General features: G+C 42.5%; 1 protein-coding gene across 1 annotated transcript; it reads right to left on the reverse strand.

Moving 5' to 3' along the window:
• Window positions 1-11,254: 11,254 nt before the first annotated feature.
• On the reverse strand, window positions 11,255-227,998 carry UNC13B (unc-13 homolog B). The gene is made up of 40 exons (XM_063319831.1): window positions 227,859-227,998; window positions 199,547-199,576; window positions 197,326-197,425; window positions 192,834-192,951; window positions 191,724-191,847; window positions 183,095-183,165; window positions 179,931-179,988; window positions 161,517-161,739; window positions 146,411-146,737; window positions 144,415-144,505; window positions 101,677-101,723; window positions 96,112-96,190; window positions 94,311-94,385; window positions 93,588-93,807; window positions 84,169-84,396; window positions 83,724-83,865; window positions 74,699-74,868; window positions 73,675-73,790; window positions 71,682-71,845; window positions 69,314-69,464; window positions 68,270-68,338; window positions 65,382-65,471; window positions 63,762-63,896; window positions 62,800-62,933; window positions 61,767-61,852; window positions 55,000-55,126; window positions 49,444-49,540; window positions 48,564-48,707; window positions 48,348-48,425; window positions 47,265-47,342; window positions 39,925-40,013; window positions 37,102-37,254; window positions 35,117-35,240; window positions 26,780-26,836; window positions 21,776-21,856; window positions 21,229-21,376; window positions 18,355-18,411; window positions 15,692-15,784; window positions 14,436-14,595; window positions 11,255-13,244 (listed from the first exon to the last, which is right to left on the reverse strand). Exons 1-40 carry the CDS (start codon window positions 227,878-227,880, stop codon window positions 12,959-12,961), a joined length of 4,842 nt encoding a protein of 1,613 aa, XP_063175901.1. The 5' UTR covers window positions 227,881-227,998; the 3' UTR covers window positions 11,255-12,958.
• Between the last annotated feature and the right edge of the window lie 16,015 nt (window positions 227,999-244,013).

Consider the following 244,013-nt stretch of genomic DNA (forward strand, 5'->3'; position numbering starts at 1 on the left):
AAAAGGGGGAAAAAAAAAAAAGTCACTGGCCTACAAATCTGAAGCAAAACTTCCTCTGGCAGAGGTTTTGTTTCATTTCCTTCAAAACTTGTCGCTTTCAGAGAATGGATTTGATAGCATGCAGCACTCACCAGGTGACTGAAGCCCTACAAACCTCCTTCATTAGAGGAGTAATGGCAGTTTAGGTAATCTGGATGGCAGCTGAAAGAACCAGATGTTCTCCAGTTGTGTTATTTCTGGTTCCAGTGCCTAGACTGGGCTACAAGCTCCCCCTGCAGAAAAATGTGCAGGGACTGCTCCTGCAGTGTTACCATATTGAGGAAAGGGTGGTTTGGAGAGATCAGCTGTAAACCAAGAGCTTCACATCCAGCACTGACCACGGTCTCCAACTTCTGCTGATGGCTGGTTTGCTGCTTCCAATGGGGAGAAGAGGGACAAGAAGGAAAATGCCCCGAAGACTTCACATGTGCAGCATGTGGGGCTTGAGGGTACCTGTGAGAGGGTCGTAGTTTTGTTGGAAAAACGTTTCAAAACTTAACAAGAAACTTCCCTGAAACACAGAGGGTATTTGTGTCTTTAGAGTCTGCCCCCCACCCCACCTTCCCCAAGGGAATAAGCTACTGCTGCTGCCAAGCTTTGAGAGAAAAACTTGGTTGCTATTGTGTGGGTTTATTGCATCCGTGATGGTCATCCTCAGAAACTTCCTCCTTTGATGAAACAGATGACCTGACCTAGGCTTGACTCCAGGCGCACAAAATAATTCCAAATAAGGATCTGCAGCCCGACAAGCTGCTGTGCTCGAGAGAAGGATGAACTGACCATGTTTAGCAGCAACTTAAATTAAAGGAGGCTTTTTGACTTCGTCACCTCTCGCAGCTGCCAAAGTGATACACCTCCCTGCACCTCTAGCTTTGATTAGGAAGGAGGCAAAGCACAGTAAATTATATTTTCTGCTTCTGAAGATGCTGACAGATAAGGCTTATGTTCCTTGGTTTGACAAACACCAGTGGGTAACAAGACGGAGTTTTGGGAAAGAGTATCTCGGGAGGTGGGGTGGAGGAGAAAAAAGATGTCCAGCAGGCACTGGGAGTGCTGCTTTGTTTACAAAATTCACATAACTCAGAAGTACCTCCCCACAGGTTGGTTCACAGGGTTCATATTCTCACGTTATCTGAATTACAGCCAATAGATGGAAATCCTTTTGTCTGACAGTTGTCATTACAGGAAAATAGCATCTCAGCAATTGGTGAGTAGCTTCTATTAATAATGGCAATACCAGATGTGACAATTGACAGGTTTTGTCAGCACATTGTCACAAAGATGATAAAAGGAGGTGTTATTCTGGGCTTGGTTCCAATAAGCAGTAAAAATAGTAAAAAGAGCAACTCAAAAATCACTGCTGTCCAGTGAATAGTTATTTGCAGTTTAAATGCAAGGATAAGTAAGGGAGGGTTTAATTCCTGAAAAAACAACGAAAAACTCCAGGTGTGTGGAAAATCAAGCAAAGATAAATAAGAAATGGTTAAAGTTCATTTGAGCTAATCCTGCCAAGGGGACAGAGGAAATATGTTCGTTGAGGCCCATAGATTGAGAGCACAGAGCGCTAGGTATTTTGTCACGGCAGAATTTGAAGCTAGCGCTTTGGTCTCAAAGCGAAATCATTACTGGGCTGGAAGAAGTCTTTGACACAGTTTGTGATGGCCTGTCGTCATCCTGAGTGCTGGAGGGTGAGATGAGTATCTCCGAATAAAAGCTTTGGTCTCCAAGTACTCCGAATCTTATCTGATAGTCCTTGAACTTTCAATGTGTTTACATTATTTATCACACAGTGTTGTATTGTACTGAAATAACTAATGTTATGCTTCCAGACTTCTGCGTGTCATCTGTAGGCTGCCAGAAACTATTGCTCTTCTTTTCCAATGTGTAACTGCTCTAATTTTCAGTGTATTTTGCAATGCACAAAAGGTGCTAAGAAATCAGCTCAACCATCTTGCAATCTTGCTTTTGCGTGGTGTTAGGCAGGATTGTGGTATGGAGGTCCCCAGGTCAAAGTGACAGATGTCACCGGCGTCTGGGATTAGAGAGGCACAGTTCACCTGCCGGCTCTTCTGCCTCTAGAATCACAGAATGGTTTGGGTTGGAAGGGACCTTTAAAGGCCATCTACTACAACCCCCCTGCAATGAGCAGGGACATGTTCAACTGGATCGGTTTGCTCAGAGCCTCATCCAACCTGACCTGGAATGTTTTCAGGGATGGGGCATCTACCATTTCTCTGGGCAACCTGTGCCAAGGTTTCACCAGCCTCATGGTAAAAAATGTCTTCCTTATAACTAATCTGAATATACTCTCTTTTAGTTTAAAGCCATTACCCCTTGTCCTGTCGCAACAGGCCCTGCTAAAAAGTCTGATCCCATCTTTCTTATAAGACCCTCTTAAATATTGAAAGGCCGCAATAAGGTCTCCCCAGGTCTCCAACAGGTCCATGTCTTTCCTGTGCTGAGGGCTCCAGAGCTGGACACAGCACTGCAGGTGGGGTCTCACCAGAGCGGAGCAGAGGGGCAGAATCACCTCCCTCAACCCACTGGCCACGCTGCTTTCGATGGAGCCCAGGATACAATTCCTTTCTGGGCTGCAAATGCACGTTGCCGGCTCATGTCCAACTTTTCATCCACCAGTACGCCCAAGTCCTTCCAAGCAGAGCTGATCTCACTCCCTTCATCCTCCATCCTGAATTGAAATCAGGGATTGCCTCGACCCAGGTGCAGGACCGTGCACTTGGCCTTATTGAACCTCATGAGGTTCACATGGCCCCACTTCTCAAGCCTGTCCAGGTCCCTCTGGATGGCATCCTGTCTCTCAGGCATGTCAACTACACCACTCAGCTTGATGTCGTCCCCAAAATTGATGAGGGTACACTTGATCGCACTGCCTGTGTTATTTATGAGGATATTGAACAGTACTGGTCCCAATACGGATCCCTGAGGAACACCACTTGTCACTGATCTCCATCTGGACATCGAGCCATTGACCACTACCCTCTGGATGCAACCATCAAACCAATTCCTCACCCACCAAACAGTCCACCCATCAAATCCATACCTCTCCAATTTAGAGAGCAGGATGTTGTGGGGGACCATGTCAAAGGCTTTACAGAAGTCCAGATAGACAACACCCATAGCTCTTCCCTTGTCCACTGATGTAGTCACTCCATCATAGAAGGCCACTAGGTTGGTCAGGCAGGACTTGCCCTTGGTGAAGCCAAGGCTGGCTGTCTTGAATCACCTCCCTGTCCTCCTTGTGCCTTAGCATAGCTTCTAGGAGGATCTGTTCCATAATCTTCCCAGGCACAGAGGGGAGGTTGACAGGTTGGTAGTTCCCAGGATCCTCCTTTCTACCCTTTTAAAAAATGGGTGCAATGTTTCCCTTTTTCCAGTCACCAGGGACTTCAACTGACTGCCATGACTTTTCAAATATCATGGAGAGAGGCTTGGCAACTGCATCAGCCACTTCCCTCAGGACACTGGGGTGCATCTCATCAGGTCCCATAGACTTATGTATGTTCAGGTTCCTCAGGTTGTCACGAACTTGATCTTCTCTTACAGTGGGAGGGACTTTGCTCCCCTGCTCTCTGTCTTGCGGTCCATCCACTCAAGAAGCGTGGGAAAAGAGATTGACAGTGAAGACTGAGGGAAAAAGGTTGTTGAGTACCTCAGCTTTCTCCTCAGCTGTTGTTGCTGGTTTGCCAGTTGTGTTCATCTGGAGCAGGGGTGCACTTTCTTTGGCCTTCCTTTTCTGGCTGATATATGTGTGGAAGCCCTTCTTATCATTCTTTGTGTCCCCTGCCAAGTTCATCTCCAGCTGCACCTTGGCCTTCCTGACCCCATCCCTGCACAACCGGGCAGCGTCCCTACACACTTCCCAGGATGCCTGTCCCTGCTTCCACTGCCTGTGCATTTCCTTCTTGCCCTTTAGTTTGACCAGCAGGTCTCGACTCATGCATGCTGGTCTCTTGCCTTCCTCTCCTGATTTCTTACACCTGGACATTGAGAGCTCTTGAGCTCTATGGAAAGCATCCTTAAAGATCTGCCAGTCTGTTCTGCTCCCTTGTCCCTGAGGGCAGTTCCCCAGGGGATCCTATTGACTAACTCCTTGAAGAGCTGGAATTTTGCCGTCCTAAAACTCAGGGTCATGACTTTACTCTTCGCCTGACCCATATCCCTCAGGACTGCGAACTCCACTAGTGCATGATCACTGCAGCCCAGGCTGCCTACAGTCTTGATGTCACCCATTAGCTGACTTGTGTTGGTGACCAACAGGGTCAGTATCGCATCCCCTCTGGTAGGGCTGTCTATTACCTCATGATTAAAAAGTTGTCCTCAATGCACCCCAGGAGTCTCCTGGATTGCCTACAGCTCGCTGTGCTACTTTTCCAGCAGGTGTCGGGGTGGTTGAAGTTCCCCAGCAGGACAAGAGCCTGCGAGCGTGATGCCTCCTGTAGCTGGAGTAAGAAGGCCCTTGATCGGGTGGCCTGTAGTTGACACCAACCACCAAGTTCCTTCTGTTGCCTTGGTCTCTAATTCTTACCCATAAGCTTTCAACCCGCTTGTGGCTATTCGTCAGAGTCAGCTCTTTACACTCTATCCATTTCTTCATGTAGAGGGAAAGCCCTCCACACCTCCTTCTTCACCTGTTCCTTCTGAACAGCCTGTAGCTGTCAATGACCACACTCCAGCCATGGGATTCGTCCCACCAAGTTTCAGTAATGGTTGTAGCTTTCTAGCAGCACAATGGCTTCCAGCTCCTCCTGTTTGTTGCCCATGGTGTGTGCACTGGTGTGGAGGCACTCCAGCTGGGCTGTTGTCCGTGTCATCTTCTTAGAGGAACACCCCTTAATTCCTTTGAGGTATTGCACTGGTGTTTCCCTCTTGGCTCCTGTTACCTCAGGATTCCTTTGCTTTTCTCTCTAAGGCTTCAAGTCTGCCCCTGTGTAGCCAGCATGTTGCAGGACAACCGGCTGAGGGCCCTCACTAGCACACTATCCCTCAAACCTTGGTGTGTCATCCCATGGCTTGTCACGGGCAAGCTTGATATTATCCTCCTACTCCTTCAAGTCTAGTTTAAAGCTCTTTCAATCAGCCCCACTAGCTCATGAGCAAAGACCCTCTTCCCCTTTTGAGTAGAGGGTCCGTATTTGACTTGGGCACATTTAGGGGTGAGGAGTTTGCTAAGGTGGTTGCAGTGTTGCAGTTCTGGATTGATCTCTCCTTGTAGCTCATGACAGTGTCTTGAGATTTTTAGGTTTCTGGTATGATGCTGGAGGATTTCCTTTGTGTTCTTTCTGGTCCGAGGGGGAGCAGAGCAGATGTTCCTGGGGACTCTTCTGAGTCTGAAGCCTGTTTTGTGGTCATGGGTGACTGAGGGACAGGCTTCAAAGTGATCCTGGGGTCCCTTCTGTCATATGCTCCTTTTCAGGAAGAAGAGGTGGTCAAGGACAGGCTGATGAAAAAAATCCACAAAAGAAGAACTTGGCCTCGAGGGACCGCCCATAGAGAAAGAAATAGCCTGAAACAGAAAATGAGGAAATAGAAAATACTGCACTGCAGTCACTGAAAGTTCAGAGGGCTCAAACCCCTCTGATCCCCAGGGATGGATCGCTTCCATGCTACACTTCTGACAACACCAAAATGTGGAACTGGAAGTTTGGCAACAAGGGTCTGTTCATCTGTGTAGGTGGATGTTATGTGACCAGAGAATACTGTGCAAAATGTATCATGTATCAAAGGGACTTCCAACTTGTGAGGGTGATCTGAACAGCGTGCAAGGTTTTAGAAGAAGTTTCGAAGGCAAGAATAATAAAAGGGAGGATGGAAAGTGAGACAAAAGGCAACATGGGTTTGGCAAAGCTAGAATCTGCAGGACCAACATGACCCTGGCTCTGCTAAATGACTTCCCAGCTCTAAAATGTCAAAGGCTTAGATCTCTGTGAGTTGGCTCCATCGCTTCTGAGATGACTTTGGAGCAGTGGCTCTTTGCAGAGATGGTGAGAGGGATTCAGTGTCATTCGGGAGTGAACTGAATCTTACCACAGGTTGCAGCTGGGCAAGCCTAATCCTAGGGACAAATCTGGCAGCTCAAATCTAGGTGGACTCAATAAAAGCATTGCATACAATGTCAGATGGGAGCTCCTGGTGAAGCTGGAGGAGACTGAGGTTAGTGAAAGGACTATGAGGTGACATAACAGAAATGGGCTGAGAAATATGAGAAGCCCATGAAGGCGGGGACTGATAATGAGAAGTTCTTTTTAAAGCTAGGGAAAAGTGATGGTAGAAAGGCTGCACATTAGAGCAAATGCAAAGAAACTATTGCACAGGTGACTGGAAATGGACAGCACTTCTTATGAGCAGAAACTTAGCTCTTGTGCAGTTTAGCAGAACAAAGTTTAGTGCTATCCAGGCATCAGGAGCTGCTAAAGAGACTTTATCATGATAAACAACACTGTGGTGCAAGAAGAAGTATTTCTAGATTGGCCATAAATCACAGGCAGCAACTGAGAAGATGGTTTTAAGTATCAGATAACTCAGGTCCTGAAAAAAATCCTCCAGCGTCCACACTCCTGGTTTAAAAGAGGAGTTTGAGGGATTATCCCAACCCCCAGGGAGGGCTCAGGCCCACAGAGTGTGTTCCACCAAGCACCAGGGAATACTGCCAGCCGCATTAGCTGTATTGCACATGTTCACAGGCCTACAGCCAGAGTTTTCTCTAGAAGGGAGGAAATGAGAGCCTAAGAGCAGAAAAGGAGGAAGATGATGTGTCTGGAGGAAATCCCACGAGCAGTTTGACCTCCTCTGCTGCCACCACACTGCCTCCTCCCTCCCTGCTGCTGCCCAGAAGCAGGGACACTGAATCGCAGCTGCCTTCTCAGTCTGTCCGAGACACTCCCCAAACCCTCCCGTTTTCCTGCTCGCCTTCTTGTCTGCATCCATCCACTTGCTAATCTCTTCCAGGAAGATTGATAAACCGCTCTCCCCACCTCTGCCTTCGGGTCTCTGCTCTCTCCCGTCACACATCCAGAAACACAACTTCCTTTCCCGTAAGGCCCTCTTCTCCCCATCACGTGCTCACCAGCACACGCCGTCCCTCCCAGTCCTGCTATCTCGCTCCCCCAACTCATTTTTTCGGACAGTGTCACAGCCCTGCATTGGTGACAGCCTCAGAAGGAAATTTCCCAAAGAACAAAAAGTCTCTTTAGTCCAAAATCCAGGTTTGCTTTCTCTCTCTCTTTCCTTAGAAAATTATCTCATCTTTTCAAATAGAGGTTAGAAATAAAAGGACTGTTAGCAACTCTCTACCACCCACCAAATCTCAGCAGGGTGGCTTCTTTCTCTCTCAGGTTTGCTCTGAGTAACACTGATTTCCCAAGTCGCATCAATCTCTTGAATTTCCCCGTTTGGGTTCCTACAAAAGGTCTCCCTGTCACCTGGGAGGTCAGCAGTTCGTCTGCTCCCTGCTCCTCCCAGCAGCTGGCAGCCTGGAAGCCTTTTTTGAGCTACTGACTGTTGCTGTTAAGATTAGGAGCAAACTGCTACTTTCAAAAGGCTTCCCTCTGGAGGCTGGCCCACATTTTGAACGCTGGATCCTGTTCTGGTCCTCATATTCCTGGTCCTCACAGCTCAGAAATGATCCATATAAATGGAAAAGGTTCCAAGAAGGGCAAAGACTACCAAAGGTTTGAGGGGGCACTGGGACACTGCAGGCTCGAGGAGCAATGACTAGGTCGGAATGTGGTAGAGGTCCACAATATCTCCATTGCCCAGGAAGGGGTGGACAGCACCAGCACTTTAGCATCTTTCTGAACAAAGGAACGGAGGGCATCAAATTAAATTGGTGGGAAGCAGCTTCAAAACAAAAGACAATAGGTCTTCATGAAACAACTTGTAAATCCACAGAACTCCTTCCCAGGGGCTCAAGGCGGGAGAGAAAGATACCTTACGATTTACTAAAGAGAAGTCATGGAGTCAGGAGTTAAAAATTACCAGCATCAGAGGGAAGCGTCATTAGTTTACCTTTTTCTTACTCTTGGAGGCAGATTTGCATGAGATGGACTCTCGGTCTGAGACCACTCTGCTCTTCCCACAGAGCCCGCAGAAATCCCCGGGCAAGAACAGTCAGACCATTGGCTGCATTCACCCATCTGCCTCGGGCATCCAGCTCATGTCCCACCTCTCTCCTGTCCCACCTGGAGTTCGTGCCGCTGCTCTCCACATCCACTCCTGGATGGGACAGCAGGCAACTTACCACTCCCTGCTGCTTGCCACCTTCGCCACCATGTTCTCGGAACAACATTTTGCAACTCAGGATAGCTGCTTCCACCTCAGGTACACCAGCATATATATATATATTCTATTTCTATATATTTATTATTATATATGTATATATATTTGGTACACACAGTGTATATCCTATATCCAGCTGTCATTTTGAGGAGTGTTCACAGCGAAGGGAGCCACCTGCACAACACGGTATTGGTGCCACAGGTGCACGAAGAAGTCTGAGTGTTTGTAGCTGGAGTCTGCAAGATTTTTCAGGCAGGAAAGAAAATTTGAAAGCATCAGAATGAGCGTGAACCCAGGAAACGAGGCAAGATGGGGAGACGGTTTTAGACAAACCTGTTACAAATTGAAATTGGAAATTTTGTGGAAATTGATTCTATGATTAAAAAGTTAACAAACTTGGTTTGCAGGAAAAGCACTAGTCTGGTGGATAAGCAATATATTCAGGAGCCTCGAGTTCCTGGCTCTGTTAATAACAGCCAGACCTCTTGCCCTACCCAGGCCTCTTCCCCATGGTTACAGACAGCGCTTTTCCTTTGAAAAGCTCTTTATTGGTTTCTCTCCACTGCAGCGCTCGCTGAAGCGACAATCAACGAGCATACTGATGAGTTAGAAACCTGTGTACCATCGGACTCAGCACTGGAGTGGGGCTTTAAAGTCGTGCTTTAATCAACACTACACACGGGATATGCCACCAAACTCAGTAACTGCCCTACGATGAAGCCAGAAACACAGTTATGTCCTGGTTTCAGCTGGGATAGAGTTAATTTTCTTTCTAGTGGTTGCTGGGTTTCAGATTTGGTATGAAAGCAATGTCAATAATGTATAGTGCGGTAGTTGCTGCTAGGTGATGTTTATGCTAGACTTTTTTCAGCTTCCCATAGAAGCTGAGAGGGACCACAGACAGAAGGATGGAGTGGCCAGTGGATATTCTGTACCACAGACGTCATAATTAGTACATAAATGGGGGTTGGCCCAGCAGAGGGGAGATCCGCAATCTCTGCTTGGGTCGTCCTGGGCAATGAGTTCACCAGGTGTTGAGACACTTGTGTCTTGTATATTCTTTTGTTCTTGTTATTTTCATTTTCTGTTATTGTTCTATTAAACTGCCTTTATCTCAGATCACGAAGGTTTTTTTCCCTTTCCCCTCCTTTTCTCCCTCCTCTTCCTGAGGGAAAGCAGGGGTAAGCAAGAGGCTGCAAGCTGTGAGCGACAGAGCCCAGGTCCTAGTTGCTGTCTGGGGTTAAACCACGACAAGCTACAAGCTGGACTGTGAGTTAGACAAGTCACTGGCATTGCTGAGCAAATGTTACCTAAGGAAAAAATGGCACCTCGGGTCACAAAAATTCAGAGACCCACATTATCATGAAATATGAGCCTCTGAGTTATTTGAGCTTATCTGCTGGTAATTGGCAGCATCCCCAAAAAATGAGGAGGGGGAGTAATTTACTTGACATCAAGAAGGTTTATCTCTCATTTCTTGTCAATACCATCTACAGAGTTAATGCTCATATCAGACTGAAAGCGATGAATAATTGTTTTTCTTCACCTGTTATCTGCAGAGTATAGAATCATAGAATTGTTACGGTTGGAAGAGACCTTTAAGATCATGAAGTCCAGCTGTTCACCTAGCACTGTCAAGTCCACCACTAAACCATCTCCCTCAGCACTACATCTGCTCGTCTTTTAAGTACCTCCAGGGATGGTGACTACACCACTTCCCTGGACAGCCTGTTCCAACGCTTGATGATCCTTTCAGTGAAGAAATATTTCCTGATATCCAATCTAAACCTCCCCAGGTACAACTGGAGGCCATTTCTTCTTGTCCTATCACTTGTTCCTTGGGAGAAGAGACTGACCCCCACCTCGCTACACCCTCCTTTCAGGCAGTTGTAGAGAGTGATAAGGTCTCCCCTCAGCCTCCTTTTCTCCAGGCTGAACACCCCCAGCTCCCTCAGCTGCTCCTCATTAGACTTGTGCTCCAGAGCCCTCACCAGCTTTGTTGCCCTTCTCTGGACCCGCTCCAGCACCTCAATGTCTTTCTTGCAGTGAGGGGCCCAAAACTGGACACAGAACTCAAGGCGCGGCCTCACCAGTGCCGAGTGCAGGGGGACGATCACTGCCCTAGTCCTGCTGGCCACACTATTTCTGATACAGGCCAGGATGCCGTTGGCCTTCTTGGCCCCCTGGGCACACTGCTGGATCATATTCAGCTGGCTGACGCCCAACACCCCCAGGTCCTTTTCTGCCAGGCAGCTCTCCAGCCACTCTTCCCCAGGCCTGTAGCGCTGCATGGGGTTGTTGTGACCCAAGTGCAGGACCCGGCACTTGGCCTTGTTGAACCTCATACCATTGGCCTCAGCCCATCGATCCAGCCTGTCCAGAGCCATCCTGTCTTCAAGCAGATCAAGACTCCTGCCTAACTTGGTGTCACCTGCAAACTGACTGAGGGTGCACTCGATCTCCTTGTCCATATCATTGATAAAGGTATTAAAGAGAACTGGCCCCAGTACTGAGCCCTGGGAAACACCACTTGTGATCGACTGCCAGCTGGATTCCTACTGCCTGCCTGAGTCTTTCTGTTCAGCACCTTCAGGAGGCTACCAGAGCACAAAGGAGACTTGACTTAATGGCCAAATAGGAGAAGAAAAGGAAGTAAATTTTCCTCTATGCTTTTCTGTGACGTCGCAGTGTGTTACCAGAAGCCGAGAACTTCAGGGAAAGAAGTCAAAGACAGAGGCACCATGGAGGAGGGGGGAAATTGTCTGACTCATACCCCTTGCTGGGCATCTAAAGCTCCAAAGAAATATCTACACACTAAAACGAGAGTAATTTGCAAAGATGCAGTAGCGATTTTGCCCTACGTGATTTAGCAAATCCAATTACAGTTGCACTTCAACAGACAACTCCAAATGCTGCTAAAAGAGTTTATTAAAGACTGTACTAACAGTTCTCATAACAATGGCACGTACAATGATTCAAAATCATGACAAATAGCATGGAGTTTTGAAGAGCGTTATTATAATACACCATGGACAAGAACAAAGCAGATGTACCATCTCAGAACACTATGAGCAGGCCCATGAAATACAGGAATCATATCATACAGTTGTACAAGGTTCAGAGAAAATAGAAAAAAAAAGAAAGTCATTCAATATGCAGTCCTTGAATTTATTGACAGTATTACAGTACTTTATGGGCTTGTTCCAGCTGCACTTTCCGGAGTACAAGGGCAGCTAGAAATAGCCAAAAAATCCCCATTAGAGTAAAAATCCTCCAACAAACCTACTTCAGGTGCAATCAATACTCCAGACCTTCCTGCTTATGAATTTACAGTCAGAAATTCTGACCTCCCTGCAATCGCTTTGCTCAGGACAGTGTTTCGTTTTGCAAGAAAACAAAACCAGCATGCTTCTTTAAGACAGTGCAAAAATATTTTCAACGGTATCGTTAAATCACAGATTAATGACAATCAGTGTGGATCAACTGCAGCACGGCCAACGGCGACTTCAAGATCAGAACTGAATGGACCTGCTGCCCCTCGACCGGCACTCCAGACTGAGTGCTTGCAGAGGAGAGAGGTGTTGCTCTCTCCCAAGCCAGCCATCATTTCTAGGTTCATAGTGAGGAATGGTCTCAGCTACTCCAGACTAACAAAATGCTACAGAAAGCCTGCAAGTATTAAATTATCCAATTCTATGTCAAAAAAAACTAACAAAAGACTATTGAAGAGGAAAAAGTATATAGCAGCCATGTTACTTGCCATGGCTCTAATGTTGTTCCCTTCGTTACCGTGTCGGTCACGGTAGCCAAAGTGTGACTTGCGGAGTTCAGCAGCTTACAGCACCCCGTGGTGATGCGGGATTCCCAGCAACATGCGGGGATTTATATTCTCCGAGACACACCATCTAATTACAGTGGCAGGGCAGCTGCAGTCTGCTCCTAGTGTGCTGCCTTTGCAGCTTTTGGCTATGAGATCTTAGGCCCCTCTGCACATGTCCCACTGGTCTCACCCATGCTCACAGCAGCACATCCATGGTCATACATTCATTCGGTGTGCATTTTCAGAGCAATTTGCAACTTCTTTTTTAGGCAGATGTTAAAGTGCCTGTGTATCACGTTGGGACACTGGTATAATCTGTGCCAGAACATCCCCTCGTAGCTCCACAGTACATGAATTCAAGGAGACAGAACTGTGCTTTGCCACAACCCCAAATCATTCTTCTTCTCCCAATGTCCACACCGTTGTGTGTTTGTATCATGGTGTGATTATGTAGAACCTTTTTAATGTCTGCCAACTTCAGAGGATAAAAATCACAGTGCTGCATATCAACAAAACCCAGCATACCCAGCCGCCAATATAAAATAATTTATGTACACAAAGCAGAATTTGCAGCTTAAATAAGAAGAGATTGTCTCATTCTCTATGGTGTCTTACCCAGCTACTAAAAAATAAATAATTCACATCAGATTGATGGATTTGTTTCCTGTACAGCACACGTGCGCTACCAGAGCTGACAAAGACAACATGAAAAAAACCTTTCGTAATTAGTAAAAGAGAATTGTTGAACACTTGCACATATTGGCACAAGGCAGAAGAGAAAAGGGGAACACTACACAGCACAGCTCAGGTGCCTTCCTCTGTGGAACGGGACTCAGATTTCAACTTTACAAATTCTCTGGCAACTTCATCATTGGTTCTTTGAGAGAGAATCCTCAGGACTGTAAGTCCAGTCTCATCCATGTGAATCCTGCGCCCAAGGGGGCACCAGCAAGCACAGCTTCCTTTGTCTGCTATGTCTCTGAGCTGCATCACTGCTATCCCCAGTACTCGGTCCTCCCGAGCAAAGCAGTAATCCTTCACGCAGACTTGGAGCTCGTAGGCATCAGGGCCGTCTTCATTGCCCAGTATGCTGAAAAACACACAGAGGTTTACTTACAGTTTCTCAGAACGTATAAATTCCTCTGCAAAATAAAGGTGTCAGCAGCTGGCTAGAGTGCTTAGATGAGCCACAGAAATACTCGTATCTAAAGAAAACCCTGGTCACAGAGGGAGAAGGAAAACCAATAGAATATGGGCATTTTTGCTGTTTCATGGCTGACAAAGACAACCTGGCTACTTAAAGACAAAAAACAAACTGCCTTTATCAAGTTGCCTTTACCTCTGTGTGTGTTAAACTGTGAAATGAGAAGAGTGGAGAACGTTAAAGCCATGCTAATAGATTTTCAACTCAGATGACTTTAAACATTTCTGCTTCTGCTCAGGGTTACTTCATTTCAATAATTAATATTTTAATTAGATGAAGTCTTTGTTAAAGATTCAGAACCTTCCATTAAAGCAATAGCTAATAAAAATACATCCACAGTCATTCTGATGTTTCTAAAATTAAAAGAATAAGAAAAACAAGGGACAAAATCTCTTCACTTAGAGGAAGCCTGCCTTTCACCACATCACAGAAAAATTATATGGACAGTCCCTCTCCCCCAGGATGTTTACAGTCTTTTGCTGGTCGTCTCTTCTCCTCTCATTCTTACTGTACAGCTGTGTGAGCACTAGTCTGTAGCTCCTTTTGTTGAGCCTCCCAAGAAGGAAGATGCCTTTGTAATAACAAAAGCCAAATAAGAAGAGATCAATACTCGGTATTAAAAAGACAGCAATTCTGGCAGCTCAACTTACTCCCGGTTCTGAGGACTGTATGCTTGGAAACAAGTTCAGAAAGCACGTCCCACAGGTCAAGTTGGGGCAAATCACACATTAAAATTAAAAGAACTAAAAATACATTGTGAACTTTTAGCCTCAGCTGTACCAGTGAAAGATACAAAGTCTATTAAAATGATGGAGCGCAGTAAAATATGCTGATAGGACACACAACATGTTTCAGAAGGTAGCCAAAGGACACTGCTGATATAGAACAGACCTCAGCATCCCACCCACAGCAAAAACTCCCGTAATCTAGCTTTTCCTGCCAAGACACCAAACTCTGGGCCAAGCTACTCATTCAAGTACTCCTTCGAGCAGGCTGTTCGTGGACACTGGAAAACCCTATCTGTCCTCTGCATCTGCACTTGCCACCTCAGATCCCCAGGCTATTTTTCACACTTACAAGTGAAAGGTTTCATTGTATTTGGGAGCCCAGTTGTTGCTCTTTGACTTGGTTGTGAACTTCCTCTTCTTGTCACTCTGATGGGGCCCTATCATGGTGATTTCAACGAATGGACGGAACATGCCGGACGTTTGCCACTTCAGGTCGTTGGCTGCCACAACTGGAAAAGAAAGTCACAACCTGTTTTATAGTAAATACTCACTTGTTCCCATTGGTCTGGACACCTTTCCGCTCTGGTCTGCTTTTAATTTCTTGATTCAGAGGACAAAGTTAACTCAAAATGTGCAAGAGTCCCAGCACACATGGGCAAGGCTTTCTTGTAATACAAAAATATGCTTCTTTGCTCAAGAGTAATTCTGTAAAGGGAATTTAATGCTTGGGACAGCACTTAGCTTTTGCCATATGCATAGTCAAGAAATTAATCTAAAAAAACAGGCTCGCATGGAGCTCTGGGGAGGCTGCCCTGCCAGTTCAGTGCTTAAACTCTACATTATCTGTGGGATGAGAAAAAACCAGGATATTCTGGGAGACAATATTAAGGAAAATGAGAGTGCAGGTAAGACAAACAAACCCCATGAGCTGTGGCTGGTTCCAGAGCCCAAAGTTATTAGCTCTTTAATTTTCCTTCCCTCTCAGGTCACTGCAGGGAACAGACTGGAGCACAGGAAGCAGCTCTGAAAATCAGTTTTCGAATTGCAGTGTAGATTTAGCCAGGAAGAAGAGAGGCCTGAAGAGCTGTTTATATAAATCTTTAGAGGAAATTAAAGTAGTTAAATATGCTGTATTCAAGCAAAGGAGACGAAGGAGGAAGAGGAAGCCTGAGATGAATCACTGCTTTGGTTATTTTCAGAGCAGCTCTTTAGGGACCAGAGTGGCCTTCAGGATGGGGGAGAGGAGCCTCTGAACTCCTACTGTCTCTGCGATCTCTCGGTTTACACTAAGCAATTTCGCAACATCGCCCTGTCATCCTGCCCTGTTCTCTGCAGCACAGCCTAAACTGCGGCGCCTGGTGAGAGCCATCATCTCATTTTTGTTTACTTCATATATCGTTGCCAATAAACAACAGGACTGTACGTTGCCATGTCACTGGCTGGACAAGCTCATTTGCTGTTTCTCTACATGTTCCTGATGTGAAACAGAGAAAACAATTCTGGATTCACATCACATGAGCTAACACAGAAGTATAATGACTGCCAACTGGAGATTTGCCGGGACACAGTCACGGAGCCTGAGCAGTAACACATGCTTTGCCATACCTTTCACTGTGACCTTGTGTTCACCAGTTCCTGGGTGGGTATACAGGTCGATCTGTATGGACACTTCACCCACAGGATCATCCACACCAGAGCCTGTTGGAAGAAAAATGACACCCCCCATGCACACACAGATTATTGTTTGTTGGAACCCATCTTTGGTTTATGGCCTCAGCAAGACAATATGGCATTTTCACAGTAACCTTCCATGGCCAGCTCTTCAGTCAACATCCATAATGTAACATTAATGCGAAATGACATCAGGCTTGCATGCCCAAGATGCATAAACACTAGCATTTTTTGCACTCCACCATAAAGATCGCATCCTGTTGAGAATACTAGTAAGAATTCTAAAAGGATTTAAGAGACCTAAAACTTGACAACGGACCCTTACAGAGAGCACGGATTTTTCAGAGATTCCTGCCAAGCTATTGTGTGCACATGCAGGCATTCCAGTGGTGGGCATCGGCATTCCCACCCGCTCAGGGAAGAAGGGAGGACAAAAAAAAACAACAAAAAAACCCCACAAACAAAACACATACCAGAGAGGAAGTCTAGGAAAAAAAAGACCAAGATGTTAGTGATTTGCACTGAGCCATAGTGTAGTCTCACCCTCTAAGGAGCTTTTTCCATGTTGTACATCAGATAAAAGTTGTCATCCTGACGGCCTATCTGCTTCCCTTCAGAGGATAATAAGAATCACTTCACTGTTGTGCCCCAAAAATGATGAGAGAAGCACTCACAACTCGCATACTTATTTCCCTTCAGCAATTAGCCAGGGAGAAAACAAGACGTAGCTTCACAGAGGAAAAGGTAACATGTTGTAACAGAGGCAGAAGATCTCATGAACCTTACAATTCATGTATTACGATATTTTCAACTTTATAACTTTTAACCACAATTATCACGCAATGCGTGGAAATGACATTTTTCTGGATAGGAAAGTCAAGATGTCATGTAAATTACAGAAAAAGACTGCTTTGCAAAATAAAAATGAAGTCTTTGATAAGATAGCGAGATTGATTTTACTTTCTCTTTGATAACGGTCTGATCTCAGGTTGACAATTAGCAATGCTGTTGTAATTGGAATACCTACAGGGTAATTGGGTACCTATGAACAGCAGTGTTATTTTGTCAATTTTGAGGCTAAGATACGTTAGTAAATGAAAGAATTGGTGTATTTAAAATTCAAGATAAGGAGCTTGAAGGATATCATTAAACAAACTTTTTGATTAGATAGATCTAACACATCAACTTTCACAAGAACAGTCTGCAGGCAGCAAAAACACTCATTTAAAAACCAAGAGGTTGAGAGCTAATCTGTGCAATTCTCTGAAGAGAATTACATGGCACAGAACTGTAGGCAGTGAAAGTCACATTAATATACAAGTAAAAGTATCTGAGCAAACATAGCAGAACTTCAAATTATTATCTCAGGGTGAGATAATATCTCAGGAAAGATTCTCATTCTTGACCTGAGTACAATAAACAGCCTCTAGGCTGTAACATTTGTACAGGATCTTGAATGTACTGTTTTCTCCCAGCTTAGATGGGCAGTGTTCCTTCTTTTCTGTACAGAAGCACAACAGCTTTAAAACTGACAGGCTTAATTATTGACCTAACCCATCTGATGGTGAGATCTGTCACTTAACACTGTTGGCATTTTCCATGGGAAAAGACAAGATTACCAACAGTATGTAGCAACTTTATCGGGCCACATCTGCAGAAACATCAGCGGCCAAACACTGAGGTCTTCATTTTACTGATCTTTAGTGTAATTAATAGGCTCTAAACGAGACACTGATGCTTCAGAGGAATGACAGCAGAACCATCTCATTATCTTTGAGGGAGACAAACTTTAGATCTTTTCTTTTTTACCTTCGTTCTTGTCTTTTCATACAAAAATCTTGTTCTATTAACTGAACTGTTCATAGATGAAAAAATCACTTTGTAGATGGCCAGTGAAAAATATTCTGATCACGTACAACTGTGTATATACACGTACTTGCATGTTTAGTGACAAGCAGATTTAAATATTGACAAGAAAATCTCATTGGTATTGTGATATTGGAAGGTGAAACTGCAGAACTGAGCTCGTGCAATGGGTTATGGACATATTTCACCTAAGAAAACAAAAACACTTCGGACAGCAGAACATAAATTGAGAGATGAAACGCAAAACTTAATTTTTTTTAAGGCTCTCCTGAGCACCCAGACATTTAGCTAACCCCCCTTCTAGCCAGATGTTTCAAGCTTGGCCATAACTTTGAGTGCATATCAGACATAACCATGTATTACAGTAGCCTGTCTCGGCAGACCATACGCATGCAAGTCTAGGACTTGAAACAGCAATACACAGCCCATGGTAAAAGGTAGGGGAACAAGTCTGTAGCATCTCTCAAAAACCAGTCAATTTTCCAGACAGCTTTCACATCCCGTGAATGAATCTCAAGCTTGGGGACAGGCTCTCAAGCAGGGTACAGACTTCTACACCGTGCAACCTGTGGCTCCGTTTGTGGGATGCAAGCATTTGGTGAAAGTTCACTTCTACGGGGAGCTAAAGGGGACAGGTCTCTGGAAAAGGTTTCCGAGCATGGGAAAGATTACTTCAAAAGCAAGGCAGCTGGCTAATGTTGTTATGGTAACAACATTAGTCTTGAACATACCCTTATCAGGAAGAACGTCCTCATTAGCGGTAAACCTAATACCTTTCCCATCATGCACTGAGACATGAATTCAAAAGGCAAGAAGCAAGCAGGATAAAGAGAGAAGAGTGTGAATTACAATCCAATTAGTGGTGTCACTTAAACAAATACAAGGCAAATATTCTAGCTCTTAACAGACAAAATATCCTCTTAGATCTTCTGCACCAACACAGGCTTTGGAGAGCAAGGCTGTCTGAGAGCATGGGATTGTCTGGGTTAAAACAAGAACAGAATTTGTGCTGGCATAACTAAACTGCAAGCCATGATCCAACTTTGCAGATCAAACATTTAATGGCATACTGCTGTAGAAGCCTGCTCAGTGAGGAAACGAGGGCAACAGACACCTCACAAACTGGAAGAAGCAACCATTGAGCAGTGAAGTAAGAGAAGGCAAACAGTCAGCTTTTAAATAGGTCTGCATATAGCCATTTCCTCCCATAGGCTTGTGAGAAGCCTGACTTATGCAAAGGGAAACATCAGTCAGAGAGCTCTGGTAAGTGGATGCCAGCTGTAAATACTAGTGCTGCCCCTTCTGTCCCCCCAGCACACGTGCAGATCTCCAAACCAACCTGCCACCTGGGGTTACTGAGAAGTGTATGCAAGCAATATTCTTTTCTAGCCCCAAACTCAGTCATGCCTTTCTCAGAGATATTCCATCATCGATCCTACAGATATTAGGTGGCGTAACTCCAGTCTTTTGTTCCCCAAACAGGGTCCAAAACTCTGAAGCCTACTAATGTAGAAGATGCTGATTTGGACCAGCTCAGTGGACCACCACACTCAGTACCTGTCTCCTAAAGAGGCTCAGACAAGCCACAGAGAAATGTCATCAGTCAGCTATGAGATATAATTGAGGACCTCATAATGAGCACTTCTTATGTCCTAAAACTAGAGCTTAATTCCTTCCAAGCTTCTTAAAGAAAAATGAAAACACCCAACACACACACTTCTGTGGCAACTCTGTATACTTCTGCTGCTTTCAGATTATTTTAAATTCTCTTTGTGTATCCGCTAAATGCTCACCCTCACTGGAGTTTTTATAGTCAAGTCATGCATTGCATGAAGCTGCTTCCTTTTATCAGCTTTGAATTTGCCTCTTTGCAACTTCAACAGAGTATCTTCTTCCTCTAGTTTTAAACACTCCTAACTGTAGCATGGAGTGTAGAGAGCAGTGCTGCACACAACCTTATATCCCGGCTGATCACAACAAGATAATGGGATCCACATTAAAAAAGCTAGCTTCAGTTCATGGTCTGGATATATAATGGAAATATTTGCCATAGAACAGCAAAGACTGAAAATACACTCTGCATGCAAGTTTGCAGTTAAGTGTTTTGTGTAACTCTAATGGCAACAGCCGAGTTCTGGTGTCCCTTGTGGATGTAGCAGTCTTTGACCTGTCTGGCCACTGGATGTCATCGTTGCTCTGCCAGGACACAGCTACAGGACCATTCTCTCAAAAGCAGGTACTGAACTTTAGTTAACTTCAGTGTTTTAATGCAGCTTCAACCTAAGCAAGAATAGATCGTGCTGCTAAAGGCTAGTATAATTCAGTCCCCGAAACGACACTCAACTTCTCACTTTGAAAACAAACCTTGTTTTGCTCAGGAATTCTAGGTATCAGTACTCCTAGGTACTAGGGGAGTACTAGGTACTCCCCAACCAACTCCAGTGGTTGGGGAATGCCAGTATTGAGCAGTCTCACTTGCACATGAAGGAAAAGTGTGTTGGCTAGAGACTGCTTTCCCCTTGATTTCAGGGCTCCATGTGACAATATGCTGACAGAGTTAGCACAGTCTGTGGGGTCGCCATTTCCCATAGGCTTGGAAGGATTAAAGGAAAAAGGACCCCAAGCAAAAAGATGTCAGAAAGACAACTCCATGGAACTGCATGACTTTTGCTGATGAAATGTAGTAGCCCAATGCCAGGGCTTGTATTTAAACAGCCTGAAAATTTTAAACATCAGTTTCAGTTTTGACCTAATCTCTAACATTATCTGTCCCCTCTTCCTGACATTAGTGAGATCCATAGTCAGCCAGTGAAGGTCGCTGACGAGAGACCAAATTATTCTGTACAACATGAAAGCAATGAAATAGCGCCAAATCAATGAAATAGCACCACTATTGTGCCTTCCCAGAGCGCTACCAAAGAACTCCAGTGATGTATCCCAGTAGCTTACTAATATGTTGTGGTGATTTGTAATCATCTAGCTCATGCATACCCTGGACTGGCTGCAGACAAAACACTCTCCTAAGTTACTCTCCTAAGAGACTTTTCCCTTTACAGGCAGCATGTAGCTCTGCGACTCATCACATTGCTGTCCATCAGCCTTAGTCAGGACTACATGGGCTGGTGGCAGCTGGCCTGTGACACAGGTACCAACTAGTTTCTGTGGCGGTGTCTTGCTGAAATGTTCTCTCACACCACTGCGTAAGTCTCAGTACAGTAACTTCAAATTTCTGTGGTGGTGTCTTGCTGAAATGGTCCCTCACACCACCACGTAAATCTCAGTACAATAACTTCAAGTTTCACTTCTTTTAAGTCACCCACCCACATTAATTCATGAAACGTGACTGCTAAGTGAGGACTGCAGAAAAAAAGACCACAAACACCCCAGGCCTTATGTTTCACATATTTCTGTTCTCTCTAAATGTAGTTGTTAAGTGGGAAAAAAAAGCCCTTTTCCTCCTTCCCAGTTTCAAAAGCTCTGAACTGTCACGTTTCCAGAAACGTTACTGCCAAAAGCACTCTACAAACTGGCAGTACAAGACAGAGCAATTACGAACAGAGCAGATAGCTCCATTCAACTTTGCCAACAACACAAAAGAGTCTTACCCTGAGCTGTTTGAGTCTGGACAAAGGTTTTGATGAGAGTGTCTGTGGTCTGAGTGTAGAGGGAGAGAGCATATCGGAGTGACTGCAGGTCTGGACTCTTCTCCAAGAAAGTTTTCTTCAGACCATTCCCACCAGCATGGAAATATTGCTAGGAGTAAAAACAAACAGGAAAAATATCGAGTAAGAATTGCAACCAGCGATCAACATTTACATGTTATTGTGTGTGTGAATGGGAAAGAGAAGGAAAAATTCGCAAAATAGCTTCTGTACTGGAAATCCAGCTCTCAGACCAACTGATACCAGCTGCTCATAGCTCTCCTCTTCCAAAGCACTTAAATATAAACATGCTGGCTCCTAGCACATGCCAGTCACCTGAGACTATTCAGGTTTACACAAACATGGCAGTATCACTTGCTTAGTGCCTTTATCGCTGTAACAGCAGTGACAGACTCCTGGAATCTCCTGAAATATGCTCCCAGGCACTATCCTCCCAAATCGTATTTGGGGATGGAGCAAGGGAATGACAGACAAAAATGGCATCACTTACTTTGATCGTATCCAGTGCCAGATCCAAAACAGCACACTGCTTTGGAGTGAGACTCCTGGTTTCTTCTCTCACCATATGATCCTGCAAACAACCATTATATTTGACATGAGTATGCTGTCAGAGACTAAAGGAAAAGGAGTCGCTGGTGTCACCTCTTTCTCTGGATTCATGCTGTGGCTACATGGCCACAGCATTAATTCAGCTGCTTAAGAAATGTGTAATGGAGCCTCTCAGAGTCATTTATTACAGCTTTACTTTAAAATGAACCCGCTTTCTCTGCTTCTTGCAGGCACAGAAGAGAGAAATAAGGAGAGGAACTGGACAGAGATAAGTGGCAATTTAAAAACCAGTCTACCTCTCAGAAAACGCCAACAGGAGTCTGCGTGCTACCCCTGTCATTTTAAAGCAACCACAAAAAGTGTCTCAAAACACCATCTAAATCAAGGAATTCTGAGAACCAGGTATTGGGCAAAGTTGTTTGATGTTGTTTGTGGATTTACTTCTTCCATCTATAAATGTCACTAATACATTGTATCGTTGGTATAGAGGAAGAAAAACAAACAAGCAACGTGCTCTAGAAAAAACCTTTGCTAAAAGAAAAAGTTGCTCCCATTAAGACCCACCATCTCTAATAGCAAAGAGCCTTGGGAAGGGATTCCCTTTCCTGCAGTGGGAGCTTATCCCCGTTAAACTCCTGCCTGACTACAAGGATGTGTCATCCTTTGGTATTTCACTAAGCTTCTTCTCTCTGATGCTTAGTTTAGGTCCAGGGAAAACAAAACCCAAATTCTAACTCTTTGAGCTGCTGAAGGGTCAGGCCTGAGGGCTGCAGCCTAGGTCCTGAAGCATTCATCAAAAAAATGCAGGCAAATTGGGTATCTCTCCTTTGAATACGACATAGCCTCTGATAAGAGACACCTTCCGGGAGACTTGTCCACTAAATTGTCTTTAAGTAAAGCATGCCTAGTGTGTGGCATCCTGTGTGCATTTCACACTGATAAGCCTGCTGGCTATCTCACAGCCTGTTGATTCTTCTCATTGCCGGGTGCTGTTACCATTCATTACCCACCACCATCCACCTCCTGCCTGACACAGATGGGTCTCACTGCAGTCTAGGAGCAGTGCTAAGCATTTGCCTTGCTTCTCAGAGGCATCTAGCTAGCACCTTTGCACAGTGCTGCATCCAACTACACGGAAGATGCCTCAAGTCAGCAGTATGCCAGACAAGCTTGCACTGCACTTTATTGAGTAGAGACATGCCTCAACCTGCCTCCTTCTCCCATGCAGGCTGCTGCTGGTCTGCAAAGCCATGTGCAGTGGCACAGCCCTCTGTAAGCTGCAAAGTGTCTTCTGTTTCGACAAGCCATCCTTAGGGGAGCGATAGCTCTCCTCCCTCTTCATGAGCAGTTCAATTGAAGATGATGTGGCTTCATGCTTCAGTACACAGAGGGTAAAACATTCTCTGTCTGACAGTCAGATTGAGTGCACAGTCAGCCAGAGCCCAAGGCCAGGTTTGTGGGAGAGGCCAATTTAGCCAGGGTAGCTGTGTCCCAAAGGCAGGGTGACTTTCATGTCTGTTAAAGTGACTTTCTAGGTCTCCCTGCTAGATTCCCCACACTGCAACAGAAACCAGGTGGTCAGCCAGGTGCAGCGGAGGGCTACGAGGATGATTAGGGGACTGGAACACCTCTCTTATGAGGAAAGGCTGAGGGATTTGGGTCTCTTCAGTCTGGAAAAAAGACGTCTGAGGGGTGACCTTATCAACGCTTATAAATACTTAAAGGGTGGGTGTCAGGACGATGGGGCGAGGCTCTTTTCAGTGGTGCCCGGGGACAGGACAAGAGGCAATGGGCACAAACTGGAACATAGGAAGTTCCACCTAAACATGAGGAGGAACTTCTTTACCCTGAGGGTGGCAGAGCACTGGAACAGGCTGCCCAGAGAGGTGGTGGAGTCTCCATCTCTGGAGACATTCAAAACCCACCTGGACGTGTTCCTGTGTAACCTGCTCTAGGTGACCCTGCTCTGGCAGGGGGGTTGGACTAGATGATCTCCAGAGGTCCCTTCCAACCCTATGATTCTATGATTCTATGATTCTAGCATTTTTCTCTTCAACACCTAAAGAGCTCATTTACCCTTGTCTGAGTGGTCACCCCACTGGTGCCCATGCTGTCATTGCACAGCAACACAGCACTGCCTTCTAAGAGAGTTTCCTAGTGCTGTTTACTTTAACACATTATGTAAAAATAACCCCGTGACTGGACGGGTAGTGCTTGCACCTACACACCAATGAGCCCACGACCATCATTCCCCTGCACACCCTGCCCTCTGCAAATCCCACACTGTTCCTATAAAGGACTGCACTGAGTGCTACCTTGCACTTCCCAGATTGCTAGCCACAAATATTTACGTCAAATAATTATGCAACTTCAAGAAGTGAAAAGAAAAAAAAAAAAATCTTTTCGTGGTGTCTCATATTCATCCTTGTATTCTCCACAGGTACTCTCAGAAGCTCTGCGGTCAGAGCTCGGCTGGTTACCCTGGGGGCAGCGCACAGGAGGGGAGGCTGCTGCTCCCTGCCCCAGATGCCGGCGATTAAGCAAACAGAGCAGAAAGAGTCTGATAATAAATGGAAGGCAGATACATGGCACCAAGGTGCCAGTTTCATGCTTGGTTTTCTGAGCATTTTAAAATACACTGTGAAATTGATTTGTCATCAGGACAAGAGCCTGTGCTTGTCAGGTCTGTCAGTCTCAGTTTTCAGCTGAGTTATCTGATTCACTAGACCTCTGTTACCCCTGTTCTATTTAAGACAAATAAAGCTTAAAATCCATCCCATAATTTTCGCAGGCTTTTAGTGGAACTGCAAAATGCACAGGAGAGGGGCTCTGAAGAGTCATTTACTCATGGCTTCCCTGTTAGCTTGTATGTGTCCACAAAACCAAAAGGATAGAAAAAAAAGATAATATCCACAATGCTTACACAGACCCAAGCAGTTTACACTCTTGTAATACCTTTACTCTTCTGGAAATTTTTGGATGCAGTGTTGGTTCACACCATCTGTCTGAACTAAAGGTCTCCAGAATTCAGGTGGCAGAGTGCTTTCACACTTGTGTACAGCTCACTTGCCACATATAAAATCCTGTGTTCCTGTGCTGCTGTAGTCCTATATGTGGATATGCAGATAAAGGCTTGATCACACACCTGATTTACATGATTACATGCCTTTCTAAAAATGCAGTCCAGAGTTACCAAAGTGAAGCTTTACAGCAACTGAACTGAAGACAGGCTGCTGCGGAGGGATGGACTTCATCTGACCCATGCGAATGGAAACAGACAAAGCTTCAAACTCTCTTCTGGCAAAAGGCACCTTGCATATATTAAGAAATTCCAGTAATGAGAGAATATGGAAGAAGTAAAAGATAACAGTGAATGTCACTGACTATGCCAGGGAATGCAAGCAAGCCACAGGAATTCGCAGTCGCCTGTGGACAAACTTGTCCTTGTGGCCTGGGAGGAGAAACAGAGCAAATTCAGAGCCAGAGCACTCCCCCTTGGACACCAGGAGTGCATGCGATGGCTTCTCTTCCTCCAAATGCTGTTGCTTTTGAAACAGGAAGGGAATACTCCGAGGAAAATGGAGTCATATTTGGAGGCTGTGGTCCAGCTCCCACTCTCCCATGCTGGATACAAAGCTCCTCTCTCCCCATTTCTCCCATGGAAGCGACATGGAGCATTCTAAGTGCTGGAGACAGCAGAGGTAGTGCAATCCTCGTGAGCCACCATGTCACCACGGAAGACAGCCTGGCTGTGGGAGTGCACGGGGCCGTCCCCCAGCACTGGTGGCAGCTATTCCCCTGGGGAACCACACTTAAGGAACTATGTTAAGTCACTGTTAACTGCTATGTAACAGCCTCAAAATGCAGCTGGAGAAAAGCGTGTGCATCTAACGACACACCTGCATGTCCAGATCACTTACTAGGACTGCTAATAAGCACGACCTTAAATGAATTGTGGCTTGGCTTATAAACATGCATATGTAAAATGTGTCTTCTGGTCATGGGAAACAGATAATTGTATTAAGACAGTTGTAATAAGTGCTCAAGACAAAAGATAAAATTTTTGGGAAATGATGAATGCATTTTGAAATTGCATTAATCACTTAGGAGAATGCTCTTTGCTGTGGGAAATTTCCCTGATCACACTCTGAGACAGAGTTCACATTCAGCTCTGTCTTCCTTGGAGCACAATTTGTGCACTGTGACGCTTCAGATTTAGACCTCCTCTTGCACAATATCTGTTTTGTAGCACAAGTCAAACCACAGCACAGTGCAGTTTGAATGTTGTTAAGGCGTCACTATTTTCATACCATTCCTGTCGTGACCAGTGAATTAATGCTTGATTGGCTCACGATGAGGTGGCGTGCACTTAGTAATGCTCATGTCATGCACTGTCACGTCATGCACTGTCAAAACACATCAACATAGCCTTCATGCTAAATGCCAGCTTGCCTGTAAAGAGAGCCCACGCAGAAGGAATTTACAGACACAGGCTCTCTTCCATAAGCAACAGTTATTTTTGTAACAGTTCATATAATTCATCAATAGCTAGCACCATCATTTTTCCTACTGATACCTCATTACCAGCATCACGTAAGGGACTCCCTTTTATACATACAGAGGATGTATAGAGGGATACAGAGGAACTGGCCAGATATTGAGATCTCTGTTTCTTTCATTTTAAATTGATATACCAAACCGACCACTGTATCTACAGAAGAGAGAAACTACTTTGATGATTAAACCCACAACAAAATTTAACAGGTAATTTAAACACAATACTAATGTCAGCAGAATGCATTTAAAAGCACATTTAATGCATTTAAAAGCATTTCTCTACAATTGCATTTAGCGACAAGCCACTGGAAGCACAAGACATGCTATGCACTAACACATTTCCACGCTTACACACATGGCCATTAACACAAGTCATGCAGAACAATACCTTCAATTTTGACAAGTGTCCCAGTTCCTTAGCAGCACTGAAAATCAACTGGGTGCCCTATGATTGCAAGAAGTTAGAAAAGAAAGGAAGGGGAAAAAAAGATTATAAACAAGCTTTGCACATTTTTCCTTTGAGCAAGTTAAGTCAGTTCACAGCTAGAACTTCACACAACCACCTCAAGGCCAGTCACAGCAACTTGACTCCTTGGCAGTTTATTACCTAGTATAAAACCTGGCATTTCCGTGGATACCACATCAAGAGGTATTTCGGAGCACAATATTTTGCTAACTGGTTCACTCTTGCTTACAGCAGCCACCCATTTAAACAGGATATGCCTTCAAATGTCTAAATACACATGAAGACAGTGAAAGACTAGCCAAAGCAAAAGATCACACAACTGATGACAATCTCTCTATAGAAGCAGAGCCCAGTCAGTAGGGTGGGGGTAAGCATACACCGGATCAGAAACAAAACTGGATCTGAGCAGTTCTCGGGTGAGAGATCAGCAAACAAAGTCCAGTGAATACTACACCACGGCCTTTACATGTCAAAAGCTTGGCCAATGGCTCTTCTTCAGGTCCTGCCTGATGAACCTGATCTCTTTCTATGACAAGATGACCTCATTATTGGATGAGGGAACGGCTGTGAACATTGTCTACCTAGACTTTTGAAAAGCATTTGACACTGTTCCCGATAGAATTCTCATGGAAAAACTGTCTGCTCATGGCCTGGATGAGCATACGATCTGCTGGATCAAGCACTGGCTGGATGGGCGGTCCCAAAGAGTGGTAGTCAATGGAGTTGAATCCAGCTGGTGGCCGGTCACAAGTGGTGTCCCTCAGGGCTCAGTGTTGGGACCATTTCTGTTTAACATCTTTATTGATGATCTTGATAAGGACACAGAGTGTATCATCAGCAAGTCTGCAGATGACACCAAGTTAAGCGGGAGTGTTGATCTGCATAAGGATAGGGAGGCTCTACAGAGAGACTGGGATAGATTGGACCAATGGGCCAACACTAATGGTATAAGCTTCAACAAGGTCAAGTGCCGGGTCCTGCACTTGGGCCACAACGACCCCATGCATCGCTACAGGCTTGGGGAAGTGTGGCTGGAGAGCTGCCTGGCAGAAAAGGACCTGGGGGTTCTAATTGACAAGCAGCTGAGCATGAGCCAGCAGTGTGCCCAGGTGGCCAAAAGGGCCAATGGCATCCTGGCTTGTATTAGAAATAGAGTGACCAGCAGAAGGAGGGAAGTGATTATCCCCCTGTACTCAACACTGGTGAGGCCACACCTTGAGTACTGTGTCCAGTTTTGGGCACCTCCATAAGAGAGAGATATCGAGGTGCTGGAGCGAGTGCAGAGGAGGGCAACGAAGCTGGTGAAGGGCCTGCAGAATAAATCTTATGAGGAGCGACTGAAGGAGCTGGGACTGCTTAGCTTGAGGAAGAGGAGGCTGAGGGGAGACCTCATCACTCTCTACAACTACTTGAAAGGCCATTGTAGAGAGGTTGGTGCTGGTCTCTTCTCACAGGTAATTAGTGATAGAACAAGAGGGAATGGCTTCAAGCTGCAGCAGGGTAGGTTTAGACTGGACATTAGGAAAAAATTCTTCACAGAAAGAGTGGTCAGACACTGGAATAGGCTGCCCAGGGAGGTGGTGGAGTCACCAACCCTGAATGTGTTTAAGAGTCATTTAGATGTGGTGTTGGGGGATATGGTGTAGGGGAGAACTTTATAGAGTGGGGTTGATGGTTGGACTCAATGATCCCAAGGGTCTTTTCCAACTTATATGATTCTATGATTCTATTCTTTCCCCATGGTGGCTTACTGATGTAAGCCACACATACTGATGGCTGTATGACCAATGAAGAAACAAAAAAGGGAAGATAAATCCCAATGACGGGATACCTTGCTTCAAGTCACTTAACACTCTAGTGTTAACATTCTACGTCCTCTGCAATGGTTAAAACAAAGACATTTTTTTCCTTTTCCTCACCACAGCATTTCTCTGTTGTGCAATATTCCTTTCTGCCTGGGGAGTTAAGTCCAAAATTTAATGAGAAAGCCAAAAGCAACCAAGACAATCCTTCAGTCTCTTCTCCCAGAGATGCTTTATGGGGTGTACTGGAATTTATTTTCTTCCACTTTGCTCCTTTTCATTCATCTGATCTTGTCTTTTTCTTTAAAAAGAGTCACAATTGCCAGTTACTCCAGTTGGGGAAAAAAAAACCCAGCCTACTCTAATTCTGTGTAGGAATTGTGCATCTATCATATAATGAAACTTTGCCCTCCACTTCAGCCCTCTTAGGCCGGTCAGATTTGGGCTTCAGAACCAAGCCTCTTCTCTAATTAAAACTCCCTTCTATTATCTCTCTCAGTAATGCCTTAGGTATGTCAGGAGATCTGCTCTCTCAAAGATGATCTTTGTCTCTCCTCTGTTGTAACTGATTATTAGGGGCTAGTGTTAAAAGTATGTGTAAATATCACCACAGGTATCAGCTGAGAAGTTCCTGGGGGGATGTCCCAGATGAATGTCTGAAATAAGCTTCCAGGGACAGGCACTGGTGGGTGGCACTTTCCAGTAGGGACAGACCTGGGACAGGATGAAGCTCATCTTATTCGGAAACTGCTGCTTCCATGAGGACCACATTTCCCCAAAGGGCTCCAGTGAATCATAGAACGATTCTCCTTTCTACAGCTCTCCTTCTGTCTCCTTTACTACTTTTTCTCATCTCAACAGCCCTTCACCCTCTCACTTAACCGCACCTGCCATGACCACTTCCCATCCCTGTCAAAATGCTACCCTCAAACTGCAACAAAGCAAGATCTAAACCCAGAATTATTATATTGCCCTTTGCCCCTGCCTATGCCACTCAGTCTGTTTTCTTTGCTGTCTTCTTTGGTATTTGTTTATTTGTGGCCTTTTAAGTCAGTACTGTGTGGAGCAGGAACTATTCCATACATGCATTTGCAGAGGAGACTGGGAACTGGGTTCTACTGCAAAGATCATTGCTGAAATAATTCTTTTTTTTCTAGGATTAGAGTTAATATCAGGCCCACTGATGGGTGCCCCTCAGCAAAGAAGTGCTGAAAGACCGAGACACCGGACACCCTCTGCCCATTACAACAGCAGTCAAAAAGTGTATTTTTAGATGAGATACCTTTTCTTTAGTTTTGCCAGCTTCAGAAATTTCTTCAAGCTGAAAGACTCTGTGACCTGAAATCACAGACAACTTCTTGATTTGCTCTATCCATAACTATCACCTAACCCTCACTGTTCCTCAGCCTTTTATGTTTGTTGAAGACAAGTCAATAAAACATGAACATCACTGACTTCATAGCTAAACAGAAGAACAAGAAATAATTGATTAAATTCACAAGTCTTGGAGGGGGGGAAAAGTGCAGATAAGGACAATGCATCCATAAAGGAAGGCTTCTGAACCGAGACTGGGAGCTTTCCTTGCTGCCAGTATCCAATGGTTAATGTCAGAGTACAACTCTCTACACTGAAAGAGTACGAAATTCTCTGTGTTTCCAGTGAGCGAGGTTGAACATGACTGCACACCAGGAGCAACAAAGAGATTTCACTGTGGGCCACACCAAATAATCCACCAGGAGACACAGCTTCAGCCAGTGCTCTGGTATCCAACAGATGTGCCTGCTGTTCTGTACAATTAGTCACAAAGTTTGCTTGACTCATGGGTCTTAAAACTTAAGGTTTTCATGCCTGTTGACCAAGCAGAAAAAAAATTAACATTTTTATAACCTGAATTTTGAAAAAGTTAAGGGGGCAGTCTCAAAACACACTGATGTTAACATTTCTTGAGACAGTATTTTCAGCCTTCATTGGACACTTGTTTTATTTAATATAAATTTGTACAACAACATTAACCCACCTAGGCACGTAGTCTCCCTGCCGCAGGCTTCTAAGGAGGGCAGGTTGGTAACACTAAGCAATACCTAGTGACTTGATACGCTTCAAGGAACAAAGCTGCCCAGATAACTACTCCTCAGTTCCTCAACTCTTGCCCGCTAAGGAAATTCTCGTCAATCAGTGACAATCTCTGTCAATGTGTCTGCAAGGAGGTTATTTTACTGTTACAGTGAGTTTGTCATCAATGCTGGCAACATCTCATGAAAATCGGGACAGCTCCTTCCCCTGCCAAATGGCATTCTTGTAAACAAGACGCTATACCTCCTCAAAAAAGTTATTTATTAATGGAAAACATAGCACAAAGCTCTATAGACAGCAGTTATTCTATGTGTGCCTCTAGGGAATGAAAACAACTAAGCTTAAATATCAGGTAGTTTTGAGAAAAGCTGCCTACAACGGAATTGATTAAAACATCAAGGATGGAAGATGAGGAAAAATTAAGTCCTTATTATGAATTGTTTCTGACTAGCTCTGTGGCAAATGTAGCTGGAAAAAGGACAGATCTTACTGCTGGTTTTCCTGGTTCTTCCCATGAAATAATTTTAACTTCCTAAATTTTTGGAAACATGAAAGACATCTATAGTCCACCCCACAAAGATTTTGAATTCCTCGTTAATGGTCCGACTGTCTTTTTTCCCCGACTCAGTGAAAGCATTCAGAGAAAGATCCTTAGCTGACTCAAGTCTAATTGCTAGAAGCCAACCAAACTGCACTGATTTATGTTAGAAGCATCTCAAACTCTCACAGCTTAACTGTCCTACTGATGAAGCTCGTCAGCTGATGAAGTTAGGAAACAAAAGCCTACAGCAAGTCTTCTGAATTCCACTCCTTTTTTGGAAAACATATTATTACTCTGGCTTCTTTTTCTGAGACATACCAGTGCAAAGAAGTTTCATCTGGTATTGTACATTCCTTTCCCACATTTTTTTTAATTCTTTCATTCAACAACAACAAGATGTGATCATTTATTAGCAGCACTTATGTTCATTTATAAAAACTATATCATCAGCCAATGTTTGCTACCACCCATTAAAAAATAGCACTATTTTTTAGCGTTGTGGTGTCTTAAATAGTGAGAAAATAGTCTTAAAAGTGAGGAAAAGGGAAAATAATTACTTGTCTGTACAGAGATCTGGGCACATGTGCAGTTCACAGACCATCATTTCATCCAAGGCTAAGAAAGCTTTTTCTCCTCATCACAGAGGAAGCCTTGGACTTTTTCACTCCTAGCTGGCACAAGGGAGAGGACTCATTTAAACTAACACAAGTTAAGAAAGGTGAAAGGTTTCAGAAAACCTCTTAAAGCTGCAATCTTCTCCACCACAGAATAGCTCTGGAGTGGTGCTGCTTGCAGATGGGCCTGAAGAACAGCCAGTTTGGAAGTCACGTGTAAAATCTGTCCGCAGCCTAAAGAAAATTTTGTTCTTACCCTGGACCACATTCTCATTTAGTGAAGAGAAGTCTGATGAGTAGAAAAAAGCACAGCAGGAGCAAGAACAAATGGAGCCTCACGTGAATGGCTGCAGTGTACCGTGTGAAATAAATAAGGGGAATCATCTCCAGAGGAATCATCTGTGTGTAAATTAAGCAAGTCTTCATTGACCTGACTAGTCACTGTTGGCATGCTATACTTTCGTCCTAAGCAGCGAGGGAGAAAGAAATGTATAACTAATCCTTTAATATCCCCAAGCGTTGTGCACTGAACCCCAAAATAAGGATTTCCAGAGAGCTATGTTTGCATATCCACTCATCCAAGACGGAGAGCGTTTAATTAAATGTTGATCTTTAGTTAAAACTAGTGAGGTGTGAACTGCTCGGTGAGTTACTGGAGATCATGTTGCTACTAATTTCACAACCCACAGGCAGTCAATGCTCAGAGAGGTAGAAGCCGCTCATCTGAAAGCCGTTAAGGCACCCGCAGCTCAGGTCCATCACAGTGGGAAGCTGTAAAACAACCCCATCCCCATTGCATCCTTCATGGGCAGCGTCTGACTGCTTTCTCACCTGAGCCCCACCTGAGCTTTCTCACCTGAGCAACAGATAATGGAAGAGCAGAGCTCAGATTTTCCTTCCATACAGGCTGAGCTAATTTAAATGGAGTAGATCGGCCCGGCGAGCAACCAGCATTAAAGCACTGTACAGTGACAGGGTCACACAAGCAACAAGTGCGACACACTGCAGCGTGTCAGGAACCTTCTACCCGAGTATGCTTTCCATGACCACCATCAAAAACACTTTTGCACCTCTAGCAATTTTACAGAAAGGAGAGAAAATATTCCATAAAAGGGACTGTCTTCTACGATGAATATCCCCTGCTTCTTAAGGGCTGCAGAGTTTTAGGACGGTGATCCCCATCCAGTGGTCCTTCAAACACAGAGAGGCAGCACTAGAGCTTTCTATTGCTGAGGGTTGTGAGGAAAGTGAGTTACAGTGCCTGGGGCTATTTCTGAGTCTGATGTGCTTTTGAAAGAAAAAAGAAAAGTGAAAGCAAAATTAGATAAGAGGTGCATGGCAGAGAAGTAGAATAGCAAAGAGGAAGTACTGCTTCTGCCCACACTGTCAACCCTGAGTTTTGCCTTGCCTTTCCCTGCCAGTCTTCATTACTAGGGATTATGAAAATCTGGTGGTGACAGAATAAATCGTTATGTCCCAGGGGACAGTGGAAGCAGCTCTTTGCCCCTGTAGCCCGACTAGCTTTGCCACGGGTTCCCTGCTCATGGACTTCAGACAAGGCCATTTTAATCACTTCGCTGTTCACAACCTCCTGTTCAACTCTTTTACAGTTTGGACTAGTTCAGCCTCCTCACTATGATACAATTGATTAGACAGCTAAAAATACAGCTATGAGTATTTTGCATTATCTCAGAAAACTGAGGATGTGCTTCATTACACAAAGAGAGCTTCTCAATTTGAAGCTGAAGTGATGGCAACAAGAAACTACTCAAAAGTGGCTTATAGCAACATCCTGCAGGTTGGAAGAATTGGCTGATCACACTTATTGCCTTCGTGATACAAGTACCAAATCACTCTCCTACTCCGCCTTTAAATTCGAAACTCGCAAGTGTAAAGCTCATGCAGCTCCTCCCTGGTTGTCTCCAAGGCTCTTGATCTCACTGCTTCCATTCTGAAGGGGTCACATTAATGCTGCTCTTACACGATGACTTTAGCACCTATCCCCAAAGACTCCTTTTTAAAGCAATTCAACTGAAGGAAATTTCATCCGCTTAAATTTTGGTAATTCTTTTTGTCCTTTATAAATTAAAAAGGAAGTCAGAAATGATTACTCCAAATCCAAGCTCAGAGCAAGCAAATTACACCTCATGCTAATTTTATGCTTAGTAGGTATGACTGCACACTGTGTCTCAGCAGTTTTGTTTAAAGTTGTCTTCGTCAAAGCTAGAGACAAAGGCCATCCCTCTCACAGCAAGAAACACTTATTGCAAAATGCAGGTTTGCATCACTTCTCTAGACACTGCAACCCAAGAAGTCCACTCAAAATACGTAGGCAACAGCTGAATAGTGAAAACCACTATCATTCTACACACTACTGGGAAGAAAACAAATCAGCATAAACTAGCCACAGACCACAAGTTTACTCCCAACACAGAGATGAAAAGAAGTTCTGGATTGTCTCCAAATAACAAGGTTATAGCCCAAACTTCACTCTGCCTCCAACTGAGTGTCATCCCCCAGAGCAGCTGGGCATGCGTGACTGACATTTAATCAGTTTCTGTGGTTTCTCAAAATTGGAGAAGAAGTTAATTGTCCATTGTTAAAAACACCACTACATTCATGACACACATTCATCCAGTATGTCCACACAGCTGAACAATTATATAAAAGACTGCCTTTGAACGCAAACTATCTGGACTTGCTTCCAACTTCCCAACATCAGAGACACAGAAATCATGCCAGCCCATACTGATGTTAAAGCCTTCTGGGGGGTAAAACAGGAGGTGGTGCCATTAAAAAGCAAGCCCAAATTAACTACATCTATACAGAGAGACACCTGACTAACAGATCACAGTAATTAGGCAAAAGTATTTACAGGTGTTTACAGGCCATGAAGACAACACTGACTGCCCAATAATCCCACATACGCAGCTCTCTTTAAAGGATTGCAAACCCCTGATTAACATGATTTGATATACTTGATGGCATCTCCTTTTGGATCATGGACTTTGAATTGTTTTTTTTCTAGAGTGTGCTCCATATCTTGCAACCCTATTATAAAGAGAGTTGCTCTCTTACTTTACTAGGTTACAGACATATTTTTCCATCCTCGAGCAGGCTATGTGCAGACAAATTTACCTGGACAGATGACTCACTAGGTCAAAGAGATGAGTTACACAGGCAATGGCAACACCTTCTGCTATGAGTCAGGAAGAAGAAAATGCTTTACCGTATGGTCTGTAAGAGGAGGCAGTACAATCAGCTTCTCCATGGTATTCATTACCACCCTCCAGAGCTCTTTCAACACGCGTTTCAACACCGTCTTTTCACACACAGTCGCAAACAGTGTCAGGCTGCAGGGAGAGAGCAAGAACTGAGTAAGTTCAAAGAATGCAATTTGCAAGGGAAAAAGGAGATGTGTAACAGGAGAACCAGTGCCCTACCCAAAGCAGTCTGTCATAACGATTGCTTTAAGGGTAAAAATCTTCCCTTTTCATAAAGTGCAGCCTTGGAGATTCAGCACTAAATACGTTTGGCCAAAATGGATTATTGACATTTCTGACCTCAACCATTTGTATTTATTGACCTAGGGATTACCAGAAGATATCACTAAGTTATGGTGGTCGGGAATTATCCAAATAAGAGCAGGTACCATTGATCTGGTTTCCTTTAAGAAGATACTTCCTGATGTATCAAATTTACAGGGTAGATAAGAAAAAATTACAAACAAATGTAGAATAATAGGTTTTAAACTTCAAGGGGTTATTATAATGACTTTTGTTGAATACCTAAATTAATACTTCCCAGACTGCTACACAGAAATTCCTGCACAGCTTCTGATAGGTGCTGAAGTCCCTAAATCTATCTCTATAATCACCTTGAAGCAATTCTTGGACTCCTCTGTATTTTGTTGCAATTGCATTCACTGCCAATCACCTACCATATGTTTATTCCCTTTTACAGAAAGAAGTTATGCTTTATCTCCCTAGTCATTCCTCCTTTATTATTGTAGAGGCTACCAAAAGAAAGCCAAGAGATGTTAGATTCTTCTTCAAAATGATCGTTGGACTTTGGCATTTACTGATCACACTGGGAGAGCTACAAAGCAGGAACTATGCAGCCAGCGGCAGTGCACAGGTGACTCTTCTACGTTGTGTTACGTTTTCTCGCAGACTCTCCCTTTTTTCCCCATGGCTGGTTAGACAGTAAATGAACAAAACCAAACAGGGACAAGAACGATGTGGGTAGGGTGCAGGAAGCATCAAAAAAGACTCTCCTTCCGTAAAGGAGATACGAAAATAATCCAGACTCAGATTATCATAATCAAAATTACTTGCTCCGCAGCTGGACAAAAAGCGCATAGCGTACCAAGTCCCCAGTGATACAAAGGAAGGTAGTTTCTCAGGAATCGTGAAAGCATGCATGGAAAATGCTCAAATGAGAGGGCTCCTAGATGTAATGATTGCTGCAGAGAGTCACTTAGTACACGGTGACCCAAAGGAAAGATGGGACAATCAATACAAAGAGTAACAAAATAAATTACGTTTTAAACTCGTAAAACTTCACATCTCTCACAGCATTTATTAGGAAAATTGCTCTCCACCTCTTACAAAACAAAGAACTGCTGTGCATCAGCAAGAAGTTTAACTTCTACAATGATTAAAAACTGGTTTGCTTTGTAGATCAAGGCTTAGCTGATGAGAATTATGAGCAGTTACCCACAAAAAGTCCCTGTACAGCTGAATCATGCTGCATGGTGTTAATGGCAGCAGTTAATTAAAGCAACAGACGAAGCTCATGTACATCACATAGTTCAGAAGCTTATTTTCTATTCAGAACAGCGCCACACGTGACTAGAACGTGCATGTTTAACATGACTGGGATAGTGAGTAGTATATGTGTCCGGTATATAACTATGGTTTGCAATGTGTGCTAATTGGCTACAGTACAATTTGTATAGGAAAAAAAATGTAGCTAGTAAATTTAGAATTTCAGCCTTTCCCACTACCTGATCAGCAGCGTGTTTTGCTGATTGCTATTATTTCCCAGAGGGAGAAAGAAGAACAGAGGGTGTGCTTTGGCATTGAATGAAGGCTGAAGAGATGATCTATGGCTTGAGAGGCAGATATGGGAAGAAAAGCCATTAATTCTTTCCCAATCCTGTTCCCAATCTGATGCACTGTATGCATAACGTACACTTGAACATTTGCTTACTTTCCGTCCAGGAAATCCATCAATGGCCTCAGGACATTATCTGCATCTTGCGCAACCGTGTTTCTGGCATTAGCAGCAACGTTTCCTGTCCCTTTCACCTGACAGAGGATATCGGACATCTGCTTGACACACTCATCAATGCGAGTCTGGAAGCTGAACAGATAGGAGAGAGGCAAAACGAAGACTTATCAGTGGCAGAGATCTCGGCTTTAGTACATAAGTTAAATATTGCAAGGCTATTAACTATGCCCTCAATTACACACTCTTCCTTCCTGAGATTTGCTGTGCATTTCCTTTCTGCATTTGTCACCAAGGGCCATCCTGCCCACTTCCTTATGCCCATCGTCCACAGACAGCCTACCACCTCTGAACACAACCGGAGTTTGTTCATTCAGCTTGCAAAAAGAAACGATCCTTTCCTGATTTCAAGAAACACTGTTATTCTTAGCTTGAAGCACCCTGCTGTATCTTTGCTCTCTACACAGGGCGTTACACCGCAGAGACTGGGATATCGTATAGAGCAACGCCACAATGCATGCACAATTCTGAGCACCCAGGAGTCCATGGGCAGTAATGAGGTTATGACCCAACATGGGGTAAGTTTTTAACACATTAGAGACAGCCTGAAGGCAGGTTGAAACCAGTCCACTGCCATACAGCCCATGCTGTATCAAGGTGTCAGAATGGGATGTGGGGCTCAGCTGTGAAACCATCAGCGTCACTGTAATGAAGTGACACACAAGCCATTACAGCACAGTTACTGTTCCATCTCTTACTGCTAAGAGAAAGTTCAAAATGAAATAATACAATGGTTAAAAATGATGAACAGATCAGCAGAGCTGTCAATGTATCAATTCAGTGAATAAATGAATTTGCTTTGACATTTAAAAGAACAGTTGCTAACAACAGGCGTTACAAGTGTCATTTAGCTATCCAGTAACGGTTTGAGACCAGGAAGAGGAGTCAGTGCTAGGAGCTGGGGTAAAGGTTTAAGAGCAGGAACACGGGTTTGGAAATCAGTATTATAGCTGCTTAAGTGGCCTGAACTGCTGTGTGAGCCGCCTAGGACATTTCTGAGTTGGGTGCTAGCATACAACACCTTTGCCCTGCGGCTCTCACCTTCCTTCTCCACCCCTTCGTCACCTCTTTCCTCTCCCACACTTCCACCTCCAGCCTCATGGTCCCTCTTGCTCTCTTCTAACCTGCCTCTCACTGGAGCAAATCCCGCAGGAATTCCCTCCGTCAATCCAACATCCTTCGAGAACAAAAGAGAAGCTAGCCTTATCCAGACTTCTTTTCTCTATGATATCCTTTAAAGCAGAAAACGCTTCTGTGTCCAGACATAATCCCCTCTCAGCACAAAGGTGGCGAGGCTCTCTGGATGTGTGCTGCTTTCCCAGCAGGCGCAATTATCTCACACAGATGAAGAGAAGTTAAGATCTGCAGCGTGAGGTGTGCATAGTGGTGTGGGAGCAACGGTTTACAGACTCTGCACAGAATATTGTGGATATCTGCTTTACCTCCCACATTTACACCCTTTAGAAGATCCTGCTTATACAGTAAACTGCAGCTCTGCTTTTCATTCTCTGTTACTGTTAAGGAATGAGCGAAGCATCTGAGCTGCCTGACTGGCTAAATCTCTTGCTGGCACATCTCTCTCAAGCACTTCCTGGTAGGTATGCTGAAACTGAATAATCTCTTTAAACTGTATTTGCAAATGTCAAGATTGTACCTTAATTGTCTTGTAGCAGTGACACCACGGAGACAGGTTTCATACAAGAAAATTCACCCCCTAATTATGATTTCTCAGTCATCCTCCATCTAATTATGAACATTATCGATTCAATTCAGTTACAGTTTGAATCACTCCATTTCTTGCTATGGCATCCATTACTGGCAATGGGAATTCCTCACTTATCTCCCCACTTAGCTCTGCGTGCTGAAATCCAAATAGTCACTGACAAATCCCAACATACTTTTTTGGTCATAAGTACTGCAAACCCATAGACTGTAGGAGGATAAGTTGGTAAAATTTGTTTTATTCCCCATGCCCATGTTTCATCTATACTCCAGTTCACGCCTGCATTAGTCCTGTTATAAAGCACAACATGAAATGAATGGGATTAACCATGACAAGTGGTTGTTTTTGAAGATCAGCTGGAAACCCTGCATTTCTAGATTTTGCTTAATTGACATCTTTTATGGTTCACTACAAAATTATTATGAAGTTGAGCACATTTTTATCCTCAGGTAAATGGTAACGTGATTTGCAATAAAACTTAATTGCCATCAATTACTCTGGCAATACTTTAAAGAGCTCCTCCCCTTGAAACATTAGAAAACACCATTCACTGCAACATTAGAACAAGTCAATCTCAAATTCTAAACCTGTTTCCTTCTTATTCCAATATGCATTTAACAATCAGAAATCATTCAGCTGTTTCATACGTTTAGAGCAGAAGGTTTAAACAAGAACGTTGCTTCATAAACGCTAAGCTGGAAGCTGCTTTCTGAGCAATAAAGGAGCAGGCAATTCTGTTACTGACAGGCACTACTTAGAGAAAAAAATCACTCTATGTAATTCAAAGACATTTCACAGTTGAGAGATCTCCATGTTACCTTTCTAAGCAGCGCAATACAGAAAAGAGAGGCTTTTAAAAAATTTCTCACTTCTTCACATGGTCTCAGTATTTGAAAGACCATGAATTTATGACAAAAAGAAAAATATAATGCAGTTAACATGAGTTTCTCTTCTTAACCTGACTGAATGAGATTAGACAAAATAAAGGAATGCTTCAAGGACAGAGACCTCGTTATACTCACCTGTTACCAAACACTGCACTCAGCTCATCCAAAACATTGTTCAGCTTCACCTGGAGCTCTTTGAGATGGTCACTTGCTTCTGCATCCAACTGTGGACGAAAGAATAGCACTTAGCTTGAACCCAGAGGGCAGTCTGCTGTCCTTCACAGTGCTGCTCCTCACTGTTGAGGTTACTCTCAATAAGCAGGTGAACTATCACCACTGGACTCTGCCAGCTACGATGCTCTCCTCCACTGCCTGCTGCTGTTATAGAAGCTGTGAAATCATCAACAGATACTTGCCTAAACAGCAGCCAGTGGTTTCCCCAGGCTCCAATACCCTCTGATACCCTTCCTGATATTTGCAAAGTTGAGAAAGAAAGTGAATGTGAACTCCCTGTGGCCAACTGAGTAAGCAGGCTGAGAAATCACCAGGCACTGTGTACTACCTTGGGCTCACGGGTCATTTCACCCCTCTAAGTATAGAAGGAGACACGGCTTTTCAGACTGGATGTTATTTACTTGTGCATTTCTCCCTGCATGGTCTTGAAAGATGCTATTTCACCTTCTGCCCTGCTGTCAGTATTCAAACTGAAGACTGACCCCGCCACTGCTCTCAGAAGACTGGACCCCAGCTATTTTGAAAGTCTGGCCACAATACCATGACAGGAACTGTTGTGCACTGATCACTTTTGGAAAGCATAATCTCAGCTGTGCATATTGAACAGAAGTAGCTCTACCCTCCCATGGTGCTAAACAGCTTTTTTTATACAACTGTTCAGAGGAGACTTCACAAACCAAACAGGAAAAGTGCCCCAAGCACTACATGGATGTTGCTGACACCTTGGCACATTCTGTAAGAAAGTGCTTGCTCCATTATTATCAGCCCAAAGCCACCTGTTTTTACATTCAACAGTGCCCTGTATTCCAGCTGCAGTCATCCCTCCAGCCTCGAAAGAGACACTTCTGAGAAACCTACCTGTGTGTACACATAACAACAGATGTTGAATGTATTGGCATCAGTTGCTATGAAAAAGTAACTTGTAGAATAGATTTGCTTTTGTATGCAGGCAGGCAAGCTGCTTGTAAAACAAAAACCTTCCAGAAAGGAAAATTTGGCATTCTGAGCTTCTGCCCTTACCTCTAAGGCAGAGTTATCTATATACAAATGTAATGAGCCAGATGCCAGTACAGAGGTTAAAAATTAGTTCAGATTTTTTATGGTATATCCACGCATGCAGCTATACAGGATTTGAACATCATAGGAGTTCCCACTTCTATATGCAGTGCTGAAGCCCTCTTCATATTCCTCAGCATCTGTCAGAGAAAGCCAAGCCTCAGGGGATTTGGGATCTGATCTGTTAATTTTCCTGTTGTAAGCTGGCATGGAAAACTGGCTCTATTAGACATTTGAACCTGTGCTAATGAAACTGCTGGATCAGAATTTTAAAAATAATTTTAAAAAAATCGAAGAAAATTATGATTACTTAAGCCTTATAACTTTAGCCATTGCTAGCTCTGATTATTTTTCCTTTATTAAAGTGAATTTGTATTCTGTTACGTTTATAATTCCCTTGGTCTGTGAAAGCAGAAGGAAGCTAATATGCCAATCAGTGGTCATTCTAGCCAAGCTTGTAGGTAACAAAACAAAACCAGCATCTGTTGGTGGGGGTTTGTCTTGCCCCTATATTAACCCTTTCCTTCTCCTACCGCATAAAGCGGCAACAAGTCACAAGCTGACTGGTTTGCCATCTACAGTTAATAGCCCTGAACAGTCCTCCGATTTTGGCCATTTCTGCAAGATTTGAGGCAGGACCAGTTCATGATTCATCAAAACAGTTCAAGTAACTGCTTTTCCAGATTAAAAAAAAAAAAAAAAAGCCAGAAGGATTTGGCACAAGATACCTATTCTTCACTATTTACTTCTACTTTATAAGCTACCAGATACATGGTCTAGAGGATGTTTGAGCTAAGGATCAACAACTTACTGCCCTGGTTCATGAACCATGCAATTGATGACTTGTTTTACTGTGAGGTGACATGGAGAGCTCACCAACAACCTCTGAGCTTCTCCTTGCTATTGTATCTGTTGACTGCAAACTGATCTTCTCAGGAGCAGAAGAAAGGCTGATTGCCAGCCCTGTACCGTAAGAAGGGACAGCTGGAGCAATGCTTTGCCAAGGGGAAGAGCTCCATTATCTATGGTGAGGAACAAGCTTCCCTCCAGAACATCAGTTCACAGCTCTCTGGGTGCAACTGGCAAGACAGCTGCCCAGATATAACTTCGAGGTGCCCAGCATCACCCTCAGAAAGCAAAGCCCTGGTCGTAAGCATTCTGGTTCAGTATCCAGCAAGTCCTCTGTCATCCTAGAAAGGCTATGGTCTTCTGAGCAACTGCTGCTATGTAAGGAGTCGTCCACGTAAAACAATACTAATCATTAATGATTAGGCATTGGTGCACTTTGGCTTGAAAGCAAATTTCAGGGAATTACTTGAGTGTGACTTAAGTCCATTAGGAAGCTGCCGGTAGGTGTGTAGCACTGTTTCACATACAGAAATTACACACCAGTTACAGAGTCCCTCTAGCATGTGGAGTTACTGCAAACTGTTCTTTGCTGATATGGTGAAGCACTGATAACAGTGCTCTAACGGAACAGTGTACGTTTTGCTGTTGCTGCTCAGCCAATGAATTCTAAGCACATCAGCTATCACTGATAGCAGCAAATGCTACTTGGACTGCATGACAAATCTGGCTGCTAGAGTAATGCAGAAAGCACTATTAGGCAGCTGGGTCACTGCCATGTGTCACGTCCAGACCATTTCTATCGGAAGCTGGAGCTCAGCAGGCTTATGATCTCCATTCTGTGGGTGTATCGGAGATGATTCAGAGGAAGAAGGCTAATGAAAAGTTCTCTGTGCAGAACACGGGACAGTATCCACAGTGAGGTAGCTTCTGATCTCTGAGCAAATGCTCCAGCTCCAGTGGAAATATTGTCTGGCGTGGCCATAGTTCTGCGTTTGAGACCAAATGTGCAATACAGAAAACTGAGGTGCCAACAAAGAGGGAAGAGGTAACCCTACTTCAGGGAAGAAAGCATGTCCCTGTTAATTTCCTGCAAAGATCTGGGACTTGGCACATCAGAAAATACAGGGTTCGAAGTCTCATCCAAGCACATTCAGGGCTGAAATCTCAAGTTCTCTACTAATCTGGATGGTGGCATTTACAGTACAATGTTATGAACTGCAGTTTAGATTGATCTGCTTCTCTCATGGGTGAAATGGAACCCATGAGCCTATGAATCTGTGATGGGCTTCCAAGTTTTCCAAGAGATGTCATTAGTTCTTCTTTGGCTTCTACATGCACTGGCGAAGCACAAGCAACCAGAACTGGAAGCTCTTCTGTAGCTGGAAGGACACAGCTCTTACCTTCTAGAAGGTTGAAGATGTTAAATAATTCAGGTGGTAAAGCCAGAGAACCTGTGAAATCATCAGGTCTGATATGGCATAGCAGCAGCTAGAGAATTTTGTCCTGCTCTCCTATTTTAGCTTTATGCAAGTTATAGAGATCGTCTGGCTCCAGCTTGAAGCTGCTGATTTTTGTTCTGCCTCCCTCCAGCAGCACCCAGGAGCTCCCCTCTGCAGAGGTGACCATGAAGCAGGGAGCTCAACAGATCTACCCTCCCTTTAGAGTCTTGCTTGCACTGAATTTTCATGCATCTCCCCCTTTTCTATAGGATTCAAGAGTGCTGAATCCAAACAGCTTCTCAAATACTAGGGTGGCCTTAGCTATGGCATGTGGACTGCTAAAGAGGAGCAATCAGTACGTACCACAAATCCTTTGAGAACATCGCTATCAAGTCTTGGCCGTTTCTAAGTTGTACTGCAATTTGTTATTCAGGTAGCTAACTTAGGATTTAAAATGTGGGCTAACCCTGGCTGAGCATTAAGAGGAGAGTTTCCTGAAGCAGTAATTGTACAGATTAGCTTGAAACCGAAGGCATGAAAATTGTATGATGACAATCTGCTGCTACGCAGCAGCTAATTCTTTGGGTTCTCTAGGCAATACTTGTCTCTGATACTCACCCCACATGCTTGAGTTTGGGGAAAAAAAAGTGCAGAAATGTTTTAAACTAGGCTTCCACAGCACATCTGGGCTTCAGCAGTGGACAATGCAGTACAGCACCTTTTAATTTCAGTGCCAGGAGTTCCTAACTCATGAAAAGCTAAGCAAGATAATGACCTGAAGAAAGCCATCTCTCAAGCAAAATGAGAAAGGCTTATTCTGGTTTCAGGGACAGTGCACAGAGCAGGCTGAAGTCTGGAGGAAAACTGCAGAGGTGGGTAGAAAATGCAAGTCGCATTTGGTTTTATTAGATAATGTATGAATGATTAAGTAAATGGGGCCAAGTTCAGGCAAACACTAGCAATGAATCTATATAGCTCACTTTAGCACAGACGTAAATTACAGTCTCCGTTCTGTGGGTGTACTGGAGACATTCAAAGGAATCATAGGTTTCAAAAGGTATTCATGTCCAGGACTCACCCCCCGATTCCACTGCTCATTATGCTTTTAATGCTACCTGCCACTCCACAAACGCTGCCTTTCCAAAACATGCTTTAGGAATGTCTGAGAATGCTACTGAGCCACAGTGAAGTTGTTTTGATCCCTTGAGATCAACACGGCTCAAAAGGGAAATAAAAGTATTGATTATAAATCCTAAAAGTCATTTAAGATACTTCTTTCTGTGTGTGCATGTCTTTGTGTATATATATATATATATATATACACGTGTCTTGAGATTTCAAGCACAGACCTAAGAGAATTCCTTCACACGGAGCTCTCTACTAGTCAGAAACAATAAGGACACCAACAGAGCTTCAATGTTCACAGACTATATGATGTCAACTTACTAAACCCAGAGATGCTGGGCAATTTTTGCCCTGTTTTGTGCTTCAGAGTATTACAGTTGGAAAAAGAATAAGAGAAGCGGGGGGAAAAGGTACCACTCTTCATTTGGGGGAAAAAAAAAAGTAAAAGAAAGACACCGTATCAAGAAGCCCAATCTCAAGAAATAGTACTGGGCAAGCATTTCTGTTTCACGTTATGCCGTTACACTGCGGGGTACTGTGGGTGAGCCCTGTCACTTCATTTCCCTTGCTGCAAAACGGAATAAGTGATACGGATTTCCATATAAGTGTGTTCTGGATGCACCAGCAAAGAGTGCTAGGTAGCAGCAGTAGAATTTCAAAGCTTTCCAGAGTTGTGCACTACTACAGCTGCAGATGGAGATGGATCTGTGAAACAGAAGCAGATGAAGCCACAAGTACAAAGTAACTGAAATCAGTCCCGAAGTTCTGGCTTCACACATGGTACATCTAACCAACCTGCCACAAGAACCATGGAATATTTGATACCTAGTTCTCAACAACATTTTTGAGAACACAAAAAGGTGAACAGTTTAAAATCACCACGACATACCACTTATTGACACAAGGTTTTGGGTAGAGAAGCCAGGACAACACTTATATTTAAGCAAGCAACTGTGTGATGTGTAGAGGAATATAAATCGTATCTGTCACAGAAAATAACAACTGCCCTTCCTGAATGAGAGAATAAAACCCAGAGATGAACTTCCAGGAGCATGTTTGTCTACATGTTGTATTTTCAAGGCTATTGTCTCACCAATTGTTACTCACTAGCCAGGTTCAATCTACATCAGAGAAAGGACTGCTCAAACTAGGACAAGACCTTGTTTACTCTAGCAAAACAGAGGACCTGGCAGGTTTCAAGTCAAGAAGCAAAGTACTACATAGTCACCAAGAGGGAAACCCCTCGGGATAGCAAGTAATGCAGGCACCTAACACAACAACACTATTTATTTCTGGTGACCAGTGGCAGCCTAATGAAGTGGAAAAGCAGCAATTGAAAAGAAAAAAAAAAATCACTTCCAAAAGCATGTTTGCCTGGTTTCTTCCTGTGTGTTTTATTGCTCACAGTCTGGGTTCCTCTCCCTTTTTTTTTTTTCTTTTGATTCCACAGTGCAGGGGAAACAGTGGATTCATCACCTCTGTTCTGCCTTACCTGAGGAAGGTTTTAAAGGGCAGAATGCAGAGAAGAGGTCTAGGCTAGGAAAAGTAGCTGGCAGTCTTAATAAACACTTTTTTTCTCCCCCTATTTAACACACTATCAGGTGGTATTTTCAATTTGTAGGTGGTATTTTCAATTTGAAATACAGAGAAATCCTACTTACGGTCACCGCTATGGAAAAAAGTAGCAAATTGATTCCTTAAGGGAAATTAGGTGCCCAGGGATTAAAACTTTATAAACCACTTCACAAACATGTCATCACAAGTTTATTTTTTCCTGACAAATGACTGTTTAGCTACCACTGCTATTATAGCTGGGAGCATATAATTCCAGTTCTTGATGTAGGGCTCAGAAATTAGGATTGTTAAAATCACACGTGAAAGAATGACAGCAGTTTTCCTAGCCCTGCAGGGTAAATCTATTTATTGAGATTTTTCCACTTCATAGAATTCTGCCACTGAACACAAGAAAGATTTGAAACACCAATACAGGCAAAAACTGAGCTGCCCATCAGCAAAGCTGACTCTCCTCTTGGCACACAGGTCGTAGCACAGGTTCTACCACAGCCAAACAGAGGTTCTAACACAACCAAAGAGAATGCACTTAGGCTTTAAAAAGGATTTTTTTCCTAACATCAGCATCAGCAGCCTTTTCTTCATTTTCCTGAACCTTGAAAAGCAATGTACAAAAAAAAAAAAAGGAGAGAAAAAAAACAGATACACAGATTATATCAGAACAGACACAGTGATCTGGGGGAGGAAAAACTTACTTCTGTAGAAATACCCGTCTCAGGACAAAGAACAAAACCTAAGATGTTTATATTCATGGACACATCTGAGTATCCAACCAAGCATGAGTACAGAACTTATTTGCATGTCTGCAATATATTAGGTATTGGACATTTAATACGAAAGTTACTGTCCCACGTTTATATGCCACATAAAAATGACTTATGTCAACAGTTCTCAGACCTATCTTTCTGTCTTCAGAGCTGTGAAACCACCAGCCATGCCCACACCCAGCCCACATGAGCACAGTACGTATCCTTCTCTTTCCTCCTCCACACTATTCTGTGCCTCGAAAGATGAGCTCCTGCATCTTATGATAAATTCTGTTGAAAAGTCTTCAGGGATGGCTGTCCCCTCACACTTCTTACAGTGCCAGGTGTCACAAGGCTTTCCTTATGACTGCGGTCTGCAAGTACCAATATGATGCAAATAACCTAGTAACAGTGCAGTAGGAATGAGTAATATTCAGTCTCTTGGCGTTCTTACCTCTTTACCACCCATGGCTTCAAACATCTTCTCTAGCTGGACCCTCAGCTGTTGGATGTTATTCATCAGGATGCAGGGCTGAAGAGAAAAAAGCAGGTACCCGTTACTGCTAAGGATGCCAACACATTTTCACCAGTGGCACAGGCTGTGCCTCAACACCCTTCCCCAAGTACCACCAGATCTAAGAGTCCAACAGGAGGTAGGGCATACACAGATTTCAGCACTCAAACCTAAAAAAGACAAGTAATTTTTTTCTCCAGCTTGAAAAGAGATGGCCAGTTCCAGATACCCCAGATGAGGGAGATCGCTACTGTTGTGTTTGCCTCCTCAGTTTTATCGCAAACAGAGAATGAGCTCACAAGAAATCAGTTGAGACAAGGTCTAACTCTCTGTGGTTCCTGCCATGCCCTGTATGAATCCAAGTGGTGTCACCTTCAGCCTCTAAATGCTGCAATGTACCATTGCAAATGGTGTACCTCCCAGATCAGAAGGGGAACCGCCAGTCAAAGCTGCATTCAGAGACACATCCGGGTGCTGCCAGGCCAACCCTAAGAGCAACAGTCAAGGGCAGTCTGAGCAATAGACTCTTCCCTCTGCAGTTACATCCCCAGTACAGCTGTGGGGATAGCAAAACCAGCATCGGGCAGACCCAGCGTTCAAAAATGTAGGGCCTTGTTTTATTTAATGCACAGAATTTTACTGAATTTAGGATGAAACGGGAAGATAATTAGATGGAGACAACAGTAAACTGAGAGTGCTGCTAAGTACCAGATCTACAGAGCAATCTATGCCCTTTTTTTAAAAAATTTTTTTTTAATCACTTCTGTGACACACAACCCAGACAGGCAGAGTGGAAGTTCATTTCAAGGGGATGTGGCAGCCTCCAAAGCCCTGCAGGTCTTCAGGACCTAGTTTTATTACATGGCCAAGCCAGAATTCAATCTGCAAAACCATACAAATGACGATAAAACCAATACTGAAAATATTTACACCATTAACACAGTCAGGTGCAATGTGAGAAACTTGGTTTCATCAGGACAATTACGTGATTCCTCAGCAAAAGAGAAGCTCAGCACAACTCACCAGTTTCTCCTTGGAACAGTAGGACTGGAAGCTCTTGGAGAGGATGTCAGCATACTGCATCAGCACTTTCCCAATAGTCTGCGAAGACAAAATGTGGCTGTTAGTTGTCCTGTATCACTGCAGGAGAACTCCAGGAAATAAAATGAAAAAAAAAAATATCACACTGTTTTGCATCCCACTAAGGGAAGATAAACAGCTGGATGTTGAGGCTAGTACCTTAGCAAACCTCCTATTATAATGAGCAACAATGACAGGGTCTGGGCACTCCAGCTTCTTAATGATCTCAAAGCTCTGATTGAGCTGGGTGAAGACATCCACCACTGAGCAAGAGAACAGGGCATGCTCAGATGTTTGCTGGAACTAAAACAGAAGTACAAAGAGTTATTCTCCAATGGAAAGATCTGAAATACACCCATTTAATGTGTGTCTCCATCACTTGACATATTGGAGGCAGGACAACTTTACCAAAACCTACATCTTCCTCAGAATTAGTGAGAAGGTCTCCAAAAGGCCCAGAGGAGCTAAATAGCCAATTATGTGGGTTTTAAGTTTACTGTCCTTCACCAATTATGACATAACAAGGACCAAGGAAATGTAGCATGATACTGAGACCCTTAATGAAATGCATTGCTTGCATGTTGGTTAACAAGGAAAGAAGGAGAGTGAAGAGTTTTTTTAATATTTTCTTAGAGTTTCTATATTAAAGAGAATGCTTACATTAGCATCAGACTACAGCACCAGGAGCCACTGAACAAACGGGAAGGCTCTTGCTCTCCATGGGGAATACTCAGCAAATTAAGAAAAAAAGTTTACTCCATCACTGCATTAAGGTCACATTCTCACTGCACGACTAAGTGCATGAAAAGTACCTTATATTTCAGTTACCACTCACAAATGTAGAGAGACCAGAGAGCACGAAGCCACTGGCTGACAGATTAACAGCAGTAGAACAGACATAAATACAGAAGTTTCCCCGTTGTTTAGCAAGCCAAAAGGGCTGCACCCTCCATTTGTATGACAGCTGAATTTACAGTGTTGTGTGGTTCTGGGCATGGAAAGATGCAGCACCAAGTCCTTCACTCAGTGACCTACATACCCCATCTTTTTTATCTCTCTCCAGAGCACCATGCAGGAATTCTAAGGAAACATCTTCATTTTCATCCAGCCACTGCATCACAAACTGCTCAAACCACCTGCAGAAGGGAAAGGGAGACAGCAAGTTACAGCAAGAACAGAGCACCCCAACAAGACTCAGACAGTGCTGCTGTTTCAGCAAGACTTGTGAAAGCTTCCCACTGTTAGATGTCTGAATGTATGCTGCCGAAGTTCCCAAAACATATTCCTACCTGTACACAAACTACCAGTGAGCAGGGGCTCTACCATCACTTGGTCTGGACAAGCAGAACACAGCCCAGCCTCTGCAGATTGTTGGTCCTGTGCTGGTTTTGTCCTTCTCCCCTGCCTTCCCTCTTTCTTCATACCCTCCCCGTTTTTACCCTCTTGAGCACCACCTGTAACTTTGCATCATCTCAGAGCACTTTGTCTTTTCTTCCCCTGTCCCTCATGTGCCAGAGAGGAGAAAGGAAACCTCCAATACCACTACTGAGAGGCTAAGAGAGATGGCACACTGTCCTGCTGCCCATTTGGGTTTACCATCTTTCATGTGAGAGCTGCAAATGAGTATAAAGGGAGGAAAAGAAGTGCCTGTTTTCCAGGGCTCTTTAGCCACTTCATCTGCAGGTATAGACATATTTATGGAGTGCCAGGAGGGAGAATCAAGGCTAAAAGTTTCTCCACTTTAATCCCACTCTCCCTTTTCCCAAGCCTTCTCTCGAACACCTTCCCATTTGCACGGGCTGCTGATCTCACTGTGAAGATGCGAGTAAGATTAACTTCTGGTGATAGAACAGCACATCTGCTAGGGCTTGCAGGAGGCTGGCCAGCCCTGTAAGAAGCTCTCCATTGTTTTCTTTTAAAGAAGCACAAACTTAGTTCATGTTAAGTGTTGGACCACCAGCCTTGGAGCATGTCAAGCCCCCAAACCAGACAAGTCCTAGAAGCAGGATATCAAGGTTTGTCTCTGTTCCTTCTCCTCACTTAGGAGGATAAGGCAAATGGTAGAGTGGAATCCAAGAAGCTGCTGCAACAGCCACTGCTGTATCTCAGGGAGATGCCTTACATGAGGTGGTGTCTGGAGCTGTCTCCTGCACTGAACGAAAGGCTTCTACGCAACCCCACCTTGGCCAAGTAGGCAAGGTAAGAAACAGTTTCAGTGATGGAATCTTACAGCTGGTCATCCCTCTGTTCTCTTCTTTGTGGGACATGTCCACATAGCACAAAAGTGTGTGAGTGGGGGGGGGGTGTCCATGTTTAAGCAAGACCATAGCACTTACAGCTTTATTTAAATGTCTGCCTAGGATTTGTTGTGTGCAAGTGCCAACTTACTGCAGCTGAAGCGAATCTTAATTTCAAATATTACTAAATAGCATTCACAAATAAGGGAAGAAAGCGTCCATGTGTGATTTCAGTCCATAAAAAAGATTATTATATGAGCTTCACAGAATACAACCTCCTCTAAATAGGCAGCTGTGTTCATAGAGATTGTGCTAATTATGGGCTGAGTTTGCAAAGAACATGAAAGCATGTGCCAGACATGAGAGGGAGATCAAGAGCAAATTCACAGACAGAGCATACTAGATAGCCTTAAATACTCTCTACACTTTGAAATATAAAGCACATCAATGCTAATGCTCGAAATTGTAACTGACACAGTGTTAAATGCCAACAGCAACCTGTCTATGCAGCTCTATTTAATATAGAGTGCAGCAGTGGAACACTGTCACAGACATATGGACTTCCTGCGTTCTGCAAAAATTCCTTTTGAATAGCACTTTGGGCTCCTAAAAGTCATCATATTTCAGAGTCTGCTGCAAGTTGCTGCAAGTTTCTTGAGCTTTCAACATTTTGTTATTAATTACAATAGCATATTTTAAATCGACAGCTCAATCCTTAGAAGATAACTCAGGCAGTTTGCAAGGAAGCAACTACACATCTTCCACCTCTTTCACAGTTCCCAGGCTGCAAGTTGCTGACTGCTTCACATGTCATAGGTCCATGGACGGGGGGACCACTTGTTTGTGCCAGAAACCACAATTTTCGCTCTGAGAAGTAGAACTACTTCCTGATTATCATTCATCCTTAGTTATTGCACCATATCCATAAGAAAGGGACATTCACTGTTGAAAACACCCATTGCCCATTTTCATGGCTACTATGTGTTGATATCCAAAATCAAGTGTATAGGTACTTTACTGTCTTACAAAACTGCCTAAACAAAGGTAGTAAGGAAAAAGTAATATTAGGGGGGTCAGTAGGGGAATTACCACCACCTTTGCACCCCAAATAAAAAAAAAAAAACAAAACACACTACCTCCAGAAAGAGGTTTAACGAATGTTTAAGTGCAAAATGAATCACTTGGATCAGGTCAGGAAATTCTGCAACTACATTTGCAAAGCCAGCCTCAACTTTGTCCCTTATTGGATGGCAGAAAAACACAAGAGATAGAAATCATCTAGGAATACTTCCAGTTCCTGGGCACCTTCCGGAGCAAAATGTGCTTTGAGCTGTAACACAAACCTAGAGTAATCTTAAGCCAAATACCCCTTACAGGGTTTTATTGTCAGGTCTCAGGCTGCTGAGCAAGTGAGGGGGGACTCTGAAGTCTACAAAGGCAACATATCCAAAATGATATCCAAAATTATCTAGCACAGAAACTAACAGAAATAATCTGATTTCATGCAGAAATAGCTTCAAAATGTTGTTATATGGCAAATATCTTCTTCCTTGTCTGCTTCAATTATTAACCCAGAAGCAAACGTCGTAATGACTCATGCACCAGCACACAAGGCAGAGGCTCACGGTGCCACTTCAGAGGCATTCTGTGCTTGCAGGGGTCAGCACAGCCTGATTTGAGACGGCACAGCCAACCCCTCCAAATGAGGTTTGCAGAGAATATGCCTCAGTCCTGCCTGCCAGGAAAGGGAGCGGAGCTTTGTGACTAAATGGAAGTTTACCTCTGTTGGCTGCTCAACAGTGATGTAACACAAAAGGCTGCAATTCCAGCATGGCCATGAGCCTGACTCCTGTGGTCTCAGACTTCACGGGTGAATTAATCTTGTTCATTTGCTGTGTGATGCATGTGGATACCCAATGAACATCCTGCAGGCCTTGGGAAGCGCAGCGACAAGGCGGCAGGCAGGGTTCCAAGGAGTAAAAGAATAAATACTATGCTTGGCAAAGTAAGCCAGAAGAGTAAGACAGGATTTCAATGGAAGGAATGCCTTCCCCCACCAGAGAGGAGGTACTCTCCAGTACAGCTACGGTACTAGCTGCGTGCTAACATCAGTATTAAAACAAAACATAGAATGCTTCTTCACATATCTAGAAAGCTAGTTTTTTTTCAGAAACTGACACTTCACAGCTTTTAGGTGGCAGCTAAAAAGCAAAGAGAAGCAGTTTTGAAGATCCACTCCCAGCTATGTTGCTACTTCAGTTCCAGAAACTGCTGCTGAATTTCAGAAAATAAGGGGAGCATAAAAACTTCAATTATTTCGGAGCCTTCACTTTATTCAATCATATCTCAAGGCTATCAGCACATGGTTTCTCATAGTTTCAACACAAAAAGCGAGTTGTGGATAGACTCTTGTCTGTCGAGTAGACAGACAACTCAGTTGTTCTCTGGAGAGCAGCAATTTAGTTTCACTAAAGAGTTTACTGATGTGCAAATCTGATGCGTGGACTCCTTTGTTTAAGGAAGCTTCAAGACTAAAAATACTTGTGATGAAGCAAATCAAAGGACAAGAGCACATTGCTGCAATTGATACCAAGGGGATATTTCATGACAGGTGAAGGTTATGATTGAAATAAACATCACCTGTGTCTGACAACATGACTATTGTACTAAAATACAAGAGTGAAGTACCACAGCCAGTGGCTGCAAACGTACGTGAGCACTGAGGCTCTACCACAAAGGCCAGCAGAGCAGATCAGTCTGCAAAAGACCACAGAACGAAACTGAGCATCATTATCCTGATTACACAGGAGAAAAAGAGAGATTAAGAATATGTGATGGCTTGCCTGAGACTGTACTGACTCAGAGGCACAGCAAAGAGAACAGGGCTTCTGAGACTGTCACTCCAGCACCCTGTTCACTGAGTTAATGCCTCTCGCTGACCTGATTTGTTAGGCGAGGCCCATAGCCCAGGCTGCGCAATTATGCCAACTGCCTCAAGTCTTATTAGCATGCAGCTAGCGCCAGGCTTGAGGGACTGTGTGCACCGCAGGATGGGAAGAGAATTCAAAATGCCAAACTGGAAACACAGTCCAAGCAAGACTTTTTTTCAAGAGGGGCAAGTGCAAAGTGCTGCATTTAGACAACAGTGATATATAGGCTGGGAATAACAGCTAAGACATTCTGTTGAGGGTGCCTGGGGTTGGCTTGTGGCCCACTGGAAGCAACAATACCATTAAAGAGAAAGAAGTAAAAAAAAAGAAGGGAAAAAAAAAAAAGAAAAGGCTCCTATCATCCCACTGTGCAAAAGCAGCAGCACTGCCTGCAAGGCAATGCAAGGCAAGGTCTAGATGAAACATCAGTATTTAAGTCTGGGTGTTGTATGTCCAGACACAGACCAGCTGGAGAGAGACGAGTAAACCTCACTTACAAGGAAAGCTGGGAACAAATGGGAACCAGCAGGAGACTGGGAAGGGACATCACAAAAGCATTTTCCTCTTGTAAAACCGGAACAATTTGTTCTCCATGCCCAGGCTGGCAGGACAGCATATAACAAGCTCAAATCAATGCAAGAAAGATTTGGAGGGGGAAAAAGGGGCGTGTTATAAATCCCCAAAACCCAGTGTAGGGGTAACAGTGAAGCACAGGGGAAAAAAGCTGCTTGAAGGAGATGTGGACCAATCATCACTGAAAGCCTCTAAAAACCAGTTAAACACTGGTCAGAAACAACACACCTGCTCTTGCCTTTGGCGATGTGTGGGATTCTAGCTACAATATTCTCTCCAGGTTGCTCAGACAACTTCTTGGGCTCATAAACCTTCCTCAGGTCTGAAATCTAACTAAAATTGCGAACAATCACTTAGAGCTTAAGAACGACTGCTTATCTGATGTTTCCAACTAAACCACCTGGTCTTAACAAAAAAAGAAAACATTATCTTTACTCACAAATCCTGTTGTGTGTGTATACATATGACATTCATATAGACCCATACAGACGTACCTACAGTACATAAAGATAAAGCTGTATCTATTAACACAAGAATGTAGCCACACATCCACAAGTCTGCTGTTCAAGAATTGACCAAAGCCCACACTGCAGGCACAAAGTGGCTTAAAGACTGTCCATGCCATTGCTAAAGCTTTTGAAATCTTGGGAGATACTGTACAACAAGGGATTGAATTATGAGGGGACAGTGGCACAGAGCACCAGAGGGGACAAACTTGCACATAAACACAGAAAATCAGGGTGAAGAAATAGTATGTCATGAAAGTAAGCTACAGGAGAACAAAATTGACTACCCTCAAGGTAACACAAGGAGATGCACAGCAGGGATTTGCCACAGGAGACATAACACACTTACGCCGGATATTCAGGCACTTTTCCCTTGAAGGCAGGCAGATCACGAACATATTCATTGTACAGCCACTTCACTTTGAAGTGTAAGTTCATATAGTCTGCACTTTTACACAGTCTGTGTTTCTCATGCTCTGTAAGGAAGGAAAAAAAGCGGTTTGTTGTGAATTTACCACTATCACTGTATCAGGCACAGGAGGGTCTTATAAAACATGACCATAGTATGCAATGGTTTTGAGGCTGAAGCACCTATAAAAACATGAAATTTCATGACGCAGGATTTTGGCAGCAGGCAGGGGTTCTTGGTGGTTGACTGTTGGGGCTCTGGAATTTATTTCTATAGCTCCAATTAATAGTACCATTTGTTAAAGACTTTTTGGTTGTCTAAGCAATAAAAACAGAGCAATCTCTTATGGCCTTTCCATTTAACATATGACAGTCCAGATTTCATCTTTGCAGGAAACAAATCAAGGACAGCAAATCTGTTCATTCTTGGATATAAACAAAGGCAATGCCAACCCCTAAGAGACAAGAGTAGAAAGAAATTTGACATTGTGAGTCACAAGCAAGTTCAAATGAGCTACACAGGAGCTGGAGCCTTCCCGGATCCCCAGTTTGGAGAAATTCATGACACTTCTTCAGAAGGCAACTGTTTTCCTATTTGCATTGCCTTCCTGAGCACAGTCCACTGAAGCGACCCATGGATATCTACCTGCTGCTGAGCCTCTTCCTCCTGCCAGGTTTTGTTATGTTTTCATACCCAGGTAATGTCAGGACAATGCAGTTCCTCCCTGTATAACGCATGTACCTCCCCAACATGACTCTTCCCACACACCTACGCTGCTAAAGCACTTGCCACACTCAGACCTATGTTTCTGCAGATCATCTCCCTAGACCACCCTCCCTCACAAGAAACGTACACTCCATGTCTTCGCTCTCAAGGCCCTTCACAGCCTACGTCCACACTACCATCTTTCAGCAGCTGACTCCCACCTCTGATCAGCCCACAATCCCTGGTTTTAAACTACTTGTTGATTTCCCCAAAAGCATCTCAATGCTTTCTCCCAAGCCACCCCTCACGTGCTTACACAGGTGGCTACTGCACTGCTTTTCTTCAAAGTCCTCCTTGAAAAGAACAAAATTAACTCCTTTTTCATGATGCTAAGAGGACTCAGCAGACAGCTCCTGCCTGCACTGTGATCCTCTATTATCAGCTGCCCTGTTCTGCACTGCCGCTCCCTCGTGCTGCTGCTGCCTGTCTGTATCCATCTTTTTCCTCTGCCAAGCTTCAACACCACGAATACGCTTTGTGCCAGGCTTCTGTGTTTATTCTTGCACCACGGCAAGGTGCTAGTCCATGACTACAGTGTGAGATATGAGACTAAAACATACATGATTTTGGCTTAGACTCATGGGTTTTTTCCCCAAAATTTGACTTCAGACTTGTTTTCCTACCTTTTATGTGTTTACCTCATTATTGATGTAACTTTCAAAGGGCATTACCACTGATGCGTAGACAGGATCCGACTATGATAAAAAGTGGAAGTGTTTCTCTTAACTTTAAATGGCTTTAATCTAGGACTTTAGTACAAGTATCCAGTAACTGGGTAGATATATGCTACAGATATTCCTCAGCAGAAGATACATCTTAATGATGTAAAATGGCTCCAGCTTTCTAATCAGTTACCTGACAGACAAGCTTGTCTTACAATATCATCATCTATTTTCAAGTAAATACGAAATTCTTGCAACTGTTTCAAAACATTAAGAAATTACCACATCTCTCTTGAAGCTTCAACAACACGCACAAGAAGAAAGGCCAAATAAATTACGAATCATCCAATTGAAAACACAAAAAACAAAGAACTTATCATGCATAATTGTTCCATATGCCTTGTCAACTCCTAAGCTGGGGAACACTCCAGTGAGTTGTTTGCAAATTCTCTGTAACAGTGTAATACGGATTTCCTACTAATTCACATGTAGCAGATCCAATCTCAAAAAAACCCCAAAACCTAACCTTTGTTTTGAAGAAATTAAGATGTCCAATATCTGAGAGACGTCCCCAGTGGTGACGGTTTGATGGACAAATGTGCTACTGTTTCGCGTGTATTGTGATCCACTACTCTCCACGGTGAATTTGTGTGTATTGGAGCCAAGGAAAGTCCGTACCTGTTTTACATTAATAAACCTCGTATCTTTCTTGAGCACTAAGGAAGTATATGTATACTTGGTGTCTGAACTGCTGACCTCCCTCAAGATCAACTGTAGAAGAAAATGCAAAGCACTCTCCGCAGATCTAAAACTGGAAACAAACACAGCAATAACCGTGCCCGCTTAGCTCCCTGTGAGAGTGAGGAAATCAATGGACAATTATAACGTCATTAACTGATATGCGCTGCCACCCAGGTGTTGTTCCGCATGGAGAACGCAGTGTTACTGCAGAGGGAAGGCCTGACTTGGAGGTAAAAAGGACTCAAATCAGATTTATTTCCTCAAAAGTAAGCAGTCCACTAAAAGCAAGTAATTCAAGCCTTTTCCTGTTTCTTAGGACAATTTAAAACACCACTAAGTTGCAGAAGAGGACGATGCAAAGCGGTCACAGAAGCATAAAACCAAGAACTGCTACTAGGACTACCTAGCCATCTAAGCAGTAAAGGAGAGGCTTAACACCAAGAGCATAAAACTACAGGAAAGTAAAAGAAAGAAGGAGAGGTCTTACCACCATAAAAGAGAACTTTACGTATGCGAAAGAGAGGTGGGGCTTGTGACAGAGAAAAGACAAAAGTGAACCATAACAGCTCAAACATGACGGAGGACAAAGAAAGCCAACAAAGCCCCAAAACCCCCTCACCCCCCAACAGCTTGTACCATCTGCCTTCCCCCCTTCAACGGACCCTGCACAGTTTTGATCAGCTGCTTTCTTTGTAAAGGGAAATGTTTAAGAACACTTGAACATGACACAGAAACACATCGAACAGAGGTATGCTTTGAAACACCATTTTAGAAAAAGTAAAGTGAAGAGCATAGAAGCCATCAGTCTTAGCACATTTCTGTTCTGCTTTGTAACCTGCTGGCTTTTAAAGGGCTTAGCAGCAACAGTGGAACGGTGCACAGATATTTTGCAGCAACTGCTGTGTTTCATCCTGAAAAGACCGCAGAGTTCTGTAAGTCTCTCACATTCCCTCAGCAGATTTCATCTGCAAACAGTCTCCTCTAGAGACGAGCTTTTAGGGTCACCGAGGCCATATTATTGAGGCATTAATAGGGAACTGCTTCCCAGAATCATACTGTCTAGTGGCATGTCAAGTTCTGTTTTTCAGGACTTCCACCATACCTTTAATCCATGGATTTTTTTTCTTGATCATCAGCCTACTTTCCATGGGTTAATTTCTAGCAAATAATGCTGAATTTCTCCAAAGAAACACTAATAGGTACTGAGGCTGTTAACACTTTAGACAGCTGGCATCTGTGTGTGCATCTGATCCCCCCCCCCTTATTAGAAGTGAGAATGTGGCAGAATGATTTATTTCAATCCTGCCCGCCAAGTCTACTCAGTCTCTCTTCCTATTAGCGATGTTTCCAATTTACAACTGTCCTAATGCTGATGCGTCCAAAATAAGATGAACCATTCTTGTCAAGGATGACATTGATTTTCTATTACTGTCTTTTAATGTCTTCCTAGTAAAGGAAGAGAAAAAGCCCTCTTTGCTCGGAGAGTTTGTGCTTTCTGGGTCACATAGGTTTTACCAAGGACAGCAAGAAAACCAGTAACTCCAGTTACCAGTGGACTTGCGAGGACGTAACCTAGCAGCTGAGCACTGGTCAGCATCCCAGAGGTGGAGCTAATTGTATAACTTGGAAAAACCATCCTCTATGTTACAGTGACTCCAGGGTAGCATGATCTTGCCAGGCAAATCTGGGCCACACAACATGACTACCTGATCTGATTTACTTTTGGGTTGATGGGGAAACAAGGGACACTTCTCAGCCCCATCCTGTACTGCCTTCGGCAGTGAGGAGGGAAGGGCCAGGTCTGCTATTCACGGTGCCCTGAGCTGTCACCTCTTTGGGGAAGAGAAAAAACAAAACAAATTGGGTAGATCCTGGAGCTTCTGCTGTGTCTCAGCAGCTGAGTCTCCTTAGGGGAGATGAAGGCAAAAGATAGGTCTGCCATGCACTTGCTTTACAGCAGTCAAACACAACGCTGCTGTGACTATTGCTACCTGTTGCTGAACATATTTTAAATAAAAAATAGGCGTTTCATTTTTGTGAGTTTTGACTAACATTTACTAATTTTACTAATTCACTAACATTGACTAACATTAACTAACAAATGAGTAACATTTCACACATTAGCAATCTAACTCTTCTTGAAGGTGCCCAAGGGTCAGATGCTGCAGCATCCACAGGCTAGCAAAGACTTCTGGTTCTGAAGCACCTGAACACTGTATTCTAAATATAAATTAGTATTTATAGGTTGCCCTGCACAGGCTACAACTGCAGATGGGGGTAAGGTCCAGCTGGGAGAGGCACAGTTAGCTGCCACCTGTGGGTAAACAACTCATGTAGCACCCCAACTCGGAGAAGCCATCTCCCATCTGAGCCTCCCAATTCTCTTCCATGCCGTACACCAGAGGGCAATGTGGAAGCGTTAGGCTGGAAGAAGGCAGGAGGCAGCTTCGTTCAGCCAGGCTGGCACTCTTTCTACACCAAAGCCATTGCATGTTCTTTAAGCTAGAAGAAAATTTACTCCTATTGCTGAGTAAAAGGGCCAGAGACCCTCAATCGTCATCTCAGCCAGAAGGGAAGGAATAGAGCCACATATGAACTAGAGCTCTCACCTCATCAGTTATTCTCCATCAGATGTTATCTACAGCTTAATGCCTGGGACCCAGCAAAGGGGCTCTCACCCAGAACTCCTCAGCTCATCAGGTACCATCAAAAAACAACAGCTGGAGTAACTAGTCAGAACAGGAGTCTTCTAAGCAGCACATACCCTCCATTACTGCAGCAGCAGTATGGTCTTCCACATCTTCTTTGCAGATCTGCTCATCACTGGCATAAAACTACAGGATACTAAAGCTAATATTAGCAACTACATCCAAAGTGCTAAAACTACAGGTAGCAGATTAAAGTCTGCCAAGTCACAACTATAAACTATACTAAGGAGCATGAACTTACCACTTGGTGAGGTGAATGAGCTCATGTTATCCAGAACTTAGGAACAGAACATAAGGGAAAACACCACGAAGAAAGTTAGGAGCAAGTATTATACCCTGGCTTCATGTGCACCTATCTCCACAAAACTGATTAGATTTTGCTGCTCCTGATGCATACAGATCTTGGAGCACAGCAGAAATGCACCCAAGGATTACTCCACAAACTAGGAAAGGCGGGAGTATGAAACTCTTGGTGTAGTTAAACTGGTAGAGAAATTAGCAACTCAAACTCAGAAATGACAGAGCCAAGAGCTGAGGACAGCAAATCTAATCATCATCCTTCACATCACTTAATCTGCTTCCTTTAACCCCTTTTTTCCCCCCTCATTTAAACAAAAATGCAGTGACCTAGTCCAATCATCTGTATTTAGAATACATGTAATTGAATTGTTGTGAAGCTTGTCATAAAGGTTGTCTTCATAAGTTTCTGAAGAGCAAAGAAGTGAGGAATCACACTTGCCTCAAATAGAATTTTACACCCTGAGGACTTCTTCAATATATATTTGGAAGAGACCCTCACCAACACAGACTTTATCATTGTTCAATCCTCCTGCAGGACTTGCACAAGTACAATTTGTACTTGCAGAGTACAAATACATGTACTGTGCAGTTTTTCAGCTTTCATTCAAAATGCAAACCCTTCCCGGTCCCATCAGCTGCCTTTCTGTCAACTTTTCTCACCAAGAAATACTTTGTAGAGGTATTGGGTTTGCGTGTCAAGGTCTTAGTAGCAGGAGGGGCTACAGGGGTGGTTTCTGGGAGAAGCTGCTAGATGCTTCCCCCGTGTCCGATAAAGCCAATGCCAGCCGGCTCCAAGATGGACCCACCACTGGCCACGGCCGAGCCCATCAGTGACAGTGGTAGTACCTCTGTAATAACATATTTAAGAACAGGAAAAAAAAGGCTGCACAACAGCAGTCAAAGAGAGGAGTAAGAATACATGAGGGCACTAAAACCAAGTTCGGAAACTGTAATAAACCATCAGAAGAGTATTGCAAGTAGCAGAACTCCTTTCTGAGAGTTTGTTGCGATCTGCATGCCTATCTCATTTTCACAAACAGTAAAATTTCTCCTTTGCTAGGAGTCTGGCAGAATTATGCAAAGACTCATTCAAAACAAAGATGTCTGCAGCAGGATTTGTTCTAGCAGCACATTTCTGCCGACGGCTCAGACAGTCTACACTGTATCATACAGGGAACTATAGCCATAGCACAACCCAGAGCTCACCTACTTCTCCAGCCCGTTCTACCACTGTACGTTGCAGAAAGAAGTGGCTGTTGATCTATGCTATCATAAACTTCGGGTCCAAGTGAAATTCTGATTTCAAACCAGCTGGGTTGACAATAAACAGCTTGCAACACAGCCTAATGCACAGGTCTAGAGCTCATGCAGATCTCAGCCTCAATTCTCACCCATAAAGCATCCGTCCACTGCTAGAAATCCCTGCTCCAAGTAGTGGTGCTACTAATGGCTTAAGCCTCATTTACACCAAATGGATAGAGAACAAAAGGTCAGTGACAAATCAGCTGGCAGCAGTGAGGAATTCTCTTACCTTCCATGGCATATTTCATATCCTGGGCAAAAAGACTCCACATCACCTCTGCGCTGATCTTCCCAACAGCAAGCTCCTGAGGAAACCTGAGGGGACATTTAGGAAAGGTTTTGGCATGTATCAGAGCAAAGGGCTCTTCTTTGTTCAGCTCTGAGCTAAACTACAAATTGAAAAGCTCAACATTACAGACGCTTCCTTCACCCTAGATAAATGACCAGGTGGAAATTGGAGATCATGGACTGGACTCTGTGGCATAGTTTAAATAACCTGAAAACAACACTGCTGTTGAGACTGGTTTTAACTCAAAAAGACAGGCCCTGGATGTCTCTCCTAGAAGAGATGCATAGAATAATTCTGGAAATGTGATCTCAATGCACCTTTTTCCCCTTTCTTGTCCATATTTTTTTCCCCCAGTTTTTTCCTAGGGTTACTAGGCTGACAGGTGAACACTATTCATGTGTCCCTGCCATATTAAATCAATGATCACTAGGGCATAATCCATCTCTTTGTGTATGATACCTTGTCAGATATCTCCCTCTCTTCTGCCCTGAGGGGCTGCTGGAGGAGTATCCACCAGTTAAACAGTTGGGTTTTTGTTCCTTTCCAATGCTGTGCCAACCCCACCCAATCCAATCTCCTAGTGCTGCACTGAACACCACATTTCTAAATCACAGCGTAAGGTACTGTCACCATGGCACCACTGTGTGTATTAATGTGCATCCAAGAACTGCTCAACATCAGAAAAAACCAAAAGAACTCTCACCCCATTTTCAGGTGCCTCCCTGAGTTCAGGATTGTAATAATCAGGGTGTTTGTGCTCGAACGCCATCGTAACTGAACCTTTTGAAACTCTTCCATCCCAATCAAAAAGAGTTATTTATATAGATAGAGACAGATAAGACAGAAAGACAGACAGACAAGATAAGTACTTCTATAAATACACAAGTGACAGAAGAGATAGAAAGCAGTTTAACAAATAAAGCAGAGCACACAGAGACTAGCATTAGCTGCACAGGACATGGAAGATTCTTACTGATTCAGGACTGGGGTATAAGAATTCCTGTCCTCTTCTATGATGGAAACTATCAAAGTGATGAGCTTGGGCCAGAAATCCAGGTTCCTGATGCTGGGGCCCTGTTCCTCAGGAGGAAGGTCCTGATTTTTGTTCTGGGAAGGAAGCCATGGGAAAACCAGTGTAAATTTAAAGGAGAAATAAAAAGCTGACCAATGTCAGCTTACACCATACAAACTCCAAATACTAATTACTTGTATACCCTTTAATCTGAAGAGCTTAAAATTATTACCGTATGCTGGCAAGTTGCAGGATCTAATGCAAAACGCAGTAACATGCCAAACCATGTTGCTTACCAGTGGCCTCAAACCCAAACAATCCCAACTCTGTCGTTTGCTGTGCCAAGGGCAGGTCAGGCTCCAGCAGACCTGCTGAGATATCATTTGCTCTAAACTTGTTCCAAATATTTGCATTCTAAGCACCTGGGTTGATGACTATATCCACATTGACACACTGTATGTACATCACTGCAGAGCGGCCAGTAGAGCTCTCATGGATTTGAAAACAATTTGTGTCTAGAGGTACCTTCTAAGCCCAGTGCAGGACACTGGATGCCAGAAAAGATGATAAAATTTCACTGCTTGAGGTTTATCTGTGCTAAAGATAGTTTTCTTGATCAGGCTACATTTGCTTTAAACGGCTTTTGCTCACGCAAAGCTGCATCAAACCTTCCCTTCACAAATAACTGCTCATGAAATAAAATAGCTGAGGCTGGCAAAACAAATCGTAATTAGTTAGTGTAAAACAATTATCACCCTCCACTTACTAATTAGTGCTCATTAATTGATTACAAGTTTTCTGCATTCAGAAGATAACAAGTCACATAATTTTGTTTGTGTTGGCTTTTTATATCAATTAGTATTCTTGTTATTATCTTAAGAAAATCAGAAACTTGGATTTCTGCCCATTTATCTGCTACTCACAGGATCTGTCTGGTACTCGCGACTGTACAGCTCGTGACAATTGTTGAAAATGTACTCATAGGTGGAGTTGAGGCAAGCTTTTACACAGTCCTTCACTACCTGGCTGGCTCGGGGTGGACTCTGCAGCTCTTGGACCTGGCAAGGAGACAACAGAGTCCGTCAAGCAAAGCACTGTTCATAAATCAAACAGGGAAAGAACAAGTCACCAGGGTTTGGAACTACCCAGGACTTGGTTGTTCTGCCTTCAGTGACTTGTGCTATCAGTGACCCGAAACCATGAAGAGGTCGCTCTCCCCAGACGTAAAACAGCAGTGACAACACTTGCATTCCCACAGGATCATCCGGAGCATAAAAGAGATTTTGAAGTGTCAATTAAGAGTCTTCAGAATAAATAAATCATGGGGCTTGATGTGTGTATAATCTGAGTGAAGCACACACATTTTCTGCTATATTTATAGGATTTTGCTGTGAAGCCAGAGAGCAATCTTTCCAGACACTGGAAGAACGTGCAACAGCGTAGTGGAGCACATTAAACCTGATCTGGTAGTCTTGCTGAAGACCAAACACTCGCGTGCCTTTAAATGCAATAACTTTCTTTAAGGACGTATTTCTTCACAAGTTTTATTGAATTTTAAAGCATACCAGAATCCGTAGGGACATGCCAAGCAATAGGCCTTCTCCTCCTCTTGCAACAACAGTTCTTTTCGTTATTTCATTGTTACGTTGCTTTAGAAAAACACTGCAGGGTTACTTTAAACTAAACAGATAAGCGAACATCACCCTGCAAATAAAACTATAACCTAAGACAATTCTGATATTGTCACTACCTCTGAATTTTTCGGAGTATTTCTATGAAGCAAACTTTCAATACAGACATATTGTCTGAATTAACACTTTCAAAATAAATTTCTAAAATACCATTTACCCTAGGGCTTAAGAGTACGATTTTAAGCACTTGCTCAAATAGGTCAAATTGAAAATTTGCTTTGTTTTTGATAAAATAAAAATTACTAAGTGACATTTGCTAGCATAGAACAGTATTTTTTTAAAAAAGTTTAGAAACAAAAATCAGGAATTAAAAATAATCTCATTACACATTGCTAGACCAATAAACTTAACTACAGAACCAGCACATTAGCATTCATAACAACTCTCTTGGATGTCTACTGAGAGATGCTACCCCATTTTAGTATCTTACCCTCCAAGAAATAAATATTAAAATATTTACTAGATAAAAGATGGTGAAGAGATGGTACTGGCTGATAAATGTTGTAGACAGTTTTATAGGAAAAGCTTCTTCATGTTATTAACAAAAGTAAATTATCTTCCTAAAACCAGACCATTTTCTTTTTTCCTTCTTTTTTTTTTTTTTTAAATTATTTTGTGCCGTATTTATGACTGAAGAACCCCAGGTAAAAAAAAACAGCTTTCATCTCCATGATGCAAAATACAGTGAAGTAGAGATAAAATTTGGATGTTTATTACATGGTCAGCAGATGATCTCCATTTTCCTTAAGTATATAAAGCACAACGACATGAAACAACAGTTTGAAAATGGGAAAACAACTCTTGTGGCAAAAACTGCAGTGGCTCCATTACCATCCCCACCCGTAACACTACCTTCATTCTGAAAAAAGTGATGCTGGTCAGCAAGTCCACCGTAGACTTCAGGTCCTGCAGCCGTTCGCGGCTGCTGGCTGGGAAGTTATTCTGTTGACAAAAAAAGGGAAATCGTGTTGGAAAGCGCAGTCAGATCCATGCAATGCTTCAAGCATGTGCTAAATAAGGAAAGTGTCTTGGAAACATTTCCTGCTCGAGAAGCTTGTACCAGTCAAAACAATGCTCAATAAATAAGGCCTTTTTGCTGCAGGAGCTTATCCGTTTGCTTAATTAAACAGCTTCTCCTATGAATGTAAAGTTTGTGGATGCCAGGAGACTGACAACCCTTGTCGGCAGGAGATCTCTCCACGCCTGTAGAAGGAGCAGGCAGGGAGCAACAGCCTCACCACCGGCAGCCCTGGCCTCCCCCCTGAGGTTGCTTGCGTGTGCCCTTTGCCTTGTGCACTCACCGCTTGGTTTTTGGCTTCTCTTCGAGACGCCAAGAGGTGTGGTATATTAGCAACCTCTCCAGAGAAATAAACTGGACTAAGAAGGGAAAATGACCACTGTTCCCTGTAACGAGTCATTGTAACCACTCAGTCGCCTGTCAGATCCAATCTGCAAGATAAGCAGTGCCTCTTTCCCTCGAATGCATTTACTGTACATAGTCTGCCCTCCACCCTGCTGTCCTTAGCCGTGGTTTCCTCTTCCACTCTCTGTATTCGGCTGAAATAAGCAGTCTCATTGTCCCTTCCAGATATGATACATAAGTGTGCATGTATACATGCATGTAAATACATATGCTGAATGCAGCAAGCTTTGCTTCTTGTAAGAGATTGTTCCCTTTCTGACCTCAGGCACTGTGCCCTTTCCTACATTCCCATTCTTTCCTTCCTGTGTCCTTTAACATGTTCATGTTCCCCAGCATGGTCTTTCTGATGTGATTGGTTTTGCTGCAAGTAAAATAGCAAAGGCAACCTTCACTTGGACAGTCTCTTCATATTTGCACGTTCAAAAATTTTTAGAGACAAAGGTAAAAAGGGCAGAGGGGAACCAGTTTTCATTTATTACTGAGGACTTGGGAGAAAAATATGCTGTCTCTTGGCAGCAACTGAGTATTGCTGCAGTTCAGTTAACCACTGCAAGCAATTTAATGCTCTTTACAGTCATTTGTAGCTGCTTGTTCCTAGAAAACTCTCCTTTTAAAGTTAAGTTGTCCACACATGGACTCTCTAGCACTCAGGGTATTTACCAAAATCAAAGACCCAGTTCTGTGGGCCAAGATTTATAAACAAACCATTAGATGAGTCTTGGGGACTGAATACATATTCTTGATTAGGAATAATAATCAGGAAAAGATAACTTTAAATATACTGAAATTCAACCTCCTCTATGCTTATGTCAGCTAGCAACCAAGCAACAAAAAGAACACACAAAATAAGTACACTTGCTCACAAAGTCTTTTCAAAATAACTATTTTGAGGGTGACTTGGAGTTATTCTTTAAAGATCTCCATCTCTCCTCTCTCACTCCCAGAGTCTGCTACCCTGCCCTGGAAGGAACACATATTGGTTTGACACTTTCTTTTTGACAAATCCACAGACTGCTTGTTATTCTTTGTTTTAAGTGCTTACAAATCGCTTGGTTAAAACAGTGGAGGGGGGAGGCTTAATCTGGGTAATTTAAGTTGTAAATTGCCATCTCCTCTCTTGAAAGGTGGAAACTAACACCTTTTTCTTCCAGAACTTAACCTGCCCTTCAGGGGTCTTAAAATAATTAAGAGCTCCGAAATTGTTTCAGCCATTTCTCTAAACATACAGCCAATTAGATTAACATCTAAATTATTTAAACTACACAAATCTCTTCTGGTCCTTTATGTAAGATCTTGACAAGGTTTAGTTGCATTTGCCACCGGAAAGCAGCTTTTATTGAAGATGACGCAATCAAAACCAGCATCATCACTACAGCTTCCTATTGCCATGTGTTGATAACTTTCCCTCTACTACCCAGCGTAACAGTGCTCTCTTTAGACCTTCTCTTACTAGTAATGTAGTTTTAGAATAGCTTTTTATGCAACATTCCTTTTATCTTCTTTTGCACCTTTCCCCTTTTCCTTTTTATTCATCTTCCTAATGCACTTCTCCTCTTAGTCCGCTTCTGTTTCCCTCCTCTGTATGCTTTATGGTGTTTCAAATAAATGCACTAAACCAAGCTCAAATAAATAAATCAAGGCAAAGCTCAAATTTTGCCATCATTTTTAATTTTTTCAATGAATTAGTCACTAATTAAAATAATATATCAAGGAATTAAACAAAAAAGTCAAGTCACATGGTAAGACTATGTTGACTCTGGAGTAGCAAAGAAACTAGAGGGTTACGAACCCTGATGAACTGATGCCGACATTTGAAACTCAACTTCCCCATATGCTGAAATGAGGGGGATCTGAACCTGAGAGCACATCTTGCAGATCCAGAGTCAGTGACAGTGATTTGAGCTTGCCAGACCTAAATTAAGTGACAACATGGCTGCAAGTCCTCTAAAAGATTTCTGTCTTACTATGGGAGAACAAGTCTGTTTTCTCTTTGTAGAGGATACCTGAAGTAGCTGATAAGAATAATTAAAATTAATTAATCCAATTGAACTTACATTTCGGGGAGGGTATCAAGAGATGAGCATAGCCCACAATTCTTAAGTTATCTCAGATGTCTTGAGGAAGTTAGAAGAAAAAAACATGGTTTAAGTTCTATCCATGAGGAATACAAAATGGTGTATTTGAGCAACAAGCTTGTGATGACAATTCCTTAAGACATAAACTAGCCAAACCGTTAGAAAGGTAAGAGAAAACCAAATGGTGCGTTTCCCCTCTGCCCACCAGAATGCCTGAAAGGATTCTGTTTATTCCCACTCACCCTGTACATTGAGAGATCAATACGAAGTGAATTATGAAGCTGGTCCAGAAGCTTCACAAATCGTTCTTTCTGTGGAGCAGAAAACACCAATAAACATCACATATCACTACTGTCCAGACAACGTCCACAGTAAGCAGCAGGATATCAGGGAATTTGTCTCAGATCTCAGGAGAGTGGGAGGAAGCAATGTGGATGCATTGTATTGTGCAAACAGTATTTTCTTTCGATTCTTGGATTTACTCTTATACTGTAATTATTTCTGAAGTCTGTGTCACATTAGAAGTGTCAGAAAAATAGGCCATTTTCACTCTGAAGCAGAAGCAGAACAAAAACCCCTCTTATTTCTAGTCTGCAACTTGCACCAAACTTATATTTAGGAGAAAATATTTATTCAGAGAGGACTAAAGGAAAAGGCAGAAAAGGGTCTAATTCAGAACAGCTCCAAAATCTTATCTAGTAGTTCAGTCTTCAGTATCACAGACTTCTCGTGACTGTCTTCTTGAGGTCAGGTCTCTCCACTGGATTCTGCTCTGTCATTGTGAACACCACCTCATTCAATCTATATATTCTCAGTCTGATGGGAAGTACGAGCTTTTACAAATACTTTTCCAGCACGTTCAGCTCCACCACATGTTATACAAAAAACATTTGAACCATTAGGGAAAAAGAGTTGTTTTTTTTTCTTAAAGCAGTTGCTGTTTTTAAAAACAAAGTTCTGAAACAATCAGATCGCACAGTATATTTTATAAACAGCATCACCACGCAGAGTTTAATATTATTTGCTCATTTCCATACCATCTGTGCTCCAGTGCAATTTGAACATGAAAAGTAAACATCTCAATGCATTACACTGATTAATATCTAAAATGTGTGATGATGACTACAATTAAACTGTGCTCTTTGTCTAGTCTAGAAGAGCTCCACAGCTTCCAACTCCTCAGATTTAATATTCCTTAAACAAAGCAAGTTATTTATTGAAAGGCAGAAGGACTGTAGGCAAATTAGATAAATCCAATTGTTCCATCACCAAACACGCAAACATACCCCAAAATTGGAGGCTGCAAAGCGGTCCGAAGCAGACACATTTGTGGAGGCAGTTGTGTGCGCATAATAAGCATTGATATTGGCAAGTAAGGTGCTCATCACAGCTGGCACGCCTGGGCACATGTATTTAGAGGAGAGACATGCAAAATGCCTGCAAAAAGGACAGTTCTGTAAGTCATTCTGGTCTCTTTTGTGTAGCACAACTTGACTCTATCTCCTACTCTAGCTGGCACCATGGAAGTTATGTTTTTCTCCCTTTCTGTAAATCTCCAGCATCTAAAGGGTTTTTTTCAGAAAGATGCCATCTACACAACAGATATGCTCAAAGCAAGAAAAATCTGCACCACAGCCCTTTCCAGATCATAAAATGGCTTCTCAACTATTTGCTGCCAACAGCTTGCGACTTAGGTGATACCCTGGGTCCTGATGCCAATTCCTAGAACCAAGCCTGACACAAGGAAATCTATATAATTTGCTGACACTTGAGGCAACCGCAGGTCCTGAGGTGACATGAAGCAGCAGCAACTGGAAAGCATTCAAGCACAGTGATATCACATGCTAGTATTTCTGTGCTGCACTGATACGTGATTCCTTAGGGCTAACCCTTCCAGCCTGCAGGAAGCCTGCACGCTCATTTGCATTTTCCCATTTAACTGCTCTCATTAAAGCGCAAGGAACCTTCCTGCAGGAAATCTCAAAATTATGCCAGAAGCATCCAGGCTTGTGAAATGATTAAACAATCAAAGAAAATCTGTTAGACATAACGGAAAAAAAAAAAACCCTAGAGCTTAAGAGGTCTGGTATTACAGGACATGGCAAGTAAAGTTCATTGCAGCAGAGCTGGGCCATTTCTAAGCAGTTGTTTTACAGCAGGAATGCTCACTGAGGTCCCAAACTAAATTTGGGAACTATTTTCTGAATGTAGCTTTCTGCCTAAGGGACTCATCACAGACACTAGCTTCTGTGCTAGTTAACCCACAAATGATTATAACCTAAAAAGCTCCAGTGAGAGATTTTCACAGGAATTCACAAGTCATTATTTCAGACAAACATGATAGTGATGCCTGAATGTTAACTTGCTTGCCACCTGATACTTATGTACCAATTGGCCATTTAGGCAGTTCGTAAAGACAGACACATAAAATGGCTTTGTTTAGCTTGAAGAAGAGAAGGCATGAGGAGCAGGGATCTAATCAATGTCTTGACTACTTAGCAGAGGTGGGAGGCTTAGTGAGAAGATTGAGCCAGGACAAAATCCTTTTAGAAGAAAGATTAAAAGATAAGCAGCAATATGCAGCAGTTACAACATAGAAAATTCAACGCAGAATTTTCAAATTTGGATTTCAACTTGGAATTTCTTCCCAAGAGTAATGCAGCCTGAGGACACGAGCCCAGAGAGGTGGTAGGTCTCCATCCGTGAAATTTTCAACAAACTGGAAGAGGCCCTGACCACTCTGGTCCAACTCCCAAGTTAGCCCTGCTATAAGCAGGGACTAGATCTCTGGAGGTACCTTCCAATTCTTTTCCACTTTGGCTTAAATCAATAGGCAGAAAAGGTGCTTGCAACTTAATGTAGAGTACAGATCATAACTTATCCAAGCACCCAGACCCCAAACCTTTCAGCTTCTAACTTGAAAAAGTTCACTTTTGTCTGCTATATTTAATATTATATTTGAAATAAGAAATGAGCTAAGCATAGCACTACTAGTGCTTTTCCTTAAGAGGAAAAATGGCTAATCCCAAATCCAAATATAAGTATAGTGACAAGGAAAACGCGCTTTGAAGATCAAGAACTGCGTGAGCCTGGCTCCAAAGAGGACAAATCAGTAGCTCCATTACTCAGACTTCCTATAAATGCCTTCAGCAGCACCTGGGAAATTAGTGACTTCAAAGGACTGTATCAATTGCCACAACAGACACCTAGGACAAACGCTTTCACAAAACCTCTTCCCTTCTCACATCATCAGAAAACTTCAGTGGGATCCTTGGACAATATTTTTTTAACAGAAAAGTGCTCAGAGATTTTAGAGTTTTAAAACAGGAACGGCTCAGCTATCAATAACAAAATATGGTCATTCACACTAACAAAGCTGGTATAATTCCTGAGAATTAGTTCTAACAGTGCTCACATGAACTGCTTGGATAGCTGCTTAATTCCAGTACTTTGACAGACATTATTTTCTAGACTTTGAGGAAACCAGTGATTCAGAGACAGGCAGTCTCTTCCCGCTCACCATAAGCCCCATAAAGAGCAGCTGTCACTACCAAGCGTTCCATTACCAACATACTTGATTTTCTAAATATTAACAGTCATATTAATTAGTTACACCAATTATCTGCGCTAAAGAACACATGAAATGCATCTTACGTCATGGCCTGGTATATTGATTCAATGCCGTAACGCATTGCAAATTCGTCCACGATCTCTTGAGCTGTCTCATCAAAATACACCTTCCAGGCATCATCTCCTTTGGCATCAGGGATCTTCACCACCCCACTCCCTTGCACATCTGTGAGATGGTGAAAGAGGTTCTGAAATACAGAACAGGAACGAAATTATACGTGAGGCTGCTGAAGCCTCCAAGTGAGCTTCATGAAGAGCTTGGAATTGCTGAGAAGGTGGCACCAACACAAGTTTCTGTGCTCACCTCCCTCTTTCTTCCCCCCTACCCACTGTGTATTTTTCTGCTTTTACCTTTTCTTCTTGATTGCTCCTAGCTGAATTTTTTGCATGCATATCTACAACTTTTCCCAGTGATATTGTGAACGATGCAGAGGAGTGCTTCAATGCAGTGAAATCACAGACTAATTAGTTTCCTGAAACCTACACATTTCTGTCCTCAGAATGAAATGCCTTAACATGGACAAGCTAGACGTAACAGCTCTGTATCAGCTTTGTAATTATTATTATACAGCAGAACGGTTCAAACAGATTTATTTTTTTCTGAAAAGGACATCCTTAAGATCACCCCTTGCATTATTATTCAAGATAACCTTTCACTTTATCTAATGCTGCAAAGGCTTTCAGCTATCATTGCTGTGCAGAAATTGCATGCTCAGTTCAGTGGGATTCTCAGTAATCCTCAAATTCACATCACTTACAGATTCATCAGCCTTTCAGACAGCTGGCTCCCTGTAGTAAGGGATGCAAAAGTCTAATGATCTCATTAGGAGCTAGAGGACTCTGCCTTACACTACTATTTGTCCTGATTAAATTATTCTTGCTGTAAATCATCTTCATTTTATGATACACAAATGAAAGAAGATGATACTTAAAGAGAGACATATTTGCAAAAAAGAAGGGCAGCAAGTGATCACACATGTTCAGAAGGAAAAATAATGAAACAGCTTACCAGACAGAAGCCATCATTGAAATAAAAAACACAAAATACGTATTGAAGGACACAGCATACTAAAAGAATTCTACTGATGTTTTTCTAAGCTTTGTATCTCCTTGTTCCCTGGTAAGGCCAGAAGACACCACAGGGCTCATCTAACTCAGCATCGGATGAATGTTATACCCATAGCTGAACATTCCTCTGTGTGATATGTCTGTCCTTACTTTCTAATCTGAATTTGTTTAAACCTCGCTGGACCTCATGATATTCTTGTATGTCAGGTAAAAAGGACTCTGACTACTCTTCCTTATTGAGTCACTCAAAGACTGACCTGCGACCTGCCTTCTCTTTGATAGGTAGGCTGGGTATCAGGCATCTCTCCGAGACAGGGTTTTCCCTTTTGTCATTCTCACAAGTCATCTTTGGATTTCTCACAACTTCTGCAGCACTGCCTGCCCAGCTTAGTCCACCCTGAGACAGGTCAGTACCCAGTAACCGCAGCTTATCTTCTGTTCCCCAACAGTTCTTCATAGCTACACACTGGTGCAGCGTCACAGAAGAATTTATAACACCAATATTTGCATCACTCAACAACCAGAGTCAAAGCCGTCCCCAGATCAGAATTTACTTATCAAGCATTTTGGTATGCCTTCTCTAAAGCAGACATAGATACAGTACATGCTGAAAACATCGTTCAAGGAAATTCAGAGGCTTCTCCACGTTAAACCTAGGGGGGACTGTGAGCTGGACCAATGCGTGATCTCTGCCTGACAGCGGCACAGCTGTGACAGTAAGACAGACTGAGCCAGCCAGCCCTCAGGGCAGGGGAGGCAGCCTAAAGCATTCTTTGCCTTCCTGACAAATGCGAGTCTGATGATTCAGCGTGTTCCCAGGCCTCCAGAGCAGGGGAAGGAAAACTCATCTAGGGCAAGGAGGAGCATTTCGAGGAAATAAAGGTCAGAAAATTGCTTCTTCAAGAAAGAGAAGGGACATGGCAACGTCTGAGCTGAACGCGCTTCTTACCTCATGAAGGCAAGTGTACTGAATGTGATATGGAGCCACCTTCTCCTCGCCTTTGATCTCCACACTGATTTGCAGGCGAATAGCCCCGGACACTGCAGACTTATCTGTTCGCTTCTCTAGAAGGAAAAATCATCAGCAATTACATGCATTTTTCATGTTCAGAGCAGAGCCATCTCAAGTTAAGAACACTGGAAAAGAAACTGCTGGAAGCTCAGGCTGAGCTTGTGATCAGAGTCACCATTGAGAAAACTTCCTTACTTTTTTCTTTCAAAACATTGAATACTAAGTAGGTATCAGCAAAACAACTGCCATGATACACCCTCAATATGAGGGTGTATCTAGCTAGAAATATGTACATTTCCTAGATGTAAGCTAACCTTTTTGACAGCAAATGTGCTATAGGGTCTTGGATTCAGTCAGCTGAACTAGAACCATCATGGACACATCCCTTTTCTGAGAACAGAACTGACATATGTGGAATTTGTTCCTGACTTCACTACAGTCCTGAGCTCCTGGGAATTGCTGGTGCTCCCTACCAAGAAGACTTTGGACCTCCTGTGATTATTACTATGCCTGTCAATTCAGCACCATCTGGTTACTTGCCAATACTTTCTACAACACTATTTTGGTCACTGGGAAAGGTCTCAACAAATTCGCAGCCCAATGCAGTCCTCTTGCAGTTCTTACAGACTGTTAAAATGCTTGTGTCAGCACAAAAAAGGGCACAGGACAGGAAATGTCTCCAGCACAGGTGGAATACAACCCTGCTCCGAGCATTTACCCATTGTACTTTCCAATGCCCAACAGGGAAAACCCATCACCCTTCTGACATGTTATACACTTCATTTTAACTGCTGCTCCACAGCACTATCATATGCCCCTTGAAATCATGTAGGGGTTTTTTTGTTTCATTTTTTGTGTTTTTTTTTCTTTCTTTCTTGCAAACTGCCCAGATGCACCCAAGTGTTCTTGAACATTCTCAAACTAACATGTGACATGTTTTCAATCCCAACGCCCTGCTCACCAAGGTTGTACCACACATCCATTTCTCCACTTAGAGTACGGACTTCAATGATTGTCTGCCCCAGGAAGTCATCCGACTCGCGTTTCAGTCTCTGCTTGACGCGAGACTTGATGTCGTCATCTTCATCCCACACTCGCACCTTGATCCGGTCAGAGGAATTATGGCACTCACTGCAAACGAGACAAATGTAATGCTAAAGAGTACACAATGCAGCCAACATTTATGTGCTACATGCTTCACGTTCCTCTTCACCCACTTGTACAATGGAAGAGGGAGGCATTAATAAAATGTAAACAAAGGCCTATTTTGTAGTGTCTGATAGGAGCTACACAACAACTTTTTGGTGCACTATAAATGCTCCTATGACATGGTAGATACTGCACTTCAGATGCATGCTGAAGGAGTGTCCTGCGCTGAGTGCCACCACCAACTTCAGACTTGCTGAGTGGCTGTGACTCTCCTGCTTGTCCTCACTCTCAGCAGCAGCTCCCTGAACTTGGGAATTCTCTTCACTCTTTGTTGCTTTTACTGTGAAGCCCACAAAATTCTGGTGATAGCTAGGCTGGTAAACTCCTCATACACACCCCAAAAATGCCCAACAGCATCTCACGGGTTTCTGATAGCTCTTCCCCACCCATCACCTGCCGTTCAGCGGTAGGCGTTAAAGGCTACTTGTGTTTATGCACGTGCAGTATCTAGAATAGGACAGTCAAGGCCTGTGACAAACAACCTTCATGCTGTTTTCTAATGAAAGATAAATAGCTCAGGTGGAGGTAGCTATCTTACTTCAAGATAGTCACAAAGCAGTAGTGCCTTAACGTACAATACATTACAATCAGATGATACAAACACTGCCTGTGCGTGGGAGGAAAGGGTGGGATACAGCAGTTACAAAGTTGGTATTTAATTACTAGAATTGATTATGCCTATTATTCACAGCTCAGACTGATACTTTGTGCCCAGGGCAGATCACGAAATACATTTGCATTTAAAAAAAGCAGTTTACTGTTTGCTGAATTGGCACCCAGCAGCCTAATAATACATGCGCAGAATTTGCGGCCTCCCTCTTTTTTTAGGTGTTCAGATACCTTTTGTAGAGACAAACAGGGTCCTGGATATCAGAAGTGGGTAGAAGAACCTTATTATAAGAGCTCTGCTCATTTACAGGGCATGCAATACAATAAAGCAATTTGAATGCTCATATGAGACCATGACAAGGGTGATTACTCACCATAACCACTACAAATGTCTGCCCTCAAGGAAATAAAACCTATGAAAACAGGCAACTTCTGCTGAAGGCCTGTTTTCCAGCCTTTTTAACATTAACATGCTGCATCTGTTGCTAAGCAACAGGGAGAAGGAAGAAATGGGTCAGAAGAGATCTGCTAAGCCTGGTCAATAAGATGTGGCAGTGACTGGTATTTGCATGCTCTCTATCAAGAAATCTTTTGGGCTCTTTTTGCCACCTTTGTGATTCAGGACTGTTTAACAGATGTCCATGCAGCTCCTGCTGATTTTTCCCGTACAGAGGAATAGCTAGTAATTATACGGAGAAAGTTAGAGGCAATTCCACGCAGTCCTGATCACGGGCAGAGAGCATCGCTGTTCCCTGCCTTCACTATGCAATCAAAGCTGTATTTAGAGTTTAGAAGAAAGAAAGTTAAACGTTTCTCTCCTGCCTTTATTCACCCTTTCTCCTCCTCTACTTCACGGATGTCTTCCTTTAACAAAACCATGCTGCAAGCATTCAGGAGCAGGGAACGCTTGGACTGCTGCTCTTTGTAGCTCTCTCATTCATCCAAGTGCATTGCCATATCTACCAGCAACACAGCATAAGCATGTAAAGTAAATCCTTGGTTCCTGACACGGTGTACTAATGTACATCCTGGCAGTTCAGTGGAGACTGAGTGTTCAGAAGTGCACGGGTGCCTAAAAACACAGATTGGCACACAGCGCCATTTACAAAGCACCAGTAGGTTAGCTCCCGACTTCTTCAGATCTCACCTTCTGGCACATCAGTTCTTTGCTGGTATCACTTTGATCCTGTTTCTTTGCTACCTGTGGTCAGAAACCTGCTCTTTAGGAAAACATTCACCATTTAGACCTTAATCACCTCAGGCAGTCCCACAAGCTATCATCCTTCACTTGGCTGCAGCAGCATAACACACTGCTAATGCTGCAGGAAGCTTTCCATTAGCATTTACTGAGCTACTGAAGCTTCTTTTTTACCATATCTTTCTCTGTTGTTTTTAAGAGACTACTCAATTCATATTCCTTACATTGCTCCCACGCCAGAGAGTGAGCCTTATCACCTCCTCACAGGTGGTGATAAGGCTCACCCGTAAAACATCACCATCTAAGTCTGGAGGAACCACAGTCCTTGCTTTTGGTCAAGCAAGACAGTTCTGTCAACACCAGTTCACCTGCCAGAGAGCACCTCAAAACAGAACCATGAATACTGGGGCACTTGGGCTTGTTGGCTGATAATAGGCTTTCTAACTAATGAGAAATAGCTTCCAATTTGCTACAGCATCATGATTTCACAAGACTGTGTCCAACAAGCTCTGCAGCTAGAAACTTTCCTCTTTGTTGATACAGGAGCCGGCACATTTCTAAAGATGCCTGCCCCACTTCTTGCTACATTTTTGTGAAGCTTGGTCTCACTGTGTGCACACATACATTGGTCCAGTCTCCCACAGCTGATCTCCCACGGCTTTTCCAAGAGGATGCAGAGAGAAGAAACACTCCATGACCTCATTGCAAGGAAGAAACTACCGAATGCTTTCAGGCCCATTTCAGAGTGCAAGTGACTGAAAACCAGGTTCCCTTTGTAGATGGCTCAGGAATTGTTTCTTCCTTTTATATCCATATTGTCCTGATGTTTGCAGTGGTGCCATTTTTATAAAGAACTAACTTTTACACTTCAAGCTATGAAATAAAGTGAAACTTCCAAGAAACATCACACCAAATTTTTAAGAAAAATTAAAAGAAATTGTAATTTTTTTTTCCATGAAGCTTTTCTTCCTGAAGCCAGTGGTTGCAGGAGCAGTGAAAGCAGCTGAGCTTGGTTCTGCTGGCTTGCTCTCTATCCCACTCTCTGCCTCCATCTCTTCTGCCACGTCTCCCTTTAGCCTTAACCCAACTCGGAACCACCGGTTCCCCACACACATCCCCTGCACTGTCAATACTCTGCACTGTCAATACTCTGGCCTCTTCCCATGCCCAGTGAGCAACCGGGCTGAGAGGAAGCACTCCAGCACACAAAGCTGTAGTTAATTCTGATCCACGCGCACAGTGGCATGCCCACACACATGCTAATTGGTATATTGGTGGCTAAACAGAACAGGCAACTGCTGAATTTACACTACAGTGCTTCCCACAATGAAGTTAGTAAATTGTATCCTTCTAATCTAGCTTCAACTTCCACCAAAAAAAAAAAAAAATGCAGAAAGTGACTCTTAGTTCCGAGGCGTCAGACCATCTGTAAAGGTTGGTCCAAATTGGCTCAGATGATGCTAGGGGGCTGGGACAGAGCATTGCATGTGCCTTTTATCCTACAAAAGTGGAGAGAAAGAAAAAGAAGTGTCTAAAAATGACAAGAACACCACTTTTGAGACAATGATTCATAGCTGGTGAGAGGTGGGATGCCAACATGACCTTATCACTTCACATGCCCATTTCACATAAACATGTTTCCTTAAATTATGTTGTTTTCTCCTATTTTCTGCCTGAAGAACAGGAGAGTCCAGAGGCTGCAAATGCAGCTAGAACTCCACTGCGCTTGGCAGCTCCCAGAAAGGGAGACAGTCTCCGGCTTGTGGAGCTGACAAGCTAATAAAGACAAAAAGCAACAAGTAGATGTAGTAAGTATAAACAATGGAAGTGAGGGAGCAAAGGCAGCTACAATATTTTGCAGATTTAAAAGTAGGTCAGTCAAGCCCAGAATTAAGTAGTTTCATTGTGTTTTGATATTTTTAAAAAAAGTTTATGGTTCAAAGAGTCTAGCGAGTATCTATATGGACATATTGTGTGAGCAGTTTCGTTTCTGCATCATGGCAGATGCAGCTCTTAAGAAGGGCCTGTGAAGTTTCACAGTCCAGTGTAGGGCACGTTTCATGCAATGGTGGACAAAAAAAAAGTGCAGAGCTGCTCACAGAAACAATGGGTGAGAATGCAGGAGGTGGGAAAATGCACAGGAGAGAACAGATCAGCAAGAGTTTAGGACCTGTGATCATTTTAGGAGGAAAGTTTTGCTTTTGAGGAGCAAAGCTTCAAAAAAGAGCAGAGCTATTTTCTGGAAAATCAGAAAGGAAGGAGCAGTTGTAGCAAACCAGTAAGAGAACGCCAGTAAAGAGTTATAACAACATACAGAGAGGGAGCAGAAAAAAAGTTGTCTATGGGAAACGGTCTGGCTGAAAAAGCAGGAAGATTTGCATGTGGTTCAAATGGAGCGTCTTGACATGGCAGGGTCCAGCTGGTGGCTCTGTTGTGGCCAACCTCAATGGGAAGAGAAGGCAGAAAACTTCTCAGGACACACTAATTTTTAAAAAATACCAAGTCTCCTCTATTAGGGAGAAAAGAAGGACAGTGGAGAAGACACCGAGGGCAAAATCAGAGTGGTAAGAAAACGCAGCTAAAATGCTTAGCAGCTCAGAAGTTAAGCACGACAGCACAATAATATGCCCTGAGATCCAGCTGTTGCTGTCTAAGAACAAAGAAATGAATTTTCTGTTCTTGCTAGCATGAAGCTCTTCTCTTAGGGGAACAAGTACAATCATTTTGCTGTTACCCAATGCTACGACACCAACTGACAAATTAATGGTGTGGCTCTCCTAACTACAAAGAGCAGATAAAGTGATTCTGAGCGTTACATCCTTAGCTACATTAACTCAGCTTCCCAACAGGCGCTTGCCACAAGGCATCAACTCCACATTCAAATTTAAATTTCACACTGGTAACCGAGCAGGGAAACAAGCGGGATTTTATCAGAGTGCCAGTTTCGGTATCTGCAATACCTGGAGAATAAGGAAAGCACGACAAACTGAATGGCCCCTGACATGCAGTGAAGGGAGGCTGAGGGTGACGTTTTTAAACACTGTGGTCTCAGAAGGGGAAGTCTAAAAATCAGCTTTGGAACAGTCACATATAACCACAGAGATAACTGAAAGATGCTGAGCTTGATAACAGTCTCAGCAGCTGGAAGGAAAATTGAGGAATCGAGTAGAGCTTTTGGGTGACAACCCAGTGGTTAGCTACGCAATAACACCATTCCCACAGGATTAACAGGAACGTATATCGTGTGGGGCTCTGCATGTCCTAGTAGAATATTGATTATCTGCTAGCAGGAGGCACTGCATTTATTTTAACTCAGTTACTCTTCTGCGGTGAGAGAGAATAAACAGGCCTCTTGCAAACTCTTCAGTGACAATGTAATCTGTTCCAGGCAATGATTTCACACCCACCATTCAAAGCTTCAGACACAGCTGTATTCAGACAATACAACACAGGGGATATTACTGTAAAATGAATGAGTCATTTTGTGCCTAGGCCAAGAAAAACAGCAATGTCCTGTCTGAATCCTGTAACTTCTAGTGCTCACGGTCATTAAAGACTGGGGAGCTTCCTGAATAAAAGGTACAGACTAGCAGCCCTCCAACTGAGCCCAGGGCTTTCACTTTATAATGGAAACTTTGTCCTGTGGTCAAGTTTATTCTCCTAAACACCATCTGCTATTGTTACCAGTTCAAATGGATGCTCAGCTTCAGCCTTTACAAAAAAAGATTCTAGGAAGCCAGTATTTTCTACTGACAGTCTAAAACACGTCTAAGTGGGGAATTAATGTCTTGTTCTAATTGCACTGAATATTGCAAAAATATCTTCCCTCTAATATTACTGGGCTGTTTCCTAAGGAAATGAGAGTTACACAGACTTGTTAGAAAGAAAGCTTCTATGTTCCAACAAATTTTGTGAAAAAATTATAGCTAGATGGAGAAGAGAAACCCACACCAGCTGCCATCCCTGGAAAGTCTGCAGCCACCCGGCTCTCATGTACCATCCAATACAGACAACTCAGAACCAACGGGAGGTAGGACACGTGCTGCCTCCTGATCAGCCAGAGTTAAGGGCAAGGGAAGAGAGCTGAGGGCACAGAGGAGAACTCTACAGGGCAAAGCAAGGGAGCTACCTATTAAGAATCCTCATCAGAGCTATAGGAAATGGACCTGGGATTACTGTAGAAGGGGGAAGGGATGTAAAGCAAGAGAAGAAGGCTTCCTTGCTCACTGAACAACAGTTCTGTATTGCAGCAATGGCTGGTGTCCCCCATCAGGCTTCTTCCTGCCAAGCACCATCCATATGTGGAGCCTTTGCATCAAGCCTGCAAAACTTTGAACTAAGCAGAAAGATCAACCCCTTATATTTTCATAGTCTTCAAACTCCAATGAAAGATACAAAAATCTCTCTATAACAACACATTTCATAAAGCAAAGAGATAATTTTCAGGAAGAAACAGGACCGGCAGTCACTTGCTCAGACAACATGAATATGCTTTAAGAACTGGTCATTAATCTAAGCAGATGCCTACAGTGACACAGGCTAGTAGTGACCTAAATAGCACTTTTAATGGAAACTTGAAGTGTTTTCAACATTGTCTTCTCTAAGATATGGTCCTAAATCTGGACTTCCAAATTGGGTCAAGCCTACCACAACATTTTTTTTCTGAAAATATATAGAAAAGGAACAACGTCTATTTAAGGAGAGGTATTTAAGTTAATATACTTTTCTATCCATCACTGTAAATAAGCACAGAAAGACTATTTGAAATAGGTTACTGCAGCCTTAAAAATTTTAAACCTTATTTAAGCTGTTTTTAATACACTTTACTGCATCTGTAGAAGGAATTGTATCACTCAGCTGTACATAGTCTGCCTCAATTCATGCCATGGATTACAATAACAATGCTGCAATTATAATGACTGATGCACACAGATTTCTGGCTCTATATCCAGCCTTTGAAAAGACACTGGAATTGTGATCGTTTAAAAAACACTGGGCACCTAATGAATACCAGCTACAAACAAGTCTGTCCAACAAGCCAAGCAGAAAAGGAACAGCAATTGCTAACCCACCCATTAGTTAGTGACATGACCTCTCTCTACTCACAAATCTAGTGAACAACATTTTGAACACCAAGCTGTTCATGTGCCTGTTGCAAGGTAGGTGTGCAATAACTACCAGCACACCACCTTTCTCCCACTGTAAGAAATCAACTTCATTCTAAGAAACAAACACACACAACCCAATCCTTTAAATTTGACTTTCTCTTGATTGTCCTGACAAAATCTTCTAAAAAAGCTTGGTATGTAATGGGTATTTTTGGCCTGCATATGTTGATTTAAATTTCCATTTGATTATGGGGTAGAAAATTTCAGAAATTTTAAGATTTGTAAGCCGAAAAAAAGATCTATAAATGCAAAAAAGGAAGATGGGTATGTAAAAATACAGTGCTGCATACACTTCTAAATGATCCTCTCCTCTTCCAGCATAAAGTGAGCTTTGACTTCTACTAATGAAATGACACATTGATTCCAGTACTGAATGCTCTCCTGCCATCGATCTGGACACCATGCTCATTTCCTCCATCTCCCCTTGCTATTCCAAGGCAATTAGAACAACGACCTAGACATAGGTAAGATAGAAAGTATCATCAACACTAATGCCCAAGAGCATATTATCTGCTGAATCACAGACATGGTGATAAAATCTAAACAGTTCACTGTTAAAACTGTGACATCTATCACGTTGTGCTATCTATCTTTAAACACAGTTGTTGAAGCTCCTAAAATTAGAAGGGAACACACTGCAAATACCATGGTAACTACTTGGCATGGTAAATCAAGGTCCCTAAGGCTCCCACACAGACTTACTGCTATTGTGACTAGAGTTATCCAAATGGCACCTAAGCATACTTACTACTTACCAAGCAGTAATGTTACCTTGGATTAAACTAAGAATAAAGCCAAGGGTTTACTTGCTCAAAATAGCGCCGAGATTTTTCTGACGTTAATGAGTAGCTCAAAACTACTTTAAAAATAATTTTGTTTGTACTGTGCGTTGTAAAGACAAAGCTGGGCTGATATAAGCCTGATTTTAAAACACGAATTTCAGTTTGCAGAGAGAGGTCCCTCTAAGCAGTTAAGTAAAAAACAGGGAAGAGAAAAAAGGAACAGGAGAGAAGGTACAAGGGAAGAGATTATACATTAAAGGAAACAGATGTCTGAGGTTGAAAGAGACCACCCAGAATCTTCAGAAAATGCTTGCTGGATTTCATGTCTCCATTTTGTTTTATAACATGTTCAATGATAAATTGAGGGCACTGTTTACTTATTCATTAAAAGCATGATAGAATAATACATTCTTCAGCCTTCTGAGAGTAGCTGATTTCTAAAGAATTGTGCCTCCAGCCTTTGCTTTCAGTTCAGACATGGATACATTGCTCATCTTGAAAGCAGATAATCCCTTGCGTTATTGTTACATTGATTTTCCAGAACTAAAAAGGGAGACTGCTAGTGTCACAGACTAGTGACAGACAACTAACTACCTTTAACCTTTGTTGGTCAAACACCAGTAGCAGGTCACAGGAAGTTTGCTTACTCTTAATATAAACTTTACTCTTTCATATTACAAAGGATTTTGAAAGTATGTCTATTAGCCAGGAACAAAAGTCGCTGAGTTCAAGATTTTCCGACTTCTTTAGCTTTCCCTACAAACATCAATATGAAAGTGTTCACAGAGCAGACAATTTATATATACACAAGACAGACAGATGAAATGGACAGGTGAGCACTATGTACATTGTTAAAGATATCAAGCCTCCAGACACAGACACACAACACTGAGTGGAAATGAAACGGTCATACATTACAGCTGGTGTGGGAACGCACACCGACAGAGAAGACATAGCTGTCAAAGCGCAGATTGGACAAATGGGCAAAATGGGTCTGAGAGTCCTTGTCAAAGCACTTACAAGTAAAACTTCTCTTCCCAAACAGGGTTCAGATTTCCAAAAATCGTTTTTGTCCTCTTCTTTGTTTTACCCACTTGAACAGTTACATATGGATCGCTGGACCCCGTCTTGTCTTTGGCCTGCAGGCCCTGAGCACACACCACTGGAAGGAAAAGAGAAGGGTTACCACCACCATGCAATAAGACAATGTGTCTGCACACCATGTGAACCAACAGCTCAGAATGGCCAGAGAAATAGGAATATCACTCATGAGAGCTTTTCTGATGAGCTTGTGGTGTACCACAGTGTTTGGGGTAGAAGTATCTCTACCTGCTATCTCTACATTAAGCAGAAAGAGACACAGGACAGAGAGCCCTTCCTTTCCATTCTTTGTAGCTTCACACCAATTCTCTATTACCTTAGGCTCCCAAACAAGTCCAAGAGAACTCATGCCTCCCTCACTCACCCGTGATCGTGATCTTTGCTGACCATTTTGAGGTGCCATCAAGCACACTCTGCTTCACTGTCTTCATCTGCTGAGCATGTGTCATTTTGCTCTCACAGAACACATCTCTGATCAAGTCAAAGATCTCTGGCTTGTTCCGCTCCCGGATTTTCATGCGATCCTTCATAGCCATGATGAAATTCTGGGTTCGATCTTCAGCTCCATGCTTTGAGCTCTTCTCCGCTGCTCCTGTGCACCAGAAAGTACATGATGCTCATCAGAAACAGACAAACACAAAGTCATGTTTCACTGAATCTGGACAGCAGGACCGAAGCCACAAGTTACTCTCCTCATGATGGCTCTTGCTATTGAGTTTTATAGTCAGAACTCCCCCCCCATTTCAACATACACACAAGAGAATCTGGACCACTCAGGGCTGGGAGAGGATAATGGAAGGGAGTGCCGAGACCCCTCTACGAGCTGGGACCAGGTTGTTCTCCTGACAACAGGCTTGAGTTCAATACCCCTGCAGCTGAGGAAGACCCAGAAATGAGGTTCTTACTTGTAACAGCATATATCATCATGCCCTCTCCTCTCATCACCTTGCTTTGAATAAATAAATCCCTGTTTGGGTGAGTGCTAAGAAGAGGACATAGGACCTGTATTACAAGCAGTATCTATGAGCTTGTCTCAGTGCTGCACCTCTGCACCACAGTGTTGTGGTTCAGCCCCAGCTGGCAACTAGGACCATGCAGACACTTAGAGAGTTCCTCCCTCTTCCCCCCTAAAAGGGCCCGGAGAAGAAGGAGAATAAGAGGGGAAAGGAAAGGGGGAAAAAAAACCCTGATGGGTTGAGATAAGGGCAGTTTAATAGAACAATAACAGAAAAAGGAAAACAATAACAACAATAATAATAATGGTAAAAGAACATACAAGATAAAGTAATACAACACAAGCCACTCTCACTACCTGGTGAACTGGTTGCCCAGCCTGCCCCTAGAAGTGATCCCTAGAAGTGACCCACCCCCCAGCCAACCCCCATTTATGTACCAAGCATGACAGCTATGGTATGTTCCATTGGCTGTTCCATCGTTCTGTCTATGCTCCCTCTCAGCTTCTATGGGAAGCCTGAAAAAGTCCTTGTCTAGTATAAACATTACCTACCAACAGCTAAAGCAATATACATTATTGACATTGCTTTCATACCAAATCTGAAACACAGCAACCACTGGAAAGAAAATTAACTCTATCCCAGCTGAAACCAGGAGACACAGAAGAGCAGATGGCCGACACAGTCAGCATTTCCTAGTGATGTGCGCCACAGGACTCCCCATTCACTGCACAATCTATGTCCTGTTCTTCTGCTGGGAACCACCCTGTTTGCATGTGGCATCAAGCTGAAGGCATCCGAAGTGCCTCTCTGGATCCCACTGTATTTTAGCTGTTTGTAAGGAGACAACTGAAATAATCCATTCTTAGAATTGCATAGGCATAGTATCTATAACAAATACCTACAAGGCAGCAAATCCGATAGTTAAAAACTTGGGCCATTATAAATATGGGGCAGTAGTACACTATCTAGTATTTGGAATCACAAGAGCTAGGCAGAAGGGTTTGTACTACACAGGTATTCAACTGTAACTGGAAAAAGGAGACCTCTGGTCACTTGCATACCTCTTCCAAAATTTAAAAGTTCATATAATTACACGATAAGAATGCTCCCACAACCATCTACTCCCTATTCAATTTTGACAGTCATGTTTGCTGTCAAAATTCCGCCACTATTATGTCGGATGTGAGGCATGCATTAATGAAAGCGCTGACATGAGCTAACAAGGGCAGAGAAACCAGGCTGTGAAATGCAAAGCAGGAACCCAAGATTGCACACAGTCTCTCTACATGCAGTCTGCAGTGATTTCAAGTTATGATCTTATATCAGATTAAGTTAAACCAGTACAAAAGTCCTGTGAACACATTCAATCATAGTATTTGTTTAGTTTAATATGCTTTTGCTTGTTTTCCCTTTCTGGGATAGTTTAATTAAAGTAAGTTTTGTTAGTTTAATATGCTTTTGCTTGGTTTTTTTTTTTTTTTCTGGGATAGTTTAATTAAAGTAAGCTTTTTCCTAGAAAAATAATCTTCATCCCGGTATTCACCAAATATTAAATTACCCTAAAAATATGCATTAAAGCAGATGCAAGTGTGTGCAAGGGGAGCCATCAATCACAAAGATATATAAAACTGTTTTCTTGTGGAACAAGTGGGCAAATATGGTATCTAGAGCACCTTTAATATAAGGCATTACACTTTTGCATATGAAACAGTTTCAGCAGGTAGTGACCAAATACGAATAAAGTTCTATGAATACACATGCATAAAGGACCCCCAGCAGTACAACGCAACAGGCAACCTTGTTAGCAGGCTCAACAGGGTGCCCAGTGACTAACGCTGCCTGAAGACATACGCTTCCAGAGCCTTCGATCTTACACCTTTCACCGTTACTAAATTCACTTCAATAAAGAAACAAAACTCAATTATAACTTCCACTATCCAAACCATAAAGAAAAAAAACACAGCTGGGAACAGACTGTGACTGCTGAAGTTTCAGAAGTTCATTAAGGACACTGCATACCAAGGCATGCTATCAAAGACCTGGGTATAAAACAAGCCATAACTCTGCATTACCTGATAATTATTTTTTTCATTTTATTTGCTAGAGGCTTGATGTTCAGTATTTCGTTTAGTACAATAAAATGTATCTGCCTCAGAGTTCCCTATTGTTGGCTTAAGATGAAATGAAATCAAAATACTGGAATTAATCATGCAGTCCCCGCTGTCTCTACTCACAGGTGATGAAGAACTAGCACCACCCAAAGTGATGTCTTGTATCAGGCAATCATCCAGCTGTAGACCCAACATTTATTAAAGGAATATGAAACCAAAATGATACCAGGGGCTATGCTTTGAACTTCAGATAAGAAGAGAACAGAACTAGGTCTTCTGAGGATGGAGGTGGACTCTATGCAGTATATGCAGAGCTACAGAAAATTATTGGGAAACTGGGAAAGGCCAAGATGAATAATTTGCCTTTCCTAGATGGAATTCTGAAATCTGTCATGATCCAATGAAACCCAACCCTGCCCTGACCCTTCTAACTTTAAGGATATTAAGAAGGAAATTCATACATTAGGAGTTCATGTTATGCCTAAGCAGTGTGCTCTATTTTAGACCATTTTCTACAAAAATTACTAGCCAGGCAGCTTGCAAATATAAACATTTCACTGTTCAACACCGAGACAGGGCAAGAGTTATCGCAGTTCTGGAGTGGCATGGTCTGCATCATTGCCTTAATGCAAGCATTCCAGGAGCATCAAATGATGCTTTAGAATGCAAACTTGCACAAATGGAAGAATTCTAGTTAAAAACATGTGTAACATCCCCACCACCTCCAAAGACCTTGCATAGTGGGGCCTCTGCAAGGCTAGCAGCAGTACAGGGTATCCTGGGTTGCAGGATGTGCAAGCTATGTCACATAGACACCAAGAGAGCCCTCTCTTTTGTCACCTCTAAGGCTTGGCTCTGCTTCCTGACTTTCAGACAACCCCCACACCTCCATCCATGCTACTCCCCTGCTCTGCCCGGGTAATTTTCCCAGGTAAGAAGGCTCCATCATTCCTTCCCTGGGAAAGGTCTCTCTCTTCCTGCAGAAGCTGCACCTGAACTGCAGTGCAAAAGCCAGAATCAGACAGACACCTTATTTAACAATATGGCTCTGACTTCACAACACACTCTTTCTTAATTTTAACACCCACTTTTTGGTACAAAACCACCAGAGTTTCCAACATAATCATCATGGGACTAATTGCCTGTAATGTATGTGATATAAACCCAAAGCATTTCACTATACTGGATGTCAGAGGGTACTTTTCCTGCTATTGGACCTGGATAGTATTTATTTAGTTGCAAAAAGAAGGTTTTGTCCAGTGGATCAGCTTTTCAAGTAGTCCTATAAATGGCAATAGACACAGGAACATACAAGTACTGTGCACAGTATCATACAAATGGTACTGGGCTTTTCTTCTCTCTTCCTCTCTAGGACTGAATTATGAGTCAATTTATGACTGGAAACAGAAAGCAAATATGCCTATATTGGGAATTGTATTGATACAGCTATTAGTAAACCACCAGTGCTGTTATCCTATGCTTTAACAGGAAAAAGTCAAGAAAGCAACACTGGCAGGATAGAAGACAGCTGTTCAGTAGGCGGATAATGCTTAGAAATTATATATTCCTGAAACTTAAAATAGATATTGAAGATTCAAATAAAGGTATCCTTCTTCCTTCTGGGCAAATATTTTCCTACATAGGATTCTGGAAGCAAACAAGTGCTTATCACCATGGTGCCTAATCATCATTCAACCCAGAAGCCAAGATGATTATGACAAGAGTGACTTAATCAGTCTCACTAACAGTCCACTCACTGAGCCAGTCTCTGGACTGCCATCTCTGAATTCAGCTTGCAACACACACAAGTTCCTCATCCAAAAAGCAACAAACATACCTGACTTCCAGTCCCAAGTCAAGCAGAACTGAACAACTCCAGAGGTGAACCATAACCCCAGGAGACAAAACAGTACCAAAAGCAGAGCATTCAGTGACGCAGCCCTGATAGCCCATGTGAACTTCTCCAAGGTTTGCTGCTCCAGCACACCATAAAGAAGCACCAATAAAGACATATGGCTAATCACATTCACAACACAGATTTCATGTTCAACCGTAGTTTGAAGCTTGAGATCTCATTTCCTTTCAAGATCTCCAAAGGACCAGATTCTAACATCCCAGAGCAATTTCCTTCCTCAGGTTTAACTGTGATTTACTAAGGGCTACATTAGCATCACTACAAAAATAAACAAAACACCCAAGACAAACTTACAGAAGCAGATTACTCTGCTTCTGTAATACTAGCCCAGAACTGTACAGGCCCCTTTCACTAGGATCTTGCTAGTATAATGTCCTTCCATTCCACCCTCTTCATAATTCTGCTTCCTTATCTACATCTGTTCCTTGGCATCCTACACATCCATCCTCAGCTGTACTCTTCCTTCGACACCAACATTGCCCAACCCATTGTATTTTCGTTAGTACTACACCAGTGCTCAGGGCAATAGATAAAAGCTCTCTTTTTCCAAAAGCTTTGCATGCTACAGGGATTTTAAAGAACATCCCTCCAACCATTTTCAGCCAAGTAAGAAAGGAAACATACCCATGCAGCAGAGATTTCAAGTACTTTCAAGAATAGCAGAAGGCTAAAAAGAGAGCATCTTCCCTTCAGCAAGTATTTATGAGCTTATGATAAAAAGGTAAGCACCTCATCATCAGAGTAGTATCTTCTAAGTACCGAAAATAGAGAAACATCCTCTCAGACAAACAACCTGGTGCCAACAGAGCCATAAACCAGATGGCTACAGTACACATGCCACAACTGATTCCAGTTTACTGCACCCCAGACAGTGCCAATTCATGCAACAGCCCTGCTGAACTGGTCTGCAAATGGATTTTGTTTCAAATCGCAACAAAGCATTGCTAAATTTGAGTACTTCGTCACTGCAGTTCCACACATTTGTTGACTGTATCAGATACTCAGTTTCTTAAAAATATAGAGGGTAAGAAAAACACCCTCAACAGAAATAACCAAACTTAATTCTAACAAACTTGAGGAAAGAGATCTTTTATTTCCCACAGAAAGGCGCTGAAGGATAGAATATGGATAAACAGCACATTCTGATTCTAAGGAATAAAACCCCACGTGTCTAGCCAAAATTTCAAGGCATAGACAACGGAACAGTATTTGTGACCAGCCTGAAAATTCATTTTACTCCAATGCAACATTTTCCAGAAGACTCACACAGGTTGAAGTGAAGATGCATCCTGGAGCATCAAGGTATAATCAATAGAACTGTATTTGTTACCGGCCTGAAAATTCATTTTACTGCAATATAACATCTTGTGGAAGACCTAAATAGATCTAAGTGAAGATATGTCCAGAGAATGTTGTTTTTTTTACTGACAGCAACAGTAAAGCTTCTGTTAGGAAGAAACCCCTCCTGAGTTCAGTATACAAGAAACTTCTGTCCGGAATTTATTTGATCTCTAAACCATTGCTTGTCCTCCAGAAGCCCCATTTCTCATTCCTCAAGCACAGCCTATGTTCTTCAAACATATATAAAAATTAATTTAATTCTTCCATATTCTTTTGGCCTGGTGAGCTCCAGTTAAAAGGATTTTAGCATGAACATTGCAAAGCAAAGAACGCAGTTGCATGAAAAAGCCTTTTATTAGATTTCTAGTATTGATGACATTTGTTTTCCCAAGCCAGCAGCACATCCACGTATTGGCCTCACCATCATCTTAATCTCTCAGCTCTGCCTTTGCTCTGCCTCCTCTGTCTTTTAATTGCACAATCGCCGTCTTCAGTTTCCTTTACATCTCTACCCCAGATAATGATACCCACCACACTCACATTGGGTACCTTCACAGACCCCTGGCTCACAGTGTCTGTATTTTCCCTGTTCTAATGCTGGGTACCTTTCAAATAACTCAGTAAGTAAAGTTTCTGTCTGGTTGTTTTTTACCTTTCTACAGGCTTCACAAGTTTTGAGCACAGTGTACTCTCAGTTGTTTCCTCTCTGTTTCTTTAACTCTGCATGCTGAAGTATCTTGTGTTTACATTTTGAAAGGAAATGTGCAAAGCAAACATCTACAATCCCCTGAACAAAATAACAAGTTCTTATCCAATGCTTTGCCATATATGAAAATTAGAGTTGTTTCCAGTTGTTGCTTCTATTCCATAGAAAAGTGCAGACTACTGCCATCATCACATCCCACAGCCCATTGCATAAACTTATTTAATTCCAACCAGAGATTAGAAAACCTGCCCCTGTGGTTATTCTTCAGAGGCTGTTCCAGAGACTCCCTGTTCTCCTCACTGAAGTTGTCTTCTATTTCCACCTTTAATTTTCTTACAGCAAATTTACTCGATTTTTCCTTTTGTAAACAGTAAGCTGAAACAGGACGTCTTCCTTCCTGCTGCTTATCTCCCTCTTCCCCAACATAATTCAGGCATGAACAGGTTCAAACAAGGATTAAATCAATTCACAGAGCCATCACTGCCAGCTATTAAACATAGCATCTACTGCTCAGAAAAGCTTTAAGCCATGGATAGCTGCAAGAGCCAACCAGAGTCACAGGAGCTCTACACACATACACTCCTCCAACTTGGGGTCTACAACATCCCATTAGAAACATTCTATTGGGACAGACCTGGTATGGCTATTTTTCTTTTTTGAAACAGCATCGCTCCCGTCCTTCTCCTGTCCCACACTGCCAAGCCTCTCTTTTGAAAGATAACAAACTCATACCAGCATCTCTCAAGACATTCTCATATTTTCCCCATTACCGTTAAACTCTTTCCAGTACCCATCCCAGTCTGAAGTCTCACTTCTTGAACATGGCTAGCACAGCTTTCCTCTGCAGGAATATACTTCCTCTTCGTCATTCACTATTTCTCCAATTTAGTGTTCTTTCTATTGTTTTCGACTTCATGACCTCTGTTCTGTACAACAGCTTTGTGCCTCTTCCCTCACTGCTGCTGGTAAGAAACTAATTTTTCTCTGCTCTCCATAGCATTTTCCCCATACTGAGATATCACAACTCCATTGGAAGATCTTGGACATGCATCTGAATCAAGTCTGGATGTGCCTATCAGCAGCTTTTCATCTCAAACACTGAAAATCACCAGACAGTACAGGGTTCTGCTGAACTCCAGAAACAAAGAAAGTTATCCTGAGTCTAACTGACCCTCTACATCAGGTTTTGACACAAAACTGAGTTATGGTTTAACTACATACTCTGGAACCATCTGCTCTTTGCTTAGTCACAAAATAGTTGCAACAAAGCCAAAGTGTGAATGACGCAATTCCTTGAATGCTATGAACTGTAAAGATCACCTTGTGACCCTCAAAGACCAATCTAGAAACACTAAGCTACTGAGGAGGAACAGAGATGTTTCACCGATATCAGCTGTGTCTGATAAATCAGCCATTCCAAACAGCCCCAATCCTAACTATGAATTATTTAAAATTCTGCACACATCAAAAATACAAGCATAAGCAATGTCCATTTGGGGTCTCAAGGTAAGCCATAAGAGAAACAAATGACCTATGGTATCACCGGTATTCACTGGTATCCCTTGCTGGATAATCCAGTATGGCTTTACCAAACAACTAGAGCCTTGACTCTCTATATTCCTATAATTGCTGACATGGATTTGCAGTAAGTCTGTTTGTACTTCACAAACTTTTCTTATTCCTCAGACTTAGTCCATCAAGCTGGAACATCAAGCAAATCAAGAGTGAACAGAAACAGCCCCACCTTCCTACTCAAGATTTAACACATATGGCAGAAATTTCTATTCCATTTAGATCAAGATATTTTGCTCTCAAGCAGGAACATAAACTTGAGACCAAATCAAGAAACTGTTTTAAAAGCAAATAAAAATAACCTGACCAAGCCAGATCCCCAAATTAATACCTTTTCTCTCTCTTTTTTTCTTTTTCCTTTAATCAAATTCCTTTTAAACTACTCCATTGTGTGTGTAAGTTCTCATTTATTCTGCAATGTCACAGCTCTTTGAAGAGCTCTTCTTTGAAGAGAGGGCTTAGTTTTTGAACAGTAAAAAAAAAAACACAACAAAATAAACAGAAATGCTAGTTGGAAGACGAAATACTGCCCTTGCACTCAAACAACACCTTCCTATCTGATCCATCATCTGTGTGGCTCAGCTCAGTCTCTGAAGTGATTAAGCCATGAGACTCTACTGTTAAAAAGACAAAAGGCCTTGCCAATCTACATGTGGTACAGAGAATCCAAGCAAAGTCCATGGACTCTGTCCCCTAAGCAGGAACCTCATGCTGCTCTGAAGAGCTTAAAACAGTAGAACAGGCTGATGGTTAAAACAAGCTACCCAACCAGGACAGCAGGGCAGGACGGACAGAACAAAAGTCAGAATATCCAGCCTAATACCCTGTTCACCCAGCCTACTGCCTCTCTTCCATGCAGCATGTGTTAGCAAATACACCACCTGAGCTGACAGTGAGAGAGATTAAACATTACGTGGCTTAAAACCACATAGGTGTGAAACCGTCAGGAATTAAACCTTCTTTTAAAGCACATCAGCACAATGTTGCAAAGAAATTCTTCTGCGTCAGTGGAACTGTGTCCACTGGGTGACGGGGTTAAGTTTAACCCAATGGCACCTTTCCAGAAAATACGCAGTCATTTTAATAAATGCATCTTCACTCATCATGGAGGTATCCCCTGTATGTTTAGGTAAGCTCTGATAACACCTTTGGAACAGCCGTGTTCCACCGGCCACTACTCACTCTGTAAGCAGTCGGCGTTGAGCAAGTCTTGGCACTTCTCATGGCACTTGACTCCACATTCTCCGCAGCGCATTCCCTGCCGCGCAATGCCCCACAGCAGCCCCTCACATTCGTAGCAGTAGGTAGGAGTTGTGGCTGTCCACACTTCGAAGTTGTGCGGGGTTGTACAAGAGATGGGGTAAATTAAGGCTTGCAAGGTCTTCTTATAGACATGAGATTTCTGAAAGGCAAGAGCACACATAAACCAACATCCAGGAAGGTGAGCAAACCTATTTTTGGTGATTAACACATGAGTTTTAAGGGAAAAGGCATGAGCAGTGCAATAAATCTATACAGTTGAGGCAGCCAAATTTATCAAACTTTCACAAGCAGCAGCAGAGGACACCCTTCCAAAAATGTTTCTCCAAGCATTTAAAAAAGTGGAGGAGATGGAAGAAAAGAGTTAAGGTTTGTGGATGAGGGATATCTTGCATAAAGCAAGTTTCACACACTGTCTCCCATGGTAAATAGCACAGAAGAAAATGGTAAGATTACATTTTTCAGGATCACTTTGACACATTAAATGTGAGTTTTTACATGTTTGGTTTCTTTAAACAAATGATACAAGAAGCTTTGCATCTATATTTTTAGACATCTGTGAAGCTGGCTCTGCATCCCAGAGAGCCATATTCCCTTAATTTGCTTACTAAAAGTTAACAGGAGCCAAGCAACCCTCCCACTTACCAGCTCTTCATCTTTGAGAGATGTTCTAGTGGCCATTGCTGAGGTAATTCCGGCTTTCCGGGACTGAACCAGTGACTAAGAAGGAAGAAAGTTTGTTATTCACCACCAATATTCAGAAATGCACTGGCACTACACGCCCAGAGATGTGACCAAGGGGACTCTGCCATCTCAGATACCAAACCAGCAGTCTATTATATTCAAATCGTTTTCTCAAATGATAGCTCACATCTCAGAAGAGTCAAATGCATACCTTGAAAGGTCTCCAACTCATTTCCATCTACCCACAACCTGTTTCCCTCTGGTAAATTTTTATGTTTCTCTGGTAAGAGCTGTCAATGAAACCTGGGTTCACATCTCCATTTCTATGTTCTGGTAGCAATGGTGATCCTGCTATTGCCTAAGGTCACAACAATGGGACTCACTCTTCCATATCTAACTTAATCTCCTTCTGGCTATGAATGATTTCATCAGTTTTACAACAGACACAACAGACCAAACATGACAGTGAAAGGGTTAAAAATAAACAAGTTAAAAAAAGAACAGACTGGGTTGGGAGCACAGGTTTGAATGCTGATATATCACAATCATTGGCCATCACTGAATACAATGAACAGCATTTTCCCCTCAAAACTGCTTCCTTCCCACCATGCCAACACTATGTTCTGCAGCCTTGGGCAGAACAAGGCAGTGCCTTTGCAGCACCTCACACTGGTATAGAAAGGATTTCTTCAGCAAGCCACTCCAGTTAGATGAAGGCAGAGATGGAAACTAATGATAGCAACGTCTGCTTTGAAATCACCAAACCCTATTAGAAACTTCCATTTATGCGCCAATTCATCCTGTTTGAAGACAGACTGAAAAAGTTCATTCCATCAGTGATGGAGCAGGACAGACTGCTAGATACACATGCACTGCAATACTGCAGGTTCAAAGTAAAAAGCAAAAGAGCGGAGGGAAAATAAGGCAAAATATTTTTTGTTTCTGGTGAAGACTTGGTGGATAGTCTTTAGCTCCACTTACCATGGCCTGTGGAGAGAGAGAATGAAAGCATACAAAGGAAGTAACAGAAGTTAATGCCATTTTGCAAAGATATAAGGTACAAGCAGTTAGTAAGACACATATTAAGCTTCCCATGCATAAGCTGGCAGAGAGAATTGCATGCATCTTTTCACAAGAACTACAGACTATGGAAACTTTGGTCTTTCAGCTGTTACAGCATTTCTCTCAAGCATGAAATTGCTACGTGTACTGAACACAGCCAACAGAAAAACCATTTGTCCTGCAAAAGCCTTATTTCACCATATCACACTAGCATATGAAACTTGTCCTCATTACTTGCTTGGTTCTCGTGCTTCCTCAGTGCAGAAGCCTATTGGCAATATTGCAAATTACTTTAAAAATCCAAGCCCATATGCTCGTTTATCTATCCTCTGAAATTCCAACCTTCTGGTTAGTTGCCAAACCTCACATGGACGTTATAACTTTCCCCAAAGTATGTGATTTTTAGGAAAACATTTAAAAATAACACAGGCCTAAAAATAATCAAATATTCTGTGTAGAATAAAAAGGAAAAAGAACATGAAAAATATCTTAATTCTGCCAAATGAAGAAAACTGTCTATGACAACTGTAGCTCATTCTACTGAGATTTTTCCAAGCACAACTCCTAACCCCTTAGTGTAAGAATCAATTTAATTAAACAGGAAACCTTCAACTTCTTGAAGTGACAATGAGTGTTACCTTATGTCAAAAAGTGAAGCCACATGCACTAATGGCTGTGTGACAGAAGAAAAATCTCTTACCAGATCACTGACAAGTGGAATTGGCTTTTTTTTGCGTAGATCGGGCATGCTATCAATGCCATAGAGACCACCTGCAGGCCTGAGAATTCAGGAGAGAAAAAAAAAAAGATAAAAATTTCACCAGCAGCGAGAGACAGAAAAGATATGGCCAAAAAGCTTCCTTAAAACTTCAGTCTCCTTGCTAATACCATAAATCAATGAGAACGGGAAGAATCATCTCACTGTAAATGCAACTTAGTAATAACCAAAGTTGTTAACACACTGAAAAAAGGTCATTTTCCCATTCTCAGTTCTGAGGTCTGAGCTAGCTGAGAATAGGCTGGGCACTGCTTGCAGAGCACCCAGTGCTTCAGAGTCGCTGCTGCCAGCATGGGGGGTTTAAGGGAGCCACATCACCACTGCCTCTGTGGGGGGCAAATTTGGTAAAAATACTTACCCAATGGCAGAACAAGAGCTCCATGGCAGTAATTCACATGTAGTTTAGTCTGTAGTAACTGAGCCACATGCCTCTGCTTTCAGAAGTACCTTTTTGCTCCTTAGGAAGAGCTCAGTTTATAGTTTACTATTGTCATTGAGCATCATAGCAGGAATCACAGAATGGTGGGGGTTGGAAGGGACCTCTGGAGATCATCTAGTCCAAGCCCCTGACAGAGCAGGTTGCACAGAAACGCATCCAGGCAGATCTTGAATGTCTCCAGAGAAGGAGACTCCACCACCTCTCTGGGCAGCCTGTGCCAGGGCTCTGCCACCCTCAGGGTAAAGAGTTTTTCCTCACGTTCAGATGGAATTTCCTGTGTTCCGGTTTGTGCCCATTGCCCCTTGTCCTGTCGCTGGGCACCACTGAAGAGAGTCTATCCCCAAAAGGAAGTACCTTGGAAACTTGAAAACATCCTGTCTCTGATCTTTCTACATCCTCTTTCTTTCCATTTAATTAATTTAGGGTTGCGGGGGGGGGAAGGGGGTTGGGGTTGGGGGGGTGGGAGGGGGATGCTTTACAAGCAAAATCAGCCAGAAGATTATACTTAAGAAAGTGTAAAGTTAATGCTAAAAACGATTAAGTGTTTATCTTCTTCATACAAAACAATCCAGACATTCCTGCCTGGTGTCAGTTAGGAAGGAGCATGTCAAAGTGGATCAACCCGGGGGCGGGGGGGGTATGCTGCTACCCATCATCTGAGTCTAGGCTACAACATACTTAATCCTGGCCCTTGAGGTCCACATAATTATTAGGAAAACCTCACATCTAAGAAAGATTATTTTTATTTCTGTAAAAGGGACCATCTGTGGTGCTCAGTGTTTCAAGCCATGCAGACCTCTACGCACAAGCGCTGCCATTCGCTGGTGGAAGTGGCAAGGGGAAAGCCTTGCAAAAATAAACACTGTAACCTGCGTCCTTCCTGACAAGATCAGCCTGAATAGTTGTATCTAGATCCTGCCATGCACTGGTAACACCACACAGATTTAAGCCTGTACTTGAGGAAGGTCTGTTAATTCAGCTTAAAGGTCCCAAGTAAATCATCTGCATTGCTTTTTCCTCAGGTTAGGAACTGAGCACCGATTTCTCTGCTGATGCACCTATCACATTCGTCGTGAACTGAAGAACAGACCTGTGATGCGACTCCTTCCCTGCGACAAACACCCAGCCGCCAGCCAAAACCCACAGCCCTTCTCAGTGTCTCGCTCAACCTCCCCACCTCCACACTCTTCTCATGCCTTGCTAACACTAAGAATGTGGTTCCCAAGGCCTTTTTCTTGGCTACAGAGACTATATAGCAACATTCTGCCTCTCTATCCTTAGCCATTCATTTTCACTCTGTACAATGCTGGCTTATATGCAGCTGAATGATAAATTGGCTGTCACTTTTTTTGGTACACTACACCCAGCTGAAATGCATTAGGATACCACGACTACAGGAAAGAGGAGTACAGGTGAAACCACTCCTACTGCAATAAAAGACATACATGGAGCTACCCTTTAAAACAATCTAGGTAAGCAAATTGCCACTACAAATTTGCACATGCCATGAAAACTGGGAGGCTGGTAAGTGATAAAAAGCAAGCTGCACTCCTCAGCAAGCAGGGCCTACTCAAACCCCCTTTGAATAAAAATATATATACATATATAAAAAAAAATTCAAGGTGACCAAGCCTATATTATAGCAGACCTTGCTCTAGGATGGACAAGGATGTCAGGGCACAGCCTAGCACAAGGCTGTGTCAAAGAGGGAAACAGTCTATTATATACAGAAACATGCCATAGCACTGTAATGGTAAAATTGACTTTTTTGACAGGGCGTAGGAGGTGACATGTGCGAGCCACGGTGGAGCTGACAGCTGCTGCTGGTTGAAGAAGCCTGTTGTGAAGGCGAGCAGTCCTGTGTGACCGCCCGAACTGCCTGGGCTCTGCCTGTGGCGTGAGTCCCATTCGCACTGCAGCCCCAAGCACAAACCGCCCGCTGCCAGCTGCCACGGCCAGACCTCACCACTGGGAACGGAAGACAAACTTGGACTCGAGAAAGGGGAGATTTGCAGCAGTTAAATTAAAACTACTGGAATCTTTGGACAAGAATTAGAAGACTTTTCCAACGCTGGAAATCCTTACAGCGAGGATACACAGTGGTTTTATTAGAGGTCACTCTCATTTCCAGCAGAGAATTCCAGAAAAGCTTTTTGCCCAAGTTACACTGCAATAATCCCTTCTGCCTTCTTATAGAAAAATCTGGCCCATATCAAGAAATAAGAAATACCTGCATATTTATACTGTCACTTATATTGTCAGAACTCAGTACAATCTTGCTGGGTTCAAACATGGAGTTTCATCTGCTGCCTTAATGTTACAAAACCTTTCCAATACTAGCAATACTGTTTGGGGGTAAAATGGGTGTCATAGAAGCCTACCCAGATGATGCCAAGTATTCCAGTATTATTGAAATCACGATACAGCTTATTGGTAAATTTTGTGTCAAAAATTAGTGTCAAATCACTGGAATTACGAAAGCATATGAGAAATAGAAAGGGAAAGTCTGTAAGCTGAAAAGATCCAACAAAATGGTCACAAGTAAGAATCTAGAGTCAATGCTCCTCCTAAAAGTTAATGGCACAGCTGGGAATTTATACCTCTTTTCTACACAATTTCCAGTATTTTTTTTTTTAATTCAATTGAAAGGGAATTGTGATAATATGACATTTCCCAGGAAAGAAAAACATTAAAATTGTATGTTTTATCTATTCAAGATGAGCCTAAATAAGTTATTGTGCTGGAGAAATGTGTTTCGTTACAACATGGTTTGCTGCAAAATATTTATGATAGACTGAGGTTTATGATAAAACCAGTTGTAAGCCAGACGAAGAAGACGGCTATTTGAAAGGTGCTTGTATTCACCACTGAAGAGAGGTATCCTAGTATCTAGATAATTATACACTCAGATGACCTGCTTTTAGCTTGTTAATACTGAAAAAAAAAAGGATTTTCAGCAACAATTCTTAATTTTTAAAATTATTCAGCTTGTTGTGCTCAGAGGTATGATTTAGTGATAGTTTTTGTCAGTCACATTGATGGTTGGACTAGATGATCTGAAAGGACCCTTCCAACCTAGGTAATTCTATGATTCAGCTATCTCAGTGTCTTTATTCAAGCACAAGCTCTACTTCACTTAGCAAAATTACAGTGTTTGCCCAGGCAGAAGTACTGACAGTGCCTCAAATATGCACACTGTAGCTTTATATGTAATAGGGTAAGTCTCCTCTGCAATGCATGTAATATTTATAGCATTATTATGGACTGCTGTATTGAGGAGTGAATAGCATTTCTGTAGGAAAAGATGACTTGCACTAATAAATAAAATATATAGATATGAGATATTATGCCCAGAGACTGATACATAATACCAATTGTACTTTTTTTGGAAGCTCTCTCTCCAAAGCCAGTGATTACAGAGAGGGAGCTACTTTTCGCATTATGCCAGAAGTGCAAATAGCTTGAAGCATGTATTCATCTTTTAATACAAGTTTTATCAGATAGATGCTTCCATTAAATCTTGAAAATTTAAGCAAGCAGAGATGGTTTGCAATGACAGAAGATGATTAGTTCCTTCAAAGGACACGACTTCCCTAATCTTCATATGAAAGAGGAATTCCAAACATAAGTGCTTTAATATACTTTGTGGCTAATAAGCCACAACGAGGCTAATGGTGGAATTAAAGGTTCACCACCCACAACCACCTTTTGTGGAAATCCGTTGCATGTGGGGATACAGTGAATAAGCTAAACTTTTCTCAAAACTGCGTGAGCCAGTCTGTTTTGTTATAGCTCACACAGATAGGGAAAATATTACAGACCAGAGTAAACATTGCCTTGAATTGACAAAACACATTTTTAAGCATTTCAGGACTGTAGGTGTATTCATCTTTCAGGCTGGGAAACCATTTTGTGTGCGTGAACCAGTAAACTCAGTACATTGTCTCCTTGTTAAAGCAGGAGAAGGTGCTGTTTATAGTTAGAATAAATCACTGTCTTCTGCTCCTGCTAATTGCCAGTTCTCCAGCAGCCTGCTCACCTAAGTCTCAGGCTCCTTAGGAAATCATGGGGTTGCTAGGCAGCTCCAGGCATCTGCAGGTGTGGAGGACGCTTTACGGGAGTACCAACATCACAGAACAATGACTCCAAAAGCAGAAAGCCGTATAATGAAGCCTCCAATTTAACTTTGCTTTTTATTAGGGAAGTTCAGTAGTATTAGAATTAACTTCCATGCATAGCAAGCCAACCACTTGCTGAGATTTCGGGGCAAATCTGCTGCTATGTCAGTTTCTAATGAGTGCACCACCACTAAACCATATCGCCCTAATGGCGTACAAGGCACATAACCTAGCAGCTCGTAAAATGTGTCATTGTCTTTTTTTTCCCAGAGAGGATTCTAAGGAAGCTACCATGCTGGCACCCATTATGCAGAGTATCATGCTGAAATTACACACAATCAGAATCTGTCTGCTTCATTTGCTGCGAATAGCGTGTTGCAGAGAGAACGCATGGCCTCTCAGTCTCACCTGTGCGAAAGAGGCATGATGATCACTGCTTTAAAAATTACAAACAGCAATGACTTCCAGAGCTACTGCAGTTTTGACTACTGCAATATCCATAGAAATCATTGCAAAGACTTCCTTAAAGCTATTTCTTTCTTCTAAGAGCAAAAGACATAGCAATCTTTCTGAGCTAATCCTTCCCTTCAGTCATCAGTGACTGATTCAGGAAAAAGGATCTCATCCAGACCACTCTGTGGTGCTCAGTAAGGCTTACTGCTGCCATAAGCACTTGCTGCCATCATATTACAGATTATACATTGCAACTATAAACGTGTTCTTAACCACAGATCTCTTGAAGAGCTGCACAGCTCTTTAAGAGGAGGAGACTCTGAAATAGAGCAGCAGTCTGCCCCTAAGTGAGGCATGGCTCTGAAAAAGAGCCATTAAAAACATCAGAAGTGCTACTTTTACTTAGGTTGATCTGCAGACCTTTAAGTACACTTTAATTATAAATACAGGGAAACAGGGTCTCCAAATACCACTTACCCTCCTTTGAGCCAGGGTGGTTTTGATGGATCAGCCTCATCTTGACCCTTAAATGGGGGAAGGGAAAAGAATAGTATGAAATTAGTTTCCAAAAACATCAGAAAAAGTACTCAGACTATGTTGAGAGGACAGGATTACAGACCACACTGCATGCAGGCAAATGCATACAGAAACTTATTCAAGCACCTCCAATGACCAACATGTCAGCACAAGTCATACAGACACAGGCAGGCTATGTGATTTCATTGAACACCTAGAACCAGGACCAGAAGAGCCTGTTCAGTGCACCTCCTCTTTCAAAAGGCAGTCCTGAAGAACAACTTTTTTTCTTTTATCCTTTATTCTTTTTCTTTTTTCCAGCCCAACAAAAGCATGAGTTATCAGAGAGCTCCTGTTACTACTAGAGGTCATCACTTACATAAATATGGTCATAATGAGGATGTTATAAATAAAAAGCACCTGTATGAATGCACGAATGACTGATGAACATGAAACTTTGTACAAACACTTGTGAGCTTTGTTCATGCTCAAATGCAAAAATTTCAGCCCCCTAAGCAGCGAGGTCCCCTTGCAGCTCCACCCATTCATATACAAGTATTAATTTCCAATGGGTGTCAAACAAGGGCCATCACTTGCAAGATGATTGCAGGTGAACTGAGACCTCACAGTATGACGGAAAACACCAGAGACTGCAAATATGAGGATTCATACTCATGAATTCAAACCACAATCTTATATTCATATTAGGAGTGTATTTACAGAGTGATGTTTTGTTTCTTTGAAAAATCTTCAGCGGACTGATTAGAGCTGAGAAGTGCTTAAACACTTGCAATGTACCTGGAGAAAACAAAAGTTTTTGGATAAGGGGAAAATCGTTTACCTATAACTGGGGAACTCTGTTCCAGCTTACAGTTCATACATTCTCCTGCACTCCCTGAAAGAAAAGCTGGTTTCAAACAGGACTAAGCAAGACACACCGCTAATAGCTAACACTCCAACCTCAGATAATCACCTCTGTGCAGAGTATAAGAGGCTGCAAGTTGCACACAGTGGAAAACCAAGTATTTCCAGCCATGGGACTCACAACCTGGGGGTCATAACAAAGTGAAGGACTATCTGTCAAGAAATAAGCTCCAGTTTCACGCAAGATAAAAGAACATAGTCCTAAAAAGACTTTTTTTTTTTTTTTTTGTCCTGTGCTTTGGGTGAGCTGTGCAACCTCAGGTGGTTGTTCACAGGTGAAAGACAAGGTCTCCCAGGAAGAACAGACATAACCAGGGAAGACAAGATCCTATTTGAGGTCTCAGCCTTTATAGCAGCAAAAGTCCAAACGTTTTATTTGTTGGCCCTACAACTCCAGGGCTAGGCAGATCTGAAGACTACACGTATTTTTATTATTTTGTTTTTAAACAGGCATGAACAACATGACATTATCTATAATTGAATGGACACTCCAGCTTTTCTACGTGATCACACAGGCCTGCAGAGCACGCAGGAGCAGACCCACGGTCCAGCACAGATGCATGTTTTTCCCATAGCTAGAGCAGCACATCAGGATTCAGGCTTCTGCAGGAAGGATCGTGCCCTACAAATTTCCACTCCAAGCCATACTTCCAGAAATCCTCAGCCTGAAACCTGCATTTCCTTTGGAGGGATCTGAATCAACTGCTGGTCAAGAGATAGGATTTCATGAAGAAAATGCAACCAGATCCACCAGAACAGACAAGGCAAAACATCCCTTCCTTTGCCTTTGACCACTAGGAAGAGCTGCAGCTAGAAAGCAATCCTAAAATGGAACAATATTTTACACTGGACTGAGACTGACACCGGTTGGTTCAGCTGTACTGAATGACAGAGAGTGACAAACACAAATGTGGCAACATTTACTGGCAAAAGGAATTAGTCCAACAGGGCTTTCCATCAGTTTATCTGAGAACCTCTAAATATAAGTGACCAATATTTGAGACTTTAACAGACCATAGATAGCATGGGAAATACTGCAGCCTGGAGACCACAACAGCATTGAGAACTCTCTTCGGGGGAAGAAGATCCAGGGAAAGCTGTTATTTAACTAGCAATAACCATTTCCTACAGGCAACCATGAGTCAACAGAGAATGGCCAGCAGTGTGGCTGCAGGGAAGGATGCTATGTGGAAGCATGATCAGGAAACAAACCTTCACCATCTCCCAGATTTTGAGACAGGACAAGTAAGAACTGCCGAGAGTTCAGATAAGATAAATACACAGAAGTACAGTTTAATTACTTTTGCCAACCCTTTTACACATGCAAATAAAAAGAAAACAAGAAAAGAGAAAGAGCTTCTGTAGAGTCAAGATTAAAAATCATCTTGGTTCAACAACACAAAGCAAAAGGAAGAGCTTTCAGTAAATGACAATATTGTGGCAGGGGCAAGACAGGTGGTGGCTGTGTGGAAACAGGAGTTATCACCTGCTGAAAGCAAAGTAAAGAGGTAATTTGCTCCAGGCAGCATTCTCCCTGAGAAAATGTCAAGAGAACCAGCATCTGACATCCATCAAATGAGGGCTGGTGCCTTAAGACTGTGTAAGAGCCAATGCAGCACCCACAGTTAAGGTGTGTGGGGGAAGGAGGGATTGTATTCTAGACTAGCATAAACTCATTATTGGCTTCAACAGCTTGAAAGGCTTCAGAGCAAACATGAAGGAAATAATTAACATGGAAAAACAGGAAAAAATATAAACCAGGGCACACCAGTTTGGAAAACGTTTTTTTTGTTTGTTTGACAAAGCAACCATTTTTCTTTAGACCATAAAATGAATTATCGACTGAATTTCATTTCAACAAAAACCTTTTGATGCAATGCCATGTGACGTTAATAAGGCTGGATAAGCTGAGAGGGAGTAGGGAGCTTTAAGGCGGGTAAACAAGTAACTACGCCAGCCACGGACAACGCAATGAGGAAGCTAGTGGGAGTAAGTAGGATCTGCTGATAAAATCTGCCGATGACAAACACAGGAGAACTACTGATACAGAGTTCAGATGTCCAACAGAAAGAACTGAAAGACTGCAGGACAAAAGACAGAGGATTAAACACAGTATAAATGGCAAGGTCAGAGCCACAAAGCCTGCCGTGAATTTGACGGCATACAAGGTGGAGAAAGGCATGTGACAACAGACGAGTTCTAGTCACCACACTGGCCACAAGCCACTATGATACAGCCATGTAAGGAGAGAACATCATCCATACAGTATGTCCAGTGAAATGTCTCCATAGAAATAAAAGCATAAATACCACTGTACTGTGCTGGCAAGACTCCTTCAAAGTGGTATATACAATCTCTTTATTATATATCAAAGTAAAAAGAATTCACACAGGAAAATGGCAAAAGCAGCACAAGGATGTAAACACGATACTATAGAGGGAGAACAGGACAGCTTGCTTACTCTGACAAAAACAATCTTCTTCTGTGCGAATCAAGAGACAGGAGAACATACTGCATGGAAGAACTGTGGCTAAATATAAATGGAGGATGAAAATTAGAAGGTGTCTAACCGTGATGGTTCTGTAGTAGCCTTTCAAAAGGAGAAGCAGAGACCAAACCTAACCAGTTTTAAAGAAGAAAGTTCAGCAGTTTACATATGAGGTAATGGCACAGTATCACACAGTAGCAGAGGGCTGGCAGTCACCAAGAAGTCCTCTGCAGTCCCTTGTTGCAATGACATATGCAGTCAAAGAACCAGAGGCTGTATCACCTACAAGCGTTGGCATGAGGGTTAACAGGGTCCAGACACCTCTGGGAGTGCCAGTTAAAGTAATCCACAGTTTACACCACTCTTGTGGGTAGGAACACTTCCTACATTCTTCTTCATTTAAAGGTGGCAAATGACAATGCTGTTTAGATGGATTTGCTGGGATTCTGCACCCCCTGAGGGCAACACTCGCACCAGGGCACAGGAGGGCTCCAGTGGCTTCTCTGGGTCCTGTCACCAGCCATGGATCTGCTCAAGTTCAGTTCATGACGACAGCCTGGCTCGTTTACAGCCTGGGCAAGCAGAGGAAACGGCAGGCAGATGGCAAGAACACGGGAACAACTGTGAAAGTTTTTATCACTGTCCTTCCCAAAACAAATGGGAGGGCAAAGGGAAAGTAGACACGTTTCACACCTAGGCATCTGCATGCTGCACATCACAGAAAGTGTTTTGCTGGCTTATGCTTCACTTCTCCGCACAGCTCTGTCACTTGATCTCTCCTTGAAAGCAGCCAGACCAGTCCAAATCTGAAATTTTTGTTATTTAAAAAAAAAATAATTTCCTTTAAGCACATAAAGCAGCAGTGAAAAGATGGACAAGCCCACATGTGAACAAAGCAGCCCATCGCATCTCTATTCAATTTTTTAAATTTTATTTCTGATGCTGATGGATGATAGTTTTACACCTACTTTCCAACAAATACCTTCAGCCGCAGAAGTGCTTGTCACCCCTAGTAATGCAGTACATGCACTCACAGTAAAGCAGTTGCTGAAAGGTCTTCTCCAAGTAATTAAAGTTTCTTATCAAGCAAGAACCAGTTGGCAAAATATGCCAGTGACAGAGTAGCATAAATTAATTCCCTGGATTAGACAAGTCAACAGACATGATCATTTAAGGCACAGTATTCAGTCATAGGGAAGGCAATATTTAGTCAAGCCTAAAAAGGAAACTAATAGGATTTTGCTCATTCAGGAAAAGCAGCAACTAGGCTTACAAATAATTTGAGAAGTTATTTCAACAATCTGCAATTTCTAAATATCATACACAAGAAGATGTTTCAATGGACAGAAAAAATAATGATGTACTTCTGTAGAAGAGAAAGTCCATAAAATGGACAGTGAGACATCAAATTAAAAAAAAATAGTAATAAAAGTCACCAAGCCTGGATCAGCACAAGGAAAAGGAAGAACATCCCCAGCTCTGTTAGCCCTCTCCACATAAATCCATCTCTCCACATAAAAGGCTTTCTAACAATGTAACTTTCCATCCCATTTAAGTACTGTGTCTAGCACATTATCCTTTTAGATAAAAAACAGATGTAAAACATGGAAAGCAGCTTTATTTAAACAGATAAGAAAAAAATCAATAACGACTTTTTATTTGTTTTGAAAATCATCCTAACTTGTTTCCAAATACCATGCTTTATTATTAAACCTCAAAGACCTCAATTTAGCTATAGATTAATCTGAATCAGGATAAAACAAGGCACAACTGTTTCACTGTCTAAATTAAACTTCTGGTCATGCCTAATTAGACCATTTCTTCAGGGGTATTAGCAGAATCAGACTCAACTAAATCATCCCAATTAATCCAGTCGGTCTTGTGGTTCAATGTCTTCATTGACTCAAGTATGCTACATTTTACATGGAATCCAAAACTGCAACAAGTCAGGGGATTGTTTTAAACTCACTGTATTCTGCAACAGTGTCAATTTAAATAATGACTGAAGAGCCCCAGAGAAGCTCCTTCCACCTGATGCATCTTCCAGTATCAGTTTCCCTGCTGCCAGATGAGCAGTTTAAAGGAGGCTGCAGTGTTTTTGCACTGAAGCCAGAAGAGGACAGAATTTGACACCAGAGAGCTCTTCATTCCTGAAAAAGCTTTAATGGACAGACGTTTGCCAGTAAGAATGAAACAAAACTGTTGATATATGAGCCAGTAAAGCTTTGAAATGCAAATTCATCAAACTCAAAGGACAAGGCCCAAAAGCCATGCAATACTCAGCCTAGTCCAGGAAGCTGATTTAGCCTGATTCACACAACTAAGGGAGAGGCAGAAGCACAGCAGGCACTGAATCCACACAGCACAGATTCAAGAAAATACAAAAGTTGAGAATCCAAGGGCCGGAAACTTCTCAATATGAGGTACAGTTGCAACCACAAACTAAGTTGCTACCACAGCAGTTGACAAAAAAATTCTGTGGATCCTCTTAGGAGGAAAGAATTACCTGTTGCCCACAGGGTGATAAGCAGAAAGGCAACTGGTCCATGAGTGGAGAAGCAATAGCTGCAGGTATTAAGGGAAAAGTCTTGCTCTTCCCATGGGGCACACAGAAAAAGGCACAGGATCTGCAGCAGACACCCCCCAACATCCATAGTCTTGCTTAATCTCAGTATTATGGCCCATAGTGGTACTTTTGACTTTAATCGCTGTAAGTGTATGAACCAGACAGAGATGGAATGAAATAATACAACTGAGGAAAAATGAGGAAATACTTGGTTTAAACAAGATTCATAAAGAGGAAGACTGGAAAAGACAAGATAAACAATTTGTACTCTGCTAATGTGGTGCCTGTGCACATTACACCCCACAGAGCACCGAAGGGAGGAGATTACTCCAAGCATTCATGTTTTCCTCTTTGTACAAGGTAATACGCACTGAACAGACTCTTAACTCACACACAGTGTTAACAATTCCTCTGACAACCATATCATGCTAAACTGAATCTCTGCGCCTCAGTGGGAGCAACTGGCATGCACACACAGGAGTTTTGGAAAAAGATGCTGGTTACAAGGGACTACATGTACAACCTGGAGCTCTCCTCTACCTCCTTCTGTGAAGAAAAAAAGAGAAGGAGAGGAACAAAAGTTAATAGACCAGATTTCTGCCATGAGCTCTGTAAAAGGGTTTTAGAAAGTGGGGTAAACATTTGCCGCGAGTTGATAAAACATTTGTGCTGTGGAGAGCTTCCTGGGACATACACCAGTTAATTAATCTCTACCAATTAATCTCGAGTTAAACTAATCAAATTTAATCCATAACTGCACATGCATTAGAACATATGCTTTTGAGAGCTGATTTTTAGAGTTACAGTTCCTGTTTTATTAACTCAAGAATTGTAAGTAACCTTAATACAGAACTGGAGCTGCTATTTACCATACTGGAAAGAGAACCTGTATTTATTACAGGGAGGAACAGATTTGCTCCCCCTTTCCCCCAGACTGCATCCACTGCCTGCATCTGAAGCATCCCTCCTCGCCCCCTGTACATTTTGCCAGTTACGAGGAAACTGGTAGCTCCCACGGAACACATTTTGCTTTTGCAAATACCATAATGCAGAGAGATATTTTCTGGTTTTATAAATCTAGGCAATTCTCCTCTGAGAAAAAAAATCCAGAAGCCTCCTACACTAAATCTCATGTTTATGGATAGGCAATTTCAAGGCTAGTAAAGTTATATGAGAGTCATACTCAAAACTTCCGGTACAGACATGGTATTTTTTTAAGTCTTCCAATCAGATAATTCTGTATCTGCATGGAAGAATCATATTATTCATTTGCATATGAAAGATGGAGGGGAAGGAATATCTTCATGGCAACAAGGGCCACTCAAATTGGTTTAAAAGCTAAAATAGTTTTCAAAGTTACTGTCTATATGGGTGTAATTACACACATGCAATCACTGAGACAGGAAAATAGAGAAGCTATTTTAACTCAGTCACTAAGGAGAAGTCAAATTACTTTAGCAAATGAAGTGCTGGATTGTAGCTAAAATAAAAATCCTACTTTCCACCTTAAGACGTGCCCACATGGATCTGGAGCAGGGAGGAAAGCCTGCGGACTGCCCTGCAAGCCTCCCCTTCCTGAGCTAATAGAAGAGGAAATGCAAGTGTCAGTATGCTGCTGTCTTCTGCCTCACAGCTGGCGCAGCAGGCGTGACATGTTTTGACAGTCAGCTCTGCACAGACCTGCCGACCTAGAGAAGCTCAGGAAACTTGGGGTCCATCCCAGAACTCAGAAGGGAATGTGCTTTTTTGGGCACCCTTCTGACTGTTCCCTTCTAAAGTGGTTTTCTGTAGCATCCTCCTGCCTGTCCCTTCCTATTAAGCAAAACCTTCTCACCTAGGCAGCCTGAATTCCACTTAAAGTCCTCTGGTTATCTCCTTTTTGCACATTCACCCCAAAACCTTCAAGCCCAAGTGCAATCTCTCCCGACTCGATCCCTGGGGTTGTTTCAGTGTGTCCCAGGCAGACCCCAACTTCCCTCATTCCTGGGTTTTTATCTCCTCTGTATTTGAACCAGATTCCTTCCTGATGTCTCCTGAGAAGTCCCTGAGTGCAGAAGACCTGGACTCGTGTCCCCTCTCGGGTCTGCCATGCATCAGTCATGCTGAGCAGGGAAAGCCCCACTTTAGCCCCCGGCTGGAAAACACTGAGGACAGATGGAGTCTCTGGCAGCTCAACAGCTCAACTGTAGCAAGCTACCAGTGAGCATATGCAAACCACACATTTTTCAAAAGCTTATTCACTTCGCTCATTTGGGGTTGATTTTCCACAGAAAAATGCTTGACACAGGCTAGCACTGCCAAATTTTAGGGCCTGAGGGCACCAGAGCTTCTCAAATATAGGTCAAACTTATTTTTATACAAACACAAAGCAATAAATCTTGCATTAGATTCAATTTTTGGGGGGGGGGGAAAAAAGGATTATTTTGGCTTAAATTCTATACATAACTGATTTCTGAGCCCCGTCAGTTTAAAGCTGTTAGGGACAGTTTCAGGCCAAATATAAAATTTGGCAAAGCTCTGGGTAACTGCAGACAAAGATTTAAAATCGTCTTATTATGTCTCATTACTTCAGGTGTCCTCACAGCATCTTCAATGGTGACTTACTTGGTTAAACCACAATCACAATTCTTTCAGCATTCCAATTTAAGCAGTTGATTTACATCTACAAAAATCTCTACCATTTCAGGGCTGTTTTTAAACATATACAAGGTGAAACGGTTTTAATCTTCACTTATGCGTCCCCCTCCCCCCATTTTTTCTCAAATCACAACTTTTTAAAGCTTGCACAGATTTTCAGGGGATATTTTATTTTTTCTCTTTTGACTTCAAATTAAACACAACGATTATTTACATGCATTTGCCAAGTTCTATATTGTTCCTGTAATTTGCATCTCCGTACAACTATAAATAATTTAAACCTTTATGCCAGTGCATCATCTCTGATTCACCGAAACACACAGATTTACCAACACCTTCAAAGTTATCATTCATTCCTTTGCTGCAGATTGCTGCCAAACACATTTAATAAAATACCTTGAACTGAACTTTCAAGCAGGCATGAGTAATACAGTGGTTCAGGCTCAGAACCAAAAAGCCAGCAGGCAGAACTGCGTTTTCAGTGGACCTGACCCAGGAACGTAAAGGCCTATTAAGAACAAATTGTATTTTTAAAGTGAGACATAAACACTCATCTGCAGTTGGGAAAAAAGGCAAACCAACAACCTTTCATTGCATTCTGAGTGTGATACTTTTTCCAAAGGAAGAAACCAAGAGCTTGGCTCAAACTTATTTTGAGCGCAGTGAAGAAGCGCATAGAACTGTTGCTTCGCTTTCTTGAAAAATGCATGCCAAAACAACCCTATTTCAAACTGAGTACAGTGATTAATTTTCCCCTGCTCTACAGCCCTTGGCAATACTGTCATCCCCTTCTCTCACTCTAGCTATTACCAAGTTGTTATCCACCCACTGCTCCCTTGCCCGCTTACTCCATTCTGCACAAGCACTTGCTGCTTTACATCCCTCCACCTCTGCCCCAGACAGATCTGCTCTTCCCTTCCCAGATCCCCTGACTTGCTCTGGTGGTCTGGGCTGCTTTGCTTTTGACATCTACAGGGCATTTTTCCAAGTTCTCTCCCTTTTCTCATCCCTTACCCAGTGTATTCCACTACCCTTGACTCCTTTAGACTCCTCCTGTCTCTGAGAGCAGACTTCCTACATTGTGATTTCATACCATGCTTGTTGTTATAACTTCAATTATCATATCTACCATATAGATATGCCTTTATGCAAGTGTCACACAAGCATCAACTCTTTGTCACATCACTAGATGATGTTCAGGAGAACCAAGCCAGGGAGGCTCAGGAATGCGAATATGCCCTGGAGCCAGATCTAAGGTACCAAAGTCCATCTGTGATCCTCCTCCTCCTTAACTGTTCTGGCTACTTCTCACCTTGTGAACATGCCTGCATGGCTCAAGCTCTGCTGAGATGAGCAGCCTCCTCTCACATTCAGAAATAGGTTATTTCAATAGTCTTGTTGCACTGTGGCAAGTATTAATCCAAACCAATGCCTGTTCCCTCAGGTCCTAAAAATTAGGACCACTGTCCAGGACTTGGAACACTATGCAAACACTACTAAGAAAAAAAGAAAAAAGCATTAATAAAAATTAAAAATAGCTTTCTGAATTAAAAAACCAACCAGTTTCATCTGTACTATCTGTACGTTAGTAATCTAAACATTCCCTTGAAACACAAAAATATATATCCGTGCCAAGCCTGCTAACAAATTCTAGTGTTGCCCTCATTAAAAACTTGTTCTTTGAGTCAACTCTATACTAAGAACCTCATACAAAATAAGAAAGCTAAGAGCTGATTACAAGCTTTATGATCTGCATAACTGAGAAGGTCACTGGTACAGAAGTCAAATACAGATTGACAGATTGATTCTTCACCGCAAAGCCACTGGAGAAGACACTTGGAGCAAGACAACTCTTTCAATGGGAAGAGAGAGCACTGTGATTATTCTGACTAGCTTTCATGATTGCAAGGGGAAAAGCGGCCAAAATGTTTGATATAAGGACATTCACAATAAGGATGTGAAGATTTCAAGCTGTAGTTCCAATATCTATCACTCTTCAAACAAAGCCTTTTCCCTTAACTGTGTAGTGATTTAGACAGAGATGACACCGACACAGTTTTCTCACTGCTTGGAGTGGGAAGGGGCAGATGGACATACGTGTCAAGGTTATGTTTGCTTTTACCAAATCAAGGCCATTCATAACATGGCCCATCAAAGCATGTTGGTCATATCTATCTCCTGCATCCTCAGGAATGGGTTAACTAGCACTGCTCCACCACTCACATCTGTATCAGCTCGCATCTGCTGTGGTTAAACACTTAATTATCTGTGCTGGCAATAAGGGATGTAGCTCCACAGAAATGGAAGAATTCTCATCTCATGGACAAGTTATGCAAACAATACCAAAACACAGGTCTCAGCTATTTTTTTTAATTTATTTTTTTAATTTTTAAAAGTCTCCACTAGGATAACATCTAGCAGTGATTGAACACTGAGAACTGCCACCTTGTGATGGAGCCACTTGAAGTCTGGATCCACTCAACTCCCAAAACTGCAAATCTGGCTACTTATAGCTCAAATGCACACTTTGTTATCACATGTCTTAACTATTAAATTTAACAAGAAACCAAGTCACGAATTATGATGAAAAACTCTAACACCTGCTATTTTGAAGATGCACTGCAAATACTCCTCTCTCAAAAAAAAGAAAAAAAGGAAAAAGAGAAGAGGTGAATCTTACTAACTTGCATTTCAGTGTCTTATGCTCTTACACAATAAATTTTAGGGGTTTTTGGTCAGTAGTCCTGTACAGCATATGTACTTGCCTTTCTAACTATTTACTCACGACTTCTAATAAACTGTTCACTCACAGGGTGAGGTGTTGGTTACTGGCTGCAAAAATTTCAGATTTTGACATCTCCTTAAAAACATTTTTTTCAGTTTACCTGAATTTGTCTCCTCAGCGGAAATCCAGTTTCCTTCCTGTGCTAATTCTTTTAAGAGTCTCCTACGCATTTGTCTCTTTTCCCTCAGCACATTTTTGAAATTGTTGATGCATTTGTTCAGGTAGATGGTCTCTGCGCACACCTTGTCAAGGCTCATGGGTCTGCACTCCTTCACTGGCTCAGGTTGAGAGTTCACATCTCCTCCAGGCTCCTCAGGAGATGAACGCTGCCCAGCAGGGATTTCAGTGTCAGACGATGGCATCAAACTGGACGCAGGAGGCTCACGTGGAACAGAGGAAAGACTGGAAGGAACAAACTGCACCTGAGCAGATGCATCACTGTTGATGGTTGTGTTTGCCTGGCTTTCGGAGGACTGACTAGGAGGGGTTTCTGCGAAGTTGTCAGAGCTGCCACACATACCTGAACTGGTCAGCATAAGCGTATTGTCATCATCCATCTGTAAACCACTATCATTTTCCAAAAGGATTTCAGAATCGCTTGTCTCCAGTTTGTGGAACACCACCTGCAGAGCAGACCTGAAGTGATTAATAGCTTTCCCAAGCTTATTAGTGTAAAACTTCATGTCTACAAGATCAATATTATCCCGGGAATGGTCAAGGAAATACTGGGAATTTTCCAGGACATCCCTAAAGACCTGATCAGTTGGATCTTGATCATTCAGGTCCATTTGGATCATATCTTTCAAGCTGTCACTACTATCAGCCATTTCATCTGTTGTATGATCATAGCTAATGGTTGTCACCCCGCTGGAAACATCTTCTCTTTGAATATCAACTTTCTCCACACTGGTAAGTTTGCATGGGGTATCACAGTCTATTTCAATTTCTTCTGCGGTTATCCCCTCATCTTTATCTAGAAGGGAAGAACAATTCTCAGTGACATTTTCAGTGTCAAGCCTGTACTCACTACCATTGCTTGAAGCACACATCTGGCTTGCATGCCCCAAAGACTCAGGTGAGCAGCAGTAATTTCCATCACCTGATTCGGCCAAATTGGTCACCTGCAGATTTTGTAGAGGTTCTTGAAGGGCCTGGTGAATGTCACTGTCATCTGAAGGCTGCTCACTGCAGCTTATTGTTTGTGCTTCCTTACCAGTTTCAGGTATTGAGTTGCTTTTCTTAGTCAAGGTTGACTTCTCCACAGAATCAAGTCTCTCCCCTACGCACTGTGTTTTCCTACTCGTGCTTTTATACTTAACCTGGCATGAGTCCGTTCGAAGGTGCCCAAGTGCATCAGTTCTCTGAGCTGCATCAGGATTCACTGAGTTGCGATGATTTTTCTTGTAGCCAGACTGTGAAGAGACTGAATCTGTTTTGCGGCCCCTCTGGCCATTCTGCCGCTTTTGCTCTTCACTGGTAGCAATCCGGACCCCTGAGCTTTGCAGAAGGATAGACTTCTGTAAAATAAAGTCTCTCTGTTCACAATTGACAAGTTTCACAACTGCTGGTCTTGGCGTTGATGGCTTGCCTGTACCAATATCTGATCTATAAGCATCTTTTATATACTTACTGCACTGGATACCATTGAAACAGTGATATTCAGACAAGAAGCTGCATATAAGCTCTACTGTGTTTTCACCATCTTTTTCTGGGATGCCATAAAAGTATAATACTGGTTCTTCCTTGTGTACCTCCCTACTTGGCTCTCGAGCATGTGTACCCTGGGTTTTGCCAGTGGAACCACCTTGCAGGCCTTCTATCTCGCTCAAGACCGTATCCACACAGCTGGAGACTTCATCCACGGAGCCCTTTATCAAGGTGAGGTGCTGCCGGAGCTCTGCAATCTCTGTTTGGATGCGACTTATTCCCTGGAGTTCTTTAACAATGTAATCAACCACATCAGCTGAGCGATCTCTTGATTGCCGTCTATGGCTCTTGTATGCAGTGGGTTTTTCCTGGGGAAAGCACCCTTGCCTTTCAGCCACTTCCCTCCAGCTCATGGTAATGCTCAGAGAAGACAGGTCCTGCCCTTCAGACACTCTGCCCTTTCTTTCAGAAGAGGTCTGCATTGTACCATCAGAAGAACTTCCCTGCAAATCCTTCTTGTTCTGTTGAACCGAGCATGGTATTTTTACATAGCCATCCCAGTTCAGTTCCACCTCACCAACACACACTTCACTCACTCCCTTGGAATCACGTCCTCCATCCTGATGAAAGTCCCCTCCAGCAGTGGAAAATTCAGTGCTAGCAGAGTTCCTTTTTATGCCACAAACAAACATGTCCGTTTCAATCTCCACTGGGGAGAGCTGGCAGTGATGAGCGTGGCTAGGATTCTCATCTACCTGGCCTTGAAGAAGCCTCTTCATTTTGTCCCGCAGAAACAAATGGAGTTTTTGCTTCCGGAATTGCTTCCTGCCCCAAAGTTTTACAAGAGGTTGTCTGTGCTGAAGCGCTATTTCATTTTCTTGCTTTTTCAATCTACTTCTAGCAAACATCATCAGCAGCTGCACCTGTGTTTCTCATAGTGCTACAAGCTGCACAAGCACACATCAATCACTTCCCAATGCACAACTCACATCCAGTTTTTATTCTGTGACGAAGCAGCTACCAAAAGAGGGGAAAAAACATTACAGTTTGGTTCAGATAGAAATAGCCAAAGTAACTTAAGCAGCAGAATAAAGAAAACAGCATCCACATAAAAGCAGACAGAAAGCGGATGTGCTATTTAAAGTGTACAGACATCATCTTGGTTTTGGCCACCTCCCCAGATCAGGTCCTTCTTTGTCAAAATAAGTGTTCCTCGTTCCCTCTTCTAGCCAAGAAATTAAAAAAAAAAAAAAAAAAAAAAAAGAGTAAAAGAGCAATTCTGTGGCCATTCCCTTCTTCTACCTGGTTTGCAAATCACTCTAAGCTGAGCTCCTGGCAATAGTGCACTGTGTGATTTAGTTACCCCTCTGAATACAGAATTCTGACAATTAGTAGGGATTCTATCCCTGCATATTTCGTTTCCTTTCAAATCCACAATCTTCATCCTTTCTTACTTCAAACCAAAGCAGAAATTGAGTTTAACTTGGCGCACTACCAGCTATCCCACAAGATCTGCACGAAGTGATGTAAAGTGGCAGGAACATTGGATGACAGATTTTAAGTGTAAAACCTTTTTGCTATTTTAATATTTTTATCTTAATATTTTGCTACCAAACACTAAAAAAAAAAAACCACAAAAAAAAACCCCCAAAGCTTACAAGCTCTCAAGCTAACCTGCAGTTAAATATGCCACACTCAGCATATGTACGAACAGGCTGAGCTGACAGCATGAAGATTCTGCACGTCACTTCTACTCCAACACTCAAGATTTTGCAGTGGATCATTTTCCCGATTTAAATCCCCTCTTTAAAAAGCAAAATAAATAAAAAAAAATACTATGTTAACTACCGAAAACTTTCAAGCGTCTTCACTGCTAAACTTACTAAGCAACATATAATCATCTTTTTCCTCCAGAGAGTAAGACAGGCAGAGACCCATACAGAGCTCCTCCTGGAGCCAAGGTGACTGGAGAATACCAATGTCTTTCATGATTCAGTTTGGACTTGTTGCAGAAGCACATATTATTTCTCATGTTCTTGTTTGATTTAAGACCTATAGTAACTGCCTTTCATTTTTATGACTACCTAGTTGTAAAAAAAATAAAAAAATTTAAGCTCCACAATGCACAAACACAATCACCACACGCAACTCTCAGCCTAACTTAAATTTTGCCAAGTGCGTCCAGCTTTGTGGAGGAAGGTTCACTGTCATGCTGAAAGGAACAGAAACAGGGCTTCTAATGTCGTTTTTGGTTTAGTTGTTTTGAGGCTAATGTGTTACAGTTCAAACCAAGATGGTTTTTGCGCCTCTATTTGCACCTGCTTTGAGGTCTGGTAACCTTGGCTCTCCTAATATGGTCTTTGCAACCCTGAAGTCTTCTACAGGGAGGGTCACGTGTTATCCCAGCAGCACACACTAGAGAATGCTGGACCGAGTGTTGAACACAAATATTTCATGCTCTCATGCTACGCAGAGGACCAAACACTACAATAGGTCTGTTTGCACTGGATTGAGGTGTTGATCTAAGGCCTAACAAACTCACACTGAGCATTTTCACTGCCAAGGGCCAGCTCCAGAGCTCACAGAAGCTTTCACTCAGTGCCTCTTTCAGATGTCAAGCAACAATTTCCGTTTTCAAAACTTTAACTCACAGTTTCTACACCTACACTGATCCCAAGCTGCTGCAGTGCAGAAACCCTCCCGAGGACATCCTCCAGCTCCACCAGACAGCCATTTACATTACTGCCAACATTTTTCTGTTAGTGAGCATTTTCATCTTGGTGAGTATTGTGTTTTCACTTTTGTTGTTTCACTTTGGGGGCAGGGGAGGAAAGAGTAGTTTTTGATCTGGAGGAAGCAGCATTTGCAAATGCCAATTTCTATAATCAGAGCTAATTAATGTTCTATAACAGAGTCCGCATCTGTGCTTCAGGTTTAAGCCCCATCGTCCAGCATCTCAGCAGAACTTCCATACCAAAGGCAATACCTTGTGTAGGCTAAACAAATTACCTGTTAGACTGGTTGTAAGCTTCTTAAAGAAAAGAAGTTTTAATTTTATAATTATAAATTTTAAATATAATTTTAATTTGCAGACCATTGGTCCATGAAAATCAGGTTTTCTTTAAGTCTTTCTTATCTAACTACTCCCTCGTGGAACGGGGTTTACCTAGGAAATATTTGCTCCGGCTCTCTTTTTGCACCACTTACACCCTTTACCTTTCACTTGAGTGGCTAACTGGTGTTTAACACCAGAAAAACACTTTTGTATCAATATTAAAAAGTGAACCCTCAGAGAGCAAGCACTTGAATTCAATGGTAGCCAAGAAGAGCTCTAGAGTTGTGGCTCCCTACATGCGTTGCTTGAGGGTAGCACACAGAGATGCTCATTTCAAATATTTCCCATCATATCAAACCTCAAGCACTAGGAGAAAAGCCTGCACATGCTTGTGCAACGGTTCCCTCAGAAAGCTCAATGTTCATTACACTTTCTTCTGCACACAGCTTTCAAGGCACCAGAAGGGCTTAACGATCATTTTAGTTTAAAAAAATAAATCAATTCAAGCTGGAGTTTGCTCTCATTTCCTTTGTCCGCTGCAACATTCAACAGCGGTGGTTTCTTACAGAGAATGCTTTTTTCCTGCTGAACATTTACTTGCAGGACTGCAGCCGCTCCAAAGCGGGCAGCTCAGTGCAAACACTACAATGCTGTCACTTTTATTTATATGTATAGTGTTTATGGTATACATATATATGTATGTTTAGATAGATATACAGAAATACTTATTTCAATAGAGATTTTCAAAGTGCATCTTTGATTTCAAATACCAGCAATACTTTTCCAGCTTGCCCCAAGAGGGACAGAAACTGTTTCCTCCCAGGCTGGAAAGAGGGCTGGAGCAGAAGATGAGGAAGGCAGCTCTGGCTCAGAGGGAAGCCTCTCTACCTCTCCTTACAGTAGGTAGAAAGGAACAGAAATCTCTGTTTCCACCAAAGAGCAAAACACTTAAAGGAATGCCAAGAAGGAGGTATGAGCATCAACCTCTTTACACCTCTGCCACAGTCTCCCTCCCTCCATTCCCCACCTTTGCCACCCCAGACCCAGGCTCAGACCTGGAGCTCTGAGTATTCACTCCCTTCATCCTGTGTGCCTCTGCACCTCCTGCCAAGGTCTGCCACTCCTCCTCTCCACCCAGGGCTGTGTGTGCTCCTGTTCCCTGCCACTCTTACAGACTAGGAACAATGCAGTCACTTGTCCCCTATAAAGACCCCTTATTCCTCTAACATTGCCTGTGTTAGGATCATGCTTCTTTATAGCACAGACAGGCAAAGTGACAAGCGAAGTTAATGCAGGTTCAGACAGGGAAAAAAAATAATAAAACATCTAATCTGGATGCAAATCCTTGCTGAAATCTTCTCTTCCAGAATCACTCCAGGAGTCACATTAACACATAACAAGAAATCAAGTCTTTAAAGAAAGAGTGTTTGCATCCTGGTATCCTGCCAGACGCTGCAAGCCCTCACTGACTACACAAGCTTTGTTCTGACTGCCTTTTTAGCAGGCGTTTCTCTCCAGGAGAACTCCACGCTCAGTTCAGCGTGGAGCTGTCTCTGGGTGTGCAGACTGAAGAGAAGCACCCACAAGTACCACTATTTCTACATCCCCCCACTTCCCAAAAGGAAGCCAGGCTCAAGCTAAGCAGGAGGAAGACATCGCTGGTTTTATGTGGGGATGTTCAGGTTGTTTTGCTATTCCCCTGAGGACAAAACTGACATATTAAGATTTTAAACAGGGGAAACAGGTGAACTACTGCAAACACTGCACAGCTTGTCACCTTGTCACTGGGCACACTTCTGAGATACCTTTGTAATACCTGAATAACAGTTACTTTTCCACCTGACACATGGATTCGCGATGACAATAGGAGCAAAAGCATTGCATGACAGCATCAGTGAGTGACAAAAAAGAACATAAGAAATCCCATGAAGGAATAAAACGCAATTATGAGTTCTCTGCTCATCAGCTGGGGATCAGTCATACTTTACACTTAGAGCACTCTAGGGAAGGTCAGGCTTTCACCAGATTGAGGAGAGCTGGCTGCAACCCCCTGTGAGCAGTATCTTCGCTTCTGTGAGCCACTGGACAAAGGTGGTTCAAAACAAAGGCAGCTTTGCGGAGCCTTCATCACTGCCCCACACAGCAGTGAGCTGCCGACAGCCGAGTGGAAGAAAGGGGGAGAGAGCCCAACCCCTGTGTCCATTAAACCTCTGATAATTGAGGTTGATTTATCTTCTCACTGGCTACCTGGTTTTCATCACACTAAGGGAAATCCTGAGACACCTTTAGCCCACACCATCATGTTAGAAGATGCAGGTACCCCAGGGTAGACGTGGTGTTCAGAGTTACCAGCAAAGAGGCATAAAAACAATTAACTATGATCAAAAAACATTTCACAGCAGCCTCTCTGGCAATTGACTCATGCCACCATGGCACTGAGTAGAGTTTTTTGGATTAGATTATATTTACGCTATCTTCCACACAAAGTGGTATTGCATTACAACTACCAACAATTACAATAGGAAAAGGAATAAAATGACTGATAGATGGCCTGGCTACTTTATAAAGAACCATTTAAACATTAAGACTACCAATAACTAAAATGCAGGACATTCTGAGAAAAAAAGATTTTGGCATTAAAAAGAGAAAGACATCATGGCAAAGGCTGCCATAGCAACATCGCCCCAGCACTGCATACTGAAACATCGTCTCTTCCTGGGAATATTATAGCATTTTTAAACACATTAATTGCTGAAAGGATCCTAACAACCAGGCTTGACAGAAACATGAAGGGTTACCGCCAGCTTTGCTGATGTATGACTTCCGGAGGTGAGCATGCAATTTTCTAATTAACATGATTAGATTTAATTTTGGGTTCAATCATACCTAAACATGGCATTATTACTTGTTTCTGAGAATGTGTGTCTGTTCAAACCGTCTCCTGATAATTAACAAAGACTCTAACTTTTGAGTCCTGGCATGAGTGATTGGAAGAACAAGGTACTGAGCTGAGCGATCATGGGGAAAGAACAGCAGGACTGGAACACAAACTGTACTCTTGAAAAATTTGTTCACCTCAGGACATTTCTGCTAAAAGTAAAATGCAGAAGAGACACATGGCACTTCAAAGTGCATTATAGAGGAAATACATCCATGCTATTGAAAAGAAGGTAGCTACAAATGGATGAAAATTATTTTAAAAACAAAACAACGGAGCAAAGAAGCTATGGCCCAGTCCGTTGGTAAGCCTTTCACAGTCCCTTTGAAGCCAAGCCTCAACCTAGGTTCTTGTTCAGGAATTACTGCATGAGCTGCAAAACCACATCCCAGCCACACTTGTAAAACTTTCTGAAATTTTTAAGCACTTCCAATGATGTTTTCCAGGTTTCATCTGTACCTACAGGTTTGTTTCAATAAAGCTAAGCAAAAACTGTGTCAGAACACTTCAATGCAGACATCAATGAGGGCCAGCCCTCCTGCCTGTCAAAAAACAATCACACTTAAAACCTCTCCAAAGCAGTTTGGTAGATGTGACAAAAGGTCAGGTTTGGCCAGTCAGCCACCCTCATGGTGCAAAACTGATCCCAGGGAACACGGCATATTGTGTGAATGAACTACACAGTTCTGCACCTCGCACATCATGGTTATTTCTTACCTTTTACACAAGGCCATTCAACTGAGGCAAAACAAACCTGTGAATAATATTTTGCTGTACCAGCAAGTTATCAATGTAGCTACAAAGTGAAGCAACAGTAAAAATCAGTAAGTATGAGAATAAAACACCTATTAAAGTGTTGCAAGTGCATTCACCAGTGTAAAAAATTCCATTGCGAAACAGCATGAAATTAAATTCATGTCATTGAAGAGTATCGCCATGCAGTACAGCAAGGATAGCACACCCTGTCTTAACTCCTTAATACCCCCTACAAACATAGGGGATGCCACAGAAGTTGCTAAGTGTCTCTCAGCTTTCTGTAAAATGGGATTGATGTCAGTGATCCACCCGGCATCACTTCTGTGAGCACCGATGCAGACGGATTGAGATGTTCAGGCCATTTAAGTCCAGCTGTCTTGGGAGGCCCCAGAGAGCACCTCAGCACGAGGCAGCCCTGCCATTCTTCGAGACATGCTCATTCCCTCTGCTGCCACATCCTCTTATCACAGCTTTTTCTGCAAGCTAAAAGCAGCAGTGGCTGGCACAGCGATACACCGGCTGCAGTAACAAATGAGGTCTGTCATTACCTGTCGGCCAAGAGAATGTGGCATCCAGAGACACAGTCAAAGAAACAGGGGCTGTCCCTGAATGCAGAAGGATGCTTAGGCTGGAAGCTGCCGACCACAGAAATGCAAGGCTCATGCCTAGCTGACAGCAAGCTAACTCAGGGCACGTACCTAGTTCTGAGACCATCCTGTGCTGAGAAAAAGGAAAAAAGGATAATTGACTGCTAAAAAAAAGCGCAGAAATCACAGCTGCTTCTGTCATTCTTATGTAAAGTTACTTCACTCCTTAGCAGCAAATAAAAAACCTAAGCAGCAGCTATCATCAGTTTAAGAGCAAACCGAGAAGAAATTAGGTTCAGCAGCCCCCTTGTTCCCAGAGCATGGGAATTTTGCACACAGATGAATCAATCAGTAAACGGTTTACGCTTGATGACCTAAGGCAGTACCTGTTCCTTAAAACAGCTTTTTCCCAAAACAGGGTCCTAAAGACCAAGTATTATATTGAACAGATGACCCAGGAGCAAGAACCAACTTTTTGTTTAAAGGAAACAGCACTAGCTGACAAGTTAGCTGGCCTTGCGATCAGGGCTGTAGAAACGTCTGCTAGGCTTTGGGGAAAGGTTTCAGATAATTGTGATCATTCAGCTACCTCTAATCAGAGAGCAGACAGACAGCACTGCCGGCACAAACCCAGTACTTCTGCTTTAAATAAGGTTCGCGTGCACCGTTATGAAAGTAATGAAGAATGCTAAAATCTCTGCCTTGACTAACAGAAACAGAACATGCTGTACCTTTCCTCTACTTGTAATCCAATTTACAACCCAGTGCTGAAGCAATAGTGTGAACTCTCCAAGTGCTGCATTTCTCACAAGAACCACCAGGAAACACTCATCCCTAAGAATTTTCTCAGAACTCCAATTACTCACTGAGGAGGTCTGGAGCTGGTTTTCCAGGTAACAGAGCCTCAGCTCACAGGGACACTCAGGTAGGGGAGAGACAGGCAGCACTCACCAACCCATGGTGACGAATTAGGAGATCCAACTTCTGTTGTCAGGGCAGTGCTAGCACAGCTGGGGTACAGCCTAGTGCTACATGATCTGCCACCCTCAAAGTAAAGAAGTTCCTTCTAAACCTAAACATGAGGAGGAACTTCTTTACCCTGAGGGTGGCAGAGCCCTGGCACAGGCTGCCCAGAGAGGTGGTGGAGTCTCCGTCTCTGGAGACATTCCAAACCCGCCTGGACACGTTCCTGTGCAACCTGCTCTGGGTGACCCTGCTCTGGCAGGGGGTTGGACTAGATGATCTCTAGAGGTCCCTTCCAGCCCTTACCAGTCTGTGATCTTGCTCACTGCTTCTGACCCGTCCTGCACTCCTTTAGAGCAGACACTCGGCAGCGTTCAGACAGGCTGGGTGAAGGTAACGTAGGCAGCTGACGGAATAATTAGGGTTTTCCAGCTCATGCTGCTAAACTGCAGCACTCGGCAACTAAAATCCTCCTGGGCTAAAACTGCAGCTTTAATTCTATAAGCTTTCTCCTTTTCATCTTGAGGACAGAAGACCTTAGCATTCTGTATTAAGTCTTGATGTTTATCCCCCAAAGGCTCACTCCATTAGCAAAAGAAAGCTGCCCGTATAAAAGGAATGAAAACTGAAAAGATATCAGAAACAGTCACACCATCTGCTCTGATTCACGAGCTTGTACAGCATCCTCATCGGTCCTGCATGCCAGTCATTTCATCTCATCAGCTCACAAGCTTCTCAGCACAGAAAATCAGGCCAATGACAAATACTCTGGGTTAAAAGCAAGCCTGTTTTAAGTGACATTTAAGGAAGAATCAACCCAGTAATTTAATTACTCTCAAGCTATTTGCTTTTCAAGTGATCAAATTTAAATTATCCCCAAATCTCTTTCCCTTTAACTCTTCTTCACATAGTGATTTTGATGTCAAATTCCAGCTGAGATACAAACACTCCTAACAGAAAAGTATGAGAAGTAAACAGACACAACCTCAATTATACTAACAGAAAGACATCTACAATTAGCATCTAACAGGTGAACACAAGAACTAAGAAATAGAGCATACAACTGAACATACTAACAGTAAATAGTTTTTACAAAGCATGTGTTTAAAACCAGTCAGCTTCCAATGGAGCTATTGTATTGCTAAAGTAAACACACACAAACACACAGAGCCCACTCTAAAAATAAAGAGCAGTTCTCCTTGGTTGCTGCCTACTTGCAGTTTATACCCAGCCACTTCTTTTGTTCCAATCATGCACTTACCTTGCTGCTTCAAAATAAAACAAAAGGTTAAAGTGTAAAGGAAATTTATAGAATTAATAGAAAACTACACGAACACAATAGCTTGTTCTCATAGAAAAGACAAGTCCCGAAGGATTCCTAATCTTGTTAAAGGTTCACCAGATAATGAACTTTCACTACGGAGATTATGAACATATTGTTGGTGTCCCATCTCAGGTATTGGGGAAAGCAATGTTAAAGGCACCGAGAGTATCCCCTTCCATGGCAGCACTAGGATGAGAAATCACGTAAAGTTGAAGGCATGTTTTCAAGGGGAAAAAAAGCGCAAACAGCTACTAAAAATCCAAAAAGCAAAAATCAGCAGAAGCCAATGAATACAAAGCCAAAAATGCAGAAATCCTGTCAGCTTCCAGGAGTATCCCTCAAGAGAAATTCTTTACTTCACCGCCACAGTGCATCTTTTCCCTTTCTCAGACAGTACCAAGTACAGTTAAAACTTCATCCTTCTCTTCAGTTGTGACTCAACAGAAAATATTGTACTTCAGAGGCAGAGAGAAAGCTGTGCAGCTATTGCTACTTTACTCCTCCTCGTCAGCTGCTTACTGCCTGGCTCCTCACACACGCAGCCTCCCCACTTCGCTCGCGCACCAACACTCCTCGCCTCAAAATGATTCTCCACTTTATTATCCATTCAGAAGGAAATACGAACCGATGGAGCCAATCTGACTAAAGACAAAACGCACTCCTTCGGCATTATGAGAGCAGGCAGTACAATGCAGAGAGCCGATCTGTGCTGGAAAAGTGCTCTGCCTGACTCCTGGCATCCTATAGGACTGTGGAGCACGGGGGCTGGGAAAAAAGCAGGGGACTCAACATAATTAACCAGCTCCAAGAAGATTCGTTGCCCAACTATATAAACGTCAGCTATAGATGTTTATTTTTATATCTCCTGTTCACCCCCAGACTAACCCACAAGATTCAGTGATGCCCTCGCTAAAATGAACCGTATCCAGTTTCTAAGCAAGACTTGTACCAGTTCTGCTGTGAGTGTGGGGGACTGAACACCCGTTGATCTCGCGTTTCCCAAAAATAAAGTCACATTGTTACATAAAAGAATGACTGCAGAAGTGTTCTGCATGGAATCAGATCCACTCACGTTGTACCGACGCTTCTCTCCTGGGAGTGAGCAGTAGCAGGCACTCATCCTGCAAGAAGTGCCTGAAATAAAGGCACCATTTTTTGGCCACACAAGCTGCCCCAAGGACATCCAACACACTGCTACTAAGAAAATCTTCCTGGCCTGTTAGTCCACATTCACATGCTCCTTTTCACAAATGCTCCCTTCATCCTGTCTCTCTTCCTCATGCACCCAAAACAAGCACCCACCTCCTTCCCAAAAGCTGTTTCTCTGCCTTTAGCACCAAAGGCACTGTATGGGAGCTGTGCGCATTTCCTGGTTTTGCTCAAGGACAGCTCACTACATCTTTCAAAACAAAGTCTTTTCACAGTGTGGGGTGGGATTTTGAAGAGGCCTATATGACTTAGCCGTGGAAATGCCACTATCCTCCCATCTGCTCAACTACCTCCTACCTCCTTGTGAGCCAGCCTTGCTGTGAATGATACTTCCCCCCCCCGCCCCCCCATCTCTTACCTACACCAATATCAACTTTTATTCACCAGTTCCTCCACAAGCATCACTGTACTCCCAGCCCTGCCCTCATTGCATGGGATATTCTCCTGCCATCTCCTACCCTTTGGTCCCACAGCTCCATCCCAGCATCTTGCCAAAGCATCAGCTTGACAACAGCCAGGCTAGTGTTCCCATCAGCTCATTTGTTCAATGGACATAAACAGAAGTTTTGCTTACAGGTAGACTAATGCCATGACTCACAATACTTTGTCTCAGCAGCACCTCCTGCTCTTCCCATGTGCAGCCACAGCACTGTCCCTTGCAGCCAGGCACAGCGATCAGGCCACCGACCTCCTTCCAGACCCCCTGTAAGGCGGCATTCCTCTGTGGTCACTCATATCCTCCATCCCCCCGAAAACCCTCCCTCTTTTTGCTCCTTCCCTTGCTGCAGGCATAGAGACTATAGGTCAGATTTTCAGAAGTGCTTTAGCTTTAAGTGATTTTTAAGAGTCTAACCCTGAGTTTCTCATCATATGTTTGCATCCCGCCAGGAGCACAGGGCTCCTACACAACAAAGGGCACAAAGTTCCACTGCAATAGAAATGACTGCTGCTAAACACACCAATTATAGCACTTGAGCTGGGAGCCAAAGCTCTGTATCAAATTCATCCACATAAGGATGAAGACTGCCCAACTGAGAAAACAAAAATGCAATCCAGGATTTGTGCAGCACTTAGTATCTTCAAAGCTCTGCATAAGAATAAGACAAAAAAGATCTTGCCAGGGTACTCTTTCGCAGCAATAGTTTAAAAAAGTAATAAGCATCCGTTAGACACTTTCTTATTCGCATTAACTCACTATAGCACCTGAAGCATCCATTAGACAGCCTCCCAGGCTTTTGCATGCCTTACTTTTTCCAAAGATCCTACTACAAGTTGAGCCAATGTAATCTTGCCATTTCTGCCACTGTCCTTCACATCTCTTCCTTCCTTGGTCTTTGCCCATCCCTGCACCCATCAACACCAGACATTAGCACATCCAAGTGAAAAACACACCGAGGCCAAACACAATCCTCCAGCTGCAGCTCTTGAGACCCAATGAGCCTGTGCAGATTTCCAAGCACTATCACATAAAATTACAGTACTCCCATGGCTGCCTTGTAAGAATAGGAACAGAAAAAAAAAAAAAACAAGGAAAAAGAAAGCAAATCTCATTAGACAAAGTAACAGGAGACATCGCTAATAGAGGTCACGAGCAATGAAGTGCTGGAAAATGTCACAGCCCTTACCACAGCTCACAAGGAGATGGAGAGAAAAATGTGGCTACAAAAAGACAAAAACACAGGTGCCCTCAGAAGCAAGGAAGAGTGCACCTTTCAGACATTTAAAAACCCTTGCTTAATGCACAGGAGATTGAGACAGGCTCTGTTTTTCAGTGATATTTTGTTTACTGAAATAACGACGATAATTCAGAATTGGCAAAAATAGGCACGACTTGCATCCAAAAAAAGCCTGTGAGAAAGAGTGTGCTTTACCTTAAGGCTCAGAGTACCGAGTTATTTGCCTTCTACTTGAGAAATAAACTTCCACTTAAAAATTTAAATACTTCTTACTGCTATTTTTTAATTCACCAACAGATTTTAATTTTAGGTTGAGCCAGCAGGGAATTATTAAAACTGATAAAGCCAGGCTCAGCTATATAGGCCAAATGCTTTGATGTCTGCGAGGTATACATTACCCTTTCTTCTTTTTTAATCCTCATTATCTATTTCATTCCAACTTCCTGTAAAGTACTGAATTACTGATAAAATTATAAAAGTAAGCAATTCCTTCATGAGCACAAGTGGATTAACCAAAGGAAAATGAGCACGCTTCAAGCACAGGTCCTGCTCCTCCCTCTCTCACATTCGCACCCCTTTCTCCCTGCAGAAGACAAGCAAGAACGCTTACAGTGTCCTGGCTTTTGGGTAGTTGAGTAAATTAGAGGATAAGAATGTTACATAGACAGATTAAAGAAATACAGAAAAGGCGGGGGGGAAGTCAAGAGAGAAGAGGGAAAAGTCAATAGAGAGAGCTTGTTTAGAAAAGTAGGGATAAATTCTGTCCAACTCACACTCAGGTTTAACTCACCTCACCAATGGCCTCAGACGTCTCTGACCCAAGAGCTCTCTAAAACAATTTTTTTTAGTTGTTTCACTGGAAGAAAAATAACTATCTGTCCAAAATGAAACTGCCTGCTGCATCTCCCAAAAGACAAGAGTTCTCAGTAAGGTAGCTCAGGTTCAGAGCTGCATTAAACCTTAGAAGTTCAAATGCACCGTGTAAAGTTTATCAGTTGATTCAGCAGTGAAAACATGCCATTTACTACCTTATTCAAAGCCACAAGAAGATAAATCAAGACGAAGTGTTAATGAAAAAGCAGCAACCTCCTGCTGTTTGACAGCTGTCCTCAATGAATACCATACTTTGAGGAGCTGTGCATCACAACATAAGCAGTGCTGCTGAAACACACACAGGCTTGGAAGAGATGAGACTGTGAATTCCAAGGCATTTAAAACTACCCTGTCAATGCCATTTCTGTCATTACAATAGTTACAGAACACACTTATGAAACATGGGCTTAAGATGTTGGTTTCAGATGAAAGAACGAGTTTCTTTAAGCAAGGTGTCACTCAAAGCACCAATTCTTTCTTCTCCCCTTCAGAAAAGGTAAGGGGAGGTGCAAGGGCAACCTGCAAGCTCGGAAGGGAAAAAAGACATAGGTCCTTCCTACAGCACCCGGAGCACCTTGGAAATTGGCCATTGCCAGACACTGGCCTTGAAACACTTGAAGAAAAGGAAGGAGACAATTTTCCCCAGGAGTTCTCCCTCCTGAAAAAGGTTTTTCTCCTCGCATAAAAGAAAAAAGTTAATTATTTGCCTTACAGAAATACAACAAGAATATCACTGGCACATTGAAAAACCTGCTAAAGATGGAGGTATTGGGACTGTTTACCTTCCAAAGACAGGCAATATAAGTCAAAGATAGGCAATATAAAGTTTTGAATAGGTGAGAACAAACCACTGGCTGACTTGTCTTCATATGAAAGATGTTTACGCTCTGTATGTTAAACTTATTTGACTGCAAGGATGTCTGCTGAACCCTGAGAGACGAACACTTCTGAACTAATAGAAGGAAAGACTTTCACATAGCCTAGGAACACAATGGATATTCGCACGGCCAAGAATGCAGCAAGACTCAAGGAGTGGGATTTCTACAAGGTTAAAGAAAAAAATGAATTAACATAGCACTAATGCTTTCACAGGGCTACAAATCTTTACACTTCAGAGCTTAGGCTGATTTTCATCAGACAGGTATTGAGAAGAAACCCTACAGCTGCCTGCAGTAAGTCCTGCCATCTCCTTCCCTCTGAGACTGCTGCTGACACACCAGTCAAAAACTCCTCCAGGGAATAGAACAGATCTAGTCTGACATGGGAATTTTTAAGGTTCAAAATCCGTAAAGGGGTGTTGGTCATGAAGTTAGAAGAGCTCAGATTAACATCATCTTCCATTTAATTTGTTTATAGTCATCACTGTCACTCACAACAGCAGACAAAGCCCTTTAAAGCACAGGCTAAACCTGCCTGTCCCATTCTTGTTTCCACGTGGTTGTTTGCACGCTTGACTTCTGGGATACAAAACCAAATACTATCAGCTCTGCAAGCCAACACTTCACGGAAGATGCTGATTTATTCCTCAGCCACTAAGTTCCAGCCACTCCAGAGCACAAACAAGCCTTACCTCCCCAGAAACCAAGGACGAAACAGTGGCAACCCCACTCATCACAGCCCACACCAGCCTTCAAAGTCGGACTCTGACTTTAAAAGCAAACCTGCAGCAGGTGACAGGCCCTAAGGTAGCATGTTGTCTCCTTGAGCCCCAGCAACTACAGACAGAAAACCTTCCTTAAATGTGCTCCTGAAAACACCCGAATGCCCCCACAGAGCCCTTGTCCTGGGTTTTGGCTGCCCACCTGAAAGTGTGGAAGCTTTGTCTAGCTGAATTGTCATTCTCCATTTTTAATCCAAAAAGTACAAGTAGAAGATGGACTCTTAGCAAATCTGTGTTGCCCTCTACAACTCAGGTGATCAAACCATTTTACCAACTTGATGCCGCCATTCCAGAAACAACTATTATACCAGCATTTAAACTAGAGTGAGCTTGAATACCTTAGTTAACAGGCAGTGAGGAAGCATTTATAGCAGAGAAAACTCTCCCTCTGCTGCTTCCTCCTTCAAATTACATCTCTCTCTCGTAATGGCATCCAAAACATAAGGACTTGATATTTAATGAAATTGGAAAATTACAATCAATGTCTTAATTGCACATCTAATTAAGTAATCAGATGCAAAGGCATCTGAGCACAGACATGTGCTGGAGGTGGAAAAACCTTAAATTATACTCTCACAGTTAAAGCTTTAATTGCCTTTTTTGATCAAGAAACCTGAGAAGGACAAGTTGCAGATGCTGTGAAATGTAGACCTCAGGTAGACATAACAGCCTTCCAACATAAACTAGTTGAGGCAAGCACAAGGTAAGTAAACTATTCAGCATTTCTAGTGTAAATACAGATAAAGAAATAACAGGCTTAACTTGCAGCCATGGAAAGCTAGGTTAGGTGTCTGGAAAAGCTGTTAATCATTAGTATAAGTAAGCATAGATTGTCTAGGGAACGTACAAAATCTCTATCCCAGAAGGTTTTAGCAAAGGGTGGACATCGATTTTTCAGGGATGCTTCTGAGGAAAATAGATGCTCTAGTTAATCTCTTCACATACTGCCCGGGTCTTGGTTTTATTGCTCCTTACCTATATCACTCCAGAACCTGTCTCAGATAGGAAACTACATGGTAACGCATATACCTACTGACAAGCATGAAGGTGCATTGCTCCCCACAGATGGTCTGCATGACAGCCCAACTGTCCATAACACGAGGGCTCAGTTCAAACACTGTAGAGCATGTTTTCCTACCTCAGCTTGACAGTGAAAAGAGGGAAATTGTCTCTGACAAAACCGTTCGTGCATTCTGAAAAATGTAGATCCAACACATAAGGATTTGGCTACAGGAATTTAGCGCCTTGATCCCACAGGGTAGCACCCAGTATGAACTCAAAGATGATTCTTTCTCTAGTTCTCAGGAACAAAAGAGGCTGTTCTACTGCTCACTGAACAACAAACTATTTAATATTGTTTCCTTCACGTTATTCAAACATGACTATATGCATTATTTATTCCTTCACAGCCAGGCCATACCATTACATGCAGTTACATCACCACTACATGCAGTGAGCTAAGGAGTGCTCTTTGCACTCATCACCATATTACTCAAGTAATTCAAGTATTAATTGCTGTTTTCATAGCATACCTGTGAAGTGAAAAAGTACCCATTACAATTGAAGAATGAGGGCAGGTGAAGACCTTCTCTCTTTGGACAGCCATCTCAAGGTAACAAAACCCTGAATTTTTCAGAGTACTTACGTTTGGTGCATATCAAACACTATGAAGTCTGGCTTCCAGCTACTTCACTTACTGCTCTGATACCTCATTTCCAGAATCTTAAATCAAATAACCAGAAATCAATTCATGGATCACCAGGAGAGGCAATGGGAAAAACCCTTTTCAAAAGCCACAATGGCTTGTCCAGCATCAGAAAACAGAGCGGCAGAGGAATAACAACTAATAACCACATGGAATAATGCCCAGCTACCTCTGCCAACAGACTACTTCCTCTGCCAGCACTTACTTCCTCATCTGCTACAGGTGCACCAACTTTCAAAAAGCAGGAAAATAATGTTTTTTACTACCCTACCTTTGTCTTTATGCCTACTGGCTTAAATAATATGCTTTTCTCTGTAGGCAGGAATAATTTCGTATATTTATATTCCCTGCAGAAGGCTGCAGTTGATTAATGGACAAAAATACCCCATAAATACTTGTTATGAACCGCATATAAGCCTCTGTCAGCCTCTGAGGACACTGTTAGCGTAGGCACTGAACAAGAAAAAAGGGGCACTGCCACATCGTAGCTCTGACAAAGCTGACTCCAGCAATCACACACATATTAATAAGCCCAGACATAGCTTTCACACTTCCAGTAAAGGCATTGGACAAGCTTGACAAATGGTCCTGAATTAACTGGGTCTAGAAACCCAGTCAGTCTGCTCCCCTGATTCGGAGGGACAGGGAGGAAATTTAATGCAAAAAATGAAAATGACTGGATTTCGAAAGCCTCTGCAAGGGAATGAAGATTGGGGTACAAACCGGGCTTTGATTAGATACCTGACCTAAATCAACTGAGAGGCCAATTAGCCCCTTTGGTAAGTCTGTGACAGGAGGGACAAGCACAGTTTGACCAAAACACATGCAAACACCATGCAGGGATGGTGGGGGGATCATTCCAGTACCTGCCACCTCTGCTCTGTGCTCTCAGGTCACAGAAGCCTCTCCACCTTCCCTGAAACTGGAGAGAAGTGGATGTAAAGACAGGATGAAAAAGGGATGATTCTAGCAGCTGTACACAGTTGTATATTAACTAGCTATTACTACTGCAAGCTAAAAATAGAGTGACTTAATTAGGATGAGTAACACGTAACTATGTCACACAAGTATGAAGGAGAGTTGTACTTGCTGCAAATGAAGTTCCTTAAATTAGGCATGACAAAATTCAGAGTGAATACAACAGCCAATCTACAGATATTTGTGTAGACAAAACTGGATCCTTCAAGTACCCATTATATGTAATATCACAAAAAACACATGCATTTCAATCTGCTGCACTACCGTGATACATTGAATAAAACCAGATTTAAATAAATTGCAATAAATTTAGCATTCTCAGTTTCTCAATAACAGTTTATCAAAAATGTGTGTGTTATCTTAAAATACAAGGTGAATATTGACTCATTAACAAAAAAAAACAGATGGAAACATGGTTAAAATAAACTTATCTTTTACATTACGCAATCTCTATTTGTATTTCATATATTCTTGTATGTAACAACCTAAAGTAATGATGAAAGTGAGGCTAAATAGATAAATCAGTTCAAGGCTAAATCAAAATCCCCTTCTAGATGGATAGCTCTATTATCTCCTTTTTTGTACACACCACTGGTTTTGTCTTGATATTCTCTGTTGCTTTTCAAGCTCTCCTAGAAAATAATTTTCCAGTGTTAGCTTGTAAAAACTTTTAATGAGTATAGGTTCAATTGCAATTTACTGTCCAAATAAGCAACTGAAATCCCATGAGGAATCTTAAAAAAATCTCATTTAAGAATAAACCTGTTTACAAACTACATCATATTTTCTGAAACCGTTTCCACTTGAACATTTGTCAGAAAACAAAATTATATCTATGACAGGTTCATTACCAGGCATGAGTCACTAATAACTACTGTTCTTCAAGAAACCCCTCACACAGCCTAGCATCCTTAATATCTACTGTGCAACTGCGTGGAAAAGCCACCATCCAAGAGGGGCTGCAGTATGATTTTCATAATTTCGCTTCAGTGACAGCATCTACGTAGCAAACACCTCTCCCACGCACCGCTGGTTGTGCTCCGAAGCCCACAGGGTCCTGCAATGTGGCGCAGCTCGGCAGCAAAGGCAGGCAGGTGGGCAGTGTGAACACGGGGACGCCACGCTACGAAAAATAGTTACAGAGGCTGTGGTTCCACGGACACTTCTCACAGCCCACTGAGAGGCTTCCTGGATGATGAAGTCCCATTCTTTGCTCCCACAGGCGACTGTCATATAATAGCTTTCATAAACAGACACATTTTTAGATTAATTAGAAACAGAAAGGGCAAAGAAACCCATTTGGAAGCTGTTCACTAACAATTAGGAAAATCACTTTCTGATTCTAGCCTGGGTTTGTTCATAACCAGCTTATACCCTTCTGTTCTTGTGCTAACATTAACCTTTAACTTAAATAGCTGTAAACTTGCCAATATTTACTCCCCTGCTCTATTAGTACATGGCAGCAACATCCGCTCTCAACTTCCCGTCTGCTAAGCTGAGCCATACTTGTTTGGTCTCATCTCACACACCCTCAGCACCTCCCCTCCCCAGACTGCCCCAGTGTGCCCTTTCCCACTTCTATAACCTATTCTCTGATTTTTGCAATAGCCCCCGCCTTCTCCAAACCATTTGCTGGTTGTCTACATGGCATATTAGAAATATTACAGAAATACAGGCAGATGAAACCTACTGCCCACCTGGTCTGTCACAGCACAGCAGAGTATAAAGATCCAATGCATGAGTGACTTAAACAAGATCCTCCTGTTTTTAAGAGGATGCTACCATGGGCCAGAGAGTGGCACAGCTGCTCACCTGGAACCCCATCATCCTACAAGCCTGAAGGCACAAGCTACTCCGTACAGGAAGAGACTCGCTGCCTACGGCACGCCAGTAAATTAGCACTCAGGCTTACCACAGCCCTTCCAGCATCTGGTACCTGTGTGCTTGAGCAACAGATGAAAATCTCAAGCTGAACAGATGAAACAAATCTGATTAAAATCTTTGTGATTTCACCCCAGCTTTATGCCTAAATTATCTTTAGTTTTATAGCACACAAAGGATGAAGCTGCCAATGCATTCAAGAAACTCTCCCTGTAGAAGAGATACCTGATACCTTGATGTTCTCAAGCACCTTTCAGCAAAGGATGCGCGTTACAAACGCAGCTCACAGACTGCCAGGAAAGGCTGCAGGCATTTCCTTATGGATTCAAAAGGCAAGGAGAGGAAGAACTGGTCCCACCTTCACCAAGAACAGGTTTCAGGTGAAACCAAAGGGGAACCACCAAAAAGCCCTTTTTGAAAGTGCCAGTGATTAACCATCACAGCAATGGAAATGAATACACAGCTTGATTCAGGCTCAACTGATCAGCCCTCCACAATGTCACAGCATTGTTCAGACTCTAAATATGAGACGGTAGACAACTTGCTGGGGCCATGATATGGCTTAAGAATCCTGTTTGGTTGACAAGAAAGGAATCTTGGATACAAAGAAAGTTCTCGTATCACCCGGCGAGAACTACTTCCTAATGGACAGCATTCATTTGCTGTACCATAAGATCTTCAAGTGACATGAATTCAATAAAGCATTGACATTAAAATGTACAGAAAATTAAAATGCTACTTTATTTTACATATTACATAGCATCAGCCAGAACTGGAGTCCTGCTGTCTTCGAGCATTACATTAAGCATTATTAACAGCATTTTGACTTCCAAATGCCACTTTTACAATGGGTGAAAAAAAAAGCAATCATCTTACTTAAATCCAGATGCACAGTACTAGAAGATTCCAGTTACAACCCTTACACAATGCTAAAATTAGCTCAGAAGCATACAAGGCAACCCTGCCGTACATCTAAGCAAGTTGTGTAACCATGCAGCTTGGAAAACAAGAAACAAGTGAAAGAAAAATGACACTAAAAGACAAAATTGTCATGTACCAAACCCTTTTTTCTGACCTACTGCCTTCTTCTATAAAGTTATGATGTTATTCAAAGCATTTGCTAACATTGCACGAATAGTTAACGCTTCACTTGTGATGCTCTCAGCCAGTGCTGGTTAGCTCATCTTTTCCCCAAGTCTTGTGCTTTGTAAGCCGAAGCCCACTGCTATCTCTCTGGTGCAGCATTTCTTGTACAGATTGCTTCAGTAATACACAACACTGGGAAATATCCCCTCCTCCCACGCAGAGCCTTAAAATAAGAGCGTGAAGTCTGGCTCTCCCAACAGCCAATGCTATTTTTAAGGGCTGCGTATGTGGCAGGTAGGAGTCCCCCACCCACCTCTCCCATTGCACCCCTATTCCGAGCAGGAGGAACTGACTTACTCCAATGCTAGATGAGTCTCTCTTGGTTTCTACAGATAAGCACCATGCGGGAGTGCCATGTTGAGGTGGTCAGGACACCACTGTTTTCTGTGCCCCGCTCCACATCGGATACAAGCCTCTGTCAACAGAGCACACTGCTGTAATTTTTTCTGCCATTACATCCCCAAAACAAGGTGCAAAAAGGACAGTTTTGCATAAGATGGCAACGGTTGCCTCAGCTCCAACACCTTCAATATTATTCTACAGCCTTTCATATGTACTATTTAAAGGACTTGGTCCACCCTCCAAACAGACTTGGGTTCCAGTTTTCCTGAAAGCTTCAGACAACTGCTGCGGGAGGTCCTGGGAAAAGACAAGCCTTGCTCAACAAAGTATTTGGAAAAGTTTTGGTACAAATGCATATGGAAGCTGGGCAGCATCTGACAGGGGAAAAGAGCTTACTGTAGTTCATCCTGGTTCAGAGGTACTCTGTGCACATACATAGTTCCTTCAGCATGCAACACGCAAGGCACTTCTGGAGTTAACAGATACGGAACTTGCTGTGACCAGATTGCTTAAGAGAAACAATACCAGAGACAAAAAGGCAGCAATTCTGTGTATGTAGTCTAATTGGGAACCCAGGAGCTGTACAAGACATAAGGTCATCTATCCACATTGCCAGCCCACTGCTGCCACCCACATCTTGCTCTCTGATCAGCAGAGGTACAACTTCCATGGAGAGGAAGAAGTTGTATAAGACGCCTTTTCCTTCAGAAAACACCAGCTTGCAGAATCAAAACTTGTTTTCCAGGAACATAATGAATGTGAACAGGAATATTTCTCAGGTCTAAAATGTCCAAACAGGGAAGGGAGCACAGGGAACAGTCATTTCCTGGGCGAGTGTTACAGCTTAACAGTCAACGCACTTTTCTAAAACATGGGAAACCTAGGTTAAAATCCCAATATTGTGCAGTTTAAATGAGGAACTAGAGTCCTGTTTCCCCCTTAGTCTAGGTATATTCTAGATTAAGCTGCTGGCTGTTCCACAGAGGGGTCGCTCATCTATCATATCCCAGCCAATCTCAAAAAGTCAAAACCAGAAAGTCTAACAGCTCACCCACCCCCAAAAAACCCACACTTCACAAAAGCAGCATCCCCTTTCTATCCAGCTTCAGTCCTGAAGTCAAACACTCACACATGAAGAGTTTCAAGTAAAAAAAAAAAAAAAAAAGGAAAAAAAAAAAGGAGGAAAAAAAATAAGAGCTATAATGGCAGACTATTCACATGCATCCAAACACTGCCATAATGACCTCACAAGTCAGAGAACAGAAGCATACAGGTCAGCCAAACTGGATTATTTGAACTCAATGTGCAGTGCTGGTACAAAGTAAGAGGTGCACCTGATTGTGGAATGTCCCGTGTTTGTAAACTATATCCCGGATGTTGCACAAACATCTTCCCTTTCTTTTTAAGGAAATCAATGGAATAAACCTCAGAAGAAAAGTAAATTACACTTGGATTCTCATTCAAATGCTTTGTAAGAATTTTGACGTATAGATGTGTAGAGTTTACAATACAAAACTATAGAAGTAAAGCTATAGCCCTGAATACTACTACAGATCAGGAAGAGAAATAACACGTCATGATTCTTTGCCTATCCACTCTGCAAACTCCTGCTACAACTAAGAAAACTTGGGTTTGTTCTAACCAGCAACAGGATGGTATGGAGGAACTTTGCTGTCACTGAGGGGGACAGATGTCCCATGTGCCAGGGAATACAGACCATCAACACCAAAACTGTTTTTAGCAGAGGTGAACAGAAGTTGAGCGTCAGTTCACTGATACGTTCAGAGAAGCTTGCAGAAAATCCTGTTAGCAATCGAACAGGCTCCTAGCTGCTGTGGTCATTATAAAAAGCATTTCTGACCAGTATGTTGCTCCACAAGAGAGCATTTCTCTTAATTTTAGCATAACTACTCTAAAAAGGGCAAGCTTGTTGATTTTTCCCGCTGGAGATAATGTTATCAAAAAGCTATTCTAAAATCATAACAGCAGCTAATGAAGGCATAACACTATTTTCTTGTGTGTACATACAAATAATTATCTCTTTGCTGTAACATAACCGTTAACATTTATGGCAAAGCAGGTTAAAATAAGGTAGTAGGTCTCAGAGAATCTCAATAAGGATAAATAAACATGCATTTTATTCCAAACAGATATGACTATGCAGATATCTTATTTAAGACTCTCAGAGATGAAAGAAGATTTTCTTCCTCCGAGTACAGCATGTCAGCCAAACCTTTCCTCACAGAGAGGCTACCAGAAGACACAACAGACACAGGTCGTTTGAGCACCGGTGAAGGCTTTGGGGAGTGCCACAAGACTTGCCAGTCTGCAAACTCAGATGCAAGACAGGGAAGGAAGATTATAGCACGGGGAGACAGCAGAACACCTCCACTACTTTTGTATTTAAATCCTTTTTAAATAATTGTTGTTGTGCAATCCATAAGGGGCCTGAAAGCCACATAGGCATTTTATAGACAAGGTATGCAGAAAGCACTTGACTGACATTGCGAGCACAGACAGCTGACAACAGACAGTCTGCACTACAGCTGGCAGCGACCCTCGGATCACGTCTTCCCTACACAGACCAGATCTGCTCTCTGGTGTAGGAGCAGTGAATTCATGAGCACAAGGGTGTTCTACAGATCCCCATCAACCCTGGTCCTTGGGACATTTGATCAGCAATGTTGGTAATTTGGTGGATGTTAAAGATAACCTTCATAAATACAACAGGTAAGAATAAGGAAGACATTTAACTGGAGATGCCGTTTTTCTGTGTGAAGAGAAGTTTCTAGTAACTCTGTTAGAGTCACAATGCTTCAGTCTGCTTCTTTGCCACTGCGTGGGAGGCTTTGAAAATGCAGAGCTTACTCATCTTCACGGGACTGATAAAAAGACACCTAGGCAACAAAGCTTAAGGGAAATAAAATGCCCAAAGTAAACTATTGCATGAACAGCACAGTTCATGAGAGGTGGAAAGGGACAGTTACTAATCTTTTGGCGACTGGCTCAAAGCAGCCGTGTCCTCCAATAGCCATCTAGGCTGGTGCACAGTACATGGTTTTAATGATCAGAGGGCCTGGATTCACATGTGGGCTGTGAGGGCAGGCAGGTAGGTAACTTACAATTAAACTAGCAACCAAAACTGGCACCAGTTAGTGCCTTGCTGGTCTCCTCACTAACAGTGGAACAGTGGAAGTCCAGAAGGACTCTTCAGGGCACCCCACAGCTACATAAGATGACAATAGTGGTGGTTTGCACCAACATCTTGCTTTCCCAAAATAAAAATAGGGCCTCACGCTCCAAAATCACCAATACAACACGCTCCCGGCACCAGGGCTTTTAAAAGTGAGACCCTGATGGTTCTTAAGTACTTGCAGGCGCTTGATCAGAAGTGCTGACTGTGAAACTATGAGGCATGGGAAAATAAGACTGTGGATATAATTTGGTACCTGTAACACTAAACGAGAACAGTCATTTAGTCCCCCCGGTGCAGGTACTTACATTCCAGAAAAACCATGTCATGAACTATATCCGCCACCTCAGTATGTGATCTAGTTACATAGCAGTCAAAAAGAACAGACTATTGACATTTAACAGGGAAAGACAAAGATTACAATCAAAATAACTGGTATAAAATGGATATAGAAGAAGAAAAAGAGAGGAAACACTGCTCCAATGACTTTGCATTTGAAATGAAAACAAGTAAATTGATGTATTTAATCTCCTGACATAAGAGGAAAATTATGCATAAGACATTTTCCCCCATAAACAAATTCAATATAAGTGGATAAAATCCCAGACCCCACACCCTCTCATAATATTTAAATATACTTGAGAGGCAATTTGATGATTTGATTGAATTTTTGCTTTTCTCCAGTCCATCAATTCTTCTATGGCATTCAAAACTCAGATTCAAATTTGTTTAAGTTTAAAAGTCGCACAGATGTGTCCCTAGCTGAAGGCTATGTCAGTTAAGGAGGGCTGCAAGTTGAAGATGCAATAGCTATGTGTCCATTCTTCTTCTGGAAAAGAAGCTCCCACGGAGGGACTGCAGCAAACAAGCTATCAATTAATCCTTCTTTGTAGACAAAGTTCTAAGTGTGAAGGTGACAATTATTGAGTCATTTCTCTCAGGGATGAAAATCCTAGTTTGATTCTGGCATAATTAAGTTTCCTCTTCACAAACACAGAAAGGGAACAAGGAAAACAGCAGAAGTGAAGAAAAAACTATGCATACTACCACAAACTTTTTTTAACATGCACAGTTACAAATTTCTTTGCCATCTTGTAACTGTCAAGTCTTAATTAAAATACTACATTTCTCTGACTCATGGTGCTGTAGGATGCATGTATGTTATTCATATGAATATTAATCCCTTCCCAGGTAGGAGGCAGAATTGCTCAGGGGATTTATTATCACATCACATATGGAAACTTCTCGGGTGTCTTTTTTTTTTTTCTTTCTTTTCTTTCTTTTACATTTCAGCCAGATCATTAGCAATTAAGAGTCATAAGAACCATCTTGGTAGTCTATGTGAGAGGAATCCAGTAGTTCATATCAGTGAGCTGGAGCTCCATGCGTATTAATGAAATGATAGTGCACATGGGGGAAGGGGAACATGGAAAAGACCTGGAGGAATCACTTTGAACATTAAGGACATAAGCAGCTACTCTAAGCGAGGACAGTCCTCTTGAAAGCTTCTAAGTAATGACAGAAGATGGGAAGGGTGATCAGAGAAATGAGACATGACCTTTTCTAACTACCAACAGAATCACCTGGTTAGACTACCATCACAGGGACCTTTAATCCTGATACTTATCTAGATAATTTGTATTTGTATCACCAACTTTCAAACAACATCTAGGAATGAGCCGATGACACACAAGGTGCGGAGAGCAACTAGCATAGATGCTCTTCTAGATTTGAGCAAAAATACAGAGATAAATGAGGATGAAAACACATCCAAGAAAACTCTGACAGTCTTCCTGATACCTTGGAAGGAAAGGAATTAGACAAGCTAGAAAAACACTATGCAATTCAAGAACACAAGCTAATAAAAACTCAGAAAATAAGTAGCTAGAGCTCATGAGAAACAGGCTTAAAGGACCAGGAGTTCAGGAAGCTGTTAACAGTCAATGAAACAGCATTAACAGATAAAAATCTCAAGCTATCCCAGTGAAGAGGAAAGAAAGGACACACAAAAAGAAACCTGTCAAAAAAAAAATAATCACAAGCTCTTCAGAGAACTTGAACCTCAAACTCCAAATATCATCTTATTGAAGTTTTTAAGGGCAAGCATTATTGCACAGGAAAGAAATCAAGAGGCCAAAACACAAATTTAAACACCTAGCAGTCAACACACAATATGACAAAAAAAGCATAGCTCCTACTCATAGAAAGACAAAACTATCATCACGTGGTCTTAAGAAAGCTGGAACATTTGATGTCTTAATTGCTTGAGGTCTTCACTGACAGAGACAACTGCAGTCAGGCAGCTGACAGAATTATTTTTTTTTTTAAAAAGGGAAAAGTAGTTTATAAATTTATAAAAAAACCAGGTTGCAGTAAAGGAAAACAAATTTGAAAGAAACAGATAAGGTAGTTATCTCTAAGACAGATGGTCCTGACAAATCTTCATCCTCAGGTGCCAGGTTGCAGTGCTGACAATCACAAAGCACTAAGAACTTTAAAAACAGGCAATGCACTTGAAGTTTTGAACAGGGCAAAGCAGGCATTTATGCTTAAAAAATAGGAAGAGGAGGACTTGGATAATTATGAAAGCGCTAACTTGACTTTTTTCCCCCAGCCCTGGGAAGACTGGAACAAATAATCAAATTATTTGCAAATCTTCCAGAACATAAAAAGGAGAGAAATAACAGCGAGTTTTATCAAGAGAAGAACTGTATCAAATGCATTTAACTTCCTTCTATGACGAGGTATATTAGTCTTAGGGGTAGGAGAAGAACAGTAGAAATTTTCTGTCCTGAGGTCTGGATGAGCTGCTTAAATTGATGCAAACACACTGGAAAAAATTATACTTGGGGTAGCCAACCTCAAAGAATGTATCAAATGGTGTCCCTGAGGCAGCTCTGGTAGCACACAGCCTGGCAGCTTGGGTACTACACAACTTTTTCACACACAAACTTGAAGGATTTATAGGCATAACAGATTACGAAGAGACACACAGCCAATGTGCTCAACGAATGAAAAAAAAAAAAAACAACTCTATAAGAACAAGTGCAAAGCCGTATCCAGCTGTAATCCAACAGAAATATAGGCTAGAACAACTAACAAAGCCCTTCTTCAGAAGGAACCTCAGCCCTGGGAAGGATAAGAGGCTAACTATACATCAGTGTTAGTCTGCGATAAAAAGGCACTATCACAGGGGGATACCTGATATCTTGGGATATCAGGATCACAGCCTGGAGAACAAAGTCTTCGTTGCTCTGTAGTGCACATGAACAGGCTCTCTGCTGGGTTTCTACATTCAGCTTTGGACACCACACTTCAGGAAAAACAACAAAAGGAGAGAAAAAGAAAAAAAAAGAGACAGGCTGATTAAAGAGTGCCTAAAAAAAAGAACTGACACGAAAAGGCTGAAAGAAAATGGGTCATTTAGTGAATGTGAGAAGAGCAAGGGGGGCTTCATCCTCTCTTTGCAGTAGCCCTTCACTATTGCAGAGAGGAAGGGAATCCATTCTGCTCCTTTACCACTTGTGCTAATCATAAGAAATGGATTTATACAGCACCAGAGAGATCTAGAGCAGAGGTTAGGAAAAGCTGTTAGACAGTAAAGACAGCTAATACCTGGAGCAGGCTGCTGGAAAACTCCATCTCTTACTTTTTTTGTTTTAAGGAAATTTTGAATCATTAATTGTTAGGAGAGGTCAAGGCAAAGCAAATAATGACATTTTTCTATCATAACTAAAATAGTGTTTCTGTAACAGCGATCTCAAAGCATGCCTGCCTTCCAATTCAGCAGAAACACGAAAATTGATGGTGAACCACCTCATGGACCTTCTATTCCCTCAGAAAAAAAAAACACAAAAAGAAAAACAACAAAAAAAACCAGAGAGATACCCGGGGACCCGGGCAGAGGCATCACTTGATCTCTTGTCCATTCTAGTAAGTTTGTGCACTTGTTTTCCACAAGGCACAGAACTAAACTGTTTTGTTTGCATGCTCTACAAAACCACAACAGAAGTTCCTTTCCTTCTTAGATACTAACGGTGTTCTTAAATTTTACTTTCCATGTCATGCTGACAGTTTTGATGCAAATCCCTCCTGTTTGGAAGTGAAGCAACACAGTAATTGTTAGATGGGAGAGAATTTACAATCCAGATAAGGCAAGGGAAAACCTGTTTCTGCTATGGCACTTCAGATGCCTCTCAGGAGGCAAAAAAAAAAAAAAAAAAATTGTTTTCCTAGAAATTTGCAACAAAACCAGAAGAGAAAGAAAAGTCCTGCTACTTATAGATAGATACTGTAAAATAATTTTTATATAAAAACAAAACAAGAGAGCTCTAGAAAAAAAACAGTATTTCTAAATGAAATATATTAACTTTGCACTGTGGGTAATAAGCAATAGTTTATCATCTATAGAATATGAGCACCATATGTTATCTTTCCGTGGGCATACAGATGGATGAAAGTATAAGACTTTTTTTTTTTTTTTTTTTACAAAAAAACAACAACTTTTTGTGTCTTAATCGGTGTTTTCTAAAACAAGAGTGTTTATGCTGCTGAAGAAAATGTCACAACCTTTTCCTTTTGACTTCCCAAATGAAGATTATTTATTTTTAAATCTTACTTTCATGAGATGGAAATACCAAGAATTATTATACACCCACTTTCAATTAGTATATATAAAAATATTTGATGTGAAGTTTCCCAAGGAACATTTTCACACGACAAATAATACAGATAACTCCTACTAAGCTAACAAGCTATCCTTAAGTTGCCTTGAGAAAAAGTCTTAAATTCAAACAGTTTAACACAAACCATTTAGTCCCAGGCACCGTGATTACTATTTACAAATTCAGAGATAATTTCTCTGCTTCTGCATCTATGAGTATCTATGATACTCATAGAATCGCTGAGGTTGGAAGGGACCTTTAAGATCATCAGGTCCAACCATTAACCTACCCTGACAAAAACCACTTCTAAACCATGTCCCTAAGTACCACATCTACCCTTTTTTTTAAACACCTCCAGGGATGGTGAATCCACCACCTCCCTGGGCAGCCTATTCCAATATTTAATAACCCTTTCAGTGAAAAAATGTTTCCTAATATCCAATCTAAACCTCCTCCGACATAACTTGAACCTGTTTCCTCTTGTCCTAGTTCCGCACAATGATGATCAAAATATTTGATAGAATTAGATAGCTCTAAAACCATCACATGTTGCAGTCCTATACAACACATTTCATTAAATTTTTGTCTGCAAAACATCAAGACTGTAAAAGGTGTCTTACAAGGAAGAAGAAATGAAACCTTCAGACACAGATCTAAAACCCAGATAGCACAGAGAAGGAGCAAAGCAATACTCCATCCTACCTCTTGAAGCTGCAGTCGAACTTTGCTAATGGCTCTAATCCAATGGGCTCTTGCTGGAGGAAAGGGTGGTGGCTCGTTGTCACCATGGTAGCTTAAATGCAAGAAAGAGAAAATCACTATATGAAAACCACTCATCTGTAGCATTAAAGATTCAACACTACACAGTGCAATCACAGCTTCAGCTCTTGAAGCTGAAGTAACCAACAGGCTCCGGTGAACACAGCCCTGCACATGCTCTGGGAAGTGAAAGGCTAAAGCAGAGGTTTCCTTATACGCAGGAACCGTCTTGGAAACTGATGAGCTGAAAAAGATACAAGCTAGGATACAATCCAGCCCCAGGAGCAAGATGATGTTGGTCAGAACATCAGGAAAGCAGCCCAAGATACCTGATGAAGCCTGTTCAACATGTTGGCATCATAACTGCACACACAAAGGCCGATGGAAGATTTTCCATCCCCGTGCCTCTTGCAGGTCACTTCACTGCCTCCTCCTACTCACCACTACTGCTAGAAATTTACAGCCCCTCTTCAGTGGAAACACTGGAAACTGGGCTCAGCGGTGCTTTTCACCATTCATCGCACCTTTCTCACTCCCCCCTTTCCTTTCCACACGTTTTCAAGAGGGCATGTTCATCTGGCAGCAATGCTCCACCTCAGTGCCCCACAGCACATTTTACACTCCCTAACCTCATGACATTGGGCCTTTGGTTTGCATTCCTTCTTTTATATGTTGCTGAGGTGTAAATCTCTGAAACAAACATCTTCCCCTGTCCGTAAAACACCTCACACTGCTGATAGTATAAAAAAAAAAAAAAACCAAACCATATCTGGGAAAAACACAAATCCATGCTACACATCTAGCTCAGGTGCAACTCTAAGGATCAATGTTCAGAACTCAGTCCCATGCATACTTCCTGAAGAGAGGAGGGCACCATCAGATAGTGGAGAGGAAGGGAGCCAGTGATGCAGAAGTATTCAAGATAGATGCCTAAATTAGCCTGAAATAGACTATGTGAATAACCTTCCCTGTGAACAAATATAGGCCAGCCATTCTGGGACAAGACTCCTGCTGCTCTGTAAGGAGAAGAGGAAAGTGACTCAGAGTTTATAAACAGTTTAACACTTTTTCTAGTCTTGCTTTCCTTTTTTCATCTTTAGTAAGGGTTGCCTACACATGAACTGCTGTGGTTAATTCTCTCATATAAGCATAGCGACACCAGCTGTACCCTTCAATGGGTACAGACAGGCAGACATCTTTCCACGGACCTAACTGAACCAGAAGAAAACAATCACTCATTCTGATGAAAGAATAACCATACCTACAATAGGGGCTGCAATGACTTGATTACCTCAAGGAAAAAAAGTCACTCCCAAAGTTAAGTAATGAAATTTGAAATTCCCGTAAAAATCTGTACAAATCCCAGTGCATTATTCCCCCAAACTTAGCTGAAATACTTTTGAAGACTGTTTTCAATACTGCTGACAGCTTGGAAAGCCCAAATGCAAGGACAAGAAAAGCTGCCGCAGTGAGTCAGAGCAACATGTCTATTCATATTGTAATTCTACAACCTACAACTACATAAACACTAACTCTAGTTGTGGTAGCCTACTACACAAGAAAGGAACTAGTGCAGCTCTAACCATGACTACATGAAGTTCTTGGTTGCTTGCACATAAGCTTGATCACACATGGGCAATGGAAGCAGCCATCTTTGGGCCAGACTACATTCATCAACCAGAAACAGAAAATACAGCAAATGAGCTTCAAGGCACTAACAGGTGTTCCTCTTTACATACAGAGCAAACATAGTTTAAGCTTAGCCAACGTCTCATAAATAACTGGTCCTGCACATAAAGATGTTTCACAGATCAGCAACATCAAAGTCAGTTGCTAGAGAAGGCTGCGAGAACAATGTACATAATTTGCCCCAGGAAACAGCAAAGAGAGAAATCCTCTTTGAATTAGTTGAAAAGAACTCAGTAATAGTTTCACCTACCTCACTTGGGCTCCTGCATCAATATCGTTGGGCTTCTCAAGTTCCAGAGGTAACTTAACTGCAGAATGGTCTGCATGTCTCTCCTCTGTTTCACAGACCTTCTCCTCCTCTCCTTTGCCACAAGGCTCCTCTTGCTCCCTGAGCCACGCCTGACCATCCTTCTGGTAGCTGCCCAGACTGTGGCAGGAATGATTCGACTCTCTTTCCTGGTGATCATCTTCTTGCTCAGAGCCATGGGCACTTTCATGGGAATGGTCCAGCTCACTTAGGTGAGAGCTCCCCTGGCTGACATTACAAGAGGAGCCATATCTACTACTGCCAGCAGGACTATAAGAAAATAAGAAAGTCCATCAGAAAAAAAACAGTGGCTTGGAGAAACGCAAAGCAATCTGCACATGTAACAAACTGAACACTAAATATTACTGAAAAGACATATTATGAAGTCACATTTAACTATTACGTTCCCTGAACTAGATCTAGACTTCTGAAGCTCAAAACTTTGGTAGGCAGTAGAAATACTTCAAACACAGCCTACCAGTATATAGACCATATATGTCAATAGTCTTTCTTGCATCGACTACTTCTTCACCTTAGATCAGCTAGAAACTGCCAGTGAAGATATTCTAATAACCAGACAGGAATAAGAATGGAAACATAGCAATTCAGAGTGGAAGTGTTTCTGTCTTCTGCAGTTTTACCACAGCTAAGGTCTTTACCATGACTATTTAAAGCAGACTATTATTAAGAAGTACAGTAACTTAAAGTTAACTTTATTTTCATATATATTATACATTTATGATAAAATACATTGCACTCAAGATTAAGGTTGTCAAGACCATCAATTTAAAACCTTTTACAAAAATAGAGCAATTGTTCACAGGGAAGAGATATGTCTCACTCCAGTAGAGCTTTTTCAGGAATTTAATTTATATAAAAAACCCAGTGCCACGGGGATTCAAGACACCACTTCCAGGACTGAATTCCTAGAATCCTTACACAAAATACAGTGGATGAATATTTCTCATGCAGTCAGGAAAACTACAGCCAAGGATTAAGCAGCACTAATGTTTTTCTCACTTGCACACTTTGCAGAATTTGAAGCCAGATAGGAAGTTTTGGAAGTGCAGCGCTGCAGCTGTATGGTCAGAGGCACAAGTTTCACTTACATCATGCAGACATGTAAGTTCAGTGAGTCTCTGTTTTGATTTTTGAGGGCAATTGTAATTTCACATATGCACCTGACTGAATACAGACTCATTAAATAGTGATACCTTCCTTTAGTGGCTTTTCTAACTGCATGAAATAACCTTTGCACAGTAGGAAAAGCAAGCATTAGAATACCTTCACTGCTATCTCTGAAAATGTTTTTAAATCCTCAATAATGTGAAATGAACCTAATTAGTTCTATAATACATCAGCAGTATGTTAAATTTCTCTCTAAAATTAAAAGCCTTTACCCTGCATTTTGAAAACAAAATGTTCTTTCGATCCAATGCATTCTACCTAGTGTTACCTTTTTTTTAGCAAATAGAACATAATTAGCACTAAACAAGAAAGCAAAGTGAATTGTATGCAGCAGAATTAACACACAAAGAGTATAACTTCTGAAAGGCTAATGAAATTAGCACTAAAGCATCTCATTCAGTGGGACACAGTATAAGCATGTGGAAAATACAATTACACTTACAGAAAAAAGAATGGGAAAAGGTGAGGAAATGGTCTAAGGGCTTGTACGTAACTAGTGACTGCAGTTCGCCACATCCTCTGTGACAGCTATCAGTAACGCTATGAACAGTTTACGACAAATAGGGAGTGGGACTGAGTTACAAACATCGGACACCAAGGCCAATATCTACTGCTGCAGTATGGCATTATAAATGTTCAAAAAACCTGAAACCATTTATTATGCCTCATTTGTAACTAGCCTTTTCTCATTCAGCTGTTCCACACTATTCAGATCTGCAGCCTGTGCGCTGGGATGAAGCACTGCTCCATTAGGAGCAGAATCAAGCTGGGTTTCTTTCAGTTCAGGCTCATCCGGTGCATGCTCTTCTGCCCCATCTTCTTTCTGCAGTTCACCTGAAATCACATTCTGCTGATCCTCTGACTCTCTATCAAACTTCTCTCCCAGCTCTTTGTTGGATGTATCATCAACAGTGCTTGCACTAGATGGTTCTTCAGGAGGTTCATTGTCTACAGTGTCAGGCTTCTTTGAAGACAAGTTTACTTCTATATTTGCATCAGTCAGTTGATCTGAGACTGCAGATTTTGAGTTTTCATCTGAACTGACTGTTCCTAACACCTTGTCATCTGGTTTTGACAAAGCCTGTGGTGGTATATGTGGTTCCCTTTTGGCAGAGGTCTCCCTGTTGTCTTTTTGCCAGGGAAAAGAGAAATCTAGCTTTTTCCCAAATACTGCTCCTTGGGCACTCTCTGGCTTACTCACCTTTTCTTCACTACCTCCTTCAAACAGAGTGGAAGAAAGTTTCTTAAAGCTGGACATGAGGCCCTGATCTGCCCCCGCTTTAGTAGCAGAAGGTGGCTGCTGAGAGAATAATGACCCAAATGGCTTTCCACTATCAGCAGATGACATAAAGCTGAATTTTGGCAAACTGGGCATGTTTGGTATTTCAAAGACTGGTTTACTGCTGTTTGCATCTGGAGGAACGTTATTAGGTTTACCCTGTTTCTTCAAGTCAGATTTGGAAGCAATCCCTTCTGCAGGCACCTCATCAATTGCTGAAGGTTTCTCCTGTTCAGCAGTTTGCTGTTCTACCTCACTTGTCTTCTCTTCATTCAGCTGGTGCAGATGAACACTGGGCTCATCAGCTGGAGCTGCAGGCTCTGTACTGTAACTACTGACCATGTCATGCTGATCAATACCAGCATTGGCCTGATCCCCTGTAACAGCAGGCTCTGATTCAAGTTTAGCACTCTCGTCCAAACGGGAAATATTTGTGTCTGCTGCGTTAGTTGGGGCTTCCACTTCCAGTTCAAGCCCATCAGAAGAGCCAGTCTGAAGGATATCAATGGCTGCATTGTCTGTAGAAGCAGTTTGTTCCTCTGTTACGTGTGAAGACTCCACATCTAGTTGGCATGTATTTACATCACTCTGGTCAGTGGCCTCAGCCTGCACTGCATCAGCTGCATTACCAAAATCAGACTGGCATGGCTTAGTGTCTACTGTCTCAGAGGGCTGCACATCATGATCCAACTGCAGAACCTCAAGGGACTGATTTTCACTAGAGACTGCTGTTTCTGGAGTGATCCTCAAAGGTTCCTCTTTACAGGTTTCCAAGTTCCTATTTTCCTCAGTTTCTGTTTTCACAGGAGACTCTTTTGTGGAGTTCTCTTCTGCTGAAACAGGTAATACATCCTCCTTTAGAGAGCTCGAGACATCCCTTCTAGTCTCTCTATCCACAGCTGTATTTTCTGTCTCCCTAGAAGCTTTTGCTGGAACAGACACAGTGACATCTTTCACACCACTGCTTTGAGGTTTAGGGGTGGGTTTTGGAGGCATCTCTTTTGGAGATTCTTTTGGACCTTTGAAGATGCCAAAGAGATCATTTGTGAAAGCTGGTGCTGGGCCACTTGGGAGGGATGAGAAACCAAAGAAAGAGGAGCTTTTCTTCTGTGCAGTAGGAGGTGCGGAAGCTTGAGGTTGGGAAAAGAAACCAGATAATGTTTTAGGCGGTTTCATTTTTGTCATGAAACTTGAAAACATTTCAACTGAAGAATCCAGTACCGATTTATCACTCTCAGATTCCTTTGGTTTGTTTTGCAAATTAGATGTCTCTGGCATTTTAGAAGGAGGGTGTAGCTCTTGTGACTGTTGTAACCTGTCACTAAGAGCTTGTTTGGGTAATTTATGTTCTGGCAACTCATGCTGGACACATACTTCTTCAGAGACCATTTCTTTTTTTACGTCACTCATAATATTTAAGTCATTTAGACTCTGGGAATCCATTTTATCCATGCTATAATCTTTCTTTTCAGAAGCTTGTTCTTTTGAAGAGTAAGGCTCCTCTTTATCAATAGGAAATGTAGAACTGTCCATTTTCCCTGTGCTATCCAAGGCATCTTCTTCTGCCTCTAGGGAAACAGCCTGTTGGCCCTGAGAACCCTCCTGCACACTGGGAGTCTGAAGGCAAGGACCAGAAGCAGCCGAATCAGTTACTGCAGCATCATCAGTCTGTGGAAGCTTCCCTAAATTACTCTCTTCAGCTACCTCAGCAACACTTTCTACGTGTTCCACTGCCAGCATTTCTGATTTATTTTCTGGGATCGTGAGGTTATTAGACATCTTTTTGCCAGTCACTGCTGCAATAATATCATCAACTTCTTTTTTATTGTCTGCATCTTGTTGCCTGGCAGAACTGCTGATTTTAACGCCAGAGTCAGTGGAAGTATTTTGCATCACGTATGGCTTAGAGTTCACTGGTTTAGCTGGTTTTGTATTATTCTCCTGTCCTGGAGCAGTTTGTGGCTTTTCATCCAAAAAGGATGTCAAGTTGAAGAAGCTAAAGCTAGTACTTCTTTGAGGTATGCTCTTCTCAGCAGGTGGACTGCTAGAGAAGAAGGAGGGCAGACGAAACAGCCCCTCTGTTTCTTGCTGCTTCCCACTAGCAGGAGCAGTAGCAGGTGCTGAAGGCTTTGGTTCGTCTGATCCAGTGAAGAAGGAGAATATACTCCTACTGGCTGGCTGTGCTGGCTGTGATTTCGAAGAAGTGATATCAGAAAAGCTGAATGGCAAACTGAAACCTGACTCTTTAGGCGTCTGATCTGGCTTTGGTTTTGCCTGATTAACTGTGCCTCCTAAACGATTTCCTCCTTGTTGCTTTGGTGTAACTATGGGTACGCTGCTTTGCTGCCCAGCTGACTGACTAAATTGGCTTGTTTTGGGACCTACCCCCATTGGCTTCTGTGAGGCGTTTCCAGGAGGCACTTTTTTACTCTCAGGAGACTCCTCCTCCGCTTTTCTGCTTTGTTGTTCCATTTGCAGCCCAGAGCTAGGAGAAACCTGCCTGTCCATGCCTTCTGTTCTCACCCCTTCCTTAGGGGTGGAGGACAGACATGGCATACTGGCACTCTGAAGACCCCCAGACTTCTCAGTTTGTTGTCTCGACTCAGACACCATTCTGCTATTAGTTTTTGACAGAGTAGTAGTACTTGAGGATGGTTGAGAAGACACAGACTCCACTTTGAAGAGATCTCCAAGGGATCCAAATAATGATGAGATGCTGGAGGCTTCCTTCTGCTCTGGCTGTATCACTTTTTCTGGTTTATCACTTTGACTTTTTTGGAAATCTGGTGATGGCTGTGGTGCTTTGCTTACTTGCGTTTTAAAGAAATCAAAAAATCCAGAAGCTTGGGTTTTGTTGGCAGTTGAGCTTGCAGGAGAATCTTCTCCGAGACTGAACAATTTCAGAGCACTTTTAAATAATGTCTCCTCAGGCTCAGTGGCTGGGTGGCTCTGATTTGTCTGTGACTGACTAGGTTCATTAATATTTGCATGCCTTTCAAGATGCTTGGAAGCTGGTGTTGTTTTAACAGGTCTTTGTTCTCGCATGGGCCTGCCATCTGGAGCAGTTTGGCTCAATTGAGAAGGAGATTTTGTTAATCCTGGTTTTTTAACACGGATGTTTTCATTCTGATTTAATTCTGGCTTTTCATTTCTAGCAGCCTCCAACTGAAGTTCTGATGAAGTATTTCTTCTCGATTCTGATGTAACAGGAAGCTTTTGCTCTGCTTGCGCCTCATCTAATTTTCTATTTGGTGCAAGTGATACAACATCGCTTCTGCTTTCAGATGATTTTAAGTGGGTGTCTGTTCTCTTCAAGGCAGAATCTTCTGATGGCTCAGGGTCAGGACCTGAAGACTTTCCAATTAGTCCACCCAAAGCAGAAAATAAAGAGGTAACTTTGTTCACTGGTGTTTTCTTATCTTCCTCAGTCTTTTTTGCTTCTGTTACTCTTTCAGTAGATGACACAGTTTCTTCAGTTTTAGGGGTAGATTGAAACAGATGGAAACCAAAGAATCCTGATGACCCACTCCCAGTAGTTGTCACGGGGACACCCTTATCTCCTTCTTTGGTGTGGACTTCCTTACTCAGCGATTTATTGAAAGCAGCTCTGGAATGTGTTCTGAGATCAAGGGTTACCGGAGACTCCTCTGAATAATTCAGTGTTTCCTTCTCAGGTCTAAAATCTACTTTGAGTTTTTGAAGCTTATAACCTGAGAAGTCTAATGGCTGCTCTCTCTGATAATAAATAGACTCTTCAAACATTTGTGAAAAAGTCTCCAGATTCATGTTCATTAGCTGATCGCTCCTCTGCAAAGCTACTGACAAATCCAGGGGTTTATTTGTTGTATAATCATCTAAAGACTCTTCTTCAGCAAACCAAAACAGCTCATCTTCACTGCCAAGAGGGACTTTAAAACCACAAACTGCAATTGTGTTGTCCTCTAGCACAGCTCTTGGAATGGAATCCATTTGAAAATTATAATCATAGCAGTCCGGGTAGGAATATGTTTCAGGAGCACACACATAGACATATTGTCCAGTGGGATCAGTGAGCAGCGAATACACATACTGGCTGTCACTGTACATGTAGTATCCACAATCACCATCTTCTGATGGCCACCATATACCCTGCTCAAGCATCATTAGCCACTCCTGATACTCCTGGCTATAGGATGAGTACATAAAGCCCTCATCCATACTTAAAGTGTCTTGGTCAATTAGAGTCCACATAGTTCCATCACAGCCAGAGGAATAGCTTAAATCCATGGGCAACTCTTCTAATGAGTAACTGCCATCTCTTTCAAATGGTGGAAAGTTATAACTTTCATTGAGAGAATTAGCAGTCCACGCATCATTTTCTTCTGAACAAACATCTTGAAACATTAACTGGTCAAATGAGTCATATGACATCACACTTAAATCTAAACTCTGTCCATCAAAGTTGGCATTAGTCTGCCAATCCATCACATTTGCATTTCCATCCTTTTTACAGAGATTCACCACCATATCATTTTCAGGCCAGTCCAAGAACTGAGGGGGCAGAACAGAGTTCTGGTTTAACATGTAGTAAACTGGTACTGCTATTTCATGAGCATCAGCTAGTTCCCCCACTTCATATTCCCATTCAAAGCTAGAATGGCTTCTTGTTTCCTGATAAGCTGAGTACTTCTCCGTAAGGTTATAGCTTTCATTAGTCAAATTGAGAAATTCATTTGATCCTTTGTTAAAAACGGTTGGAAAAGCTCTAGATTCTGCATTCTGATGAGGGATATGCCTACTATTTACAGGCTTTCCAGATAAGTCCTGTACCTTGTCTTGAAGATTTAGAGCATCAGGGAACACAGGATGCCCACAGTGGGGAACATGGGGCTCAGCTGTTTTATTTACTCTTGCACTGGACAGGTGGTCAGTAGTTTTGGAAGATTCCATCGTTTTCACATTATCCAGTTTCTCCTTTGGCTTGGGCAGGAGATTTTTTAAGAAGCTAGGAGCTTCCTGCTTTTCTCCTGTGCTTTTTTGAGTGTCAGAAGCCATTTCTGAGTTGCTGGGTTTTGTCTCTGAGCTAGAATCCTCACCTCTATCAAAAAGTTTCATGAAGCCCGGGGAATTTGCTTTCACCTTCTCTTGCTTACATTCAGACAAGTTTTCACTTGAAGCAAACTTAAATAACCCAGAAAATAATCCAGGAGAAGTGCTTTTCTGGCCATCACTCTTGCTTTTAGCAGTCAAGTCTTGATTATTTGCTGTGCTTTCATTGGAAGAAATGTGGAGAAAGCCAGAAAGAAAACCCGGTGTGTGCTTCTTCTGTGTATCACCTGCACTTGCAGCTTCTGACTCTCTGGCTGAAGAGGTGGATTCAACTGAGCTGTTATTTAAGTCTGGTGCATTTAGTCCTTCCCTCATCAATCCTCCTTTTACATTTCTAGATACTTCCCGAGTACTCTCAGTTCTCTGATTCTCTCCTGCAGCCTTAGAGGTAGCAGAGGCACTCTCCTGGTGCATTCTTCTATTTACTTGGGCACTAGATAGGTTTTCTTTATTCATGTTTTTTGTTTGTTCAAATTCCTCCTTATGGTCTGATAAATTTGGAACAGAGCTAGACTTTAATGAAACGGTATTTTCAGATTTACTGTTTCTGTCTTCACGTAAAGAAATGCCACTAGAGCTCTGATGACTTCTTTGGTCCTGTGAGGGTGCTAGACTTTCTGCAGAAGAAAATTTAAATAATGAAGGAATAAAGCCCCCTTTCTCATTCTTATGTTCCTGCTTTTCTGAAAAACCCAAGCCACTGAAAAAAGGAAGTTTCCCAGTGAAAGGAAATGAGTGTTCTTCATTTGATGAACTGTTTTGTCTTATATCCTCCTCAGACTTATGGCCTTTAAAATGCCCAGATGTACTTTCTTTCTGCCCTTGTTCGGCAGAAGGAAGCAACAGTTGACTGAAAGACTTTTTGAGTGGACTGAAAAAGCTTTCAGATGCTGTACCCTGATCTTGAGGCTGTGAATTAAGTTCCACATTACCTCTGTTTTCCTTGTTTCCCAGTCCATGACCTGTAGTATGTTGATTCCCTAAGCGATTTGCAGGAGGCTGCTCCCTGGCAGTGGGCGCACCTTCTTTCACAGTGGCATCTGGCTGGTTTGTAACATGATGCAAATCTGGCTGCTTCTGTGGCACATCCTGTTGCTTGGGAGCCAACAGACCATCGAAATTGGCTTTCAGACTGAAGGAACTGACTGAATTTGTGAGCCTGCCAAAGATTGAAGACACGGAAGTGCTATTTGCGTTTACCTCTGCCTCGCTTCTAGTCTCACTCATCCGTATCTCCGGATTAATGCTGCTGGTCCTGGCTGCTGTCTGTCCAGATGGTCTCTCACTTCTGTTTGCCTCATCATCTTTCACAGCATGGCTGTCCTCCTTGGTGTGCTCCACTTTTACGACTTCTTGTTTTGGCACTTCCTTATCTGAGAAGATCTTTAAAGGATTAAACATGCCTAGAACAGAATTCATAACTGAATGTTGGTTCTGCTGGTTGCCAGCAGTAGTTCCTTGTGATTGCTGGAGATGATGTGGTGTGGAAGCCTTACTGTCCATCTCAGTGGTTTCTGGCTTGTTGGAGTTTATGTTCTGGGCTCTTTTATCACCACTCACCTGGGATGGTAGCAAAGAGTGAATGGAGAACTTGGTGTCACCTTTATTATCTGCCGTCACTCCAGAAGGTGAACTCTCACTTTTGGACTTACTAGAAAATACATTTGATATTCCACTTTCTGATGAGTTTCTGGTTTCTGTCTTCTCTGGAGTGGAGGAAACAAGCTTTTCAACAGAGGCTGTGAGCTGCTTTGTACTTGACCCCACCTTTTCAGTGAAAGAGCTGAACAGGGAATTCACTGTATTCTTCACACCTGACAAGTCAGTGAGAGATTCAGATTTGCCCTTGGTACTCTCCTCTCCAGCAGGATGTTTGGGCTCTTCAGACTTCCTGCCTTCTAATGAATTATCAGCATTATCCTGCTTCAGTGACACGCTTTCAACATTTTTTCTCGTCTCTGGCAATGTACCAAATTTGCTGATTTCTTCCTCCTTTTCAGCCAAGTATTCTGAAACTGATTCTACCAGACACTGAAGTTCATCCATCGTGTCTATGTACTCCTCGCTGGGTTCTTCAACAGGAGACAGTGTTAGGTCCTGCACAGGATGACCATGTTTGCTCCCTTTAGTCTTGTTTTTTTTATCACGGCTAGCTTTTAACTGGGAGCCAAAGTTTGCAGGGTAATTACCAGTGAAGTTTCTCAAATGGCTGATGTCAGAATCACACCATGTTTGTGAAAGCGCAGCCAGTTCCTCCATTTCATCATCTGAAACGGGCGAGTACTGGAACTCATCAGAAGCACTGCTGTCAAATTCCTCAAGGATATCCACAGGCACAAAAGTGTTATCTGGCATCCCTATGAGTTTCATGTCTTCACTGTTACTCAGGTGAAGTGAGCCCTCATGGTTCACTCCCTGCTTGTTGGGCAACTTGCCACTTTTCACCATTAAGCCATTTTTGTACGGGCGCAGGATGGGATAAGCAGGCAACTGTTCCTTACTTTCAGAGTTATTGATATATTTTCCAGTTCTATCATATACTGGGAAATCATCGTTAGGTTCAGAACTAGCTGCTACACCATTCAAATAAACTGTTTTCTCCCCAGGAAACTGCAGACCTTCATTACTTTTCAGGCTTATTTGTTCACTCTCTTCAAAATTGTATCGCAGCTTCTTTTTCCTTCTCCTATCTATTGTATCATATTCCTGAGGATACCTAGGGACATCTACAGACCCTGATTCCACACACACATTTTGGCAGCACCTTGATCTTTCACAGTGATTGAAATTTTCTCTTTTTGAGAGAGTTTGCATCTTTTTTGTGTTTGTTTCCTGCCAACTTCTATTTTTATGACTCTTTTCTAGGAATTCCTCTATTAGCAGTTTTCCTAGCTCTTCATAGTTACTCTCCTGTTCCTCTTCTCCATCTTCAGAGTTATATGGAATGATCCTGACTCGTTCATTTCTAGCTAGAGATCCTTGTCTGAGATGAGAAATAAAGAGGGTGGGAGGAAAAGGAAGAGAGGCAGCAAAAAAAATAGGAAGGGGAAAATAACAGTTTTAAAAAGAGCTCTAGAAAGGACAGAAAAAATAGTAATGAAAAAACATGCATTAAATACAGGAAAGCTAAAATCAGAACCATCCAGAGATAACAAACATGAAAACCTGCCAATCTGCCACATTACATTTCAATCAAATAGTCAAAAAAAGCAGCATGGGTTATGATATTCCACCAGTTACAGTAGCACAAAATTTAGAAATGCCTGTTTGAAGTAGAACAGCTTTTAGTGATCAAGCGAGGGCACACAGCCTTGGCTGTACCAGTACTCTGCTGTTACGTTTTTAGGCATGCTGAAAAAAGTCACTTATTACAGTAACAGGACTACTTTGAGATACAGTGCCCACGCACACCATTCCACTATGCTATGCATGCATTTCGGTCACTCTAGGCTGCAGACTTTGTTTTAGCAGTATTCATAAAGCACACAGGCACTTTGTTTCATCCAAGGGTGGCTACCGAGCAGAGACTGCATGCAAAGACTCAGGAGTTGCTGGACTCCAGGGAAGTGGGCACAGGGGACAAAACGCAAACTGTGCGCCAGCAACACGAGGAGTCCCAGCTGCTCCACCACTCCTCTTTGTTGGGAGGGCTCTCACTGCAGCCAATGCCCTCAGGGGGCTCCGACCAACACAAGATTAAGATCCTCGGAGCTGTTACTGGATCAGAAGGCAAAACAAAACATTGGTGATGGATATTAGGCCATCGCAAGCCTTAGATGGTTTTCAGGTTCTGTACTTCCCAGTTACAATGAATCTAAACAGAACCTGCAATGTCCATTGTGGGAGAATGGATTAAAGCAGCTAGTGTTTTGCTATCAAACAATCTGAAGCTTCCTTAGAAACCCAAGTAATTGACCCTTGGAATTTTGGGATTAATTCCTAGCCCTTGATCAGAAGGATTATCTCAATTGTTTAACAACCCGAAGGCTAGTAGCAAGAAAGCTTCTTCCTTATTTAAATCTCACAGGAAGAGTTCTTGCCAGCCTACATAAAAATAAACAGGTAGAAAGTAGATGTGAAAAAAAATCAAAATGCTCATCTGAAAGATGCCCTGCAGCTTTGTCTCACATCATTCATTGTTGAGAACTACATGAGGGCACGCATGTCCTGACCCTGTAAGAGCAGGGTGAGAGAAGGGAAAGTGCAAAGCGCACGTGGATATTGTATGGATACTGCTAATACAAGTCTTCCCCTTGAGAATTGCCTGGGGCACCCCAATATAGGATACTGGTGGGATAGCCCTGAAAGACAAATAGGTCATTGCATTTTCACTACTGCTGGTTTAGTGCTTCATTTCCATCAGTATTAGCTAACTTACGCTAATTGGAAAGATACTCATTACTTTAAATGAGCCCTGTTGTACACAATTTAGAACACTTATTACACTTGCAATCTTAAGCTGGTAATTGAAATAATTTTCCTTAAAAAGAAAATGAAACTTAAAAGACTCCCAGGGCCACCACAGTTACTGGATCAAGCCCTTCCAAATCCCAGCTGAAAGCAATGGGAGCTACATGAATGCCTGAAGAGCCATTAGCTTTAAATGCTGAATCAACAATTGACTAATTCAGGTGTAAAGGAAATTACTTTTTTTTCTAATTGAGCTCCTCCCCCCTGTGTTTCCCCTGCTATGGTACAAAGCACTCCTTTTAGTAGAAATAAAGCAGTGACAAGAAATCCAACACCTGACAGGAGAAGAAGGTGACATTAGCCCAGCATTAAACAACCACAGATCTGAAAGGCAAGACAAGGCAAACAGCAAGTATCAGCCGAAATGTGTCACAAGACCACTTCACAGCAGCAACAGCAAGGAGACAGGCACACAGGCTGCAAAGAGGTTAACCCACCTATCGGACAGATCTAGAGAGCGCCTGCTCTCTAGCGAGCACTGGCGGCTTGTCATTTGACTAGACTCAGATGTGGACTCTAGGTCAGTTCGGCCACTCACAGTGGAATCTATGCTATCATATCGCCTTGGAAGTAAATACAGCAAGAGCAGGGAGACATGGAGGACACATGGTTACACAAAATGAACACTGCAAAGAAAAGTTAGTGCTTAAAAAAAAAAAATCCAAGGGGAAGGCACGTGCTATTCTGAAGTCAAACTGTCTGTTGGCAGCAAAACACACTTCAAGGACAAAGAATAATACTTGTTATCCTTAGGAGAGCAGGGGAATAAAGTATATGCCCTTCTATCAAAAGAACACAATCACGTGTAACAGCTGATGAAGAGGATCAGAACTTTTCCAGCCAAATCCAAATGTTGTTAGAAAAAAAAATCCCAGGTGTTAGTACAAACTGTTTCAATTGAAGCACTTTGGAATAGACAACTTTTTGTCCAATTCAAGACAGGTTTCAGCAGAACCTTGTTTGGTTCCTCTGGGTCTGCCCAGGACAGCCTCCTACAAGCTGTCACTTCCTCAATCACCTACTGCAGTCTGCCATGAACACTGATTTCATCAGGTGGCTGCCTGGCCCACAGCACTTAGTGCTGCTAGGAGCAAAAGTCAAACAGAATTTGGTTTTGCAATACTCAGCTACAACTGAGTTCTGAAAATATTTAAGATCTACCCAGCCAGCTCTCATTAGAAATACCTGTCTGGTAAGAAAGAGAATCCCATATAACTTCTCTGGAAAGCTTTTTTGCATTTTCTAAGTTTTGAGATTAAATATGTAGCAAAAAATCTTGCTGGGCTTGTGGAAAATGCACAGGAAACAGGAAAGCTCAGAGGGAATCAATCACCACTAGGACTTGCCTTCCTGGACTGAAAGTAATTAGACAAAAAGCAGACTACAAAGCTCTTAGTTTTTAAGTAAACTTCATCAGCCCAGATCCTTTCCTATCAACACCTTCAGGAAACCAGAAAATATATACATATTCTGTCTTGGTATTCTTTAACAATTCAAACCAGAAATGCTTCTTTGGAAGGTCTTATGAACTCATGTATCCATCAGATACAATTAAAAGTTCACCACCCCTCCTCCTAACAAGGTGAGCCATGAAAGATTCCTTGCACTGTCAACACCACCCCAAGAAGTCACATAACTAAAAGAACACCCAGCCGCCACTGGCTTCCCCACGCTGGAGGAATACCACTGTTCAGGTTGGCTCCTCCATAAAGAAAAAGCTTCAGCTTATCTTCCCAGACTCTCAGCAAGGTTTTCAGCAATTTTACTACTGCAAATCAGCAGTACAGAATAGCATGGGAAAGGGAATAACTTGTTTATATGAAATGCTTAATGGACTAGGAAAACAGCACTAAGAATGACATGTCACACTGCAGTAAGTGCATTTTGTTGGTACATTAACCTCTGCTGCTTAAAATCTCAGTAACAACGTTAAATGTTACCATTAAACTTCAGCTTTTACCATTGAAGACCATAAGGCAAAAAGAGTAAAAATTATCTCAGCCACGCACCTATGAGGGCAATAGAATTCCAGTTCAGACTTCAGGGAACAAGAACATTCTTACCAAGGGGGATGAGGCAGAACAAACCAGTCATAATACATATAAAACCTGGCACCTCCAATTGTGACAGAGTTTAAGCAACTGCCTCCTCCTTGTCCGACACCAAAGGCAGAAGCCGCAGCATGGCCTGTTCTACACACCCACTCTTACCAAGCTGACCAGTACTGTCCAAGTTCTTCTGCTTTCCCCTTACACTTAACTCATCCTTTATTTGGAACAGCGGTTTTGTAAAGTTTTCTACAGTTCCGAGCACAACCAGCTTTAGTTCACAGCCACTGATTCCAGTAAGTTAATGCTGTAATACTTAATACTTAAAAAAGAAAAAAGCAGTGTGAAACTGCTGATTTATGGTCAAAAAGCTAACTTAGAACAAGTAAACTCTCTTTCATCCAGCTCAAAGGAAACCAAAAGGGAAAACGCACTATCAACAGTGCTATGTGATAACAGGGGGAAAAAACAAAACAAAACAAAACCCCAAAACTCATTGGTTGCAGACTTTCTTCTTGAATATGCTGTTTTGACAGAGCTAATAGAAGAACAGGAGTTAATCTGAAACAGAAAATAAATCTGCCCCAAGAAAGAAACTCCTAAGAGGATAACTCTGCTAGACCGTGTTTCACTGGCTTGGGAAGCACACCCACGCAATGGTATCAGAACAACCACTTACCCGGTGCTCTGGCCTGCAAAAGGTAAGGTGAAAGTAGAAACAAGAATAAATGACCTCAGAGTTGAGCATATCTTTAAAAGGTAATTCACTAAACTGTCACATCTAGTGTAATAAATTGCCTTAGGGGTTTTTCCTGGTTCACAGCAGAGTCTCAGCATTAACAAAACATGTAACACCTTCCTATCATAAGCCTTTTCAGAGCCTTTGAGCTGCTCTCCTCTGCTAGAATGGCACCTTCAGGATCCGCTATGGAAAAATCAATGGGAAAAGAAATGCCACCCAGAAGATGGCACCCACCTGATGGCCACATGCTCCCGATAATCCAGATCATAATTTTGTAGGGAGTCAGCACAAGATTCCCGCAGGACCCCTTGCTGCTGCAGGCGCGACGGTACAGCGAACTGGTGCACAGAGGCGTTGGGCTGCGCCGTCGTGTGGTACGGAGGAGGAATGCTGTTACTCGTCTCGCTGCGATAGTCGCTGTCTCGATCATCCACAGCACTGTCAGCATCTTCAAAGGCTAAGAAACAAAAGCAGTTAAGGGCATCGCTCTCATGTTGCCTTGCTGGAACAGTGAAGCCCATTTTATTTACAAAGAATGACCAAAAAAAGGCTTTCTGCTGTGGATATATCTCCATCTGGTAGCTGGTTATAACCTCCAGTTCTCTCAAGTATGCACCAAGGAATTCCTATGATCGCCTTCACAGTCTCCTTTCCCACTTCCTATTATATTAGTTTATTTCTCTTTAGTCTTTTCTAGTAAGCAGATTAAGACATTTTTATTTGAAACAAACAAAAACCACCTAACACCCAAAATTTCATGTTCTTTGCTGCTGCCAAAATGAACATTTAGATGTTGGGGCAAAAAACCCCAACCAGAACATAAACATTCCTTTACGGAAAGGAGCTCTTTCCAGGAATTTTTCAACCTTTAAACTATAATACTGTCTCCTATCTCCTTTTCTCAGCATACTTAAACAGTACTTTAGGGTTATGAATTTTTCTTTTTGTAAAAGTATTAGTTTAAATTAAGAGAAACTAATTAAAAGCACTCTAGCAAAATCAGAAGAACTCAGAGAGCAGCTCTGCTTATAAACAATTATACTACTTCTTATAGGGTAAAAATGGCTACATTTAACACACATAGATACACAGATGAAGTTTAGTACTCAACACTAGTGATAGGCTTCACAAATGAAAAAGCTCTTTTCCAATGAGTCCTTGTCCCTGCAGAAGCACTTTTGCTGGCTAACCCTTCAGAAAAAGGGAACGCAGAGTCATAGTAAGGAAAAGTATCAAAAATACAATATTGATGTATGGCTGTGTTTGGCTGTGCAGAATGCAAGGTTATCTTTGCAAGCTTAGAGTGAAATACACACACGATAGGGCAGTGGAGTGCACCATTAACATGCTTGAAACAAAGGAAAATAAGGATCAGCCATTATTCACTCTTTCCACCACCAAAAGCCTGTCTAAAAGGGACAATCAAATTAAAGCCCCCTCTGGTAAGTTATTAGTGGTATCTGCCCTACACAGCCATTCACCATGAGGCTGAACAATAAAGTGAAAGTGCTGTTTTCATGCCAAATCCTTATAAAAAACCCTGAATTTCATTGCTGGAATTCCAAGGAGATGGAATGCAGCATAAAGGAACACCTTTTTCTTCCGCTGTCACTTCACACACCAATTCAATTCTCATTTTTTTAATCCAAAGTTTGTTCTTAATGATGTTTTCAGCTCCTTCCCGAGTCAGATAACATCAGTTCCCCAAAGTGGATGGAAGAGTAGAAAACAACCCCAAGCAGAAAACATGTCTGCAAAATACAAACCACTGGAAGGCACCCAGCTCTGCTCTCTTAAGTACAATCAATTCAATTTGATTGTCCACACCAAAAATGGAGTTAGGCCTCCTGCTTTTTAGTAGTTTAAATGCTGCATAGTTCTTGTCAGTCTCTAATCAATTGAATAGAAGTAAACAGCAATCATATACTGCTTTATTCAGCTTTATTAAAAGCACAGTGTCCATCAATTTTATTACAGTTCAGTGCTTAGGAGAAACACTCAATATGTGCTACACAAAAATTACTCGATACACTAAAGTACCAAATCCCTCTGAGAAGTACCAAACTTCCAGTCAGTGGAGCAAGGGTTGATCTATTTGTAGATCACAAGGCACACACCATCCTCAGAAGGATAACGAGCTATTACTCTGATGAGCAATGTCACTGCAGAACACTTGAGCCATTATCATCTAATGCACAATAATTACTTTTCTTGGGACAGAAACACTGTTTCAAAGAGCTGCCTAATTCCTCACTTTCCTGCTCAACTAATTTCTTCTCCCCATCAGATCTAACTCTCATGTAAGGTAAAGCCTAAATAACTCTGGTATGTTCTTCCAGCTGTGGCTGCATAATCATTATAAGCACTTGTACAGGCTTAAGTCAGCCTAACTGAGTTACAGGTTCAGGATCTGGTAAAACACATCACACCAACAGCTTTAGGGATAAACAATTTATCTCACCACAAGAGTATAATAACAAGTACAAATCAGTAGTAAAATTATCTGGGTCAAAACAATAGTGCATCCAGTAATTCACTAATATTGGGCTAAACTTAGTATCAGGGCACGCAAAGGCTTACACAATTATGGTTATCAGGTAGCAGGCACAGCTTCTCCAGGTCAGCAACTCTGTCCTACCGATGGGCTCAGAAATCTCTGAATTCCCCAATTAGACTGTTGCAGAAGCACTATCTGGACTTGTTAACCAGTCATCACATCTCACCTCTGCACGATCAAATGAAGATTTCCCATATGAATCACAGTATCTCTAATCAACATCTAAAAATAGATTATTAGTTTAAATGTTAATCAGACATTTCCAGCATATATGCTTATAAAAGGTGGAACAAGAATTTATCCCAGTTCTTACTGGTGTTTAGAGGAGTTCTCTTAGAGGACACAAAATGCTTCCCCAATGACATGTTTGAGGGGTACAAGGCTCCGGCTACTACAAACATGGATGATGCAGGAACACACTGTTTCTCTGATGTACGTGCCATGCATCTACAGCATCCATAGATGTTAATACCAGGCAGAAATCCTCAACGGACTTATAAATAAGGGCCAGCTCAAGAAAATCTTATTCATGCTGAATTGCACCTTACCTATAAGCAATCTCACTTTATTTAACAGAAGTGTTCACAAATGAAGACATTGCTCAGCCTGATTAAAAGCACCAAAACCTGGCCCATATGTGGCTTATTGCACACATTACCTTTGCAAGAAAGTACACTGTGAAATGCCTGCACATGGTGATGATCCATTTCATTAACATATTGGACACTTAGATTTTATTTAAGAGACTGACAAGAACTTGCAGAAGCAGCTTTGAGGATGTAGCATCCCTTCAAAAGGAGGGGTCAGGCATTACAGCCCATGTTTCAGCAAAATACCCCTCACAACACACACGGTGTGATAAATTCAAACACAATCCCCTTCAAACAGATGACACACCAAATTTTCTATAAGGAAAGTTGTAGCTTAGCCTCAGTCTCTGAAGATCGGTTAATTAATAACAAGATACTTAACAATAAACATAAAAAGTCATTAATTGTTTTATCCCAGTTCGAGAAACGTCACATGTACCAAAGAGCTCTTAAGGGATGAAAACTGTTGCTGGACCCACTGTGCAAAGAGTGTGGGGTAAGGCTGAAGGGGCAGGGCAGAAGCATGCTGTTCATATTTAACATTGAATATTCATGCATATAGGCAGCATAATAAGAAAACCCAATGGACAGTCACATCACACAGCAGGATTTTACAAAGAGTGGGGAAAATCAAGACGGGAGATAGCTTCTCTGAAACAAACCACCTCCTAGAAATCCTGTTGTTACTCCCCACTCCTACACCTCCAGAAGTTATTACACCACTGCTGCAGGGCAGAACACATTTAGTTTTTAATACACTGACCTCAAAACCACTTTGCTCAGTCCTGTCATGCCAGCTTTACTAGTCACATTTAACGCCTGGCAACTTTCTTTACATCAAGCTTCAGGACAGGAAGGAAAGCTAACAGCAACATTATTATAGGTGACTGGATTAATGCACTTTCACAAGTGTTTTTGTTGTTTTAAGGTCCCAATGCACAGCATGAGCTCTTCTCAAAAGGCTGCGTTCAGTTGAAATTGCCTCCTGCTTTTCTAGCAGTGATATTTCATCAGCCACCGGGAGCTAGGGTCCAGTTATCCTCCAAAAACTTGAGCAAAAACCTGGACAAAAGCAGCAAGTGCAGCACACTCAGCCATTTGGGAAGAAGGTGGTTCATTTAAGGTTCTGTATCCCAAAATCCCCACTACTTCTCCAAAATAAACCACTGCACTTCCACAGTTCTTGTCTATTTTTATAACAGCAGAAAAGACAGAAGAGTACTAACTGAAGGAATGACTTCCAGTCCAAGTCCTGTAGACATCTCTGCCAGCTCCACACCAGGGCCTTTGCAACTCACCTTCCCCACCCTTCATCCATTTAAACTTCTTTTCGTGATATCTGCCAACATCTTTCCTTAAGTCTCAGAGCCCATACTCCACCACCCACTAAACCACCGGTCACTTCTGATAATCATCTACACTTTCTGAAATCTTATAATCAAAACGCATGCTAGTTTAGAGAGGACTACTGAAGTAACAAGGAGGGAAAAAAAATCTCAGAAGGATAGGAGGCCATATTTTTGAGGCTCTTCTAGAGCTCTCCATACTAAAAACTCATAGGTTTTGAAAAATTATTTAAGTGGAGCTTCACAAGTCATTAGTCCATCCTGTTGCCCTCACCACTTAAAAACAGACTAGAAATTTAAATAATTTTAAGACAGCAAGTTAGCAATATTCAGTCTTCACTTTAAGAGCTTTCATAACCTTGTTTTTCCCACTTGAAAATACTTTCTGCTGCTGAAACACTCAACAGCCAAGAACTGGACTGACACTCTGAAGTGCAAAGACTGCCTTGAACATCTACCCTACTTTAAGTTTTTCCCTCTCCTAAAATGAAACCAGGTCAGCAGCACAAGACATCCCTTTTCTAAAGCTCCTTCTGCCCCACTAGAAAAGCTCTGAGCTGCATTTCTCTTGCAAGAAGTTCTCATCAGGAAAACGTCTTCCAGCTACATACATGCTGTTTCCGCTGCTTCCTTCTCAGTTGCTGTCATAAGTTTACAATTAGAAGTATATTTTTCATTAGGTCGTCAAGCTAAGGACATCACTTCGAAACACAGTCATCAACACTGGCTGAAGCCTGCCTATAACATGATTTCAAAGACGACGGCACAGGAAGGATGAAGTAAAGTGAAGGGAGGGAGGGAGTTCCGTGAATACAAGGACTTTTTAAAAACAAAAACACCACACACCAACACTACAGATAAACACAAGAAACACCATCTACACAACCTTCCTAAATCTCTGACTGACCAATGCCTAAGCACCTCATTTCCCTCCCAAACACAAAATAAAGCTATTTAGGACAGTAGTCTTTGTTTTAGTATATGAAAGTTTAGTATACAAATACTTTAGTATACAAAAGTTTAGTTAGTTCTCACCTAAGAGAACTCACCCGAGAATAGCCCCAAACAATTGGGACATCCAACAGAAGGAGGAGGTTTGCCAGCACTGTAGATGCCTAAAGAACTTACGGTCCGATCAAAGACAGCTGAACAAGGAGGACAAATATGTTGCAGGAGGAGAAACTGGGAAGTCACTGGTAGAGGATTTCTAAAACGCAGAAGAGGTCTACCCATGAAATGCACTGTAACATTAGCTGGACATGAGACTTAAGTTACCTGGCTGCAGTAAGAGTGTCCTCTCCAAATTCTACTATGTCAAAAGTGGAAAAGCATCAGGCAGAATCTCCTCCCCGCTGGCGGTAGTCACGGTCACCTTTCCTTGTATGTCCCCCTCAGCAACACCCTTGCTCTTTTTTTTTTTTTTTTTTTTAACAGAGGGAACAGACATATTCGTTTTAAGACCAATGGATCAATCTTTGCAGGTCCTACAGGCAGTAGAAGCCACACACTGTAGCTTAAGCAGAAGCCTCACCTGTTGGAATCTGTGAGAATTCCACAAAGTGAAGATGCACTTTTTCTGGAAAAATTAACATTAAGCTGTGCGGCCCTCTGGGAGAGTTCACACACCAGTCTTCAGGTGTGGGCATCAGCTCCGCATACCACAGACAGCTGCAGTATCTAAGTTTTACCTTTCCAAGGCTGCTAAGCACTAGTTAAAACAAAACCTTACCACTTGTACCATCATGGTATCTCACTGAGCTTGAATACGCTACAATACCTGCAACCCTTCTGTCACACTGGTGTCCACTAGCCATTTCTGCTTTCAGATTTGCTCCTATATGTAGTATTTGGAATGTCTGTGATCACCCCCAGCATATCTTTGCACCTTAGTAAAACAGTCACTACAAATTCTCTTGTGTTTTTCGGTTACTGCAAACATTAACTTGGGGTTATGTGGGTATGAAGAACAACACAAAAGAAGGGTACAAGCAGAAAAACAGAATCATCTTTACAGGAAAACAAGAATGGTCGAATTCTTCCTTTTTGTCTTCAAGTTCCAGTAAAGGGTGCAAGCAACTCATCTTAAACATGGGCAAACCACAACTAAACAGTGAAAAGAATTAATCGACAACCATCCACGCAAATATGAAGATTTGGTGAAAGTGAAAGAAAATACAATGGAGCAGATTTTCTATATGCATGAATATTTCCACTTTCCTTTTACTAGAGCATGCTGCATCACTGTAGGATCAGAAAACTTGCAAGAAATCAAACTGTTACGTACTCAGCTGCTCTCCCCATCCGAAATAACTCCAGTTGCCTGCATGTAACGCAAATGGCAGCAAAGAATAGGAATGGAAAAAGAAAGCTTAGAAAAACAAACCACAAGCATACTTTTCATGTATTTAAAATGCCTTACATATTGTAAGCTTGAAAATGTAAGAGATTTTTTTTCATTATAAAAACATTACATTTATTTTGGGGCTTACTCTTCTCTGTCTGGCTTGTTTATAAGACATTCTGAAGATTCAGATCACTATAAGCTCTAGGAATAATTGAGCAATCGTGTATTAATTAACACAAGTAGACAAAATATTTATCAGCACACTACTTAGCAAGAGCAGTTAAACACTGTATTTCCTAGTACACACGTTATCAGGATTACAGACAGAATGACTCAGAAACTAGAGTCCGGTTAAGACTGGACTCTAAACTGTGCAAGTCAAGCGGCAAAAGTTGCTTCATCTTTCCACTTCTGCTCCCTTCCCAGAACAACGCTAACCCAGTGGTGAGAGCCCTTCACCAGAAATAAGAGCATGAAAAACTCTGTTTGCAGGTAAATTACCGTTAAGTGAAGAGTACTTTGTTATCTATACACACTGGTAGAAAACCCTCTCTCTCCCAGCATATTAAGGATGCAAATAATCACAAGTTAATTCTGCAACAGTAAGCAAATCTCTCCATGTTAAAATTAAAGGTGACAACAAAACTCATGCTAAAACTAAACTGCAAGTTGGTAAGACAGCCATGTTATTACTTATCAGTATCCACGTTGTCACGCCGAGGTCATTCTCAGTATGATGGAGGCAACAAACTACTACATACAACCCTCAAAGCTCTTTGGAAGAATTAACGCAATTTGCAACTCAAATAAACGCTTCAGAACCAGAATTTTTAGAAGATGGTGTGTAAAAAACACTTTAAAAAGTGAAGTTTACAGGAGTGTTGATGCATAAGTGCAGCAGGCAATAAACAAATCCTTCACATGCAGGCGGAGAACAAGCAAGAGCTTTCTGTCGTGGCTACCAGCCCCATCTCTAGCTACCAGCCAGGCACACATTTCCAGGAAAAAGATAGCTCAGAGGATTCAACAAATTCCTCCTCCTGCCCTCATTAACAAGACTCAAAGTTGAAATGGACTAGGTTCTTGCTTTTACCTAAAATTGCAAAAAAAACAGTTCTGAAAAAAAGAATCTTTATCCTAAAAAAATCACCACCAGACAGTAAGCAAGCAAGGTCCTGGTTAGTAACTTGGTCTCCCAAGGGTTTAGTCCATATACACATGTAATACATGTATTTCAATTTTATGGGAGAAGAAAAGGTGGGCAGCAAAAAGAAAAATAGGCACAGATGTGAACTATCCCCTCTCCCTGCCCCTCCCTCCCCCCCCCAAAAAAAAAAAAGCAAAATAGAGTTTAACCCTCTTTCCCCATCTGGGAAATAATGGTGCATCAGAACTACAACCAGGTTGCTCCTTTCTTCTTAGACATAAGAGGTTTACAAAGCAATGCAGTTCCTCAGATACACCTCAGTACTTCAGGGTCCCTGGACTACAGGCTCTCGCACACGCATGCGGTGCTTTGCACAGGTACAGCCATAGCTCAAGTTCAAGTGGGACTTGTATTATCTAGTAGGGCTTCAAAGGTAGGTCATTCCCTTCTGACTCCTACAGGCGTAGTTAGAGGGGAAAAAAGTAACACCTCTGCTTGCTTTGGTCATTAAACGAAGCAGCTCTGCCCAAGTACCTGCATGGAACAAATTCAATGATATTTTTACCAGGTTGATTTAGAAAAAACTTCCTATTAAACTGGTATAATGCTGAATAGGTGCAGTTTCCATGGAGCATAGAAGGGTTATTCCTCTCCTGCCTACAGGAATAACAAATAAAAACTTTTTTCTTGTTTTTTAACAAGTGAGAAAAACTGAAGTCCATAGAGCCAAGCACCAGCAGACTACCATCTGAGACATGACAAATGCTGCTTCTTGGGTCCACAGCAGCAAGTGTGACAAGCCATCATGTGGACAATGCATCTGGGCCAGCCATGCTGGCAAGATGAACTACCCAGATGCATCAGAAGCATACCAGGATCCACCAGCCAGTGTTTACGTGGCCTGACCACAGGGCTATCATCTCCGGCTTGTTTTTTACAACAACAAAAATCCACAGATTGCCTAATGATCGTCTTTGACAGAGACCTGAGCGTTTTTCAGGGGGAAAGAAGAGGAGAAAGAGGAACATGCAACCAAACTAGCAAAGAAAACAGGAGTAAAATACATGCATCAAAGAGAGATGAGAAGGCGAGACAAACAGAAGAAAGGGTATGGAAACAAGAGGTAGGGAGAGCAGCAGCATCATTGAGGGACACAGGCAGACCGCTGAGGAAAGGGAGCAAGAAGTTGACAGACTGAGAAGGCACTGAGCTTTAATTTGCTGTAATAAATAGTTGACATCAAAGAGAAGACAATTTCCTATTAATGTGTAAGTCAAACAATAGCTTATGTGTATCTTATTCCTGAAAATCTCAAGCTATTAACACATGTGATAGCAGCCTCAGCACCTCTTTCCATCAAAAGGTTCCTATCTCAGGTCAACAGCACGAGGCAAAAGAAACCAACATTCCGGCATTTGCAGCCTGGACTACTATTAAAGATCCAGAGAAACTCTGCAGTGGCACAACATTATTGCACTTGGACTACCTGCTAGTTAAGCCCATGTCATTATTCACAAATGAATGCACGTGAAGTGTCCTACAGCAACTGGGGAAGAAATATCAGAAGATACTATGAATTTTGAAAAATAATATGCAGATCAGAAAAACTACAGAGGAAATGGAGCTTACATTTTCCCAAAGATAAAACTCCAAGACTGACAGCCTCTGCACAAACCACTGTAATCTGCACAGAGGGAATTAATGTCTCTTTAAGGGAAAACAGCAAGCCTGACCCCTGAAGCCAGCTCAGACTGTTCCTAGCCCTTGTTTCCTTGATAGCAAATGGTCTGATGGCTGGCACAACACTACTCACAGTTTCAAACTGCAACAAGAAAACCACCAATGCTAAAAACAAGCCTCACAGATACAAGGTCCATCCTTGGAGGAGAAACATTACCACCTCCCATAGACAAGAGTCCTCAAACTGACAGTGATATCCCTGAGCCAGCTACTTACCTGTCTACCTTACTGCTACCAAGTTCCTTATGAACAGCATGAAAACCCCACAAACTTTCAAAAGCCAGTTAGAGACTATTATTTCCATGCTCATGACAGATCACAGTTGATGCCAAGCAGGGGAGAGTGGAGAGAAGACCAGCTGCTTTTAGACACCAGCTCCTTACCCTGAAAGTTTTCTCACATTGCGAAGTTGGGTCTTGGCTAACCAGGGCGTGCTATAACTAGAGACTAACCGGGAAGGCAATGCTGCAGGAGCAAACAGGAAAAGATGCAGGGACAGAAAGCAAGGGATTTTTCAGCTAGAATCTCAAAACTCCGCTTTTGTTTGTTTTTACTAACACCCACTTCACTCCAGCATCTAACATTTTGGATAAAAGATGAATTTATTAAAGATTCAACACATATGCTGCTTCATTTAAGATTCAGAAGCTAACAGTATATATCTCAGTCCTTCAGCATAATCGCAGAAGACCTGGGCTGACAGTCTTGATATTTTGAAGGTTAATGAAAACAGAATTTCTTTTAGCCTTTTCAAGTCGTTTTTCTGCTTCATAAAAATAATATGCATAACCTCAATTTGTTAAGAAAAAATCCCTTCTAGATCACCTTTGGGAACAAATTTAAGCTTGTACAAACTTGAATTGAAGACACTAAGAAGTCCAGACAGATACAAAATGGAAAGTTGCAATTCTAAAAACATACAACAGCAACATACATTAACACTGGAATAGATGATACAGACAAGTCAGACTGGTTACTCTGTGTGCTCTTAAATACCAACAGTGTGTGTCTTGGTTATCACATTATTTTGTGTTCATAAGTTTCAGTACTCGAAAAATGAGGTTTTATATAAACCTCCAATTAAGGACTAAGCGATGCCAGCAGCCTGGTGCCTTGGAAGCTACAACATTCTTGTCATTAACACATTTTATAAAGCACATCTAAGTTTCTACAGTTCGCTGAACATAACATATGCTTGTTCTGTGTCTTAATTATGCAACTATTCGAGGAGGAACTCCTCCTCCCCACTTCACACTGTCAAGCCTGGATCAGCAGGGACACTGAAGAAAAGCAGAATATTCCAAGTTTTTAGTGCAGGCTAATTTGATTGCCTGTGTGCCATTTTGTTTTATTACTGTTTACAAGTCTCAGAGTGGCTGGGACCTACTATCCCCATCAGAACATTATTGTTTACTGCTGTCCACTGCTTACAGTCATGTTGATACATTATTTAATCCTCCTGTTATATCCCATGCTGAGCAAAGACAGAGAGCATCTAAACAGGTTTATAAAAGTAAACTGAGCTCAGGAAATTACACTATATTTGGTGCTCATAAATTACTGTTTATAGAATACAAACAGAGCTGGGAATGTCCTGGTCAGTTCTTTCTTCTAGATTTAATAAATCTCTTTTCCCCTAAGAGCCTCAACACAGTGCACACAGATGTCAGATTCCATGAAAATGTACATTCTTCCAGTGTTCAATGATCTTCCCAAAATTAAACATGTTATATTTTAACAAAACAAACACTGAATAGCTTTTTAGAACAAAACCAAGTTTTCAGTAAGCAGGGTGACCAAGAGGGTTTCATAACGAGTGCCAGTTCAGTTCTGGAACACCACACATGAGGGCTAAGACGTCTGCTCGAAAGGAGATGAGAAAGCACAGGAGGGAAACGAGCTAGAAGGAGCTGACAGAGACAAGGACAGGCACTAGAGTACAACACGAGTACTCTCCTGACTCACTACTCCCTATTTTTCACCACATTTTACTCTAATCTAGCATTCAGCTCATGCTGAAATTTTGTAGTGTTTTATTTCACTAAATGAAACGGCACTTCTGGCCACCTTTATTATGGCTAAAGAAAATCAGATTGAGAGCTGAGAACTTAAGCAGGGTTTGGATCACCATCAAATCATCAGGAGTATCCACTAAGTTGTTACAAGCTTGGGCAACTCATTATTAACCATAGTAAAAAGAATCAGGCAGAGTGCCACTTAATTTTTTCTACAGTGGAAAAAGCTGCAACAATTCTGTCACTGCACTAATACCTAACACAGCTGCCTTGTCTTAAAATTTCTGGGCTACCAAGGCACACAGACTATTTGGCTAAGAGATGTAAACACAAGAACCAACAAACGTTATATATACTCCTCGTGAGATACAATCTTGGACTATAGCGCACCACCTAACGTTACATCCATGCGTAACAGCAAAGAGGAATACAACATTCTATAGCAGCTGAGATAAAAGATTTGTTGCCTTTCTTTCTTTTGATTTTCAGTCTTGGGCTTTCAGTACAAGCCTCATTGCTCAAGCACACATATTCATGGCTTGTGCATGAAGTTGAGCAATAATTTTTCTTTTCTATCAGCTTAAAATCCTTAATCTAATTTTTAAAAAGGCTACATTCCACTGTGGTAACAAAATTCAAATTAATTTTCTATTATTGCTGTGACATTAAAGGATGACTAATAAACTCTCAGGGTCCTTAAAAAAAAAAACCCACCAGAAAAAAAAAAAAAAGAGGCATTCATGAAGAGCACTAAACAAATTATGAAACCTAGAGTGATTAACCAAGCATCTGCTTTTTTTTGATCACTGCTTATAGAGACACGTTAGTTATTACCAGCGTTCAGTATTTCAGGAAAAGCTTTAGGTTTGGGGCTTATTTAAAAGTCAAAGCTTTATTTCTTTGTCAACACCTTTCAGAACACAGTACGTACTCTAGGAAAACACTAACAAAGTACATTTAGAGGATCAGCAGCAAAACAACAGATCTTGTCTCCTCTAGCGTTCAGCGCTAAGTCAAGCTTTGTTACTGTATAATCTTCTAATATAGCCAGTATTTTTAACTTCCATTTGCTGAGTACTTTTCCTTAGGCATAGGCAGCCCTGAAGCAGCAGGTTTATCCTAAAAATGCAGGCAGACGTTTTAAAGTAAAACACTGAATCCACATTCCTTTGAGTAGACCTATTGTGCCTTCAGCCAGCCCAGGCAGTGAGTACCGCAAAGCCACAAGGAAACAAGTCTCTTAGATGGCATTTATCCTAAATGAAAAGGAACAGGAGCTGCCAGTCACCCAGAAGCAGAGAGGCCAAGGAACTTGCTTTCCCAGCCCATCAGCAAACTACCACAGAACAGCTCGTACTATGGTTTCACTTGTACAGACAAGAGTAGTTTTTCCTCTATCTAGCTTAATTAAAAAAAAAAAAACATTCATGTGTCCTGTTTTGAATTACACTTACACTGAACATTTTTTGAAGACTATTGTAAGGCTTTACTGTTTGCACTGTAGTTTTACTCTTGCCAGAGCACAGCTTTTCAATGACTGCAGCAGGATCTTTAGTGTCACCTACCCTTGAGAAGGGTAAAATAATCATTGACCTCTTGCTTACTCGTCCCAAACTGGCCTGGTCTAGAGGTGCCATTGTAGTTGCTGACCTCTGTTGTTTCTAAGTGCAGAAGCAGGCTGGTAATCAGAAAAAAAACAGCAAGAATCTAGATGTATCACATAGATTTCTACAACAAGTAGGGCAGTATCACCCAGCAATTGTGGCCAACTATGCTGCCTGCCACTGCACTGTTACACATCTCTATGAACAAATAACATGGTCAAGTTGTGGTCTGCTTATAACATTTTGATGCTGCCTAGCCTTGAGAGACTCAGATAGCAGATTTTTTTTATATATATATTGTTACCAAAGAGGGGAGGAAAAAAACTAAATCCCTTAATAGGATGTCATTTCAGCAAATTTGCTGCCACGGGGTCAGTTCACCCAGTTGAACACTAGTGGATGGCTGCCAAGACAGCATGCTCAAATGAGTGCACATGTAACCTTGGATGGCTACCACGTCATTCCGTGAAAACAGGCTGCAACGCATATTCTGCCAACCAAGCCCTTTAAGCGAGAGCTTTGCCCAGCTGCCTTGGACCCACAACCTGCACAGATCTGTGCACTCGCTGCCACTGCTTCTGCTAGAACCGTACCATCTGTGCTGTGGAAATCCTATCAGCGGGGTTTGATAGCTCCAACCCAATGGCACATTAATGGCGGCATAAAGATGCTAGTCTCCACAGTGCAGCACCCTAAACACAAGATCAGTGTGGATGTTATCAGGGCCTGATGAGGAGTCAGGGGAAGGGAAGGCAGTTATCTGTCTTTTTAGCAGAAAAAGCTCCTCATCAGTGCCATGGAAAGCACCATAATCTCAGCATCAGAGAAGGCACAAGCCTTCCTGATGCACCAGTGGAATTTGAGCTCCAAAAAACAGGAGTAATGGGCAGCAGCAATGAAGCCTCTCAAAGTCAGCTTTTGGTACTTTTGAAATAGTTGTGAATTTGTAGATATTAACAGAATTTTGCCTTACCCACTTTGCGGAAATAGATTTTTTTCAAGTATTAGTGGGAAAGAAGGGTCAAAACAACAAATTGATCTGCCATTGAATGACGTCCATTCCTATAATGTGTATAAAATGTTTTGCCAGCTTTTAAGTACTTAAAAGGCCACTTACATATCTACAACAAAATTATAGCATTTTTTTCCTGCATGCATGTGCACACACACTCCAGATAGCATTTAGGGTTCTTTCTTATTCTCCTGAAGGAGATGTTGTCTTGCTCCTTTCTCTCTGATCTGCTAGCAGACCAAGCACAGGCTAGCTTTGGTTCTTCTTGCTGGTATAACAGTGTATCACAAAAATTATTTCTTTCCTTGTTGCACCAATTCACAATCCAGAGCTAAGCAACAAATTTGCCTTCTTCTGAAAAAAAGAAACACCGTAAAACCCACAATAAAAAAAAACCCAAACCAAAAAACAAAACCAACACACACATCACAGCCCTGGTAGACAGGGATTTTACAGAGCAAAAGACATGCAAGACAGAACTATGGTGTGTTGTAGTCTAACAGGGTCTAACTGTGAGAAGAGCAACACTACAGACTCCAGGAAGTGGAAGAAAAAAATATATGCAGAGAAGGGAGGATAAAGCATTCTCAGAAACATTATCAAAAATAAAAGGACAGACATAAGTGGTTGATTGATTCAGTGGCACTTCGGATATCTTTTTTGAGAATCATACTGAACAAACCTGCTCCCTTCCAGATTTGTAAACTCCCTGACAAAAGGTATAGGGCAGTACTTACAGTAGCTGATATTAACTAGAGACTGCTAATTTTTTTCCCCGCAAAGATTGAAAATATCTTTCTCATTCCAGTTTTCGTGTTGTCTGCTCCAAGTCAGAGCTGTGTTTAAAATACTGACAGAGTGACTCACTTATGGATTGTAATGGACTTTCATGTTACCAGAAATGATCTTGAGCGTACAAGGAAAATAAATCTATACCTACCACAATAAATAACTTAGAGCTTATTGACCCAATAAATGCCAAAGTAATCAAATAACAGTTAGGTTTTTTTTCAATGTGCTTCATTTAAAGTAAATTTCCAGACAATAAAAGCTTGCTTTCTTTTTAATTTACATTCAATTTCAGGTTGTGCGTAAAAGCCAATATGAGGATGCTGCAGTTATCCAACAATGAGGTATCAGGAAATTAAGAATTATGATTACATTTAATAGAAATGCAAACAAAACTGGATCCATGAGCACTATAGTGCTTTGCTTATTGCTTGGGATCACGGAAAGTTAAATCAATTGGAAGCATGTGATCTTCCTGGGGCAGGAGAAATATATAGGGAAGAACAGAAGTTGGGGAGTAAAAACGAAATGGCTAAGTATGATGAAGAAAGAGGCAAGAAGTGTCAAAATCAGCAGGGCTTAGAAAAAACTGCATGTACAAGAACAGACGCACCTGTTTCATTTAAGAATAGGTAGGAAGCCCAAATCCCACATTTCCTCAGAAATCATGGGTCAGACTCTTTTAAGAACAATGCAACATTTGAGACTGTGACAGTGGGCCACAAACTCTGGAAAAATTAGAGCACCCTGCCTGGGCTGAGACTTCCCATGGCATCATGCCAAGGCAGCAGCCCACGCACGACCAGAGATGAAAACCCACCCTCACAGATCAGATGTTGGCTTTCAGATACAGACCAGCTTTCTTCTCTCACACCCTGCTCCATCCTGGAGGAGATGGGGAAATAAACATGAGAAAAGGTGGTCTGGGAAAGAGAACAGATATGTAGACAAAACACAAAGGCAGAACAGGGCAGAAAAAATAATCTAATTTTTAAGATGCAAGGACATATATTTCCCCATTTAATGAACCGGACCCTGCCTGCTGGAGTAGGATTTTCTCTAGCTAGAACAAAGAAGCCAGAAGAGTCTTCTGAAAGCCGCAAGAGGGCAAAGAAGGGCACAGTGGAATGTGCAGTTATACCATTATTTCTTGAAATGCAAGCTATATGAATGTTTTGCTGCATCCAGTTTTGAGATAACTGTGTTTTTTAGAATTTGGGAAGATATTCTCATGGGGCAAAAACTACTCACACTCAGGAGGTTTTTTGCTCCTTCTAGAGACCTAATCTGTTGCCCAGCTGATTGTGTCCTGCTCCCAGCAGCAATCACAACTTATCTAGCACATCGTGATGGAAAATTGGGTAAGTCTTACAAATGTTCTCGAGGACATTTTTATTATATCTAAAAATATATCTATCAATTATTTACCCACATGGTAAGGAAGAACACTCTGTACTCAATGTGTTTTAGGTTAGGGAAGGACACAGGCCCTGCTCCTGTGTAGAAGGGGCTTGAGCTCCTGCGTCATATGCAAAGGTCAGGTCAGCTTTCAATAGAGACACAGTAAATGCATCTTCTGGGCTGAACTCTACAGTTCCAAAGGACTACACTACATTCAGGCAAGCTTATAATTCTTATGCACAGACTGACACAGGCAGAGTTCATTTTCCAAAAGCATTTCTAAATTAAAGTCTATTTTATATTTGTCCGTGTAAATAATTAGATATTCATAGATGTTGGATACTTGCAGGCAGTAGATAAGCAAAAGTACATGCAGTGCCACAAGCTTTATTGAATTACTAGAAAATTCTTAAATACATTAATCACATGCTGCTATGAAATATTTAACATCAAATCTAATGAGTGTTTTAATCCCATGAATGATAAATTAATTCTTATGCGATATTAACTGTTTAAACCAGGGGCCTTCAATTAATTATTGTAAAAGGTCACTTTCTAGCAAGATGAGGGCTGTGAACAGGCAGCACAACTATGTCCATTTGCAAGAGCTGAGTTGGTCCTCCAGGGAAGAAACCGGCTACAAGAGCTTGAGGATGCAAAAGCACCACACAGGTGCAGCTACATTCCCTGCACAGAAGCATTCCCCCTGATTTACCAATACATCCCAATACTTATAAGAGTCAATCAAAGCAGCCTCTCTGGTACAAAAGCAAAGTCCAGGGCACATAGCCAGGACAGTCATTTCAGCAAATAACACATTCATTTCTTGGATACTTCATATCAGACTGTTCTTGTTTGATCATTTGACATGAGAGGTTCTGCATACTATGCTAGTATGATTTAGTCAAATATTCCTTTCTCCAACAACATTTCTTATTTGTAGGCTTTACAAATCAATTGTACCCTTCTGACTATTTAAAAACAAACAAACAAAAAAAGCGCTTTACTCTTTACATACACTTTAAAAAAAAAAAAGGGAGAAGACATTTGGTGTTACCTAGAGTACCATACTGGAATACTTTCATGTAGCTTTGTACACGTTCCAGCTACCCAACACACTCAGATTTCCTAGGCAATTGGTTAATGTCCACTTTTTGTTGAAGATAAGTTTTAAGATAACATAATAACAGTATACAGAGAAATTAATTCTACTCAAAAAAAAGGTAAACAGTAATTAACATTTCCTAATGTTAACAGTTTTGTAGAGATCCTGTAATCAACCTAATGGATGAACAGCCTGCAAAGTGTAATATGCACATCTTATACAATTTGAAGTAGAGAATAAAAGATTTGTTTAAATTATGAGACTTGAATTTTATTAATGTTGTTGCCAAAAGTAGATAAGACATTCACAAGAGACATCATTGAGCTTTCATCTATTGTATATTAAAAGCAGTGTTTCAGAAATATAATTTTGCAGACCATCAGATACAGTATGTCCTAGGTTATTTTTCCATCCACAATTTCAGAAGCATAAAAAAAATGCAAGACGAGATAAGCAGAAATTAGTAAAAATATTTTTCATCCATCAGCCCAGCACTGAAAAGTAATATCAAAGAAATTAGGTACCAACTACACAAACCTCCGGTGCATTTTAAAAGACTACCGGCAGTACCTGTCTCCATCTATTCTCCTCCTCTTCAAATTTCATTAAAGAGTCAAATAATATTCAATACATGATGTTTAAAGAGAACAGAGCCTGACACAGTTTTATGAAAAAACTCAGCATTTTCTTCCTTGCATTCATATTACAAGGGTCTGACAATCTAGGTGACTTTGAACACATTTTGTGTTCCTGTCACACATGAGGACACAAACAGGTTAAAGACTCAATGCCTGATTTCACTTTTAAGCATCAGAAGCTTTAGACCAACATTTTGAGGGCTGTAGTTTTTCATAACTGAAAGCTATTGGCTTCACAGAGATTTTAGTACTTCTAACAAGAAAAGATTGTTCAGATGTACCATTGTTTGATAACTAATCAGAGAAGGAAATAAAGCACACTGAAAGAGGAATACTGAGAAGAAATAAAATCTAACTTACAACACTGGGAGGCAGCACTGGGCAATGGTTTCTTCTGGACTTCTTCCTGAAAGGAATACTAAAGGAGAAGAAAAAAAAAAAAAAGGAACACAGATCAATAAGAAAGCAAATGGTAACTTCATGAAACAGCTTTCAGAGTACAGCATGCCACACAAGAGAAAACATCTCTGGTAGTATCAAAACATTAAATAGTCTCCTTTATATCCATATTCAAACACGTTCCCAGCAATCTCCGCTTTTTTCATGCCAAAACCAGGTGTTAAAAAAATGCATATCTGGTGAAGGCGAAGTCTGCTTTACTACAAGCACAGGCCGCATTCTCAACTGTGAGAACACAAATGGGACAGCTAAAAGACCTGATTCTCCATACCACAATGTCGCTGTGATGGGAAGTTCAGAACTGTGTATAAGCCCATATATGTTTAGACACTCAAGCTTCACTAGTTCAAAACTTATATGGGCTTACAGCAACACTGCAGTAGGAGAAAAAAAGTGGTGAGATAATTAGTTTGCCTGGCAGGACAGTAACAAAATGTTTGCCCAGCCAACACTTACAAACTCTCCTGTGATCTACTGTACCACCAAAGTGAAGGATTTTTCATCTTATTTAATACTAAATTAGAGAACATAGAGATATTTCAATTAGCCAGCTTTGTCTTTTTACAAAGCTGTTTGTTACAGCATCAAAACATTGCCTAAGGGAATGCTAGTGGTATTATTTTGTTATTCTCCTCTGTCTCGTATTACATAGAGATATGAGAAAATTAGGACAATTGAGCAAAATAATAAGAACAGCCTTTGCTAGCAAAAAAAGGTCTGACGACAAAGGAAGTGGCAACCTTAGCAACCTGGTGTTGCAATCTGTGCAAAACAGGGTGACCAGACAGCCTCTCCTTGGATTTGGTAAGGATTAACGACCAGTTCATTACATGGAAGGTGACAGCCTGCAGGCTTCTGCTGTGGCTATCTTCTGATCTGTGCTATTTAAAATGCACAAGTGATCCTGAAGGGTGGTTAGTCTTATCATCACCAAAACGCCAAGTCACTGAGTTAATTGGGATTGTAGAAACAAGAACTGCTGGATCTCACAGCACACTGCCTGGTTGACAAAGTGGTGAAAGGAAGTCTGTTGATAAGCAATTTCAGCAGCACAGGACAGCAATGGGTTCTGAATTATTATAGTCAGAGATCCAAAAATGGCAATAGTTTGTTCTTTTTAAGGCATTACCCCAATGGCTATCATCAGTCCCAAAAAAGAAAACTAAATACTGTAGGAATAGAGACTGGAAAGCATTTTTATGACACCACTTAAACTCCAAATTAACCTGCTTCTTAAATACTGCTGTGCAATGTTAATCTGTTCATCCAGTGTCTCAGAGATAGCTGAACTTAACACACAGAAAAGAAGATAAAGGCACAAAGTTGTCCTGTGCTTAATACCACTGTGCAGACCAGGACTCTCCAGCCCAACAACCATGTGAGAAGGGGAGGTCTGTAAAGCTGAGTGGCACAGAGTGGATGAACTAGGATCAGTCATTCAAACCTGCCTCCATTTGGTTTCACAACGCCGGGTTTGTTTGCTCAGCCTAAATAAGGTATTTCTCCAGGCAATGCACAATTAAGGTGCTGAATTCCTTTGCTACAACATAACTGACCTGGGTACGTTTAAAAGGCAACTGACACCCGCAGAAGAAAAATCCATTGAGTGTTGTTAAACACAAAGACACTGCGCCTCCAGTTCTGGATGTCCCTGAGCTACAAGTCACTGCAAATTAGGGGAATATGCAAGGAAGATAACATCCCCACTCTGGGTCACTGTCAGATATAGAACAAGATGAACCTTAGGTCAGACCCTGCACAGGTGTTCTTACATTTTTTCATTTTCTCACTGGTGACAGGGAACATCCATAATAAATTTGAGATCATTAGGTCACAAATACACAGACATTATTTTGTTACTAGTGTTTGATAAAAGCATGCACTTAGCATGCAGATGGATGGCACTGCAGCGAAACGGGTGTCTCACAAAGCTAAGGAAACCTTTGAGCAAGTACCAGTTCAGTGAAGCACTAGAGGGCACCTATGCTTCACTGCAGTACCTGGCACAGACTGCTGCTACAGCCCACAGGAGCAGGGAGGCACCACAGCAGTATCACTGACAGGCCAAATCACAGACAGAGCTTGTCATCAACTCCAAGAGGTTCTCAAACTTCTACGAAGGCAGGAGAGGTTGCCCTCAAGCAGTTATGTTTTTATATGCTCCAATATTGGTCTGTCCTGAGTCAAAAAGAAAACCCATCCTGTTTTTCTCCATTTGCACAGTAAACCAAATGATTCATATAAGGAGTAGAAAATAATAGATGAAGGATCCCTGGACAAAAACCTCTTAGGGTCACTGGCAGAACATTTTGTAAGTTATCTTGCTATGAAAACAGACCTATTAAGAGTTTAAGCAAGCACCATTTTCCTACTCAATGATGTCGGCATTGACACACTAGGTTGTGGGGTTTTTTTAATGCCAAACTTCAGATACAGGCACCAATATGTCAGATCTTATTTTCCAAACACTGTGAAGTGTAAAGAAAAGTTCTAATGATGTGACAGTCTCTCTTTAAAAAAAAAAACAAAGAAAATTGTAACTTTTAGTTTATAGATGTTTAGCCAAGTACATGCTAGAAAAAACAGGAAACCAAAGCCATAGCTAGTAGGTATTATAATACAAGATTCATATAAACTGAGCCATTAGCAACTGGATTAGGACTCCCACAGTCCTCCGTTCCAAGAAAGATTCAGTATCTAGCTTTGTCTTCTTCCCAGAAGTAGGTAACTGCAAAAATATCCTTTTTGACCTGATTTCACAAAATGAAGAGAACCTACCATAGCTTGTCAAAAATGGTTTCACTTTCTTGTGAGGTAAAGCATGATATTACCTTTCTTTTGAGTGTATGCACATCAACAAAACAGTTCTCACTACTCAAGCACTTCCAGCACATGGAAAAATGTTCCTCTCCTTAACACTAACAGTACACTTAAGGAAACAGTTCATGGAAGTCTTGTAAATGATGATCATTTAGTAGTTACCTTAATCACAGGGATCCAATAGAAAGAATAAAGGTTATAAGGCATTCAGGGCTACACATTCATCTTTCAATTTAGATATTTACCTCATCATCTCCCAGTGAATTTATTTGTTCTAATTTTCTGGTCCAGTATCTGGCCTCTTCTTCAGGGATATCTATAGCAAAAGAAAAAGTCACACCATCTTATTAACCAGCCAAATTCACATTTATCACCAGTAGCACTGAAACAAGGAGGGTACTCCAAGATCTCACCACTAAAAAAAAAAAACACACTTAGTTTTGAAGTAATAGGACTGTCTTATGTTAGCACTCAGATGGAAAATAAACTTTGTAAATAGTAACACAGTTCAAGGGCTTACGTTTTGTTCTTGTTTAAAGCTGATTAACTAAACGCACACTGCACAAAGGTAGGAAAGAGTAAGACAGACTAGTTCAGTTTTAATTCAAGTATTAGTTTTATGAAGAGCCATTTCACAATGATATTAATACACTTGCTATATGCTTGATAACACATAACAAGACCAAGAGCCTCTTCTGGAGGCTTTTATAACCTCAAAAGAATAAGGACTTCTTTTGAATAGCACATCTTTCTTATGTACCTGATGTGACACAAATTAAGTACCAAAAGAGAAACAGTCTCTTGTTTTCCTTTGCAGGCAATAAGCCAAGTCTTTTGAGGTAATGAACAGTGTTATAAGCAGGCATATTCACATGAAAGCACACTCCTATTTTTACACCACACTGCAACTTCATTGTGAAATGAATCACAACAACCCTTTTACCTTCTGGAAGATTTACCAAGTTGATGACTGACAGCAAGTAGCAAGCATTATCACCTTTATTTTGGTAACTATTTTTTTATTTCACACTTTGAAGTAATATAGTGTCCTAATGGTTTGAAGGGAACACAGACTTCTGCCACTCAAAATTTCATCTCTCAAAGTGCACCCCTGGAGGTGCAGATGAACTGCTGTGGAAAGCTTAAGTAAAGGCAAGTGAGGTACAAACTATGCTTAAGAAACAGAGCAAGAGGTGCACAGCACCAAGGGAAATAACCCACTAAAAGAAAAAAGCATCAGTTAGGCTCCCAATCCAGGTGAATTAGCTAATTGATTTAGGGCAGGGGGTGTAAAATCACTGGAAAGAGAGGCGAAAAAGCTGTTTGGGTTTTTTGGTGTGTGTTTGGTTTTTTTTAACCACTCAACATCCCCCTGACTGTAGGGTGGTTGGCTGGTCTTCCCTCCAAGGAGGGGTAATGACTTCTGAAATTTGGCTATTCATGCCCTGAAACTGCACCAATGCAGAAACTTCAGAGCTCACACAGGAAGGAAGCTGAAGGACTGGTCCAACTAGGCACCACCAACCCTGCAAGCCTCACCATCCCAAACACTGCCAAACAAGGATAATACCAGTTCAGCTAGTTTTCCCATCTCTTGCAACTCTTTACATTCTGAGGTGCCTCATTAGGAGCCAAGACATTTAAACCTAACAAGTTTGTTTCCCTGCAATGAACTGTACCCCTTGGAACACAGATACAATGATATGCTTAGCTATGTGTTGGCAAGAATGGGAGATGTAGGCTGGGATGGTCTCCTCATGAAAAGGTGGTTCTAGAAGTTACATCCACTCTCGCTCCTGAGAGAAACAAGAACAACATTTATTGGCAGGTGAGCATTCCACTGGGACCTACGATGCTCTCAGAAAGGACCATACTTATACTTAAAGGAGCTCTCTGTCCTACGTGCATCCTCTCTCAGCCACACAAACCACCACAAACATCTGAAGATAGTAGTGGCAAGCATACTAGAACACAAACCACTTTCAATAAGAAAAAGGAACACAACAGATTTAGTGGAATATGGAGTTTCAGAAGTAGGTATTTCCTTGGGCTACAAATGAATGTCTACACCTTTATAACAAAAACACCACTGCATTTTTATGCAACTAGTCTCATACAGACAAGCGGGATAAAACAGGCCCAACTTGAGGAAGTTTTAGGGACCTGGAATCTTAGTACCCGGCCACAGAAAACCTGCATTAAGTAGGAAAAAAAAGACAATCTATTTCCCCTTGCTTGAAGGGAGACCAGCAAACTATTTTAATGATACTATACAGAACTAGTTGTTCTTTCTGATGTACAGTGCATTGCTTTGTTGTTATACGCTATTAGAAAACAAGGTAAGAGAAACATGAGAGAGTCTTCCACAATTACAGGAATTGTAGAAAAAAAAAAAACAAAACAAAAACATACATGCTTTTGACCATGAGGGCTGTGGATCTCAGCTGCACAGCTGTATTAGATGAGCTCCACACAAATTAGGGACAGCATTCAAAGGAAATCTGGACAGAATTGATCTAGAAAGAGGATGTCAATTAACTGAAGGGCTATTAGCACACAATCTAATGAGATTTAGGGGGACAAACTGCAAAGACCTGAAGCAACCCACACATTAAAGAAAGCCTATGGAAATTTGCCTTTGAAAGCCATCACATCTCTAAATGATGAAGAAAACTCATGAACTGAGAACTGAAGGTCAGTGTCAAAACAACTCAACTCTGGAGCCTGAAATCAAGACCAAAGAATCTAGGAGGGACGAAGCAATGGAACTTCGGGAACTGCAGTTGTCTCAGGGTAGGCTTCAGTGCTTTCCCATAGACCATGGTTTAGTAGCATGCCCAAGCACCAAGAAGCACCATGTGTCTCTTGGATTTGTTGTTCCTGTCATGTATCCAAGGTGCTCATTTCATAAACAGAGCTATCAGATTTTTAGTGCAGGATGGCTGCTATTCTATTGAAATAGCTTCTTATGCAAGTCAGAGATAAAAGTCTGCTACTGTCCTACATAATGGCTACCTTAAGGACACCTTCTTGATCTTAGAGAAATGCTTGTCATTAACACTAATGGCAGTACAGTTACCGCAGAGCAAACCTTAAACATGAAGCAACTGGCCTATGAACTTAAGTCAAGTTACCAGCTCAGAAGAATAAATGCCCAATGAGGGCATTTTCTCAATTTTTTGAGGAATCATTTCATAAGTATTTTTTATTTCACTATCCATTTGTGTCTCACCTCAGCTGTTTTGTTGAAGCTGGTTCCTTGGAACACAGGGGATGCAAATCCCTAGCGCAGAGATCACAGACTAACTGCTTGCAAAGCCACATCAAGTGGCCAGCTCCTGCATCACTGCTCAGCTTTGATTACAAGACCAAGTTACTCTGCTACATTATCTTTTGCTTACAAGATAAGAAGCTAAACTAGTCCAAACAGAGGCCACCTGATGCCAGCTCAGGACTCTGCTGACATCATGCTTGGTAAACAAGAGGAGCAAGGCCATATGTCAGTGAAAAAAAACTGCTGAACAAGAACAGACAGGAGATGGGCAGATCTCTTCACTAGCTTTTGGGGCTTCTTTATTTGATACCAACATGGAAAGGTTGCAGGCTTTACTGTCCTTGCTCCTACTTGCCATCATCCTCAGCTGGAAGCTGAAAACCCTGTCCTCCCTGGGCTTCTGGTGTCAGGGAGCAGTAAGGTCTGATTGCTCCTAAAGGGAGAGGAGACAAGGGAGACCTCATGGCTGGCAGGGCAGGGGATTTGCCAGCCAGGGCACTGTCCTACACTGCCTCAGCAAGGTGAGCTGGGCAGGCTAAGAGATCACGGCCAGGAGCCCAGATTGGCAGGCAGGTCCACAGTGACATAACAGGTCTGAGGTCAAGCCTGGAAGTCAGTCCACAGCTGGGCCTGGATCCATGAGGTCCATAAGCGGGCACAGACACGGTTGTGGCTGACGTGAGGGATCAGTAACTCCCACAGCATCACTCAGGAGTAAAGGCTCAGAGCTGAGCTGAAATGGGACTCCTGGACCCATGAGCAGGGGGTGTGGGTCGCAGATGGGGCTGCTCAGTGCCATCAAGATTTAGAAGAGCACTTAGGGGCCTGACAGCTGGATACACTGCACCACCACAGAAATGGGGACACGGCAATATGGAGACTTGACCAAACTGAGGGAGGAATTAGAGGAGAATTTGCTGCATCTATACAGATAACTTCACTCACAATTAGAACCCCTCAGGTACCTGAACATGACAGTATTCCAGCTTAGACATCTCTAGCATGGTACTAACCAGGAGTTTCAGCCCTAAAGCTCTTCTTCACTTGGTGGTCCTTGCTCCACTCCTTGCATATCACCTTGTGCCACCTGACTTTTTCCCAGGTATCAAGTCCTGGGCTGGGGCATTACTGCAGGTATGCATAACTGAGAACAAGTGCTAGAAGTAAGAGATACACGCACCCCTCCCCCCCTCCTACAAGCCTTCACCTGTCTCACTCTCTTCCCAGACGCAATTTCTTCCCTTTCCTGAGGTACAGGAACCCTCACAAGTTCTCACTGAAATAACTTTGCAGAGCTGAGCATTTTTTGTCTTGTAAACTTTACAGAAATAAAACAAGAAAGCACATTTACTCCACCTGATGGCTGGATGCAGATCAGCATGCTCTCAGTCTGGGAGCAGTGAGAACACTAAAAGCATTTTCACTCCAACTATCTACTAGGAACAGCCTGGCACAGACACAAAAACTGCTATAGTTTGTGAGCCAAAAGCATTTTTGAGTACTCCATCCTGTGAGGGACCTGCACATAGCCACTGCACTTCTAAAAAAAGAGGAGGACAGAGTAAAATTGCTTTTAAGCAGCATCTTGGAAAGTCTGTGCCAGCATACGTTCACTACATCAAGACAACAACAGCAAGACTGTCTTCTCCCTACCAGCAAATTTTCTAAACCAACCAAGAAGAAAAGCTGTCTCTCTTCCTTGATATGTCTGTCTTGCTCCTGAGAAGAAATAGACATGATCAATGAAGAAAGCTGCTCCAGCCTGTCTTCACTAACAATCGCTTCCTCCCATCAAGAAGGCAGTTTATTGCCGTTTTTAAAAGATTACCAAGCATAAAAATGCTTTGCACCCTAGGGGTTAATATCAACTCTCACTAACACTTCACATTTCAAATGCTTACGCTTTGCTGCACTTCTACAGAAGAGGATTTTCAGTCATTCTGTTTCTGCGAGACTGAACATTTAAGAATATAGGGCTGGCAGGGAACGTTAGATGAGTCTGGTCCCCAGCACCACAGTCCATCACACACAGATGCTCACCGCAGAAGGGCCCACAGATCTGCTGTCTTCCCTACACACCACAAACTAACGTCACACTAACAATACTACTGAACACAACACAAGAGCTGCATCTGGAACATGCAGAGGGACACATGGAGGACAGCTCAAGGCCACCATAGATGTTGTTCATCCCATTAGAAATCTGGGCATTAACAAAGTTTAACTCCTGGATAAACTCAGGAAAAGTTATTTTCTATCACCAGGAGCAGAGATGACAAGTCTCACCAGCCTCTGTTAGGAAACAATTGCTTCCCAACTCCAAGCCTGGTAAACACTAAAAACAATTTCATATGAAGAAGGGGAAAAAAAAAAAAAACACACAAGAAAAAAACCCACACCATCCTATAAATTGCTTTCATCATGTACTACCACTAGCAGCATCAGCACATTCTGCTTGTGTTTCAGCTTTAGCTGTTGCCAGTCTCCAGAGTACCAGGAGAAGACATACTAGGGAGGAAGAATCCTGAAGATACCAGGTGGAAGCAGAAGCAGCAAACTAATGCGAGATAAATATAGTGCAAACAACAAACCAGTTTCTAAACGTCTTTGCATGTACAATCATGTTTTACACCAAGGACTTCAGCTTTTCTTGTTTTCAAATTCATTTATTCTCTCTTACAACCCTTTAAAAACTTCTCAAGCTCCACCTAAACACAATTAGACATTTTAAATACACAGACTGCATAACCTGGGATACCTGTATCCATATGCATCACCTAACCTAAAGGAAACAGAGCAGCCAGAAGTGATAGAAGAAGCACAGAAGCACAGCAAAACAGAACACACTATTTTGTTAGTGCTGCTATCCCAGACAGCTGTATTTTACCAGACTTGGAAAGCAGCACAAGCTGTACAAGTACACACGTACCGTTCCCAGTTCTCATGTATCTACAATAGCCAGGAGATCTTCACCTGGGAAACAAAACGTGATACACAATGTTCCTAAGTGTCACTGCAAACATGCTGTTATTAAAACATTACCTCTACAGCAACAGAGCTGCTGACTGAAGAACTTCCACAGCAGATCAGTGATCCATTTAGTTCTCTGTGTAGCTTTAAAGCAGCAGTTCCCAGCTCGTATGACAACACATTCTTAATGTGTAGGGCACTAAGAGTCCATACTGCTACCCTCCACTCAAAGGGAAACTGACCTGCAAATCCATCAGGAGAGATGCAGAGGCAGCACTGTGAGCTGAGCTACCCCCATGCATCCCTCCAACTCTCACTGTACCACAAAAGCAGGTGGACAGAGCCTAATCCCTTTTGCAGGGTCCTTCTCTATCCTAGAGGTGATGGCAGGAGACATTCAGTCACGGTGTGAAGGGAAGTACCACTGGAGAAGGTGATAATGGTACATGCTATCTTATAGAGAATATACCACACTATTGTTGCCTGCCACTTTTCAACTTGCTTCTGACCTTTCCATGGCAGATGGAAAATGTGGAAGATCCAAGAAAAACTGCATCACTCTTCAAGTGAAGAGCAGCAGAAGCCTTGAAAGAGCGAACTGATGCACCCATTTTTTCCTGAACATTATGAAGCACTGGACAGGCACACAACTCTTCACACTCTGAAATAAAAACCCTCCAATACAGCAGTGCAGGGTTCCTGTTGTTTCAGTATTTGGCATAGTAAACAAAGGAATTATTAATAGATGTGCTTTAAATGATCAATTGTGTTAAAAACAAGAGTGACAAAAAGCTTGTTATTTACTTAATGTTTTCATTTTTCTGCATGAAATTCTACTCAGAATTTTTTCTTCAAAATTTTTTCTTCTTTTTTCTCCAAATCTTTTCTTCAAAACCAACCAACAAAACAAAAAGGTCTTGTGTTTTGAGTATAGTAGTAGGAAGAAAACACACTATTAACTGAAATATTTTTTATTTTTTAAATCCAGGTGCTCTAACACACAATCGTTTACAAAAAAAAGTCACAAAATGTAATGCAGTTCAAAACCTGAATTGCAGAAGAAAGTAATTTCACTTTTGGATACTCTGAATACATAGTGAGAGATCAGAACTCCGTTTTCTTTTAAAGCAGAGACAGTTTACAGCAACTATGTCAGAACAAACTTAGTGTGAAGGCAGAATCTACAAGGCCTTGCCTTCAGCTGCGTGTGCTGTGTTCTCTCCCTCCCAGAAGCTTAAAACACTTGCCCCAAAGAGCCAACATTTCACCCCACAAGGAAGGCAAGTGAGTTGTTGTTCCTCTTACATAACAGGCAATTTCAGTAATAAACTTCCCACTGACAGGGTGACAGCAGCAGTGAATCACCAGGACATTTTCACAAGGAAGAGGGATGGCTCCAGCCCAACATTAGACAGCTTAGCTGTCAAGACAGCTGAGATGTCAGATACCTTTTCCCCTTTACACACCGGACTGTAGTTAAAGAGCAGTGCCTATTACATCCATAAAACACTGTACTCAGCCCAAATTGCACCATCCAGCTGACTGTGCACTCAAAATAGTACACTCAAGAGCACAAGATGCAATTTTGATTGATTGTAGCGCTGCAGGGCCAAAGCCTGCATCCTCCCTTGCACCCAGAAGAGGGGTATGAGACCAATAGATGGCCTAACACTTTTCCACAACAGATGGCCAATTCTGACAGTTGCTGGCCAAAAGCCAGCGGGTGCACAAATGCCCCACCAGTGCTTCAAGCATCATAGAAATTGCTCACACTGCCAGGGGCTTGGCAGCAAAAAAACAAGCAACAGGCAGAGGGTGAGAGATGAGCCTTGCAATGACAGACAACTCTGAAACACTTCAATGAGGGGAAAAAGAAATACCACAAGCCCCAAAAACGTCATCTCTGTTCCTGATCCCAAGAGTCGGATAAGAGCTGGAAAGAGAAGCTACATTAACCTTAGATGTATTCTGGCTAAGGCCTTACTTTTGGGGTTCGTTTATTTGTTTGTTTTTTGTTTTTGTTTTTTTTTTTTAAGTAAAATAAAATAAAGAATAAATCACACACCACTTTACTTTAGCTAGGTTTACTCCAGTTAGCTACTTTTCCACTTTCTGTACTTTTCAACCACAAGTAATTGCCAGAAAGGCAGTTCTTATAACACCAAGTTATTTATATACTCTGTTAACGATAATGTTCAGGAGCACTGAACATTAATGTTTCACTAACTGAACTGCACGCTTCCAGCGGGGTTTAAATGCACCTACCACAGAACAGCTCTAACAACACATTTGACCTCTTCTAGAGCCAAATTTGTCTAGATACAAAGAAGTGAACGTTCCCTGCTCAGGAACAAAATGTCTGACTGCACAATCCTGAAATAGTATTAATAGCTTCTTAAACTTCTGTTACTCTAAACATTCCAGCACTTGGAGACCTTCAAATCTTCCCTGATTTATTCAGATCTTGTTAGAAAGAAGCCAAACAAAAAATGAACACCAGCAATTTGATCTGCACTGAACTATTTTGACTGAACTGCGAACGAGCACAACTTGATTATAAAACTCAATTTGCTCCCTAACACTTTCTCTCCACTGTCAGCAGCCTGGTTAAGTTATTGAAACACACTCACCAAAAGGTAATTCAAATCTCGTGTCCAGCAAAATTTTATGAGGAGTCGGGTTTTTGGTTCCACAGATTTCATCGTGTTTCATTACAACTTCTGCCTCCAGCGTAGACCACTCCCCAGGACCTTCCTGTGAATCACAACCCACAAGTGAAGTTTCAAGTCTGGCAGGTGCTTACACAGCGACTCTTACACATCTGCTAAGATGAAAGACTCCAGAAAGCACCTTGCAGTATTATCAGTATTTTAACATCAAATGACATCATTCAGGACATGCTTTTCTTACAAATCTCAAAGGCCTTTACCAAGAGAAGCAGCAAACACCTCCTAGCAGAACTGCCGCTTTCTCAGTGGAACTGCAAAGGTAAGTCCTCAAAGGCAGACACCAAGGAGTGACTGGGCAGCCAGAGGAACTGATCATTAGCTAGACCTTATGGACACACTGCTAGGTATTCCCACTCTTTTCCTTTTATGGAAAATATAATCTGTTTCTTCCTGATAAATTCAGTAATCTTTTAAATAAATGCCCTGAAATTTACAGTAGAAAAAACCAAACATGCCCTGCTTAGCTGCAAGAACTGTGAAATTCAGTAGTTAGGGCAGTTACAGACATTGGCACATCACATTTCCTACATTTTTCAATTCATATTAGCACCACTAGACACCCTCTAACACTGCACCCAGAAGCTTTAAGAAGATGATGTAGACATCCTCTGGGTCTACCTCAAAGGCTGGCTTGTCTATTAACAGGACATCCTCCATCATTAGCAAGAGCTCATAGAAATCTGAGCATCACACTAAGCAGTCAGTCCTTAAGACTTCAGACACTTGTCAATTATATGTGTTCCTTAACAGATTAAGCCCTGTTTTTTGTGTCCACATGAGTGAAATGAGACCAAAAATCCTTACTTAAGCTGAGTTTTGGTCTCAGGATTGGCAGCCTCCTTCAAAACCAAGAACAATAGTGTGATGCCAACAGCCCTCTCCCCTCATTCAGCCTTCCTGACTTTGCAAGTGGAAGTTTTGCTGAGAAGCACATTCCTGGGCTACACCAGGCCAGATTTTGTTAACTACCAACATTGGAGCTGTCAAAATAAAGCTCTGTGTCAGCTTAACCTCATCAGATTGGTGAATGGCCTTCAGAGCAATCCACACGGTCCCAACCAGGGTGTCCCAGATCAGTCCTTTGTTCCATACTTCAACAATTAGGCCCAGGTCCAGCCGACTGATCTCACTGCAAGAAAAGAAAAAGGAAGCACAGGTGAGAAAGAAGAATACAATCTAATTCTGCTTTAGGTTCTGCATCACCACCATGATTATACCAGTGAACTCTTTCCACACAGCTGTGTCAAGCTACAGAGTTTCTGTAAGCGTGTGGTTGAGGTGGCTCATACTCACAAGGAACGCTAGTTTCTAATGACCGATTTCTCACAATTTAATACTAATTACACAAAGATTGCAAACGAAAACCCTGAATTATGTCATGCATGGATTGCCAGTTGGGAACTTGTCTCTGCAGCTATGTACACAGGAGGAGGAAATATAACTGGGCCCAAAACCTAGAGGTGAGCTGTTCTTTGCCATCAGGCACCCCATTTCCAACACACCGGGTGTCTCCTTTCCCTTGGCAGCACAGCAACAGAAGTGTACTCCAGCAGGTCCAAACTTGACAATGCTCATCTGAGTGGAGCTGCCACATGCCACAAATAACAGTTCCAAGCCCAGCATAGCTGCATCAGCAGCACTACCTAATGCTCAGGGCTGCGCTGTACCACTTCTGCTCCAGCAGTAACTTCTTCCTCTACATGACGCTGCAAGGCTTTGAGCCATGCAAGTCTCTGGCAGCAAGCGGCAATAACAGCCATAGGACCACCGAGTGCTAAGTTCTTAGAAATACTTATTCGAAGGTTTTCATGAACATCTTCCCTCTTGGTAAGGAAAGAATGCATCTCAAATTTGCTTCTTCTCAATGCTTCATAGCATTTGTGCCTCTCTCTTCCATGCCGGTTTATAACATGCTTACTTAAGAAAAGCATAACACATGCACAGCCTGAATGCTGGCAAAAACAATGGAGTAGAGAAGAATCCTGAACCGTCTGTTGATACACAACTGTCTTACCATGAAGAAGGCCATTGCTCCTACTTCTTTGTGCTTGGGATTTTCTTTCAGTACAACCACTAATCCCTGAAAGTAGGTATCTTGGACACACACTGCTTCTGCCTCCTGTCCTTGTGTCCAAATGTATCCACATTACGTTTATCAAGGGAATTTAAAAGCATGTTAGTCTCCAATTTCTATATGGCCAAAAACAACAACAATGAAACAAACAAAAACAAACAAAGAAAAAAAAACCTGCTGCAAATCCCAGCATCTACTTGAGCCTTCTTACAACTTTAAAAGAGAATATTGTATCTACAAGGTTCAAGACAAACGCTACAGCTACAGCAAAGCACATTAATATCTATTTTAAACCAAGCGCTGCTGTTTAAAAGTCAGGAGTGTCCAGTACTTGGGTGATTCAGTCTACATAGTTCAAGATCAAGCTATTACACAGGTTTATTATGAGTTTATTGATAGCATCTTGAAATTGAGTCTCCAGCTCCCTCTGTTTGGGTATGGCTACTCAATATGGACAAATAACAACTAGCCACCTGCACTATCACTGCTCTGCCCTCCCACTGCTTGCCTCTTGAAAGATGATATTTGTCTGATTGCGCAGATTTGCAATAACAACAGAAACAACTGATTTTCTGCTGGCCACACTAGTGTGAGACCAGAAAGGGAAGGAAGAAATACTAGAATTCAGTCACACTGTAAAACCATGTTCTTCGCTTCAACATACACTGACAGAGGAAGACACTGATCATCATACACACAATGGGCTTCTGTACAGAACTCCACAGGACACATCATCAGATAAGAATAAAAAAAAAAATTTTCAGTACAGTGGCTTTGATTGGCTTTGTGTCTCCCCTTCTCCACCTTCTGGTTAGATGCAGAATAGCTTCAAAGAACAAAAGAGCTGAGATTGGAATTTGGCATCCCTCCCTTTCCACATGCACATAGAATTTAAATGAAAGACATTTCTAACAACTTCAACACCGATTTAATCATCATGTTCTAAACATCAGTTTGCACCTTCACTCAAGAGGTGCTTGCTGCAAATATGCAGTCCTTTTAAAGCTGCTTCAAAATTAGACAATGTCCCCAAAGAATACATTAAAGTGCTTTACTGGTCTGGTAAATAAGTAAATCTCAAACAACCCCAGAGCCCCAAATTCTGAAGTGTTATGTCTCACAAGGAGTTTGGAAGCAAAACCAACTAACACAGATGGAAAGGATTTTCTTGATTGGAGTCTATTCTTCTACTACGCCCCTTGAAAAACATAACACAAACACAGACAGTAAAAGCATCCTTCCTCAGGGAAAAACTACTGTGTTTAAAAGCCTTTTCCAACTCCAGAAAGAAAAAGAGCAAACCAATGAATAGTAGCATTGGAATATCAGTGTCATTTCTCCTGGGACAACTTAATGTACACAGGATCATGCAAAACACGTTCCCTGCCACATGTAATATTTTTGTTATAAAGAAACATCAGAACAACTGTGCTGTTGCCTGGCGAAAGCAGGGACGATAAGGGCTAGGTAGTTCAGCTAATATTCTGCTTTCATATCCCCTAGCAACTAATTACGGAGCGGCACAGTGACCTTACAGCATGCTAGCTAAGCTCCCAGCCGATATTGGTGAGCAGTTCCAGGAGCTGTTTGAGGGGAAGGAGGAGGAGCATCTTAAGTGCCATTCTTAAATCACTGGTGAGCAGCCTCCTCTGTGGCTGGCCATGTCTAAAGCTAGTTCCTGTCCACAGGACAAGCACAAATCACAGGAAGAATGAGTTAGTAGTTTGGGTGTGGGCATACAGGGACAATTCCCTGCCCCAACATTGTCCCAGTCCTGCATGATTTATGTCAGTGATAGCCACAGCCTCTGTCTGACCAGGAACTGCAGAGCTAAAAAGCTGGTGGTGTTCAGGAGCACACATGTTTCATCAGATGCCAAAGGATAGGCTCCAGACTCTCCGTGCAGAAGCGCACACCTCACGTGGTGCTCCAAAAGCAGAGTGACACCAAACAAGGAAGATGGGAGCACAGGTATGATGGCAACAGTGTACCAACCCAGGTGAACTGCTCAACCAGAGGCAGAAGCTTCCCACTTTTCATCAAAGGAGAACCAACTACTGCTGGATTGGGAGCCATACTCACAAAGTCCTATGCAGGTGGTTTCTTGCTTTGGATACTACATAAATACCACAGACTCATTCAAAACAGTAGCACTAGCTTTGACTCCACAAGATGAACACAACTTCATTCCCCCTGCAATAGCATCATCCATGACAAGTTCAGAGAAAAGGACCTGGGAGTCCAGGATTTAGTAAATTTAGTTCACTTTGTTTTACAAAGCTATAGAAACAGAAGCAAATGCAATACATCAATGAGTCATTCATCCACGAGCAAAAAAAGCACTATTCTAAAAGCTACTGGGAAATCCTCGGCTATATGTCAGGACTATGAGGACCAGAGCAAATCAGAAGTGCCAACTGTACCAGAAACCCTGGGAGAGCTGGAACGGGTTCTGCTGCTTGTGGCAGGGACTGGCAGCCCCTCAAGCTGCAGCAGGGGAGCTGGAAAACACATTCACAGGCACGAGGCCAATAGCAGAAAACATCAACACACAAGAGCAGCTCTCACACTGAGGTAACCAAGATACCCTGTCAAGGCCCTGAGTGCACTAACAACAATCCTTAATTGCCCTGACCAGCCCCTCCAGTGGCCTCCACCCACACCCTCTTCCTAAGGACCAGGAGCTCCATTTAAGCTCAGATATGGGCCTTCATTCCTTGCCTCAGCTATGCTGTAGGCGTGCTTGTCTCCAGCTTAGCCACAGCTGTGCCCGTGCCTGGCCATGGACCCCATCAATCCAGACCCACCCCAGAGACTGACTTCCCAGCTCACCCCCAGACTTGCCTCATCACTACAGACCTGACTGGCAATTGCTGGACTATATCTGGCCCTGGTTATTATTACCAGTTGCAGCCCTGAGCATGACTTGATAACTTGCCCTCCCAGCTTGACCTCAGACACGCATCATTACGGCGAACTTGTCTGATGACCTGTTACTTCAGCTTGCCTCACTTGCATCGTATCCCACTGCTCAGATACTGTGGGACTGGGCCCTGGCTGGCGAGTACCCTGCCCTACCAGCCATCCTACCACGCTCTGAGTCTGGCTCCCTGTCCCTGTGGGAGCAGCCATGTGCCCTGACGCACAGGTCTAAGAACAGGAATCCAGACAACCTGGTACTATCAAAGGACACAGACTACTCCAGCCAGTCTGTGGCACTGGCAAAGACAATCTTCCAACACACATCTTGTTCAGCACAGGTCAGTGCGTACAACAGAAAATCAAATTATTTAGGTTGTCATCAGGCTTGTGCATTTTACCTATTGAAATACTCCAATGTACACAACATAATCACAGCTCCATATAAACATCAGTGCTGTGGAAGGATTCATCCGCAAGCACCTTGTCACTGTGCAACGCCGTACTTACAACATGAAATCCTGTTCCCAGCAAGGTTGGTCACCACGCACAGCTACTGTCGTGCTCTTCACATTTTGCACTTTCAAGGTCACATATGTATTGAATTTATCTGGGGAATGAAAGGCAAAAAGTTGTCTCCTTCAGTATAACAGTTCATCACATAAACGCAAGATTTCAAGGTTTTCAGTCCATACATTGGATCCCAGAGGGATCCAAAACAAAAAGCCCATATGGGAAGACATCATCTCTTAAGGAGCCAAATGTTCAAGACATTTTTCACCTGCCACCAAATTTTCAATCACGGTTTTTTAGAAATTCATGCACAAACAAAACAAAAAAGAACAACAGGCAACTAAGCACTTGCAGTAAGTCAGGGAAAAGAAAGTGTGTAAAATCCTGAAGAATACAAACAATTTTTGTGTAGGACACTGTCACTGAAATGCAGACAAGAGGAGTAATACACAGTCTGAAGGGCCTATCATGCAGAGCAAAAAACAAACTTGCAAAACATACAAGCGAGGGGCAGCTGGGCAGATCATATCACCTCTTTTTTTCTGACCCAGCTGCTCTCCTAGTTCCAACCTGGTTTTCCCACCCATGAATCCACAATGAACTTTACAGATCCAACAAGGGCAGAAGAAAAATACAGTGATTTATGCTAAATGTGCTAAAACTGATCTGTACTGCTTAAACCAGCTGACCTACAAGAACCACATTACACTCACATTTTAACAAAACAGGCTTTGTTTAGATGTTTTGCTTTTTATTTTAAATTTGAAGAAGAGGCCTGAAACAACATTGTTCCTAGTTGCTGCTGTCTCTTTGCCAACAAAATCAAAAGCAGCCAAGCACAGAAACATATAAAGTTTGAATATCAGCATCTAAGAATGAACACACTCGCTTTTAAGGGGAGTTACCACCTCAGACCAATCTATTCAGTTTCATCAAGGCTGGAACAAGACATATGCTAGGTAGCTATAAAGAAGCATACACATTTTAATACTTCAGTGTTCTGCTGCATCTATTTGCAGCATAAGCTAGATCACAGTCCATTTTAATACTGCCAAAATTTGTATGCATGATTGCTGTGGGCTATTATAGCATGTCCCAGCATGTAGCTTCAGATATCCTAGCAGAAAGGGAAACTAAGTGATCCAGAAGCTGAGGAAGAAATTGGAGTCACTGAAAGTCAGACTCCCTTATATCTAGATACATTACTTGCATCCTCCTGGGACACCAGGCCTGTCAGCAGAACCATACGCTTCAGTTGAGCTAAACATAGACTACAGGACAAATATTTTGCAGCCATGAGCAGGCTTCTTAACTAGAGAAAGGATAAAGTACACACTATCTCCCTTCCAGCCTGGACACACAGCTCTCCTTTTCTGGAAATTCAAGGCTGGTGCACACACATATCTTGACCTGACATGGAGCACGGAAAAGGAGACCTCGGAAGCTTTCTGCTATAACCTGAGGATGGCTATATCAAGAGAATAAAGCTGAACAAATAAGTCATGAATACAGCTATGCAATTGCTTCAGATCTAAACACCTGAATAGATGTTATTTCAGAAGAAAACTGCGTATTCTTTTGTAAATGGCACACCAAATTTCATTTAATAAATATATTTGCCTGCTAGGGGATTCCTTGCTAGCTACTGAACCACAATTAAATACTTCCCTAGACTATAAATTCTGGGTGTCACCAGCTGTTTGTTTTTATTTTATCATGCAGACACAAAATCTGGTGGATGGGATTGCAATCCCAAGCACAGCCATTATGGACTGCCACATAAGAGAATGAATCACTTCTGTGGTACCATCCAGCAACTCTGATCAGGATCAAGGCGGCACTGAATCCACACAGGCATGTGCTAGTTCTGCTTAGTGAACATTTTCAGATCCTGTTTTCATCAGGGACAGAGGAAGGATGAGAGGAAAAGGCAGAGTGAGGTGGGAATTGGCAATAGTAAAAGAGTATCTTTCCTCACCCGTTACCTGTTCAGGTCAGGTGAGCAGGTAGAGGATTCTTAGCATTGTGACACCAGGTCAGAGCCTCAAGCTTTCTACTAACTCAGGCTGCCTGGATTCTCAGAGTAGCCTTTGTCACTCCTAAGGAAAAGATGGGAGGAGCAGAGAGGAGGCAGATGAAAACGGGAAGGAGCAGCATGAGCAGGAGTGAGAGAGCAGGTGTCACCATTACTGTGAACAAGCAGCAGAGCATGGCTTACCTGGTGGTCCTTGGAGTTTAGCTTTTTTTACTGTAAAGAGAAAAAAGGAAAAGAAAAAAAAAGCTGTTAGTAATTTTGTCCTGCTACAGCTTCATTTGAATCAGAGCATCACAGGGCATCACATTAATTGTACAGCATCCCCAGTAGAGGACTGGTAGCTGGAAATTCACACTCATTTTAACAGGTTAACAAATCTGGAGGCAAAACCTCTCATGCACCCCATCTCACCTCTCTAAATAGATGCATTTAAAAAATTATCATAGGATTCATGTTTAGAAAAAAATGTGATATGGCTAATGCAAAGCCATTTCAAAACCAGTCCTTTGCAAGCAGATGTTAACTGCTGCTTGGCAAGATGTCATTTCATACTACCTCATTTACAAAGTTAGACACTTGGACGTGGAAGAAATAAACATTTCTTCAAAAACAAAGAATCTCTCCTCAGCAGTGAAAAAGAGACTTTCAGCCACAACTTGAAAATAATCAAGCCTGAATAGCAGCTCTATAGTATGACATCTGTAAATCAAATTAACCTGCTACGCCAAACAACCAGCAGTCTAAACACAGATGTCATTTTTTTGAGGTCTCACCTGTTAATTTAATTCCAGGACAGTATTTATCAAGAAAAATGGTTAAAATATAAAACAGCACTGGCTCTTATCTCACTGGATGGAGAAGGTCCATGCCTACCTAGGGGAGATTTTGTTTACATTTCTCTTTTGCAAGCTCATATCCTCACTGGTATTGCTAAGTATAAGCACTAAGAGAAGACATCTCTAGGCTCCAGCTAGTTTTCCCACTGGAAAACTAACACTAAGATGAAAATACATTTAACAAGCGAAGAAGCAATATATACCAGAGAGCAAAAAGATATAAGAACAGGTGTAGTGAAGTTTCCCCCAGAAAACTGAGCATCCAACGGTTATTAAAGACTCACAGAGTCTTACTTCCAAGATAAATATTCTAGAAAGGAACATTAGAGAATAAAAATAAAATAAAACAATGGCCCTTACACAGTTACATACACACAGCTGCAACGGTGTGTGATGCTGGAGAACACCCTTGCTATTTGAGAAATTCTCCTTTGCAAGTATTTACAGTCTAGGTAGGTGTTTGCATGAAGGAAATGCTGCACTGGGTATGGTATGAGCCAGAGGCATCTCAAACAGAAGTTAGAAGACCTGTAGCTTTTACCAAGACTGCTAAGCCCCACGAGCCTTTGTGTCCAAAATAAACAGGTTCATCTTCTCCCAGGCTCAGGGCCTGAAGCATTCCCGATGCTAAACCTAACGGTGCAAGCAAAACATACAATGGTGGGGGCCACTGTTCCTGCTGACTGAAGACGCAGATTCTTTTTTAATCTCCAAACCAATTAGTCTGTTTAACCACTTGAGAAATGGGCAGGGCAGTCTACCCACTTTCTAGGTGCTTTTGGACACCACACAAAAGCAGGCATTTAATGAAATACTGCCCTGGAGTGGGCAGCTACCAGCTTGTCTCTGATCCTCCCCTCTCCCCTCCTTTGCAAGAAGCAGGAGACAAAGAAACAAGTGCACGTGCTCAAGGGAAGGAAAAAAGGAGAAAGAGGGCAGGGGAGGCACAGTAAGCTTCAGCTGGTCTCTCTCCCTGTTTGTAACAAGCTCCACTGCTGTTGGCAGGGAAGCATAGACAATCCCAGTGAGGAAATTTGGTATTATTTGTCAAAATGCAGCCAGAGTGGGCTCCTAGACACGGAGACGAGACACTGCCTCTGCAGCAAGTGATATGCAAACTAAGAGACAGATGCTGTCTGTACACAGTGGCCTCAAACTATAAATATTAAGAGGTTCATTTGATGAAAGGCAGCAAACCCTGCACTGCCCTTGCCCACCGAAGAGTGTCCATGTCGGGCTTCAGCAAGAGCTGTCCCAGGGCTCGCAACAACAGCGATATTCTGGGGCAGCAGCGAGACTAAGTGAAGATCCCAAGCCTGCTACGGACCCACATAACAAAAATGGAGTCTTGTATCTTTAGTATCTACCAGGAATGAACACCATGTCCCCAGACAACCCACATGTAATGTTTACACAGCATGTCCAAAAAGTTCCCACGACAAGTGACTTGGACACAGCTTTATTTTTTTAGCTCACTGGAAAGCACTTCCTAGGGGGTATGTAAAAATCATTGCAAAGGTACAGCTCCCACAACATCTCAGGATCAGGACTGGCTGTGAGACCACAGGGTTCCGCATACAACTGGGTGAGCGTTGCTGAGTTCAGAGCTGGAAAGACCTGTTAGACATTGCCAAGACCCAGCCAGTTCATCAGCTCAAAGAATTCATAGGTTGGCTGCAAGGCACAGAACAGCACACACCATGTCACTTCTGAAGGACCACAGCTTTGGAAAGGCACAATTAGGCTAGCTTTCCTGGGGAAACTTTTGTACCCACGCCTGCTATTTCTGTCTGGTTAGAGTTCCTATATACCAAGTGCTCAAGAAAAGACACAAAAGAGTAACCAAGTCTTGAAGAAGCCTGATGCATTAACAGTTAATTACTCACACTGTTGCAACGAAGGCTGAAAACTCATTGCTATTCCAGGGACAGGAGGACAGCAGACTGAAATCAAGCCGTATGAAACAGTACATTTTATAAAATAAAGTCTGAACCACAAAATGAAAGTACAAAATAAAAGTCTGTATCACAAAGCCCTCAGCAACACCAAGTTTTGCAGATACAGTTGCTTCTGCATTGACACAAAGTAAAAACATGAGAACAAAGCAAGTCAAAGGTCCAGAACAGGGATTTCCTGACTCACTTCCATTTATCCCACAGGCTCTTCGGGGCTCTAGGAAAGCCGCATTTTTAAGCTATCTAGAAATCTTAACTTCTATTCAGTTTCAAATGGCTTCTCTCAGCAAAGTGGGCAGCACAGAAAGTCCAGCCATTCAGAGGCAAACATTGGAGTATGCTGAACTGTAATCCTGCTGCAACACTGTACGGAAAGGACAGCAGGGAGGAATTAAAATGACAGAAAACTACAAAGGGAAGCAGGATCTAGAGCTTTGCATGGCCATGTGCGAGCACTGCATGATACAGATGCAGAGAGATGTACCTGCTCTCACTGTGCACACAAAGATTCATTAAATCTAAAGATTCATTAAATCTAAAAGAGACTTGGGCATAACAGAGACACAGCTATTGCACCTTAGTTTCAGGAGCTATTAGAAAGCAAACAGGCTGCACTGAAATAAACGGGTGCAAATTAGACAGACAGATAGAAAAGCAGTGAAAATTGGTGTAAACATTCAATACATCCAGAGATTTTTCTCTGGGAATCTCTCACCTTTTGGTGTTACTCTAAATAAAGAGAAAAGAAAAAAAAAAAGCTAGGTTGATGTCTTGCCTGCAACTTAAAAAAAAAAAGCCACAACAGGATTCCAGATGTTCTACAGCTGTCAGTTACCAAAGGCTGGAGAGTCAGACAGAATCCTAAAGACTAGGAACAGAAAATACAAGTCAGAGATTGCAAAAAAGGTCCAGAATCATTCTGGGAAGCTGGAAAAACAACCATAGAATTTATATCAGAGTATTCTTAAACTCAGTTCTACAGAGAAATTCTTCCTATCCACTTATTTTTCAATCAGTCTGAAGGAGTTGGTTTTTTTCCTGACTAGGTGCCCCATACACCAGCCAGAGAATTGAAGTCGAGCATGCCTAATTACTGCAAGGTTCAGATGACACATTGCTCAAACCTAAGCAGGAATGTGCGTGCACTCAGTCAAAGGGAACCTGTGCGTTCTAAGCATCTGTAGATTCGAGCACAACTTTAATATTTGCTTGCAAATCAGAGGGATGCAGACACAGGGAGTGCCTGAGCAGATGGCCAAAAGATTACATCCTAACTAAATCCAGCACATGGCTGACGAGCTGGTCACTCGCCACAATACAACAAAATTTACATCCTTACACAGAGGCCAATAAAGTGGCATGGAAGGGCCGTGGGAGAAATTAGAACAAAAGGATGCAGTTTAATTAGTGCTCTTAAAAAGAAATGCAACACTGAAAGCAGAACATTCAAAATGCATTTTCATGATCAGCAATTTGACAAATAGCTTCCTCTTCCCTGTGAAACATGAACGCAATGTTAATGTGTTTTCAAGAGTGCTCTAACTTCTACAGTAACTACCCCCAGATGAACAGCAGAATCAATACATATTTCCATTTCACTCTGTGCTTTTCTCACCTCTGCCAGGTGCTCAGTCTTCATTGCACAGTGATACACAGCACTAGGTGCAAAGGTTGCTTAAGCAACAGAAATAAGAGACCACAGCAAAATGCTCATACTACCCAAGACTAAGTCAACACACCAAATTCACAGCCTATGCACCCTGAAGCACGTACACAGAAGAGAGGGAATCCCTTCTGGGAGTGAAGCACTGGCTAGGCAGTGCTCTAGACCTTAAGGTCTGTTATATTTTCTGTAACTGAGGCTTTGGTAACAATTTTAATGTCTGAACCCTGCACCAACAGTTATAGTACAGGCCCTCACTGCAGAGCTGGAAATTCAGCACCTCCTACTCACTTCCTGAAAGCTTGTTATAAAATCCATGAGAGTCTGGAAAGTGGCACAAGACTAGAGCATCGAACGAGGACTGTTCTGTCGCTGGGGATCCCACCCTGACACACAGGTACCTTTCCCTCCCCTGGAAAACAAAACGTTTTACATGCACAACCCCTGCATATCGTCATGTCCCACCTGAGGGCGAGAAACCCTTCTCTCTCCCACTGCCTGAAATCAAAATGTGCTCCAGGCTGAAGGAAGCAGAAGCCATGATGTGACCTCACCCCTGATTTTAACTCCTTCACTGTTTTGTTTCATATGATCCCTATAAAAGTCCAGCAGCATCAAAGGTATGCTATTAAAAGCAATGGCACATGTCACAGCAGAACAGCAGTGCTGACTGTGTCATGAAACTCTTCCCTTCAGAACTCTAAGAAAGAAAGAGACAGATAAAACAGTAGTTTAATGGTTTTCCAAGCCTGTTATGAGGATTTAACATGTCACAGTCACCTTGGTATTCCCAGCTTGAGACAGGTCTAAAAAGAAAGGCTCCGCTGCATTCTCATGCATTCAGAGCTAAATTATGTTCAGAAGGAAGAGATTTTCCTTAACTAGCTCAGAGGAAGGATAATTACACAGGAGGCCCCAGGGACACGCCGGCACTCAGCAGCACTTCGACAGCCTCAGCTGTAACTGCAGAGAGCCCAGAGCAGGGTCCACCTGGGTTTCATCTCCTCGCAGCAGAGCCCTTCTGAGCTGGTGTGGATTTTGCAGCTGAGACATTCCTTCAGCCCCAGGGGCCACTGAGAAACAAGACACTTAAGTCGCATTTATTACTTTATATTTCGTTTTCTGACAGGGAAAACTAAACACTGGTTTACATATAAACACTGTTCCACTTGAGCAGGGAAGAGAGCACTTTATGCCCCAGCATGTTCCCTTTAAGGATGACATGACAGAAACACAGTGGGTACCTTCATGTACCAACAGACATCAAAGCTGAGACTGCATTCACAGCAAACAGAGGATAACATTTTGTTATTGCTTGATGTGAATGGAGGGCTGGGCTGACCAGAGAACTGTTCTGCTGCCAGAAGGAAGAAGAGCCACTGCGAAATGCCACTTTGCTCGCTAACTGGCAGAGAGCGGAAACATAGCACAGATTTCCATCAGTACCCGAAGAACTAAGGTTGCATCTAAGGGCAGAATTTTCCTGACTTAGAACCTGAAATAGCCTTTCAGAAATATACCATCTGTTTGACTAAGACAACTGTGGAGGAATCCAGATAGTCTCAACAACAAGCCATCGGTACCACGAAATTTACCTCAGCTGAAGCGGGAGATCGATCTGCTTTAATAAGTAGTCAGATAAATGGATGGACACAATAAGAGTTCATTAATTTTTAATAGTTTGTCAAAATGAAGTAAAAAAACCCACCACTTTTACATTGCAGTTCCCATTCACATAGCAAAGAGCTTTCTTCAATTTAACCACTCTAAATGCCCACAGGACAACTTGACTCACCTTTCTCTAAGCCTTCGGAACCATGTCAAACAAGGTATGCTCCCTTCAGCAACCAACCACATTTCAAAAGTGCCTATATCACTCTTGGATTCTTCTCAGGAAGGAGGGCAGAAAAAAAAAAAAGAAAAATAAAAAAAAAAGAGATTCTAGTCTGTTGCCTGTGGTAACAAATTGACCTACCCAAGGGATTTCCATTTTGCCAGATGTCTTAAGAATAAATCAGTATGCCTTCTAATTCACATGAATTAGCATCTTCCTGCTCAGAAGATCTGCAAATTCATTAACCTGAACAAAGACATATAAAGCTACTAAGTTTATTTGATTTACAACACAGTTTCCAACAAACAGCTTTCTACCAGTCGCTCCATCCTTTCTGCCCACTGGACAGTGACTGATAACAGCTGGGACACATGTGACTGCTTGGAAGGGTTTTCCAGATTCCTGTGCTAAGAGGACACATATTCAATACTAACCACATTTAACTTCAGGACTATTTCCTACAGGAAATCCAGGAAAGCGCTACTTAAAGTATTCATCGCAATAACCCTCCACATTGCCAAACCTCACCAGGTGCTCCCCTGGTCATCTGTAAATTCTCTGGTCAGTAAAGATCCAGGGCTTACACACACATACACAAGTATCACAACCCACAGGTAGACAGCACCCTCGTTGTTTCCTTCCACAACCCAGACACCCCTATCTTGGGGCTGACAGACATTTCCAGTCCCGATGAGACGCTGCAGCTGCTGCTTGGCTCTGCTTACCAAGCTTCACATGAACATCTGGTTCTTGCCAGAATTTTCACAGCCTCAGGCTCAGTGTCCCACCACTTTTATGGGCCTAACATTGGTGAATAAAGTACTGAAATCTACCCAGGAAGGGCCTAACTTTCATATACAAAAGCTATATATCACTGTCTTGTCTAAATCTCTATTACTGCCATAGCCCATGGGCATCAGAGTGACATTGCACAGTGGCAAGATATCCAAGTATTCCCCACTGTTTCATGAACTTGGGAGAACTAGCAGGACAACATGATGGCCAATCTACACAAAATTGAGCAAATCCATAATTAGTATACTGTGCTGAACCAATTATCAAATGAAACATACACCTGACTATTTTGCTGAATCATCCAGTCTGATCACTTCAGTGAACTGGGTAATTTCATGCCTCCTGCAGATACTGTCACTTTTCAGCTCAGCTTTTGCATAAAACTTGGTAAGTGTATACAGCACAGCTCAGTTTGCAACAGAGCTTCATAGTGCTCCACTTCTTCCATCCTTACCAAAGTTACTGGATAACTTAAACAGAACAAATTAAAAAACTTGGTAGGAAACCCTTTCTGGCAGTTACAAACACTCAAATCAAAACCACATTCTCATTGGAGCAGAAGGACCAACTTTGTAGATCCTTTGGTAAAGGGGTTTAATTGTGCTTTTTTTTTTTTTTTAAGTAAAACTCAGTTCTCATCAGCAAAAGAAGCCTTCTCTTAAAAGACCCTACTACTCTAAAAGGTATTTCATACAACAGAAGGAGTGACAATTCAATTTACTTCCTATGATGGTTTAATGTAGTAGGCAGTTAATGTAAGTAGGCTTCTAAACACTTTCAATGACAAAATAGATTCAGACAGTTAGAGACATCTGGGTCTCGTTTACAGGTTAATCTGTTACCAGATTTGATTTGACACACTGACTTAACATCACACAGATTTTCAGCCTCCTGAAATGAAGAGTTTCATATGCATTCTTGTTTGTTGCTTAGCTCAAGAACTCACCTACCTGAAATATTCCTTGAACTATTTCAGCAACAGAAATTAACAGGTGAAAAAAAACAGGTGAAAAAATGTTACAGAAATTAAAAAAAAAAATTATAAACGGTGTTGCAAAAGATACACCATGGGTACTCCAGCTGTGAATAGAGTTTTGGACAGAAAAAAATCAAACCCGTATCTCAAAAAACTACTAACTGAAAACAAAGTGTCTTACTAGGAGAATATAGGACAGGAAAAATGGAACTGAAACTATGTACACAACTTGTAGAAAGCCACCGTAACAGGGAACAAAACGCAGGAGGAAAACTAGAGGTCTGCAACTGGTTCCTGCCCTGAAATTAGAGCAGACATTAGATTGCTCTTCCAGCATCCTTACACCAGCATTTCTGTAGAAAATAGTATCAGACAGCAAGGTCTTGCTGTTATCTTTTAGTTTGAAAACAAAATTTGAACTAGAGCAACTAGGACAGGATAGTTTTGCAGAGAGGAAGGGAGGGAGAAGACTCAACTCACAAAACAGTAGATCCCAAAACCCAGAACTCCCCTCATCTTTGAGCTTTAAGTGGATACAGTGATTTTACTAAAAAGCTAGCAGAGAACAGGATCTACAATGGCAAAATACAATCAATATACCATGATCATCAGGCACTGCAAAAGATTCCAGCATTTTAAAACATGCAGATCATTTTATCCCAAAAGCCTCGGGAGATCTTACCAATAAAAAGCTTAAAACATTGACAAGCTATTTTGTAAACCACAGCTCAAATCATTATTACATTAAGCATTAGCACTTAGTCAAATTTCTGCTTTGCAGTAATGAAGCTGCAAGAAGTTTACGTACAGCTGATCCCAGAAAAAGCTTCCTGAAAGGCAGCAGGAAGCATTCAATTGATTTCAGATAAGCAGCAGCTCAAATAAGCTTGACAATATTGTTTCTTCTATCTGGGAAAAAAAGCATAGTCATGAACCATACAGCCAAAAACGCTGGAAACAGATGCTGGGAAGCAGTGAAGAAAGTAGGAACATGCAAGCCTTGAACTTTACAGCCTCCTGAAACAGATTAGCACTGCCAGTGAATCCAGAGTGCCAACAGCCCATAAAATATTTTCCAGTTTGTACATGAAATATACTTGGAAATAGAAGAAGTGCAGAAGCTTCTACTTCCAGGGAGCTTGTGTGGCTAAATGCTGCACAGGAGAGAGAAGGAGGTAGTAGTTTTCAGAGAGGAGTGGAATAAAATCATGCTGGAATTTCCAATACCAGGACACTTTTCCAGGAATTCCCATCACTGCAGATGCTCTTCCAGGCTATGGGGCTATCTATCCCCGTTTCTCCTGCCTGCATGGTCCCACAGTTCTGCTGGCAGGCAGGCAGTCTCAATACACTTTCCCAGCCAACACAAAGAAGATCAACCCATTGAGCTCAAGTCACCCTTCAGGTAACCTGAACAAGCTGAGAATCATAAGCCATCTTCTGCCCGCTTTGGGACTTGCTGGAATGACAGCCTCCCAGTGCCCAGACAAAAATCTCTCCTCTAGCAGTTCATCTCATTATCGTCCTTTGAGGCTGCACAGAAAGCATTAGCTCCACTCGCAAAAGCCCCCCATCCTGTGCTGCAATACAAGGCACCTCAAAGATACACCAAGTCTGCGTGCTGCTCTCCAGAGAGCCCTTTACCTCATTACTCACCTTTTCAACTTCTCTGACAATAATCATGATCTCAATGCAAACTGACAAGTTAATTCTACTAAGTCAAGAGACAGCATACTCAGATGCTTATTTAGATAATTGTGCTTTGCTTCTTCATAACCTTCCCATAGACATGTTAACATCTACCTGAAATTTAACTCCACTCACAGCTTTCACCTCAACGTCCATTTGCTACTCAAAACCAAAGGCCTAGGCTCTGAGACTCAGTTAGTGGAGCACTCAAGCTACCTTCAGATGGTTTTATTCACCAGGGAAAGACTCTGAATCATCAGTTCTCCTGCCCTATTTCTCCATCGAGAACTGCAACCAAGTCACAAAAGAGTATTTAAAAGTTTACCTTGTGGTTACTGCCTCTCCCCTCACCAGCACCATGACAAAGCCAGTCAGATTCGTAATTTATTGTGCCCAAAACGTCAGTTGTTTGAATAAATCCAACAGTCCCACTGCTCAAACTTGATGCTGGAATTCCCTAAGAGACACGTTGACAACAATGACATCTCACACTGGGATCCCAAACCAGATGTCTCCTGCCCTGCAGGCCAAGGGGCTCTTCACACATCTTCAGTAGGAGTTTGCACGGCAAGAAGTCCTATCACGATAGGAACGACTGCAAAACAAGCCCTGGTATCTTATCCATCCAACTAGACGATTCCTAGGAAGGAGCATGACAGGATGATACAGCAGTACCTACTCTATATATTTACATGCTCCCAGCTTCTAGTCTTAGGAGCCAGAGGTGACATTTTGGAAAGTAGAGTTTCATACGCTCTGTTCTACCACCAAATCTCCTCCATCCCCAACTTAACCAGGGGATGGCAGCAGGCAATTTCAGGTGAATTCCACTTTGGTACTTCTTCAATAGTGAGGGGGAATACATGCTTCAGAGACCTTCCTTCACAATTTAGCCTCTTTGCTATACATCTTTGCTGTCACTTGACAGTGGTATCAGCTGTTTTAAAGCAGGCAGACAACACAAGCAAATCATATCACTCTCTATTGAGAAGAAAGGGGCTACCACTCAAAGAAAGGCAAGATGCTTTGCTAGCTGTTTGACACAGCGAATACAGTCTGTTTTTCTTTAAAAAAAAAAAACAACAAAACACAAACTAAAACTCCACAACTGTAATACACAAAAGAAAATCTGTCTTCAAATTTTGTGGGGCTATAAGCAGAGTTAAGTCCCTTATTACTACCACCGCCATTCCTCAAGGGTAGATACACATAGTTTGGTCGACTGAGTAATCCCTCTGAGCTTTGGCCTGACCTAGGACAGGCAGGTGAGCACCCCCTCTGATCAGTCTGGATCAGCTACATTTTTCTTGAGAAGTGGGAAGACAAACACACACAGAATTTTTGTTATGTTTTGCTTACAAACCAAGAGATGATGCTTTTGTCCACTGTTTGCTTTCCAAGGCGGGTGGGGAAGCAGAGTGTGGTGATGGAGAAATGGATTTGTGTAACAGAACACCTTTTAAACAAAAAGGAAGCTGAGGATATGGCCGACTTCCCTGTTTCTATACAACAGCTCCACCTATATACACTTACCATCCACACAGTAAAACCAATTGCTAAAAAGCACAGCTAGGAGAAATTCTCTAACATTTATTTCTTCCTTTTTTGGATGACCAACACAGATATGTTGCTGACGAGTCACTGAAGTTTCTGCTCAGCAGCTGCTTTGAACTGAGCAGTGAGGACAGGAACAAAATCTCTTATTCAGATCACAGAGATTATGAGAGGTTAATCCTCCTGACGCTGGCAACACAGACAACTCTGTCAGGCGACCTGGTTCCCCAACTAAGAGGTGAACTAAACAGTAATCCAAGCTGCCTCTTCTCTCCAATATTCTGTTGCAGCCTTTATTTTATTTTATTAGTAAAAAAGCAGCTTGGGTGCAACATACTGGAGTGAGCTAGTGTGGTTTTGACCCTCTCCCAGAAGACGTACTCTGTTAGATTGTGCGTTAGTCACTTTGCTTTAAGGAGTTCCCTGCAGGTTACAGATTTCTCCTGAACTTTTAACCATTTTATGATCAGAAGAGACAACATCCTTACTCCTGAATCCATTTCTGATTACAAAAATGATAAATCCATCAAATCATTCAGAACTTTTAGATATAGAAGATAAATACTACTGGGCAGAGAATAAAGGAGGCTTCCAATTTTCAGTGGCATAAATTATCCTTCTTTCAAGTTCTATAAGGTTCAGAAATATATTATTTTAAGTTAGTGGAAATGCCTTAATTGAATAAGGAAACAAAACACATGCTACTTAAACTTTACACAAAACAGACTTCAACTCATATAGGCCCCCAGCTGTCTAACAAAATATGCATAATGAAAGCCATATCCTTGCACCAGAAGGCAGGAAAAGAGACAGACTGATAATGTATTCAGTCTGCCAGGAGCCAGTCTTGAGTTGGTAAACTGACTTTGCTGACAAACTAATAGTTCAACAAGTTTATAAGAAAAGCTTCAATACAAAAAAAAAAAAACGAAACACCCACACACAAAAAAAGCCACACACACACAGACAAAAAAACACCCAAAAAAACCCCACACAAACAAAAAAACCCCTCAAGCCAAAGAGCAAACATTAAAAAAAAATAAAAACCACAAACCACCACACCACCAGGAAACCTTAGAACTAATTCAGAAACTACATGAACGGGCAAATTAGTTAGTTGTTTGAGGTTTTTTTAATTTTGAAAATAAGATACACCTCTTTACAGAGTAATTTCTTCCAAGACGCAAACCATACACAGTTGCTGCTCAGACACTGTACATACAGGTAAAGGTCACTTAAATTACTAGAATCTTGCCAGAGTTATTAGGTCAAATCACACAGCCTGGTTAGAGCAAGGTAACAGCTGCTAGAAGACACAAGTAATCTGGTACCAAACAAAGAAGAAAAAGCGGGAATTGCAGATACAATAAACAAACTTGTGTGCTTTTCCTTTGGCTGGCATGCGCTTCTCTCAGTCAACAAAAGCACTGATGTCCTCTGTATAGCCTCCCAAATGACTCAAGTTTCTACACTCCCTGTTCAGATTTAAACAAGATGCACCCTGGAACAAAAGTTGCTGACTAAACACACCAGAAGTGATCGCCACCTAATCACAGCCTTGGTATATTTTCTGGTAGTTTCGATTTAAGTTACAGGATTGCATGCAATCGGCCAACTGGAACACAGCTACTTGTCAAGCAGGACTGAGCACAAGCTTGCCCTCAAAGGCATCCAGCTAAAAACTGATACTAACAAATATCATTGTTCAACTTCAGAAGTCTAGCTTATTCACCAAAAGAGAAACAAAGATAAAGCAACAGCACATTCATGGTGGATTCAGTAACTTTTTTTTATTTTTTAAAGCAAAACCATGCCACCATACTACAGCAAATGATAAGCTCCCAGGAAAAACAGCACCTATGTTTTCCTGCACCAAATAATGAAGCAGGATTGGTCCAATTTGAAAAATAGTTTCAGTGAAGTTATTAATATTGTGTTACTTAAATATTTACTTGCTTGAGTTCACAAACCAGAGAAGAGATTAATATCTAGGAGACAGAAGTAAGTTGACTGTGAGCATTAAGAAATAGTAAAACAACTGTTTGGGATACAAGTTATGGTTTAACTGAATGACGTTCCCAGGCAGGAATGGGAGATCTAACAGAAGACTCCTTGCAGTCTTAATTCTCTGGCAGACTGACTTTACTCTTAGCATTCACAAACTGCTCAGACAACACTGGTCCCTGGAGGACACACACAAATTGGATAGTTAGACTGGCACCAATGTTTCTGCAGGTTTTGGTTGCTTAAGGTCTTGGGACATAGGTCACTTCCCCCAGAAGGAAGCTGAAGTAGACGGTTCGGGGGTGTTTAGTTGTTTGGGGTTTTTTTTAAGTTAAGTTTGTAAAGAAAGAATGTGTTTTATAAAATTCAGCCTTGAGACTGATACCAGAGCAAACATGCTATTTTAACACCATCTGGGAGAAGCAGATGAATGGCTGCTCCCCATGGCAGTTCTACATTATCTGAAGGAGCCGCAATCACCTGCCAATGATTTTGTTTTGACACAGCATGTACACAAAGGACTGAACCAAAACCAGGTCTTACTAATGACAAGGATTATGTCCAAGACTGCTCTCCTGAAACCCATGCTGTTTGCTTGCATTTGGGCCTCCATAAAAATTAAAGTGAAATTCCATCAGGCTAAATGCCATTAGAATCAAAATCATTAACTAAAATAAATAGCTCTAGGTAACAATTGAATATAAGCAAGTTCCCTCAGAAGTAGTTTGGGGGTTTTATTATTAAAGTTTACACCTAAGCAAGATGCTACATAAAAATTTTACCTTAATATACAATTTGTCTATACCAAGTAGTTGTCAGAGCAGTAATTCACATCACAATGAAGTTAGTGCTGTGAGGATCATAAGACTGAACCCCTTTGGGGTCACAAACTCTAATGTTGGTTCTCCCGTCACCTGTACCACTGAAGTCATTTAAAATCATTCCTGACTTCCAGCCTACAATTTAATTAATGGCACGCTTATACCTTCTGTATCTTATGTCAACACTAGCCTCCACCTTACTGTTTTTCTTCACCCCGTGTTTAATTTCCTGATGTTCTTAATGGACAGAAGCCATAGATCTCATCAGTTTCTGTTTATCAGACAGAAGAAGCCACAGCCTTATAATCATTTTACCATAGAGACTGAAAGGAAGAGAGAGTCAGACAAGGTTTTCTCCATTTGGTCCTACCCAAGTTCATCCTTCCTGAGCAAGGTCAGCCAGTGCAGGCCACAGCATGCAAGGGCAAATTACTCGTGCCTTTGTCCTTTCCCCAGCATGTACTGATATCACCTTCTCCTCTCCCCACAATTATTCTGTACTGGTTGACACCACAGTGCTGAGTCAAGAGGCCTCCCCAACACCTCTCCTTTCACCAGCTTTGCATTTTTCAAAACTTCTTGTCATTTGCTGTTAAGTGCATAGCTTTTCTACATGATATCAAGTAATTTTCATTATTGTTGTCCTCGAGGCCATTGAATCCTTCACATGTTATAATTATCTACTTCCAAATCGATTATACCATTAGGACTTGTCCTAAAAAAACCCAACTCTGACACACACATTCCCACTTTTCTTGCCACACCACAAGCAGAAGACATCTATCTGCTTCTCCCACCAGTCCGTAGCTTCTGCTACAGCCAATTCCTTATGCGCTTTACATGTCTTTTGCCAATTCCAATTTTCTTCAAAAAGAAGTGTCTGCTATGGTGATTTGTGAGATATTACAAAAGTCCAAATAGATGCACACTTTCATCTAGAAAGAAGAGGTTAACCCAGAGCAGCCTTCCTCTCACAAACCCACACCACATTTTCTACCCAATGATCTTCCACACTGCTTCCACCTGTCTATAACATTTTTATTATTCTCTCTTTAAAGTTTATTTTAAACCTTGTATATTACCACAGCCTTGCCTGCTTTCGAAGTCAAAACTTATCCACATTTATCACCCATCTACTTATCTTCCTGCCAAACCACAAAAACCACCTTTCTTGTTCTCCAGTTCGGTGATGCCACTGCTTGCTTACAGCAGTAGTTAAAATTCTGTTACCAGAGTCCAGATTTCAAGTGTTGCATGTTTTAGCACTCTGGGTTATAGATTACCAGTCTCAAATTCAAGGTGTTAAGGTTTTGTTACCACCCCATATATCTGTATCATTTTCAGTGTCATTCTTGTAAGAAACAATTCCTACAGTTCATGGATCATACTCAAACCATCTTTACCCAACTCCCTGTCCCTGTGTACAGCAGTCCAATATCTTACTGGCTGTTTCTCCTTTTCATGTTACCAAAGCACCTTCTGTTATCTGCTTTAATACCCTTTGCGAGACGTCACCTTGTCTGCTGAGGTGGAATCCCCTGCCTTAGCCCTGAACTTCCCGATCCTCAAGATACACCTTCCTTTACAAACCAACGTTTTGCCCACACCTCTCAGAGGTTCTCTGTTTGCTCACCTTACCCTGACGCAATGATCAGGTGAATCATCAGCTCTTGGGCTATTTCCTAGGTGGAGCCTTTTCTTGTTATTTGAGATGCTAATATTTACCCCTGTGGCTTCACTGAATTTCATGCCTTCCTCCATATTCAAGCATCTCATTTCACCAAATAGCTCCTTCAGTTTCTCTAGAGGCTCAACAGTTGCTGGTCTACATGATTATCTGTTTAACTTAACCTAGGTAAAGTTGCAATCACTCAAACCAAGTTCACTTCTACGTCTGGCTTCCCTGAAGCATCTTCCGTGCATCTTAATGGCACATCTACAGTTAACTTCATCGATTTTATGGCTTCAGTCACTGTCTGATGATGAAACTGCCAAATAACACAGCTCTCTGCACCCAGCCATTACCAACAGCATTCGTTCTCTGGTGTGACGAGTCAATTTCTCACAGTGACAACACCCAGAAATACTTCTCTCTAACCATATTACGAGATTTCTACCCACATTTAAATCCTGGACTACGTGCGGTAGATCTCTTGCGCTATCACAGCAAAATCTCTTATCAGCTCTTCCCAAAGCAATTTCAGCCCAGCTGGTTCTCTTTTATCCACACTAATGCTGCTTTACAATTCTGCATCACTAACACACAGTGGAATTTTCCCAGTCACCTTTATTCCTCTCCTTCCAGAGCAGAGCATTCCCTCCAACATCTCTGTTCCCCTTACAACCCCAAACCTCCTGCTGCCCCTATGAGGGCTAGTTCTGAGTCCTACACCAACAGTCCCCTTCCTACCACTTTAGTAACAAGCTCTTCACTTTGCTTTATAACACTAACATGTTTGCATCCTCTTGGAAACAACCTCAAAACTACTAATGAAAATGATTTTCACTGTTTATATAATTGTATCATTTATAATTTCAGGATCATGTAATCCCTGTTGCATCTCCAACACCATCTCTTTCCTGATGCTCTATGAGGAAAAAAACATACAATGCAGGCCCCCATCAAGAATGCACAGGGTTAACTCATACATACACAGATTTCTCTCACGTGCTGCTCTGCTCCAATAAAGCCTGAACACATTTCTGTATCTTTGACCGAAGCGTCAGACATATACAGAACAGTACCTTCAAACTTAAGTTTACAACAGAAATAAAAGGCCTGTCAGCAGAGCTGTGTTAAGACTACGTTCCTCCCAACTCGCCAAAGCATAACAAAGTACTGATTTAACACTGCAATTCAATAGGTCATGGCATGTCTTCATCTCTTCTTAACCATGGAAAGATATGTAAACACTTCAAATTTTCTGATCAGTCATAATACAACAGTCACATACCTCTACTCAAGTAACGGACGTTATCAAACTTCATTTTTTCCCAAATCCTTAAGTACCATAAGGGTGAGGAATACAAATTTCATAATAGCTTCTCCAATCTAAGGAAAGGCAGGCTGACTTCTGCTGTTGTGATGCTGAAGCTAGAAAACCAGTTCAGTCTAAAAAGCATGAGTTTGTCACATATGATGATAATCAACATAAAGCTGATGAGAACTGCAGAAAATCTTTCATCACTTTTAATTCATAACCTGATCTTTTTCTAGAATACTCTAGGTTGTTAAACTAAAAAATACCTTGTCCTATACAGCAACATATTAGATGATTACAACAATCCATTCTGGCCTTATAACTATAGAGTTTCTAAGCAGTTAGTCTCCTCAAAAAACTCCTGCTAAAATGGAGCATACACAGACTCCACTTAATTAATTTGATATGTCAAAATCTAATAAAGTTTTGCACATGCAGCAAGTTATACCAGGTAGAAAAGGATGAAATAAAATTACTGTTTCGCATACATTTTTCCCTCCCCACCAATCCATATCCACGTTGCATGCCAAATTCAAGTCACAGACGAGAAGCTTACATTCAGATCAGGAGTTCAAGGTTGGGGGATGCCTGATCCAGAAAAGAACAAGAATTTATTTCGTTAAAAACCAAGACTTTATTAATCTATGAAATGGCATTATGATTTTGGTAGCGTTAGAACTCCCAAATCCAAAACAAAAGGCAATGTCAGCTTTCTAGTAATTTATGGTGCCTCAGACTCTCAAAGAGAAGCCACATGAAAAGTGCCTTCCACAGAGGCCAAATGATCTTCTGAAGAATGCCACCTGATTGCTTTTAAAGAAGTGTCATGATGAAGAGTAACTCATGAAATTGGGAAGGTGAACAAAATAGTAACAACACATAATTTTCTAAAATGTGTGTAGTAGTTTACTCAGCAGTCAAATTCCTTCCTCACCCAAAGCTGATAACCTACCTTGGCATCATCTCAATTAATGTCTAGTACTCCTGGTCCTATAGGAAAAAACAGTTATCAAATATTTCCAGAATAACAGTTTGTAGATCTCCAGTGTATAACTGCAGCCATAACACTCCACAGGGAATTCATTTGCAAAGGACTGTGGTTGTTGCAACAGAAAACTGTGTGATGACTAAACATGAATCATCACAGGTACTGAGAGTCTGAAGTCCCTGGACTTTTCCTGAAAACACATTCTAAGATTTATACAAGCCCTCAGGAAAGGAAAATGTCTCTAAAGAATTTCTCTCTAGAAATTTAAATATCTACATATTCTCACATATGTATATTTATTCCTTGGAAATTGCTATGTTTGCTAAGCAGAAATTTTCAGTTTACAACATAGCTTAAATTAAATTTGATCCAGAGTTTCTTCATGCCTAGCCTTTCCATCACTACCTGTCTATATGGAACTGTTTTGAAATACCCTTAGAACATGTTTTAGAACAATTGGAAAAAAACAAAACACAAAACTGAAAGAACTCAGTTTGCACACCAGTTTTTGAACAATCTGGTCAAGGATTTGATGAAAAAAAAAAAAGCTTACATTAACCTTCTTGTGATAATCAAGATGCCAACAATCAATACAGAGCAGAATAAAGCACACAGCTCCCCATGCTTGAAGTTTATAAAGGTGTCAGGCTGCAATCAGCTATCCAGTGGCACAAAAAAATTAGATAAATCTATGACAACTCCAAAAATTATGGCAAGCCAAGAGAGGTGGACAGGGAAAAGTCCCATGAAGGTTTAGAAGCACAGTGCACCTTCCTTAACACACAAGGCTCCAAATCAGTGCCTGACTCTGGGGGTTTGCTCTCTCTGCACAGCACCACTACCCACCCTGCTCCCCAGCTCGACTGCTGCCCTGGTACAGTTGAGCAGAATGTCTGGTGGCACAAAGTCAGAAAAACTTCAGACAGCAGGACAACACAGGACAGATTTGCTACAACATAGTAGAAGAAGTTCAAGCAACAACCCTTATCTGTTTCCAAGCCAACCAACCATCTCCCTGCCGAGGCCTTGGACAACACCCCTACATCATCCTCCAGAACAGGTTGCAGGTGATGAAGTCCCTGCATCAGTTCATTTTGCCTTATTCAAGCATGTCTGCATCACTGCCACAGGGCCTGCACCACTGTGCTGCCATAAAAGCTTAAAAAAATTACCTCCAGACCCAAACTCCCTTCCTCAGGAGAGGACAAAGACAATAGCCAGTTTTTTATATGTTGCAGACTTCATCTGGATAAAGGGGTGACCCAAAAAGTCATTTAGCATGCACTTATTTTTTTAATGATGTCACATCTTAAAGTATTGCCACATTGGCCTAAGCTGAGAAAATAATCATTGAGTGTGCCAATACTCAAAAGTGCAATTTTGTAGTTATTTTATACCTTATAGTTATGTCTCCATGGTGGAAACACTGGAGTCCGTTTAGTAGAGCATTTAGCCGTAAAGAATTAAGAGACTTAAGTCACAGGATCTTTAAGTAATAAGGTTAAAACCAGTATTCCTTAAAGGGACACGGTCAAGGCTGGAAGCCAAACTTCTTTTAAAAGTCGCCAACAGTTTTAGGCTAGAGATTATCACAAGCAAGACACCTCTTTTTATCCCTCATCAGACATGTCACTCCAGTCCAATTCACTTTCTATTCATACGGGATGTTCAACTGCAAGGAAGAGCATCAGGAGTCTAAGGTCAGCAAAAAGTTGTTCAAAGATCATACCATCTTTATGTTTCTAAATGCCCCAACTCACGAAATACTGGTAAGCAAAAAGGGAACAAAAGTAGTTCTTTAATCCCTTTAACACAGTTTCTAACCTATGCACCCTGCCCAGCAATGTTAAGACCTTTACAAATTTAAGCCTGGACAGCAAAAGTAAATCTGTGAACAAAGCAGGTGAGGTTTATATATACCTGACAATACCTCAATTTAATTTTCTCTTAGCATAGGATTTCCATAAACTGCAGGTCTCTGAACATACACTTTCACACTGCATGCAGGTACCCAGCTCCTGTACAGTTCTTTCCAAATCCTACCCCAACTCATCTGACAATAGGATGAACATATCGACACTCAAGCGCAGTGTGCTACAGGCAACATAAACCGAGTCACAACCATTAGCTGGCAGCATTTCCTTTCATTAAGAAGCCCTCACCTAGCTGTCAGAGACAGAGTACCTGACAGTGCCATGCTCCAATTCCTTGCCACTTTCCACAGCAGCAGGACATGTATCCATGCCATAACATGGTGCCTATGAAGCTCAATCAACATCAGTCAGAAGAATTCCTCAGCTGAGGACTTGTCGTCTAACCTGATCCCACAGCCACAGCTAGTCTCTTGCAATCCAGGCTGCACAAGGAAGGAAAGGCCACTAATTTCTGTAAGTACTCAGTGTGCTGTTTGTTAGTTAGAAGTGTAATTATTCAATTATTCAAAGTTAATAATGGAGAAAGTAACTTAAAGGACATTAAGGAATGTATTTTGAAAGCCTGATGAAGGAGCTGGGGATCTCAGCTTTTTGTGATACACCAAGTAAACCCCACTTGCATCTTTTCATTAAACTATCAACCAGAGGCTTCTCGGTTTAAATCTTTGTTGGTTTTGCTGTTTGGGTTTTTTAATCTGGATTCAACTTGGAGCTTTCTTCGCAGCTGAACTAGAAATATAGATGCTCATAGTGTATTTCATAGTGTATTTAAACTGAAATCTATGAGCCCATCCCAGAAGACAGTATTAGTCATACAAAGGCTGTTAAACAGAGAAATGCGGTAGAGTTCATATGCCTACCAGTATTTCTTCTGTTCTTTTAAAACTTGTAAATAGCATTCCAACTGAAAAACTGTTAAACAGGAGAACAACTATTTTGGATTCCCACTACAATTTACTTCTATAAAACAATGATTTAAAAGTCACCTGCAGTAGCTGTAATCAAATCAAATACAACATGGTACATCCAAAGACAATCCCTAGTAATACACAAGGGACATTCCAGAGGGGCTAATTAGATAAAGCTAAGGATAATTATTACAAAATTGACTGAGAGGAATAAATTTGAACCAAAATTGTGGTATTAGATGCAGGAATAAAGTATTAATTTTCTAGGTACACTGCTCCTCAAGTAGGAAGAACAGCTGAAGTCCATTTCACCACAAAGAACTACAAGCCATGGTAAAATATACAAGAAATAAACAGTATCAACACAGGTTGGGTGGCCCTAGATGTAGAAAGTTAGATGCAGGGAAAAGCAAGAGAGTTAAATATAACAAAAAATACTAATTAGAGAAAAATCACCATCAAGGATATCGTCCTCTCATCCCATTAATTGACTTAACTGCTAATGGTGAAGAGGCAATAGGCCTCCAATAAACATTTGTCCCATGCTCGGGAAGAGGCAAGTACCTGTGAGACCAGGTACTTTCCAGCACATCAGTAAGGGAAGATGACATTAAACAACCAAGACACAAATAATAAAAATGAGAAGGTCTAGGTAACGGTCGTACAGATGCCAGTGAAGAAGTCTGTAGCCCAGTGACATTTGCTTTAAATACAACCTGAGAGATTAGAAAACAGGCTCAAAGGACAGCAGAATATTACACTTGAGGAGACAATCAGGGCACACTTGTAGGAGGACAGGTACCTACAGATCACTGGGCACACCAGGAAAATGTCAAAATGTCTAAAGAGTTAAGTTCTGAAAAAAAGATGCCTACTATGCAACACCAGTTTGGAAAGACTGATGTAAACTATACAGATTTAATGCTCATAATTTTTTGAGATGACTTAGTAGTGCAGGATAGTCTCATTAAAGTATAAAATTACATAATATGGTGGAAAGCCAGTGAAACAGAGTAACAGTTAGCCACTTAAGAGACCAGTCATGATTAGTGGGGTTTCCCATATCAAATGCCTGCCATGCTTCAACATTTTCACTCCCAGACCGGGCATTTGCCATTTATACAAAACCAAGCAGGACACAGAAGCCAGTGAAAAGGCAAATAATAAAAGCAGCATTATGCACAGCAGTCTAGTCAGGTATAAGGAGGGCCAAAGAGAGAAGAAAATCCATCTGAAATCCTGCTAAACACATAGACATCTGAACCAAACACCCAGGATATACCTCTAGAACAGGAAGCATATAGGATAGGATATACCCTATCACAGAAAGCATCTGCCAAATTTTACAGGTCGCAGTAGACAAACAAAACATTATTTCAGCAAAGTCTTTGGCAAAGATGGCTAATGTATGCACAGGTAAGCATGAGCTGGCAATAGGAACAAAGCAGAATTTAGTCCTTCATTTAATGACGACGAGATCAACACAAGAACATTAAATGCCATTTTCATTTCTACAGAAACTTTAGAAGTATGGTCAGAAAAATAGAGACTGAAAAGAAGAACAAATTCAAACACTAAAGAGAAACCTTTCAACCTACAGACTCCAGAAGTCTTTCTATCTAACAAGAAACAAGAATTCTAAGTTGCTTTCACACACTTTCACACCAAGAAAATGCCAGGTACTAGTAATTTAACCTACCATAGAAGCAGAGTAAGGGAAGACCCTACACACCCTCATATCATCTCCCAATCTGTTTAGAGGACCACACACTGAATTATCTGGATGAAAAAGGAGAACAAGAGTTATCAGGCACATCACACTGGTTTAAGCTCTCTTGGAAAAGCACTGAGAACAGCTTTCATCAAGTGATTAAAGTATTTTTCAAAACATCAAGTAACACTTAATCACTAGGCATAAAAAAAAAATATATACGGGGGAAATTTCAAAGGAAATTTATAAGAGGATCATTTGCTGGACATACGCACTTCACATGCCTCCAAGTCAAATATTTGAAATAAGGTCCTAGATTTAAAGCAGCAGTTTCATTTGCTTGGACTTTATATGCCATTGTGTAAGTTACAACTAGCTCTAAGGCTGTTACAGTTCAAAATTAGGATCCTTCAGCATTTGAATTAAATCCAGCAGGTTGTTGTTGCATATTAAAACAGTATGTTAATAACAACTTTAATAGTTTGAACTGGCAGATGTCAAATTGAAGGAGTCAACTGAGAGGACACTAAGTGAGCAAGAATGCTATTCGAATTCAGGAAGCAACTCTGTACATTTCCTCAATCACACTGAAAATCACAGGGGAATTTCAAGAAGCTCTTAGTCCCTAAATTCTTAAAGCAAAGACTTCACACTGTTTGTTGAAACTTTTGTAGCAACAGTGTCCAAAGCTGAAGGAGCCAGGGTCTGAAACAGGAAAATGGATGACTGCCCATGCATCACAAGACAAATGTGGTTTGTAGGTTTTAAACATTCCTATTATTAAACAACAGAAGAAGCTTGACAGTTTAAAAGTTTTCTCTCCAATTAAGCCACCAATTACAGCTTTACAAAATCCAAAATTAAGTCTCAATGCAAAGGAGCTCCTTTAGTAGCAAAGACTCTTTTATCTTAAGTGTTATTATCCAAATTTCTAATGCATTCTATTTTGTTCCAACACTTCATACATTGGTAGCTTCCTGACTAATTGCAGCTAGAGAAAAGGAGTTCATAATACTTATATAGCAAATTCTTCATGAAGCATTATATTTTCATTAATACCCTATCTTTATAACCTGTACTTCCGCTACTGCTTTTAAAGTCCAATTCTGTTCTTTTCCATTTTGATCTACACAAAGACAGGCAGGCTATGGTTGAGGTGTTTTTTTGCTCAATTCTGCAACCATTTCAGAATACTCTCACAGCACAGCAATACAATTACCCTATCGCTAAGAGCACTATCTACAAGTGTGCAATGTAGGGAGTTCCAGAGAGAGACCTTCACCCTTGAGACATAAAGAGCTAGAGGCACTGCATGCAGCCTTACAAAGAATACCAAGGCTATTGCATCAGGGTGGGGGGGAAATCCTTTAAACACAAAGGAAAAGCCCTGACACGTGACTACCAGACTTCTAGTGATGGTATTTCTAAGTGCTCCACAAGATGAACATGCTTTCATTTCTGTTATCATTAACATCCATTTCCATTTTCCCTGTTTGCTTCTTTCACTTGGCTGTCAACAGAGTTCAATTTGGTGCACAGGCACTAGAACCCAAATTTTGCTGGCAATATAGGGATGTACAGTTAAGTTCGCCAAATAGTATTCCAATGCTCCAGATACTCTGACAAACCAAAAATGTCACCATATAAGAAAGCTGTTCCAATTCTTCAGAGCAGCAGCAACATTAACTGTAGGCAAAAAAAAACATCCCTAACTTCAAGATGGTGTCATTTCACGCAGCTGTCAACAACTTTAAAAACTTTGCAGTGCAAGACCAGAAGAGATCACCTAACTCAATCTTGCACACACTTCAGGCAGCCAAATCTCACACAGATACTGCAGATAGGGCCCCAGGACAAAAAGCACATTAGACAAAAGCATTACGCCCTTATGGGACCAAGCCAGGCACTGTGCAAAGGGATGAGGGAAGATGCCCACTGCCAGTATCCCTGCAACAGCAAAGCATTTCAGACATTGTTTGATACAGTGAGTAGGCTAGGCAAAGTATGAGACAAAGGGACACAGCTTTTACTATAATTATGTGATGGATAAGGGAGGTCAAGAAGTTAGGAATACAACAGCACTGAAGACACAGCATAAGCTGGTACAATGCAGAGAGAAGGAAAAGTAGAAAAGAACCGTCACTATAGTGAGACAGCAAGAGCTAGGGACAAAGTGGGATGTAATAAAAGTGAGCAAGTGGAAGGGTCTGAAGTATGTCTCAGGACAGCGATGAAAACAGAGCAAAGGAATCGATGACAGAGCACCCGTGACCGGGGTGATCCAACCTCAGCAGGGTCCTCCTTTGCTATGACCCTTGCAAGCTGTGCTGAGAGAGCAGTTTCTTCTGTCTTTAAGTCAGAAGACAGGAAAGATCAAAAGGAAAAAATTAATTAAGTTGAGATCTGAGGTAAAATCAAGACTTCCAAGAAAGTAAATAATGCAAGACTGATGGGAAAACTAGGCTGCTTCACTGGGATTAGTTTTATTTAATATGTACTATTTCCACAAATACAACACTAAACACAAACTAATAAAGCAAACTATGCCAAGAGAAGATTATCAGACATAATCCAGACACAGCTGCTCTAAACAGGAGTATATGCAATCTCTTTTGCACTTAAGCAGTACAATCAAAATACAAAGAAGTCTCCTCTAAAAGCCTCAATCATGTAATATTCAGGATTTGTTTTCTCCTTCACTTCACTTACACCCTTTGCATATTTGCCTGCTCCAAAAGAAGCCCTGAATTTGCTCCTACAACAGTGTGTTACCACTGGCTCACTTCACGCATCCTCTGAATACATGCAGGTGAGCCCAGGCTCAATAATTCCTCTCCGCTTAGATTTTCTGTCAGGTGCTTGTATGGCAGACACATCTCAATGATTCTGAAAAAAATAAAAAAATACCTGATTTGTCCCCTAAGAAGAAAATGTAAAAGAAACATACTACTAAACATGGGATCAAGAAGCCATGTATGTTAGCTGCTTTTTCAGGAACAAAGGCAGCACTCAGACATGTTTGGTGTGCACTGTTTTAGATTAGCCATTCATTAAAATACTATTAATGTGCGTAATTCAAGGCAGGGGGAATAAATCAATGAATTACAACACTATCTTTCTGGCTGCCAGGCTTCTTGTTACACTGCCACTTTGGGGTTTTTCCACATTTCCCTTTATCTGTTACACTGCAATTCAGAGGCTATTAACAGTGTCCCAGTCGCCTACATTTATTTCACAGGGTTTTTTGTTGTCTTTCTTTTTTCATCTCAGGTCTACAGCATCCGACCCCACGTTACTATGCAGTCTTACAAGTGCACCATTTTTAATGGAAAAAAAGCAGCTTTGCCAATTTCCCTATTAACAGCTGCACTGCTTTCTTAGCAAGATTAGTTCATTCGGGTGGAAAGGTAGAATGCAAAAAAGTGCCACTTTTTTTTTTTTTTTTTTTTAAAGTGACAGGTAATAGAGCTTTCTCCTCCTTGTCCCAAAAGTTATTCTTTTGTCACTGCTCCTGGTACCCGCTTTGTTTTTCAGACTGCTCTATCTCAGCATACTTCTATCTTATGTTTAATGGTTCACACTTGGAAGATCTTATCAGCTCATTCTTTCAGTAACGGCTATTTCAGAAAACACGTTTCTTCCAGCTTAGTAAATTGACAATATTTTGCATTCTTATAATAAAGTTGCTCAGTATCATCTAAATCACTACTGGTATTTTCCACTATCTTAGCACAGCAGGTGGAAGTGAAAAATATAATTTTCACAATAATTCTCCATCACATACAGTCACCAGCCACCTCAAGTTTCTTCTTTAGCTCTTTACACCTAACCGAAGAATAAGACAAACACAACAGCACATCGTTCCAGGCTGCTGAAATACTTTTGTCCCAAAGACTCTACAGACCAAAATTTAACACCTTGAAGAGGTTTCAGTTTCAGTAACTCAATCATTCAGTTCATGTTCTTTCACTGCTCTTAATAGATAGGGTATAAATACACCTTTAACATGGTCAGCTCCAAGTGGCATCAAAACCAGATTTCTTTAAAGGGCAGCTTGAGAAGGTTTTGAGGATGAACCACCAAAAAGAATGAATAAACACCTCTAACAGGTAAGCATCCCTGAGCTAATAAGAATCAGCTTCAATGAACACATTTTGGCAATGCTTTCAAAATGGACAAGTTTACCAGAGATGCTACGTGTGCTTCAGAGATTACAGACCTGGATCAAAAACACTTTTAAGATAAACTTTGCACTTGTACAGCTCTCTTAACCCCTTAAACACAACAGATGTTTAATAAAAGGGCTGATATTTAACTTAAAACTCTGCTACAAGAACAGCGCTCTCCCCAAAACAACGCACACTCAAGATACTCTGCTGTCATCTTTTTTTATTAACACCGTCATCAATATGAGGAATTTTATTCAAAAAGGTGATGAACAGCTGGATAAAGAGCTATCAAATCAACAAATGCGAGTGAAGTAGGAGCTAAACCATCAGCAGCACACCAGTGCCACTTTTTTATCATACCTGCCAAAGGAGCTGAGAACATTAAAACTACACTTTTAAGCTGCAGGGCACAGTTCGCATTCGGGGACACCCTGTGACCACTGCACTTGGTGCAGAGCACTCATGGGAGACATGTCCCAGCAGCATGAGTCCAGGCAGGTGGGTGTTTTTCCAGCGATTTTACCTTTCTTTTTTTTTTTGTCACAAGAGAGTAAGAAATTGAAAACTGGAGATACAGGGCAAGGCGATAGCACTATAACCCAGCCCGCTTCAGAAAGCGCCGCCTCTCAGCAACCTGTTCGGCAAGGGAACGGAGCTGGGCAGCAGGGCGAGAAGACAATTAGCAGTGTGCCTGAAATAATAACGCGTGTTACGGGCGAGCGTGCGGAGAGTGACAACCGCAACGTTAATTAACACCAGTGACAGCACCCCAGCCCCACACTTCCCCCCCTCCACCCCCCCCAGCACGGAGCCACTTCGCTCCCCCCCGCTTACGGAGCCACCCCGGCCCACACTTGCCCCCTCTCCACCCCCCGCCAGCACGGAGCCACTCCGGTGTCGTCCCCCCCGCTCCCCGCACGGAGCCACTCCGGTGTCGTCCCCCCTCCTCCCAGCACGGAGCCACTCCGGTGTCGTCCCCCCTCCTCCCAGCACGGAGCCACTCCGGTGTCGTCCCCCCCGCTCCCCGCACGGAGCCACTCCGGTGTCGTCCCCCCTCCTCCCAGCACGGAGCCACTCCGGTGTCGTCCCCCCTCCTCCCAGCACGGAGCCACTCCGGTGTCGTCCCCCCTCCTCCCAGCACGGAGCCACTCCGGTGTCGTCCCCCCTCCTCCCAGCACGGAGCCACTCCGGTGTCGTCCCCCCTCCTCCCAGCACGGAGCCACTCCGGTGTCGTCCCCCCTCCTCCCAGCACGGAGCCACTCCGGTGTCGTCCCCCCTCCTCCCAGCACGGAGCCACTCCGGTGCCCTCCCCTCCTCCCAGCACGGAGCCACTCCTGTGCCCCCCTTCTCCTCCCAGCACGGAGCCACTCCGGTGCCCCCCTTCTCCTCCCAGCACGGAGCCACTCCACAGCGCCCTAACTCCTCCTCAAACAAACTCCCCAAATCGGACACGGCTTCTCGGGAGGCCGCCGTGATCCGACTCTGGGCGGGAACGCTGCTCCCTGGCCCCTCCATCGGACACCTCACGCTTCTTCTCCACACAGGTAAAGCAAGACAACCCCCCTGCCCCCGCCCGCCGGGGCGGGACAGCACGGCCTCCCAGCGCTCGGCCCGGCCTGAGGCGCTGCCGCCACCGGCTCCGCCCGGGCCGGGCCGTCGCCTCTCGCTTTCACTCACCTCGCACACACAGCAGCGACATGGCGGAGGAGGAGAAGGAGGCGGCGGCGGGCGTACCTCAGCTGCGGCCCCGCCGGCCGCCCCCGGCTCTCCTCATGCCGCCCCGCTGCCTCAGGGCGGGCGGTGGCGCCGGCAACGGGGGCGGGGCCGGCACGCGGAGGGGCGGGGCGGGGCCGGGCGGGGCCGACACACACACACACACACACACACACACACACACCCCGACACCCCGCAGCGGCCGACAGGGGGCGCCGCTTCCCTCCGCCCCCTGTCGCCATGGCAACCGCCCGGCCCTAGGACGGAGGCGGGAGGAGGCTCCCCCCGAAACACATAGAATTAAATAATGGTTCAGGTTGGAAGGGACCTTAAAGCTCATCTAGTTCCACCCCCCTGCCATGGCAGGGACACCTCCCACTGGACCAGGCTGCTCAAAGCCCCATCCAGCCTGGCCTTGAACACCTCCAGGGATGGGGCATCCACAGCTTCCCCGGGCAACCTGTTCCAGTGCCTCACCACCCTCACAGGAAAGAATTTCTTTCTTCAACAGGCTGAGGGAGTTGGGGTTGTTCAGCCTGGAGAAGAGAAGGCTCCAAGGAGACCTTAAGGGGGCCTGCAGGAGAGGTGGGAAGGGACTTTTTACAAGGGCGTGCAGTGATAGGACAAGGGGTAATGGCTTCAAATTGGAAGAGGGTAGATTTAGATTAGATATCAAGAATAAATTTGTCACTATGAAGGTGGTGAAGCACTGGAACAGGTTGCCCAGAGAAGTTGTGGATGCCCCATCCCTGGAGGTGTTCAAGGCCAGGCTGGATGGGGCTTTGAGCAGCCTGGTCTGGTGGGAGGTGTCCCTGCCCGTGGCAGGGGGGTTGGAAAAAGATGATCTTTAAGGTTCCTTCCAACCCGAACCATTCTATGATTCTATAATATCTAACGTAGTTCCAGTTTGAAGCCATTACCCCTTGGTCCTATCACCACATGCCCTTGTAAAAAGCCCCTCTCCAGCTTTCCTGTAGGCTCCCTTCAGATACTGGAAGGCCACTGAAAGGTCTGCCTGGAGCCTTCTCTTCTTCTGGCTGAACAACACTGTCTCTCTCAGCCTGTCCGCATAGCAGAGGTGCTCCAGCCCTCTGAATACCTTTGTGGCCTCCTCTGGACCTGCTTCAACAGGTCCATGCCCTTCTTGTGCTGAAGACTCCAGAGGTGAGGCAGTACGCCAGGTGGGGTCTCACCAGAGCGGAACAGAGGGGCAGAATCACATCTGATGAACACATCTGGAAGGGAACCTGCAGCTGGGCACACTGACTCCTGCACTCTTTAAAAGGGAAGCAGTCGCTGTCTGGGTTCCTGGGCCATCATGTGCAGGTGGTAAGGGCTGGGACCACCCACGAGCTGCAAGACAGGGCAGCTGGGACAGGGTCCTTGTCCCCTCCCACTGCCAAGCCCAGCCTGGAATTGTTCGTGCCTGGGAAAGGGTTGGCTGTAATTGGTTGGGGATTTTTTGGTACTTTTCATCTTCTCTTTTTTTCTCTTTCTCACCTTTTTTTTTACTCCTGCGGGGTAAGAGAACTTACTGGATACACAGCATCCCGCCTGTGTCTTTGGAGGAGTCATTCCCACCATTTACATGCCACCCATCCTGGGAGGGCTGTGGGCTATCACTACAAGAAACTCAGCTGGTGCACAGCAACAGCCACCCATATCACCCATCTTTGGGAAGAGCAGGAGCAGGAAAAGCAGGTGTGATTAGTGTGTCTTAAATTCTCCCTTGGTACCCTTCCAGCTCCAAAGCATGACCAGATCTGAGGGTTCCCTGAGCCTGATGTGTTTGTGCAGTGAAGAAACCCCCAATCCATCTCTCTGCTTGTCCAGTCTTTCTCAGAGCCCTGCAAAGTCCTTGCATCCCCATATACTAAGAAGGTGTTTCACGGGTCTGCTATCTGTTGCAGGAGGAACTACCCTTTGGTCTCCTGAGCTCATTCCAGTAGTTTTCTCCGATGGTCTCTAATGCTTTTAGTGCTGCTTCATCCCAACCTATAAATAACCATAACACTGCAGAATGTGCTTCTAGTTCCAAACAGAGGATCCAAGGAGAAACAAATCATTTCTGATATTGAAACTCGACAGCAAAATGTCATATAATGTGATTGCTGTTGCATTAATGTTTAGAATAACTCGAAAGTCTACACAGAGGACAAGACTCCTATCTGGATGTTTCAAAGACACAGCGAACATTCCCAAAATTCAGACCTAGACTGGAAAGGTTTGATTTCTGCTCTGTCCAGCTCAGCATGTTTTACTGCCCTTATGTTTGCTGCACGGAGGTGTACCAGTCAAGGTAATGTCCCAAAAATATACATAAAGCTTCTCCAAGGTACTAAGAGGCACCGCTTGAAAGGACAAACCATGATGTTCCTGCAAACAAACAAGCAGACTGTATGCTAAAGGTGTTACCCGAGGCAGTCCCGAGGGACTGGGAGCACATCCACTCAGCAGTGTGAAAGCAGACTGTCAGCACAGGGAGCTGCAAGTGCCAGCACTGAGCCAGGCGGGGAAGGAATCGTCTCTCCTTGCCCCTGAACTGTCTTCAGTGCTGCTGAAATGCTGCTAAACTCCTCAAAAGCTCTGGTTTGCTTCTTTATGTGTTATTCAAGCGTAGCCATGGCAGACTGTAAGGGTTCCGGCACACCGTCCTTTGCATTTCAGCTGTACGTGATCAAAGCCTGCTCCACCTGTGAGCTGGGCACAACGCCGGCTTTTCAGCTAACTTCAGGGGCCGTTAGTGTTTTGCTCTAAAAAGTCCTTTATTATTTATCTCCCGTGTGCCGTAGGGTAGGATGCCAGATCCCCAGCCTTTTCAGGTCTCCATTGCTCCTCTGCATTCATCAGAGCCTCAGAGCTTTCCACCAGCAAAAGAGCTGCTCAGGCGCCCCTGAGCTGTTCTGATGCCTTCCCGTTCCCATCTTCTTTTGCAGCCTCATTCAAACGAAAACTTTTAGACTGTGCATGAGCTAATATCTGCCATAACCGCACAATCCTGTTGTGTCTGCTGTCTCCCCTTTTCTGGGCCCAATTGCTCTGCCTGTCCTAATTTAAAAATTAACACCTTTGAGGCCATGATTGTCACTTACTGTGTCATACAGCACCTGGTACAGCAAGTCCCTATCTTGCCCACAGCTTGTAAATGCTACCATAATACAGAAATTATCTCACCCAGGGCAGATGATGTCATACGCAATTTAAAATCATAGCAATGTGTTATTAGCAATCATGGCAATCAGGTAAGCATCTTGTAGCTAGGAAGAGATATTGTACTACCAGCAGTAACTGTGGAGGCTGGGATTATCATAGAAGTTATGAATTCCCTGCAGTTCTGAGGTCTAGTTAGGTGCAAGTGTTTATCTAATCAAAAGAGATCATTCATGTAACTCCTGATTCCCAGATACAGTGGTTACTTGTGTGTCTGCCCACCCCTCCTCTCTTTTCCTTGTCGGATAGGCTTGAAGAAGGACCATGCCATTACTGCGAAACTTTTGCAAGGTAGAATTCCCCTCTTGCAAATTACGCTTGCTCCTTGAAATCTAGTTCCTTGTGTTTTCCCAGATGAAGTGACACACCCCAAATGCATCTTTCTCTGTTATTTTTTTCTCGTTCTTCCTCTGGACATCATCGTTGTAAATACAAGAATAGTTTAGTGATCAAAACCACTGCCATAGAAAGAGAAAAAAAACCCCACCACCTCCTGTGCTGTCCTCAGCCTTTTAAACAAGAACAAACTTTCCAGGTCTGTTTCTATAAATCCACAAAAGGGAATGCCAGGTTCACAAATACTTAACTACAAGCAAAGCCCCAAATCCTGCCGTAGTAGACTGGATCTCAGTCCTGCAGCTGACAGCAAGCTCTGGTAGCACGGGCAGTACACTCCGTCAGCAGTGTAATGTTTTTAATGGAGAATTTTACTGAATTTAAGAGGAAAAATACAGTGCAGCGGGCACACTACAATAACCTTCGTATACACTGAAACTTTGTGCCTTTCTGAACAAAGTCTGAGGTAATCTGCAAACTTGGACTGCCAACGCCAAAGTGATACCGAGATTTCACTCCCTGCAGAGCAAGAGTTAATCTTCTCTGGCTACTCAGACCCCAGCCATTGGTCTCAGCTCACCTGTTGTTGGATACGAAAGTAATAAATGGGTGATCCTCCACTCGCTGGAGCTTGCCAGCTGTTTTATACCTGCCTATTTGCTATAGTTTCCCTGTTCAGAGAGCATTACTGTAGCTATATTTGCAGTCTAAGTAAGCTGTGTTTTCTTCTTCTCTTTTTGTGCTTCTGCCTTTTTTTGAGTTTTGTATTTCTGCCACTGGAGAACGGCTCAAGCTGAAACTTGGCGTGTAGCAAACCCACGTGGGCTTTATTTTAAATCAAAGGGTTTAGATCTGTTAAACCATTTTTCTGTTATGCAACTGACAAAAAAAAAATCTTCTCAGACGTGGTTTTTGGGGTTAAGCTCTAAAGATAAGGGAAAAAAGCTTTTAATTTACCCTATGACATTTGTCAGGAATTGAGTGCTGAATATAGACTAAGCAGTTGATTGATATGCCGGTATTGGGAAGCAGCCCTCAGATTTCACTGTAAAGGTAACAGGATACTGGACTGGCTTTCACTGGTATTTCTGCTCTGTTTGCTTACTAATAAAATGTAACATTTGCAGAACAGCTAGAGGATCACAGCATCTTTTTCACAACACTGCGTGGTGCCTTACCTGTGTGCAGGAACCATTTCAATAGCATCTTGAAAAGCAGCTTTCTTTGGAGTGGATCACAGCCAAGAATCAGTGCAGGAGCTCAAGAACACCATATACATGCACTAAAACTTGCAGGGAAGCAGCCTGCAATCCTCTCAGTCACATGTAAATGAGAATGTTGGTTTTAACACTGCAAAATGCTCAAACAGGATGATACTCGTGAAATTTTAAAGGTCCGGGAATGGGTAGGACTTCTACACCTGCAGGGCAGTGAGATGAACAGGGCAGCGAGTGGCAGCAGCCCCTACCGAACAACGAGCCAAACTTCAGGCTGCAACTTGGGCATCTTCTTTCCAGTGTCCCCCTTGGCTTTTCCTAAAGATTTGTGACATCTGGAAGTGACAGTCATCTGGCAATTTAAAGCATTAGCCAGTGGCTTCATTTTAATTCGCTCTTGAATCAGAGACTCTCCAACTGCCTTGTTCAACCTGCCACCATTGATGTCCCTGTGCTGAGTCTTTCCTTTCAGCACGCTCAGGAGCCATTTAGCTTTCCTGCCTCCACAGCATGAGCACTTGGGTTGGGTTTAGGATTTGTGCCTTAATTTTCCATCCACAAAATGGAGGTTGTGATAATTCTTTAAGAAAAAAGGTATTAAAGACAAGGGGTGTCCTTATTTATAATATATTAGTGATAATGATATGCTTGGACACTGCCACCACATAACCACTTAAGACAGATAGCACAAAGAGATCTGCCAGATTTTAGATTACAAATCCATGTTCAAAAGGCTGGAGAAGCAAGAAGCATCCTTTCATCTCAGGGAAAAAACCTCTGCATAAGAGGGCAGCTTCCATGGGAACTGACCTTTCAATTACAGCTGTTCTGCAGAAAAGCCTTTCAACTGCTCGTGCTGGAGTCCATAGAACTGAGTGCATTTCTCATACAATTATCCCAAGCATCCCAAACTCAGCATTTGTTGTTCATGTTGGGGGACTTTTTCCTTGAGCAGCACAGGGGGATTGCACTGCAGGCTACACCCAGCGCTACACACGTGCAGTGTGGGTTCTCTGTCCGTCCAAGCAGTGAGGAGCAAAATCAGCAGCACAGGGTCTGTGTGAAGTGTAGACCCCGACAGAGGATATTTCTCCGGGATTTAATCCTGTATGCTGGGACTGATGCTGTCTGCTAGTGGTCCCTCACTTGGCCAGCATGGGCATTGGCACTATTGCTGCTCCCCAAAAAGCAGGTGCCATAACATATCCATGAACTGAAGGATGTTTAGGTGCTTTGAAAGCCTCAGCCTTAAGCTGAAGTGATCTTTCTGATTAGTGGAAACACTGTCCTTTGAGCAATATTTATTCTTGGCTACATTTTATCCTCAGCTGTCTCCCGTTAGACACATACCTGCCATCTGGCAGTCAGGATCTAGGGACATGGGGACTGAAGAGACCTCTGGGGTCAGAAGCCGTGACCCTACAGTGGCACTGCCCCTTTTCCCCAGCCCTGTCTCTTTCACAAACAGCTTGGGGGTTTGCCCTGGTACTGTAGAGGAACCCCTCAGCAGCTACCATCTCTAACATATTCATGTTGTTCATCCTTCTGCCAGCTTCGCCTTTGGTTAAAATAGTGTTTCTTTCTTCCTACTATTTAGCCATGAGACAGCAACCCTGTCCCCTCTCTAATTATGCTTTGCCAGCGTTAAAAAAGGCATCTGAGTGGTCCAGAGATCACTGGCTCTGACTGTCTGATTTCTGGTTTGTATCTCTTTCTGTTTGAATTAACACTTCTCAAGTATGGACAGCACGTACTGTGCACAGCAGGTCACATCAGGATCAAGGCAGTATTTCCTGATGTTGATGCCTCAGATTAGCTACACAGACCCATGTGGTTCTGCCGGATAACCACCATCTCATTTAATAGGAACAGGTGACACCCATTCTGCTATTCCATGCTCCACTTTGGTCGGATTCCGTATTTAAAGTGAGACGTGGCTTCCCTATTACAAAGGAAGGGAATAACTATTTTTTTTTAAAGAAAACAGGTATTTTGCCTTTCCAAGAGGAGTCACGTTTAACTTGGCAAGGTGCAAAACCCCTCACGTCAGCCAGGCTTATTTTCCTGCCTTACAGCTGTGTCTTCAGTTTTTGTGCTGTTCACATTTGAGGAGTGCAGAAGGTTATTCTTCAATAGAGAAGCCTAGGGGGATAGCTTTTCTCTTGCTTTTGTAGTTTTTATTCATTGAAGAGAAACATTTGTCAGAGGTAAAAGAGGAGCTATTTGTCAAAGTTAAAGGAAAAGTTGTTGGCAAATGTAGCCGAAGTGATGGGCTTCGGCTCTGAGGAAGAAGCACCGTGAGACCACAGAGGACTCTTCTGTCACTTGACCTGCTTCACCTGCTTGACCAAGACCACAGTCAAAAGCCACAGAGTCAGTCAACTTCTAGGAAAGAGAATCACAGGCATAAGGGAAACTGTGTTACCCGTTGAGGATACTGGATCCCTCTCGCTTTGTTGTGGAGCAGCTGGCCAGAGTTTCTCCCCTCCCATGTGATTTCCTATCATAGTGTATCCTCTATCTGAGAGCAGCCGGGAGAGAAGAGGGGCTTCTACATTAGAATAAAAAATGCCTTGGTAAGACCCATGAAGAACACGGGAGGGCATATAACTGTATTTATAAGCAACATGGGTTTTGTCAGAGGATTTTTATAGCATTCTTGTAAATTACTTTCTAGAGCAATAATGCACGTTGCAGGGAAAGGCCAGCCTCCCACAGTCTACTAGAGCCACCAGCCCTCTAGAAGTGGCTAAGTTCCAGCTTCCAGCTTAGCTTCCAGCTAAATTGTACCGTAGGCACTGGAGTCCAAGCAACGTGCGTGTGTACCATCCGTTCCTGCTACGTGAAGAACAGGGGGAAAGCAGGCAGGCAGGCTCTCCCTCCCCTGGGGAACACACATCGGGCTTTCAGAGCTGCGATAGCAGAATAAAAGCCCTGTTGTGAACACTTTCCGCCACCAGCCTCCTCAAAGTGGCATGCAGAAAGCAAGCATTTCACAACTCTGTCCTCCCTGGTGCACCTAGGAGTCTCTCTAGTTCAGATTTTGACTCCCCTTTTTGTCCCTTTTTCAAAAGGATTTGGAAAAATCCTTTTCCAAATAATTTAAAATGCAAAGATAAGAGAAGCTTATCCATTTCATTAAATGCCCCTGCAATGTCTAGCACTCTGCTGATGATTGTTGCAGTTTAAGACAGGCAATAAGTACTAATTAGAAGGCACCTCACAGTCCAGAGTGCAATTTTTCCCATTCTTCCCTCAAATCCCCTTCTTTAAACAACAAAAATAAAAATTAAGGAATCTCCAGATTTTACTTACTTGTGTCCACAGTACAGCCTGCCTGGCAGCTGCAGGGCAGATTTTCCTCATTAACAGAGCAAGCTGCAGGTGAAGATAAGTCGCAGATGATGTAGCATTACAGCCTGAATGCTGTTGTTTTTATGGACCATAATTCTTTATTACCAATATATCTGTCTTGCTGAGCTTCACCTTGTATCCCTGGTGGTAGGTCTCAGAGGGCAGGTTTCGAAGGAATAAAAAGGCATGAAATCTTCCCCAGGAATGCCTTGAATAACATCTGTGAGAACAGGATGAGTATCATATAGAGACTATTACTTTATACTGTTTGCTGCATCTTTAAGTGAAATAAATTGATAAAAGCAAATACAAAATCAAAATTCAGAACTGTAGCTACCAATCCCAGATTTCCTCTGTTTCTTGAGCTGGGTATTATCATTTTATGTTGCAACCAGAACAGACATCATTCACAAGCTCTTTGAGCCTCTCTCAGGAGTTGAGGATAAAAGAAATCAAATAATTTTTTTTAAAAAGGAGGAAAATACTGCTCTTCCAACTTTCTTTTCTATCACAAAACAATGAAAAAGGGCAATACACCTTTGCTCTATACAGGTGGAAATCCAACCCAGCTGGTTACATAAAATTGCTTAGGAAAATCAGCAAAGGTTGGAGAGAAACAGCCTGGCACAGATATGGTTGTTTAAACATTGAGGCTGTGATAAGGGGTCTGCAAGGATCCTGCCATGGTCGAGGTTTGCCTTGGCAGCAAGCTGCAAAAGCTGAGGAGTGAGAAGTCCCCACTTACTAGACTACAACTGCCAGACCCATGGGGATTTTTTCTGTGGGTCACTGAGGCAGCCCTGAGCCTTGCTGTAAAGCCCAGTACCCTTTCACAGAATCACAGAACAGTAGGGGTTGGAAGGGACCTCTGGAGATCATCCAGTCCAACCTCCTGCAAGAGCAGGGTCACCCAGAGCAGGTTGCACAGGAACGTGTCCAGGTGGGTTTGGAATGTCTCCAGAGTTGGAGACTCCACCACCTCTCTGGGCAGCCTGTGCCAGGGCTCTGCCAGCCTCAGGGTAAAGAAGTTCCTCCTCATGTTTAGGTGGAACTTCCTATGCTCAAGTTTGTGCCCATTACCTCTTGTCCTGTCTCTGGGCACCACCGAAAAGAGCCTGGCCCCATCCTCCTGACACCCACCCTTTAAGTATTTATAAGTGTTGATGAGGTCCCCCCTCAGTCGTCTTTTTTCCAGACTGAAGAGGCCCAAGTCCCTCAGCCTTTCTTCATAAGAGAGGTGTTCCAGTCACCTAATCATCTGAGTAGCCCTCCGCTGCACCCTTTCCAGCAGTTCCCTGTCCTTCTTGAACTGGGGAGCCCAGAACTGGACACAGTACTCCAGCTGTGGCCTCACCAGGGCAGAGGAGAGGGGGAGGTTGACCTCCCTCGACCTGCTGGCCACACTCTTCTTGATGCACCCCAGGATGCCATGGGCCTTCTTGGCCACAAGGGCACATTGCTGGCTCATGGCCAACCTGTTGTCCACCAGGACTCCCAGGTCTCTTTCCACAGAGCTGCTCTCCAGCAGGTCAGCCCCCAACCTCTACTGGTGCATGGGGTTATTCCTCCCCAGCTGCAGCACCCTACACTTGACCTTATTGAATTTCATAAGATTTCTCTCCACCCGACTCTCCAGCCTGTCCAGGTCTCTCTGTACGGCGGCACAGCCTTCCGGTGTGTCAGCCACCCCTCCCCCCCCAGCTTTGTGTCATCAGCAAACTTGCCAAGGGTGCACTCTATCCCTTCAACCAGGTCATTGATGAATACATTGTACAGAACTGAATCTATTGAATGGTACTGACCCCTGGGGAACACCACTTGCCACTGACCTCCAGCCAGACTCTGTGCCCCTTTGTAACACATTGTGATACAGCAGCCATCCCTCACCTCACCTGTAAGACTCGTCCAAACCCACACAAAGGGGAGGAGCAGGGCCCACCAACACCTCCAGCCCCCATCTCCACTATGAACAGTGCCTGCATTACCCCAGGGCTGTCATTTCCCTCCATGCTTCTCTTCGTTCTCATCTCTTCCCTTCTGCCTGAGAAGGGCTTGGCTGAAGCATCTCTCAAAGCCTACAGAGCGGGCACGGCTGCAGGTAATGCAGCCATGTGTCTGATGCTGGCACGAGTTTGCCAGGTCTTGTCTTAAGCAGGTAAGTGGTGTTTCTCACTGAGGAAAGGGACACAAAAGCAAAAGAATCCTGGAGAAAAAGGCAGCGATGGACTAATGCCACTGAGATCAGGTCAGGCACATAGTGGAAAGCAGGATGATGTCAGAGGGAGTGGAGAGCTGCTCAGGTCTAGCCTTCCATCAACTATGGGAAATTAACTTTACTGATCTGCTGAGATGCCATTCCCTGTCCCCATTTGTGTAGTTTCTGACATGTGACCACTGAAACCACACAGCCTGTAGTGACATCCATCGGTACAAGCTGATAAGATCATGACAGGGATGCACAGCAGAAGTTTAAATTGGGATCCACCCATCTAAGACCAAAATGTGCCCTTGCCAATTAGTAGCTGGGGTGTCTAAGACCTGCCAGGAAGCAGAGGTGGGTGTGTAATTTCTAGAAATAAGAAGCCAAGAAGAAGCAACCTACCTGAAATAACACTTGCTTAGCCCAGAACATTTTTGGGTGGTACCAGGCATGCTTTCTGCCCCTTTACATGTTCCACCAAGCGTATAAAGCCAAGATCCCGAGTGCATGTGCTCACCAGAGACCCTAAAACCCTTTCCTTAGGGTGCTGCTCTTAGCCCCACATCCTGGCCAAATTCCAGTTGGGTAATTAGACCATGATTAGGTAACTGCTTGCATATGACATTCCTCTTCCCTAGGGAGCTTGGGTCTAAATTATTTGATGCGTTCAGGACTTCTAGTCATTAGCAAGGCTATTTCCCTTGCCAGTGGGAGACTAGATGCTGGCAGAGCTTGGGGAATGGCTCCACTGTACATGGTCTGCCTGTAGGATGGGTATTGCCTGCATGGCTCAGGTATTGCCTGCCTGGCTCTGATATTGCTTATGGTAGTCAGGGGTCTTCCTGCCATTTGGGGAGATGCTGATGTGAGCCTGCTCATAGAGCTGAGGTGTGAGCAGTAAGACCCCCCAACTGGGAAAATGAACCCAGTGTCATTGTCATGCTTATTGGGTAGGAAAGAAACAGATTGGCAGAGTCATTTCCATGTGCTAGGGATCATTTTGTGGTTGGCAGATTTAAATTCTTAATGGCACTCATTACAAGTTGTTTGCTTCCAGATGCTGCTCACTTTCATGTTCAGAGCTACATGCATTAACAGAAAATTCTGCTTGGAAAAATGTTGAGTACTGGCAAACGCAAAAATCTAGAAAAAGTCAGGATCCAAAACACAGGAAATTTTAGGCAGATACAGATTGCGCTGTTGTTTGATCCTTAATTGCTAGCCATTTATCTCCCACGGGATATTTGCGTTCATACATACAAAACTGCTGACGGCTCACAAACGTATGGGGTAAAGATATTTTTGCTTTTATGACACGTTCTTTTATCCATCATCTGCCTCTTTCCCTACCCAGCAATTGCCCTCCTGGCTGCAGCCCTCATCCAGCCAACTACCACCTCCTGTTCCCATCTGGTGACACCAGTGCTGTCTTCTGCACACAGAAGCCCCTTAAAGCCAAGCCCTGGCTGACACATCCACAGGGAAAAGCCCAGTTCCTCAGGCTGATTACAGCCTGCAGCATCCATGGCAAGCTTGACTGCAAAAAGCTAGATATTATGGCACCAGGGCCCCCTACAGAGACAGCACAGATATAGTAGAAAAGCATCCCTATCTGAATCCACCTTCCCATAAGGCAGTCAAGTTTCTCTGGAGGTCTCACATGAAATTACCAAGCAGCCCAAGTCCTGCTTTTGCGTGCAAAGATCTGCTAAGACAACATGCAGCAGCGATAAACTGCATGTTTTCCTGCAGCATCTGGAGGTTTTGGTGCAGAAGCTGAAAGTACTGATGAGCCTTGTAGGTCAAACATAAGTGTTTCTTCAGGGTTGCTTGTAATCTGAGGATTTACCAGAAAACTGCCCAGTTTAGGTGTTTTTTAGGGAAAGTTTCTCCCTGTGTCCTCGACAATTTATCTCTGACAGTGAATTCTACAGAACAAAAGCTCTAACTGCAGGATGCTATGAAGGCAATGTGAATGCCCCTTGGGTTATAAGTTTTAGTACTGATTACATCTGCATGTAGGGACAGAGGAGCTGGCATCTGTACCCTGTTTCAGCTTTCTGGAAGGAATAACAGAGCTCTTCTAGTGCTTTAGGTGTATGTTGGACCATCAGCCAAACCATGAGTCCTTCCCAATGGCAGGGAAAAGTGGTTTGCGATGTACACTGGAGTCTCCGGCCAAGAGCCAAACAGGCAGCACAGCTGGGAGCTGTCAGCTGTCGCAGAAGCAAACCGAGACAAAGAAACTTTCCCTTTGAGTTTTTCAGAACTCACCCTTGCACCTTCCTCCAATGCCATCCGCACTGAATGCTCTCAGCCTCGTCATTTCTGTATTTTTGTGTGTTCATACAGCCACACAGGCAGCTTTAGCTGTCTCGTGGAGGTGGGATGTGCCGGTGACTTCAACACAAAGCAAAAGCAGCAGGGGTTGCTTTCTCTTGACAGTGAGTTTCTGCAAGCCTGTACAACTGCTGCTCTTCCCTGCAAAGCTCACAAGGACGTTTTCTAGCCCCATTTTGGTCCTGCTGCTGTCCTGATGCAGTGCTGGAGGTGAGCAGATGATTTGTCCTCCCTGATGGCCACCAATGGGTCATTGACCACATTTTTCTCCTGGACACCCCATTTTCCTTCAGATTCTGTGTCCTCGCTGGTTGTTCCCTCTGAGTGTCCTTTAGAGTGGGCATCACCCTGGGCTTTCTGTCAGATTCCCTCTGGGTCAGGATTTAGCTGGGCAAAGGCAGGTGTCTGCAGCATGGATCTCTGAGCTCTTCCCACTGCATCCCTTTTTATAATCCATGGAAACACTTCTGGGGAACAGTTCCCTTCACCCATAAATACGTATTCAAACTAGACTAGATGCCCTGAAAATACCTATTTTTCTCCCTGACTGTAAAGGGAGCTTGGGAACCTTAGCTCAGTGGAAGGAAAAATGTCAGATGAGGTGAATCTAATGCTTTATCTCTGAATATGGGAACCACCTCATACAGCTCCATGGTGGGTACTCACAGGACTGCCTCTCTGTCCCAAACCCAGCTTTCTTTGTCCAAAATGAACCTCTATCTGCCATGATTTTCTTCTCACAGGCGCATCCCATGGCCTCAAGTTCAACTTGGCTAGAACAAAGCTCTACACATTCATCAAGTCCTTCCATTGTGGGGTACGAAATCATTATTCTGCCAGTTTTTTGGGCCATAACGAATATGTCATCTTCAAACCAGGTCCCGCTCCACACCAAGGTCTTCCAGAGCCTTTCAGCAGAACACCTCTGATCTTTCCTCACTCCCTCACAGGAAGGAATCTCATCAAAGATCACATCAGACCTATTCTGAAGTGTGCAGCAAAGGCCCTTTTCCCACGCAGAGGGTGAACCCATCTGGCTGACATGGTCCTAAAAAGAAACCACATGAACCTGCTGCATTTGTCATCCAGCTCTCCCAGTTCTCCACTGTCCGCTTGCCTTCTAAGGTCTTCAGCATCCCTTCACGCTCTTCTTGCAATGCTGGCTCAGCCAGCATGCTCAGATCTGTGCAGCGTTGTCTTTGTTTTTCCCCAGGGCCCCTTGGTGTTGTCTCTACCTGCTGCTGTGCTTCAGGTTGCAACCTCCCCGAGCCAGCTTTGTCTTTTTATTGAGAGCTTGCACAACATCCGCTGAGGTACAGTCCCTCTAGAGCAGGTTGTTGCTGCAGTAACTCAGGCCGCAAGGACTGAAATACACTCTTTGCCTGATTAAATCTGAATGGGGATTAGTAATGGAGGAGGAAAGGGCTGCAAGTTTAATTCATGAACATTATCCTCTTTCCTTCCCTCACCCATTTGGCAGCAAAGTGGATGCGTGCGCTGCAGTGCAGCACTTTTATGAGAGAGGCACACACCCCCAAGCTCCCCTGTGTGTTTATTCCAGCTGCAGCCGGTGGAGATAAAACTCTAGACCCAGCCCTGACGGGGCGAGAAGCCAGCTTCTGGAAATAGCTAGTCCCTGTGGAGCATGTTCAGATAGCACAGCCTGGGGACAGGTACCCCAAAAGTAGCCAAGTGCCCCCCACCACAGTACAGCCACCTACACCCAGACTGAGACAGATGTGATCTCTTCCTGATCTGTGATCTCTTCCTTTCTCACACCGGAGAGCTTTGCTGAAAAAATATATGCTGTTTGTGCCCTTTTGCCTCCATAGCGTGGATATGGTGGCTAAAGGACTCACTTAATGGCATAAGCTGCATCAGCAAGTGGTGTTTTTCAGCACTAGGTCACATTTGGGATGTATTTTTTCCCCCCTCTGAACTAAAATCAGCTTTGCCACTGGGGCTTTTTTTTTTTTTTTTTCAGATCTAAGCATGAAAGGCACAGAGGCAGGTCCTCTGGGCTGGAAATGGCTGCAGAGAGCCCAAATCCACTTCCCATACATTGCTCTCACCACCAGCATTGCTACAGCATCTTCCACCAACCAACATAGCGTGAAGCCCACCGGTGAGAGGGCTTTGCTCAGCCCCCAGCCACGGCACCGGGAATCTGCATCCCAGCAGATGCTTCCCCTGGGATCATGCTTGGAGCTAGGGGCCAGGGCTCCTGCCTCCCCCTTGGCTGTGACCTCGTTTGCTTGCACACTCGCCTGCACTGAGCTGGTGAGGCTCATCCGGGGAGCCCCGCACGGGCAGCTGGCAGGGATTTCTGCATCATTTAATTCTCAATCCTCCCGAGAGCCTGGTGAGGGATTGAGTGCATTCACCGAAATGAAGGGCAGGCATGGGGAGCAGAGCTGGACACTGGGAGCTGTAAGGGCCCAGTAAACATCGCTTTGAGTGGGAGAAGCTGAGACAGAAATAACGACAGGAGTGGGCTTTTCTCTGGCAGGCAAACCAGTGGCACAGCCAGACCTGGCATCTCCTATCCTGCCTGCAAGCAGCACAACAGAGACCTCAGGGAAGGTCCCAGCCCAGAGCAAGCAGAGGTAACAGGCTGTGATTTGGGACGGTTTCTCCTCTCTACTACCTGCTGCCCGCCAAGCACAGAGATGCCCGTGCTGTGATCCAGGGTATGTTTGCACATCTCAGCACAGAGAGCAGTTGTACGCGGGTGGATGCTCAGATGGGGTTTTTCCGGATGCCGGCAGGCATGCTGGCAGTGCAGCACTGTGCTCGGGCTTCAACTTCTTGCTCCAGCAAGATTCAACTATAAACCCAAAGGAAATGCTAGCTGGTGCAGACCTCTACCAAGGTCTATCACATCAGCAGCATTCTCACGTGTCCCTGTTACAGATGAGCAAACAGGAGATGGGAAAGGGTGCACATCAAGACAGAGACAGTCCAGCAATGCAGGCACACACAGCAGCTTTGGCTGCTCGGGGGACATCAGTAAAGCCCAAGCTTGGCCCAGGCACCATCAGGAAGATCCACTGAATTATCCCATGGCAGGAACTTCACAGCTGTTCTCGTTCTTACAAAAACACACCTGCAGAGCATGGATGGATGGATGGAGGGAAGAAATGGTAGCCTGCCATGCCTCCTCGTGGCTGTCTCATTGAACGTATCCACAGGGAGTGTCAGGAACAAAATAGCCTCCAACTTGCAACAGGCAGAGGGAAACAGCAGGACATGGGAAAAAGTGAGACCTGATGCCAAAGAACCGGTGTCCCCACAGCATCATGACTTTGTAAAAACACCTCTCTCCATCCCTTTGCTTGAGGTCCAAGGCCACATTAGGTTGAGAAGCCTGTGAACACTTTTAATGCATCCTAACACCCCCATTTTGGGCTGGTTATTGCAGACCCCAGGGTGTCCCTGCTCCCCGCAAGGGCAAAGAAGAGC

Source organism: Chroicocephalus ridibundus, chromosome Z (genome assembly GCF_963924245.1).
Source record: "Chroicocephalus ridibundus chromosome Z, bChrRid1.1, whole genome shotgun sequence".
Classification (NCBI taxonomy): Eukaryota; Metazoa; Chordata; class Aves; order Charadriiformes; family Laridae; genus Chroicocephalus; species Chroicocephalus ridibundus.

Coding starts and splice junctions, on each gene's coding strand:
- UNC13B (XM_063319831.1), bottom strand. CDS start 227,880: ATGTCGCTGCTGTGTGTGCGAG. Junction 179,989..183,094: donor ATTCACTGGGAGATGATGAG/GTAAATATCTAA, acceptor CTTCTCCTTTAG/TATTCCTTTCAGGAAGAAGT. Junction 144,506..146,410: donor GATGCAGGAGCCCAAGTGAG/GTAGGTGAAACT, acceptor CTTGCATTTAAG/CTACCATGGTGACAACGAGC.